The sequence below is a fragment of the Salminus brasiliensis genome, chromosome 17 (genome assembly GCF_030463535.1).
Source record: "Salminus brasiliensis chromosome 17, fSalBra1.hap2, whole genome shotgun sequence".
NCBI lineage: Eukaryota > Metazoa > Chordata > Actinopteri > Characiformes > Bryconidae > Salminus > Salminus brasiliensis.
Window position 1 is genome coordinate 9,537,406 of NC_132894.1, and position 258,915 is coordinate 9,796,320.

The 258,915-nt window shown below is 41.1% G+C and overlaps 7 protein-coding genes across 11 annotated transcripts; 5 read left to right on the top strand and 2 right to left on the bottom strand.

Moving 5' to 3' along the window:
• The first annotated feature begins 716 nt into the window (after positions 1-716).
• Positions 717-28,201, top strand: LOC140538521 (complement factor H-like). The gene is made up of 22 exons (XM_072661115.1): positions 717-1,034; positions 1,504-1,674; positions 1,899-2,004; positions 5,925-6,001; positions 8,733-8,915; positions 9,319-9,486; positions 9,972-10,163; positions 10,262-10,435; positions 10,520-10,693; positions 11,900-12,100; positions 12,197-12,367; positions 13,392-13,559; positions 13,775-13,963; positions 14,956-15,066; positions 16,049-16,216; positions 18,889-19,073; positions 24,159-24,204; positions 25,950-26,120; positions 26,330-26,485; positions 27,234-27,410; positions 27,515-27,685; positions 28,008-28,201. Exons 1-22 carry the CDS (start codon positions 965-967, stop codon positions 28,199-28,201), a joined length of 3,423 nt encoding a protein of 1,140 aa, XP_072517216.1. The 5' UTR covers positions 717-964.
• A 12,069-nt stretch (positions 28,202-40,270) lies between these two features.
• On the top strand, positions 40,271-43,057 carry LOC140538523 (complement factor H-like). Its single transcript, XM_072661116.1, has 5 exons — positions 40,271-40,442; positions 41,925-42,030; positions 42,117-42,193; positions 42,764-42,947; positions 43,030-43,057. The coding sequence occupies exons 1-5, from the start codon at positions 40,271-40,273 to the stop codon at positions 43,055-43,057; spliced, it is 567 nt and encodes a 188-aa protein (XP_072517217.1).
• A 3,126-nt stretch (positions 43,058-46,183) lies between these two features.
• On the bottom strand, positions 46,184-64,921 carry aspm (assembly factor for spindle microtubules). Its single transcript, XM_072660219.1, has 30 exons — positions 64,625-64,921; positions 63,546-63,689; positions 61,751-63,221; positions 61,151-61,219; positions 60,852-60,953; positions 60,255-60,401; positions 59,901-60,137; positions 59,737-59,804; positions 59,493-59,634; positions 59,269-59,399; positions 58,303-58,478; positions 57,987-58,132; positions 57,191-57,276; positions 56,750-56,959; positions 56,435-56,633; positions 56,188-56,330; positions 55,687-55,815; positions 55,290-55,484; positions 51,441-55,136; positions 51,178-51,327; positions 49,958-50,124; positions 49,704-49,863; positions 49,166-49,375; positions 48,551-48,700; positions 48,236-48,427; positions 47,948-48,140; positions 47,701-47,855; positions 47,440-47,616; positions 47,143-47,315; positions 46,184-46,563 (listed from the first exon to the last, which is right to left on the bottom strand). Exons 1-30 carry the CDS (start codon positions 64,919-64,921, stop codon positions 46,461-46,463), a joined length of 9,618 nt encoding a protein of 3,205 aa, XP_072516320.1. The 3' UTR covers positions 46,184-46,460.
• An 811-nt stretch (positions 64,922-65,732) lies between these two features.
• crb1 (crumbs cell polarity complex component 1) lies at positions 65,733-95,886 on the top strand. The gene is made up of 13 exons (XM_072660937.1): positions 65,733-66,055; positions 71,567-72,160; positions 73,589-73,784; positions 75,278-75,417; positions 75,590-75,772; positions 78,066-78,989; positions 79,835-80,388; positions 80,586-80,751; positions 81,921-82,842; positions 84,596-84,640; positions 85,148-85,270; positions 86,602-86,728; positions 93,612-95,886. Exons 1-13 carry the CDS (start codon positions 65,980-65,982, stop codon positions 93,828-93,830), a joined length of 4,269 nt encoding a protein of 1,422 aa, XP_072517038.1. The 5' UTR covers positions 65,733-65,979; the 3' UTR covers positions 93,831-95,886.
• Positions 95,874-225,464, bottom strand: dennd1b (DENN/MADD domain containing 1B). Of its 2 annotated transcripts, XM_072660939.1 has the most exons (23): positions 225,169-225,464; positions 224,441-224,505; positions 193,392-193,435; positions 170,831-170,880; positions 169,680-169,799; positions 161,937-162,006; positions 158,656-158,736; positions 156,881-156,940; positions 153,357-153,410; positions 152,776-152,886; positions 144,367-144,467; positions 140,822-140,867; positions 138,874-138,975; positions 129,951-130,076; positions 125,600-125,701; positions 121,043-121,133; positions 120,685-120,725; positions 118,943-118,990; positions 117,472-117,528; positions 115,713-115,799; positions 104,176-104,258; positions 103,533-103,749; positions 95,874-103,451 (listed from the first exon to the last, which is right to left on the bottom strand). In XM_072660939.1, exons 1-23 carry the CDS (start codon positions 225,183-225,185, stop codon positions 102,807-102,809), a joined length of 2,418 nt encoding a protein of 805 aa, XP_072517040.1. In that variant the 5' UTR covers positions 225,186-225,464; the 3' UTR covers positions 95,874-102,806. The 2 variants fall into 2 exon arrangements, with proteins under 2 accessions (XP_072517040.1, XP_072517039.1); XM_072660938.1 differs by lacking the exon at positions 156,881-156,940.
• A 3,580-nt stretch (positions 225,465-229,044) lies between these two features.
• On the top strand, positions 229,045-234,840 carry c17h1orf53 (chromosome 17 C1orf53 homolog). Of its 2 annotated transcripts, XR_011977700.1 has the most exons (4): positions 229,045-229,398; positions 231,968-232,069; positions 232,367-232,655; positions 233,969-234,840. XR_011977700.1 is itself a non-coding variant. In XM_072660541.1 (3 exons), exons 1-3 carry the CDS (start codon positions 229,114-229,116, stop codon positions 232,436-232,438), a joined length of 459 nt encoding a protein of 152 aa, XP_072516642.1. In that variant the 5' UTR covers positions 229,045-229,113; the 3' UTR covers positions 232,439-233,458. The 2 variants fall into 2 exon arrangements, 1 of the variants encoding a protein (XP_072516642.1); XM_072660541.1 differs by lacking the exon at positions 233,969-234,840 and having other exon boundaries at positions 232,367-233,458.
• A 10,161-nt stretch (positions 234,841-245,001) lies between these two features.
• Positions 245,002-254,462, top strand: lhx9 (LIM homeobox 9). Of its 3 annotated transcripts, none has more exons than XM_072660887.1 (5): positions 245,002-245,657; positions 246,392-246,594; positions 247,018-247,370; positions 250,542-250,744; positions 251,313-253,138. In XM_072660887.1, exons 1-5 carry the CDS (start codon positions 245,484-245,486, stop codon positions 251,565-251,567), a joined length of 1,188 nt encoding a protein of 395 aa, XP_072516988.1. In that variant the 5' UTR covers positions 245,002-245,483; the 3' UTR covers positions 251,568-253,138. The 3 variants fall into 3 exon arrangements, with proteins under 3 accessions (XP_072516988.1, XP_072516987.1, XP_072516989.1); XM_072660886.1 differs by having other exon boundaries at positions 245,003-245,657; positions 247,015-247,370; XM_072660888.1 differs by lacking the exon at positions 251,313-253,138 and adding an exon at positions 253,616-254,462 and having other exon boundaries at positions 245,005-245,657; positions 247,015-247,370.
• The last annotated feature ends 4,453 nt before the right edge of the window (positions 254,463-258,915 follow it).

Here is a 258,915-nt window from a genome sequence, read left to right on the forward strand (position 1 = left end):
ATTTTCTATAGGGTTTAAATAAAGCGACTATAGCGAATCTTTTGAAACTGAGCCTTGGGTGGATTTTGAGGTATGCATAGGATTATTGACTTGTTGAAAGGTAGCAAGTCAGCCCTAGAGTATCACTGAGCCACCACCATGCTTCACCGTAGGCAGGCTGTTCTTTTTAAAGTATGCTTCATTCTTCCTCCCCCAGACATACCGCTGATGTAAGCATACCCAAACCCAATTTTGTTTTGTTTGTTTAGCCTACACTGAGGACTTGCAGTGGCTCAGCGATGCTCTGAGGCTGATTTGCTTCCACTGGCACAGGAGACCTGCAGCGTGTGGGGGGCAAGATGGAGGGAAAGATGGATTCAATCAAATTTTAGAAAATCCTAGGAGAGAATGTGGAAGGGCATGCCTTCTGTGAGCTTGGCCTTCCAACAGGTCCATCAGGTCTCTGTGTTGAGTTATTATATTTGCATTTGCTTGCTTGGTTTATTGCAAACAGAAAACGTTTGTAAATGTTGCTAATAATTGTATTTGACAATGAGGGTTGGATGATTTTGAGTGCAACTGTGTTGCCTTAAGTTGAAATTCTCAGGTGTTTTTATCTCAAAATCCTGTATTTTGTAATTTAACCTTTGGCCTTAACATATCTATCTTGCACAGACATGACTTGTTACATTTCACTTCTCAAAACCGACACCCTTGTAGGTCTTGCATCACTCACAGCTTATTCTTGCAGCCATACTGTTATGCTAACTATAACAAACATTTCTAGCCTGATAAACAGGCAGTGTTGAAATCAGGTTTTGGATGAAATACAGTTGTGGAAGAAATACTCCAAAGGCTGTTGCAACTCAGATAAATGATTAACGGAGGACGCTCATTGATCCACTGTGAACGACGCAGTTAATATATCAAAAAGAAGACTACCCGATTCCTAGTGCTGCAAGTTTGTGGAGGGCTGGGATCTAAAATGCGGGTGGTGGTCAAAATTTTGGCTTTTGCCTTTTTGGTTTGTTCCATTAAGTCTGAACAAGAACAAGGTAAGATGCCTATAATGGTCATTGTTGGTGATGTTTTATAATTACTTGTGTGGCCCTTTCAGATTTGTTTTCATTGTGCAAACATAATTATTGTCACAATGATAACATTATTTACTCAACTTATACATCATTAATACTTAGATTTTTAAGTGTTCATTGTATTTTGTTGCTTGCACTAAGGGTAAAGCTAAATCCACTTGGTCCTGTGGACTCTTCTAGTTAACTGGTGTTGTTTGTAATGTGAACACAATCTTTTTGAAATGTGAGAATGTGAGACCATTATTTATTGTACCATGTATTTATTTATGTAAAATAATATAAACATTAGCATGTTCAGAAGGTTTTATAAAAGCTTTAATGGTTGTTTCAGGTTATTCACTTATGGCCAGCCTTACATAAACTGTCATTAAAAATGTGTTACTTGGGCAAAAACTGTCAAAATGTATTAGTCTTCTTGTATGTCTTCTAGAATGTTTTCGAAAGGATATCGATTTTGAAAATGTTCAGATAAGTGCTCTCAGCGAACGCTACAGCTCTGGGGAGACAGTGAGATTGAACTGTGTGACTGGCTATGTTGGAATTCTTAAACTCTCTTGTGCAAACGGCAGTTGGAAGAAAGATGGAGGGCGAGACTGCAGAAGTAAGCTTACTTTGCTATATACATTTACTCAATTTATAAATCATTTATACTTTCTAATTATATATACTTTATATATACTTTATCATTTCTAAATGTTCAGTGTATTTTGTTGCTTGCATTAAGGGTAAGGCTAAATCCACTTGGTCCTCAGGTGACAATAATGACAGCTGATGTGATGTACTCACACTGGAGACTTCATAAATGTATTAAATTAATTCCCACAGAAAGGCCGTGTGGTCACCCAGGAGAAACACAGAATGGAGACTTCAAGCTCCTTGGGGAGAAAGAGTTTGTGTTTGGAGCTAAAGTGGAGTACACTTGCAGGACTGGGTAAGAGACTGTGTTGTGCCATACAGCCAGTCCCCTTTTTTATTTTTTCTGTCTTTTGATTCTTTATAAGAGGAACAGTCAGCAAAATGAATACAATTATTTCTTACAGTATCACAAGATTGTAGCACTTAACCCTCCTGTTATGATGAAGGTCAAGCTGACAAGTTTCACAGTGCAGGAAAAATATTTGTAAATATTTTTGGAGAATGAAACCTTGCTGGCCTTAATTAGTGTAATGCATTTCATCATTTATTAGTATAATGTATATAATGTGTTTGCAATCCCTTGCAATTTTTGTACTACACACACACACACACTGGTCAGGTTATATAGAACACAAGGCTACAAGGGTACAAGGTCCTCTGGGTTCCTAAGACCAGAAACATAATCAATGCAAGTACGCAAACACAAACACACGGTCCTGCTGTACACACTCCTTCTCATTCATGTACAGGCATTCTTACGTTACTGTGGCGGTTCAAACACTCAGTATTACAGGATAAGTAATAGTGTCTGTAAACAGGATAGGGTTAAACATGTCAACAGCAGAGGAGTGTGTACAGTCTCTGAATCGCTCTTGGTGGAAAAATGGAGAGTTTATTTCTCTTGTTCAGCCTGTGAAAAAAGCACAACAGCGGTACGAGACAGCTTGGCTTCTGCTGTAGTGCACCTTGTGGCAGCGCTTTATGAAATGCGTCATGGCACACTTTTGAACGCTAGGTACAAAACCCAGTCTGCGTAGCATGTAGTATCTTTCAGGTCTAAGATATACCAGTGAGAAAACAAAACAGGAACCACCAGTGGTTCTGCGGAGTGGAAGAAGTTAGACGAGTGAATAATCATAACCATGTTTACTTCAAAATCCAAATGTTGATTACATTAAAGATTGATTAAATGAACATGAATTAAGTTATGGAAAAATTATTCAACGTTCAGATGATTAAACACGCATGTCATTGATTTAACCCAGGAATATTATTGCCGTTCCTTACAGTTGTACACAATGAGGGTTACTAGCAAAGCCATGTCCCAAAACAAATCTAGAAAAGCACTGAGCTACTGTGTTTTAGATGATGCAGAGGCATAAACTAACACTGGATAACCCTTTTACTGTTTTGTGACTGGCCATATTATCCTGCTTGCTAACTGTAACTAGCCTTTTAAACTTTGCCATGTGGTCTATAATGAACCTTATGGCATTGTTTGTTTTTCGCAATTGTAAGTAAGCAAGCATCAGTAACATTATTAGCTCACAGCTATCAGGCCTCACTGGGACTTTGCTCTTAAGCTTCTGCCTACACTGGATACCTCTGCCACACAATAACAAACAAAAAAACAAGTGTGTCAACTAGCACCAAGAGGCTAGCACCAAGAGGCTGCATGAAAGCGTTTTTACTTTAGCTGTGCAACATATAGTCGCTGTCCTAACAAAACAAAAACATGTATCCCAAAATACAGCTTAACAGAAGAAGCTTTAGAGGGACTGCAAATCCGAAAAATAGTCAAGGGGATAAAGTAATAGCACTTTCCTGCTGGACAGTGCTGTCTGCAGTCTGGTATAGTTACTAAGCTAAATCCAGAACTTTCCGTACCCTGGTTGAGTATCTCTGTCTCTTTCTTATTGCACAGTTGTTCCCACAAAAGTCAGAAGGGGTCTCTGGAGGCTGTGTAGTAATGACACAGAGCTTTAAGGTTTTATGTGAATACAGGCATCCAGGTTTTGCATAGTCTCTACCTCTATATTCAGGTTCTAAGAATTGTGTATTGCTTGTAAAATGTTACTCTAGGGTTGTTGTGTGGCTCGTGTCTGGCAGTGTCAGAGCTCAAAATGTCCAAAATTTGGGGTCCATTGACACTAGCTTTGCATATTCTAAAGGACTTCTGTAAGTCACTCAGTGTCTGCTAAATGCCATGAATGTAAGCTACAATTATTCTGGCTAACGAGAGTTTTTTATAATGGTAGTTGTTTGAATTAAGTGAGCTGTAGACACCAGGCTACTTATGTTGGATGTTGACATCCATGGGAAACAGGGAAAGATTCAGGCAGCCAGGCTTGCCCGAAGCTGGCCAGGGCTCAGACCGTCAGCTGTCTAGTTTCAGACAGAAAAGAAAATGCTAGGACCAGTGGAGGGTCTGGGCTTGACTCATTGTTGGAAGACCATTCAGTTTGAGAGGGCTCATCTTTGAGACATATGTTTTTGATACATTCTTACCTAACTAAAGGCGAGAGCCTTCACATGGTGGAGCCTGAATTGGTCCTGGCCCTTGATCCAGAGCCCAGTTTCGCCTCACACAAGTAAACAATGACCTGTAAACAATGCTTCACAGCAATAAAGGGATGGAGTGCAGCACAGTTTGGTCATTTCTTCATCAACAGACCTTCCACTCAGAAGCAGACCTTTTGGAATCCCTTTGGGAAGTTAGGCTCTGCGTGCAGCTCATCATAACTGTTGTGACAAACATTTTTGATTATCCCTGTTGATTGAGAATTCCAGCCATGTTATTGTCAATGATGATAAAAGCCCTTTCTATTTCCATCCGATGGAACTAAGATCCTAAGGTCAGCGTGGAGAAGTTCTACATTTCTACCATCAGTAAAGGTCCTCTTGCTCATGGTTTTGTGGGTGAGCACATGAAATGTGTTTTTGTTTAGACCTGCCCAGAGCTGCTTATCGATAGTTTTAGTTGCCATGCCATTTGGTTTTCTTTTCTTCACCTCAGTCATCATGTACAGCATAATTCATCAGTTAACCTATAGCCAGTTATGCCAGCCAAACATCTCATCTGTATGTAAACTGCACTAGATTTGAGATTGAGCTGCTAAAATTTAATTGGTTGCACCAGTAACAGATTCAACACAGTGAACCCATCCAATGCAGGTGCAAAGTCCAAATTTATGGCTGTTTGATTTGGAAAATGGCTTGTGAAGTGTTGCAAGTCAGTTATCAACAGTAAATCTGTTTTGTCATTTAACATGACCAAGAACTGCCTACTTTGGCATGTACGTCATTACAGACACATGGAAAAAATTACAGTGGCTCAGATGCTTCCAAAACCACTCTAAAAAAGCTTTACCTAGCTACCACAATGTGCTTAGCATGAAGTGGCTCACTCCTGGTGATTAGATTAGATGACATTACATTAGAAAATAATAGAACTTTATTTTCCACCAAGGCAAAAAAATAAATAAATAATAAATCATCTTTAAAACATTCAACAGAAAATAATGTACAACACATTACAAGAATACTTCCCATATACAACAAAATATACACATATACACCATTGATATATTTAATGTGCTGCTCTCTAGTTTCAACAACACAATATTCTCCCATCTTGTTTTACCGTTTCGCCAGCTTTGACTGGGGGTTTCACTAGTAGGATTGGTTTCACTAGTAGGATATGCAATCTTTGGGAGCGTAAATATATTGAGCCAAGACAGTTACAAAACAGTCTGGGGGTTTTGGAATTGGCCCGTTTTCCAGCCCTGTTGTAGTTAGGCCAGATTTTCTAATAACACAACAGTGCTCAGTGAGGTTCCATTAATACATTTAATTGCATTATGAACAAAATATCTCCTTGGGCCACATTTAGCCATAGGAATATGACAAATTAAGATGGAGCCAAGTCCTAGTAGTGTTATTAAATTCATGCATTCATGCATTCATGCAGCATGAGGTTGAATTGAAACTCCCAGTTTTCATCATACAATCAAATCATCCAATCACTTAGGATTCATTTGCATTCCATAACCTTATGTATTTCTATTTCGAGTCAGCTTGACTTTTCTTTTGTTTTTTTAAATTGATCATTAAGTGTCGTACTGAGTCATATTTAAAGGATGATGATCTCCTGATTAAATGATATGCTACTGAACTTGTACTTACATTTCCAAAACATTTTTGTTTTTTATAAAGGTATGTAATGGCCAGCAGGATAAATACTCGACACTGTCGTAGCCAAGGGTGGGACAATTCTGTCCCTATTTGCGAAGGTAAAGAAAAAAAAGGCATCTTTTCTTTTTTTAACATTTTAACTTAACTTACAATACCATTTTTTGCATGTTGTTGTACTGCTGTGTTTTTAATGACACCAACCAGTCTTTTTGTGATCCTGTGTTTAATATAAAGTTATAATACTTTAGTGCACTACCTTGTATTTATAAATGTATTTATTTGTAATGGAAAATTACAGGGTGTGTTTGTGTGTCAGTTACGACAACCCTAAAAGCAAATTCTATTCTAAAAGTACTATAGTCGAGAACACAGTTAGGTTTTTTTTATTTTATTTATTTATTAGTTTTTTAAGTATATGTTTTCTATTTATATGTGTCTTTGATGTATAAACAGTAATAATGTGACTTGTGTGAGGCGAACATTTATCAAGCCAATGTACAACCCTGTTATTTTGCCTCACAATGAAACATACTATTGATTCTGTTATAGTGCACTCATGAGGGACCAAAAAAAAGGATAAGATCGGCTTTCCACTGGTTTATGGCACCAGAGACAGTTCACAGAACCCACAATTAAAGCATAGTTTTAAAAACTGGACCAAAAATTCAAAACACGAATTATTCTCAAGCCGGACAGTGTTGCTATCCTCTTATTGTGTCCTCTCAGCACAATGTGCTGTTTGCAAATTGAAGAGATTGTAGCCAGGTTAGGTTTTTGCTTTGTCCTTAATCACTTCACCGAGTTAATTAACCATTGCCAGTGCTTTCCCTTTTGCTGTATGGTTAGTTCAAGTTTTTTATGGTTTTTAAAGTGGACATTACAGAGAAGAGATGATAAAAGCCAGCTTAATCAGGCCTTGTCTTTTAGCCTTGTGCAGATCACAGTTTGCTTGCCCTAGCTTTCCCTTTGTTGGATGCCAAGTGCCTGTTTTCAAGCCCTGTTGTGGTTAGGCCAGATTTTCTATTAACACAACAGTGTTCAGTGAGGTTCCAATTTTGCACATGTGGACAAAATTGTTGGTACCCCTCGGATAATGAAAGAAAAACCCACAATGGTCACAGAAATAACTTGAATCTGACAAAAGTAATAATAAATAAAAATGAAAATTAACCAATGAAAGTCAGACATACCTTTTGAGGCAATCACTGCAATCGAACGATTCCTGTTACTGTCAATGAGACTTCTGCTCCTCTCAGTAGGTGTTTTGGCCCACTCCTCATGAGCAAACTGCTCCAGTTGTCTCAGGTTTGAAGGGTGCCTTTTCCAGATGGCATGTTTCAGCTCCTTCCGAAGATTCTCAATAGGATTTAGGTCAGGGCTCATAGAGGGCCACTTCAGAATAGTCTGATAATGTTTTCCTTGTAGCCATGTTTGGGTGTTTTTAGCTGTGTGTTTTGGGTCATTATCCTGTTGCAAGACCCATGACCTGCGACTGAGACCAAGCTTTCTGACACTGGGCAGCACATTTCTCTCTAGAATCCCTTGATAGTCTTGAGATTTCATTGTACCCCACGCAGATTCAAGACACCCTGTGGTAGATGCAGCAACGCAGCCCCAGAACATAACAGAGCCTCCTCCTTATTTCACAGTGGGGACAGTGTTCTTTTCTTGATATGCTTCAATGTTTCCATCTGTGAACATAGAGCTGATGTGCCTTGGCAAAAAATTTAATTTTTGTCTCGTCTATGCATAGGACATTCTCCCAGAAGCATTTGGGCTTGTCAACATGTAGTTTGGCAAATTCCAGTCTGGCTTTTTTTATTTGTTTTCAACAATGGTGTCCTTCTTGGTCGTCTCCCATGAAGTCCACTTTGGCTCAAACAATGATGGATGGTGCGATCTTACACTGATGTTCCTTGAGCTTCAAGTTCACCTTTAATCTCTTTAGAAGTTTTTCTGGGCTCTTTTGTTACCATTCGTATTATCTGTCTCTGTGATTTGTCATCAATTTTCCTCCTGCAGCCACGTCCAGGGAGGTTGGCTACAGTCCCAAGAATCTTAAATGTCTGAATAATATGTGCAACTGTAGTCACAGGAACATCAAACTGCTTGGAGATATATAACCTTTAGCATGCTTGTCTATACTTTTCTTTCTGATCTCCTGAGACAACTCTTTCCTTCGCTTCCTCTGGTCCATGTTGAGTGTGGTACACACCATGTCACCAAACAGCACAGTGACTACCTGTAGCCCTATATATAGGCCCAATGACTGATTACAAGATTGTAGACACCTGTGATGCTAATTAGTGGACACACCTTGATGTCCCTTTTGTCACATTATTTTCAGGGGTACCATCATTTCTGTCCAGGCCTGTTTCATGAGTTTATTTTTTTAAATAATTCTGTTGAAGCATGGTTCAAAATCAATGTCAGATTTTCATTTGTTCATTTTCATTGAATTTTTATTTATTATTACTTTTGTCAGATTCAAGTTATTTCTGTGACCATTGTGGGTTTTTCTTTCATTAACCGACGGGGACCAACAATTTTGTCCATGTGTGTACCTAACTCTAGATATTCCACTATACCAAATAAAATACAATTTGACATTCTAAAACCTCTTTAAGATTGTAGGTCATTGAAAATCAACTGTAAATAATCTGAAAATTGCACATTATTTCTGCATGTTGTTCAAGAAGACTACGTAAGGTTTGGTGAAAATGTATGATTATTTTAGGCCTATCATAAAAAGTGACCTCTGAAATCTACTTCACCAAAAATCAAATATTAGATTTTAAAATATTCATTTTAATCTGATTTGTTTTTCAGTGGTGAAGTGCCCGATCATTCAAACATCTGGAGATTTAATCACAACGGGCAACACTGAAGAAGCAAGCTATGGCGATGTTATTAACTTTGAGTGTGCTTCTCGTCAGTTAATGCTGGACAGACCAAAAGACATACACTGTACGGAGAAGGGGACATGGAGTGGGCCTATTCCAAAATGCATAGGTTGATGCTCTCTACTATAAATATCAATGTCATCATGGTGGTCTAGAATCATCATCGAGTTGTGTTGACTGTTTCACTATATGGTAGTTCATTCTTTTTTGATTGTATATGTTAACACTGGTCATGTTATTGGGTATCATTAGACTATGGGCAGTTTGTAGTAAGTTGTGCATGTGTGGAATCTGCAGGCTGTAGACATTGTCCTAAAGATGATTGAGGTGTTTGATGTAAAAGCTAGTTTTAGTGAATAAACTGTTTTTCTATTTCTGGTATATTTATTTTATATATATAGCTTACATTTACTAGCATTACTCATTTAACCTTTAGCAGTTGCTTAGTTTGTGACATTGTTGAATTGTTAGATTGATGTGAAATCACATTCATGTATCCTTTTTTTCCACAGAAATAAAATGCATACCACCTGTAATACAATATGGGACTATTACAGACCGTAAGTCTGAATACAGGGAGAATGAGGTGTTAACATATAGCTGTGAAGAGACATACAGGCCCAGACATGGAACCCCTAAATGCCTTCGGAATGGCTGGAGTATAACACCACAATGTGAAGGTAAAAGCCATGGGTAATACCCAATGAGTATATACATGTCGACACTCACATTAATCAGGTAATGTGCTGTGCACATTAAACATCAGCTGATGTTAACATCAACCATTAGCATGGAGGAAAAAAACTTTGAGGTGTGACACGCCAACAACTAATCAAGCCCAACACCCAAAACCTGGGTGAAGGGCTACATAGATTCAGTAGCTCTTAGATTCAATAGCTCACTGCCGGATCTTTAACTCAATCTTAGCTATAGTGACAGTACCCAGTAGTGTGTTGGCCAGCCAACGTGACTGCCTGGGTTTGATCCCTCCTGTAGATGAGCACCATATCGCAGATACAGTATGGCTTCCATTGTTTGTAAGTCCTGTGGATACAGAAAAAAAAGTCTGCTAACACACTACACAAATTTAATCTCTTTAAATTGTACTGTTATTTATTTGAGAGAATGCCAGTTGCCCTGTTTTGTCTTACTTTGTGTTCAACAGAGGTCACTTGTCTGCTTGGGCCAACCACATATGGAACTAGAACCAAACCAGAAGGGAAAAATGTATTTAGGCCTGGAGAGAGTGTGGAGGTTATCTGCTCTGAGAATCACTGGCTTTATGGATTGAGAACAAAAGCACAAAGAATCAGATGCAAAGAAAGTGGTCAATGGGAACACACTCCAGTGTGTGAAGGTAAAAACTTACATATACATATACAAAACACGGACATATAAAAATATTGTTGGTCCTCTAGAAATAACATACACTAATGAAAACTAACATATTTGCAGCCATTACCTGCGAAATGCCCTACAACCAGCATGTGACTAGTGTCTACTACTACTTTAGTGGGGACAGAAAACTGGGGGTCAGTAAATCATACTTCTGTGAACGGGGTTATCGGGCGACAGCTAGAAGTGCCACATGTAGAGAGGACGGCTGGTCTCCAAAACCTCTGTGTACTGGTAAGCTCCTGTCTTAGTCATGTGGTTCGTTAGTTTCTTATTTTAAAGTGGAAAAGCATGAAGTAAGTCTTTGCTGTTTTTCAGAGATTGGGTGTCGGGCGCCAACAATTAATAACACAAAGACGCTGGGGAACCTAAGACCTATATATAAACCTGGTGAACGTATTGAGTATGAGTGTCTTCCTGGATATGAACCTGAAAGGCTTGTCATCACCTGTGATCAGGACGAACGCTGGCGGAATTTGCGTCCCTGCACTGGTAAGAATCCATTTGTTAATGATGTGGAAAGACTAACAAGATATATCTACTTGATCAGGACCGTGTGGGCATTTCAGACTGCATGGTGAGAAAAGGGCTGTAGCCATGGCAATGTAAGTGCACAGGTTTCTGGCGAAGTTAAGACATAATTCATGGTCCCTAAATATAAAAAAGAGTAATGATAGAAAAGATAAGCTGCTTTTAACCAATAATCATTTACTGTTTTCGTAAACTTTAGTGACTATTCGAACATTTGAACAGACTCCTGTTGGCTAGCTTAGCTTTAAGCCTAGCACCCACCTAACACCCGTTCACTTCACTTTACTTTACCGGTTTACCTGGTGTGGTCTTTCAACTTCCTCCGGTCGGCCCTTCTCTCTTCTTCGGTCGGCTTAGCATTAGCTCCTAGCCTTTTAGCTTTACTGCTGATCCCTGTTCAGATACTCGCAGTGAATATTTCTACAGTTAGCCATTCTCCTGTTGGCCTAACTTAAGCGTTCTGCCTTTTTAGCCTCACTTTCATATTCTCCTGAAGTAGCCCTTGTGTTCAGCCTTGAAAGACTTTTGCTAGTGACCCACTAACTAGCCCTTTGTACATTTTTAGGGTGTAATGACAATTATATTTACAGAAGTTTTGTCATTTACATTTAGCAGACACTCTTATCCAGAGCGACTTACAAAAGGTCTTCACTGTTTACTCAAAAGAATACCCTTTGCTAGTTTGTACCAGCTAGGATCTAAAAGATCTCTCTAAGCTTAAATACAGCTAAATACAAAAGTCAGTATGGAGACCATAGTACTCGACACTACACTTCGCCCTAGTACTCTTGGAAGAGGCAGGTCTTCAGTCTGCGGAAGAAGACATTGAGCAACTCTGACGCCGTTCAAACACTCAGAAAAAAGTCTGGATGGTTGTCTTCTGTGAATCCACTTTCATGTACTGCACTTTCATTATTCAACCATGCTAAGATTGACAGTTGTCCATTCCGGAGTGCCTTTAAATGAAAATTAAATGATGTTCATGAAATAATAATGTATTTATGCTACATTTCTCAGTTTAAAAAAATGAAATAGCTACAACTCCAGCCTTTCTATTGGCTTTTAATGATCAAGAGGTAATGACAGGCAGCGTAATGCTAAGAGATGACCAGAAACAGGCTGTTAACTCTTTGTTGTTGTTGTTGTTGTTGTTGTTGTTGTTTCCAGCAAAAAAAGTTCCTAGGAAACCAGACTGTGCTTCATTCAACTTGGAAAACGGATTCATACATCATTTCAGAATGGATGCAGACCCATTGGCTCAGGGTATCTACTACTCATGTGACACAGGTTATAAAACATACAAGGACACATGGTGGGGACAGATGAGCTGCAGTCAAGGTTTTTTGGATGAAACGCCCCAGTGTATAAGTGAGTCTTTTTTTCTGAAAAGAAACTGCAGTACAGTCGGCAGTGTGAAGGGAAAGGCTAATTTTGCTTTCATGCTCTTTGGTTCTCTCTTGACAGGTGTGAAAGACTGTGGTCTTCTTCCCAATATTCCACATGCAAAACTAATTCAAACAAACAAAGTCTTTAAGCACGGGGATTGGGATTACTTTGAATGTGATTATGGCTACAGAAGTGATGCATCTCACATCCAATGTCAAAACGGACAATTGACGACCGTACACTGTCTCAGTAAGTCACATTTGCTTTTGACTGGCTTGTGAATCTTTTAGGACTGATGTGATTCCAGACAATCTTTTGACACCGACCATGACAGTCTTAAGTAAACGGTCATTTGCTATGGTTCCAACCCAGGATTTTTACGGCAAACGTCAAAGGCTTCAAAAACGTCTATTTTATAAATATAGACAAAACCTTTATCTGTTTTTGAGGGGTGGGAGAGGGGTAGGTTTGCAGCTTAGCACCCAAAAGCTGGAGAACATTAATTCTAGGGAAGGGTGGGAAGGGATCCCAAAAAGGGTTTTAAAAAAAAGGAGAAACAATAATAATTGACATTTTATTAAACCAAAATACATTTATATCTTAAAGAACATCAATTACCACTGTGATTATTATCCATCATCACTATCACAAAAAAACCTTGTATCTCTGTTTTTGCTGCTTTTCACTTTTTGGCATAAAAAGACCTTTACCTAAGAATGAACCAATAGAAATACTACAAAATTACTTAATTAAATAAATCATAAAAATCTTAAATCTTAAAGTTTTTTCTTTCTCCTGTAATGTTGCCGATTTGGAGATGCATTTTTGTGCATCTTTTTAACAAATACTGTCTTATATCCTTTGAACTTGTTCGCCAAGTTTCGACTTATGAAGCAGTTTAGGAAACACTTGCTAAACTGACTTGTTCTTTTCTCACGTCCTTTGTTAGCTCATTCATTATTCCCTATGATTAATCTGTAAATCTTTTGCAGGACGTGACATCAGTACACAAATAATGATTCATTACAAAAAGTCAAACTGTCAGTAAATAGCCTTTGATTTGATTTACATAAGATCATGTTGTTGAAGTGGTTTAGTTACCCAGACATAATCCTGATCCTTAAGGTGCATGTTACAGTTACAGTTGAGTTACTTAAAGAATGACAATTCTTTATCCTTATTTTGAGACATTCTGAATAAAATAAAAGTATATTTTTTAAATATACTTTTTATATACTTTTTATATTTTTAATATACCTATATTTTCATACAGGTCAGTCATATGATAGTTGTGGTTATCCTCCACGAGTTGAAAATGCAGTCATCGAAGCATCTGATGGGTCATGGGTGACATTTCAATGCAGAGAACATTTTCAATTAAAGGGAAGTAGAACAATTTACTGCACCGCCACAGGCTGGCAGAAAGCACCAGAATGTAAATGTGAGTATATGAAATTGTTGTTGTTGTTATTTCTGCTGCTGCTTTTTGATCATTTCAGGAATCTGATCATGATTAAAAAGCATGTTTTGCTGATGACTCCCCACTAGGTTGCACTTTAAATCAAATTACAACAAACTGGAAGCTTGTTGGGTTTTAAATTAGCTGTAATGATCTGTCCTTCTTACTGTTTTCATCGGAATCACGCAACCTGCTAGTGTCATCATCTGCATGTGAAAAACCAGCAAAAACGATCGCCAATGGCACCATTAAGGATATAAACAGTGTTGTGGACTACTACAGAGGAGGACATGATGTGGAATATGAATGTTCAGGGGGATTCAGGTTTGAGCATCGAAGCACTGCTCGCTGTGGTGGATCCCGATGGACTTACCCAATATGCATACGTAAGTACAGGTTAGATTCAACAATAAGCTTAGGTAGTAGGTGGGTGGCCTTTTCCACACCCAGCACGGTACTAGCTCTTCAAAGTGCTTTGTTAACAATAGTGTTTTTGGCATTCATTCATATTTTCTATACAATCTTTTGACATAGACAATGACAGTCTTTAGTAAACAGTCATTTGCTATGGTTCCAACCTGAGGATATGTATATATTATAGAGAAAGAGAGAGCACTATATGGACAGGAAAGAATCCACCCCACCCTGCCTCATCCCCAACTCCCCAACTGTTAAATGTAATGAACACAGCACCGTTACTCCAGAGAACACAGTTTCACTGCTCCACAGCTCAATGCTTGGGTGTGTGATTCCACGCCTGGCATTAGGCATGGTACCACTTGAGGAGCTAAATATATTAGAAAGGGTGTCCACAAATCTTTCAAAATGTAGTGAGTAAAAAATACTGATTTTTCTTTTAAAATGTAGTAAGTATTAGTTCAACATTCAAACCTAAGTTAGTTCCAGATATTTCAGTCTACTTCTTAGATTTACTTGAGTTTTCCTGTAAAAGCAAGCACCTCCATGCCTGGCTATGACATACACTCTGAGAACAACATCATGTTTAACTGACCGTCCATTCAAATTCACACCATTTATGACCCTGTTATGTTGCCTCAGAGTGAATCACGCTGTTTCTCTTTTTTTTCCTCTGTATTTAACTTGTCCCTTCCATATACCAAACTCTCAGTATTCAACTATCCTTATTAACTGTCCTCGTCTTTACCAGATTCTTTCACCTAGAGATATCCTGTAGAATGCAGGATTGTTATAGAGCCTTGCATTCTCTCCCATCCATTTCCTGATTTTAAGACTTTTTTTAAATGTTTGAGTTGAATTAGCAAAACATGTTTTTCCAGGTCAATTCATTTTCACCTTAATATATTCCGTAGATTAATAAAATTGATACATTTTTCAACTAACCTGTTGTTGTTCACAGCATCTCCACCTTCAGATCCAAATGAAGATAAGGATGAAATGGCCCAACCCGACCAAGAGTCTTCAGCAATGAGTGTCACAAAGGCTCCTATTGTAACTGATGCAGAAGGATGTAAGAAATTCTTAGATTGTAGTTCAGAATATAGTTTACCTCACTTAAAGCAGTTCTGTTAAGTACGTTAGATAAGTCTTATTTGAGAAGACCTGTAGAGCATCTTCATCCGAACAGTAAGAGTCCACTGCACATGTTCTAAAAAATTAGAACGAATACAACTATACAAAAAAACAGGGTGAGGGTGTTCTCTCAAGAAAACCCAGAATATACTCTAAACTGAACATGATCAGGTTCAATAAATCAGGGTTCAACTTTGGGTTAAACATTGCAAGGGTTATAGCACCAGCGATTGCAGTGCAGTGGTGGTAGATGAAAGGGCATGGTTATGCAGTTGAGGCTGAAGGAACTCTGGCAGATGTAGGAATTAACCTTTTCTGCCATAAAACAGTTTATTACTTTAAGACTTAGTGTTGTTATTTTACAGGGCTATGACAGCGTCACTTGTAAAATGTATAAAATTTCAAATGCAGTATTTCTAGCTGCTGCCGAGCTAAGACATGACTCCGGGAGTTTTTCAATTGCATCTGAATTATGAAGACCAACTAGTTGTAGAGTATGAAGTATGCAGTATAGATCAAAACATGCAGTGCGTAGTCCGCAGTTGGGACACAGCCTGTGTTCCTCAGAGAAGGAAGCTAGCAAAGTTAGCTGAAGGTTATCTGAACAGAACCCGGTGTATTATTTGTCTTTTTGAACCAGTAGATTTTACTGCAACACTGTTGAAGGTGTGGTGCCACCCCTTGATCATTTTGTACAAGCTTTTCTGTTTTTTCTTGGATTTTGAGACAGAATTAATACAAATATGTAATGCTTAATGAACTTTCCCAATTAGAGAAAAAGCTAGCTTTAAAAGTTGTAGGATCTTCAGATGTTCTGACCCTGAGTAAAGAGCAAGGCCTAACAACAGGCCTACTTGTTTTTTTTTTTATTAAATTCTGATATTTACATGTGTGTGTACCTATGTGTGTATGTGTGTCAGCAGCGAACGCTTGTGGCCCACCTCCAATTGTTAAAGATGCAGTACAGGATTTTCAGAAAGAATATAAGGATGGTGAAAAAGCTTCTTATAGCTGTCCTGCATTCTACGTTGAGTATGGTGAGATGACCTGCAGACAAGGCAGATGGATGGGGACGGGGCATTGCATGCGTAAGTACAGATCACTTAAAAATTGCTAATTCAAGATGATGCACATTTTGGCAAGTGGAGCCACTGACGTGTGAAAATACATTGTTATTATCATTATATGACAACTAGTATAAGCTCATGTAGAAATTCTATCATGTCTGGATTTGAATGTGGTTGTTTAAACTGTGACAAAGGCTCTAAAAAGGATGCTCTCCAGGTGAGAGACTTTTTTCATGCCTTCTGGAGATAAATCATGGCTTATACAACTGCAGACACAACCAAACATTTTCTTAGTGACAGCCAGTGAATCCAGCATATCCATCGCTGCCATGCAGAAAGCTTTACATTGAGTTAAACATCTATAATGAATGGACCAATAGAAATGATCCTCAATGATTTGAAATCAAATCTACATAGACTTCCATTGAAAGTTAAGTGATGCTATACAGTCATTGCTCTATAGCTTTCTAAAAGCTCTATATTATTTGCAACTGGACTGTTCTGGCTTCCCTATAATGGCTCATAGCTTGACAGATGGTTAACAGGCTAGGTCAGTAATCAGACATTACTTCTAACTTCTGATATTTACTGCCAGAGTCAGTGCAAGACTTGAACATCTAACATGGAGACTAACATGCTTGAATATTTCTTCAGACATTTGTATTTAAACCAGAGCTGCCACTGAACCTGAATGTGATTATATGAGCTACTGTGTAAAAAACACACATTCCTTGTATGTGCAAAACATACTCAGCCCACAAATCCTAAATCGTATTCCAAATGTGAATGTACACCAATGCTAATTAAAACGTTAGTGCTAATGTCACTAATGGTAATCATGGTAATCAGGTAAGTAAAACAAAACTGACAAGCAATCAGTAAGAAAAAATTACCCAGATGAGCCAAATAACTCCGTTTTAAATCGGTGTGATTTCAGAATCATCTACAGTTGCAATTCGAAATGACCAACTTAAATAGCCAACCAATATAACCAATATATTAAGTGCTTTCTTCACATTAATGAAAGATGCTACCTTTAGTGACGACTGCAGTCTCAGAATTATCCAACCCCTTCATGATAAGATTTTCTATGGTGTTCAAGCCAGCCGACTGTGATAACCACTCCAGAATCTTCCAGGACTTCTGAAACCAAACCTTAATGAACTTTTTGAGGCATGCTTGGGATAACTGTTCTGTTAGAAGGTCATATGACACACAAACTGAAGTTTTCTTTGAGGATTTCCTGATAAATCCATCTTGCCGCCCACCCGCTGCAGGTTTCCAGTGCCAGAGGAACCAAAGTAGACCCAGAGCATCAACAAGCCACTGCCATGCTTCACTGTAGGCAGGGTGTTCTTTTCAGCACATGCTTAATTCATCCTCTTCCACATTCTGCTGACCCACAGGCCTAAAAGGTTTTGAGTCGACAGTGGGTCAGTAGAGCTGTACGGAGACCTTCAGCGCTTTGTGTGTGTCTTACTGAGCAAACTGAAACATCAGTGCCCACTGCCACCAAATCTTGCTGCAGGTCTTTTGCAGCCAGCAAGGGTTTTTGCCAAACCTGCCTCCTCGTCTGTAATAGCTTCCTCTTTTTGCCATGTTTGCCAGTTTTCCTTTGACTTTGAACTTGCAGACTATACTTCCAACTGTATCTTTACCAACATTCATCCTTTATATCCTTGTTTGTGCAAGGCAATGATCTTTTCTCTGATTTTTTGGACAGCTCTCTTGAGGCATATTTCTAAGGCCCAGTCAAATGTCAGTCAGCAAACCCCTACCCAGTCCAGGTATTTGATGTTTCCAGGTACCTGATTCAACACTTAGAGCCCCTGATGTATATATTTGCAAGCATGTGCTTTTATGAGGGGTTTCATTCAGGGGTCGATTAATTCTGAGACTGCAGTTAAAAGTGCCCTTTTTTGATGAATGTGGAGAAAACACTTGTTAGTTAGTTGTGGTGAGTTGATGAAATGGTTCTTGTTTGATTGGTTTGTTGCAAACAGCTGAAAGTTTATTACATTTCCTAATAAACCTAATTTGCAGTGGGCGTTCTTCTCTACATCTATGCCTTGGCGCAAGGTCTCTTATTTCTAAGGTCTGCAGATAATTCCTTTGACCCTATGGCTTGGAGTTTTCTCTGACATGTACTGTCGACTGTGGGACCCTATATAGGCAGGTGTTGTTAATCCCTAATCATGTCCAATCCATTGAATATACAACAGATGGGCTCCATCTAAGTTGTAGAAACATCTCAAGCAGTATCAGTGGAAACAAAATGCACCTCTTAGCTCACTTTTGGGTGTTATATAAAAGGGTGTGCACACTTGTGTAAATTATATTTGGGCACATTCTGAATTTTCTGAACATTTCTGAATTAGCACAAATGTCTAAAAACAGACTTTCCAGCTTGACTGTACTTAAACTGGTTCCTGTTTAACCAATTAACTCTTTGATTTGTTTGCATTGGGGGGGGGGTATCTATATACTAATACTGTCCACTTTAAAATCAGACTAAATCTAACATGGTTAAATTCAGACAGGAGGGAAAACATGGCTTCATAAATGTTGGCATTTCCTTTAAACATATGAATGTTGTCCTTGTATCAGTCCCTACTATGTATTGTTACGGTTGTTTTACTCTACATAAACACAAGCGGTACTGTATTCATTCAAATATGTTGGATTCATTTCAGAACCCTGCACTGTGGACGTGCCAGAAATGGATGCCCGTTACATAGAGCTATCCAGGGGAGGAAGATCAAAAATCTATTCACAACATGGAGATTTTATTACATTTGTTTGTCAAGCAGGACACAGACGTACAGGCTTTAAAGACAACTTTCGTCAACAGTGTCTACAAGGGGCCATACATTTGCCTGCTTGTGAATAGTGGGCCACATGTTACTATTAAATGATAAGCAGTGCACGTCACTACTCTCAGTAAAAGAAATGATTTTAACACGCTGAGAGAAAAGGTTGTTTGTGCAGTAACTGATTCAGGAAAGGGCAGAGGAGGCCGCCATTGAGATCCTCAATAAAAAACAGTCAAACAAAATACGTATAATACAATACATAATGATGCACCGGAGACTTCACTCACTTTAACAACTAAAATCTATCATTTCTTCTGGAAATATTCGTACACATACATCTGTTGCAGAAATATTCAGCCTGTATAATGTATATTTCAACAAATGCAATAAATCATTTGAGAATATTCACTGTTTTAATTGTATCTCTGCTTTTATAAAAATGTTATAAATAAAAAAAGACCAGCAGATTTTGTGGAGTGCTAACATTCTGTTGATTCTGTAACTAACTATTATGGGCCTATTCTCAGTTAGCGATTAGAAATTGAATTATATATAATATAATATTACTCCATCATTGTTCTGTTGTATTGTTTTCATGTTTAACAGATAAATCTTTCCTAAACACACACTTTCTTTGATTAGAAATCAGAACACAATGTCAGACTGATGTTGGTGACTCCATGTATGAATATGCGTTAACTTTTATTCTTCCTCTCATCATATGATGTCATATCATATGATATTATTTCACATGTAAACCCTATGAAGATGGACAACAGCAAAAAGGATTTTTGTTGTTTGTTGTTTTGTTTTCAGATACACATTTCTACAGATTTCATCACTGGCTGACCAAATTGTTTTATCACTTTTTAACAAATCAGTTGAGAAGATGAACATGCCGAGAAATTCTAGAAAGTTAGCTCTTAGCTAAGCTTATTAGTTAAGTTATGCCTTAAGTAGCTAACAGCTTTCTCTGTTAAGTTAGCCATTAGCCAGTGATGATTTAGCCATTACTAATTTACTGGCAGTGTATTGTGGGTTTTGATACGTATCTTTTTGCCCAGTTATTAGCCTATGCATGTATGTAAATAAATGATCTATCTAGATCCATGTAGCTGCCTGTACATCTAAGTCTCTTAAGACTAAACCACAAGAAAGGACCTCCGCTGGTCCCTGAACACCATTTCCATAGCCAAGAAATCCAATAAGCACCTCTACGTCCTGCAGAGACATCCCACCGCATCCCACCATTTCTCCAGTGGAACTGCTACACTTGGCATTGGGCTTATACAATCCAGTGCTACTAATTATCAGAGGTGTGTGGATACCTTTGAACAAAGCATATTGCTGGTATCCAGAGCCTGAATTTGAAAAGCTGATAGGATGAAAACTTTACCTCATAAACTAAAACTATTTAATTCTACAGTTCAGTGGGTTTGTTTATCAGCACTACAGTGGATTTCTAGCACTTATTTTCACTTAATGATTCATTAAGGCAGACGTAAACAAATTCCATATAAATTCTTGACATATTTAAAAATACTTACATAAGTAAAGAAAGAACAGTACACCCTCCAAAATGTACTTATGGTAAACAAGTAAAATTATTTCTTAAACATTTGCTAAAATATCTTTTGTGTTATAGATGAAAGCAACCGTGACAATTAATGCAAATAATGGTTTATGCTAGAACTGCACCATCATCTGCAAATCATATAAATGACATTGTAATCTCAAATTTGATTAATGTGGTAATATTTGATAAATATTGGCAGCCTAATAGTCTTTTGACTCAGGACTTGATCTTAACAGAATTGCTGAAATACGCTTTTATTTTTCTTTGATGTTATAACAATATCAAATCAAAGTCAATTTTACTACTAAAATAAAAACTGACTCCACCCATCTGAAATCAATAACCCCTCTACTCCTGTTTAACTGGTTTTAATAAACTGGATTAAAGATAGAGTTTATCCAAAAAGAAAAACTCTGTAAACACTGATTGGCAATATTGATCAATATTAATTAATAATAAACACTAGCTAGTCATGTAGATCAGAATCAGAATCTCTTTATTTCACCAAGTACAAACCGGATTCCAAAAAAGTTGGGAGACTAAACAAATTGTGAATAAAAACTGAATGCAATGATGTGGAGATGGCAAATGTCAATATTTTATTAGTAATAGAACATAGATGACAGATCAAAAGTTTAATCTGAGTAAATGTAACATTTTACAGGAGAAATATGTTGATTCAAAATTTCATGGCATCAACAAATCCCAAAAAAGTTGGGAAAAGGCTATTTTTACCACTGTGTGGCATCCCCCCCTTCTTCTTACAACACTCAACAGACATCTGGGTACAGAGGAGACCAGTTTCTCAAGTTTAGAAATAGGAATGCCCTCTTTTTCATGTTTAATATAGGCCTCTAACTGTTCAATTGTCTTGGGCCTTCTATAGGTGAAAGATCTGGACTGCAGGCTGGCCATTTCAGTACCCGGATCCTTCTCCTACGTAGCCATGATGTTGTGATTGCTGCAGAATGTGGTCTGGCATTATCTTGTTGAAAAATGCAGGGTCTTCCCTGAAAGAGATGACGTCTAGATGGGAGCATATGTTGTTCTAGAACCTGAACATAGTTCTCTGCATTAATGGTGCCTTTCCAGACATGCAAGCTGCCCATGCCACAAGCACTCATGCAACCCCATACTATTAGTGATGCAGGCTTCTGAACGGAGCGTTGATAACAACTTGGGTTATCCTTGTCCTCTCTGGTCTGGATGACATGACGTCCCAGTGTTCCATAAAGAACTTCAAATCGTGACTCATCTGACCACAGAACAGTCTTCCATTTTGCCACACTCCATTTTAAAAGACCCCTGGCCCAGTGCAAACGTCTGAGCTTGTGGAGCTTGCTTAGAAATGGCTTCCTCTTTGCACTGTAGAGTTTCAGCTGGCAACGGCGGATGGCATGGTGGATTGTGTTCACTGACAATGATTTCTGGAAGTATTCCTGAGCCCATTCTGTTATTTCCTTGACAGTGGCATTCCTGTTTGAGGTGCAGTGACGTTTAACGGCCCGGAGATCATCCAGTAGAGCATCCAGTAGAGTTTTACGGCCTTGACCCTTACGCACAGCAATTGTTCCAGATTCTCTGAATCTTTTGATGATGTTAAGCACGGTTGATGATGATAACTTAAAAGTCTTTCTGCGCAACAATGGTGGAATTGGTGATCCTCTTACCATCTTGGCTTCAGAGAGACACTGACACTCTGAGAAGCTCTTTTTATACCCAATCATGTTGTCAATTGACCTAATTAGTGTTAAATGGTCTTTCAGCTGTTTGTTATATGCTCAATTTCCTTTTTCCAGCCACTTATTGCTACTTGTCCCAACTTTTTTGGGATTTGTTGACACCATGAAATTTTGAATCAACATAATTCTCCTGTAAAATGTTACATTTACTCAGATTAAACTTTTGATCTGTCATCTATGTTCTATTATGAATAAAATATTGATATTAGCCATCTCCACATCACTGCATTCAGTTTTTATTCACAATTTGTTTAGTGTCCCAACTTTTTTGGAATCCGGTTTGTATGTTACACATACAAGGAATTTGTCTTGGTGAGAGCAACACGTATGACAAGTAACAAAAACACAGAACACAGATTATTTACAGTATTAAACTAAACGAAAATTACACTAAACAATAAATAGGATAGGGGATAAATTAAAAAAGTAAAAAGTACTAAAGGTAACAAAGAGCTGAAGAAGCTGAGAGATGTGAAACAGATTTAGTAGAAAAATATTATATATAGAAAGTTACAGATGACCTGAATATTTACAGAAAGAAAACATCTGTACAAGTGTGCAAATAGTCATACTGCAAATAGCAGAGTGCAAATAACTGTTCAGTCCGGTTTGGTACAGTTCAGTTGTATGTTTTGAGGTTTACAGTGGGAGGTGTCCACTGTGGTTGAGGAGCGCTACAGCTCTGGGGAAAAAGCTGTTAGCGTGTTGTGCTGGTTTTGATGGACCGTAGTCTTCTACCAGAGGGGAGTGTCTGGAAGAGGAGGTGTCCAGGATGTGAGGGGTCAGATGTAATTTTGCCAGCACGCTTCCTCATCCTGCTGGTGTAGATCTGCTGAAGTGATGGCAGGTTACATCCAATGATCCTCTCTGCTGTCCTGATGATGCGCTGGAGTTTGGCTCTTTCTTGTGAGGTGGAGGAACCAAACCAGATGGTTATGGAGGCTGTGAGAATGGACTCGATGATCGCTGTGTAGAACTGGATCATCAAGGTCTGTGGCAGGTTGAATTTCTTGAGCTGTCTCAAGAAGAATGATGCATTTGAACACACTGAGTATAACAATGGGAAAAAGACAGTAGATTAAACAGGTTAGTTTTAACCAGCTCTCAGATTAAGCAAACTGTATCTGACAAAGCAGACTGAACCAGACAGATATCGACAGTAACCTGAGCTAAATAAGAACACATTCAGCTGTTTAAGAACATAACACAGCAGAAACGGGATGGATATGTTCTCACAGAACTCACTCAAACCTGCGGAAGCAAAAGAATGAACTTGAGGCTTAAAGGCGGTGTGGTGGGGGGCTTTGGTGTTATCAGATTCACTAACAGCAGTATGTGCGATTGGATGTCTGATTAAAAAACATTTTAAAGGAAGGAGCCTGTTTCTAAGTTTAGTAAGTAAAAAGGAGAGATTTGTCTTGTGAAAAGTTTTAAACACTCAGAAATACTCAAGTATTCATACTTCATTGCCTGCCACCTCTGATGAGGATGAGACAGAAGAATCTTCTCAGAATTCTCAGAATCTAAGTATAGCAGTAAATATCCTGTTATCCCTGTTATGTTGAGTTAAGCAGCAATGTTGCGCATGTTTTATTCTGTGCATTTGTCTGGTTCATCATTTTTAAAATGGTATCTTTATTTACAAGGGACTAACTGAACTGTGTATTCCAGTCTCACTGTTTGTATTTCTATCTCTAAAAACCATCGGTGTGTTGTTTACTTTTTACACCCTGTTGGATATACAAGAATAGGTGGGGCTTACTGTGGACATTTCAGTCTTGCTGAAAGCAGAGATTGCTTAGTTGTACTGACTACCATTTGGCAAAATGAAGTGGAGTCTTTTCTTGGTCTTCTGTGTTTACAGCTCTACACAGGGTGGTAAGGCATTTCTCCTTCTGTGTTTTTCTACAGTAATTTGCATGCTGTCATTAATAAAGATCACAAACAAAAAGAATGTAATTCCACAAATGGACAAAAAAAATCAATTATATTATTTATTATACAACAATTAGGCCCAGCCATGCGAGCTGATTCAGGGGTCATAACTACTAACCATGTAGTTATTTTGCCATAACAGCATGTTTTTTTTCTCACAAAAACCGTATCACTCCGCTGAACTTTGTGAAACCAGTTACATAAATACCCTGAGCAAAATAAAACAAAAATGACTTAAAATGACACTAAAGGATTAAGAGAAGAATCCACAATAACAAAAAACAAACAGACAAGAAAAAACTGTTGTTGGTCTGTTTGAGGAGCTGGAGAAAGAATTTTCTCTAATGCAGCAACAAGGAACTATAACTAAGTTAAGAAACTAGAATTAGGCTGAAGGAAATACTAACACTGGAACATAAGGAATACTACGTTCACAGCTCCATTTGTTTATTTCTTACTTCAATTATTTTTCAAACTGTTGTATAAAAGCAATAGAACACGTAAGGGTGTGTGTTATCATGAAATAACAGTACCGCTGTTTCAAAGCCTGAAATTTCAGTTTGAGCTCTGTAAACATCATCAGTGAAATGCTGTGATCTGGAGATATTCACATGGTTATGTGAGACATAAACACTGAAAGGAATAGTATGCATAATCTGTACATATTTTTAAAAAACGGTATACATGTCTAAAAAAGAAGTAGGCAGACTTAATGTAAACATACAATGGTAGGATACATATAACGCATTAATAATGCATATAATGCATAATGCATACTTTAAAAAGTAGTAGGCATGCTGACAAAGGTAGCATTGTATGCATATTGTGAGCATACTTATATACTAGAATAAACATATTAATAGTATAATAAACACAAACTACTACTCTAAATAACTACTATAACTCTAAATAAAAGTAATATGTAAAGCTATGCATACAATGTTTAAGTATGCCCAGAGTATGCACACTACTTTTTAAGTATACATACTGTTTATTAAATATGTACGTGCATGTAGTATGCCCATCAATAAATGTCATTTGCAACTCCTATAACATCTTTTTCCCATGTTAGAGTTGCTTGCTAAAAATCTACAATTTAAATGCTGGCTGTGCTTTTGGTAACATAACAACCTTGTCTACCCTTTAATCTCTTACTGCTTTGGAATTTCCTATTGTTTTCCTTTTCACAGTGTTTCATTTAGATTCACAATCTAAACCTTTGGCTATTGAAATAAGCGTCATTTATCCTGAAATGAATAACTTGTTCAATGATCCAGCCAGCTGTGACCTTGTTACGGGTTAAATCTTGCGTAAACTTGGAGCTCCCAATGTGCAAGAGTTCAAAGCAAACTTGATTTAGTAATTTCGTACAGTGTGATTTTTACATGACAAACAGACCAATACAAATAGTCCAAAATGATTATTTGAACTTGTTAGGTTAGGTTTTTTATACTGACATCTACTAAGTGTGAGATGTGAGATTTTTTTCTTTCTGTAGAGTTGCTATTTTGGGATTTTTTCATAGGTTTTTGTGCAACAGCAACAAGATATATTACATTTATTTGGTTGCTAGTAGGACTTGCCCATTCTCTAGAGTTTAACTTATCTTTGTAGGCATCAGCACTGGTATCTCCTGATGTGTTTTGCTCAGAACCCACAAAAATAACAACAGCTGTTGTCTTTTGCAGAACCTATTTGTCACTTTCCCTTTCATGAGCATGTGGTGTCACCTTTTCATTTTGGTTTGGGCGCAAGACTCGGGGTCAGTAAAGAATACCAGTGTAAACCTGGTTATCGAGCAACAGCTGAACGTGCCTTCTGTACAGAGAAAGGCTGGTCTCCAAAACCCCTGTGCACTGGTATGTGTCTATTTTAAGAGCAATTACATTCATTACCTTCCTTATGTACCATGTAATACATTTATACATATATATATATATATATATATATATATATATATATATATATATATATATATATATATATATATATATATAATGGTCTCTGTGTAAATGTGTAAATAAATAAACAAATCAGAGCTAAAAAATACATGCTGCCTGCGTTGCAGAGGTTATGTGTACCGTGCCAACAATGGAAAATGCAAAGAGGCTGGAGAAAGTAGGTGCACGTCTTGAGTACAAGTGTAATCCAGGATATGAACCTGAGGGGTTTGTCATTACCTGTAATCAGCAGGGAGACTGGGACCATATGAGTCACTGCACTGGTAAGTGTCCTTTTGTTTGGACATTTCTGGAGATCTTTTTTAATTTGAGTTCTCTCATTTATGAAATATCAGTTGCCATATTTCATTCTGACATGACCCAGCACTCTTCATAGGTGTGACCTAGCACAGGTAGCTATCTCCTCAGAATGCAGTGTATTTCTGTACTTAAAATCAATACATTTTTGCCAAGCTACTCTTGAAGAATCATCCATTTCAAGCTTTTATGATTTTCCTTGGACTTTGTGACAGTATCTATATTAAATAAATAGGGTTTATTCATGGGGAAAGGCAACGAGACTTCATCAAAAACAGTAAAGAAGAGCTTTGGAAATATTTTGAGTGAGTTAGAAGATTATTCTTACAAATACTGAGTTTAGAGCCAAATATATCTGATGTCATGTCGAGTGATGTGTAACACTTTATTAATTTTCTCAATTAAAAGAAAAAACAGTGCGTATTGAAAGCTGTGTTTTAAATACAGAGAATCACTTCTCTTCAGAATGTGTGGGTTAATCGCAAGCACGGTTAGCTTCACAGAGTAAAAGTGGCAGTTAATTTCTGATCAATTTAATAAGCTCTGTCTGGAATTCACACACTTCCTGACTACATTGTTTTTTTCAATGGTAGTTATTATTATAATATGCATTTGAGTACTGTATCTTCTCAACATTTGTGTTGCTTGAAAATATTTGGGCATGATGATATTATTTGCATGTGTTGATCCTTATGTGTGTGTGTGTGTTTTCAGCTAAATCACTTGATTGTGGCCCACCTCCATCTATCGAAGATGCAGTACAGGATATAAAGGAACAATATAAGGATGGTGAAACTGCTTCTTATGACTGTCCGTCAGACTACGTTAAGGCTGGTGATCCCTACTTGACCTGCAGACAAGGCAGATGGACAGGAAATGGGGAATGCTTGCGTATGCACAGAGCTTTGTTGTACTGCTTGACTGTAGGCATGACAAAGTTGGTTACAATTATACAACATTAACATGCGTGCACCTCTATGTGTGTGTGTTATTAGCAAAAACACTTGACTGTGGCCAACCTCCATTGATCCAAGACGCAGTACATGATTATAAGGAACAATATAATGATGGTGAAACTGCTACTTTTTACTGTCCTGCATTCTACGTCAAGACTGGTGACATGACCTGCAGACGTGGCAGATGGACAGGAAATGGGCAATGCATGCGTAAGTACAGATCTCTTTAACTGGTAACACAAACACAATTAAAACAATCAATATAAACATAATATAATAATTAGTGCGCAGTTTTACTAAGTATCATGGGTATAGTGTGTTCCAGCAAGGGCAATGAAAATTGTGCAGCACGATGGGAGAAATAATTTAAATGACACAAATCATATGGATCAGAGCAGAATATACAGGAGCAGTGGTGTTATGTTGGCATGTCTTTTATACGTCTGAATGTTGTGCTTGTTTTAGTCTGTACTGTGTACTGTTACAGTTCTCTCACTCCCCATTAACACAAAAATGTTGGATTTTATTTCAGAACCCTGCACTGTGGACGTTTCAGATATGGATGCCCGTTACATAAAGCTAGGCTTTGGAGGAAGAACAAAAATCTATTCAGAACATGGAGATTTTATTACATTTGTTTGTCAAGAAAGACACAAACCTAAAGGCACAGTTACCCTTCGTCAACAGTGTCTACACGGGGTCATAAATTTACCTGCTTGTGAATAGTGTGAGAGAAAAGGTTGTTTGTGTCGTAACTGATTCATAAAAAGGACAGAGGAGGCTGCCAGGATGAGATCCTCAATACAAACAGTCAACCAAATTCAGATTAGCTTCCTTCAGTTAGCAGAATAATGGATTGTGTTCTGTCATTTCTGGATTGGGAGACTCTACTCACAATACTTCCAAATAAATTATTACTTCCTCTGGAAATATTTATATACATTTGTTGCTGAAGGGATGTTCAGTCTGTATAATGTATATTTCATCAGAAGCAATAAAAAATTCAGTTTACCGTTCCTTTCTGTACTTCCATTTTTGTAAATGAAAAAAGGCCATGTGTGTGATTACATTTTGTGCAATTACCTTACGTTGACAATTACAGCAATACTCAATACAGTGAAAATGGTAACTTGCTCCTACAGCATAACCAGCATTCAGAATATAGGTGTCTGAAGACCAATGGCTAATATGCAAATAGCTGGTGTCAAGAGAAAATGCACATAGTTTGAATGTGGAGGTGGCACACTTCAGCAATCTGAAAAGTGGAGTTATATCACTCTCTCTCTCTCTTTGCTTTTATCATGCAGCTACCCAGAGTTGCCAGATGTATGGTTTTCACACCAAACTGAACTAGTTTTCAAAGGTAGCCACAGGTGAAACTGTGTGGGATATTTTTGGTGTACTCATATGGCCAGAAAGGTAGAACACAGACAGCAGAAAATGGGAAGGATCCTCATACGAGTAGCTAGAAAACTAAGGACAGAGGCTGTGAGAGAGAAAGCCGACTGGTTGGGGCACATGGCGAGAGACAGAAAGCACCAGCAAAGAGTGCGTCATCGATACCAGTATGGAGCACGGCCTACCACTCTGCAACAGTGAGTACACCACAGAGCTTCTAATGCTTGCCCAGTATCACGAGTGGTTAGTAACCGCCACTGCATTCAGCTTTACTTACAAGCTGTGATGAATGCCACAGTGCTGCACAGCGGCTACCAACATAGACCCTCACAAGGAGAGCTTAAGAAATGTTAGTTCCAGCCATGCAAGCTGATCGAGAAGTGTTTTAACAGGTCTTTTTTTCACAAACACTCAATAATAATAAGTTATTAAATAAATAAATCATATGAACCAATATGTGTGAGTGAGTGGCGTTTGCTAATTTGATGTAGCAACAAGCTGCTTCTTAAGGAAAACATATTAAATGATACTTTAATGGCTCAATTTATTTATTTCTTTATTTCACTGATTTTCCAAATTTTTAAATACTGTTAAACACTCTGGGTCGTGTGTTATCATGAAGCAACATCACAGTGCCTAAAATAGTACTGAATATACATTAACAATAAAAAATTCAGATTAGCTTCCTTCAGTTAGCAGAATAATGGATTGTGTTCTGTCATTTCTGGACTGGGAGACTCTACTCACAATCTTGCTGCCAGATACCACAGCACACCTTCAGAGGTCTTGTGAAGGTCGTACCTTGATGGGGCAAAGCTGTTTTGGTGACTCAATGTTGACAGAACTCAATGTTATTAACAGTATTAATGTTATGGCTAATCCGTGGATGTGAATTTAATGACGCGAATTACTGAAAACCTTCACCAACCTCTGATTCAGTTCAAAGTGAGTAAATAATGATTGTGTCTGGAGTCTAGACAAACCAAACAACCCATGAACCACTGTTTGTACAGCTCTGGTTAGATGGTGCTTGGGGATGGTCAAGGGTCATTTTAACTTAAACGTATTTTATCTTTCCAAGGCATGGTTTGGAAAGGTTTTAAGGTTCTGTCTACACTGCTTAAATGTTGCTCGACCTCTTGTTTTGCATCTCTCTGAATCGTTAATAGGCAGATTAATAATGGAAAAAAATGCAAAAAGGGAAAACTTATTTTCTCTTAGTTTTCTGTAGTTCTTTGGGTGGACAGATGGTAAATGCCCACCCTGTGCCCCACCTTGCTACTCGTACTGTCCTAGCCAGATAACTATTTTGTTAACAGATGTTTTGAATAGAACTCTTAACTCCTCATTGAGTTTTGGGGGAATAAATGATATATCAGCTCAGGTTTTCCTTTTTGTTCCAGGAAATTCCTGCATGATTACTGTTTTTCTGTACCTTTAATAAAGTTTAATAAAATTGATAATACAATTTAATAAAGTACAACAGCAATATAGAGTCATTTTCCCCAGCCCAGCATAAAGCAGAGCTTTTAAAACTGGAAGCTGATCTAGTCAAAGTGAACTTTATTGTCATTTAGACTATACAGCAGGAGTGCACAGCTAAACAAAATGTTGTTTTTCCAGGCTCCAGTGTGTTACACTAGAAAAGTAGACATATCAGACAGCACTGACATATAAAAACATATACATAGAATAGAATATATATATATATATATATATATATATATATATATATACATTTATTTATTTATTCTATATATAAATTATTGCACATAGTAAGATTGTTGTTGTTAAAAACGGAATGGGCGGGCCTTAGTTAATAGGGAAATATTAACTTTGCTGAAAGCTGCCATTCAGTCTGCTTAGTCTTGCTATCATCACAGTCTTTCTTTGCAGCACAATGAAGTGGAGTTCAGTTATCCCCAGTCTGCTCTTCATACTCTGCAGTTGTACCTCAACACAAGCTGGTAAGGCATTTTTTGCTTTTATATGTTTTACACTAATGACTCATATATTTTTAACTGATCATTAATCAATTATTTGTAATTACATGTATTTTTATAGCAATACCACTGCTATTGCATCTGTTAATTGCATACCCAGTATTCCATTTCCCAGAACTTAATGTATATGGTTTAAAAGGTAATAGGTTTTGTGTAACAGTAGCATGTAAACTTTTACCAGATGTTTAGGGAGCATATTTAATTGTAGATTATAGAGGCTACTTTTTAGTTGATATAAACTTAGGATTGGTCATTCATGTGAGGTTTCCAATTGCCTTTGAGCCTGGAAAAATGACGGAAGACAACTATATTCCTATTTGTCTGAATTACATGCAAAAGCACTAAATATGCAAATGTGTTGTTTTTTATTATTAATGAGGAAATATCTTGATCTTTTTTGATTAATTTTGATAATAAAATAAAGAACCTTGCTAACTTTGTTTTAGCTTGTCATCTTCCTCATATGGTGATTGATTTCTGGTGCTATTGTAATCATTTCTCTCCATTGTAATGATAAACTGTTAGACATTTTATTTCTAGTATTTGAACTGGATTTTGTTTTCTAGAGACTACTGCAGCACTGCTGTAGGAGGCAAGTAGTCCGTGTTAGCTGTGTAGGATTTACTTTAAAAGATCTCTGTTTTGTCTTACTTTGTCTACAACAGAGGTCACTTGTCTGCTTGGGCCAACTGCACATGTAACTAAAACTAAACCAGAAGGGAAAAATGTATTTAGGCCTGGAGAGAGTGTGGAGGTTGTCTGCTCTGAGAATCACTGGCTTTATGGATTGAGAACAAAATCACAAATAATCAGATGCAAAGAAAGTGGTCAATGGGAACAAACTCCAGTGTGTGAAGGTAAAAACTTACATATACATATACAAAACACAGACATATAAAAATATTATTGGTCCTCTAGAAATAACATACACTAATGAAAACTGACATCTTTGCAGCCATTACCTGCGAAATGCCCTACAACCAGCATGTGACTAGTGTCTACTACTACTTTAGTGGGGACAGAAGACTAGGGGTCAGTAAATCATACTTCTGTGAACGGGGTTATCGGGCAACAGCTAGAAGTGCCACATGTACAGAGGACGGCTGGTTTCCAAAACCTCTGTGTACTGGTAAGCTCCTGTCTTAGTCATGTGGTTCGTTAGTTTCTTATTTTAAAGTGGAAAAGCATGAAGTAAGTCTTTGCTGTTTTTCAGAGATTGGGTGTCGGGCGCCAACAATTAATAACACAAAGACGCTGGAGAACCTAAGACCTATATATAAACCTGGTGAACGTATTGAGTATGAGTGTCTTCCTGGATATGAACCTGAAAGGCTTGTCATCACCTGTGATCAGGACGAACGCTGGCGGAATTTGCGTCCCTGCACTGGTGAGTAACCAGTCTACTCTAGATTCCTTACTGCTGACAAAGGTTTTAGACAATATTATGGAAAGCTTACAAACACACTGGGCGTGCTTTTTTCAGCACGGTTAGCTAACTGTACTTGGGCCCACAGAACCATTTCTATCAGGGCTTAATGGCTTAAGGATCCTGGCCGGTTCCAGATTTCTTTATGGTCTTTATATTTCTAGTACAGAAAATGGCGAAGGCTGTATCTAATAAATACAAGAATAGTTAGCTTCATTTTTAAAATAGTGCTAACTGCATGCAGAGGTCGTCACACACTCGCGTCAACCCCCCCAAAAAAGACTTGTGTAAGTGGATTCCTACATTATTAGGCATAGCACATTTATAAACAGGCCTCCTTGTCAAGATTTGAGATGAGTGTGATTCATGTATACAGATTACACAGTGCTAACAGATTGAATGACAGCTTTAGAGAGTTAGCTAGCTTTAGCTACCTACATTCGTCTAGAAGTTGTAGCGCAAGACTAGAGAGCAAAACTTGTGTAATTATTATAATCATGCACAATTCCTGGTCCTGATTCAGTTACACAGCAAATGGGGGGGAAAAAACGCACAACAACAACAGAGGTCACTTGTCTGCTTGGGCCAACTGCACATGGAACTAAAACCAAACCAGAAGGGAAAACTGTATTTAGGCCTGGAGAGAGTGTGGAAGTTATCTGCTCTGAGAATCACTGGTTTTATGGATTGAGAACAAAATCACAAATAATAAGATAAGAAGTTGTAGATCAGCAGGATCATAATGAAATCATATATGTATCTTGACTTATTAATAAAATCTCTGATTCCAAAGTTTTGCATGGTAGTGTGAATTTGAGAATGTGCCACATGTAGATGTAGGTGAGATATCTAGATAATATCACGAAAGCTATTAAATCTTATGTTGTTCCCAAAACACTTAAAATACTGAATAAAAAAAAACACACATTCAACTAATGAGTCATTTCTGTTGCTATAGAAATCCATGTTTTCCATTTTTAATAGTAATTTGAAGACCACATTTTCAATGACGTTAACATGAAGTAACGTTAGAAAGCAGAGGAAAATAAAATCCACAAATAGATGCAGTTACTTCCACTTTTAAGATACATTGTCAGTTTTTTTCTAGTATTTAAACTGTAAATTCTTTCTACTGCAGTGTAGAAAATATAACATCTCTTTAAATGATTCTTTTTTTAATTCTTTCTTTTCTTAAATCATTCATTTAGATTTTTACTTCATTTTCTACTCAATCTGGAAGACCAATCACCCGAAGCCAATCCCCTATCACCAGCAATGCCCGCAACTTTACGAGGATAAAGACTAGCACATCTCTTTTAACACATGTGCCAACTCCTCTTTTTAAACTGCCGCTGATGCAGCATTGCCAGGAGTAAAGCGCAGCTCCCTGCCTCCGACACAACAGCTAGCTAACCCCTGTGCTGACCAAGATCACACCAGTAGTGATGTAGGGGGGAAGTGCCATCAACCCACCCCTGGGAGTGCAAGGTCTCTAAGACCCAGGATTTGAACCAGAGATCCTCGGATCATAGTGGCAACACCTTAGTACACTGGTCTGTTATTTTTTATATCAACTGAAGATATCTGTTTTGTCTTACTTTGTCTACAACAGAGGTCACTTGTCTGCTTGGGCCAACTGCACATGGAACTAAAACCAAACCAGAAGGGAAAACTGTATTTAGGCCTGGAGAGAGTGTGGAGGTTATCTGCTCTGAGAATCACTGGCTTTATAGATTGAGAACAAAATCACAAAGAATCAGATGCAAAGAAAGTGGTCAATGGGAACACACTCCAGTGTGTGAAGGTAAAAACTTACATATACATATACAAAACACAGACATATAAAAATATTGTTGGTCCTCTAGAAATAACATACACTAATGAAAACTGACATCTTTGCAGCCATTACCTGCGAAATGCCCTACAACCAGCATGTGACTAGTGTCTACTACTACTTTAGTGGGGACAGAAGACTAGGGGTCAGTAAATCATACTTCTGTGAACGGGGTTATCGGGCAACAGCTAGAAGTGCCACATGTACAGAGGACGGCTGGTCTCCAAAACCTCTGTGTACTGGTAAGCTCCTGTCTTAGTCATGTGGTTCGTTAGTTTCTTATTTTAAAGTGGAAAAGCATGAAGTAAGTCTTTGCTGTTTTTCAGAGATTGGGTGTCGGGCGCCAACAATTAATAACACAAAGACGCTGGAGAACCTAAGACCTATATATAAACCTGGTGAACGTATTGAGTATGAGTGTCTTCCTGGATATGAACCTGAAAGGCTTGTCATCACCTGTGATCAGGACGAACGCTGGCGGAATTTGCGTCCCTGCACTGGTGAGTAACCAGTCTACTCTAGATTCCTTACTGCTGACAAAGGTTTTAGACAATATTATGGAAAGCTTACAAACACACTGGGCGTGCTTTTTTCAGCACGGTTAGCTAACTGTACTTGGGCCCACAGAACCATTTCTATCAGGGCTTAATGGCTTAAGGATCCTGGCCGGTTCCAGATTTCTTTATGGTCTTTATATTTCTAGTACAGAAAATGGTGAAGGCTGTATCTAATAAGTACAAGAATAGTTAGCTTCATTTTTAAAATAGTGCTAACTGCATGCAGAGGTCGTCACACACTCGCGTCAACCCCCCCAAAAAAGACTTGTGTAAGTGGATTCCTACATTATTAGGCATAGCACATTTATAAACAGACCTCCTTGTCAAGATTTGAGATGAGTGTGATTCATGTATACAGATTACACAGTGCTAACAGATTGAATGACAGCTTTAGAGAGTTAGCTAGCATTAGCTACCTACATTCGTCTAGAAGTAGCGCAAGACTAGAGAGCGAAACTTGTGTAATTATTATAATCGTGCACAATTCCTGGTTTTTCAATCTCTCTGCCCCACTCATTGGTTTTTTTACTGTAATGGGTCACTGAATTTAAGGTAACAGACACAGAGCAATACTACTTTATATGTTCACTTTTGCATTTATACCTGCGTGTATGTGTTAACAGAAATGTGTGGCCAGCCTCCATCGATCGCACATGCGGTATATGACATAAAAGAACAATACAAGGATGGTGAAATAGCTACATATGACTGTCCTTCATACTACATCAAGGATGGTGATTCCCACATGACCTGCAGACAAGGCAAATGGATAGGAAATGTGAGATGCTTAGGTAAGTACAGAACATTCAGCACAAACATGCGATTGTAGAAATTCTCTGGTGCTACAGATGTGCAGGGGCGCTGCCAGGGATTTTGGACCCTATGAAAAGACATCAGACTGGGCCCAACAACTCATACTCAATAAATACATGTTTGGGGCCCCTGTCAAGTCACAGTTGTCCTAACTTTCCCCTCATCATATAGTGCTCATGAAGATGTGATATTGTGTTTGAGGTTGTTGAGACCATTTTCTGCTGTTATCAGGACTTGCATTTGCTTGATTTTCATTTTTCCAAATCATTCAAAGAATACTGACTAGTCATCACTTACCATAGTAAAATGGTTAAAAGTTTGCTACCGGTGGCTGCTGGCAGATGTCACATAATAAAGTAGGTTAGGCTTTGTGTTTAGCAGAAGAACTACTTTCTTGACTAGTCAACTATTCTGTGCAGTCCATAATATATGCAGTCATGTGACTGTTGTGCTCTTGAACTGCTCTTTTGTCCAATTCTTTGTAATGGGGCTATGCTTCTCTCACTAGAATAGGTGATCGCTTGGTAGACAAACAGCAGGCTAGCACAATTCTCTAGTAATCAGAGACAGAGTTTATGTGTAGATCGTTACTAAATCAGTCAGTGTAAAACTGTACCACACAAAATGTTTTGTCACAGAAAGGCAGGGGCGTTAGTGATTAGCTGTAATATGTCTTGTATCACTAAACATAAAAACAGCCATTAAAACATGTTGTGTTTGTTTCAGAGCCCTGCACTGTGGATGTTCACATTATGGAAGTCCATAATATACAGCTATCCCATGGAAGAAGGCAAAAAATGTATATAAAGCATGGGGACTCTGTTCACTTCGCTTGCCAAGGCAGTCATAAACAGAAAGGCAACGTTAGCTTTCATCAGCAGTGCAAAAATGGAAGAATTACAGTGCCGGTTTGTGAATAGTGTACGACAGCTTTCATTAAAATGTTGTAGGGGAGCTGTAATTTTTTAAAGCAGTATAATGGGTTGTGTGTGGAATAAATAAAGATGGACCAAATGGTTTCACTGAATTCCACAGGCACTGAATGAACCAAAGAAATGACATATATACTTACCCTTACTTAAAAATATATACTTACATTACATACTTCTAATTCTGAGTGCTGTTTATTCTTGTTTCTTTCATAGTTAATAAAGATTTACTGCTGGTTTAATAATTGTATAACCTGCAGAATTCATGAGACAAGAAAAATTCTACTGATGGGACACGTTATAAATAATTTAACTGCACAGACTGCTAAGATGGGTCAGCATAGATGAGCGGATCTTTCTTTCTAGATTTTATATATTTAAAAAAAAACTTGTAAGTTTTCTATGTCTCTGCTGGATGTTTACAATGCACCCTACACTTCTCAAGACAACCATACCATATACACCATTTGTGCCATTTTTGAGACATAGATGTTATTTGGCTTCCGCCTTTAACCCATCTGTGCAGTGAACACACATACACACCAGTGAAACACACACAGTGACTAAGCACACATGCCCGGAGCCATTGCTACAGCACCTGGGGAGCAGAGAGGGTGAAGGGCCTTGCTCAAGGGCCCCAACAGTGGCAGCTTGCCGAGCCTTGGTATTGAACCCAAAACCCTGTCATCAATAGCCTAAAGCTCTGAGCCACCACTGCCCATTCTCAGCTTTTTAAAGACAAATTCTTTCAAATACCCTTTGAAATGCTACAGCCAGGAGTCCAAGAGGGCACAATTTGCCTCACTATCTAGGGTGTCTGTTAGCTGACATAACAGAATTGCAACAACACTCATGGATTACATTTACAGTGAAGTGCTAATCATTGCCGTTTAGAAACCTTGTCTGCTTTCGGTCTCTCTTTCAAACAAACTGAACAATAGAACAATAGAACAATTTTAAAATGTATCATGTGATCACACAGCTATTAAAACATTTCACTACTAGTTGTACCGTCTATGAGTACGTATATGAGAAATAAACTTTGATTAGACTGAATCAGATCACTTCTGCATATTTGTTTTTTTTCAACTTGTCATTGGGTTCCCAAACCACTTAAAAACACCCAGTCGGCTTTGGAGATATTACAACCATTGCAAAATCCCTGCTCAAAAACAAGAGCTTCGTATATTATATTCTTCAGGTTGTTCTACACTGTGACCTACACTATGACATTTGCGGGGCAGGACGCAGAAATAGAAAGTGCATAATCATCCTAAAATTAAACATATATTATACTGTACAAAAAAGAATAAGAATAGACCCATAACCTCAGCACAAGTTCTCAGAGTTATCTGCACTCACAGTCTGAAGAGTGAAAAGCAGCACAATAGCAAATACTTTTTTTCTTGCTTGTTCAAGAAGATGACCAGCCTCTGTAGTCACAAAGATTCAACTTCTTCTGAAATGAATCTGTCAGATCTGGTGAAAAAAAAGGATACATTAGAATTAGAGCTAATATCTCCAACGCACCAGCCAGCAGATACTAGTGACAGCCAGCACACAGCGATGTGGAGGGAGAGCAAGGCCTCGACTGCCAAAAGCTAGCAGCAAGGCCAGAATTCGAATTGGCGATCCTCTGATCATGGTGACAGCACTTTAGTCCACTGGACCACCCTGGGCCCCCACAATGTACACCTTTTAATTAGAAAAAGGTAATTTTTTTTCTCACAGCAATGACAAACCAGTAATGCTTCTTACTGGATGAAACATGCTCATACCTGTAATGTGGTGCTCACTTACAGCGGGGTTTGAACCCAGGCCGCCACGTCGCGAGACTGACGCTCTGCCGCTTCACCAAAGCGGAAGTTATGAAAATGGCCAACAAATTAAACTTAAAAAGAGATGGGTTTAATAAACAAACAAAGGACACCAGGGGAGAACTGGCTATCTCTTTAACTCTAGAGGGAAGTACAACTGAGGGCAAAAAGGATCTCCCAAAAGAAACAAGAAAACTGAAGTTACAGGGAAGACAGACACTCCTGCCTTCCTCTGTAACACTAGTGTATGTGTGCAAACACACACAGGCACACACACCAGGGAAGACAGACACTCCTGCCTTCCTCTGGTACACGAGTGTATGAGTGCTACGCGCACACACACACACAGACACACACACCAGGGAAGACGGACACTCCTGCCTTCCTCTGGTACACGAGTGTATGAGTGCTACACGCACACACACACAGACACACACACTGCACAGACACCGGGAGACAGACTCGGGAGGGACACATGAAGGGGAGTGACACACAATTAGCCTTCCACTCGAGAACTACACAGGCACACAGATACACACACCACCAGAATCAAAAGATCCAGCAGTGGGGCAACAGGATCTGTGTGCCTATATAGCCTACTGCCCAGGTGTAGGGAATTGGGCTCAATCACTAGCTGGGGTGACTCGGGGCCTCCCCCTGGTGGCAGGAGGAGGCCTTGCCCTAGAGCTACCCCTTACAATACCTGGGTCATGCTGGGTCAGGCATGGCAGTGAAAACTCCGGGAAACACTCGCAAGGTTGGACGATGCAAGAATTGAATGATAAACGGAACACAGGGAAACAAAGTAACAGGAACAGCCTAAACAGAGGTATAGCAATCCAAGGGGCATAACTTAAACAACAAACAGAATTTAACACAATCTGGGCAACACAAGACACCTGGGACTGGGAGGGCTCTGAACAGTTTATCAGGGTATACATAAACAGAGCAAACATGGAGGGCAGTGATAAGGGTACAACAGAAAATAAAACTGTGAAGCAAGGATTCGGAAGACAGAGCTAGGAACGGTGACAAAACAAACAGGACCTAAATAACAGGGCAGACAAGGAAATGGGGACAAGAGTAGTCAGATCAAACATGAAATGGCAAGACGAATGTACCTCCACTTTGAGCAGACTGTAGACTGCTGTGGTGTAAAGGTCGCGACAGTGCTAATCCACTGCAACGAGAGCCTCAAACGCCTCGGCTTATAAAGCCCCAGTCCCAGGTGTGCACTGTTTTCTATTCGAGGGAAGCCGGCCACAGAGCCATGCGAAGGCTCTGACGAAGGAAAAGAAACATTTTTATTTGTTTTAGTAAGGCCTTACAGTTGCAGAACTGCAGTCTTAAGAGCATGTGGAAACCCACCTACTGATGGAGAGCTTCACTATTCACACAATGAAAAACTTTGTTAAGAAGTGATGTAGGCAAGGGTCTAGGTCATATGTAGGAGAACGTATATTGTTTGTGACAGGTTAAGCTCCTGATGATTGGTAACAGAGAAATAAGTCACCATTTCTCGTTAAACCAAGTAAGTATTTCCCTGCATCGCTGTGACTGGGTGGAACAAATGGTACGAAGTATGCAATATTTGATGACTTACTAACTGAACACTCATTACATGGCTCTTATTTCGCAATTGATGAACTGGTACTTGACCCTATTGAGTGTGATATTTATACACAGGCCGAAACAGACAGGCTTGAGTAGAAAAACATTAACTTTGTTGAAAGTTTACTTAACGATCAGTCTTATGTTACTCTGTGGGTAAACAGACTATTTTGGAACGATGCAGTCGAGTCTAGTTATCCTATGCCTTTTCTTCTTTGTCAGCGTTTATACTTCAGTGCTTAAGGGTAAGGCTTTTAAGATTGATTTATTTGATCTAGTTGCAATTATGAGTTGCTCTATTGCTATGTATTGTCAAAACAGAGTAGCTCTAATAATAACAAAGTCTGGTCACTGTAACAGATGGTGTGGAGAGTGGTCTATCCTCTGACACAACAGCTTGTCCAGAGATGCTCCCTGTAGTAGACAACGGAGACATTTCTCCAATGTCTTTGAAAAGTAACTACACTCAAGGAGATAAACTGCTGTATACTTGCCGACATGGATACACATCACTGGGGAAAATAATTTATGTGTGTAACAAGAACGAGTGGGTCAACATTCGAAATGGCAAATGTTCACGTGAGTATTGAGTTTGTATTAACTATGGTTATAACGCAATGCCAGTATGTGCATCAGTTTAGAGCTCAAATGATCAGTTTCTGTATCTGAGTTCAGATTTGAGACAGACGTGGTTGTGGCCTAAACCAGCTGTTTATGTTTAATGTTTACTGGGTCCTTTTAGCCCAAGTTAAGTAGCATTTCATTATGAGAGATATGAATTAGGAACACTGAACAGTGGTGTAATATGCACAACAAACGTTAAACGTTAATAACGTTGATCATTTATTTTTATTTACTGGAGACTCCCAGCGGAAGTCTGCTACTCTGTACTCGTGTACTAGTGTTGTCTATGTGGAACTGATGAAATAACTGTCAGGTGAAAAACTGGCATCTTCATTTTTACATCTTTTTTATTTATTGTATTTAACTTTTTGACATAATTTGAATCTGGACGTTCTTTACACTGTGTCAACATTTCACGAGTGATGAACCAGTAGAAATGCTCCAAAATTGCTTGGAATAAAACCTTTTACATTGACGTCCAGTGGACGTTGTTTTGCTTCTGCTGAAAAGAGTTTTTTTTTTTATTAGTTTACTTTTGTGGATTTGGGTAAGTTTGTGTAGAAATATTGTTTTATTTTGGAGCTCAGTAAGGCTGTGTAAGGCAAATGGAGCAAACCACTGATGGCTAGCTGTGTCCGAATACTTTTATGCTGATTTCGTATCCAAATGGATTCGTCCATTCGTCCAAATGAAGGGTCCATATGACCCCACGCAAAACACTAAAAATAGTGTGCCCCTGTTTGTATCTGTTTAGAACTTATTTTCTGTTCATTCCAAATAATGTATTTATATTCATATATAAATAAAAACAGCCATAAAGCCATAAAAACAGCCTCAGGTTATATGTGAATAGACATGTGGGTAAATATTCCATCATATCCAGTTTTCTCACATATAGAGGCCTTCAATGAGGCTTTTCATTACCTCAGGTCGTTCTGTGGCAAACCAGAGGCGGGACGCTGCTGGCAGCTTAGCATACAGCCTGCATATGTGTCATGAACACGTATCTGCTCATTGTCCCAACTAAAATGTTATTATTTTTATAAGTGGGCTATAAGACTGGTTATCATCATGTGTTTTGGGAAATGATGGTAGAGCATAAATCGAGTAGCCACATCAATCTTTCTTATCCCAATATGAATTGGTCATAGATTTAATGTCCTGTAGCAAAATTACATTACTCCACCTCCCCATGTAAAACTGACCCTGTCCGAATTACTTTAGTTGTGGCCATTTCTGAGGTTTATATAAAGCAGCAAGTTTATAGCAGTTCAGGCAGCTATATTACTTGATTTACAAATACCTTTACTTTACTATTTGTAATTATTTTACTACTCATACTCATAAGTAGTCATGCAGTAGTGTAAAGTACATTCTTTACAGTGTATAAATATTCTTATAATTGATTTTGTGTTTTTGTTCTTGAAAAAACACCAGGAAAACGCTGTGAGCTCCCTGCAGACATACCAAATGGGCGTTTTGTTATAGTGAATGGCACTGACTTTGTATATGGAGCCACTATCAAATACATATGCAACAAAGGGTAAGTGCAAGCAGTACTGAATGAATTTTGGGTGTGGTTCAATCCTACACTTCTTCCGACAACTTCTCATCTTAAGTTTTCTTCAGCTACCAGATGGTGAGTCGGTTAGACACCAGAACGTGTTTAGTTGGGGGATGGGACAACCGACTGCCTCACTGTGAAGGTAAACCAGTGAAGGCCATTGTTTTCATCATCATATGATAATTGTGTTTAATTGTATACGCTGTAATTATTCCATTATTAATAAGAAAGTCTGAATCTCTAAAGCCACTTTAAAACCCTGAGACTTTTATTCTAGCTTTCACTTTTGTACACTGCTCAGCCACAACATTAAAGCCATTACTGATTATCTGGTTACAATGGCACTTGTCATGTCTACTGTGACAAGGCTAGACAACTGGGTCAGAACAACTCCAAAACATCAGGTGGGTCTTGTGGGGTGTTCCCGGTTAATTACCTACCAAAATTGCTCCAAGGAAGGACAACCAGTGAACTGTCGACAGGGTCTTGGCTCCCAAGGCTCATTGGTCTGTCTGATCCGGTCTTGTGGACTCCTACACAAGGGGGACCTACACCATACTAGGCAGGTGGTTTTAGTGCTGTGACTGATGAGTGAATATATTCAGTAAAGACATGGAAAACCACAGAAACTGCTACTATGCCTACTGCTGTTATCCCAAATTATAGGCAAGCCTCAATGTCAAAAACATTAAAGACTTTCTCGTTATTATAGAGTTATCATGCCTTCCACCTGCCACTGAGGGCAACATCATTGTGGATGGACTTTCTGATTTTGGCGGCCCATTAAGATATGGACACAGAGTACAATTCACATGCAACAGTCCTGGACTCAAACTGGTAGGGCTGAAAGAAGTCATATGCAAAGATAATGGAGAATGGAGCGGCCCACTTCCAAGGTGTGAAGGTAGGTTTTTGCAAGTTACACTGTCGGGAAAAAGAATTGCGCTACAGGTACATTTTTATTGTGTACCCTCAAAGGTGCAACATGGTCCTTAAAGTCAGATAGCATATCTTAAAGGTTCATTACATTCTCTTATTTGGTCTGGTTCACCACCCCAGAGCTATCTCGATAACACACATAAAAAACACCTCCTCAGGGCCGAGTTGAAATCAGTCCTGGAAAAGTAGGAATATATCCCACCCGAACAAAACTCTTCATTTGTTCTATTGATGACTTCTTCAGAGGCCACGTGTGAGCTTGAAAAGATCAGCATCACAGTGTCAGTGGTTAGCCTTCCGGAAAGACATGCACCCATTATGTATGGGCACAAGTTACAGTTCTACTGCCCCAGTTCTGGGATGGCTTTGACAGGACCTAGTGAGGTCACGTGTTCGACAGGAGGAACCTGGAGCAGCCCTTTTCCCACATGTGAAGGTAAACATACTTCATAGCAAACATTTTGTGATTACCATATAGCCATATAAGCATATCCTTCGTTCATCTTGTACCTTATAGATATGCACAGTGATTTCATTGGTGTTGAAAGATATAATAAATAATATATAAATATATATATAATATAGATATTATATATATAATATATATAAATAATTCAAAATATATATGTACAGCCTGTTCACACAAAATAAAACAGCCAATTTTCTCGCTTCTTTCACAGAGGTAACTTGCAGGAAAGAAGACCTCCATAATGTTAAAATTGTCAGTGGATTTCCAGGCACAGCTCCACCGTATAAACCTAAACATACCTTACATTTTCAATGTACCCATTCATACATGACTATGCTGGGAATGCCATCAATTACATGCAGATCAGACGGGACATGGAACAGCCCATACCCCACATGTGCAGGTGAAAATGATTTGATTGAGAGTATATTATTATTTGATATTAATATTGTTTTTCATGAATATCATATTATACAAAGTAATATATCATGCATGTGTTCACAGCATACGGTGTTTGTGGACCACCACCCAGCTTCAAATTTGCCGAACTAACTACCATTCCAAAAGCTTACTACAGACATGGTGAATCAGTTCAATACACCTGCCCTTACTACTATATTATGAATGGTAATCCATATGCAACCTGCAGCCAAGGAATATGGATCACAAATGTAAAGTGTTTGCGTAAGTATCGATACACTTTTGATTAACTACACATGGGACACATGGGAGGGATAGTGGAACTGAACAATTATTAGTATGTAACACAGGCCATGTGAAAGCTGTATCAACTCAGAACTGTCTGGATATCACCAGAACCTTTCAAAGAGAGCATTGGTCAAAGTATTCAAAAGCTGTGAATATAAAACCCCAGGAAATTCCAGGAATTATGGATTTCATTTGTCTACATTAGGGGGGGATCTTTCTGTCCTTTCTAATGTCCTGCCCCAGCATGCCAAATGTGGGGTTCTGCTTTTGTGCTGCCAAACCCTATTGCCCTATTGCTAGAGATCAGACACTGACCTTTAGATATTGTTCTTGTGGTAGAGAGTAGACTGCATGGTTTCATCGATTATGGCAAGTCAGTAAAGCCCTGAAGCAGCAAAGCATCTATATATGGCACTCTACCACCACCATGTTTGACAGCTGGTAATGTTCTTATTGAGAAATGCTGTGTTAGCTTTACACCAGATGATTCGACTTTCGATTGATGAGTTCACAGAAAGTCATTCCAAAGGGCTTGGAGGTCACCAAGGTCTTTCTTGGCAAATGCAAGATGAGCATTTTATGTCCCTTTTGGTTACCAATAGCTTGGCAACTCTTTCATGGACATTGTTTTGCCCAATCTCTTGGGCAGTCGTGGCTCAGCGGTTAGAGCGCCGGGATAGAGCGCCGGGATATCGATAACAGGGTTGTGGGTTCGATTCCCAGGCTCGGCAAGCTGCCACTGTTGGGTCCTTGAGCAAGGCCCTTTACCCTCTCTGCTCCCCGGGCGCTGGAGTTGGCTGCCCACCGCTCTGGATGTGTGTGTGTGTGTGTGTGTGTGTGTGTGTGTGTGTTCACTACCAGATGGGTTAAATGCGGAGGACACATTTCGCTGTACAGTGCACACTGTACAGTGACAAATACGTGCACCTTTACCAGATGTCTTGATTATGCCAAAGAAAAAGTAGTAGCAGTTTTGTCCTGTCGAATATAAAAATGACAAGCAGAATCTTTTCAGACACTTTTTGGTATTACTGAATGTGAAGCTCATTTGAAATGTTGCGGTTTGTTGAACTCCGTTTCAGAACCCTGCGTTGTGTTGACAGAAGACATGGATAAATACAACATTAAACCATATGGCTTCGCAAAAACTACAGTGTATGTATGGCATGGGTACAAAGCGGTCTTTTCATGTCAAAATGGAAAACGACCAAGAGAATACAGAACCAACTTTGGGCCACTTTGCAATAATGGAGTCATACAGTTGCCTGTTTGCATATAGCAGATCTCGGCCAACTCAATATCAAATACTACTTGTCAATATAAAATTATTTTAGCTAAAGAGCTCAGGAATTATTTCTACTTTTGTTCAGAGATATTAATCTAGCTGTGTTAATTTCCTTCAGACATGTATGCCTGTCTGCCATCCAGTTCATGTTTTTTTCTGTTTATGTATTATTTCCTTAAAGACAATAAATTTTGAATACCAATTGACCTACTTCTACAAAATGGTTTCCTATGTCACAAAGGAATCAAACCACAAAACGTACAGGGCTTAGACACAGAATACAGTCTTCGATCTGGTTTTATGAGGGAAATGAACAAAATGAATATGAAAGAATATAATAAAACTAGTCATAGCCATGACTCTGGAGCACTAATTGATCTACCTAGTGATATCCACATTCCTGTGCAGAGAATCCAAAAGGCTCAATTTAAAAACCTGATTCTAAAAAGCCATTTGGTTTCAGACTTTAAGCAAAACTTAAAAAAAATTCATATGCATATGCACATTTTCAAAATCTGACTTTAAATTGGACTGGAGTTGTGCTCTTGTGCTGCCAAACCCTATTGCACTATTGCTAGAGATCACACACTGACCATAATATATTGTTCTTGCAGTAGAGAGTAGAAAATCTGACTTTAAATTGGACTGGATATGGAAAAGTCTAAACTCACCCCAAGCAAACACTCGACACATTCTGGCACAAACACGTTTTATTAATTCCTGCTTAAAGAAATGGAATCATGAAGGAAGAAATAATTGCCTTACAAACAGACTTTATTGAAGCCAATCATTCTTTCATTAAGTTTACAGCAGACACTGTTTGAGTCCAAGTATCACAGCACAAAGAATGCCTAAATGCAAAAGCATAATCTTCCAAACTGATTTTGATGTTTGTTTTGAAAGGTAAAAAACATGTAAAAGCATTTTTACAAGTATGTACAATTTCACCTTATGAGGCAAAAACACTGAAACATGTATACACTATGTACATTACACATCTGTGCATTTTTAAGGCATGAGTGCAAGAGCTTTGACCAACATCTGGATGGCACCGAGAGGATCTACAATATCCTTCATCTTCCCTCTGTGAAGAACCCAATCTGGTGCAAATCTGAAAGATTTCATAAATAAATAAATAAATAAATAAATAAACAAACACCCATATAAAACCCAATCAAATGCTTTTGATGTGCAATTTAAGATAAGATAAGATAATCCTTTATTAATCCCACAGTGAAATTCTCAGTGTCACAGCAGAAAGGGATAGCAAGACACTCAGTTACAAAAAAATGCAGATAAATAATTTACACCACACACACACACCCACAATAAGAAGTAAAAAAGCAATAACAATATTATTTACAGGTAATTGCAAATGACTCAATTGCACATGTGGGAAGGGTGGGGAGGGGTATTGCACATAGTATTTTTACATTGAGGGACCTCTGTTCCATGAACATGTGAACATGCAGTATAACCAAGGCAATATCTTAAATCAGGGCCTGCCAAACCCCACTCCTGGAGATTATTACCATTACCATTATTAAACTCTAAAGTTAACCAGCAAGATCAGGATCACGTACGGTGGATCAGCTGGGTTTGAATAGGGCTGGAACTAAGCTCTGCAGGAAGACTAGATTTCCAGGAGTAAGGCTAGACACCCTTACCTTGAAATTCTACCCAAACTTACCTGGCGGTTGGCTTGGATTTTTGAGGTGTGGCCTGAGGAAGGAAGCTTCCATTCAGAGAGACATTCATCCTCTGCTTTACTTTGGTTCTCTGCACATCCATTTTGTATTTCCGAAGTGTGAGTTTGTAAATGCTGCAGATGCGTTCTGAAGCCCTGGGAAGCTTTTTCACCCCCTAGACAAACATTGGAAAACAGGGGGGGAAAAAAAAAAAAAAAAAAAAAAAAAAAAAAAAAAAAAAAAATGAAGAACTGACCAGTATTAAAGCTGAATGTGTGTGCTAACAACGCAATACCCACTGTTGCCCGTCTTTCATCCTGTACCAAGATAACCAGAAGGAAGCATGCTTTGGTAAAGATGCTGCCCCCTTTGTCTGCAACTTTATCCCCAGCCTTCTCCCTGTAGATCTGGAGCAGATCCAAAAGGGTGTCCACAGAGTCCGGCACTTCATAAACAGCATCTATGGTTTTGTTGTACTATAACCAGAAGCAAAGTAAACAATTAATAACCTGATCAGGACAACCCTAGTTCTTACAGTCCATAAGGATATGATGACATACTTTTGATAAATTAAGAAGAACTTGGATTGCTAAGGTGATGATCTCCATTGAAGGCACACTCCGGTTGCAGCTCCTTATCAGGGTGAAGATGGTGTGTGTTGCTCCACTGTTCACAAGACGCTCACAGCACTCCGGGGAAAGTCTGGTTGCAGTTTCTTTGATTAAACCAACAAAACATATGATGTTAGTTGAAGCCCCGACTTTCAATTACATGGAACCAATGGCTTGTATATTATGAATGAATTACCCAAATGTTTTAAAGCAGCAAGAATGTAGGCATAATTCTGATATCCAAGCAGGTAACTCAAAGCAGTGGCTGTCTTGTTGCACAATTTATCTTCTTCTTTGGCCTCTCTGTTTACTTTCCTGAAGCGATTTCTCAAAGAAATGACTTTAGTGGTATCATGAAGCTTCCTCGAACAATGACCTCTCCAAAGAGCCTTGAGAAACGGTTGAAAGGTCAGAATTAGAATAATCAAAATGATTATAGCTCTATACAGTGGCACCCACTTCACAAAAAGGTTCACCCACATACCTGCACCTTCACGATTCCTTGTTGGAGTCTTTCCTTCTTACGTCTCAGAAGGAATCGCTTGGTGGCATGTTGGATAACAGCAGCAGCTTGATGGCGATGGTTTAACCAAGCCTTAACTGCTCTCTGCACTGTGATGATATTCTGTCTTTGCTCAAGATATCTTTTTCTCTGAAGTTTAGCCTTAAACCACCGCTAAAAACCAAAAATAAAAAAATAAATCAGTATCTCATACAGTTACAAATGTGCACGTGCAAACACCTATAATACATTACAAAAGTCATTAAATAAATAAATAAATAATAATAAAAAAAGTACCTGGATATAAATGACTGACGAGATCTGCCTTTTGGCTGCTTTTAATGCCCAGTGTGCTCGGAGAGCTCTCTGGATCTTCACCGCACACAGATGATGGTACGCAGCAGCAATAAAACGATGACGCCTTATTGCACTGGCAGCTTCCTTCACCTACAGATGGGGGTTAGTTAAAGATTAAAGACAGTAAATATAAACATAGAGCTGAAACCATCATTGAAGCTTATTCAAGCAGTTATTAACAGTACAAGGGCTCATGGAGTTTAATATAATGGAGCATTGGTTCCCAACTCCTGGAGCACACCCTGCCTTGCATATTTTACCCTGCTCCCAATACACCCGATCTAGCTAGTCAGCTAATTAGCAGGCCATTCCTGAGTTGAAGGTGGTGTGCTAGAGCAGGAAAATGTGCAGGGCAAGGGGTCCTCCAGGGCTGGGAATCACAATCAGACAATGTTGATATGTAGGATATCAGTTGTTTGTTACCATTTTATATTCAATACATTCTCCCATGACTTCCATTCTGAATTTCTGCTACCCAGGGACAACATATTGCTATTATTGGTGACATAGCAGACATGGCAGTTCCAATGATGTTCACAAATGCAAGGAACATACCCTTTGTCTTGTAAGCCAGCCATGGCAAAAAGCCTGGATAGTGATAGCAGCTGCATTTCTCTTGCGCAGACTCTCCTTCGCAGCTTTGGCAAGCAGTAATGCTCGGAAACGGCGCTGGAGCAGCAGGACCGAAGCTTTCTTCTGCTTGAATGCCTGTCTTTGTCTATAGCCTCTGAAAGCAGACTGTATCTGCACAGCTGCATTCCGTTCCTATGGACAGCGGAATTGAGTAAGGTCTCAGAAACCTAAACTTATTTAATATTTTACCACCCTCAGACATTCTGGCTATACCGGTTTTATAATCTAACATACAATAAAAAAAAAAAAAGTCACAGGTAATGGAAAACATTGAAAAATAGTTATTTACAATAAGCATTTCCCAGAATGCTGTGCCAAGCTGCCAACTGTTGTACAAATAGACTTTGAATTGGAAAACAGACTAAATCAATTTAAAACTACATTTTCTTCAATAAGCCCCCTCACCACCAAAAGCATGTTACTGACCTGGTTCTAAAGGAGCAAGAAATAAATGAATTACCTTTCGGATTGACCTTCTGACTACAGATCCTCTCCAAAAAGCTTGCACCTTAACAGCTGCCGATTTTATTCTAAGGTAGTCAGCTCGCAGTTTCCTCGAAGTCAGAGTTTCCCTCCATCTTTGCTGAATGACTTGTACACTGTGCTGGATTGCTCGGAATCTGAGCAGAAATAAACAAACATAAAAATTGTAGTATTATTTTGATTTTTTTTTTTTTAAATAAAACTATTACAACAAGCACCCGAAAAACATACCTTGCCCGCTGCAATCTTGCTTGAAGACACCGATGAATAGTTGCAACAGCAGCCTGCTTCGACATGTAGTCACGTCTAGCTTGGCATCCTCTGAACCAAGCTTGGATTTGTACTGCAGCTCGAGTCTGTGCTTTATGTTTTCTTGTTCGGTAAGCACGGAATCCTGCCTGTGAACAAAAGCATATAATAGGCACACCAATGAAATGCATAAAAATGAAAGCAACCCACTGGATACAACATTTAGAAATTGTAGGGTTGTAACATTTTAATATGGTCATTAGATTTGGTCAGTGTTCCCATTCTTTTTATAGAAACCTTTTCCAGGACTATTTTAGGGCATTTTCCACTCCTTTCATATAGGGCAACATATGTACAATATGTAAAGGCCCACATCAACACCTAGTACTATATGTAAATCTTTTCCAGAAAATGGCAAATCTTTCTCTAAATCCTTGGAAACCTTTCCAATTGTAAGGCTCATAGGGATCACTGCTGCCCTTATAGATAGACAGACTAGTATTAACTTGCAAAGTAAAACAGCTAAAACTTGCTACAACGGGCAATTTCTTTCCAGCTCTGATTATGCACATGTCTACCACAAATTAAACAATGCTTTACATCTTTATTAAAATGTGTACATCTGTTACCAATTTGGAAACAAATGACAAGCAGCTAATTCAATACAGCTGACTGATGCTCGCTAACAAAAAAAACAAAAACAACAAAACTCAAACAACTTTTGTTGGAAACGTTTAAAGAAAAGCCTGCCAATATCCGTCCTAATAATCAATGACCAATATCTAACATTGTAATGTGGGTCACTATTCATTGCACAAACACCATTGCATTGGTGCTTCCATTTCACTTCCATTTTCCAGGCGTTTGCATGGCTGTAAAAAAAAACCTTTGAGCTTCCAAGTTTTCCAGATTTTTCAAGACACACACCCTGGCTTTTTTTCCACTGCAGGGCTGAATGGTTGAGCACTGAGGATAACCATTCCAGTGTTTTTCCAGTATAACAACTGTCACATAATCACTACAAGACATTGTGCACTTTGTGGTTCCATACAACAGCACAGCAAATGAGGGGGAAAAAAAAAAAAAAAAAAAAAAAAAAAAAAAAAAAAAAAAAAAAAAAAGTGTACTGGTCTACGGGTCAGCGCCGACTCAGCCTTATAGACCATCAGGCAACTCCAGCCCCAGTTTTTCCTTTGCCTTACCTGTATTAAAATGGCAGAGTTTCTCAATTTAAGGTACTGTGTACGCTCCCTCTGGCAGAGCTGGTAAGCTTGATAACGCATCTGAATAAGACATACAGATTTCTTGAGGTGCTGAAACTTGCGCCGTTCAATCATTCCCCGATAACATGCCTGTGGGAAGAAACAAAGGGCAATTACTTCAGCTGGTGGATGTACACAAGGAACATGCTAACAGTTAAACATCATCCAAAAACGTTGCATAGAAGCAGCTGTAAAAGGCTCACCTGAATTGTGACAGCACTTTCTCTCATTCGTTGGAATCTTCTGTACTGAATGAACCCACGCACATGAGCTTGTAGGGTCCGGACACATTTCAGGGTTCTAAGGTAACGCTGCCTCTGTTCCAGTTTTGCTCTGTAGGCCCTGTAGAACGTCTGCACTGTAAGAGCTGCAGCCTGATATCTCCGATACGTTCTCCTGACTGTACACATTCTGTGCCGGGCTTGTAGCATCACAGCACACGAGCGCAGCCTCAAGTAGCGGCTGCGGTGTACATGCATGCGCAGCACAGACTGAATCTTGACCGCAGCACGTCTTCTTTTGGCAAGTCTCATCGCAGCCATTCTTCGCAAGGCACACTGCAAAGTTAGCGTGGCCTTCTGAACGGCTTTGAATTCATCTCGCTGTTTTCGGACTAGCTTGCGTGACCTGTACCACTGCTGTATCAGCACTGCAGACTTCTGCATCCTGGCATATTGTGTCCTACAATAACGTCCCCTATAGGCCGACTGAATCAACACAACGGCAGCCTTGGCCTTCAAGAACTTTTTCCTTTGGATGGACATCCTTAGATATGACTGGATTATCCTTGCAGCTTTGATCCGTTTGGCCAGGTCCCTTGCCATCTTGCCTCTAAAAGACTTCTGCAGGCATATAGCTGCCTCCTTCAATTGCAGGTATCTCTGCCTTTGCTGATGCCCACATCGCCAAGCACTGAACCTCCCCTGGAGAACACTTGCTGCCCAGCACTGCCTCTTAAATGCAGATCTTTGCTTGTGCATCCTAAATGCAGCCTGAATGGTGGTTGCAGCTTTGTGCATCTGTGCAATACGCTGGCGAACTGAATACCCTCTAAAAGTTGCCTGAATAAGTATGGCAGACTTTTTCAGGGTCAGGTACCCCTCACGGGCACCTTTAGCTTCAACATAGGACCTGAAATGTCTCTGTATGATGATGGCAGACACCCTCATGGCCTGAAACTTGGTTACCTCCCTATGTCTTCTGAAAGAAGCCTGGATCAGTGTAGCTGCTTGATGTTGAAGACCAATTTCCCTTCTGGCCTTCTGACCCCTGAAGGTAGCTTGCAGGCAAATGGAAGCACAGCGTAATTTTAGGAAGTGTTCTCGCTGATTTCTAGCAGCAATAGTGGAGCGATATCTTTGCTGAATGGCAACGGCAGCATATCTCATGCACAAATACCGAGTCCGAGCACAGCGAGCCCTGTAAGTGCTCTGTAGAACAACGGCAGCCTTATGCTTTCGTTTCAAAGTATGCCTAGCTTTCATGCCACGGAATGCGGCCTGCAGAACCACAGCTGCCCTTTTCCTCTCCTTTAGGGACTGCATATCTTGCTTCATCATTTGATTAGCTCGGTAGCGTCGCTGAATGGTCCTAGTTGCCCACAGTAGCCTCTGGTAATTTCTTTTGCTTATGTGCTTCCTGACGTGGGACTGAATAGTTATTGCAGCCTTGCGCTCAATTTGCACTCGCCTCCGAACCTTCATTCCCCGGAACGCTGCCTGAATCGCTACCACAGCATTCCGCTTAGCCAAGTATGCCTTCCTTTCTTGCCTTGAAGCCAAAACAGCACGCCATTTCTGTTGACAACGCACAACTGCGGCTTTGATTGACAGAAAGCTTTTCCTTTCTTTGCAAGCTAGATACTTTCTTTGGATCACCGTAGCTGCGGAATGCCACTTGCAGATTTCACGCCTTGTCCGTGTGCCTCTAAACACTGCCTGCACGACTATGGCACTGCGACGCAGCTTTAAAAAGTGTCCCCTGGCCTCTTTTCTTTCCAGATGACATCTATAGTGTCTCTGGATAAGAACCGCAGCAAGTCTCATGGCTTGGAAGGCCATTCTTACTTTGTACATTCGGTACCATGCCTGCAACACTGTGGCTGCTTCATGTCTCTTTCGGATCTCTCTTCGGACGCTCATTCCTCTGTATGCAGCCTGTAAAGAAATGGCCGCTTTCTGCATGGAGCAGTACCTCTCACGCTGCTGTTTTGTTAGGAGTTTGGCTCTGTACCTTCTCTGAATAATGATGCTTGCTTGTCTGAGGGCATGAAATTCACCGTGCTGCTTGTATGCCCTGTATCTCCTCTGTATAAGCCTTGCAGCCATTTGCATCTCTGCAATCTGCTGCCTTGATCTCATGCCACGATATGCTGCCTGAATGCACAAAGCTGCTTTTTTCATCGCCACGTAGCGCTCTTCAACAACAGTCTTCAGCTTGTTTGCTTGGTATCGCCGCTGAATAACAGATGCTGCCCATTTTTGTCTCCTATATTTCAGAAGTTGAGAGTGTCCCCGGAAACAAGCCTGAATCCTTGTTGCTGCCAGGTGCATTTTTTTAAGCTTCCGGCGGACTTTCATGCCTCGGAACGCAGACTGTATATTCACTGCTGCGGTCTTCATTCTTAGATAAGACGCACGTGAGTGCCTTCCAGAGATATAGGCTCTGTAACGTTGCTGTATGATGATTGTGGCACACTTGGCAGCCAGATAGGACACTCGTGCCTTATACATTCTGAAGCATGCTTGAATGACCGTAGCAGCTTGATGCTTTCTCTTCAGTTCTCTTCTCGCTCTACAGCCGCGATAGAAGGCCTGCAACTTTATCGCCGATTGCCTGAGCTGAAGGTAGCGGCCTTTTTCCATACACTTTAAGATGTGTGCCCGGTAGCGCTGCTGAATGGTAATGGCAGCATTTTTCTGAGCTAAAAATTTCTGCCGACAGGCAAAGGCTCTCACAGCTGCCTGAATCAAAGTGGCTGCTTTGCGTTTCTTGACCATTTCTTGCCTGGCTTTCATACCACGATATGCACTCTGAAGCACGATTGCAGCTTTTTTCGTCTCAAGAAAATCAGTCTGTATCTTCTTCCCCATCCTGAAGGCCTTGTACCTTCTTTGAATGACTAAAGCAGCCTGCTTTAAAGCAAAGAACTTTGTTTGCAAGACATACCTACGATAGTTTGACTGGATAACAGTGGCACAACGGTGAAGCTGGTCAATCTTCTTCCTTTCTGCTCTCCCTCTCCATAACGCTTGAATTTTCACAGTAGCATGTTTAAGAGACTGGTACTCTTTTCCTAACCTTTCCCCAACTACTTTAGCCCTGTACCTTTGCTGGACGATGACAACCGATCTTCTCAAAGACAAGAAATATCGCTCCGATATAAATCTTCTGTAAGCAGTTTGAATCACAAGAGCAGCCTGGTTCCACCGTGCCATTTCTCTACGGGCCTTCCATCCTCGAACTGCTGCTTGAAGAGTTACAGTCGCAGTTTTCATCTCTAGATATCGCCTCCGCTCTGCATTCCTTAGCAAGCAGGCATGATACCACGTTTGAATTACAACTGCAGCTTGCTTCATCTCAGCTATCTGTTTTCGGACGACGAAGGCCCTAAAGGCACTTTGGATAACAATGGCAGATTGATGCCGTTTCTTGAGAGTTTGAAACTTGTGCCTCTGGTAGGTCCCTCTGAACCATGCTTGAATATGGACAGCTGTGGATTTCTTTGTCAGGTACTGCCTTTTACAGTGTTGCATTCTATACCACGCCTGTATCCTCAGCGCAGCAGCATTTCTCCGGGTCATTTTTCTCATATGCCATTTTCGAAAAGCTGTTTGGATGATTACACAGGCATGACTCTTCTTTAGATAAGCTCGTGTCCTCCATCCTCTGTAGGTTTTCTGTAGTAGAGGGGAAAAAAGTTGGTAATATGTAATTTCAAATTCTGAATATACTTAACAACGTAATTATGGCTTTTTGGACAGATGTACAAAACGTTAAATGTCTGCAGTATCTCCCATGGTCAAAAAATAAGCAAAAAAAATTAATCATACTTGGATCAAGATTGCAGCGCTGTTTTGAATAGCAAAGAGCTTTGCTTCTTTCATTCTTCTCAGGTCTCTCTGGGCAGAATAGCCCCTCCAAAAGGCTTGAATGATGGTGGCAGCCCTGTCCCTTCTTTTTAGCCTCCTTTTCTGTAGGAAGCTCTTTACAAGAGCTTGAATTTTACATGCAGCCAGGTTCCTTTGCTGTTAATGGAAAATGCAAGAATATTAAGGAAAAAGGACACAGAACAGTACAGTGAAGCTTGCGATGCAAATAATTTGATTAATGTAGATGCAACATCAATTTTGCATTTTGAATCCATGACCCAATCAATATGGCTTAACAGGACCAAACATAAGAAAAGGAATATGAATCCAACATTCATAAGACGTGTTGCCCAATTACCTTAATAAGCTGCATGTCTTTCTGCAGCTTGTACCTCCTCCACGCACTCTGGATAACTCTGGCGGCTCTCGTCTCATTCCGGAGATCCAAAAGTCGAGCACAAAGGAAGGACAGGTAACATGTAACCACCTGAAAAAGCACAAACCACATTATTTTAAGCATCCATCACCTTCACAAAAACAATTCAAAACAACTCTTCAAAAAGATTTAAATTGCGTTTGAAAAATCTTTTAAAAGGTAATTTATATTTTTAAAGCCTCTTTAAAAATGAATAATATTCAAAGCTTTGTTTAAAAGATCTGAATAAACTTCAATTGAGTGGAGTCCCCAAAAAAAAAAAAAAAAAAAAAAAAAAAAAAAAAAACACCAAACCAAAAAAGATTAAGACTCCAAAGACTCCAAATCATCTTTTCAAAATATTCAGCTCACCAGAGTATTTACCAGAGTACTTTAAAGTATGGGACTTCTGCCTCCTATGTAGTTGAGAGAAAAATGACTTGCCTTTTCATTTGGGATCGTGTTCGACATATCCTCTGGAGTGATCATGGCAGGAACTCCTCCAAGGTAAGATACAGCAGTGTTCACCAGCTGGAAATTACTCTTCTCATGCTCAAGAAGCACCTTGAAATCTACTGCAGGTGATCCTGAAATGGGGATGGGGTGACCAAAAACAACAAAACTGTCACACACTGTTTAGAGATCATCTTATTAATAATAATAATAATATTAATATTAATAATAATAATACCATTTTGCTCCAAAGAGTCAAAGGAGCAGTCAGAGTCACTGGAGGAGTTGTTCAGTTCCACTTTGCCACGCTGGTCACACTCAATGGTCTGTGTTGTCTTCTGGTGAATGTTCTCAGCTCTCAGGTGGTTCGGATGATAGTGATGAATGAGATAGCAAAGAATTCTACCATCAGAAAAGGACACAGTGAAGTTTTCAGCCTAGAGGAAAAAAGAAAATTAGAAAGGAAGCAACTATTTTGCATAAATAAATCTGCAAATTACTAATCAATAAGAACATGGCAGAAGACACTTAAAGCAGAAATAACACAACCTACCTTTAGACTGTAGAACTCACAAACAGCATTGACCCAGTCGAGCAGAAGAGTTAGTTTCGCACTGGACTGTTCAGATCTTGGACTTCCATTGGAGCTCCTTACGGCACATTTATCTGCCTTTAACAAAGCCAACTTCTGCTTTGTTCTCCAGGTTTTCTTGAGAAAGCTGATTTCCTCTTTGAGCTGCTCCATGTCAAGAAGGACCTCAACCTAATTGTTTACATACAGAACATGACTTAGACAGAAGTACAGGTACAGTGCTAGATCAAGATTACAGTGTTGCACTGATTCGGTGTATAGAAGTTAAAATGAAGCAAGTCATTTCAAGACCTCTACAGAGTAAAGTGGCCATAGATCTACAAGGTGATCCTCTTTAGACCAGTGTTTATAAATGAACAAGTCAGACTAAGTAGAGGTCATGGTATGAAGCAGAACAAGTACCTGAAAGGTGAATATGATTTTCCACAGGAGGTTAAGGGTCTTTTCTCTGTGTCCATCTACTATATCTCTGGAGTCAATGGTGGCCCCTGAAAAAGAAAAAGGGAAAAATAAATATCCTAATAAACCTTCCACAGAAAGGAACATGCAGATAAAACTGCAATATAATATAATATAATATAATATAATATAATATAATATAACACAAACAAACATACACTCAGAGCAATTTATTAGGAAGACTCATTCATGCAATGGGACTTCAGTGATTTTGAGCATGCCATAATGGTCATCTCTAGAGTTCACTCAGAATGATGTAATAATTAAAAACACCCAGTGGGCAGCAGTTCTGTGGACAGAAACATCATCTTGAGAGAGGTCAACAAACCACTAGATTGGCTTGAGCTGACCGAACGGCTGTGGCAACTACCATCAGAATGCACAACACATCTAAATCAACTGGTGGTTTGACCACAACAGCAGAAGACCACATTGTGTTCCACTTATGTCAGCCTGGAACAGAAAGCTGAGGCTGCATTGGGCACAGACCCAACCCTACTGTTCAGTTAAAGACTAAAGAAATGTAGCCTGATCTAATGAATTAGCATTTCTGTTAAGGCACACAGATGGTAGGGCCAAAGTTTGGCAACAACAGCTTGAGCTCATGAACCAAACCTGTACTGGGTAAACACTAAAGCTGTTTTAAGAGCAAAAGGAGGCCCTACGCAGTGTTAGTATGGTTTTCCCAATAAATTGCTTTGTAGGAGCGTATATTATATTACACACACAATTTAAGTACCATGCTCGTCTTTTAGGTCAATCCCTTTTTCTCTGAGAGCTTTCAGTGAAATGTCGACATTGTGCACTTTCTGAAGACGGCTAATAGCAGGCATCCGCAGCTTGCTGGACAGAGACCAGTCCTGAGTGAAAAGTTCCATGATGCGCCTGAAAAATATTCCAACAACAGTCAAATTCCTTTTAGTGAAACCTACACTAGACCTATACATGTTAAGACAACTGGAACATTTGTATGAGCGGTGCACAGTGAAAGAACAGATTTGGAAATTCTCTTTTTGTATAATTTGTATGTATTATATTTCTTTTCTGAAACATACACTAAACGAATGCCACATCTCAGATCGACAGCAAGATTCTGCACAGCAAAGCTGAATTCGGCCAAAGGTGTCTGGACATGGGACACAGGGAGGCCTAAAAGGTTGAGGTGGCGAGAGAGAATGCCTTCACCACTAAGGAAGTCCCGTGCAAAGGCCAGCAGCATGTCTTTAGTTGCCTAAGGAAAAAAAAACACAAACCCCAGAAAACATCACCTGACAAGAAAACAAAACCTGAGAAGAAAAGATTCAAAGAATTTGTTTTGAATGGAGAGAAGGTTGTTTTCTTTAGATATTTAAAAGGTTCTTCACATTTGACACATCTCTATTACAAACATAATTCTATATGGAAATAAAAGTGATTTGTCTATGGCTTCACTTGAAGAACCATTTGAAGAACCTTTATTTTAAAAGTCTAGACAATAGTGTAAAATGTATCCTGTCACTTATTGTCACTTATTACTGTATATAAGTTAGTTCATGACTAGTCAATAATTCATGTCTTACTGTTAAGCCTTCAGATAAAGTGCTTTTCATTTAATCAGTAATTGCCCATAATTTTAATTAAATCATATAACTGTTAAAGCAATCTTGACTGTTTACTTTCATAATTATAAGGTGACCTGTACCTGTCTACTGTAAACAAATCTGTCCCTGAAATGGAACACACACGTACATGGATACGATTGATATGCACGTTGCCTCTACAGAGACATATAAATGAGGACATCGGTCACTAGCTGAAATATAAATGGCAGTTCTGAAAGCACAACATGGCATCTGTTTACGAACACCATCCGTAACCGGGGTGGGGGGGGCGGACACTACAAACTATGTATGAGGTTTGCCTGATTATAATCAGTGGTTTAATTAGTCAATGTGTGAATGGGGCCGTGCTGTTAAACACTGTTAACTGAGAATCAGTTAACACCCCAATACAGCCTGCAGTAACAAATACTTAATACATACCTTGAATTCAGCATCCATGCAGAACAAACATGGGTCATGCTCAATCAGCCTAGATTCTTTGGCCTTGTCCAGAAAGCAAACAAGTAAGAGCAGTTTCTTCAGAGTGAAGCGGGACAGAGCCTCTTCGTGCCCTGTTAAATAAATCAAGCAGAATTTAAGAGTCTGATATACTTGCCATTTTATATTAAAGAGGAGGGGAAAACCCACATATTATGAATATTTACCATCTCTGTACAAGTGGGGAACTTTGGGGTGTCTGAACTCTGCAGCAATATCAGGATTCCAAAGCAATCTGCCAAGTATGAACATGGCCAAGCCCATGACATCACTGTTGCTCTCCAGTGGAATCAGCTCTCCGAAGATTGTCTGGAATAAGAGTGTATAAAATGATATGTAAGCAAATTAATACCACAAGAACCAATTTTCCCAGCCTCCAAAAAGAATCGGAATTTTCCAAGAGACAAATACCTCCAGGCCAATTCGGAGCCAGAGCGGATTGTAGGACAGAAGCCAGTTTAAAACCTTTTGTCTTTCACCTGTAAAAAGACAAGTGAATTTTGTTTACACAAATCATGTTGGCATATCTGTATGGAGCAAACTGATAAACAGGTGCTCAACCAATGAGCGTATACCTATATCCTTCCAGAGGTGACGATCCTTGCGTACGAGGAGTCTCTTGGCCTCTACCTCCAGCTCTAGACGCTGGATAGCCTTCACCATGCTGTCAGACGTGAACAGCTGGCAGGCCGCGCGACGAAGGCGGTTCAAGCGCCGACGGGCTGTGTAGGTTCTAAAGGACATCTCCTCCTTGGTTGGTGCTTTAGGTATGTTGAGCTTCTCATTCCCCATTGTCAGGGACAAGGCATTCACTACCGTAAACAAAAAAAATCCTTATGAATATCCCAGCTAGCATGTAATTTGTAAATACTAAAAGATGAAACAATGAATGGTGCGAACGGCAAAGGAAAAAACACTAGGCAATGCACCTTTGGCCACTTCAGTGGCAACTTTGAAGTCATCTGGAGTGAGAACATAGTTCATCCACCATGTGAACCCCCTTTCTTGCTTCTCAATCCATCGCTCATCATAAAACATGTTCTTCGCAGCAAACGGTAAAGGATGTCTCGGTATGGCTGTTCACAAACAAAAACCCCAAGAAAAACCCCACACAAATTAATAGAAATTAATCTTCAGATGAAAAATAACATTTAATAGTAAAACTATGAGCAATCATGTCCAGTAAGGGTCTTAAGGAGCCTCTTTCTAATGTTTTTTATTAAGTTAGGGGTTTAATAGTCTGTATGCAAGTAATCACACACATCACACTTCTACAGTAACATGTATACCTCACTAAATAAAAATTTGCAAAAGTACAATAAAGGACAACCAAAAAGCGTCAGCTACTAACCAATTAAAAACCAAACACTTTGGCGGCACACATAATGTGCCATTTCTTTATGATTTACGTTCTCTAAAAAACACCACAACCACCACCTGCACAGTTGCTAATGGTCTAGGTACTAAGCATTTAGAAACCACATTAAAAATGGCAAAATTAAGATGGAAAGTAAGAGTAGATATACCTGTCTGTGCTGGCTTTATGAAGTTCAGCCGAGACTGTGCCACAGCTATAACCTTTGCCGTTTTCACTTTTGAAGCGCTGAATGACTTCACAGACTGTCCTCCTATAAAACCAACGTATAATGTAGTACTTGAGCTGCATAAAATGTGTTGTGTATGTCTCAGGTGTTCTGACAAAGACAAAAATTATATATATATATATATATATATATATATATATATATATATATATATATATATATATATATATATATATATATATATATATATATATATCAAACACATTAACGTGTAAAATTACCTTGTTGAGTTTGTTTTGGACAGCTCTTTCTTGGTGGGACTTTTGTGGACTTCCTTGAGTTTGCCGGCACTAGAAATAATCAATGTGTTACAGATAATCAGAGAAACATCAATGACATTATTGGTTTAGGACAGTGGTCCAACAGTTAAAATCTCAGTTAGGAGCAGTACTACAGAGAACACACAGTACTGGCTATTCGGATAAATATGGTCATATTAGAAGTGCCCCACCCTGCTCCTCCTCCCTGCTACATTTAAGAGAGAGTGACTCATTATTTAGTTTATTCGACTAAAAATACACAAGTATTTCCAACATTTTCACCTTGACTTGAATTTGAAATGGTGGTGGATCGGTGTGTGTGTGTGGGGGGGGGGGGGCACACATCAAACATGCTAACATTTACATTTCACTGCTTATTTCATTACATGCTGTAGCAGCGGACTTAGACTTGTAGACTTGTTTGTTTTGTCTTGTACTGAACCGCGAGTTCCAAACTGCTGTGTGAACAGAACCGTGACTTGTGCACCATTACACCCCTAATTCAGGAGTTGATCAGTTTAATCAGTTGAGAACAAGCATGCTTCAAACTGTTCTACTCACCAGTTGGTCTGTATTGTGTTTGTCCAGACCTCGCACTGAATCTTTTTTCATGACATGGTTTCTTAGGATCTTGTGGCAAAACACAGCTTTTCTTTACTTGGAAGGATTTCGCTGAATCATCTAAGCAGTCCTTTGAAAACTCTTCACTTTTTCTCTTCTTGGTCGGATTTGATGCTCGACTATGAACAGGAAACAAGTCCAGAGAAACACAAGACGGCAAAGTCTCAGAGGCATGGCCGTCGAATGACACTGTGCCATTTAAATTAGGTTGTACATCAGAGATGGGTTGAAGAGGTGCAGAGAAAGTGGAGGTGGAAGACCGATCGAGAGAGGTGGGTTGATGTGGCATCAGCCGCTGTGGGGAGTTCTGGGGGGATGTTACTGTAAGTTTAAATTCTACATCCACATCACAATTAATCACAGGTAGAGGACAGACGCCAGGAGGTACACCTGTGTTCGACTCCACGTTGCTGTGATCAGAAAGTGAAGGCGTTCTCTCCAATAGTCTCCGTCTGGAGGTTCTTATTTTGCGTGAGCCAGGACTGTGCTCGAGGGACATCTCCAGTTTGCTTTTGGTGACCGTGGCAGAATCAAAGAGCATCTTCTTGGATTTCAAACCTTTTTGATCCATGTTGTCGTCTGTTCTGTTATTACATTTAGTAACTGTGGCAGAGCAAAAGGCAGCAGTGGTGGGCAAGACGGCATCGGAACCAGACTTTTCATCTAGGGCTTTGTTTGACTTGACAAAGAAGGTTAGTCTTGGCTGAGCCGTGTCAGTCTGAGGGGAAACATTTTCCACAGTTTTCATTGCTTCTTCCGGTTCACAGCCTGCATTCTGGTTTTCAGACTCCAGAGAATCAGAGAAGTTGAAGCTGGAGCAAGCGTTTGGAGGGCTCACGGCACTAGTTAGATCAGATTCAATAATGGCCAATGCATCCTTCATTGACAACGTTGGCGTTCCTGGTTCTTGGTGTTTATTATTAGCTGTTTTCCCAATGACGGGAAGTGGACTTTGAAAACGGGACGTCAGAGGATTAGAAAACCTCTCTGGGGTGCTTATAGGTGACAAGGTCTTATTCAACAACCGGACCTCTTTAGGCAGAGGTAAACAGGAGCGCTCCGCCTTATCCGAAGCATCAAGAAGTTTGTCGGCTGGGACTAGGAGAACAAGCGGAGAGTTCTTTTGTGGGGGCATGTTCTCCAAGTTAGCCTTGACAGATTTGGGTAGATCTTGAAGGATCTGAGGACAAGCAGATTGGCCTTTTCCATCCTTGCTGCCACTGGACCTGCGAGAGGCCCTGTCCTGATTCAATGAAGACAGTGGGTTTGAGCCCCCATTTCTTTTGTATTGTGGCTGTCGAGACACATGAAACGTCTTGTTGGCTGCCTTTACTGGCATTGAGGCCACCTTCTTGACTTTCGAGGGTGTGGAAAGGTCTCTCTTAGATTTAATTGAATCCCACAGACTTTTCTAGAAATACAAAACAATAGATAGTTATTCAAGATGTACCAGAGAACCATAATTCAGTCAAAAACTGAAGATCATGGGAGGGATGCATAGTACTACACATTTTCAGGTGTTTGTGAGATCTGGTACTCCCAGTTCAGCTCATCAAGCATTCAGCAAGTGAGCCGAGGAGTCAAAACATAAAATCAAGTGCAGTACTGTAGGCTCCTATAAGTAAGGTACAGAAACAAAGTACAGCAGTTGACTTTCTTGTTTCAAAAAGGCTAATTATAGGCTGACCAAGCAGAGAAAACACCACAACTGCAGTGCACACTCACAAATACGTACCTTTTTCTTTTTGGTTGCCTCTGCCTTCCCAAGCAGAATTGCTTGATGTTTGATGATGCCATTTGCCACAAAGCTGAGAAGTTCCCTCACGCCACCCTCCTCCACAGGTGTCCATGTGACAGTTACAATTACACTGTCTTCAGGCTGAAAGTACAGCATAAACATAAACCTCTGGTGGTAATAAACAGTCTAACAACTAACTTGGCAAAAGAAAGCTGCTTACATAAACATTGACATCAGGATACAAGTCTATATAGCGTATAGAGGATAATCTGAACGAGACTAGAGAGGTCAGTCTCGTTCTAACAGCTTTAACACAAGTTACAAACTAACCTGGCACTGAAAAGACATGTCAGGCTCACAAAAGAAAGTCATAAAGCGATTTAAAGGGATTCAGTTATATAAGGTATATAATTCTACATTTTCTCATATACAGTTTACTGGTTTAAATTTTGTTAACAATTCAATCTGTGTGTTTGGATTCATTATGGTAGCCAATGCACCTCTTCAGGCTTGGAGCTGGCCACCACCTCCCCAACTTTAGAGGCTCCACTGTAAGTCTGACAGCCCTGCAGCAGTTTATTCAACCTTATACTCAGGTTGTTTTGGAAAGATACTTTTGGGGTTTTCTTGGGTCAAAATATAATCACAGCACTTATACAAGTGTAGCTTTAGGTTATTCTACCCATCTCTTTTTGTTAGGTCACGGTCACTACATCTAAATAGTCAAATTAACCATTTATTTTGAGCTTCAACTTTTTCTGGCTGCGTCCAAAACTACACCCACCTGCACTAGTGCTCGCTAGTACACACTTTAAATGTAAGTGAGCGCAGTTTGGGTCACAGCCATGGGTCAGGGCCACACTATTGGTGCTAGCGGATAACTTCTTTATTAGCTAACCAGTTTATAGTGACTGAATAAAAAAAATATCCTGGTTTGTAGATAGCTAACATAGGAAGCACAAGGAAGAGTTTACAGGGGGTAGCTAAACCTTTTAAACTGTTAGCTACTAGATAACGTTATCTCTGAACTTCCCTAACTAGCTAGTGTTGGATAGCCAGCTAGCGAACACACTCACCTGGATTGTACAGCATGCCTGATCCAATGAGAAACCTTTGCTAGATGAAATTTTATCCACAGTTACTGTCGCGACTGCGTCTTCGCTCGGGTTTTCGATGCGTAAGGGTAGAGATTTTGAGGAGCCTAACTTTACCGAGCCAAACGTTACGAAAGGAGACCTGGAGAACTGGACCAGGCTGAGGACTGGAGCGGACACGTTGTTCTCCTTGTTGGTTTTATCGCCACTTCTGAAAGAAGGAGGATTGAACGTTGGACTAAAATCCAACAAACCCGCTCTCGCAACGTCGTGCGACATGTTCCCGTTCACTCCGTCAGACCGACCATAGCAAACGACTTGTTAGATCCTCCTCTGACACACGAACCACATTCAGCAGCTTCCAACCCCTGCCACCCAGCTAGAGCCTGTATTTTGAATTTGAGGGCGAAGTAGGCGACCAATCGCAGAGAAGAGCAACTTCGGCGGTCCAATCATAGAGAGGTAAACAGAAAAGCGACCAATCAGAGACACACGGCGAGTTTAAACGTTTACAAGCCACGCCCATGGTAGTGACAGTTAACGCCTCATTCAGATGATCGCTTAGAAATGCACTCTTGCCTTGTAGCCTCTAGTTAAGTAGTAGTATTAATAGTAGTACTAATTATTAGCTACTCATTTATTATAAAGTCTACATATACGTGACATTTCTTAAAACAGAGGTTAACCCAAATAGTGCCTAAAATAAAAAAAACGAGGCTGAACTTGACTTAATCAAATGTTCCGTTCCACCTTAAATGCTGCAGCGGTTGCAGTCTGGCCCACGTAATCTGACGGTACGGACGCCAGAGTTAACCGTTGTATCTTTTAAGGTGGACCGGACAATTCCACTAACTTCAGCTTCAGCAGTATTGTGTCTACAGGCATTATTGCAGGCTGTATCTCCCACAGCTCGCCATACTAATGAGGCACTGCATTTTCTGGCTCAACCAAAGAACAGAGACGTGTGGTCTGAGCTATTTTATGAATTGCAAATTTCGAGCGTGTCTGAATATGAATGTGGAGAGAGCGCTTTAACCTGTTACTTCCCCATCTCTCTCTCTCTCTCTCTCTTTTCGGCTCTAAGCTTGTCCTAATTATCATTCGAAGTGCACTTTTCTTTCGTCGGGGTCTTTTCTCCCCCCCACACCAATCCCTGGCGGCGTCTTTGTGTAGATGAGGTGGAGAGGGCTCTCCCATTGGCTGCAGGGCGGCTGATAGCGCGCTTGTGTTCAGAAGGGCCTGCTGGAGGAGAGCGTGCACAGCGAGGAGAAGCTGCTGCTGGAGCCAAGAGCACCATGATCACATCAACTGAACCACAAACACCATGACTCCTAAACATGGGCACTGCTTTTGTGCGACCAAGGAGTTTCTACTCATTCGTGTTTCTCATCTTTACTGCGCAGTGGACACAATGTAAGTAGCCATGTTTGCTTAGCAGGTAGTGCACCTGTTGATTTTATTTTAGTATAGACATTATTGGAAATAGAATAAAAGTACATATTATTATTATTATTATTATTATTATTATTATTATTATTATTATTACTAGTAAACACATAATACTAGTAGTATCTTTATCACATTTTATTTTCTGAATTTTCTGTAATAATTAGGGATGCAGCCATTTCAGAATCACATCAGTTAGCATATAATTGCTTAAAAATAACTATACAGATATTTCATACAGACATACGCTGCATTACTGTTCAATAATAGGTGCATTTTATTTGTTTTGCTTAAATTGCAACTCTTAAAGTAAATACACTTATTTCCATTTCTGCTTCTTACTAACGTTAATGTATTGTTATGTAATAATAATAATAACAATAATAATTTATTATTGTTGTTGTTGTTATTTGTAGTTGATGTTATCAACCTAAGCAAATTTTTAGTTTGCTCTATTGTACCCTGTAGCTGCTCTGTGCACTGTGTAAGAAATGCTGGATGAACAGACCCATAGAAATGCTCTAAATAAATAACTCATTATTTTACAGTGAATTCCATTCAAAGTTCAGAAAACTATTTTTCTGCTTTCCATTGGTAGTCACCAATGGAAATATGTGTTTTTCAGTGGACAGTGACATATATATGTGTGTGTGTGTATGTAACTCACAATTGCAGAGACAACAACAATAAGGACAGTAAGACAGATGCAGTTTCTTTTGGGATCAATAAAGTGCTTATGTTCTGTTCTATTGTAGATACAGAAACAGAGGCGGTCAAAAAGGCACTCAAAACATAAAAAGACCAGCCTTCAAAGACCTGAAAGCTCTACATGTTTCATTTGTAAAGGGTTCTTTGATCGCTTACATCAAAACCAACGAATGCCCATGTTTTTAAAGCTAGATGTCTGCATCATGCTGCACATCATGTTACCTTTCTGTGCATTGTAATGGATGGCGGCATGGCTTCTTAATGCCATGTCCAGACTTACCAGTCTGACTTTACATCGATTTAGGTTGCTCTGTGAATTTGGCCATATGGCTAGACAAGCTCACATTATAGCTACAGCCCCAACCCCCTTACCCTTCTTACCAAGCCTCACCATGGCCTGGGGTCATGCTGTGAGGTGGTCTAGACTCCCCGTAAGTGGGTCTTATGTAAATCCCACGTAGAGTATTTCATTGACATGACTAATGAGTCTGTGTGAGGAAATACCGCTGTATGTTTGCTACTGGTTTAAAGGATTCAGCGCATCACTGTGAAATGACTTCACACAGAAAAGGGGTTCCAGTTCCCAGTGGGCCTCCAGATGGGCTTAAGTTAATGCCTGTGTAATTATACAGCTATTAAACACTTCGGAATAGCTAGCCAATAGCTGGCTAATTTTTGTCCTTCTATTCTTTCAGTTAAGATCTGATTCTGATTTCATTATAGGTTTATCTATGGCACACGGTCAGCTGCAGTGGGCACCATTGGCTGTTGCATTCCAAGGCCTTCCCTGTTTTAGATGCCATGTAGTAATGTTTGCGTCTGCTCACACAGAAGGCTTCATCTTGCTGAAAAAGACACATAACAGATGGTCTTGGCTGAGGTGATGAGACTGCATATACTCATACGGTAATGCTCCATCATGTGCCCAGTCTTTGACTTAGTGTTCAAGCCAGTTTCCACTGTCAGATGATTAAAATAACAGACACTTTGGCAAATGGGTCTAGAAATATGCTCTTTTGCATGTCATTAACATTGAGAAGGCCAAGATTTTGCATGTCATTAACATTGAGAAGGCCAAGATTTCATCTCACTGAATTCATGACTAAAGCAGAAAGCTGAAAATATTATAATTGATGCAAGATTCATGTCTTTTACCACAACAGAAGGCATAGAAAGGCCCAAGAACTATGTATTAACCACATTTCGCCATGTTTTGCACTGCTCCCCCACTTAAGGCTGTAATGGTGGCATTGAAGGAATGCTTCAGTGGAAAATAAACTATTCTTTCAGACATATTTAATTAGCCAAGACAATGTTGATGTCCAGATTTAGCATTTTTGGATTTGAAATGGAGCCATGAGGCTACATAATTTTGGGGTGACCATGGACTCCCATTACTTTTCAGCTACATTAGCCTCGTAGCTTCATTGCAATACTTAAACAAAGCTAACTGCAGACACCAAACATGTCAATCAATTACTTTTGTGCTAACCATAAAAATGTAATTTTTCAAAGACTGTTTCTTCAAAGACAAGGAGCCGCAAATGAGAGTAATTCATGTAAAGAAAGCGTGTCCTCCTCCAACAAAGCAATCATCATTACCAGTGCCATTTGCTCAGTCTCACTGCTCAGCCCACAATAAAAAAGACAGGGCTCACAGGCGAGGCTGAATAGAAGTGATAAATGCCCCCTAAATGACTGACTTATGTCCGCGACCCGTCACCACGGCAACCCTAGCAATGCAGATCAGGGAGCGTGGAATCGGTTGCCATGGCGGCAGATCTGACGCTTTGTTGAGACACTGAAGTTTGCAAATGTCCTTGTGAGGCTCGCGGAAAGTGAAAGGATCTTTTCAGGCCGAGAGTGGCGTTTCTCGCACTGATAACACAGCGCTGCTGCTGCGGACAATTCCCAGACTGACTCATTGAACTGATAATGGAGGCTGATTGTGCCATAGCTGCCATAGCTAATACTGTCTGCACATGATGGAGGAAGAACGGACTGCTTTCAGGAATGTTGTACCGCAGACCAGCTTTGAGCCTACTATAAGGGCCCATATCCAAATGTAGCATTCATTCTCCAGTCCATACATCCCATAAATTAGCTTGTGAATCTAGTGTTTATTCTGAAGTCACAAAAACCAAATACATTGATATATAGTCCCATAGTCAGCATACCGCAGTTTAGCTCCACCCATTCGTGTTGAAGTCCTGTGTTTCAACCTGGACTGCTTTCGGAATAAGGCACAATACAGGGCAGCCAATCAAAATAGGAACAGTGTACATAAAACAGAAGCAGACTGTTAAATCATTAGGGATAAAGAAAGGTCAGAAATCGATGAATTAGTCATAAAAAGAAATTACTTTTTATGATACACAGAACCTGTATTATATACTGTTAATAGAGTATTATTTTTGTTAAACATGTTGATGGGTGGTCCCTAACACTGTTTATAATGGAGTAAATGAAGTAAATTGTGTGCATACACATATTTCATTTATTTTCTGTGATTTATTTTTTAATCACATTAAATATGAAGAAAATCGTTACTTAGAAAATGTTGATTTTAAAGTAAATTGATGATTATAGTTTACTACAGAATGCTAAAATATTATTAATAGTGTTTATAGATTTTATTATATTCTTATATATTTTTAAACTAACTATGTTTTACTTGACTGTGTAGAAAATTATGTTTTCTGTATTGTATGTATTACTGAGTTTGAATAATTGAATGATCATTTTTAAACTTATTTTTTCCCCCTTTGGCCTGATGAAGCATGTTAACACACAGCTGCTAATAATAAAATGCTAATAGGCTATTACTCTATGAAGATATTTGTATATCTGTATTTGTATATTAATAGGCTATAACTTAATGACGGTGTAGTAAAGTACATACAAAGGGGAAAAACATCACACAGAACCTCATCCAGAGTGGTAGAGAATCTGACTTTTACAATGACAGATTTCTTTACATTGCTGGTGGCAATAACCAGGAGTTATGTGTGATGCTCAAGACTATATTACCTTAAAGCAAGCAGCCAAACCCTCTCAAAACAATTGTCAAAAGAATAATGTCAGGCATTATGCAGTACATTTGTGTGTGTGTATGTGTGTATGTTGTGTAATAGCATCCTGTCCTATCACCAGCACTGTGAACAATTCTCATTCATTTTATTTAGGACAGGGCATTTCATACCAAACTACTTCGAATGCCATTTTTAACATCTGAACCAAATAATTAAAAGCAGAATAAGTTTCCAGGAAGGTGGAATTCCACTTTTTGTTTTGATGCAGTTAGTGTTCTCCTCTAAGCGTGTTAAACTGTCCAATGATCTGGAGTTCATGAGTTGGCAGCAGTTAGAAAAAGTACAATGGTGCTTTAGGTTATTTGGAGGAAGCATATCCCAGCCACCACTATCCCGGCACTGCAAGCAATGCGTGATAGTGACCAAAACTTCTGGTTAGGAAGCGGTCTTGTCTAAATTAGAGAGAAAATTTGACAATCTCCAAAAAAGAAAAAGATGAGCACTGATTTCATTTCACTTGTAAATGTAAATATGTAACTTGATTGCTCCATTCATGAGGGAAGGTCAATGGCCTCTACAGTAGATGCTTCAGCTGAGAGATGATGGTAGCGGCTCCTACCTCTGCTTAAAATAGAGCAGTTGATTATTTAATTTCACTGGAGCCGCTCAGATCTCCATCCAAATCCCACAATGACAGATCTGAAGAGCTTTCATCACAGCTCACTTCTCTAAGATTAAGGACAACTGATGCAGATGCTTCCATACTGGAGCCCTCAAGTGCCCTTACCACTGCCGTTTAGTTTCGAAGTCATGTGAATATCAGTGATTGCACATTAATCAGTGCAAGTTAGGCCGTAGCATTACAGAAATTATGTAAAAATGTTCTTTGAATGTTTCCTACACAACATTAATCTGAAATTTGAAGTTTCCCAATACTAAAAATACAATAAATAAAAACACAATACAATAAAAACATTGATAAAACTGATACATGATAACACTTAATATTTATTGAATGTCATAAAAAGTTTGGAATTGGAGCATTAATTTAAGTGAAAGTTCAAAAATTAACTTATCCTGCTTTTGTTGGAGTAACTGTCTCGACTGTCCAGGGAAGGATTTCTACTAGATTTTGGAGCACTGCTTTAAAGGATTTGATTGGATTCAGTGACAGACATTAGTGAGGTCAGGATGTTAATTCCCAGACTCCAAAATTCACCCCCAGTGTATTGGATAGAACACCATCATTCCAGAGAACGCTGTTCCACTGCTCCACAGCTCAGTGCTGAGGGCTTTGTACCCCTCTAGCCCACGCCTGGCATTAGGCATGGTGCCAATAGGTTCATGTTTATCCGAGTTCTATTCTATTGACGGTACGTCTCTACATAGACTATTCAAGCTGTCTGTGTGCATTTGCACATCTGTGCCAGCAATATGTCCAATTAATATACCATAGTACATTCATTAGAAGGGGTGTCCACAAACATTTGGACAGTGTACTACGCTAAACTAAACTAGAAAGTTTAAATTAAGATTAATTAAGCGTCCTGTTGGTGTTCGAACAGATAAGAGATAAAAAATTCTAAATTTCCATAATGTAGGTCAACATACATGGTCCTCATACAATAAAATATCAAAAGTATGATTTTAAATTGAATAATTAAGCTTAATTGACTAATCACGACAGCCATCCTATTTTGTCAAGATTTCATTCTATCTGTGTTCCAACTGTTCGCAGGTATAGCCCTACTGAAGGCCTCCTCCCTCTGCCTGTCCAAGCCCTGCCAGAATGGCGCTGAGTGCCAAGATGACCCCTCCACTTTCATGTGCCAGTGTCTATCTTCAGTGGCAGAGCTGTCTGCTGCGAGCTGCGCCTCCAATGCCCTCTGCCACCCCCCCATCTGCCAGGGCAACGCCACATGCCAGTCTACCGGCGGACGCCCCGGGGAGTTAGCCTGCCACTGCTGGCCGGGCCTGTCCGGTCACTCCTGTCAGTCCAGTGCAGAGCTGTGCGCCCGGACGCTGTGTGGAGAGAGCGCCCGATGCCTGGCCGTGACCCACCGTGTCCCAGGCTACATCTGCCTTTGTCGGCCAGGCTACACCGGCACCCTGTGCCAGAGAGAGGTGGACCAATGCGTGCCAAACCCCTGTCGCAACCGTGCCCTCTGCCGGACCAGCCCTCAAGGCCCGTCCTGCTTCTGCGTGCCGGGCTTTCAGGGCGAGCGTTGTGAGATTGAGGTGAACGAGTGCATTTCTCAGCCTTGCATGAACGGAGCAACCTGCATGGACAAGATTGGACACTACATGTGCCTCTGCAGGCCAGGATACATAGGTGAGTGGCGGAGAACACACATGCGTTGGTGCTGCTACTGCAGTGTATATTCATTCAGTTCATATGGTGCTAAAATCTGGTGCCATGTCCTTGACTGAGTGGAATGGTTGAGAAGTGCACAGAATATACAAGGTGTGTATATATATATATATATATATATATATATATATATATATATATATATATATGTGCATTAGTACACACCAGGTCTCCCCAAGCTTTCTTGATGAGGATGTTTGAGGATATTTTAGCTTGCCAGAAAATTACCGTAACCCTCACAGACCTGATATACACTATATGGACAGAGGTATTGGGACACCTGCTCATTCATTGTGTCTTCCGAAATCAAGTGTATTAAAAGGTTTATCCTGCTTTTGTTGGAGTAACTGTCTCTACTGTCTAGGAAAGACTTTCTACTAGATTTGGGAGCATTGCTGTGATTTGATTGCGTTCAGCAACAAGAGTGTTAGTGAGGTCAGGATGTTGGATGATCACCACCCCATCTTACTCCCAACTCATCCCAAAAGTGTTGGATGGAGCACCATCATTCCAGAGATCACAGTTCTACTGCTCCACAGCTCAATGCCCCCCATTTTACCCCTCTGTCCCATGCCTGGCATTAAGCATAGTGCTAATAGGTTCATGTTTATTCTCTACAGGGAAAAGATGAGCTGCGTGTGTGCATTTCTGACATCTTTGTCAGCAGTGGGTGTAACTTTTGTGTATACAGATATCGTTCCTGTCACACAAAAAACTTGTATCTCCATTTTTGTTGTTTTTAAGGTACTGTACATAAATTATTAGTGAATGCTTTATGTTATATTTGAATGGGGTTAGGTATCATTTAATTATTATTATTTAATATTAGTTTACCTGGGGTTTATGTGGGTGGTTGGTCATTCTCAGCCCAGCAGTGACCCTGACATGGTAGTGTAGGGTGAAACTGCAAGGTTGTTGTTAATGAAGTGACCAGTGGGTTTATGCCTCAGGAAAAGCAGTATTTTCCTGTATTTTCAAACATTCCTACACGATGCCCTCTAGTGGTGTGATTGTGGTTTTACATCATACGCCAGAGCCTTTGCTCTACTTCAAGTAATCATCATTCAGCATATATCTAAAGTATTTAATTACCTGCTGTTTTGTTGACCAGGGCAGCCTGTCAGGAAATTAATGAAAGCTATTTTGTGGTACAAAAGTGTAAGACCACATTTTTTTTTATCTGACGAATATCTAAAAAGTAACATGAATAAGAAATATTCCCAAAATCCGCTGCATTTCTGAGTACATGTAAAAATCTAAGCAGATATGCAACACTTACTCATGTTAATGCCTTTGTAAGAAGGTCAGACTGTTTCTGTCTCTTCCACTGGAGCTCGTGTTCAGGTGGTTTTTATCTAACTATCTTTTTGTCTGATGTTGGTATTACAGGTGATCGCTGTGAGCTGCAGATTGATGAGTGTCAGTCGCAGCCATGCCTTCATGGCGGTAGCTGCCACGACCACATCAACAGCTTCTCCTGCACTTGTCTGGATGGTTTCCAGGGAAGCCGCTGTGAAATCAATATTGACGATTGCAGAGACCACCAGTGCCAGAATGGAGCTCTGTGCATTGATGGAATCAACAGGTAAGGTGGACTTTTTTTCTTTGCTTCTATGCCTACAGCAACAGATCAATGAAAAATCTCATTCATTCATTCTCATTTTCCCTTTACTTAAAAATAAGTTGATCAGTCAACGTTCTCTACTTTAGTTTTGCACTGGTGCTACTTGGTTAATGCAGTTAGCATTGTGCTGGTTAGCTCGTTACATTAACCTAAAAACAGGGCCAGTTTACTTTTTACCAGATGTTCTCCACTCATGCAAAAAGTTAACATCACACTGCAAAAAAATTATATCTTAGCAAGTGAAATCCAAATGCAGTCTGAATATCTAATTTCTCATTTTTGCATTGTTGTAAAAATATTATGGGATTTTTCAGCTACTTATTCTATATACTGAAAGTATCTTACTCCACTGGCAGATAATGTTTAATGTTTAAGCATTATTTCCTGACAAAAGCTAAATCATCTGTTATTTTCTGAATTAACCTTCCTGTTGTGTTGAGTCAAACTGACCCATTTCTTTGTGTTGAGTCAAACTGACCCAAGTCTTTTTTTTTTTTTATCATTTTTGGAGCATGAAACCATTTTTTGCTGGCCGTAATTGTTGGGTGTAATGAACATGTGAATGGAAATTGACTCATTTAATGTGTTTATATTATGTATGTTTTATATATTTACCTTCTCAAGGTACCAAATCTGGGACCAAATAATTGTTAAGCCAATTGTTAATCTGTAAGGGGTAAATCTTTTGATTACGCTAAATACAAATGTTGAGTATACTAATGATAATGTTAAAGGATTGTTTTTTATGAAAGCAATTAAACAGCAGTGTCATTCAACATTTTCCATAACACAGTCATATAGAATATTTAGAGTCCACTCTTAAAGAGAGAAAAAAAAGAAAGAAAAACCAACAAGAAAAGTTATTAAAAAAAATAAAAAAAACCTAATCAGACACAGACGTTCTCTACTCGTCTAGATCCAATCAAAAAAATAATGCATTAAAGCAGTATTGTGTCGTTTTATATTTATCAGATGCATCTGTCTTCTCATGTAACAGGCAGGTCAGAAAGTCCGAAAGAACATGTTCCAGGATCAATGTGTGCAATTGTAGGAACCCTGTCAGTAATCCAGTGTAGGAGTATATTTTTCCTAGCGCACTATATTCAAATATTAAACAGCTCTCTTCCATGTCCATCCCTAATATGTTTACTGGGGTGACATGGTTAAACAAGGCTAAATTTGACCTGGGAAGATACATAATGTAATGTGAGGGTTAATCAAAATGATCTGCCAATAGAATGTGCCCCATTTAGTCATTCAGTTCACTCAAAACAAGTAAAAATAAGAGAGAAATAAGTTAATTAATTTTATGATATTGCAGAAGGATATCAATTGCTGGCTGTTTCTGGCTGCAGGGTCTCAAAATTGTCACACAGTTTCACATAGGAGTGAACACGATGTTCACATGAGAATTGTGAGGGTGTTACTTCACAGTTTGAATCCTGTTCTTGCAGCTACAGCTGTGATTGCTCCCAGAGCGGGTTTACTGGCTCTTACTGTGAGGTGCCTCTTCCACCCTGCTGGAATCAGCCCTGCCTCAATGGCGCCCTCTGTCAGGAAGAGGGGAGGAATTATACCTGCAAGTGTTGGCCAGGTAAGCCTGTACAAGCCTAAAAGATTGTTCAGGGTGACGAGTGAGCTTTATTGATAATACAGATTTTATTGCTTATTGGTATATTTGCTGTTTCATCTGTTAGTACTTTCACATGAATCAGACATTAGCATGTTTCTGATCTGTATAATACTCTCATCCCATGTCCTCGCAGGCTTTGAGGGTCGACACTGTGAGGTGGATGTGAATGAATGTGGCAGTGGTCCCTGTTTGAACGAAGCCATCTGCATCGAGCGCTCCTGGGAGAAGTATTACGGGACAGAGCCCCTGCTGCCTGACCTCTACGACCCCAGGCACGCTACAGGATATGTATGCAGATGCCTGCATGGATTCACAGGTAAGGAGCTACACCGTTTGAATGCCAACAAGAAGCTGATGGAGATGTTTCTGTAATTGAGTATTACAGAATAGTATGTGAGGTGAGAAATTGGTCGGATAAATAGTTACATATACAAATAGATACATAGATAGACCTAGATAGATAGATAGATAGATAAATAAATAAATAAATAAGTAGTTGTATTGCTGTTACATTCATATACAGCTTATGTGTGTCTGAGCAACAATTTAGATAACTGATAACAATAATGAATAATAATAAGTAATAACCTCATTATATTTGTCCTATTCTATTAATTCCAACAGTATTCTTTACTGAAAATGAGCAACTAAACCAAGCAAACATTCAAAATAAAAATGACATGAAATTAAACTGTAGTTGTTAATAATTTTAACAGTGCAAGTAATTCAATTGTGAAACTTACAAAAAAAGAGATATATTTTTTGGATTTATGTAAATAAACAAAGGGGTTTGAGTTAATAAAGAGGTAATAAATTAAAAATCTAACTTAAATAAGCTACCAAAAATGTAAACAAAAAATGTGACTAAAACAGTTTCTAGGTAAGGTTGAGCAAAAACACAAAATTAACATAAAAATCATTATCTTGATAAATTAGCCTACAGCATAATATGTCACAATATGCTTTTCTGAGTTTATTGTGGATATCAGCAGTTAATAAAACTGCATGTTTTATTACAAAGTGAGCACAATAAGTTAATTACTTTATTATTTTTTTACTTTATTATCTTTATTATTACTTTACTATTTTTGTATTAATTAAATTTAGTGCAGTAAAGTGTGTTTAATTACTTTTTAAGTACTTAGTTTTTGATTATTTCATCACTGCTCTTTTTGTCCATTCAGACAACATTATGAAATATTGTGTATTATGAAAAGAGTCATGTTTTTATCCCGCATCACTCACCCCTATTTCCATTCGGCATTTACTATTCAGTCATTGCAAATGAGTCCAAATCTAAGCCTAACTGACCCTTGGTTTATAGTTTGGTACATAGCATTGTGATACTACGCTTATAACGTGGATCAATATCAAAAGATCAGTTCAAGATACTGTAAGGGACAGTAAATTGTGTCTGTGTCTACGCCTTGAGACCAAAAAACACAGATCTTTCAGCATGACACATCTGATTTATGCATGGCAATTAGACCTCTGTTCAGTCTGAGATTTCTAACTAATCAGAGTTTCCTTTCTGTTCAGCCACCCTCACTGCAGACTGTAGATCAGGTCGACAGCTTAGTCTATAATTGGGCCTCACAGTTGTAAGATGCTCAACTAGCATTAAACTAATCCTGTAGGAGCTGGCTTTGAGAAGAGCGCTGCATCATGAAGCAGTGAGGGCTGCTTGCTGGGATGGCCCATAAGCAACATGGATATTTGCCCAGAGTTAACAGACTGCATGAAGGTTTGGTGACGGAGTAGAGGCTCAGACTGTAGTATGATGAGGAGAGGGATCATTTGGGTTTGGGGTGTCCTCTTGCTTAGTTCAGGTAATGCCTCACTGTCTCGACTTGTCTAAAGTCTTTTAGGGTAGGCATGTGATGTGTGGCTAGTTATTGGTGTACAAGACCAGTTGACTAGTGTCATAGTTAGCCGTACCAGTATAGTCATTTGCTATGTGTATCTATACAAAGACTCTGGGAGGAATGGACTTGCAGTCATTGTGTGTTTGGTGTCATTTAATGATTCCGACGCTCTGCCAGTTGGCAGCAAAAACGGCATTAGGATTTGGGATTTATGAAGCCAGCTTTGCATGACTGTTTGCTTGAGGAATGACCAACTGACAGATGCCCACATTATCCTTGGCATCAACTGTAAGGGCCAAATTTATACACATTCCAACAGAAGTAAAGGAAAATACATCTTCAATGAGCCAGTTCAGTCTGGAAAATGTGGTGTAGAGAAGCTGAGTTACTGAGATAGTGATACTGGGTTCTATTTTTGGTCTTTTGAAAAAGTTCGGGCAACCTAATCAAACATAAGACACAATGGTTTTAGCAAACCCTGATGCACAGTTACTCTTTCATAACATAAAGAAAAAAATCTAAATCATCACTGTGACCTGTGCAAGGTTTGGGCACTTTACAGAAATACTGCAGCTACACAAATCCTTTGTGGATAAGATTGGACACCTTGGAATTAGAGATAAGACTTGATAATAGGGAAGATTATGGGGTACAAAGATAGATAGCTGGGAGGAGAAGTTTCTCATGTGGTCTTCTCTCTAAGCTTTTCTTTTTCGTAACTCCTTATTGGGTCATCCCTTGCAGGTGCCTACTGTGAAGAGGACATTGACGATTGTGATTCTGCTCCTTGTCATAATGGAGGCTTGTGCAAGGACACTGTTGGCAGCTACATCTGTATCTGCCCATTAGAGAGCAAGGACGGCGTCCTCTATGGAGGCCAAAACTGCAGTGAGCCGCTGGTGGGCTGTGAGGGTCATGAGTGCCTGAACAGGGCAGCCTGCACACCCTTTCTGAGCGACGGCCTGCACGGCTACAGCTGCACCTGCTTGCCTGGTTACACCGGCTCACGCTGCCAGACCAGCACCACCTTCTCCTTCGAGTCCTTTGGGGGTTTCCTCAGCTTACAGACCCCACTTCTGGACTACTCTTCCAACATCACCCTGAGCTTCAGGACAGTGCTGAGCAACTCTGTGCTCTTTCAGCGAGGAAGCGAAGGACCTCTGCTCACTTTGGAGTTGCTGCATGGCCGTTTGCAGCTAAGCTTAAGGGCAGAGACCACCAAAGAGGACGGCCATGGCTGGACCCTAAAGTTACCTCAGAATGTGGCGGATGGAGAGTGGCACACAGTGGAGGCCGTGCTCAGTGAAGGTACACTGTTGCTGCAGCTCCTCAAGCCCTGCCAGGGTGAGTACTGTGGGGCAGCAGCCCAGGTGGAGACTGGACCATTGATACTGGAGTCATCCCTGCAGAGGACCTTGATTGGAGGCCTGGCAGATGGAGGACTTTCTGGTCCCTTTATCGGCTGCATGCAGGACCTGTATGTGGACGCACAGCTGATGGTGCCAGAAGACTGGTTAAGTGCTTCAGCTGTGAATGTCACACGCGGCTGCGACCACCGCGACCGCTGCCTCCATGTTCCATGTGAAAATCAAGGCAAGTGCATCAACTTGTGGCAAGGATACCAGTGCGAGTGCCAGCGGCCGTACGAAGGGCCCAATTGTGCTGATGGTAATTTTACATTTTTGAAGTTTGTAACAGTGGACAGCTAGTCCTAGCAATCTTCCAGGTTTAGGTGTCACCTTAAAGCAACACTATGGAAAATTGTCATTTCTTGCTCCTGGGCTCCCCCTACAGTCCGGAGGTGTAATTCGTGCTGTGATCCACCACGCTTTTTTGGACGAGCTGAGAGATACAGAACAGTCACTGAAAGTGAAAGAAGCATGTGGACTGAGGTGGTACAGTAATATTACAGAATTTTACACAAATATGATTTAGAGGGGTTACAAAGCATTACGCAGCTCTCATGAGCATTCTCCTACCCGCTTCTCCAAAATTACATAGTGCAGTTAGCTACGTTCTGAGCCCAGAGTAGTAACAACAGCAATGCTGTTCTCCCTATTACAAGTCAGTGAAGCATCACAATGATTTTGAAGCAGTTATGTTAAGGTAAGAATGCTACATAGTGTTGCTTTAAAGCAGTATTTCTCAATAATGGTTCTGGAGTACCCTTTTTTTTTGTTTTCCCCAGGTTTAAAACATGCAGAGTAAACTTATTACTTAATTAACAAGCTTGTTAGATGATTAGAACAGTGATTCCCAGCCCTGGTCCTGGAGTAGCCCTGCCCTGCATATTTTGCTATTTTGCCTGCTAGTAGCTAATAAACCCGGCCTATCTGAGTTGAATTGGTCTGTTAGAGCAGGGAATGTAAGCAGAAATATTCGAGGACCAGGGTTGTAGACCACTGGCAACATGCAGTGACAGAAATACAGACTAAGCAGGCATTAACTGATAAATGTTGTAGCTGAATACAACTGAAGCATGTTGTTTTATGTCTGTTTCCTTTGTCCTACAGAGTATATCTCTGCCAGGTTTGGCCAGGAGGACTCTTTGAGCTACGCCGTCTTTAATATTAGCGATGAGCCTGATCCGACCATCATTACCCTCTCAATGTTCCTTCGTACACGGCGGAAATCAGGCCTACTGCTTTTAGTCACCAACAGCACCAACCAGTACCTTCGCGTGTGGCTGGAGCAAGGACGACTAAAAGCTCAGGTTGACAACTCCCAGAGCGTAGTCAGCAAGAACATTGTTAGTGATGGCGATATCCACTTCGTTAGTGTAGCTGTTGAGTATGGCCAGATGATGCTGCTGGAGTCTGACCTTGTGTCCGGGCCTGTGCCAGTTGATCCTGTTGACATGCATGCTGGGGACAAGGTTTATGTGGCCGGCATGGATGACACAGTCACGTCAACTGTGTTTGGAGGCCACTTTAAAGGCTGCATCCAGGACCTTCGTCTCAATGACATGCCACTGCTGTTCTTCCCTTCCGGCGTCCCTGGGAAGTCGTATAGCCCAGAGCATCTGGTTAATGTCTCTGAAGGCTGTATTGGGGATGACTACTGCACCGTAAGTCACATGCCAAGCCATGAGCCTTTAAAATAGTAATCAGTTATAATAGATTGCATTAACCACTAGGATAGTTTTTTAAAATCCTGAATCTTAGGGGTGCTGTAACACCTTTAAAATTGACTAGTTTGTATTTAATTTTCTAATGTAACAAAATGTATTTTTTGGTGTTTTTCCATTTTATTTTGTCTCCACAGAAAAATCCCTGTCAGAATGGTGGGATGTGTTTCTCGGTGTGGGATGATTTCATGTGCACTTGTCCCCCCAGTACCTCTGGCCGTCACTGCGAGAAGGTTCAGTGGTGTGAACTCTCTCCATGCCCTGCCCAAGCTCAGTGTAGGACTGTTGGTCAAGGCTATGAATGTAAGTGCTGTTTATTGCTTAATGCTACTTTTATTGTATTGGCCTATAGTTTTAGGCCATAGGCTAGGCTGGCAGTTACACTATACGCACATTACACACAGCTTGTTCAATCCCTGTAAAGAAGTAGCGCCTATAGAATAGGACTGTCTGGAGCAGATGAACATTCAACTATTGGCACTATGCCTAATGCCAGGCATTGGGGTTGAGGTGGGGTAGTGATCATTCAACATCTTGACCTCACTAATGCACACAACCTTTTTTTTAAGATTTGGTTGAACACTACAGGGATAGAGGTAGTTTCTGCATCTTTCATTTTTGATATTAAAACTCAAGAGGAGAAGCTATGTGCCTGCTGTGTTTTGGCCACTAAGTGTTTAATCTTACAATATGTTTGTGGTTTGTAGTCTTCTTAGGGGGCAGATTATTTCTAGCCAGGATTAGCCTGCTTTGGATTAACTATGATTTGCATCCATCTGCCATGTCAAGCCAATATGATTCCACAAGAACACCACCAGTCTGATTTGGCAGGATTAGCAGTTCAGAAGTGTAGTGCAAACCAAGGTTAGGTTGCTAATTTTAAGTCTGTGTGAATTAACATGGCTGAATTTGAAATGGGAATTTTAGTGAATTACGATAAAGCTAGGAATAAATGTGTGATGTTTAGTATAAGAGTCTGTTTTAGTGGTGTTTCCTTTTATTTACCAGTAGTCAAGTCGATTAGCATTGTGACAGATAACCATGCCCTGTTGAAAAAAAGCATGACCAGTTTAAGCTTATCAAGCTGGTTTAGCTGGTCTACAAGCATGATCACCTGACTAAGCTTAACACCCAGTATGACCAAGCTTGACCAGCATGACCAAAATCAAATGCAACATACAATCTTTCTTACCAGGATAGAGTATGGTTTTGCCTGGATGAACAGCTTTTTAGCCACCTTGACCAGCAAAGACCAGTTTAGACCATCCGAAACGAGCTGCCAGCAAAAGCTGGTCTTAAGCTGGATTGTTCAGTAGAGCATTGATTAGCTAAGCATGTTGTTAACAGGCATTTGTTTTCTTTTTAGCTGCTTCGAGGTAGGGCAGACTTAAGTAATGTAGGTTAGAAGGACAGTGCTGCTGAAATGTTATGTAAACCGATTAGTTCACCTAAACCGTTCTCAATGCTTGCAGGTATCTCCAGTGCTACTTTTCAGAGTGACATCATTTTAACATACCGCAGTAATGGGCTGATCTCGCGCCACCTCACCAACATCTCCTTCAGTATTCGCACTCGGAAGCGAAATGCAACCATTCTCCACGCCCATAGCGGCTCAGACTTTGTGAGCGTGTCCCTGCAGGACGGCCTGCTGGTTTTGGAATTGCTCAGCACACTTTCCTCTTTTTCACCCTCTTCCTCCCCGCTAACCCTACACAGTGCTAGGGCCATATCCGATGGCAAGTGGCATAGCATACAGCTCTTCATGGTTGCGCCCTGGGCTAACTCTTCCCAATGGACCATGCATCTCCCGGACGATGGAGAAGAGTTAATCACGTCGAGCTCGAAGGCCAGCAACCTCGATTTCCTTCGTGAGGGTGTGGACATCCTGTTGGGGGGGCTGGGAACAGAGCCAGACAGTAACCTGATTGGCTGTTTGAGTACCGTGGAGATCGGCGGGATAGTGCTGCCGTATTACAGCCCAAGTGACGTTAGGCTGCCTCGGACCCAGGAGGAGCAGTTCCAGAAAGCATCCACAGCGTCCGTTCTTAGCGGGTGTGCGGGTGGGCTGGTGTGTGAGCCCAACCCATGCATCAACGCCGGCGACTGTGTGGATCTCTTCGACCTCTTCAACTGCACCTGCCCCTCTGGTTGGACAGGCCCGCGTTGCGAAATCAGCACCGACATCTGCGCCTCCAACCCCTGTCGTCATGGCAACTGCACTGCTCAGGGCCTGCAGTATGAGTGTGTTTGTGAGTTGGGCTACACTGGCATTAACTGTGAACTGGAGGTGGATGTCTGTGCCCAGCACCGGTGTGCAAACGGTGGCACCTGCCTGCACGGCATTGGCAAGTATGCCTGCCTCTGTGCGGACAACTTCACCGGGCCATACTGCACGTGAGTTCCCGGCGGTAATTCTTCCTAATGGAGTAGTTTAATTAGTTATTAAAGGAATGGTTACGTGGGAAATTCTGTGTGATATACTGTTTGTGAAAAAAATAGTATGAGATTTGCATGTTTGTGTCTCTAAGGAAGGAAATGAAAATCCCACTAATATCCAACCATTTGCTACCAGCTACACTATATGAACAAAAGTATTGGGACACGTTAACCCTACAGAAGCTTTTATGACACCCCATTCTAAATCCATAGGCATTAATATTTGGTTGCCCCTCCCCCTTGCAGCTCTAACAACAGGGTTGGAACTCAGCAAAGTGTTGGGGACTTATCTGCACTTATGTGCCTCAGTACACTGCATCCAGGCTCTGTAACTTTACATGGTCTTTCTTTGTGGCTGTGAGTTGCTGTGGTTCCTAAACGGTACCTTTTTTTTTCTAAAATATCACTCACAGTTGATAGTGGAATATCTAAGAGGGATGAAATTTCACTTCCAGCACTGAATTCCAGCATCTTTAGAACCACCCATTCTTTCACAAATGTATATAAAGGCAGAATGCATGGCTAAATGCTTGAGCTTATACACCTGTGGCAATAGGACTGAATTAAACACCTAAGTTTAGTGATTAAAAAGAGTCTCGATATTTTTGCCCATACTGTGTATTTTTTACTCTTTTTAGAAAAGAAATGAATTCAACATTGTTGATTGATTGTTTACTGATCTGTCACTTAAAGGCTGATTTATGGTGACCGATTACGATTCAGCTCTTAATCATAATGCAAAGCCTATTGTGATTTTTGTGGATCTTGTGGCGTCCAACAAGGACCTATTTTAGGGCCAATGAACCTGGTGTTAATTATGTCGGAAATGCAGTTCTGAGCGTGAAGAGCCGAAGTGTGGGCTTACATACAGGGTCTAGCGGGTTAAGCTAGACAAGCAGGACTCTTATAACAGATCTGCGCATGGTGAACTTTACCCACAATTCTGCCCACAGATTGACCACTATGGCAGCAGTTTAAGTGCAGAGATTCTTTGTTCCTGAACTACTTTTCTTCTTTTTTCCCCCCTTCAGTCTTCTTCCCTGTAACCTCATTAGATTGTGTGCTCCGCGCTCAGGGTGATCACGGTCCCCCGTGTTAACGCGCACCATTGATCTTAACTAAAGCAAGAGCTTAAATCACACGCACATAAAAAAAAAACAAAGCAATATTTTCATGAAACAATATGTGGCGCTCTTTCCGAAAGAGAATACAAAACTATATTCCACTCTTTGAACATTTTAATGGGCCAAAAAGCAAATACAAAGAATCTCCTTTAAGAAGCGCAACAGCGGCTTCGTTTCACTGAACTCGAGTGCCCTCTGGGACTGATTTGTTAGCCTGAAAATGCAAATAATTTTTTTTTATGATATTATTTATGTGTGTGAGTGTATTTGCGGTAATATGTCTGCTGCCATAAGTGTCATTTAAAAGCGGCAATGGTTATAATAGCGTCTCTGTTGAGTGAGCACCCCTGCGGATGTGCTTTGCCTTTAGGGCAGCATCAGAGGCACGCCTGCAACCATTTATCTCGTAAACACGTCTTGCTGCCACATCGTTTCCTCGCGTCTCTTTTGAAAGTGCTTCTCAGGCAGCAGGGAGATGTAATACATCCATCTTTTCTCCTCTCTGGAGCGAGAGGCATCTTTGGTGTAAAGTTTTTCTTGTGGATGAAAAAACATTTGCTGTTTTCTGTTTGTTTGCCCCCTCACAGCGACCGGGTTGAAGAGATTCCTTGGTATATAGTTGTCAAGAGCATGTAAGTTTCATCTGTTCCTTTCCTTCTTTCTTTATCTCTGTAGTTGTAGCAGTGATTTCCTAAAATATCTAACCACCACACCGCTAACAGCAGCAGCAGCAGCAGAAACTCATACAAGAATCGCACACAAACACAAACAAGCCCACTCAGAGCATTAAGAACAGGAATCACCAGTCGCCAATACCGCAAATCTGACTCTTTTACTGTGAGTTACTGTACATGTAACATTACTGCAGTCCATATTAGTCTGGTGTCAATCCTCAGATGCAGTGATGATGTAATATGTTCGTGTTTAGCAGTCAGGGGTCCATTCAGATGCTAATTTTCATTATTATGATCGCTGGCTAATCCGCTTTTGCGCTGGATGAGAGATGGGAAAAGACAGCCTGTGGCCCCTCATGGGGTTTTGTAAAGCAGAGGAGGGGGGGCGGTTGGGGTGCGTCCACCTCATCTTTTTTTTTTTTCTTTTCTTTTCTTTTCTGTTCTTTTCTGTTCTTTGCACCCCAGTGCCCCCAAGCTCCCAGTGTCCATCTGTGGGGACGAGACGCAGAACTACACATGCTTCAATGGGGGTAACTGCTCTGAGGCAGCTTTTACATGTGACTGCTTACCCGGCTTCACTGGACACCGGTAAGTATAGTTTTTGGTCATATAATCATCCCTCTCTCGCTTAGTCAATTACTCACTCACTCACTCACTCACTCACTCTCTCTCTTTCTTTCTGTATCTAATCTGATCAAGGCCTGATCTGAGCCTACAGTGCTTAGATTAGTAACTTCATTGAGTTGCGAGGAAGGGGTTCATTTAAAACTTGCAGGAAACTGGAGGCAGTAACATCAGGGCAAGACTGAAGTTGCACCTGAAGAGATCACCTAGACAAAGACCAGGACTTCTGGAACAATGTGCTTTAGACAGATGAATCTTCAGTCTTGCCCTGATGTTTTTTTTTTTGATGGCTAGGGTTTCCTCCTTGTACACATCCCATGAAAATCAGACTTGTTCAGTTCTTATTCACTCTTTCTGATGGTAGATGCTCTATCAAGTGACCTCAAGTGTGGTAAGAGCTACCTATAGGTGCCGTAATGGCATTTTAGGATTGTTGGAGGCTTTTTTATGCATCTTGTGGTTTGCTCTTGGGCTCTTGGAGTTGTTAGAATGGCCTGACATGTTTCTTTTTCTTCCAATTTGGTACTGCCAATTAAGCCTGCTCATAACTCCCCCTAGCACTAGCATTGCTCCCAACACTAGGAAGGGAAGGTAAGGTAAGGTAAGGTAAGGTAAGGACACATGTTTCCTTTGATACATGCAGTGCCAGCCACCACCTCTTTTTGTACTGCTCCTGATGCAGCATTGCCAGGAGGAATACGTGGGGTCCCCAGCTCCACCGCACCAGCTAACAGATGCCTGTTCCAGCCAACCTCGCTTTCAGAGTGATGAGGGACAGAGATCACCATCTACACACCCAGAGAGAGCACAGCCAATTGTGTTCTGTTACACTCCGGCGGCTGATGGCAAATTGGCATGGCTTGGGATTCGAACTCATGAGCCCTCTGCAGCTGACGTGCTGCACCTGATTCTGATTATTATGCAGTTTAGGGAGTAAGAAATGTCAGGATATCCTAAAGACATTTCTTCAGTTGTGTGTGTTATATTACCTCCATCTCTTAATATTGTTTAGGTAAGGGTCAAATGTCTATATGCTTGAATTAAACATGGGCTCTTTAATTCTAAATTGAATATGGGCCCTTTAATTCTAAATTAAATATGGGCCTTTTAATTAATGAAGTTATTAGAATACTGGGGATGAATAGTTAATAAACGATGTTCACGTTAAAGAACAGTAGGTTAGCTCATTTGGTTCCAGTGAAAAATGTGGGAAATGTCACAAGTAAGCCTGTCTTCCTTCCTTAGCAAGTAAAGCTCATCTCCTGACTCTCTTTCATACATCTGTTTGCATTCAGGTGTGAGCAGGAGCTGGACGAGTGCAAGTCCAACCCGTGCTTGAATGGCGGCTACTGCCGCAACCTGGTCAACAAGTTCCACTGTGTGTGCGAGCTGAGCTACGCGGGTGACATCTGTCAGATCGACGTAAGCGACATCTACTTTTACGTGGCTGTTTTACTCTGGCAGAACCTTTTTCAGCTGCTGTCATACCTCATTCTGCGGCTGGACGATGGCGAGCCAGCGGTGGACTGGGGAGAGAATGAATGAGAGTGAATGAGAGTGTGTGTGTGTCTGTGTGTGTGCGTGAATCCAGCCATCATACAGCCAACCATCATATTTATAGCCCTCTTCCATAATTAATAGATAAAGTACATATCAAGTTGGAGCAAAAGCTATGGTCATTAGAGGTGATGTCTGTTTGAAACTGCACTATTTTCACATCATATTCAGCTGAGCTCCATTTACACTAAAACAATTACACTCCACTACTGTATGGGGAGCTCAGGAGCATAAAATAACAAATCTCACATAATGTTGATTTTAATGATAGGTGATAATCTTTTCTTATCTATTAAAAGTTGCTGCTAGAAGGTTATTCAAGCTATTTCTAGACATTAGCACTGATATTAAATGATTGTATGAGAATAAATACTTAAATAATGTATAATCTGTTTTATAAACAATGTATGTAATAGAAACAGGCACAGTAAGACAATTTCACTTGATAAGAGCACTTAAAATAAGCGTAACACTTTACTGAAAGGCAGCATTCATAAGCCTTTCTTGCCAGTTAACAAACCTACATAAACACATATATACATTTTTATTCCAGCAACATGCTTATGACAACTGACAGTTGTTAGAATAAATGTTAATAAATGTTTATATAGGTTTATATAAGTTGTTGTAAATGGCTTGTACATAAATATTATAAATATTAGATATTTATTTATTTATTTGTATTTATTTAAGGACTACAATTAAGATAATTTCACTTGCAATAATTTAGAGTTTATAGAGAGTAAAGTATAATTTACTAAATGCTACATGCTCAGAGCTCATCAGTTGTGCTGCTTAAACACCAGTAGGACTAAGTGTTGTTCTGGTCCACATGGACCACTAGGACCAAAAGTCCATGTGGTGTTGCGTTATCATCTCACCTTACCTCCCATGCTTTACATTGATTAGGTCCCCCTTGTGCCGCCACAACAGATCTGAGCATTCGAGGAATGGCTTTGGATCCATATAATTGTCAATTTTTCACCTGTAATCAATCACCACTAATGTTATGGCTGATCAGTGTACTTTTGCATTAAATGAATGGTTATTCTGAGGCCCTGTTATTAGTTTGTAAATTTGCTATACTGGTGAAATTTACAATATTACAAGATTACAGTATTTCTTTTTACTTCCTGTAGCAGAGCTTTAGACAATAATGAGATCTGGTTTGTGCCTTATCATCACTGTCAATCCAATTAATAATTCAGCTTAACCCTCTGCAGATCTGCAGGTAGAGTTAGCTGGTTAGTTTTCAAAGGTGTATTATGGTTACTCTACACTCCACAAATACAGGAGCTTTGGCTGGTTCTTTGAGCAGTGCCATAGAAGATCCACCTCTGGTTCCATAATAATAGAGAAGTTTGAGCATGAAGAACCATTACATTCAGAACGTTCTTTAGACCATTTTTGTTGTTGTTGTTTTTTTGTTTTTTTGATACTCACACATGTCTTTTACAAAAGTTGTTCTTCTGTGGCATCATTCAAAGAACCATCTGAAGCACATTTTTAGGAGTTTTCTAATAACTGATTGTGGGTTTGTAATAAAACAAGATGTTATGGCTGTGTTTACACAGCAGCTGTTATCTGTAACGAAAAAAAACCCCACATTAAATCTGACATTTTGAATTCTGATTCGGACCACTTTGGCTACGTTCAGCCGCCAATCCATCTAGATTGTGTCCAGATAAATTTTTGAGAAACCACATGGAATCCAATTTTTGCAAAAAACGGCACCCAAACCACATTTACACATTTGGAGGTGGATTCCAGTGGATTTGTACAGCTGCGTCTCAGTCCGGACGGTCAAATTAGATTTGTAAGTGCGTCCCTCACAATCCAAAAAGATCGCCCCAGGTTAGTTACTGCCACCTAAGTTACCACAGCAACGCACACAGAATGGGATGGGCATTTGTGATGTGTGGGCACGCAACTCAGAGACAGTCGTCTCACCAGATGGGATTTGAGAAGCAAATCCGATATGCCTGCAGTCTGAGCATAGCCTTTCATATGCAGTATTGAAATCTGATACGGGCAATGAGCCTGAGCAGCCAAATTGGATTTCTTATGAAATGGCTGCACACGGCCAGAGGATGGCGCTGCTGCAGCGTCTAAGGAAAATAAACAGCTTAAAAAGTTTAAAGAAACCAAGGATGCATACCAAAGAAATGGGCGTGGCTGAATAACAGGCCCTTTTGTTTACAGCCAGCTCGAACACATTGTAAGCGATAAGCTCAGCTGTCAGCCACTTGAACTGCTCGATCGCGCCTGTGCTCTTGTGGTACCACGTAAAAAGCATTGCTCTTTAGCGTATGCTCGTCAGTTTAGGAGCGTGAACTGTTCAGACGAATGCCGGATATAGGTCACATTAAAAAGATGGATGTGGTGAGAAAATCAACAGGATTTAGGCCACTTTCCCTGCTGTGTGAGTGTTAGTCTCTATTTACTGTCATGCATATTGTCTTAACTGAGTTAACAGTGCTTTAGAATATGACCCGTACCTCAGTTATTTCTGTTGATTTCATCTTCAGCCCAGTCACTCTGTAGCTTCTGTCTGTACTGGCACAGTGGATTCAGACCTGCTTTTCCTTGTCAGTACTTGTTAGTATCCAGTAGTGTACTTTTCATGTGTTCATTCGTCCGTTCATCTGTCTGTCTTACACTGTTTATATGTTCGTCATGTTGCTCATGACCTGAACACGTTCTTGTCATGGGGGTCTGTGTAGTTCTCTCATCAAGTCATCTGGTGTCGTCAATCTTCAAATAAAACATTTCTTTCCACCCTGTCCGTGCTCATGCTGTTATTTCTCCTCTGTAGATGTAGATTTTGTGTAGCTGTCTCTTCCGTGTTATTCATCATCAGAGTGCTACTGTAGCTACTTGTAGTTTGTCTCTCTTGTACGCTGTGAAACGCTGTTGCTGCAGATTTTGAAGGACAGCCCCACTGAAGCAGGCACGTCAAAACCATTCACAAGTGAAAATGCAGTCAAAGAATCAGCTGCAGGGTGTCAAGTCATCGCTGTCTTTGACTTTGCGGTATGCTGGGGCTGCCGAGGATTTACTGAGGCAGTCTGAAACAGGTTGAAACGATTAGAAAATGATGTTTAAATATGAGGGAGCACTTTACTGATGGGCAGCATTTCTAAGCCTGTATGGTACTTACATAAGCCTCACGTGACAACTGACATTAACCTTCATTAACATTTATTAAGTAGAGGTGCCTTTGGAGCCAATTTTAAACTGTGCTTTGAGGAACCTTTAAGAAAATGTTTTAAAAGAGGTTCCTCTACAGTTTCAAATTGAAGAACCTCCAAATGCTCCTCAAGGAACCTATACTTTTAACAGCTTAGTGATGTGTAATTGGAATAAGCTTTTATGAAGGCTTATGTAGGCCTGTGTCAGTTGCCCTTCAGTCCTTCACCCAAAGGTTCAGATTGAGACTAGGCCAGTGGTCACCAGTGTTATGCCCAATGTGACTGTAAGAGCACACCCTATATAACTATTCAGTAGCTTAAAGACTGAGACCAGCAGATTAAACCGGTGGACTATATGTATTATTATTATGTATTATATACACTTTATGAACAAAAGTATTGGGGGTATATGGAGCCATTGCCACAGGTGTTAAAAATCAAGCAGTCTGTCTACCTTTACACACATCAGTGAAAGGATGGGTGGTACTAAAGAGCTTACTGAGTTCCAGCATGGTTCTGTAAGAGGACGCCACTATTGCAACCAACAAGTCAGTTGGTGAAATTTCTTCCCTTCTAGATATTCCACCATGAGCTATTAATGGTTTTATTGAAAAGTGGACACCTTTAGGAACCACAGCAACTCAGCTGTGGCAACAGACCACATAAAGTTACAGAGTGGGGTCACTGAATGGTGAGGAGGATGGTGCATAAAAGTGGCCAACGCCATATATATTAATGCCTATGGATTTAGAAAGGATTTTGTAAAATATCATGGTTAAGGGTCCCATTACTTTTGTCTATACATCTCTGTGCATGTTTCAAAGTGTATATTTTCAGTGCATCAACACCAGCTTTGTGGAGACCACTGGTTTCCACTGGTTTCCACTGGTTTAAGTATTACGCAGATCACTCAATCAATTCCAAGCACAGCAAAAAGGGTTCACTGGGAAGTGTGTTGCATTACTGGCATATAGGAGCTGATACAGCATAGACTAGACTAGGCTAAGATTTTCCTCTTCTATAAATCTCCAGTTGTTGATCAGTCAAGACATTATTGGGATGTAGCTGTACTGGTTTAACTAAAGTAGATAATTAGCTGTAAAGCTGTGGTGTTTGGTTTAATCAAAAACCAGCGCTTGACCACCCTCTGAAGTCTGAAGTTGGACACATTGAAATTTCCAGCATAGCAGGAACTGGCCGAGATGTGATGTTAATGCTATTTCCAACATGGCCGGACGGTTAATCAGTGGTATAATATCAAATAATAATGTAAGTTAATTCTATTAGTAATGTCATTTTTAGACATCCACAATCATGTATATGTAATTGTGCATAAAAAATAAATACGTAGAATTTCCCACACAAACCTCATGACCATAGAAAAACTTACCAACCAACCAACATGCACTTGAAAGTTAGATTTCAAGCACACATTCGATTCATTTTTATAATCATTATTATTATTATTAAAAGTAAAGGTAAAGGTGCACGTATTTGTCAGTGTACAGCAAAATGTGTCTTCCACATTTAACCCCTCTGTGGTAGTGAACACACACACACACACACTAGTGAACTAGGAGCAGTGAGTACACACACACCCGGAGCGGTGGGCAGCCAACTCCAGCACCTGGGGATCAGAGAGGGTAAAGGGCCTTGCTCAAGGGCCCAACAGTGGCAGCTTGCCAAGCCCGGGAATCAAACCCACAACCCTGTTATCGATAGCCCGGCGCTCTAACGGCTGAGCCACCACTGCCCCGATTATTACCAAATCTTGTGAGTTTGTGAAACAGCTCTTTCTCAGTTGCTTTCCCTCCTTTCTGAACGAATGTGTAGGTTGCTAACGTACCTAAAGATAGCCTCCCTGCTAATCCTCACTAACAGGATAAAGGCAGGAGCAGAGAGCAGAATCAGCCGCCAGCACCTGCCTATCTGACACTTAGCATGACCTCATACAAACACCTTTTGGCTCTCTGCTCTTGTTTTTAAAAGCAGCGTGTGAGAGCAGTTCCTCTTTAACTACAGCTGTATACTCAACCATGTCTTTGCTGTGGCACAAAAACATCTCCATTCATTATTATTATTATTATTATGATGATGATTATTATTATGATTGACGTCATCTGAATACAAGGTTTGTGTATGACCGTGACAACATATAGAGCCTCACTGTTTTTGTGACACCACAAAAGGTCATTGGTTGAGCCTAGGCCACTGTTTTTCAGGTTTCTCAAGCACCTAATTCACAAGTGTTGATGCTTTTGCTAAAATAATATATGTTATTTTAGCAACATAAAATAATATGTTTTTGATGTTCTACATACTTTACCGTTTTAAATTCGTAAGAAAAGGGAAAGCAAAGCGGCCGATGCTTCTTTAACTGAAGTGGTATTCTAAGCAGAAGTATGAGGCTAGAGATTTGAACTGGGAGACTAAGTTCATTACAGAGTTCATCTTTAAGCAAGTCACAAATCATGCCGGGACAGGGAAGAGGCAAGCGCAGTGGTTCGGGGGGCAGTTTTGTGGCTGCTGAAGCATAAATCTCGGAGGGTTCGGAGCGTCTGAGCTGAGGTGGTGGCTGTACTGTCGACGTGTGTGCCTTCAGAGTGAGTGAATAGTGCTGGGCCAGCAGAAAGACACACACGCTTCTCCATGAAATGCAACTCAGCAGAGCAGTGGCAGCATCGCTGCAGGTCGGAAAAACGCAGGCTAGATGTATGGGAGCAGCTTATCCTGATGACAGGGTCGTTCATCTGGAGGAAGTCACACACACACACACACACACTCACACACATGCACAGAGAAATCCTCCCACAGTCATAGAACAGGTGATGAGCTAAGCTCGACTCATTGGAAATGAAGTTTCAAGGGCCTTCGAGCGTCTACCTGTCACTGTTGCTCATACCCGTGCAGTCAGAGCGTCCTCAACCTGGTGTCACTTCAGTTCTGGAGGGAAGGAGAAGCCCTTAGTGAAGAGTTGTATTATACTGTACTATTTGCATTTAATTGCAGTGTAATGATTCACAAAAGTCATAACTCGATATTATACAGTGGTGAATATATGGTAGCATTCCTCGATACTGTAAAAAATAAGCAATGTCTGAACATATGCACTGTGTGTTCATTTTCCATTTTCAGTTTAGTGGAGCTTTCAGCATTAGGCTATAGCAGCCACATGTTTAAGCCTCAAGCTTAATATACACTGAAGAATGTCCATAAAACAAAAAGAACTAGGCATATATTTTCAATGTACGTATATTATATATGTACAAAATATTGTATACATATATACATGTATCATACATTGGACACTTAAGCCAAACATATGGACCACACGTACATTTCTGATTGGTAGGTATCAGTGATTATATATATATATATATATATATATATATATATATATATATATATATATACACACACACACACACACACACACACACACAACCTTTTCACTTTATGATGAATGTAATAGAATAGAATAGAATGGAATTTGTATTCATCCAGTCTTTCCAGCCTTTTCATTTCAGTCACTGGCTCTATACTGTGCTCTGTTCTAGCTGAATGCGGACAGTGTGGCATCAGAGCTGCTGCTGCCCGTGAGCTTGGTGTTGGTGGTGCTGTTTCTGGCTCTGGTGGCTGCAGCCACAGCTCTTGTGATGGCCCTGAACCGGCGGGCCACCCGTGGCACCTACAGCCCAAGTCGTCAGGAGAAGGAGGGGTCTCGAGTGGAGATGTGGAACATCGTTCAGCCACCACCTACAGAAAGACTCATCTGAGCTGAAAGCCACCTGTAAACACTCACAGGGTCTGCAAGCAAACTGCCAAATGGAACACAGCCACTATTTAAGTTGGACTGCTAGTTTCACCTATGGAGGATCTTAGATGCATTTCCCTAAATGTCCATAGACAGCCTGCATATACGGTGGTGTAGTGGTTAACATGCTTGTTTCCCAAAGCCAGGGTAGTGCGTTTTAGTACCACACACCATGGTAAGTATGTGGATGGGGTACACTAAAGGGTCCCTGCAGGGACATCAGCAGGCAGCTAGTGAAGGTAGCCGCACCTCAAAGTTCTTTAAAAGCTGTTGTATGCCATCAACATCACCTAGTGACCCACCTTGATTGATTGCTAAAAAAATGTGGTTTGATTATTAGCTGAGCCAATGAATGAACATATTGAGTAAACCTCCACATTGCAGGCTAAAAAAAGTAAGTGAACCTTTGCTGTAGTGATTTCTCCAAGAGATAATAGTTGAATATAGTAAAAGCTGTTCAAATTAATTAGCTAAGATTAGGAAAGTGTTTCACAGATGCTTTGTTCATTAAATAAAGTCAAACACAGCCTGATTACTGACTGATCTTCTGTTCACAAGAAAGGCAAAGGCTACTAAACACTGCTACAGACCTGGGGGTACACTGGGCCATTGTTCGGCAAACTGTCTACAAATAGAGAACATTCTAGACTGCTGCTACTCTGCCTGGGAGTGTGCCTTCTGTTAAGATCACTCCAATAATTCAAGAAGCAATCTTGAGAGATGTGAGAAAGGACCCAAGGGCAACAGCAACATGCCTACAGAAGAATCTACAATCTGTAAAACGGGTTTCGTGTGTCCACTTTTAGAAAAATGGTGGAAACAGGAACGATTGGAAGATGCCGTTATGGACATATGAGACACAATTGGAACTTTTTGTAAGCAGAAATGCAATGTTTGAAAGAAAAAACACTGTTTAATGAGAGGGAGGAGGACAGTAAGTGCGTCTTTGAATTTAATAACCTGTAGATCCCCCCTGAGCAGCAATCACCACCACCAAATGTTGCTTGTAGCTACAAATAAAAGTTAAGGCGAGCAGGCTGGCAGGCAGGCTGGCGAGTCCAATAATGAGCAACACCTGTGTGTTTGAGATGAGACTCAGGTGAAGGGTGGAGCTTAGCCCCCAGAGCACATCACTTGTGTATGAGCTGCCCACTGAGGCCAGCAGAGGGAGACAGTACATATACCAACACCCAAACCTCATCCCAACTGTGAAGCAAGGTGGAGGAAGGATCAGGGTTTGGGGTATCACGCTAACGGACTGAAAATCACCCCTCAATTTTTATCTGTAGCTACAAAAAACATTTGGTGGTGGTGATTGCTACTCAATCTACAGGTTCTCTACGATCTACAGGTTATTAAATTCAAGGGCTCACTTACGTTTTCTAGCCTGCACTATGAATGTTTACTCAATGTGCTCAATAAGAGACATGAACAGTTCAACTGTGTGCTTTAGAAGTTTAGCTAGAGTGTGATGTTCTGTAATTGTCTATAGTCGTGACCTAGGCAATGATCAGATCACTTTTTATTAGTAATCAGTGCAGAAACCCATGTGATTCCAAAGGGGTCACTTAATTGTTCTTGCAATTGAACGGAACCGCAAAAACGTCCTGCTGCAATAGAACAATTAGCCTAAAATCTTCTTGATGTTAGAAGAACTGGCTCTAGGTCAGCGCTAGGGTTAGACTGTAAACTTGTGGAATGGTAGAATCTGTGGAAATGTTTTTTAGAAGGGGGGGAGGTGTTTACATAGTTGACTTCAAATGTATGAGAACAAGCCTTCTTGTAATTTAGACTAGACAATCTGTGTAACACTGTAATGCTGTACAAATGACGTGTTGGGGGAAGGGTGTGGGGGGTCATCAGTGTTTTGTTTATTTATTCCCAGACACCTCATTTTTTCTCGTGTGAGCAGATTTGTTCTTGATCGAACAGACACATGGACAGTGTATTCTCAGTCGTATTAAGTTCTGTGAGGAAGAATAAATGAAGACAAGCCAGCGGTGGGAAATTTGCATAAACATCTATATAATTTATTCTCAGTTCACAGTGCATACAGTTGTACCAGTGGTTCCTGAAAGAATACATTAGATTGACCTATACTGTCCTTGAACACTATTACTTCAGTACAGAGGGCATGCAACTGCACGTGGACAGAGTTTGTACTACTTAAGACCACAACTGAAATGCGTACACTCCAATCATCACAGTACTGGACATCATAGACCACACCAGGCTTCTTCTGTGACATCTTTTTGTGTTTTCATGCGTCATTACAGGGCAGCGATTGTCACTGTAGGAATATTTGGCAATATTGTATTTTATACATTATTCATAAGACTATATGACACACTGCCATGAACCTACACAAACGTTTATAAAAGGGTGTCAGTTGTCCATTTTGATGTGATTCTACCATAAAATGTCAAAATGTCATGATGAATGGACCAATAGAAATGCTCCAAATCTTTTTACACTGACGTCCATTGAAAGTTGAGGAAGTTTTTGTCTTCTCCTGTAAAGCGGTCATTTAGGAGAGGACATAAGTTTATGTAGATTGTAGGTCAGCTATCATAAGAAGCTTATGTATGTAGCATTGTCGTTATCAATGTCATTAAACCTTTATTTGAATGCTACCTACACACAGACTTCATAACACATGCATAAGCACTGAATAACAATTAAGAGTGACAATTTCACCAGCTTGTGCCAGGATTTGCAAGCTCCCAAGACACACACAAAAAAGATTCACCTTGCATGTTTCAGGATGTAGTAACTTCATGCTCTTGCTAACGGCACTGCATTGAGATGATTGTCTAGGAATACCTGTGGAGTGTTAGATGTGTGGAAAATGGGTCGCAATGCAGACTTAATGATCTGCAAAAAGGAGTGATTGCATTTGGGCGTGCTAAAGATGCTAAAGTACGGTCATACTGGTCTACTAGCAGTGGCAGAAATCACTACAGGAAATTCTCATTACTCTCCTCATTCTTGAGCAGAAGTAAGTTAAGGCCTCTTGTGAGCCACTTTATATGTTGATGGTCTGGAGTTCCTCTTTCAGAAATTGGTGGTGAAGGACGTGTTGACTCTTAGAGGCAATTCTTGTTTTCATTCTTGTTTTCCTTCATAAGCCATGAAATGCGTTAGCGACCCCGGTTCATTTTATCCTTCAGCCACAATTCTGATAAGAATTTCCTGTAGGCTGGGATTTTTGCCACTGCTGGTAGACCCTGTATGGCCGTGCGCTTCCATACACCTGCAAAATCAGCTACTGTGGTCTTTGGCACGCTCGAATGCAATCACTCCCAACATCTGCTTTGCGACCCATTCTCCACACAGCGAACAAGACGTTCTCTGCACTGTACTGCCTCTGCTCAGTCTATGAATCCTGTTGCACACCCCACAGGTATTTATAGCCCGATCATGCAACTTCATCTGCAGGAACCTGAAGCTATGACCACCTTAAACATGCAAGGTGCCATTTTTTGTCAGGGAGCTTATTATGCTGGAAGAAATCCATATGCGAGTACTGAGAATACTGACTGAGGTATTACATTATGCAGGTAGCCTTCAAACAGAGTACTGAAGGTCAAACAAACGACTGACTAGTTCAGTGAATCTGATGCATGGCACTGTGTGTGTGTGCCGGGATGTTGAGGACGGGCTGGGTGTATTGTTGTTTAAAGCTATAATATGTAAGATTTTGAGCATTAGTTTGGATTATTTATTGAACTCATACTCAATACAGTCTTTCCAGCAGCTTAATGCCACCCCGAGAGCTCAGCTGAAGCATGTGGGATTTGTGCATGTAGGCACTGAAGCAGAAGGCCATCTTGGATATATGTCACGACAGAAAAATCTGCCCAAACTTTGACACATGCTGAGTTTGTGCTTATATAAGCCTGTACGTCTAAAAGGCTGTATAGTGTGGGCAGAAAGTTAATTATGTTAATTATGCTCCAATAAGTACTTCGCTCAGTTATCCCTCTATTTCAATACAATGCTAACTATTCAATGCTCAAAATCGTACAATTATTTTTTTTCTCCAACTAGGTTTCGACGTAGTAAAGCACATCCTAGAAAGCAACAGTAGTTCCACTACAATACACAATGTCAAATAACTGCACAGTAGAATCAGAGAATTCAAAAAGAACTAAGCAAAATTGAGCAAAAATCTGAATAAAACTGAAAAAAACTAAAACAAAACAAGACCATGCATGAATTACACTCACAAAACAAACACAGATGTTCACAAGTTTAACTCCTCTTTTCAGCATCTATCTGGTCATGCACTGCTGTTTGTAAGAACCCCAAGTACAGTAAAAGTAAGCGCAGCAGTTAAAACCTTTCAATTTAAGAGTCGGGACCACTCCACAAGAGGAATCCTCTGTAAACCGGAGACAAAGCCCTTTCAACAGAAGCTCAGTAGCACTTAACTTCAGAGCAGCTTCTACCACGGATTTCCCACAAAATCTCAAACTGCTGTTTTCTTGTGAAATCGTTCCTGCTGCTCAGTAGTGTTTTAGAACGTCAATAAATGTGGAATAATTAGGAGTATTAGGATAAAGTGTAATGACCATTTTAACTGTGTTTATTCATGCTAACTTGGTTCTTCTACGTTCTGAAAAGAAAGGAAGCCAGATTTAGTAGAGATGCACAGATACGGGAATTCAGGACTGCTGCAGTCATGCACAAATATTTATACGAATATTAAATTAAATGGATATTTTGGGACTAAGATCAGGTCAATATTACAGAGGAATATAATATATATAATGATTACTTTTAAAAGAGGAGTTAAAAATACACTAAAATAAATAAAATACATTTTAGCGATGTAGCCTAGTGTCACCTAAACAACCTGCAGTTTTTCACTTGCTGACATGATGGGAATCTGGCAGTTGTTTTCACATTGCGTCAGAATGTCATGATGCATGGACCAATAGAAATGCTCCAGAAATGAAATTCTTTTACTTTGACTTCCACTTAAAGTTAAGAAGCTTTTTGTGTCTTCTGTACGATTCCTGCTTTTTGAGATATACAGTAATTTGAGTTTGACAGCAACATTTACCGATCAGTCACAACATCAACACCACCTGTCTAATACTGAGTAGGTCCTTTTGTGCCCACCAATGAGCCTTAGGTGCTTAGATCGCAAAAAATATTGTGCATGTCTTTAAATATCATGATATAATATTTTTACCATATTGTCAACCCCTACTGTTGCTGGTTCACTAGTTGTCCTTTCTTGGATCATTTTTGGTAATTACTGACCACTGCATACCAGAACAAATCCCACAATACCTGCCTGATGTTCTTGTCAAAGTGGCCCAGTACCACTTCAAGAACTGACTGTTCACTTACTGCCCAATATATCCACCCTCTGACAGATGAAGCCACTGTAGAGGAAGATAATCAAAGTTTTTCACCTGCCAGTACTAATGTTACGGCTGATCACTGTAAATATGTGCCAAAACTTATATGATTCCAATATCATCGTGCATCTGTACTAAAAAGGTTTTGGGAATCACTTGAAATGCAATGAAATAGCCACCCAATAACAAATAATTAAGTGATAAAGTAACTGGAAAAATAGCAGATCAAGCTCGGAAGAGAAAAAGCATCAACATTGTTATGCCACTAATTAAAACATTCTGATTCATCAGATCAGTTGTTTATCTTTTAACGAGACTGAATGGAACATGTAGCAACTGACCATGAACTTACAGATCAGTGATCTCAATCTGAGCTGCTTGATAAACATGGACCCTCATTCACAAAGCTCTGAGCAACTTTATGAAATGTGAAAATTACATAAAAAAACTAAACAAACCATCATGAAACAAATATGTAAACGAAAGCATTCTGTTCTAACCTGTTCTTAGTGGCATGCAGTGAAATGCTGATCAGGTTTCTAATGTATAATACTGACGACACAGCTACACTGAGACGGTCTCATCTGTTCCCCCGCGAGGTTCTGGGTCTCTAGAACGGGTCTGTAAAATATTTTAACTTTTTTTTCCTCCCCCATTTTATCCACTTTTATCAACAAGCTCTGTTTCTTATCCACCGGCTAAAAGACAAATAACACAATTAACATGACACCCGACTGGGTAGCCTTTTAAGCTTAGTCTGGGTACCGATAAATTCTTCTGGGGATTCTTAAAAGGTATAATACAGACATGTGCAGCGAGCACGAAAACAAAGACTGTACAGTCAGGCAAACAGTGAAAAGAGGAAAAAAAAAAACAAATACACCTGGCGACAACTAATGAACCCACTCAGAATTGGGCCATCCTTGAGTAGCATTCACATTTTCATTTAAGGCACACCCTCGCATTCAAACCAAAAGTCGAAGCTGCTGATGCTGCTGTTCTTATATATAATGGGTATGAGCAGGATTTGGAAACTAGTACCTAGTGCAAGTAAGTCTTTCTATTGGCAAAATTAATTGAATTAATTCAGTACCAACAGCAATATCACGGTTGTGACAAAGCGCTCTGGATGCAGGACATCCAGACAACAAACATGAAGTAAAAGGCCGAACATAACTTTGTACCAAAAATGGGAAATTTACAGTACTGTGCAAAAGTTCCAGGCAGCTGCTGATACAGGCAGTATCTGGGCAGTAAGTGTTTATTTGCTCAGTAAAATACTAATATCAGAACACATACGAATAGCACTCATACAGAAAGTAGTGATCTTATATCACTGAGTTCATTAAAACATGGGAGTCTAGTATTCTTTTACTATTCTTCTAGTATTCTTCTAGTATTCTCAATCATTCAACACCTGGTTTGGAGTCAGAGCTTAATGATGTTCAATTTGGAACCAAGCTTTGTTCTTCAGACTAGCTCACAAGATCTCAACTACTTTCTTGAAAATGAGAATTTCTCGTGCAGGATTTTTTTATTATATGCTAAGGTGCCTAAAATGTTTGCACAGTACTGAATATATCCTAATTACAGTTAAACATGGTTCAGAAGTACCGTTGTAATTAATACATGAATAAAAGATCGTCGCCAGGTCACAGAACTATGTTTATTCGCTAATTGATGGCAACCTAGTTATACACATTCACTGTTGGCAAATATTCCTTTTTCTTACTACTATTCACCTTTCCAATATCTGTACCAGCACTTTCATGTTTTTCTTTCCTCCACTCCACTTCAGCAGCACTATAGAGTAGAACAGATTATCGTAAGAATGATATTTTAACTGTATTTAACCATCCATCTTTGTAAGAGACTTACATTACTGAGATCTTATTGTGACGGACAAATATACGGCTGAAAACATCAACATCTCTTAGAACTCTGAAAAATAAATTTGCATAGTTCATCAGGATTCTATTTTAGGGCCTTCCTAATTTCCAAGGAAAAGCTAAAGCCTGCATATACATACACGACAGCCTAGGATTCAGCGTCTGCTAAACAAAAAAAAGACCCTCACAGTGGCAAGACATGGTGAACAGGCTAAAAGAAACTAAAATGCAGATTTGAGGCGAGGTTCTTGAGAAAGAGAGAGAGAAAGAAGAAGGAAAAAAAAAAATATCACAGAACACTTTTACAAGCACATCGTTACCACAAAGCAGCACGCAGGAGGGGGTGAGGTCGGCTGTTAAAGTGTCTGACAGAATGGCATGTGGCGTAAATCACTAAGCCTCAGAGCCTAAATACTTAATCTGCCCAAATGAAACAAGTGCCCGGCAAACCTGACACTTCGACTCGTTTGCTTCAATATGGCTTTGGAGTAAATAGCCAAAAGGGAATTAACTGAAAAGAACGCAAAGCTCAAATCTCTCCAAAGGAGCCTGGCATAGTTTTAAATTTCAGTGATTTGCAAAACATTTCCCTGAAAGCTTGAATACGTCACTCATTCATTTTAACCTACAAACCTATTGCTTCATTACGGGCGGCGTCTGGAGTTTGCGCGTGATTCGTAAGTTAAGTTTGCGCTGCTCTGATACAGCACTGCAGGGGTCACTCGAGGTGCATGTACTGGCCACCACTGTACATGTTAAGGCTATGCGACTTAATATATTGTAGAGAGTAAACTGGAATAATTCAGTGTTAGCTATCTATATGCTCACCTACAACTTTTCCTAGTGTCAGTATGTACGTGTACTGACAATCTAGCGTATGGCAAGGCCAGAGTCAACATATAAATACTACTTCAAGCGACCTGAGAAGAGTGTTGGAAAGGAAACACACCTCCAAAAATAAACGTTTATACGATTAATTACATAAAAGTCAACTAAATCGCCGGTTTTGTCTCTGAGCTACATACATAAACCTCCAGAAAAACACATGGAGGATTCAAATTCACCTGCAGCTACAGACAACTGAAGGTAGCATTCATGTGTAGATTCTGATGATTCCAGAGTCTAGGTCTGATAACACCGTGTAGTGCCAGAAGCAAAATCAGAACTTAGTTTAAGGCATCATGTTTGGCTAAAACTCTCTCTCTCTCAAGTCTATTTTTTTTGTTTGTTTTTAAATACATTAATCTGGACAGAACGTCGTTCTCCAAAACACAGTAATTTAGAGTTACAGTGATTAGATAATGTCCCTGTTTACAAGTGCAAAGTATTGGTTTGGAATCAACTGGGAGGTCTCTACAATACATATATTCACCGGTGTGATCAGAGAAGAGAGGTGGAGCAACGTCCCTTTTCAACCATTACAGTATTCTTCACTGGTCGCTTCTCTTCTCGACATGCCCGTTCGTACATGCTTTTCAAACTTTCCAACCAAACATGAGAAATACGCAGACCCAGTATTCACAAGAACGGCAAGCCATGAAACACAAGGTGTAAGAAGTCAAAGTAAGATCTCCGGTACCTCAGACGCAAAAGAAGAACAAGGAGAAGGAGAAGAAAGAGGCGTATCTAAGAATCTGGAGGGGAAGATGTCAATGTGCTCAGAGGGTGCTGGCGTTCTCAGCTTTTGTCCAGGCCGGTGTTGTTATGGACCTGTGTGAGCTGTGCGCTGGAGTCGAGGGCCGTCCTGAGAAGACACATGGACTCGATCTCCTCCAACAAACCTTTCTCCGTCGCCTCCACTGCCTCTGTTTGTTCCCCGCGGCCCTCCTGCTCCTTCTCCCAGGGCACGAACACCGAGGGCTGCCTGCCGCCCTGCCCTGCCGCTGCACTGTGCTGGGAGCGGCCCTGGTAGTGCCTCATCGTCTGTTTGGACAAGACCTTCCTCCGGAGTGGAGGAGCACAGGAGGCTGGCTGCTGGTCTTCAGGGCTCAGCTGCAGGTCTGAGGGGAGCCCCATTTGTGCAGGAGGGTCGGCGACAGGAGACGCGCCAGCTTCAGGCTGAAAAGGTGCCTCGGTAAGAGAATTCCTGGGCGAAGGATGCAAGTGCCCTGCATCAGGGGGGTCCTCCGGCGCTTTGGGAAAAGGGCTTGGCAGGGATCGGGTGCTGCACTGGCGCCGGGGCGAAGGGGGAAGATGCTTGCCATGGACAGCGCTGTCGTCTTGGCCCATGTTCCAGCTGCTCTGATCCACTGCTCCACTGCCCACTCCACCTACTGAGCCAGCCTGAGTTGGACCGCTCCCGCTCAGGGGCTTGGTCTTGTTCTGAAATGTAGAGATTATATATTATCCTACTAATTCACTAAGGTAAAGTCTCAAGTATGTGTAAACAGAGCTCCCTCTCACCGTACTATCGCAGTCAATGTCTTCTAGTGACCTGAAGAAGTCCAGGCTCTTGGCTGCTGAGAGTTTGCCCTGTTCTATACTAGTGGTGCTCAAGGAGTCCAGGATTTCCTCCAGCAAGTTCATCTGTCCTGTCTTTCGTGCCTCAGGCTCCAACTCATACGAGTCATCACTGTCCTCAGTGTAGGATGGCACCTCCCCACTGTCCTCCGAGGAGATCCTACAGCCAAGCACACATATTATGAATATCTTTAGCCATGCAAACACCAGGACCAAACTTGTCAAGCCATTTAGAAAGTATGTTTTCCTTGTTAACCATTGGACCACAAGTCCAATGAAAGATAGAGTGCCTTCTTTAGTGTTCAAAGCTCCTGTCATTCCTCATGAAATACCTTACAGAACAGTAATTTGTTCAGTGCTGTAGAGATCAATGTGAGATTAATGATGAACAGTAGATGGCAGCATTGCCAGGGCTTTGAGAAGCAATGTAGTAACCAATGTACTGCTGAACCCTGCATATTCCCTAAGGGAGTCTTGCCTTATTTGTAGCAAAAATGAAACACTGGTACAGAAAATTGTTTCAATTTGTTCCAATTGTGTGTTGGTCCACTGTAATGATGAAATCTGATTAAAATCAGACTCTTACTTGCTGGCCGTGTCCATTTCATCGTCCCCATCGATGACATAGTCAGCAAAGCCAAAAGTCATGGGGGACTTTTGAACCTGATACTGAAAGAGAAGACAAAAGAGAAAGGGTTTAACAATGCATCCATGTGGAGCAGCGCCATAAAAGCTCAAATTTGTTCGGCAACCAGCAAACATTCGAGCATCTTGCGTCCTTTTTTATTTTGCGATGGTCATTACAAAGCAACAGCATTAGTTCCTTGGCCTGGTGCGGGCCAGTCAGACTGCTAATCCTTTGGCTTTATAACACACCTGTGTAACACTTTTAATTGGCAAATTAAAGTAGTGAAGCATTATAGAGCATGGCCCCATGCTGTGGCTTCAGGCCTGGAGGCCTGCCATTAAACAGCATTGCCACAACACGTACATACACATACACACACACATATATATGAGTGTACGTGTACAAAAGTTGGCCAGTCACTAAGGCAGCCCATAAACCGGCGTTTGCCACATTATCAAAGCCTGCCACTAAACTGGAGGCCATTTACAGTGTCCACGGCTGGAGAAAGGAAGTATGCTCTTTAAGGGCTTTGATCGGCCCCCGGCCTTGACGGGTGATGGCCATCCACCAATTCATTTTACTTAAAGGGAAAGGGCAGCAGCCTCAGTCTAGGCTGGCAGGGGTCAAGTGGGCCCGTTGTCTCGACTATATGTGCCGTCTGAAAGGGTTAACCGCCACCCGCTCCATAAAAATAGCTAAAGAACGTGTGTGCCGACCACTTAAGGCCCTTTGCCATTGGAATAAACAGGAACACATGTTGGGCACTGATTGCCCCGCTCGCTGGTAGCTGCGAGCTATAATGAAAGCGATTACAGGGGAGTTTAGGCCTTGAATTCCCCAAAAGGCTTTAATGGATTCCTGTGTCAGGGCAGTAAATCTGGCCCGTGAGCCGCTCCGGCCTGAGAGAACGGACTGGATGCACCTGCGGAAATGCAGTCACCTTTGTCTGGAGAGGGTGTATAAGTATATGTATGTGTGAGTGAGTGTGTCTGGAAGATGGAGAAATCGTCGCATGGACGTCAGACCTGTCAGAGCTATAAAAGCTGTGTCGGCCTGGGTCCTGGTAAAGACCACAGTCTCTGTACTCGTTGGAAATTTCATGCAGGAATAATTTATGACCTTGAAGCGGTGCTGCTTTTCTCCTTGCCTTTCCTTCAGTCTAAGCCTGTGCTGAAACTTACCTCGGCCTAGGTTGGAGCTGCTCAATATGGACAAAATACTGGTATTATGATTATACTGCTACATACTGTAACCTTAGTATGCACTGCAATCGGCTGTCCTGAATTGGGACTGTGATTGGTCACAGCACACAGTAAATGAATAGTGCGATTGGTAAGACGATTGGTATCAATCTTGCAACATCAGTACTGCACAGATTAATTCTGCATTTACTATCAACAGGCACTGCACTGTGCACCAGTATAAACTCAGTTTTAATCTCAAAGATTTGAAACACTAACTTGTTGGATTTCATTTTGATCTGTGGCGTTTTGCCCTTAAAACACTGTTTGCAGTCGTTTAGCTCATTTCATTAGGCAGCAGGGCGTGGTGGGGCCAATGGCCTCCCCCCCACCCCCCTTCCCCTCTGGCCACTCGCTCTGTAAGCAGAGGTGTTTATTAAAACAAGGTGAATACAGTGGAGCCCTCCACGTCTTTCCCCCCTCAGAACAGCAACACCAGGCCCACAGCTCAGACACGCACCACCACACCTTCCTGCACATGGCAATGATCAGCGTACATACACAATCCACAATCGCTTCCCATCAGCCCCACAAAACACTCCACGTTAATTACTTCAAATGAATCCACGCCTTTCAAAGGATCTCTCTCGGTTCAGGTGTGTTCACAGTGCGTTCTAGCTTGCTCGTGGTTTTTACAGCTTCTGGTAAAGGTATGATTACGTTTGGAAATGAAAGTGTGGGTCGGCTTGCGTGACTTTCAGAATCCGGGATCAGAAAAGTGTGCTAGGAGTCAGTGGAAACAGAACAGAAATCTGTCCACAAACTTACGGCTGCCTTAATCCAACGACACGGGCAAGACTGCAAAAAAATAAAGCTTACAGATTACTCTGTCATTTCATCTTTCATACTTTCCATGGTTATATTCAGAGCGCAGGAAGAGGCCAAGAAAGGAAACAGCATGTGAAATAATAAAAGCATGAAAAAGAGCCTCCAAAATAGCACAAGTTTGGAAGCAAAGAGAGCAAAAAGGCGGGCATGTGGCATTTGATTCTGTTATATATGAACTAAAGGAAAAGAGACACTGAGCTGTCACAGGTCAACTTCGCTGTTTAAAAGTGGTTATTTAAGAAAATAAAATTGCAAATGCAGAGATACCAAATCGTGAATGCAAAGAAAGCCATGCAGACCAAGACCCCACTCAGGACTAAGACTCTTCAACAACAGGATTGTAGATTCTGATGTTTAGATTAGATCACCAAACACTAGCGGAGGTGTGGTAATGTAATCTAAGCAGAAAACCCAACTAAAATGTGCACTGCCCAACAACGAAGCTCCAGTTTATCAAGACTTGGGAAAATCAAGAGAAAACAACACTTCATCACGTCTTTCTGTCTGTATGTTTGTGTATATGCATTTCCATGTAGGCCAAGTTGTCTAAAACAGTTACAGGCCTTTCCACTGCAGCCATAGCTCCTGCCAGATTAATAGCGAGCCGTGCATTATGCGTTTCACATGCTATTTCAGTCCGGCCACTGATCTCATCCGCTTGGCAGCGTTTGGAAGGGAAGAAGACATTGCCTGGAAAACGCAAAACAAAACCCCAGCGCCTCAGAGGCCGAACCACAGCCAGCGTCTGCCGAGGCGCTCGAGCGAGTCCTCCTCCACCCCCCCCTCCCCAGCATCCCCGCCCCGAAACAAAGCCCGGGCCCTCGTCTCAGGCAAGGCCCGCCGTCCCGCAGCTCCAACTGGCTCCGGCTGAAAGGCGCTTTTAAGAATATCAGAGGGAGGCGCTTCGGCGCATCTTGCTTTTAGAAGCCAAGTCTCGCTGTGCATAAACACGTGCGCACTGCTCAGATGTGTCCAGTAGATGGCACTTTGGTTACAGTGGAGGCACACTTTTCAGTCCTAAAGGAGGCTGGGCCACGCTCGGTCCAAAACCTGCCGCCCACTGTGGATCCCGTAGACTGCATAAAAAGACTGAAAAAAAGGAAAAAGCAATGCGCTCAAGTCTCATCAGAGCCATGCAGATGTGCTGCTCTCTCCTCCGCTCACCCAAAGCTGCCCACTAGCCAACAGCGCTTTCTCTATTTGTATGTCAATGTTTTTTGACACCCAACAAATCCATCCCAACACTGGCAGTGCTCCAGACTCATGAAGTGTCGCAGTGGGCTGACATACACTCACACACGCACACATTTACATACAGTAGCCAACACATATGTACATACTAGTAGTGGAGTGATATATTGGTTGGGCTTTTAAACATTTTTTTTTTTATGGTTAGATGATCGTATTACTGGGGAAACAGTGAGGCACTCCCTATGTGTGTGGAACCAGTACACCAAACACCAACATGGTACAAAACTACGAAAGTGTGAAGCCATAGAAGAACCATTTTTGGTTCCAAAAAGAACTACTGTAAGAGATGCATTTGTGTGTGAGAAACATTTTAACGGTTTAAAGAAAGTAAAAGTTCTTTACCAACTTAAAGGTTCTTCACTCTCACAGCTCCTTCATAAAAGTGGTTCTAGATAAAACCAAATGTGCTTCTTCTATGGCATCGCCCTTTATAGCACCTCCATTTTTAAGAGTAAATCCTCGTTTTGTGAAAAAAACCAAAAAAAAAATTAACGATTTCACAGGGAACAAACACAAACCTAAGCAGATAAAGGGTTACTGGTAGCTCCACTCCCTGGGGATTTGACTGCTTGTCTGGAAACCCTGTTTAATCTGGGGATCTGGGGAGCCTTGGGGACTTTCACGCAGTATGTGCCTCAGCGCTCAGCGACCCCGCTCTGTAACTTTATGTGGTCTGCCACATCGTGGCTGAGTTGCTGTGGTTCCTAAACACCTCCACTTCTCAATAATAGCACTCACAGCTGCTGGTGGAATATCTAGGAGAGAAGAAATTTCTCCAACTGACTTTGTTGCAACGATGGCTTCCTCTTACATCACCACGCTGGAGTTTAGTGAGCTCCTCAGAACCATTTATTCTTTGAGTAATGTGAGTAAAGGTAGACAGACAGAGAGAGGCTAGGTGCTTGATTTTAAACACCTGTGGCAACGGGACTGAATGAAACACCTGAACTCAATGATCAAGAGGTGTGTCCGAATATATCTGTCCACTCTGGTACTGGACAGGTGTCCGAATGCTGGCTCGATCATCAGGAGATTGTGAGTTTGATTCCCAGAGATTCCACAGTCATCCGTGCCTGGGAGTCTAAGAGAGCATAATTGGCCTCACTCTCTCTGGGTGAGTGGCCTTCCTTCTCGTCCTCATCACTCAACGTGATGCTAGCCAACATGGGCGTTGAAGTACCAGAATTTACACTTTGGTTTCTTCTCCAAGTGGTGCTGCGTTAGCAGTGGGTTGAAAAGATGGTGACTGGCTTCATGTGTCTCTGAGGAAGCACAGGTTAGACTTCTCAACACTGATGTTGGTAGCATCAGGTAATTGGGGGAGACCGAGCTAGTGGGTTGAACTGGTTAAATTGGGAGATGATAGATGGAAAGCTAGATAGCTAGCCAGACAGATAGATAGATAGGGATAAAAAAAAAAACATGAACACAAGCAAACACACACACACACACACACTAGCAGGAATCAGTCAGTGTGGAGATGAAATTGTGGCTGCTGCAAACTAACTGCTCCTAGATTTAAACCTTTAGTTAATATAAAAATCTTCCAGCATGCAACACAGCAAGGAATGCCATCCCTATTAGTTATTCCTCTGAGACACTTACATGATGGATTTGAGATTTCAAACGCTCAATTAGATTCAAAGTCTGAAAAGAGATGAAAAATAAGAGAAAAACAAAACAAAACAAAAAAATCATGTTAATAAGCATTTCATTTTTAGTTTTGCCGGGGTCAAGTGCCACACATCAAGCATTTTCCTGTTTGACTTGTTCCAGGACGAGGATGGTATCATGCGCGATATTAAACGGCAACAGCACCGCTATAATACGGTCAGTGCATAAAGCGGTATGGAAATGAAGGTGGAGGCCCAGGAGCTGCAGCAGAGATGTCTATGAATTATACACTACTTGAACAGGCCTTTCTGGGCTTTCTTTAATATGCAGAGCTGCTCAACTGGCCTGGCTGAGGGGGATCCATCTGCCTGTCTCATCCAGTGTGTGTATGTGTCTGTGTGTATGTGTGTGTGTGTGTGTGTTAGTCCTTCCCCAGAGGCTGTGCGACACTCAGAGGAGCTGGCCACACGCATCATATACACACACATACTGAAGTCACACACATATAGCTGAAGCTTCATTCAGTTGGAAGGAGCAGTAAGAGCAGAAGTATGCAGATATGCAGGAATCAGTTGCATTTTGCCCCAGGCTGTGCCACTGACACCCAGACTGCCTTTCACCAGCACACGGGCCTGCCTTGGAATCCACCTCTGCCTCACCTTCTAGAGCTTTTCTATTGGTCCATTCCTTATGAGATTTTGAGACAATATAAAGTATAATGGTTAGATATAATTACTGTGTCAAAAAGTGGAAAAAATGGCAAAAATGGAGATGCATGACAGCACTGATATCAAGCAAACGTGATATATGGACTAACCGAGACCAAAAGAGGGCCTAAAACCTCAAGTACATTTGATACGAACTGTATGGAGTTAAAACTCCACAGCAATGTTTTTTGCTGACAAAAACAAACAAAAAAAAGGAAAACATTTATTTGGGTTTGGTCATTTTAGTATCAGATTAATTTTGGTCATTTTATTTTACTCCGACTTAAATTAAATACAGTTTTAATAGACAAAGTAATATCATATCGTTTAATCATCAAACCTGACCTATAATGCCTCACATCTCCACACACACACATTAACACTGTCCTATAATCAGGATTTCTGAACGAGATAATAATAAACAGTTACTGTGCAAATTGTGCTACATGTAGAGATCTACTACACAGCTTTATCTACCAATCAAGAATCAAATAATTAGCAGTTAGCTAACACTTACACTAAGAGAGTGTGCTTTGGAGCTTGTCTGTCACTTGTCTTTGAGCAAGTTACTGTCTGAGCTGGCAAGCTAACAGACTAAGCTTCCTCCAACTACATTCAGTGACCGGCTTATTAAAGAGGTCACGGTCATTCTGCATTACAGAGAGTATAGGAGGTCATCTGAACGGCTGTTACAAGCTTTAAGTGTGTGTTAGAGCTGGTTGTGTTGGAAGTTGCATCAAATCCAGTGTGGGAAAGTGATCATAGCGCTAGTTAGCGTTATTGTGGACACGCTCCCCTTTGAGGTTTCTGGCAGAGTGGATGTTTTGTCTTATTGTGCATAAAAATAACTGAAGAAACCCTAGTCAGCATTCAGCAATAATTTTACTGATTCAATCAACACTGTTCCCAAGATATGTGTTCTGTTTATAATAGCAAAGGTTTGTTGGAAAATGTAGCTAAACCTAGCTATTCTCTAGGTTTAGTTCCAGGACCAGATAATACACATTGATTCTGCACTACCAATACATAAAAAATATAACTATAATATAATAAAATAAAATAATAAAAGATTAGTGCAAATTTATTTCTCTCTCTCTCTATATATATATATATATATTTGTTTGTTTGTTTTCTTTGTTTTAAGTGATTCTATCTAGTAAAAGTGTAAAATTCCTTAGTCAGATAATTTTGCTTAATTCAAGAAATTATAGATAATTCAGATTTAGTCACGAAATGGTGATTATACATGATCCTAAAATAATTAGTACAATGACCCGGTCCCATTCAAATTGCTTCCATAGCTAGACTGTGGTACTATGCTGCAAATGTCTCTCCAGCTTCTGGTAGCATTCACAGAACAGCATTATAGGAGCAGCTGAGGTACACGCAGCAGCATCCACACCCAAACTGGGATATTAAGTTGAACAGAGACAGCAGAAATGTCATTAAAATAATGAATGGTTGCCACGCATCTCTTTGGCGAAGCGGGAAAGAATCTGCTGTATTGGAAGACATGTTAGTCTAGCGCAGCGCCGCTCTTTGGCCTGTCTTAGTTTGGTCTTTTCTTTGAAGATAATGATGACTGAACTGCGCTGCTGATTGATTTAGCCATTGATCGTGCAGGGGGCCTTTGTGTCAGCCATGTCCACCATCCACAAAAACACACTCACTGTGTAGGACACGGCATCCTGAGTGTGTGTGTGTATATATATGTACACACAAAGACGTGTGTGTGTGTGTGTGTGTGTGTGTGTGTGTGTGTGTGGTCCCCCGGGGCCCGTTACTGTGGAGCAGAGCAGGGAGGGGGTCCAGGCCTCCCTCTGAAAGGCCCTAATTGGAAGACCTCTGTCTCTACACCTTTTTGTATTGCTTATTTAAACCCCCCCACCACCATCCCCTTCTAGACAACGGCAACGCAGTAAACAGCCACGCTAATTAAAAGAGTGGAGAAGAGTCAGCGACGGCGGCAGAGGCCAGACAGAGGCGAGATCAGGCCGGGTCTGCCCACTGTCCTTCTCCAGCACAAGCGTAGGTGGAACTGTGGAAGAAAACACAAGCAGAACATCCAGCTCTTGTTTCTTGTTTCTTCTGACCAGTTCCCAATTTCATTGGTTCAGGTCTTATTTAATATAATGTAATGTGCCTTTACTGCCATGCATACTTATACAGTAATCCTTCTCTTCACATATGTCATGCCTGGGATATTTTAACTCCCTTGATGTACAGTAACTTTTTAGTACTCTCCTCCTATCACATGTATTGCTCCTGACACTGGGAGGGTTGAGGACTGACACATGCATCCTCCTGACACATGCACAAGTTCCCAGCTCTAATGTCTTGGCTAGCAGATACCCATGCCGGCCAGCATCACACTAGAGTGATGTAGGGAGAAAGAGAGCGCCATCTACATATCTGCAGAAAGCACGGCCAATTGTGCTCCCTCAGGCTCTGACTGCTGATGGAAGGCAGCATGACCCGGGATCCTTGGGAACAAAATCTTTTTACATTGATTTTCACTGAAAGTAACAACACTGGAGATAACTCTTCATATGTGCGGTGGCAAACTATGTACCAGTGCCCCCTGGTATCCCCCTAATCATGATGGACCATGAAAGCACCAGTGAGATCAATATTGTGATAAATAAATTCATCAGGTCTGTGATGTTCATTAGCAGCTCATGTGTCTATATATCACTGCTGTCACACAAAAACTAATGTCCATTTTTGCTGAGGTTTTTTTTGTGACAATTTGAAACAGGAAGTTGTCAAGCAGCATTACATTACATTGTGTCAAAATTTAAGGTGAATGGGTCAATAGAAATTCCCCTAAAAATAACTTAATTATGATAAAAATCTTTTTACACTCACTTGTTCCTTCTTCTGCAAAGTTGCCATGCTGGAGATATGAGGTTTTTGCACAACAGCAGCAGATTGCTTTAATGGAATGCGTGAACGCTAGTATGCACAAGCTTTGCATAATAAAGTGAGGAAAACATGGCATTTTTAATGACGCCACAGGAAAACAAGATTCCGAAAGTGCTGACTTGCAGAGGCTGTTTTTTCCTGGAGATATGGCCTCTGCTTGAGCATACAGGATAAAAAAAATAAAGACGGTAGAAAATGAATTGCAAATCCAGTGAAAACACGCTGGGTAAATGAAGTGCACTGAATGATTGCGCTCGTGCCACAGTCCCACTAGTGAAGCAGAATTTCAACTAAATCAAGTCATAAATACAGAGGGTTACTTTCATTGACCCAGATTGAAATGAGTGTGTATGAAGATTCATCTCAGACAGCGCTCTTGTTGATGGTGCTCCAGCCAATACTTTTGAGTTTGGAAGTTAGTGATGAAGTGGGTTGGTGATCTCATGAACGCTCATGTTGCTGACTGCAATCAAATTATCACAGCAATGCTGCAAAACTTAGTACAAAGCCCTCCCTGGACAGTTGAGACCGTTCCTCCAATAACGTTTTAAAACCCTAGATTCCAAAAGAATTAGTGAATGAGCAGGTGTCCCAATAATTTTGTCCATGTGCATATTATATATATATTATATATAATGACATTTCAAAGAAGCAGAGAAATGAATGTGTGTGTGTGTGTGTGTGTGTGTGTGTGTATTGGGACATATGTGCTATAGCCACTGTTAAATCAGTGCCATGCTCAGCAGTGACACTTGGGGTTGGTGGTGTGAGGATGAGCAGAGGAAGAATGAAGGAGTGGATCGATGCAGCCAGCACAGCGCTGGGGTCCCAAAGGCTCCTTGCCACACTGCATGAGTGAGAGTCGCAGTGAGAATGTGGTGCGTGTGTGTCTGTATGTGTGTGTGTGTGGGTGTGTGGGTGTGGGGGGGCGGGGAGAGAGAGTAAGAGTAAGAACGGGTGGGGGGGGGGGGGGGAATGGCAGGTGACTGATCCCTAAGGAGTCGGCCAATACCTAATACCAACACTGTCAAACTCACAGGCACACTCATATATACACATTTCACATATATACAGAAATCAAACACCGTCCCACTGCGTCATAGCACGAGCTATGTGTTTCTTCCTACGGGGTAGCAGAGAATTTGAGTAATTTGAGCTTGATAGCCTACTTTTAGACACTCATTCATTTCATTTATTCGCTTCAGTTAAAAACAGCTCTTTTTAAGTCTTAGTTTTTAAAGGGGCCACAGAACATCAAACCGTATTACCTTGGCCTAGTTGAATAATAACAGTTCGGTACGTGGAACTGACATTTCCTGAACCTCAAACACCTCAAAGCACTGTTGTGCCCTCCTTAAAAGAAAAACCCGGCAGAACTAAACTAACTAACTGTTACATAACAGTCTTGACTCTGTATATTTACAGACTGCAACTTCAGAAGAATATGGTGGTGTTGATACTGGAGAGCAGCTCATCAGCTACAGCCTCTATTAATTATGGTAATAGGGGTCGCTATGTGAATCTGCGGCTTTTCCTGTGCCAGCGTGTGCAAAAGCTGAGCTCAAACTCGGCATGTAAAGAAGCAAAAGCCAGGGAGTGCAACAATGGATCTATGCTAGGCTAAAAGCCAACACTCGCTAAGACACTTATCCCCAAAATCCGCTTAATCGAAAACCACCTTATTTATTCATTATTATTTATTTTTAACTGTTAGACTGGATAAGCCAAACCCGAGAAAGCAAATGGGGGCCAGGCTCAAAGCTAAACGGCTAAAATCTCTTAGGTTGCACAGCGCTCTTAGAGGACACAACGAGAGGACAGCAACACTCAGGAATCATGACTGTGTTATTGTTAAAGTGGTAAAACTGCTATAAAGCACGCCTCCAGCGGAATAAGGCACCGTCACTATGACCATTGGCAGCCGGTGCCCTGAGAGAGCACAATTGGCCTTGTGCTCTCCAGGGTGGGTAGATGGCACTTTCTCCCCCCATCACTCCAGTGCAATGCTGGCCGACACTGGCATCTGCTAGCCGATGGATCAGAGCTGGACCGTGTTGGTTGCCCAGTGATGTTGCATTGACAGCAGTTTGGAAACAGAGGAGCTGGTTGGCTGCGTACGTGTAGGAGGAGGTGTGTGTCCGTCTTTGATGTCACACCATGTCTAATGAAAACGCAATAGCTTGACCAAACATGACAATATAGCGTACTGTGAAAAGACACTAGTAGCGAGCAATGAGCAGAACATATTTTGTGTAATAATTGATGGTCTGTTTTCATTTGATTTTAGCAGCATTAGCTTTTTTAATACTGAATTTTCCCTTTAAAATAGCTGCATCCTTTCATACACCATCAATCATGTGGAATCCAAACTAGCTAAACCCCACATATCTAACTCTAGCAGGATTCTGAGCCCAACGGGGACAAGCTAAAAACACTGAAATGCCCTGCAGGTCTTCACAGCGGACAATATTATTTTAAAACAAATTATTACTAATTATGTCCGAAGCTTACAAAACAAAAACAAAACCTTCCACCTTAAATAAATAAACAAACAAACAAATAAACACTAGCAGTGTAAAATATCATGAGTGCAGAGCCGGTGGGCTATCCTGTGGCCTATTTGAGTGTGAAATGGAGGCAGGAAAGAGAGTGGTTGGAATCCAGGCCACCTCCTGTGTCTGTTGAGGGGGGGGGTATGCTGCCTCCTTGCCTGGGCTTGGCAACACATCACTGAGCCTCTCTCTCTCACACACACTCCGCACATCCACTCCACACGGCCGCTGCAGCCACAGCTGTCAATCAAGCAGCCTCACACCGCCTCAGACTTACTGGTGTGCAAATGGGCGATAGCTTTCATGAGCTGGAATGTCCGAGAATGTATCGGCTGAGCTGTGTGTGTGTGTGCTGAGCTGCATGCATACACACTCACCCTTCGCTTCTGAAGCCTCCTGGGTGAGAGGCTTTTAGTGCTGGTGGGAGAACCTGCACAGTATGGACCATCCTCCTCTTCAGTATCCTGCAGAGTGAGAGAGAACGAAAGAGAGAGAGAGGGAACGAGAGAAAGAGAGAGGCTGTATAAGCATAAACAGAAAAGGGCAGGTACTACATAACTAATTAAAACAAAGCCTTGTGACACTATGGTGAAGACATTTGCTTATCCTACACTCCATGGGAATCATAATGATTGGCTTTAGGTAAATACAATCACTTGTTAAACACCATCATCACTCATCCCAGCATGCAGAAGCTCTGCACACACTTCCACTGTACCCAAAACGATGGAACCATTTTTGGAGCTATAGATAAGTATTTTCAATCAAGGATAAGGCTAAGGAACATTAAGGCATTCAAATGGTTCTTTGGGATGTCCGACTTCTCTGTAAGGAACTATTGTATTTGATAAAGCACCTTTGAGGAACCCTTTTTTGAGGGCATATGTGTCCACAAACATCAGAATTCTGGATTTAGGTCCACAAAATTAAACAAAAAGCCAAGATTTTAAAGATTAGACATCTAGTCGTGCCTAATTAAGTGATTACATCAGCAGCATATTTTAATGCAAATGCTTAAATGCAATCAAAACCTAGTAGAAGGCCTTCCTTGGACAGTAGAGACAGTTACTCCAATATAAGGATATAGGATATCCATCGGCTCTGCACTCATGATATTTTACAATATAATACTCTCTTTTTGAACAATGAATGAGCAGGTGTCCCAATACTTTTATGTAGTGTAAATATAAAGGTGCTGGCAGAAGAGAAGAACAGTCAGGTGCTGTTGGGCTACCGTGCTTAAATATCAGCATTTAATGAACTGTACTTACACATAACAGTAGAGAGATAGACTTTAGAGAGATATTTGGTAAATCTATGAAGATATCCAAGCATAAATATTTCAATATAGAAATGACTCACTGTCTGTAGGTGGCTGGTATTTCTAAAACCGGGTACAACAACCTTCCTCCATTGAAAAATCAAAAGAACAAACCCTTTCCATCAAAAACACTCTTCAATGCTCTTCCTGACAGTTCATCATCAGTTCTGGCAGCACATACATTAGAAACGGTGTTCACTTAAGAAGAATCAACAGTTCTTTTAATGAACACCATAACCACCATAACCCCATTAATACCAATCACTGAGAACAGTGTGTATAAGCATCACAAGTATGCTCACACCCCACTGTCCATCATCCAAACTTTTCTGTCTTGTGGCAGTCTGTTTAGTTTTAGCTAAATCAAAGAAGGCACCGATAGGAAATTTGCATTAGATGAGACGGAATCCTCGGTGGACCAGCTTCCCGCAGTCTCCGCAGGCCCGTGACCTGACAGTTCATGTCACAATTGCCTTATCAAAGCCATCAGCTTTATGGTAACATACACCTCGTTACGCTGGCTTTGAACAAATCACTCACTCATTGATGAAATATGCAAAAAATATGAAGGGGCATCTCCGAGCGAGGGTACGACATGACAGCCCATCGCCAGAGGCAGACTTGTTAAAAATGTATACTCCTCAACAAAGTGCTAAGCAGGTTTCATAAGCCCCTTTAAAACCCTGAGCTCACACCCTTACACTCAGTCACCAGCAGAGCAGGTGTGTGTGTGTGTGTGTGTGTGTGTGTGTGTGTGTGTGTGTGTGTGTGTGTGTGCGTCTGTGTCTGAAAATCAGACCATATGAGTGACTCACCTTCTGCCTCATCCTGTCCTTCACACCCTGCAGGCCTTTCTTTGCATGACCTTTGGCCTATCAAGAAAAAGAAATAGCCAGAACCGCAGAAAGCAGGAATGAGAAACATGTCTCCTTTTATTGAACAAAACTCCAACTATTCTAAACTTCACCACAATTCAGCATCACATGAATCTGGAGAACACTCATAAGATCCTAGAAGAACCCACAAGTACAGAGCACTGTCACATCCCCACAATTTACAGTGCAATAAATGACACGCCGCATTACAGAATAGCTGTGCTTCACTGAGAACAGTCAACTTTAACCCTTTCAGACTCAACATCTCACAGTCTTAAAAAGAAAGGGTCCTGATGGTTTTTGGTTAGAACACAGTTTAAGGAAATACCTATAATTAGCATAAAGTCTTTGTCTTCCGTAGAGGTTAAATATTTAGCCCTTTCAGACCAAACATCTTGCACTCAAAAACATAGGTTGTGAAAATCCTGGCTATAATGTAAATATGAAATCTATATATTATAAAAAAAAAAAAGAAATACATATACATACATACATACATACATACATACATATATATATATATATATATATATATATATATATATATATATATATATATATATATATATATATATATATATATATATAAGCTTTAAACAACATAGGGTAAAAGTTCAAAAGTCATTACAGAGTTTTTCTAAAACTGCATGTCCTAGCAAAGAACCTTTTTTTTTTCTGAGAAATATGATCTGATAGGGTTAAAGATTAGGAACCTCAGCAGAAGGTAATGATTTTATGACCATTTAAATATTTCCTCAAACTGCATGCTCTAACCAATAGCCATGCAGGAATCTTTACAAGTTAAAGATGAAAGAACCTGATCATAAGGTAATGATTTTATACCCATTTAAGAACTCTAAAACCAGGTCAAAACCGTTTGGTTAAAGATGACAGAATCTCAGCAGAAGGCCTAAAGAAAGTTTCATATCTGGGTAATATTATCCCTAAAACTCAGTTCTAATCAAGAACAATTTGGGAAACTACATTATTTGTGCAAATATTCAATTAAATATTAATATTAAATATTCGTGCAGAATATTAGAAGTCAGACATTTAAGAACCTGAGGATAAAGTAAAGGTTTTATGGTCATTAACGAACTTTCTTAAAACTGCATGTCCAAATCAAACCATTTAGGAACCTTTATTTTTAAGACTGTGAAACATCTGGTTTGATAGGGTAAACATTTAAAGAATCTCTAAAAATCTGTTCTAATCAAGAACAATTTGGTCTGATATGATTACAGAACATAGGTTCTAAAGGTTCTATACTTAGCTACTGTTTTCCTAGAACTATTTTGGAACAACTGAGCAACCTAGTTTGTAGAGGGACTATAGGTCTGACAGGGTTAAAGATTAATCAAAATATATAAGAACATGCTGTATGTTGCAAACAATATGTGGAAGAACTTACAATCTTGTACGCAGATTTCACCGCTGGACTGGCCTTATTCACTCCTCTCTTAAAACAACACAAAAACAAACAGATCATTTAACATCATTTAACGTTTAAAAGACAAAATACAAAATTACCTCACTAACAGTTTTTATTCATTCAGAACAGGATCAAAATATGAAACGTGATTACTAAAAAATATAATTTAATGGACAAGCATATGACGTATATACATAAACACAGCTGACCACATACTGTCCTGAATCATTATCAAGTGAATAAACGGCTTGTGTCAAAAGCCAAAGCTTTAACTACCGTGCCCATAATTGCACCAAATACTCGCTTGACGCCATTAAAACAAACTATTAAATAGGTCTGATCCCAAGAGAGTGCTTGTTCATGTGTGCAGCAGTGGTCACATTTCAACTAGAGTGGCGTACGGCACTGGGCCTGAAGTGGTGTGCTGCTCTGCCACACACTGCAGGCCATTTCATGAAGCAGGATCTCTTTAGACACTGTGGAGTACTTTAAGCCAAAGGCATGCCAGGCATGTCTAGTTAAACCAAACTCTAGTTGTTGGAGCTCACTTTGCTCACATAATGAATTTGCTAATGCTGTAATAGTTTTGGACTGTTTCTTGTCCATTGTTCCAAATAGGCTACTAGTTTGGCTCCTTAAGAGAAGTAAACTGGCAGGTTTCCTGATTTTCACATGGCTGAGATAACGACTAAAAGTACAGGAATACAGGAAAAGATGTATTAATTCACTGCTCCAACCTGACATCATGTTTTACAACATCTTTACTTTTACAATTACAGCACTGTCATAGTTAACATCAGTTTTATAGGTCCTAAAGTAGAACCTTGCGGTAGAACCAAACGGTCACCAAATCATTCACAATAGTTGTGCCATTAGGATTAAAAACTGAATATTAAACCTACGGTGCAAGGGATTACACAGCCACAGAGTGGCATTACTGAGATATGCTGCCGAGGCCTTTTGAGCAAGCCTCTTGAGGCGACAGCGGTGAGAAAGACACCTTGAGAGGAACGAACATTAAAAAGAGGAAGCCATCCTGCTCCCGATGACAGTGTTATGTGTAACTGCTGTTAGTAACTATCTATTTTATTAAAGTATCCCGTTTTTTTTTTTAAAACACATCCTCTGCTCTTTCCATCCCTTTCTCGCTCCTTCCAAACCGCAGCACAGAAGCAGCACGAGGCTAACATGCTAAACGGCTACAATTGTCGGAGAGCGAGCGTTTCCACCCCAAAGCCTCGACCGCCAGGCTGGAGGTGAAGGCCCCTTTTATGGATTTGTGTCAGTCAGAAGAAGTGAACTTTAAAAGAAACCTTTTGAAAAAGGCACTCCGGAGAACTAATTCGGCGAGGGCTGATGGGTGGCGGGGAAAAAAAAAAGGAGAAGAGAGGAGCGCGGCGTACGGGGGGGCTTTTCTCTCCTTCAATCTATTGAGTAATGGCTGTGTTTCCTGCCAGAATCCATGTGTCATCTCAGATGACTGGCTGTCACATCATATCAACGCCGTCTCAACATCTCAACCGGTCCCGCACGCGCGCGTTTCCCTGCCTTCCGTTTCCCTTCCCCAGCGCCTTCCTCGGACTTTCTGCCCTGCTTCAAGAGCAACCCGGTGCGCTTGCTAAACCGGCAAGACACAACAAATGTGATTCCGCCATCAGGCTCGATTATTCCGGAGCTGAATATTCATTAGACTAAAGAATTAATTAGAAACTCCTGCTTACCTTCACTGTGTGCATCCACTGTTGATAGGACCTTGAGTTACCTGAGAAACAATGGGGCATGAAAAGACTCATCAACACGTACAGAACAAAAAAAATGCGAGCAAATTAACCTGACAAAACTGTCGTCCGGGACGTTACGTAAGAACAGACGTATCAAGCTGGGAAACAAAATCATTCCTGTGTGACTGATCAAACACACATTTGCATTTAGGCCTTTTCTGGCCGTTTATCTTTCATTATTTTCAGAAATTCAATCTTCTATGCACACCTTTTTTTAGTCTACTGCCAAAGGTAAAACTTTTCAGCCCCCCGCTCCCAACTTTCTTTTTCCACTTCCATACAGAGAAATGCCACTCACTTCCACAGAAGCCCCCCTCTGTGATCTCCTCCTCAAAGATGTCTGTGAAACCTCTTCCTGCGTTTAATTTGGCCAGTCTGCCATCAATGAACTGTGAACATAAATCAGAGTATCAGAGGTTATTAAAAGAGAGAGAGAGAAAGAGAGAGAGAGAGAGAGGGAGAGAGAGAGGGAGAGAGAGAGTGGAGAACACTACCAAAACAATTTCTTCCAGTCTGTTCCGGATATGAATCATACGTGTGTGTGTGTGTGTGTGTGTGTGTGTGTGTGAGAATGCTTTTCGGAAAGCCTACGTGTGTGCGCACGCAAGTGTGTGTTTCTATAATTCACCTCAGGTGAAGGATTAACATAGCAGACGGGCGTGTTACGCGTGCACTGCTTTGTGGCCAAACTCAATTTCCTCCCTCGTCACGTAAAGGTTATAAACCAGTATCCAATAAACCTGCCCATTAGTGCCAGACCAGTGATGGAGATGAGACAGTAAACATGACAATATCGAGAATATTCGGAGCAGTGCGCCGTTAATGGCGCAAAAAAGAGGGATTCTTACAAAGCATGATGACTTCGGAGCAGAAACGCAAGCGTAGAACAATCTAGAAAACTGCTTTTCCTGAAGGAGAGGCAGAATAGTCACGCAGCTTAAGCGATTCCCTTTTTCTTAGCAGTCGCTAGGCTGTTTCTATGTGGTCACTAAAGTGAAACCATTTTTTTTGGTTGCTATGGAGTTGCTAGGTCGTTGCTATGGAGTTGCTAGGCCATTGCTATGGTATCCAAGGTGGTTGCGATTATATAAAAGGTGGTAACTATGGTATTGCTAAGTGATTGCTAGATGGATGCTACAGTATTGTAAGGTATTTCAGGTGTTTGCTATGGTGTTGCTAAGCGCTTGCTGTGGTATCCCAGGTGGTTGCTACATGGTTGCTGTAGTATCAAAGGTGCTTCCTATGGTGTTGCCAAGTGGCTGCCAGATGGATGCTACGGTGTTGTCAAGTGCTTGCTATGATATTTTGGGTGTTTGCCATGGTGTTGCTAAGCACTTGCTGTGGCATTCCAGGTGTTTACTATGGCATTGCCAAGTGCTTGCTATGGTATCCCAGGTAGTTTCTACATGGTTGCTATGGTAACAAAGGTGCTTCCTATGGTGTTGCTAAGTGGCTGCTAGATGGATGCTACGGTGTTGTCAAGTGCTTGCTATGATATTATGGGTGATTGCCATGGTGTTGCTAAGTACTTGCTGTGGTACCCCAGGTGGTTGCTACATGGTTGCTATGGCATCAAAGATGCTTGCTGTGGTGTTACCAAGTGGTTGCTAGACAAAAACTATAGTGTTCTAGGTTGATGCTTAGGTGTTGCCAAGTGGTTGCTATGGTATCCAAGGTGGTTGCTAGATGGATGCAATAGTGTTACAGGTGGTTGCACAGGTGTTGTGGTACTGATCTTTCACACCCCATTTATAGGAAAAAACTAATCTGTAAAAATCTGTTGCCATGCAGAAACTAAACGTCCAATCAAAAAGCTTGATTCACACAATCAGACTGTACCATCTACAATAATATAAACTGCTTTCCAACGCACAACCATAATGACTGCAGAGAACCTGCTGTGTGCGGTGCTGCCGACCGGGTGAGGGAAGAACTACAGGAAAAGGTGTGTGTAGCTTTCCACAGTTAAAGGTAAGCCATCTCTGGGGTTCAAGGCTTTGTGTTAGGCGCTGATGGAGGCTAACTTCATTACAGCAACTTTAATGAGAGATGAGAACGCAGGACTCAGCCTGCACCGCCTGACCCCCTAATTAGAGCACATAATCAGCCCAAATTAGCACCCAGCCAAATCCCCCCACTTATCCCCTACCTTCAGGATCACATTACACACACACACACACAGCACCTCTGTTCTCTTAACTGACTACTCCATGACATGACCTGACCATAGACACCTATGTATGAATCAACAAGCAGTAAACTAACAAAAACTCCAGTTCAGCTCGAAAGTCTACACATGTAACAACAATCCACGAATGAGAACAAGAGCAAGAGACTAGAATTTAGATGAGCTAAAACCTCTGAGTCGGTATGTACACATAGAAATGCTCCAAAAAGAGCTGAAATACAATCTCTTTCTACTGACTTCCATTGAGAGCTCAGAGGGTTCAGAGAGAGAATTTTCCTTCTCCTGGACGTTTTGTTTTTGTGTGACAGCGATGTTAGGACAAATAGTCATTGGTTGAGATATGTAGCCATGTGTTTGCTTTAACATGATAAAATAACGATATTAAATAATTGGAAGTAATAAATACATTCTGGAAAAGCTCATTTTGTTCACTCGTGATGGTCATGATAAAATGCACACCTTTTTTATTATTAAAAAACTTTTATTTATGAAACAATTCTGAGCAAATTAAATAAACTATGCAATATAATAACTGACTGCACGTCTATATTAACAAGCTTATCATTTGAAAGCTCTATATTTGTGGTGTTTTCCCCACATGAGGGTCATACACTGAGGGTCTGTGTTCATCAGTTGAGACTACATTACTATAGTAATGATGAACAGCTGCTGACAGTCAACACAACAGTCCAGCAAAGGGGGACTGCTGCAGATACTGATAAATCTGGGTAACCTTCACATTGGCTGATTTTACTGGCCAGCAGATATCAGTCAGGTCTTACTGCCTGACGCAGTATTTTGATACAAGGTAAAGAAACACTGCCAGATTCACATTATGTGAAAAAAGGAGATACAAGGTTTTTGCTCAACAGCGATGATATACAATCATGACCAACACTCTATGACCCTCGTTTTGTACCAAAACAATACCTAGCAGCAGAACACAGAACAACATGGGCTATTATACACACACACACACACACACACACACACACACACACACACACACACACGTATAACAGACAGAAAGAATAACAAAGCTGAAATTAGAAACAGACCAGTGTGTGTCATCCAACACAAGAACACTAAACGGTTAACATGATAGGAGCTATGAAACAGTGCCAGTTAACTAAAATAGGGCACAGTGTGTGTGTGTGTGTGTGTGTGTGTGTGCTGGGAGTGCACGAGTGCATGAAACTTTCTCGCAGGCAGTGTGAACGTGAACTAGCGTCAGAGCAGAAGCAGAGCGGAGCAGTATATGTGTGTGTGTGTGTGTGTGTGTGTGTGTGTGTGTGTGTGTGTGTGTTTGGGGGGGGGGGGGGGGTCAGAGACAGAAAGCAGGTCGATGCTGACAGGCTTCCCCCGCATTCTCTTGGCAGCTATCCTCCGCTCGTTTCTCGGCAGGGCTGGCCTCCGAGCGGATGCGGTTCATGGTCAGAACGGGGCACGGCGGCACTGGCCTTTCTCAGCGCGGCCGGCCTGCAGATAACGCCTCTCCCCGAGCTACTGCGCAGACGGGAGGGGCGTATGGCTTTGAACTGCTGGTCACTAGTTGGATCTTCCACAGAGAGAAAAAAAAAAGAAAAGCTATGTGGACGGAGCGTCAAAGACAAAGATAACAATTAAGAGCAGATCAGCCCCTTCCAGCGGATAAATTATAACTTACAGACCATTCTACAGAGACCCACTATCGGGGGCTTTCTATAAATAGAAAGTGAACGAGATGGTCTCTAAGCTTTGAGAAAGAACTGGAATAGGTTCTTAATCACACCTCGAAATCATAGGTTTCAATGCATTCATCCTTTCAAGCGTTTGAGCGTGTGGCGACTGTTCTTCAAATGGAGGTGAGAATTAATGGTAGTGCAGTCCGCCAAGAATTCTGCTTAAAATATAAAAATTCAATCATTTACAGATTTAAAACATGTCCACATGACCAATCCTCCGAAAAAAGGTTACCTTCAATTCTTTTTAAACTCAAGTTTTTAATTTGATGCTCTGACCACTCTGACGCTGGCCTACAAAGCCAAGAATGGACCAGCCCCTCCGCACTTGATGGCAAAGGTCAAAGCCCGATCTGTATCAAGTGCCCTTCCAGCTTCAAATACGGCTTGGCTTGACCCATGAGTGATGTTTGTGTGTGGATTATGATCAGATCACTCAATGTGTCTTTTGGGATGTTTACACCTGGCTCCTCGTAAAATATGGACAAAAGTTTGTGGATATCCACTTATCCAAGGCTTCTCCTAAATTCAAGCCTATTGTTGCACGACCTGATTAGGCTTTTCACTAGATTTTGAAACATTACTGGCAGAATTAGTGAAGTCAATGTGATTAAGTTGGCATTACTTCATCTTAAAGGCCCCAAACTCTATAGGATGGAGCTCCATGGGTTATGTACTGCTACCCCAGAACATCCTGTTCGATTATCAATACTTTTCTGTGGATATTATACATTATACTGTGTGTGCAGCTGAAGGGGTGTCCACACATTTTTGGACCTATAGGGCAAATCCTAATCACACACCACTCAGAAAACAGCTGAAAAAAAAAAAAGAAAAAAAAAAGAAGGTGACTGAAGAAAACCCTCTCTCCTAAGCTTTTCTCAGGACTGGAGCTCAAGCAGAAAGCCAGAGGCAGTAATGAATCTTCTCAGTCATAGTGCCATACCTGCTTGAAAAGTTGCAGGTTCACGGCCATCTCGAGGAAACTCCTCATGGTGCTGGAGCGGTGCGCCACAAAGCTCTCCTCGCAGAAGGTGATTGGCTCTCCCTGGGGAGAGAAAGAAGTCTGCTTTAATGACAGTCTACAGGCTATGATTGGCTGAACCTGAAGCTTACACATATATACTGACTTTACCACCACCCCGATCCGTTGCAATCAATTACATCATTTCAACGTGTCCTTTTCATAAACATGAACGGCCAATGAGAGACTGTCACTTATGGTGTGTACGGAGTATGCAAATAGGGGCATCGACGTACATGCATATGCATATTTGCACACTTAGTATGATTTATTTAGGGCTGAGATGGCATGACCTCAGCCAGACTCTTCTTTTAAAGGAACGCAAGGCATTTCCAATTCCAGAGCCAATTACACATTCATTAGATGAACACGGTCTTGGATGCGTCGGACTCCGAGCTTGCTTCTGAAGATGGCGATTTGCGTCTGCTAATAAAAGTTCATCTTGAAAAAGAACAAAAGAAAGATGTGTTGCGAAGGATCAATAAGAGAAGCAGGCTAGTTCCACAGGAGAGTTTAATGACCTATATACAGTAAGGCTGCGATTGCCACCTCTTGCATGGGAGCTCATTATCATTTGCCTGCACCGTTTCATTTACGGCTCAGTTAGACTTCAATGCTTTGCAGGGCTTCTGGTGTGAAGGCATATGGGTTACATAAAGGAAATGCTAGCAACACCGTGCTGCAAATAATTTGATAGAACTGTGCGTCAGGATGACATAACTGTGTACTTGTTTAGCTAACTTTAACTCTTGATCCGTTATATTCGGTCTTTAAGAAAAGCCATATTGGTGCGTCTTATGTATATTATACATTTCTTATTACCAAAAATGCTTGTCGGACTGTTGCCAGTTCACACAAGCTAGACTGGAACGGTCTGCTTCCATATTTGCCCTGTTCTGCTATTCACTACAAGTATATCGTTACTGATAAGATAATCCTTTATAAGATAAGATAATCCTTTATTAGTCCCGCAGTGGGAAAATCCTCAATGAGAATGAATTAGGGATGTCCTGATCACCTTAATGCTGACTGTTGGCCTATACCGATCTGATCTTGGTGTTTTTATTAATAATACAGCCAGAAACTGCTAAACAGCTTCTATAATCAGATATTCTAAAGTGCTGAGTTCGTTGCTACACCATGCTCAGCATGCCAGAAAGTGCACTACGTAACTTTCGGAAAGGGGGCAGGAAAACTTTGCGCAACCCATAGTCATATTTGTTTACAATCTTGTCATTTTACTCTACCGCTTCAGTTCACATGCTTCTCTCACTTTCAGTGACAGTTCTGTATCAGTTTGTAAAATGCATGTGAAAAGCATGTCCTTCAGACATAACTTAAAGCATAAATTACATTTCTCAAAAGTTAGGGGAGAACAAGAGCAAGAAATGCCAACTCCCATTTAATGCTGCATTACAGGAAAAATATTGGATTAAAGTTTAAGATTTTAATATCAGAAATTGGCTTGAAGAACTTGCGGCAGCATGGCATTGTTTCTAGCACAGCTGTGAAATTTTTTAATACACTGGGTCCACTCACTGTCCTCTCTATTAGACAATCCTACCGAGTTGGTCCACCTTGCGGATCTGTCAGATCTGTTGCTGCACAGTTTGTCTTGGTCATCCTCTAGTCCTTCATCAGTGGTCACAGGACACTGCTTAGAGGACCCTGTGGGCTGGATATTTCTGGTTGGTGGACTTCTCAGATCATTAGTGACATTGAGGTGTGTAAACACTCAAGCAGTACTGCTGTGTCTGATCCACTGGTACCAGCACAACACACACTAACACGCCACCACCATGTCAATGGAGTCACTGCACTGCTGAGAATGACCCACCATCCAAATAATAGCTGCTCTGTGGTGGCCAGTCCTGTGGGGTCCTGAGCTTTAAAGAACAGGGTGAACGGAGGCTAACAAAGTAATGGATGGACTACAGCCTGGAATTACAGAACTACAAAGTGCTGCTTTATGGTTAGTGGAGCTGATAACATGGACAGTGAGTGTAGAAACAAGGCTGTGGTTTTACTATTCATTACTACAAAATTGATCTAATCCACATTCAAACGCTAGAAGAACATAAACCTCCATCATGTGTGGTTTTGGAGTCTTGAGCCATGCAAACTCGCACCCAATTTGTCAAATCACAACAAATCAAACCTTACAAATTGTGTGGCTGTGTCACGGTAGCATGAAGATTGCATGAAGTGTAGTTTGTGCTAAAATAATGATGGCAGGCCTTAGAGGTAAAGCCCCACGTACATGTTTTAAATATTACATGCGTGTGCCTTCAACTCAGGAAGGTCTTTCAAACCTGAAGCTCGAGCTAAGGCGAGTGTTTCTCGCAGAACAGAAAGTGATTACAATTCTATAAAGATTTGATGCCGCCGTGCTCAATTGAGATGGTTCTTTGAAGGTTAAGAGTTGTGCAAACCCGCCTTTCTTTCTTTCTTTTTTTTTTTAAGGTGTTTTTTTGTGTCTGAGAAAAAGTCAGCCTGTGTACACACCACCGCTGCAACATCAATTATGTATCCTCACGCTGTGGGTCTACACAAACCAATTACTCTCACCCTTTCCAACAAAGACAGCCATATTTGACAAACAGAGAGCGTACTTTGTTTTTACTTGACGCTGGGCTTGGGACTGAAAGGCGCATTTCAGGAGTTGAGAGGGGTCTGAGAAGAATACCACGCCGGGGCTGAAAGGAGGCTTCAAAGAGTCTGTCCTGGCTTTTCAACTTCTGACATTTCACTCATACAGACTGGCCCACCTTAACTCACACCCATTTCTCCTTTCCTTTTCTTCCTCCCCCACCCCTCTGCTCTTTCCTCTTCTCTTTGCTTATAGACGGCGCTCCGCTTGGCTACCTTTGAATGGCCGTTCAAGTTCTCGAAGACGGTACAATCCAAAGATCCCTAGCCTGCGGTCTGTCTCGCATATTTCTTTCTTTTTTTATTTTTTTTGCTTTTTCTTTAAATGCACTGACAAATGAAAAATATCACTGCTGAGGAAAGTACATCAAATATTCAAACTCTAGGATTATTATTCAGTAAGTAGGTTTGCAATATAATACATATGATCCATTAACTACAAAACCTATATTTCGATGAATACTTTGCATACCTTGATTCAACCAAGCATTTACTTAAGTGCCATTGAACCTTAGGTTGCTTGTCACTGACTCCATTTCATCAGACAGCTCGATCTTTTGAAAATTTGAGAATAGAATCAATACCATACAATCAATTCGATCCAAACAGGTATTCAAATTGGTGGCGAAGACATAAGGTGTAAAAAAACATATTTGTGGAACTGAAGCTCTGACTGGTACGGATACTCACAGTATTAAAAAAGGATTTCTGACTGCTTAGAGGCTCATTTGCATATCAGTATTGCTTATGCAGACATAAACATTCACAAGCAGGGATAAGGGTGACAAGCTTAGTAAGAAACCCTTCTGAAGTGGGGTCCAGCAGCACCGTTCCCAATGACTAAAAAGCACATCTGTTGTGGAATTATTTAATTTACTAAGTTCAACAACTATGCAAATACAGACACTGTGCTTCTTCCTAGATATGTTCCCTTTTTACTTATTTATTATTTATTTTTAGTGTATATATCTATATCTATATATATATATATATATATATATATATATATATATATATATATATATATATATATAAATTTTGTTTGACAATTTTTCCCTTTTTTTCCCAATTTGGTACTGCCAATTAACCTACCCATCCATGGCCCCCGTTAGCACTAGCAATGCTCCTGACACTACGAGGGCAAAGACTTAACACATCGCTCATCTGATACATGGGGCACTGTCCAGCAGCTGACACGCTTGGTGAAAGGCATCGGAAGCTAACAGACACCTATGCTGGGCAACATCACTTTAAAGTGATAAGGAAAGAAAGCGCCATCTACCCATCCAGAGAGAGCATGGCCGACTGTGGCCGACTCCTTTTGATTATATATTTAAATCTACTTTACCAACAACAGAAGGTCAGAAGATCATAGTGTATGATTGGCAGACGTGTAGTTTTGAGACTCCACAGATTAGAAACTTTTCATGATTAGCATATTCGTCACTTAAAATGACCAATTCTTCTAAAAGGAGATGAGTCTGACTGTATGGTACATGTATGTGCATTTGTGCAGCACAAGTACTGCAGAAATCATGATTCACAAATGATCTAGCAGTCCTCTGGATGTAATGATAGAATTATTGACCATGAGGAAAAGCAGACAGGCTGAGAGAAACCTTACAGGCTTGTATCTCAGAGCGTCTCTGTAGGAGCCAAACAGTGCGGCCTGTGAGCGCAGGAAGGCCCGAGCCACTCCGCTGCCTGTAGCAGTCGACTGCTTCTTCAGCTTACTCTTCAGATTGGAAACCTGAGAGGGAGAGAGAGAGAGAGAGAGAGAGAGAGAGAGAGAGAGAGAGTTAAATTAGCACCTCTGAAATTGGTGGGGGAAGAGGCAAACCCATTCAGGGTGTGAAGTGTCACATTTGCAGGTCACCCCCAAAAAGAGGAGAAAGAGAAAAGAAAAAGAGAAGCCTCTTCGTTCTCCTTGTAGCTTATCTGTTGTGCTGCCGAGAGCACCTGCTGCTCTGTTAATTGAGGCAATGGTAGGGTGTGTGGGGGTGGAGCTCCCCCCCCCCTCCTTTTTTGTTGAGGTAGCTGAAAGCAAAGAGACTTTGACAGGGCATCTTTCTCTTCTTCACCCTCTCTCGCTCAATCCTAAAAAGTATCTTGACACACATAAGCTTTAATTATTTTTCCGTGCCACCAGCCCTACTTTCAGCTTCCTAATGGTACCAGATGGTTAAGGAAGCATGGCATGATTTGACACGATTCATGGTGTGGGGCCATTCACGGAATCAGGCAGGACCACAGTCTTTACTAAGCTTTCAAAATACTGATAATATGTTCAGCAGTAAATCAGTGGATATTTTAACAGTCCATCACCCATGAGTTCTGAAGTAAAAACAAATGGATTGCTTGGAATAATTCATGCATTTTTTTGTAAATCAATGAATTTCATCAATTAAAGTGCTTAGCTGCAGATTAACTGATTGACCAAGAAAACCTTTAAGAATTAGAACTAAACTGATTTAGCATACAATATATATATTCATATATAGTAATTTACAGAAGTGAATCAAATGATTCACTATACATCTGTTTAGCAGTAAATGAATCAGTTCAACACAAAACGGTTCAACAGTTCAACAGTAAATAAATGGATTCCCCTGTTCCCCTGTAAATAAATGAAAACCTGTTCAACAGAATCAATTGATTCACTACAAAACTGTTCAACAGTAAATAAATGGATTCCCCATAAAACTGTCCAACAGTAAATAAATGGATTTCTCATAAAAATGTTCAACAAAATCAATTGATTCACTACAAAACTGTTCAACAGAATCAATTGATTCACAGGCAAATCCCCCAAACTGTTCAAAACTAAATCAATGGATTCCTTATGAAGAATCAAATACCTTTTCAGTAAACTAAAGGATTCATCATAGGTCATCAAAGAGGTTTACCAGTAAATCAGGGTGTGAATGTGTTTGACTAGCTTTACTAATTCTTATTATCTGATTCTAAGGACTGCAGAGCATGCACCATCTGCTAAGGCCTCATTTACATTCCTGCATTCTGAGCTCAGCACCTAGCATATCAATAATCAGTTTGACTCTGCTCATCAGTGAATATCAAGCAAGGACCAGAACCCTTAACTGAGTCAAGGAGGCCTTCGGATGAATGCTAAACGAGTAGAGGCCTCATCGGGCATTCAGAGGCAGCACCCTGCGTCAAATCATTATTGACATTGTTCGAAGTGGATGATATGATGAGGAGAGCTCGGAAGGGAAGCAGAGTCATGGATTTGTGAATTCAAAAGGACATTCGCACGGCGCTGCCGGTTTCTGAGAGCTTATCTAAGCGCCTGTCTTTTCGTCCCATGCTTCTCTGCTGGGGTACTTTTTCGCTCTTGCGCACACAAGTGGCGTCCCCAAGCTGCCATTGCGAATGCTCGCAAGCATCAAACAGAAAGTTTAGCTGTGCTAAATTAACACGTGTCATCTCCATATTCACGCTGGACTAAGGGCTTTTATGTTTATGTAAAGTTGGCACTGTATTAATATTTCATGTTGATGCATTAAATGTTTTTTTTCCTCCCCAAACAATCCATTAAAACGTCTTCTCTCTCTTTTTTCCTGTGGAAAATCAAAGACAACAAACTGTCATTCACACACGGGAGAGCGTACCCAGCAGGCGAGTAAGGAGGAGGTAGAACAAGAAGTTATTGTGTTCGCAACACTCATCAGCATGTAAATACGTTTAATGAGAAGCTGTATTTAGTGAAGGGGGGTGGGGGGGAGGGGACAAACGAAAAAAAAAAAATAAAGAAATCGATAAATATCCAAAAATTGTCTCAAATGCGACCAAATGCCTTACTGGTTTATTTACGCGATGGCCTTCCGTGCTCTCGCGCACAAAGCCACTCTATTTGCATGGGGAATGAGTTGTGGTGCTAAACTTCAAATTAATAATAGGGTTTTTGATAGCGGCACACGCGTCTCATCAAGCATGCAATAACAGTAATTGATCTGTCAGACTAATTAACTATTATACTTTGAGTATCACTAACGAGACGTGAGCAGGGGGGCTTCAGAAGGCAGCTTAGCTCTACAGGTGATAAACCTATTTGGCAGTGACATTTTTTAGTGTAAAGTCACTCAGCCTATGATCTGATCAAAGGGAGAGTCCCCCATTGGGTCCAATTATAAGCATGGTATTGTAAAGGGAGGGGGGGTGGTTTGGTGAGTAAAGAGAGAAAGGAAGGGGGGAGGGGGTTGTGTGTGTGTGGGGGGGGGTAGGTTGATGTTGAGTTATGATATTCATAATCTATGCAGAGAGGCCTTTCCAGTATAGGTCTTTTCCCCGTAGCTGTGATCTTTTCAATTTACATCAAGGGAGGATGGTTCGGGATGAAAGTGCTGCGTCCGACTCGCGGGGCCCGCGGAGGGCAAACATGGGGCCTCATTAAACTCTACTGCATGGACTCCCCAACAGGGTTTGAAGTGCGTCAAGTAAAGAGCACGGGGTCAGAGGTGGCCCGCAAAACACATCTCCATTTAACTCACCAGCTGGAGATGATAATTAGCAGGTGTATCACTGTCTCCTTCTCCAAAGAAGGATGATGCCACAAGCCGAGCCTCTACAGTGGGCTGCTATTATACACTCGACTTCGACAATGAGCTGTGTATGCTCAAGCCCGTCCATCTAATTGAACTGGACAAGGCCTGGCTACGTACACATACACAGTACTGAATAAACGATTCAGCTCCCAGGGCAAATTCAACACACACTACCTATAGATTGAATTCTGTCAGCTTACTTTGCCAGCCTGTACATACTCACGCTTGACTGATGAGCAATAAAAGGAAGAAATGTGCCAGGGACCACTCAACAGCTGACAGTAGCTTCGTATCTCCACAAACGGTAACCTTCCCAACTGCTAATGGGGCTTAATGTGAAAATATTGGAGCATTTCCACTGGTTCATTTCTCTTAAAATTCTGATACAATGTATGGAACAACTGCCAGATTATATAGATTTTCTGTCCCTGGATGAATCAATCACTTAACTAAACCATGTAAAAGCCGATACATTCATTCTAAAAGGAAGCAACGCAAGCGCCACATCGCTACACACGGATATTGCTCTCGCTAACGCTGCAGCGCTACACACTGGTATCGCTCTCCTAAAGAGTGGATGAAACTTTTTTTGTAAGTCAGTGGTGGTGCTGGTGGAGCTGGTGGTGGGGAGGAGGGTGTTTTGTTAAGGATTCTGTCCAGGGATGGAAAGCCGTGGGGATGCAATTAAAAGAACTACAAAGAAAAAAGGAATAGTTATGAAAATCTGCTGCTTTCTTTTGATGTGCGGCAGGGTGAAGTGTATACATACACACACTGAATGAATGCGCTACCCCCTCGAACACAACACAAAGGCTGCTACTAACATTTCAACTGCCATGATGAAGGAATCCCTGACAAATAAAGGCTGGTGTCTTTCTCCTCATGCAAGCATAGCATGATATTTACATTTCTTTTTAATGTCGATTGATTAAATGTCAAGATTGATACAAACTGCCTAACATGACCGCGGATAACGGAAAGTTCTGAGGGGACATCAGAGGCTAGCAGAAATAAGTTTAGAAGGACTAATGATCGAAGCCTCTGTAGTTTTTTACTGCAGCATAAAATGGATAAAAAGGCCTGAAATGACCAGTAAGTATTCATATGAATAATAATAAAAAAAAACTTCATCATTTAATTTTCAAATTAATGTTTATAAAATCTTCCCTGCTGAGACAAAACATATCTGCATATGTCATTTATTTTACACAATCTAAAAGCTCCAAGTTAAAAAGGTACCGAACTGTCACAGTGTGGTACCCTGAAGAGCATGTTTTCAGCTCCTTAGCTTAAAAATCTAAACCTATAACCTACACATTGCTTAACAACTATTTTTGTTAACATACACCGCATCTGTAATTCAGGCTTTATATATTTTATACTTCTGGTTATAATCAGTACACATGTACACATTTCTCCTTTTATTGTTATAATATATATATATATATATATATATATATATATATATATATATATATATATCAGCAGCAATTATAATCATTATATTTAATCACGTTCTCAAAAATGCCAGTTCTTCAGTACATTTGTCATTGGAACATCATTTTGGAGTTTTTCTATTGGTTCACTTACAAATAAAATGTTGACACAAAGTAACTTAAAATTCTGCACAATCAAAAGCACAACTATTTTTTAGTTGTTTACTTTATTCCTTTATACTCAAAACAACACCCCAAACAATAAACATGGTGTGTGCAGAATAGTGCCACTCTCAATATGTAATATTAAAGGGGCCATTATTATATAGGTTTGTAAAATCAACCTAAATACATAAAATGAAAAATAAATAAAGTAAATAAAGTAAAATGTGCAGGACAAACATTAATATTCACTTATTTACATTTATCACACACATTTTAATGTACATTTATGTAGCATCAAGTCATTTTGAATCATTTGCTTCTGTCAAATAATTTTCAGAAGAGGACTCAAAAGATATTTGCACACTAAAACAACAGAAGCCTAAAAGATCAGTATCATGAGATTATTAATTATTATTATTAATAGATAAAACCAGGACCGGATTATTGTCTATTTATCATGAAATATATATATTTATATTTAAATAATATATAAATATATTTATATATAAATAAAATATATATGAATTTTTTTTCATATATAAAAAGAGATGATATGTATATCTGTGGCAAATCTCTGCTTGGGTTTCCTCTCATTATAAAACAAAGTATCATTTCGGAATATAGAGGAGCATGTTGCTCAATCATTATGAAGACTCAGGCTGTCCTGCTGTGACCCTGATGCTCAGGCGGAGTACGCTGAGGAAGCTGTGCCACACAGCAAGCTGAAACGCCGCTCTTCACAGAGAGGCTGGAGGACAGGCTTGATTCGTTTGTGTTGTGAAAAATAATAAGAGCTTCAAGAAATAGAACAGGCAAGACAGCAAAGCACCAAACTTTGCCTCTCCTCGCTGTAACAGTTTGGTGCGCCGGCTAATACGGCCGCCTCATTGCCGTTGTTGTCGCCTTCTCGCTGCACAACACACCGCAAGCTTTGCACAACTCCCAATTAATCACCCTGCTTTTGATTCGCTGTGCCAGGTGATCTCAGAGGACGCACCTTGATATTGTACTTTCTATGATTCATTTGTTCGCTTACATGCAGCGCCTTAATATACAGGAGGTGGGTGTGCACACTCAAATTTCCGCTCCTGATTGAAAACCTAAATGATCAAATGCAGGAAAGATACAAATGCGAGCTGTGTCTACAAGACACATACACACGCACGCAGGCACGCACGCATACACAACACACTAAGACTGTCATATGAAAAAGCAGGAGCGGGGGGTGAAAAAGAGAAAAAATAAACAATAGAGCTTTGTGTTCCTGTTCCTCGTAATAAAAACCAAAGAATTTCGTCTAGACGTCTGTCTTAAGCTTGATGTGAGACCTGCGAGCGCAAGATCAAATAGAAATCACACTCAATTCGTAGCTGTTTGGTACCATAATGGATTCATAATTTCCTATTTTTAGATAGTTTTAATGACTACAGAAGTAAACACCCCTTTTTCCCTGCTACCGAACTCCAATTATAAGTGAAAAAAGACAATACAGCGGTTTCACCGTTTCCGAGAGGAGAGAAAAACACCTTCATCTGTTGGTGGTGGTGATGGTGGTGGTGGAGGGAGGAGTGTTCGGGGGGACGACAGGCACTAAAATAAATAAATAAATAAATTACATTTTTTAAGAAATCATGTTTTTTTTAACCCCCTTTTCAATAATCTAAACAACCTCTTAATAACTATTTCTACTTCTGCTATTTTTATCAATCTTAATGAACTGTAATACAGAGCTGACTTACCAATGAGATCAAGGATAAGGAGGTTGGGGGGGTTTGGGTAAAGGGGGAAAGGAAGGACGAGTATGGGATATAATTTAATCTCATTGTTTACTGGAAGGCTGGTATAAATTAACACATTTCCATCCTGCAAGACAACACTGCAATACGTGAAGCATGTTCCTTTTTTCCTACTTGCTTCAAAGGAAAAAGTGAAGAAAACTATTTAGAACTTGAGGAGAACTTCAGGAGGAAAGGGCTGGGAGGAGAGCGTCGGGAGGAGGGCGTCGGGAGGAGAGCGTCGAGAGGAGAGCGTCGAGAGGAGAGCTTGTGAAAATGCAAGAAAACTATAATATGATGCGTAATAAAATTCCAAATTCTTCTAAACAAGGTTTACGCTAACAGACCAGCACGGCTTCTTCATCGCCGAGTAAAACAAACTGTGGACCAGAACCGTGATTAACACTGGACTTTCAACTCAGACACATTCAGTGTTTCCAATAAAACTTAATGTCAAAAATTACTCTCCAAAGACTGCCACATCCTCTCCGAGCCACACCAATTATTCTCTCGATTTGTAAATGCATTGATTTCTGCACGGAACGGAACCGCTACTGGCGTGGAAGCATTTCTAATAGTCAATAAATCTAAAATATTATGTGTGAAATTGGGGAAAATGGCCATTAAGCGATGAACAGCAAAGAGCTCAGCATAGGGTCCTGTCTGAAAAAAGGGGCCAGGTAATGCAGGACAACTGTCACCTCTGACCTGTCTGAGAGCTGGACTCACCGAATAATAGAGTCCACATGTCTCAAACGAAAAAAGAAAAGAAAAGGGAAGAGAAAAGAAAAAGAAAAAAAGTCTTCAAACCCGTAATTACACAAATCTCTAAAGGTTCGGCTTAAATCAATATAAGGCTTCTTTAAAACAAAGACAAAACGCTGCAGGGCTCATTTTATTATATTCCCCTTTTTTTTAGCAGTAAAAGATATTGATTTGTTTTTGGACCTGGAATGTTACAAATGCTGGAAATATACAATATAACAGCAAAAACTAAACAACATAAAATGTAAAAAAAAAGAAAAAGAAAAAAAAAGCTAAAAATGACATGGAACCCAACGTGGAGCGCTACTCTCAGCTCTTTGTTTTCAGTTTTAATTGTTTTCTCATATAAACCATATCTGCTGTATATCTGCAGCCTCCCTTTCACATTTACCTTGTATGAAAATGCCGTGTGACAGATAGTTTAACTACCAAATTTACCCACCCCCCCATCTCAACCAAAAAAAAAAAAAAAAGAAACCTGGGTCTCTGCTCAATTACAGCCTTTTCCTTTTTGTTATGAATTTTAATATCCCCAAAGGTAAGATAGCCAGTAAGAGAGGAAGGAGGGGGAACATTTGGTGTGGCGATAAATATATTATTGCAGGTGACATCTACATTTCAGGTGGGGTAATTTAACATGATATGCAGAGCATGTTCTATCATTAGTCAATGAAAAATTGCGCGAGAGGATCAAAGCAAACATTGCGCTGGCACTTAATTTATCAGAGTGAGAAGACAAAGGAGGGTTTTTTATGCTTTCCTCTGTCAGTTTCAAAAGACCTTACTCCTTTTTATGACACTCTCGGTTTGCAATTTAATTTACAAATGGAGCGCCAGTGTGGAGACAGCATCACACAGAACGGTGAGGGGTGGGCTCTTTTTTTTCCTGCTCAGATAGATAGCAGCAGGGCTCCACTGATTCATATAGGACCGTCAAAAAATACACCCCCCAGCGGGCCAGAGAAAGGGACGGGAGAGAAGAGAAAAAAAAAAAAGAAAAAAAAAAAAAAACAAATTCCTTAATGTTCAAAAGGGACAGATGACAGACATATTTCTGACCCTGACGGTAGCTGCATTTCCTGTTGCACTGACCGGTGTCACCACAACATTAATTAAAGGGAGAAGGCGCTGGCAGGTGGCTGGAAAGCGGCGACTGATAATTGGCCCCCTTCTTTCCCTGCGCTTTCAGCAAAAAAAAAAAAAAAAAAAAAAAAAGAGAGAGAGAGAAATCCAGCGTGCTCTCTTCCAGTGAGACGTGCCACTGGGCAGGCAGAAAAGGCACGCTTTGTAAAAAATAATGATTAAAATAAAAAAAAAGAAATAAATAATAAAAAAAAGAAAGAAAGGCAGAAAGATGAAGGCTGGTAGCTGCGCATTCGCTGAGGCTCTGACGGCCAGTGAACAGCGCTGGCCTTTAAACGAGGCGCGACGAGTTTACCCAGCACAGTTCCAGGATTTACCACCGCTGCTGCTAATGACAACGAGAGAGAGAGAGAGAGAGAGAGAGAGAGAAAGAGAGAGAGAGAGAGAGAGAGAAAGAGAGAGAGAGAAAGAGAGAGAGAGATTTTTCTGGCCAGAGAGCGAGTGTGTGTTTGTTAAAGTGTTCAAGTGGGTGAGAAAAGGAATAAAGGACATAGAACGGAAGAATGTGTGAAAGAGCGAGTGTGTGTGTGTGTTTGTGTGTGTGTGTGGGCTTGGAAGAACAAGAAAGGAAGGAAAAAAGAAAAAAAAACAAACAAACAAAAACACAAATCCAAAACAAAAAACAACATCATGGACCAGAAAAGGCTACTGTGTGTGTAAATGAAGCATCTACTGAAGGACCTGCAGCTGTGGACACTCACCACGTCACTGGGCAGGTTGTGCAGGTCGTCCGTGGGGCTCTCCAGTGTGTTTGTGTCCACATTCAGAATGACCACGTCTTCCAGTGACCTGCTCTTCACTCTCTGCAAGAACATTGTTGATTAGTACTGTTGGTATACACACACGCACACACACACGCACACACACGCACGCATACACACAAATATATTTTAGTTTAGATTAGTACTGTTGGTATACACACGCGCACACGCGCACACACACACACACACACACACACACACACACACACACATATTTGTGTGTGTGTGTGTGTGTGTGTGCGCGCGCGTGTATACCAACAGTACACACGCGCACACACAAAAAAAAAAAATAAAATAATAAATATATATATATATATATAGTAAGGCTTTACTGTATACTAAGACTTTACTGTAGACCAGCACTCATAACACCTACATAAGCCTTTTATGACTGGACATTAACGCACATAACTTTTTATAAAGGATTATTCTAACAAGTGTTAAAAGCTAAAAAGCTTACAGGGGTGAAGTTATGTTTATGTTCAGCATCATTATGTCTTATGTCTGCATTATACAGCTTTACGAATGCTGCAGTTTTGATGAAATGTTTTCATTTTGATGAAAAAAGAAATAAAATTCAGAATATTGTTGATTTGCAAGACCACAGAAAAACAAAGTAATCAGGGGGCACCAAAGTGGACATTTTGGGTTGATGCCGATACCAATATTTTTCTCATTGATGTCCGAAGCTTTTCAAGCCGATACCTAATTTTTTTTTCATGCAGGTATCAATCTCTGTGGAACTTTTTATGTCGAACTTCATGTGACCGGGCTTGGCATTGCAGATAAATCATTGCAGACAAATCAGGTTGATCTCTGTTGGGTTACAGTCAGGTAAATTAAGTGCAGATATTTTGGTGCAGTAGCCTCTCCAAAGTTTAACATACCCACCATCATACTGGCTTGAACCATCGGTCATTTCATGGCCATATATTCTAATCAATTATCTGCCAATACAGATCTAACCTGAAAATGAGATCTGAAATCCGAACACCTAAACCGCTTCACTCAACAACCGTCTTTTACACGGCAACAAACTAAACTAGTGGAAACTGCCACACTGCTCTGTGCTCGTCAGAAAACGGAAAAGGCTGCATTCAGCCACTTTGGGTAGAGGACCCCTTTTTTTTGTTGAAGCGCTCATGCATCCACACAAAAGGTAGTCACGCGTCCTGATGGCGACAAATCCCACAATTATTCCAGTGCCGGTGCAGGTGGGGAAACAGCAGAGTGTGTAAAAAAAAAAATTCTGGTTTGTCACTTTTGACAGTTGCTGCTACGGAGGCCCGCGTGCTGATTTGGTCTAATTATGTGCAGCCAGATAGGGGGACTGTCACTAATGCGAGAGTGTGATAAATACTGCCAGTGCCTGCGACTGTCAGCGCTATCAAATCCACACGCGCCGCTATAGGTCTACCTCCAACCAACATGCCAGCTTCCAATAACCAAACACACCAGCTCTTTGTTTCTCTGCTCCATCCCGTTCTTTCATATCCCCGCGACGCTCGAGCCCGGGAGATAAAAAGCAAAACAATCTGTCAATTTCTGTAGATATCCTTGTGTTCGCCTGCGAGGCGTCAAAGTAAATATCGTGCCATTAGAATTTCAAACAATCAAACAGATTTCAGCAATGTTATTGGTTTGGACCGGATGAATCACAAAGAGCTGAGCTGAAATGACCACATGTGTATTGTATAGTACCAGACAGGAGTCAATAATAAAAATAAATAATAATAATCATCATCATCATTATCATAATCAAATCATAGAAAGCCGCCTGCAATTTAGCTGCACTCCTTTGATAAAAATGAGGTGGAGAAAATCCTGAGTCTGCTAAGGAGTGGACGAACAGACATTAAGCTGCTGACAGTAGATTGATGTTGCTTACCTCTAACAGGCTCAGATGAACTCCAATCAGATATGGCATGGGTGCACTATAGAGGAACAGAGGCAAGACATGGTCATTAACAGTTATAATAGAACTAATAACAACCACCTGCAAACCACCAGCTCACCAGTCCAAGCAGAGGGAGCCGGTCAAGCAAGTGCATTAGCACAGATAAACCAATATGCGACCTTAAAAAAAAGTGAGTAATGGACAGAGTGTTCATATCGTCGCTGTCGGACCAAAACCTCAGCAGCGGTAACGGCTTTCAGGAGAAGGGAAAAGTTGCCTTCATGTAAAGAGATTTCAATCTGAGCCACTTTGAATCATTTTTATTGATCCCATCGTCACCGAATTTTCACTTAAGGTAAAATGTGGCTGACGATTTATAATTTTTTTTTTTTTTTTTAAAGTAAGAATAAAAAAAAGTCACCAACAGCGACAAATATGCAATTTTAAAAACAAACAAACAAACAAACAAATAAAAAAATGCTAATGGACAGAGCCTTCATATTGTCGCTGTCGGACCAAAACATAATCTCCAAAATTAAAACTTTTCAGGCAAACAAAAAAATTCTGCATCAACTTACACTAAAAGATAAGGCAGAAAATGGATTTATCCCATCATCACAAAATGTTCAGAAATAGCAAAAAGTGGTGAAGCATTGAAATTTTGCCAAGTTAAAAAAATAATAAAAAATACAACAAAATGTGGAAAAAAGCAAACAAAATATGAAAACATTTTAAAGACATTTTATCATTATATATATATATATATATATACTGATGGACAGAGCAGTCATTTTGATAAATCATGTCAAAAAGAACATTATAAAAATGATCAAATGGTAAAAAAAAAACCCTTTCCAACACTAACAAAGCTTAATCTTAAATAAATAAAAAACGTCACTGTCGGATCAAAATGTCATCTCCAAAACAGTAACTTTTTTTCAAGAGAAGAAAAAGATGGTCTTAACTTTCAATGTAAGTTAATGTACAGAGAATTCAATGGGAGCCACTGTGGATCATTTTTATTGATCCCATCATCATGACATTTTAAATTACGCCAAATAAAACAAACAGAAAAAGAAAGGTCCTCCACCGTCAGCGACAATACGGATAAAAAACCCATCTCAGCTCCAAGTGAAATATGATGGAAAACCGACAACTATCCACGGCGAAATGCACTCAGGGAGGTAAACTTTATTAGCGTCTTCAGCTGTTTCCAGGAAGGGGCCCTCTGAGCGGTGAAGGTGATTAGTGTAATTGGTGAGCGTCACTTTTCAGGCTTGCTGGAGTGCGGAGCGAGGCAGGGCCGGGTAATTAGATAGGTTTGGGGAGCTGCTGCTGTGGTTGCTCAATCAAGTTATGCGGCTAATGGGCAAGTGTTGCTGCTGCATCTGCTATGGCCTCTGCCTCAGCAGATATAGTGAGGCAGAGGGAGACGGACAGGGACAAAGAAAGAACGAGGGAAAGACAGGGTGAGAGAAAGAGTCCATGCATATATTGCTATTACTGACCATGACTGCAACTCCACTACCTGCTATTGTTAATCACTGGCGTTTCATTGCTTTTAACGAGCCGCTCGGTCGCTTTAAAAGCCAGGCATCACTTGTAGTATATGGCAACATACACACAGCCCAAACAAGGTATTACTATTTGAAATGTAGAGTCATAAATTAGCAGGTGACAAAACTGGCACAGCGTTGGCGTTGCGCGCTGAAACAAGAGATCTTGACATAAATAAGACTGAGAAAGGACGGAAAGGAAAGAAAGCACAAAGCAGTAGCAGTTCTATATGAAGCCGTTCTGGATAAGAGCTTTTCCTTAAGACGTACGAATCACTTTGAATTCTCAGAATCCGACGACACGCACAGCTCACCGGGCCAATTACACTGCATATACACGCGTTCTCTCTTTATTTTGTGGGCTCATTTGCACAGCACAGTAAAAGGAAGTGCTGTAGGTGGCACTGGGGTCAAGCGCAGCAGCGTGGGCCAATCAAAGCGCAAGTGCATAAACAGTACAGCAAGCTAATGCAGAGCAGAGCAGAGTGATACGCTAGCCTGTGCTAATGGCCAGAGCTCAAGACTGGACCAAAGGGCCTGTGTGAAGAGATATATAAGGATATAGGCGTTGTAGCGCAAAACCCCCGTATCTGCAAAACAGCAACTTTACAAATTAAGAAATATAACAATCAGCAACCATTGCAGTTTTCCTGGCCAATTCCAATTTTTAAAACGTCTGACTTTTCTTTAATGTAAAATTCTCCAATTTTCTCAAATTCTCAAATCGCATTAGGGTATCGGACAACAAACAACATTAAATGAAGTACAGTATCTCTATCGGCTTGGGAGCAGCTTGCAGCAGGCTGTGTGTGTTGTGTAGTGACACGAGATTAAAGAATTCTAGTGAAGTATCACCTATTTTGTCTTGTGTGTGTTGGGCTCAGGTAATGTAGCAAGATAAAACTTCTGATCCTCTGCTACAGAAACTGGCTGGTCATCCAGTGCTAAGATCACCATCGGAAGTCATTCTGGAGCATTTCTAATGGCCTATTCACCAGGAAGCGAATTCCACCTTAAAACAGCACTGCAGTTACATTCTGCCTCCTGCAGCTTCTGTACTATTTAAGGTGGGACAGAACATTCCAGTAAGAAGCTGGAGAGCAGCTCCAGCCTTTAAATCATCATTAAATCATCACCTTCTGAATTTAAAGGCAGAAATGTTGGACTGAGGTTACGTGACGAGATGGTTCATTTCTCCGGAAGCACGGCCGACATTTCCACGCTGTGTTAGCTAATTACGAGGGAAGGGCATCACAGGAGTGGAAGTTAAGCACAGAGCTTAAACGAGCAAGCTTGTTGGCCGGTATGACTGGCAAACTTGCGTTTAACAGGTGTGTCCTACTTTGTGTTCTATACACACACACACACACACACACACACACACATATATATATATATATATATATATATATATATATATATGTGTGTAAAACCAGGCTTAGTGGGGTGATGCTGGTTCAAATGAACAGCATTTCGGTCCAATTTGTGATATTCAAATCCCGGCAGTTTTCAGACACGCGGCGAGACGAGCTTAACCAGTTGAAGAAATCAAACATTTAGGGAAGTTTTTCAAAAATCTTGATTACATATGCGTGACCCTGTGTGCTGGAGAACCCAGAACAGTGCTGAATCCAGGGCTTTAATCACCGCTGGAGCACCATGGCACACTTAGCCCTGCTGAATAACTCTCACAATAATGACCCCCAACAAGAAACCAATGGCACGTAAAGCTGCATCAATCAAAGCGAAACACACACGTGCGCATCCTCAGCTCAAAGCCATGGGCAAGCCTGAGTGAAGGACATCGTGAAAGAGTATCTAGTGTCTGTGTGAGTGAGTAAGTGAGTGTGTGTGTGTGTGTGTGTGTGTGTGTGTGTGTGTGTTTGTGTGTGTATGTGTGTATATTGTACTGTACTGTTATGAGGCTGAAAAAGTGGAGGAGCAAGCGCGCGCGAGAGAGCGTATGAGCAGTGACCTTACCAGCAGTAGTCCAGCAGGTGTGGGGGAAGAACAGGGATGTAGATGTGCTGCCAGTGCATAGGGTAGAGCATGGCGGCGGACCCATGCACACATGCAGTTAACTACAAGGAAATGAGAGCAAAAAAATAGTAACGACAAGAATAAAGAAAACGACACACATATGAGTCCCCTTATAATCACAGGCAAAAACAGCAACTCCTTCAGAAGCTACAGTGGAGTACAGATCGCTTCAGTCTTCAGCGAGCTCTGCTTCAGGGGATTCTATATAATGTGGGCCAGGAGAGCAGGCGCTATCAGAGTTAGCCTTTTATCTTGAAAACAAAACCATCACAAGAGTGTTAAACACGGGAGCGCTTTTCCCCCCTCCTTTTTGCTCCGATGTGCAGAGGTTTGGGAGACTAAACGGATATCATGGCATCAGTCAAGCTGCGTCGAGGAGGACATATCAGGGAAGCAGTGGGTTACGTGTAAAACATTCTACTAGAATAAACACACATGTGCTTAACACAATAAACTAGTGGTTTAACATAGGTCAGTCCTAAAGCTCTTAATAAGAAAGCTCAGTAAGTCTGCTGATGAGGGAAAGTGCTCTTCCACTGTATATAAACACAGTCTAACAAATTCAATCCGAGGGAAACTTTGTTCTTCAAAGTAACTGGAACTCTTTATAGTAGTTTTAATGGCAATCATCATGTTTACTTGCACCCGTTCTAATGATGAATTATCAAAATAAAAAGAACTGGTTGTAACTGATTAGCATATACCTCTGTTGTCCAAAGAAAAACATGTGTCTCCATTTTTGTCTGTTTTTAGTTTTCTCCATGTACAATAATGTGTTTGTGTGTATATTATACATACATTATACATACATATATACACGTGTACACACACATACTGTACTGTACAAAGGATTTGAGCACCTAAGCACATTTATTTAAACCATTTATTTCCCACTACTCCGCAGTAAGAGTGTTTTTTTTTTGTAAAAACACAAGAGCATATTAGATCAGATACAATTATTATCCACTAATACAGAAAAACGTGACAAGAATTTCTCAATGTGGAGGTGTTTCAATGAACACTGTGACATTTAAAGCCACTGCTTTTTGTATTAATGCTATTTATTTAAACAAATGTGTGCAAGTAGTAGTGTTTTACTAAGCAAATGAACAGTTCGATACAATTTTCTATACCTTTTCAAGAAATAAAATAAATAAAAAATTCCATTTCAGTTTGGAGCATTTCTATTGGTCCGTTCATCCTTTAATGGTAGATTAACATATACATTTACAGTGTCACATGCAAATTTCCACTGGTCAGTACATCCCAAAATATTGCCACAGCTCAAAGGTCTTCCGGGCTTTGTTCAGACAGTGACTATAAGTATACATTTTTTTTATTAATTAAATGACTGGATTTGAACCCACCCTGACAAAGCCAGGTTTAAATTTGACTAGTATGCCACTGTTCCTCTGCTGCAATATTAGCATCTAATTAAGCACTTTAATAAGAGGAGTAAATAAAGCCAATAAACAAAAAGCCAACAGTTAATTGTATGGCTGGTGTGGTAAAACCCAAGTGAACCCTTTTCACACCCCCAATCCATGCTCATGGCTACCTAGCAATTGTAATGACCTATACAGACACACAGATACAGAGACCACCCCCCCCCCCCCACACACACACACACACTCATCTACCAGATTAAAATAACATGATTAAATATGGAAAAAGAACAGAGGTCTGAAGGCTCCTTTGGGACTTCATTAGGGCAAATTGCCAAAGAATGAAACATGAGTTAGCCGAGAGAGACCGTGAGCCGCTGGAATACCGGAGGGAGGCAGACTGGGCTTTTTTTGGGGGGGGGGGTTGGGTAGGGTTGAGGTGGTCTGCTTGACAATTGGAGCTTCCAGTAATGTGTGAACCCTTGCTCCAAACTATCATGAGACCCTCCCTCTTGCTCGCTGACACACAATGCCACAAGTGACCAGTGAAAGCAGTCAAGCTTAGCTGCCATGTCGCAGCCAGCTTATAACACATCCCGTCCCTTCAGTACACACACGGCCTCACAGCCACGCATAAGGTGTAAAAGGTGTGTGTGGGAGTGGGAATGGATATATATATATACATACATATATATGTGTTTATTTATTTATTTTTTAGGGAGGGCAAGCCCATCATTGGGCATGTTGGTATAAAGCCTGTGCCTTTGTGTTCTATTCTAGGTTAGAAACAGTGAACACTTCCACTCCCGCCAAGCTGAGCTTTAATTAAGAAGGAGAAGAAGAAGCAGGCCTTGTTGTGCATTTTTACATATGCAAATTTGTTTGGCCATCTCCTTTGTAAATAGAAAACCTTAAGCAGTGACATCTAATTGTGTCTGGGTAATTTAGGAGTAATAAATGAATATTAATATCATCTCACACCAGGTGGGTATCAGATGATATCAAAGCTTGCAGACATCCTCCATTTCATTACTGTTTCCCTTAAATGACCCTACCACGGAAAGCCATGTCGGGGGGGTGGGGGGTGAGGGGGGGGGGGGTCACTACATTGCTCGAGAACACTTCTGCTTCACTGTTCAAACAGGTTGCCGTCTCATTTCTCAGAGAGAAACCTCTCTGTACCACGTAGAGATGAGGAAGATGACTCGGCAACACACTCCAATTATTTTAAAAAGCTTAAAGACGAGCCCCATTGGCTTGATTTATTCTGAACTTGAAAGGGAGACACTATCTCTCTTCAGAGGGACTGAAAGGAGAGGAGGTGGTGAAACCAAGATAAATATTTGAGGGTGAAATTCAGCAAACAAATGAGGTACTTCATATTATATATATAGAGAGAGATATGTATTATTTTTTCAGTCAAGGCTTTTCTTTTTCTTTTTAATAGACAACCTTAAGCAACCCAGAACTCAAGGTAACCAGCAAAAATGTACTCTTTCTTCCTTTTCTTCCCTTTAGTATTAATGAAATTAAATTGCAGGGTGAAAACGTAAGACCAGCTACTCTCCACATCATCCAATTGCAAGAGCAGGGCTGCTGATAAAATATTGGTTAAGCTGATAAATATTTAATGACTAAAGCCAAATGGCTTACATGGACACCCCCCCCCCTCCTCCCTCCCAAAAAAAAAAAAAAAAGGTGGGGAGCTGCATATGCGTGTGTGTGTGTTTTATATTCCATTGGATGGAAAAGAACAGACCACATCCACGAGAACAAATGCTGGGATTATGGCTTGTTTGGGTGTGGATCTGGTGCCTGCTGGGGCCTCTGAGCTGTGGTGCTAATGAGCAGGCTCAGAGCATGTTAAGTGGAGGCCAGCCACACGCGGTAGATTATACAGAGGTGACCAGGCTCAGAGGAACAAGTACGACAGCCCCCATCCAGCCATTAGGGACATCCCACAGCTGGGTATCTCCAACACAGGCCACACACACACACACACACACACACACACACACACACACATGGCTACTTCACAGACTGGTTAAGGCCAATTCCAAAAAGGGAGTTTAGGAAATTTATAGAAATATTCACAATCAACGCCGGAATCACTTCCATAAACGCATTCAGGAAATGGAAGTGTTGGTGTTCAAGTCGTTCCTGTCAAGAGGGATGCTCAAATAGATATTGAGTGTCAAGGTTGAGCTGACGTAGGCCTAGGAACGACACGGAATGAGCTGAAAGAGCTTAATAGGCTTTGGAGCCTCTGAGAATTCAAGCTATGCTCAAAGGAACGGACCTTCAAATTTCCCTCAAGAGGAACGGGCAATTTTTTCAGTATTTTTTGCTTCTCCTAAGATCTCACCCTATTATGGACATGCAGTGCTGAAGCAGTGGGCCCTGATTTTGAGGAGGAAAAATGTAATAATTCAGCAGCGCTCCTTACGGAATGACAGGACCGGAGCAACGGATCAGTTACTAGGGCCTTCCTCGCTTCAGATTGTAAAGCAGATTCACCACCAGGCCCACCATCTACTCCATCGCGCCAGGTTAAGATAACTGCAGAGGCCTTGAAACGGTACCTCCGATGTCTGAGCCTAACGACACCAGCGGCAGCCGTTTACGTCCACGTGAAGAAGTTTCTCGTTCCCTTTGCATCACAGAACGTGTCCATAGCAACTCCTCGGGAAAAGAGACAAAGACGACAAAGGAAAAAGTCCTGATCTTTGATAAGAGCAGCGCCGCAGACAGCAGCATCGCTGTGATTGGGGGGCAGAGTGAAGGTGTGATTCCGTGTGACAAGGGGGTGACAATGCTGGAGCACATAGCAGCTACTGCGAGCCGCCAGGCTCCTCTCCCGTGGTCCCTCCACTTGCCTCCCAATTACCACAGCCTCCATTTCCCAGCTCCTGTCGACAAACTAGCACGCTGCTAAGACTAGTGCGGTGCTAAGATGCAGGTGGAACTGGAAGAGAAGAAAAAGGAGGGAGGGGGAAGGTTTAAAAAAAAAAAAAAAAAAAAAAAGAGGTGCGGTGAGGGCACGCGGAGGTAAACACGAGATAATAATAATACATCCCCATAGCAGCACACATGGGGAAGAAGAGAGGAAGAAGGAAGTGGCACGGGACGAGGAATATAGAAGTATCTATCAAAGCCAGGGTATGAGAGATCGCTCTGCGAGGGCACAGAAATGAGACCGCCGAGTGCTGAGCAGAAAAAGACGAAGAGGAAAAAAAGGAAACTGACAAAGAGAAAGTAAGGGAAGAGGGAGGCAGGCAGGCAGGCAGGCAAAAAAAAAAAAAAAGTGAGAAGTCTGAGGCCAAAAGGAACTGCGGTGGCTAGCACCACAGGCCAAGACAGGATCAGCTCTTGTTAGCATACCACTGACAGCATGATGAGAAGGCTGCTGTCAGGACCGGGGGCCGGCCGAGGGGGGTCGCGCGGATGAAACGCGCAAGGGGCCTCCCAGTTGACTAGTTAGAGGGCGCCTGATGCAGCACAATTATACTGGCATATGACAAGGCTGCACGGACGGCTGCGCTCGCGAGCCAGGCGACACGGCTTTAAAACAGTGGTACTCCTTACCTCTGGTCACGAAACAGCGATAAGTCAACTGATGCATTGTTGTAAGATCATGATTTATTCCTTTGCTTTCCAACACAGGCGAGTCTGCACCCATGTTCTGCTAGACTGACACAGCAGGTACACACCGGGGGCCCAAACACAGAGGGCCGGCCTCAAGCATACATAATGTATGTCTCGCTCCCTCTGTCTCTCTCTTTCGCACGCTCGCTCTCCTTCACTCTTTATTTATCCCTCTAGCTCACTGCAAGGACAGCTGGCTGGAGAGGGCAAAAAGCTTGACCACACCCTGCCCACGGTCACATCCTCTTCTTACTAGCACGGGGATAAAGGAGAGTTTTGCAATGCTTCATTATTTCAGCTGGTCTTTATGTGCCTTAATATAGAAACCTGGCCCTAACATTCACTCTTACCTGACCTTTAACCCACGTATGACCCATAATCCTTGCCTGAACTCTAAGTTTGGCCAGTCAGTTTGTTGACAAAATTGAGCGGCGATAGATAACAGCGTTTATAACGTTGCGGTCATGCAAAAAAACGTATCTCCATTTTTGCAGTTTTTACTTTTTGATAAAAACGTCATTCTGACAGTTGTTCTAAACACTGTGTCTAAATGTAATGATGAACTGACCAATAAAAGATACTCGAAACTGACTTGGAATAAACAATTTTTGGATTGACGTCCACTTAAAGCTAACAGGTTTTTCTTCCTTTTGCTGTAAAGTTGAGATTTTGAAGATACCAGGATTTACAGCATTTAAACAGGGTCTAAATTTAAATTCCTCAAATGTTTTATATTTTATATTGTTAGAAATTAAACAGTTTAACAGTAATAAATGTCTAATTGAAATCATTGAGTAAATTATGTGATTTAACATGCAACCAGTTCACTCGCAGAACAGAAATGGTCACTACTGGTTGTAATAAAGTCATACTCTGAAGATATCATTTGAAAGATGGCGCTGCAGTGTAATGTCCTACTTTGTATTTATTGTGGCCAGTGTGAAATGTGAACCGGGTGAAACTGTAACAAATGCTCACATAATACAGTTTGAAATTATAGCTGAACAGTGTGAAGACAACAAAATGAACCATTAGGTCCAGAAGACCATGCATGTACATTTACATTTACATTAATGGCATTTAGCTGACGCTCTTATCCAGAGCGACTTACAGGGTTACTCATATTACACAGGTGGGCCAATGTAGTGTTAGGAGTCTTGCCCAAGGACTCTTATTGGTGTAGCACAGCATAGTCACCCAGACTGGGAATTGAACCCCAGTCTCCCACGTGGTGAGGTAGCTCACTAGCAGGTAGTAGTATTATCTGTTGCGCCACACCAACCATGTAATAACGGACCTTTTGGTAAAAAGGAAACATTTCCGTTTTAGGTCAGACTAAGTTTGTAAAAAGTTTTTAAATTCCTCTGTTTACAGATAAACCCAGTGTGTATTTTTGTGAATGATTTTTTGCTAGGTGCTTTAGACTGTTTTGAAAGTTTATAAATCAATAAAAACAACTCTTTAAAGTTTAAGTTAGTGCTTACAACAGTATGTATCGTCCTTTTTGGTGTAATTTCAGTATAGTATAGGTACTCATGGTCTCATTAACGTTATTAATGCTTACCTAAATATCATCTGACCATCTCAGGGGAGCAACAACAACAACAAAAAAAACAATACTGAATTTTAGCACCACCGTCCACCTCATACTTGTCCTTAACCAATGAGTGCACGCTAATGAAGCACAACTGATGGCTTTAAGATTTGGAAAGATTAAGTGACTGGGAACCCTAATAACACCAGGCTTCATGCTAACTCTGTTGGCATATTACTTTTAAAAACTGAAGGTCGGCCGCCCTCCCGTTCTTCAAAACAGTAAATCACATGAAAGGAAAAAAGGTGTGTGTGTGTCTGGTGGGAAGCAATCCTAACCCAAGAAGCTAATGATTTACACATCCTAAACCTTCATGTCAGTGATCATGCTGAATGATGTCGGCGGCCCGGAGGAGTGAAATATTCCACAGATTGGGTCATCCCGGCGGAGGCCACCGGTTCCGGCGCTTTGGCCAAACTCGCTTTCTCTCCTGCTGCAGATAACTCCGCAGAACGCAGAGATAACGCTAGCCTGACATTACTTGCTCCTTTCCCCTGAACCGTCCTGAAGGTTTGGGCTGCGGCCCACCACCACCTCCCCCTGCTACCCTTCCCCAACGTGATAAGCTTCCACTCCCTTTCTGGGGGAAGAGGAGCCGGACAGAAACTATGTGAAAGAGGTTGGAATGGTAATAAGCGATAAAATAAAGCCAGTCTGACACTACAACAGAGCAGTATGAAGACTAGTAGTGAAGCAAAAGGGGCCAGAAGTCCAGTCCATGTGTGTAATATGAAGGTGGGTGGATCGTGTGGTATGCTTAGAATGCTAGAAATACATGATATGTAAAAGAAGAACTCCCTGTGAACTTATCTGGCTTCATTTCTGATAGGTTAAGTTGGAAACTTTTAATTGAAACCTAGCTTGTGACTGAAAATTGTTGCTGTGCTAAGAAAAGAAAAAAAAAAAAAAAGAAAAAAAAAGATTTACAACTACGCCCCCGTTACGAACTACGCCACACCACAGCAGCTGCACTTTGACCACGTCACATAATGAACGAATGGACCAACAGAAATTCTCCAATTCTCATCTGGAATAAAATATACCCTGTATTTCTTACCTATGCCTCTGTAAAGTTAGCATTTGGGAGACACATGCTTTTTTTGGCAGCTACAAAATTGAACAGGAGAAATTATGATTTTAATGTGATGAAGTTGCAATTGTAGGTGAAATCTCCTGTTAGAAGAAAAAGGCCCTTTCACGTGTTTTCCATCGGTTTGTTATTATTTCTAGGCATCGAAACAAACTGAAGAGTCAGACTTGTAATTGGTTCAATCAATGCCACAGTCGCCCACTTTTCCCCCCCAACACTTTGTGCGATGCTAGCCAGTGTGTGCTTTGAAAAAGATGCAACAATGCTTCAAGTGACTTGGAGGAAGCACACGCTTACTTTCACCCTCTTAGCACTGGTGTCACTATATGATTATGTGAAAGGGGGAGCCCTAGCTACTGGGTAGGAACTGTATTGTACATGCCTTCAAATTGGGGTAAAAATTAGGTTAATATTATAAAAAAGTATATTTTATAGAAATATAATATATTAGTATATATTAAACATTTACAGTGCATCATGTGCAGCACATTGACAACAGTCCATCCAGACTTATAGGGCTTTAGCAACAGTGATTATTTCGAAGAGAAGCACACTGATGTGAACCTGAGAAAAACTCACTTCAGAAAATGATGGAACGTCTGATAAGGGTGAGGAAAGCACAGAGGACTACTTACAGTGCTAAGCTTGCTCGAGGTAATGATGATGCGCCGCTCATGCAGCATGCTGGCATACAGATGCAGCATGTTATTCACATCCACCGCCACAAAGTACTCGGTCAGATTCCTCTGAAAGGAAAAGGAAAGCTTTGTTGTGAATGCTTTTAAGCACGAGGATTGAGAAAACTCCTCATAATGCAGATTAAAAAAAAAAAACATATTTATATATTTTTATATTTATTGATTGTTTTTCAATACTTTATACTTCACACATTTATAATCATTAAAATGATGCTTCAACCTAAATGAAAAATGTCATAGAAGAACCACTTTTGGTTTCATAGAGGAACCATCTATGCAAAGAAACACGAGACCGTAAAGTTATACTGGTGAAGAACCTTTACGGGAAGTCATTCTTCACAGTTATACATTGCCTTTACAAATATGGTTCTTAAGGGACCAACTTTATTTATTTATTTATTTATTTTTTTTTATGTAGCCTCGGACACCCTACTATCACTTTAAAAGGGCTTTAGGCGTAACTTCATACAGCAGATGGGTAGATTTGCTCCCTTAGGGCAAGAGACCATTGTACTCACACTTTCAGGTATGGTGGGGAGTCCATTAATATCTGGTGCTATGAAGTATGAGTGCTACAGGAAAACACATGAAACAGAGAGATAGAGAGAGAGAATGGTCAGAACGGTCAGGAAGAGAACAAACACCCCTCTTTCATCAGTTCACCCTCCTCTGAACGACAGACGATCTTAGCGGTGGCGGATACATTTTCTAATTATACACACCACATACCATAGCCAGAGTCAACACCAGGACGGATCCCCCGCGGACGCTGCCGGAGGAGAGGGGGGGGGTGCGGTGGTGCAGGAGAGAAAGTCTTTATTAAGGCGCAGAAAGCCAACAGCTCTGTTCCGACAGGATCAGAGGGGTCCGCCCGGCGCACGTTTGAACAAGCTGAGCAGGTTTAATGTCTGGATCAAAGAGGCTCCGGAGCAAGAGATCCCCACACTGCACGCTAACTTTACAGCTTTTGTTTGCCTGTGTGGCGTTCCTCCCTCTCCCTCTCTCTTCCCGGGTTAGGCCGTGCCTCAGTGTGTGAGAAGAGTGCCCATCTGTTGCTGAGCGCTCGGGTTCAACTCTCTCTTGCCTTTGCATATGCTCTACAAACAAAAGCAAGTTGAGCTCACCCGACGGGAAAAGAGGGGGGGGGGGGGAGGGGGGGTGCAAACAAGCTCGATTTGAATGATTAATTTTAACTGAGCAAAGCTTAATTGTCACAAAAAGAGGATGCACTGACTCAATATCAGTTGAAATAATTTGCCTGTTATTTATATACAGTTCTTGTTTCTGTGCGAATGTACTGTTCATATACAGAAGGTAAAAATGTAATAAACTGTATATACAGCACAATGCAAAGTTTAAATGGCATATACAACATTTTGTCAGAAATGTAGTTCTCCATGCCTCCAGATATCGCATGAATTTGCTGAAATTCAGCATTAGCTCACCTGATCGAACTTAAAAAAACAGTGATAAGCCGATAAGATTAGTATTAGGCTGTAACCACAATTGATAGTAGGCTTACTTTTTTTTTTTTTTTTTTTTTAAGATATATAAATATATATATAATTTTAGGGCAAATAAACACATTTTGTCCTGATAAATAATTTTTTTAAAAAACATTTTCAGGTATTTTGGGCAGCACTTTTGGACAGTACTGTAGATAATACACAGTCACTGTCCACATAATTTGAAAACACCAGCGGTTGTTTACACCTACATAGAATTTCAGGACAAGCGGACACGCAAAAACCTTTTATCTTTATTTTTGCAATTTTTCACTATTTAGCATAATGCGAATCTGACCGTTGTTCTTTATGCTGTGTCAAAATTTCATGAATCTATTCCAATTTTGTAAGATTCTTTTTATTCTCCTGTAAAGCTGCCATTTTGGAGATTCAGGGATTTTGCATGACAACGATAATATGCAATAAATAAAAAATGGTTAATCAGTCAGTTCACATGGTTAAAGACTGGTCTACATTATTCTGACTAAAACCATTTTGTTGTTTTGACTCCAAACATCAGGAGAAACTGAAATACCCCATCCTGGGCTAATATCGCTATTAGCCAAAACTGTGGCAAACAACACAGTGTGCAGCCTTAATATTATATACGTATACATTTAGCATATATGTACATATATATTTAGACATGAGTAGGCCCAAAAATGTTTAATCTCGACCCCAAAAACCGTGGAAACCCTCGCCCATCGTCGTCCCCATCAAGGCGAAGGGATACACGTGTTTATTTTCCCACACAGAGCGGCTGATTGGCCTCCGTGTCGTGGGCTGCAGTTCCAGCTGGCGGTGGCCGGCGCTCTGCAGCCATGTTTATAAAAATCACACATTATCAGAGAGCTTGTTATCACTGTGCTCTGCCTGCCTGCCTGCTGCTCTCCCTGGTGTGAGAAGGATCCTAGATATAGCCCCCCCACCCCCCACCCAACCCCAATCCCCCTCCCGCCTCACATACACACACTGTGCTGCTTTCCACATTGCTGAATACACAGCAGAACCAGCAAAAAAACACAGCCCTTACTGCAAATCTCCAAACCCAATTTCACCATTTCCCTCCTTTCCCAGCGTTTGAAAGCTGTAGAAGAGCGTGGATAGGTGAACCCACCACCTGGTGAGAAGGCGTTTAGCGTTCAGACTTGAAAGCAAAAGGCAACTCCCAAGAAATCCCCTTTGATGACTGGACCAGGCTTTTCAGCTGCCATGTCCATGACTGCATCTCTGCTCAGCGATGGCGTAAGATAGTGGGGCTTACCAACTAAACTTAGCGGCCAGGGACCAACTCCGTGGTCTGAGAAAAGCTGGTGGGAAGCTGTGTGAACATGACTGACTGACGCTGGTTCCTCGTCTTGACCTCCCATTCCTAATGCACCCAGAATTATTTTTTTTAAATTAAATAAATAAAATACACTCGTAGCAAAAAAATGGTTATTTGGCCTTAAATGGTTAAATGGTGGAACCCTTTGTGGTGCCATCTACCAAGAGATTTTCCTCATATTTTAAGCACTATTTATGCACTGAAAGGGTTTTGTATAGAACCATTACCTTTCACAGAACTTCCAAAACAAATAGTTAAAAATATAAAGAAAAAGAATAATAATTAAAAACAGAAAATAATAAATAAAAAGGGTTCTAAATAAAGTTTCACACATTCAAATGGTTCTTTCTTCAAGTTGCTGTGGTTCTATGTGGTATTGTTACCTTAACTTATGAACCAATGAAAAACTCAATTCAGGGGTTATTAATGATTCTATATAGAACCATGGCTAAGCATGCAAATGGTTTTTTATACACAAGAAAACCTTGTGCATGGTTCTCTAAAGAAGCTTGTCTATAATCCTTAATATAATAAAGTTTTAACAGTATAAATTTTTTTTCAATTAAGAGTTAAAGTTTTTAACAGTACTACACAGAACCCCTTTTAAAGTATACCTTTTAAAAATAAAGGTTTCTAAATAGTTCTAGGAAGAACATCCAGTTGCTATCAAACCCTTACGTTAAATAGACTGGCCTGTCTACGCTATTGCTCCAAGGAACTCTTTCCGACACTTGTGCCACAGTGTGGAAGTGCAGGTGAGCAATTTCAGGCACAATAGGTATTCAGTTTGAACCAGTTTAATGTGATGTTGCCTGAGCTTGAGCAGATATTTAAGTGCTCCGAATTGCGGCTTGCTTACGGGCTATCAGGAAAAGCATCAAGGAGATTACTTGAGCACAAGTGCCTTTCGCTTTTAACGCTAAACTAAAGAACCTTTTTGATATTCCGAAAGGGAATACAGCAGCGTGGAAGAGCATTAATCATTTAGGAAGTTTGATTGTTATCCAGAAAAGAAGAAACAGAAGAAACAGACCCCAACACCCAGGATGGTTTGTTTTTGCCAAATTGAAAAGGGACGGTGCTAGATTCTTTGGCAAAATCTCCCATGCAATTAGAACCGCAGCATCAGAATCAGGAGCTCTCGTGCGCTGCCTCTCTCTCTCTCTCTCTCACTCGCTCATGCTCCCACTCTTGCTCGCTTTCCACTCACCGGCTTTTGGCTTCCTGGATCGTTCACAACTTGCCTACTGGCAATATGCAAACACTTGTTCTTGCACATTGAGAGGAAAGAGTAAAACAGGTTCACACTCAGAATGAGTTATCAGCCTTTTTTTTTTTTATACAGTGTCACCACTCACTTCAGACATCCTGCCGCACCAATCACAGATCAATCTTTGAGAACAGGTGACGGTTTCTGGTAAAGCAGCACCTCTTGCTATAAACGGTTTCCTTTGTGAAGTTGGATTTGTGAAGTTAAGTTACATTTAAATCCGCCTTATTAACAATAAACTGCTGCTGTTTAAAAGCTGCATGTGGAGTCCCTGTGCTAGTTCAAGTAACTGCGGAAAAGGTTACAGAGGGCAGCAAAACCTGTTTAATACTGCAGCTGAATCACATGTAAACACACAGTACTGAGCAAAGGCCAGAGACCATCCTTCATTGACCTTCATTCTGAGGAGACAAAATAAGCTACTTAGTGTGAAGACATGGAGAGGGCATCTTAGCTGCTAGGTTGGAATTGACTTAAATTGGGAGACCCTGTAGACCAAACTGAACCAAGCTGAACTGAAGCACTTTGAGCGTTTATCTTTGAGAGACAGGAAAAGACTAAAATAACGTTTCAGATCTTAAAAAAATAAAAACCAGGTCTGAAAGGATGTGGAGCTAATCAAGAAGCTCTTACTGTGAGAAGCAATATACAAAAAGAACTACAAAAATCTACAAACTTTGAACTGAACTTTGAGGTTTTCTACAAGGGGATTTTTCAACAACTCCAAAGTGAATTTTCTGATAGGAAGGAATAACAAACAAAAACAAACAAACAAAAAAATCTGACATTGCAACATGTTTTTTTTTTTTTACTTAAAGTCTCTTTTGACTGAAAACAAATGAAAAATGGTCTCTGACTTTTGCACAGTACTATACGCAAATGAAATCTGACAAACTGATGAATTAAAAAATAAAAACAGTAAAGTGATGTGAAAGACATAAAACACTACAAATAAGTAAATTTTCCCAAAATAACTGCAACATCACAAATACAGCTTTTCCTAAATCTGAGGTTTTGATGAACTGGAATAGAGGAAAAATTACCAGCATTGACAAGCTTCAAAACTAGCAAATAAACAAATATATATGTTAAACACATCTGTATGATAAATACATGAAAAATACAGCACACACTAGAAGCTAACTTTTTCAGGAATTTTATAGTATAATGTGTTACAGAAAATGCAGCACATCCTAAACCAAGCAAAGAAACCTTGAAATAAAAATACATTTTAATTCTTATTTATATCCACAATCTAGAACGATACATACATATAAACATATACATACACATATATATGTTTTGCTAATATTTAATACTATATATTTCATGATACTTTTGAAAGTCGCTCTGGATAAGAGCGTCTGCTAAATGCCTTAAATGTAAATGTAAATATATATTTTTTGTTTGTTTCTTTTTGGTCTAATGTTATGTGCAATTCTCTGTATCACAACAATATGCTGTATTCTTCTTTTCAAATGACTAGCTACTGTTACTGTTTAACCAACTGTTAAAGCAAGTCTGCAGCTAATAGTAGCTCTCTGGCTAGTATATCAACTCTATAGCTCGTAATACTTGGTCAATATTAACTGGAGGCACTGACAGGTGGCTCCTGAAGAGCGTTTTCAGCTGGATCTGACGACTTGTGAAAGTGAAAGTGGCCGTTACACAAGTAGCCACGGCTCAAATTTGTGTTTCTAAGCTCTGGTACCTACCACGCTCAGATTCACCGGCGTGTTGGGCTTGGGCACAGGCAGAGCATGCAGCGTTTCCAACATATCGTTCAAATCATTTTCCTGCAAAAGACAAAAGGACAGAAATAAAACACGGAGGTCACGACAAGGCACAAACATGCAAATCAAAAATTGTTGTTTTTTTTTTAAAGAAAAACAGAACATTGCAATTGGTGACCAATTTGGAGCGCAACTGATCCCTGCAGCAAGGCCGAAAGGGGGAGGAAAAACATCCGACGGACGTGCATTTAACGAGCGATCCTGAGGTTAAGAGACGGTAAGCTAGGCCGCGGCAGACGCTTATTATTCCGGCCATGATTTATGGCCAACATCGGCTGTTCGTAATTAACCATAGGCCCTCGCTCGGGGAAGGCGGCTTTAAGAAGGCACTGGAGAAAAGCTTCAGCCACAAAACAGGCCCCAGGATTATAACACTGGCCTTTTACGAGGTCTTCCGACGAGGGCAAAATTTACCCTGCCTAACTCCACGTTCTGTACAAGAGCAGCAGAGCTGGACGAAACAGCAGGGGTCCTCGTATCTGCTCTGTTTATTTGCTGTCTTCTTTTTCTTCTGCAGTAAATTGTCTGAGGCTTTCTTTTGGATCAGTTGTTTGGCGAGGACTGTTAGGACTGTGTGTGTGTGTGTGTTTATGTTGTGTTGTGTCTATGCATGCGCGTGTGTGTACTTTAGAGTAGCACAGGCTGCTGTCACGATAGGCCGGATGCTCACACGCATGGTCAGTAACACGGCCCGGGGAAACACTTCATTTCCCCTCGCCTTAAACCGTCATCGCTCTTGTCCTCCCTCGTCAGTCAACCTCGGCTTCATGCGCCGCACCATGCCATGCGCAAGCGCAACAGGGCGCATACACACTCGCCACACACTCCAACTCATTTAACACACTGCACAGCCTTCACACTTAGCTGGATAGTCTAGAAATAAACAAGGCAAAGGAATACGAAAGAGCCAGACTCCTGCATTCACTATAATAATACACTGCGTCACACTTTCATAGGGACACTTTTTACAAAAAATGGCTGACTAAGAAATGAAATAGATATAAAGATCAGAAGTCTGATCAAGAAGCAAACATGGATTATAAAACAAACATGGCAAGTAATGCTTAGAAATATATATTATATAATACAGAACGTTCTGTAATAGTGCACATTTTGTAAAAGTGAACTTTTTAGTGAACAAACTAATACAGAAATAAATGAAGTGCTGATTATCTGTACTTATACAAGTACATGAAAATTATAAATGTGAGGTCAACCATATGGCAAATGAAAATACATAAATAAATAAGTGGTTAATATATATTATGAAATGTCATAAATATGAAAATAATAAATAAGTGCAGTTAACTTTTTGCAAGCAAGATAAACAAACAAATAAATAAGACTAAGCGGCTGATTGTGAACTGCTGAAACGTGAAAAAGAAGGATGACCAATACAGTGACTAATACAATTTATAACATTTATAAATAAATATATAAAAGTGTAACTGAAGAAATAAACAAATGAGACTGATAAGTGACAATTAATAAGAAAAGTTAACAGTTAACAGTTTTGACAATAAATAAGTACAAACAAAAGACTGGAAAAAATACATAAATGAGTCGGATATAAAAGGAATTATAAAACATAAATATGAGTTTGGTAACTAACTTCCTAACTAAAAAAAAAAAGGAAAAAAAAGCCTTTCATAAGGAAAAAAATCTTATAAAAAATATATATACATAAATATATAAATACAACTGAAAAGTGGTTTACACAGATTATTAAATGTAATAAAAAATAAAACAGTTTGGCAACTGACTAACTAAATAAATAAAATAAATAAGACTGATTAAAAAATGTATAAATAAATACATAAATACGACTAAAAAAGTGGTTTACAGGTATTGCAAAATCTAATCAATTTGAAAAAAGCTTGGTAGTTACCTAAACATCTTTTAAGAATATGTATAAATAAATACATTGAGATTGATTAAGGGTTCATCTTGTACAAAATATACAAAGTGGATAAATAAAATTGGTAACTGGGCTGAAATGCATTACAAATATGAAACTACTATGCATGTGCAGTTGGCAAATAAACAAATTTTCGGCTGATAAAATGTAATAAAATGTAATAATAAATAAACAAACAAATGGGTCTAATAAAAGTTTTTTAAAAATCAATAAATGTGAAAAAGTAAATTGTAGAAAATGTGAAAAAAGTGTAGTTAACTTTTTACTAAACAGACAGACAGAGCAGAGGCAGTTGCGTGGTGGGTGGCTCGATGATGTGGAGCATGCGTTGCTGCTTTTCTTGCTCTCTTTGCCTCCCAGTGTACTTAGCCTGTGATCTGTTTGTGTTAACTGTGAGGAGGTTTCGTCCCCATCACTTCTCTCTTAGTAGCTCTGTTGAGCATAGCTGCATGACAGCCCACTGATACAGCAGCTCCAACTTCCTCCATCTCGCTCCGTCTTAAACACTGCCTCTTCAATACCCTGAGCTCCAATTCTCCCCACCGCCAAACCCTTTCCCCCTCATATAAGCTGCATATTTCAGCCCCCAAACTCTCCCCCCACCTCCCTCTCACTCTCTCTGTGTGCAGTTACAGTACAGTATGCTGTGCACTTTAGTTTTTTTTGGTTTTCTGGGGGGGGGGGGCGCAACAAAAGGTTTGGCACGGAGCATTTCCCAGCGATTTGTTTTCCAGTAAATCACTGTGGATTGACTTCCTGCTCGATGTTTGGTCTGTTAAATGTCAACAACACAGCAAAGCGAAGCGCTCGAGTGCCAGCCAGCGCCGCCTGACTAACCGGCCCAGGATTAGCCGTGCAGCTGATGGTTTTCCTTTCGCTTCTCCTCTTCCTTTGCACCTCGCTGTATAGCGGCTGGGTTTGGTTTCTCGGCGGCTGCTCGCTCCCCGGCGCTGGATGGAGAGGAGCGGGGTAATTTTCGCGTTTGTGACATTAGCAGTTTGCTCAGCCGAGCTCCAGCCAGCCACATGAAGAGCTGACATCACAGAGAAAAGTTTTAAAAGCCCTCATTAGCATTTCAGAGTGCCAATGTGAGAAAGTGACCAGAGTCTGGCGCACCGCCGCTGCCGCCGCTCCGTACAAGACAAAAAAAAAAAAAAAAAAGGAAAAGAAAAGGAAAAGGAAAAGGAAAAGGAAAAAGCAGCGCGGCTAAAAGTTCTGTTATTCAGCGAAGGAGCAGCTGATCGACCGCAGAGCTCTTTCATGCTGAAGACTTTGGGAAACTCACCTGGTGTTTGGTTAAGTAGTCTGCAAGGGTGTTCAGCAGCTTGTAGTAAATTTCAAACCAGGGCAGATAGCTGTGAGGACAGACACAGAGAAAGACGTCATGAGGTCAGGTCAGGTGTGGTGGAAGCCAGTGGAATGCACCTGTAATCAATGCACATGGCGTAGGGGTGGGCAATCAGCAATATTTTAATCGTTATCGTGATGAAGATTTATTTCGTGATAATGGAGTAAATATTGTCAAACAAATGCATGTCATGCTTAACCTGACCCACCCTTTTAAAAAACAACCACTTATGGTACCCTGAAGAGCCTGAAGCTTTTAACTGGTAAAACTGGCCAGTGACTGCTTCAGCAGACTGGAATTAGCAAGCTAGAATGGGATTAAAGTGAACGCAATGCAAATTTTCAGATTGTAACATTTTGGGGACGTTCCCAAAGAAGATGCCACAGAAGAACCACTTTTGGTTTTCTGAAGAACCATTTTTGTACGTTAGACGTTTTACCTTTGAATTGCTTCACATTAAGCAAAGGTTCTTTAATCCTTCAAAAGGTTCATTACTCTCTCAGATCTCTGTCACAAACAAGGTTCTTTAGGGAACCAAACGTGTGTGTTTTTCTGAGGCACTGCTCAAAATGTTTTGTTGCATCTAAATGCTGATTTATTTCTTTTTATACAGCGAACATAAAGCCAATTTTCCTGATGCTAAATCTGTATACATGGTCATTGCCTGGGACGTCCCAGGGAACATGCCATAAAAGAATCCTTTAAAAGGTTCTTTACACTCAAAGATCTCAGATCTCTTTCACAAACGCGGTACTTCAGGGAACCAAAAGTGGCTCCTCTACGACATGGCTCAGTTCTGAAGCACTTTAATTAATACATTTTTATACAGTGCACGTAACGTCAATTGCCATGAGGCTTAATCCGCAGAGGTGGCTAACGTCTGGGACGTTCCCAATGAAGATGCCATAAATCCCCTTTTGGCTCCCTAAAGAACTTTTACATTAATTCATATCAATCAAAGGTTCTTGGATCCTGTAAAATGTTCTGCACACACACAGATCTCAGATCTCTTTCACAAGCATGGCTGTTTAGGGAACCAAAAGTGGTTCTTCAATGGCATTACTTAATTTAAGTTCTACAGTCCTATTATTATTATTATTATTTTATTTCTTTTTTTTTTTTTTTTTTTTTTTTTTTTACAGTGAACATAATGCAAAAAATCTAATTTATGAAGGTGGCCAATGTCAGAGGCATTCCCAGGGAAGATGCCTTACAAGACCCAAAACTGATTCACTGAAGAACCATTTTTTGCTACAGAAGTGCAAGGATGAAGAACCGCTAAATTGGTAACGGACCTTCACATCTAGCTGAGGTTCGTTAACCCTTCAAAAATGTTCTTCACACACACACACACACACACACACACACACACACACACACACACACACAAACCTTTCACAAACGTGTTTCTTTAGGGAACCAAAAGTGGTTCTACTGTGGAGTAACGTCAACAACCCCTTGTAGCTCCTTTACTTTTATTGTTCTATTGAGTTGTGTCTGTATGTCAAAGCAGTGATTCACATCATGGATCGTGAGGATCTAAGTATCCCAATGCATTTTTTTTTTTGCGTCATCCCATTCACCTCCATCATTAAGTGACAGTAGAATATAGCACTGGACCTTCGGCTTGTAAAGAAAACAAACATCTAAACAAAAACAAACCAAAATCAGATTGTACCACTACCACAGCCCCCCCCCCCACCCTGCCTCACCTTGACATTTAACCTAGTGGCTTTGGGCTTCCTCCAGCGTTTTTAGCTACAGTACCACCATCCCCTATTATCACATTCTTTATACTCGCCGGCACCCGCATTTTAAACATTCCAGAGACTGCACTTTGGGGGGGGGGGGGGGGAGGGAGAGAGAGAGAGAGAGAGAGAGAGAGAGAGAGAGAGAGAACGCGAGAGAGAGAGAAAATAAAAGGATTTGGTTTCTTCAACAAAAACATGACTGGGCCACTGTAGCCTGTAATAAACGAGGGATAGAGGAAGAGGAAAAAAAGGAGGGATGCAATGGTTTACAAGCATGCTGCACCCAGATGCAGCAACAGAGCACATGCGTCTTGCTTCAGCCGGTACGTGAGGACTTTTCCACAGTCTTTTAGCTTTTAGCTTAGCCTTGCGTGAAAATAAAAAAAGGGGGGGGGGGCAAAGGGGGGACGGAGAAAGAATAAATTATACTGTATCTCTGGTTTAACTAATCACACCATACCCTCGCCAAGAGATACAGTATCACGTATCTGCAACATTGTGTTTTTTGTTTAGCTTGACAGATTCTTGGCAAAGTTGACATGGATTCTGGAGGTGGAACTGGGCCAACATTTTGTTTTGGCTTAGAGGTTGCAAGAACACACACCATTTACTCTGTTACGCAATCTAATGAAAAAAATAATAAATAAATAAATAAACGGCAGACAGCCTGCTAAGCCTTATTTATTTATTATTGTGAAGCCTTGATTTCAGCATTGCGTTTCAAACCCGATCTGAAATCAAGCACTTCATCGAGGCTGATTACATCACTTGGGCCGCAGAGCCTAATTGTCACGAATGCTTCATTATCTTCATCTGCGTGGATGAGGCTTACAAAATGAGCTTTAACTTTTCAGGGAAGGAGAAAAGCTAAATAACAATACAGGCGGTTAATTTATCATCATGATTTAATCTTAATGAAACAGAAGTCCTCACTGAACTACAGCACAGACAGAGGATTGATGGGAGTTCGCTCTTTCTCTCGCTCTTTTTTTTTTTTTTTTTTTTTTTTTTATAAAATCCCCCCTCCTCTCTTTGCATGGGTCAGTGAGCGCTCCGGCAGACTGGAATTAACAGACAACAAGAAAAACAATAAAGTGAACGTAATGCAAATTTTCATATCGCTAAATCCGCGGAGGCGGCCAATGCCGGGGCCGTTCCCAGGGAAGTGCGCTCAAGCGCGAGAGCTAGAAGTCTGAATGACCATTAACCTGAAACAATCAGCTCTTAACATGCCAATATTTTGACGTCCGCAGGAAGACTCTCCTAAACCAGGTCACACTATCTTAATGAAATATGCCTATGCAAAAAAAAAAAAAAAAAAAAAAGAGGATCTCAATGGATTACTCAGTGTAACTTTAAAGGACTGCTCCACTGAGAAATCAAATTTACACACTTTTCCCTTTATCACAAATAAAGCTGAGCAGCCAAAACTCAGTTGGTGTCTTGTATGGATCTGGTTTCCTTTAGTGACGTTTTGCTCTGATGCTATGAGGCTGATGTAGCAAAAAAGTAATGGAAGCTCCAGTGCAAGACTGAAGAAGCAAACTTCTTTGGCGTGACGGCAGACGTGTCTTCAGTGACTATTACATTATTTGTGGTATATAAGAGGTGGACAAGATTAAATTCTGAGTAAGATCTTTCAACCCTTCCTTCAAGATATGAGTGGCTGGATGTGATCTAACAACATTTTACAAAAACACAATTTTTTTTTTCTTCAATTAATTAAAAAATAGACTATTGAAGAAAGGACGACAGGAACACAGATGGTAGATAGATAAATAAATAAATAAATATATAATAAATAAATAAATAAACAAACAAATTAATGGAATAATGGGCTGAAACCCACCCTAATTGCTTTGTTGATTGTGTGTAGTTATTACACACTGACTGTTATTATTCATAGCTTCTCCAAACTCAAAAATAACAAAAATAGTTCTCAAGAACACCATAATCCTCCGTTTTATGTTATAAAGAATCATGTTTTAAAGGGTTTCATCAAAACCCATCTACCATAGGTTTTCCACCAAAGTGAAGAAAACCCTTGTAAATAAGCATTTAAGCTTAAAAAGAGGTCATCGCGTTTCTATGGTTTCACACAGCAATTATCTTTACTATAGATCCCCTGAGGAAGCATTTTTGTAATGGTATCTGATGTTTTTTTTGTTTGTTTGTTTGTTTGTTTGTTTGTTTTTTTTAAGTTTTGGACGTACTGCTATTATTCATTGAGGACGCACACTCAGATCATCATTCAGAACATCATTCATCACGATAACCTATCGGAATACAGCCCACCCCTACGTTCGGTAACCACGTACGAACACAGGCTGCCATCACATTCTGGTCAGCATGGCACGTCGTCCAGGATATGGCAATCACCTGACACCTTGAACGAGCCTGTTATGCCGGGCATAACAAAGCTAATCGCTATCTCCCTCTGCCTCTTTGTTTAAAACGCGAGGCTCCTGGATGCTAATCCTCCATTTTTCACTTGTGAAGGGGATTTAAATAGGAGTGCCTGTTGTCAGAGAGGCTCGACAGGCCTCAAAGAACCCAAACACTCATTATACTCCTAAATGAGGGAGCCTGTAAATCTTTTGTTTTAAAGCCAAATAAATTATTGCTGAATGAGCAGCGAACCTTAGCTTATCAAGATATCCAGGGAGGAATACCTTTCATATAATCCTGGCGTGGTGTTTTATTTCAAGGTAATAAACTGGAATTACACCACTTTTTGATACTTTGTAGCCAGCCGCCCCCCTCCCCTTTTTTTTAAATTACTTGGAGAGTTGGTGCCCCACCAGCCCCCTCAATCTCTTCACGGGTTAGTGAGTAAAAATGTGTTTGTATTTGACAAATCCTCCGATAGAGAAACATTCATCATTCCATACCGTGCCGGGGCGAAGCAATCTCTCCGGCTCTTTTCAACTCTCAGTTCTACTGGCAAAGCATACGGACTAATCTGACCACTCGCAACTCCTCACCCGCCGTTAGCCCCCAAGCCATGATGACCACATATACAGCACTGATAAGTGTCTACGTATGGCAAAACAAGGCAAACTGACCACGGATGAAGACAAACAGCATTTTAGGCAACATAAATAAGAGAGATTTCACAGTTTTTTTTGGGGGGGGGACCCTTTAACATTTCTAACGTTAACGTAACGCATGCTAATGTCTAATTTCAAGTAATTTTTGAGCGCTCAGATTGGACAATTCATCATGAATTCCTGACTAGTGGGGGGAAAAAAATTAATGCAGAAAAAAAGTCGAGACACTGATTGGCCTTGACTGAAAACTGTTCAGTGTGAAAACTGAAGCGTCAAAATTAAGCTAATTAACCCTTAAATAATTTTTTCACATCATATAAACTGCAAATAAATTGTAATTCCTGTAAAATATGGTTGATACAAAAATGCATCCAATAGCAAAGGCAGCACTTATTATAGATTGTACAGCTAAAGCATCCCCATCACAACTGTTCACAACCGGTCATTACATTACTACAAGTGAAAATGCAAGCTACAGAAGGCTCAGCAATACTCACACATGCTCATGCATGTTCTGTAACCAAACTGAATTTGGATCATTATAAATGTTGTTTATTCAGCTAATTCCACACAAGTAAATCGTTTATCTACATTTACATTAACCCCCGAGCTTCGTATTGATATTACGATAGCAAGAACGCATTTCTGAAAACACTTCATTAATCTGATCCAAAGCGGATTCCAACCTTGACCTCCTCTCATTAACACGAAAAACCGCTCCATTATAAAACACACTACTCGACTGCAGCCATTTCAAACGTGCTTATTATATACTGCGCATACATGTGAAAGGCATGTTAACTTCCTGCACGTCTGACAACTGCAGTTCTCCATTCGTCCTATAAAATATATTACAGATCTTAAATTAAACTGCTCAAGTGAATTACTTAAGTCAGCTCGCACCTTGTAAGCAGCTCAGAGTGAGATATGATTACAGCTTGTCTTTCTCCCCCCAGCAGGTCTAAAGGTTAAGCAAAGCAAATGAATTCTCCTCTGTCCGAACTGCTAAGTGACCAGGAACAGCAGAGAGCCTCTATATCACAAGTCTGCGCCATCAAATAAAGCGTGTAGAACGGGGCCTTTTTCCATTTTGGGCCTTCGAGACGTGTGAAGGTTACTGCTCACTGTGCTCAAGAGTGACTAAGGGGTGAGTGTAGGGAGTGAGCTATTTTATTTATTTATTTATTTATTTAAAAAATTAAAAAATAAATAAAAAAAACGGAAAAGGAATCCTTGGAAAGGAAACCCTGCTTTTAAAATGCTTTGGCCTGAAGGAACCCTGCCCTTTTGGCCTGGGCTCCAGACACCCAGCTACAAAGGCCTGACCACATAAAACTGTCCTTCTCATTAGGCTACTTCCTTGTGTAAGCATAGGTGACAATTTTATGGTCCCAGCACTTCAACTATCGCGTGGACACAAACTGTTTTAATTACTTTTGTTTTCAGAGTCGCAGAGTCGAGGCATAAGCTGGGGTATCTTCTATTTAAACCTATATATAACTATTACATAGCTGATTTCTTTAATTTTGATTTTGTACTAAAGCTTTCAAAAATGAAAAAAAAAAGAATAAAATCAAATGAAATAAAATCCAATGTAATCTTTTCTTACTGTTAAAAAAAATCCTATTTTTTTCTCCTCTAATTTTCCTTATTGTCCTAAATTTGTATAAATAAATAAACTAAGCAGTACTATTCTTATTTTTGTTTTGAAATTTGTTTTAAACATCTTAAAGCAAACAAAGACCCTAAAAAAAAAAAAAAAACGGAAACCCTGAAACTTTCAATGCATTTCTTATTATGAATGAAGGAAGCCATGCAAACTACTCAGAATGCATAATGAATTTTATACATCATATGTCAAATGAATTAGCATGTAAAACTCAGTGAGAAGGACAGGGGAGACTTCTGCTAATTGGCAGTGAGGCTTCATGCATAATTATCGGCGAAGCGTCTCTGGCATGCTTCCGTGCCAGTAGCCGAGTAACGAGTGGAGAGAAAGAAAGGAAACGAACGAATGAAAGAAGGGGGAGGGGGGGGTAAAAAAATAAATAAATGAAACAAACAAAAAAAAAAAACACAAAAAAAAAAAAAAAAAAAAAAAAAAAAAAGGCCATCCAGTCCAGGGGTGGGAGGAGGAAAGATCTCGACAGCGGCTCATCAAGTCGATGATAAACCTGCAACTGTCCATCAGTATGGAGTTACCGTTCTACTAGAATTAAATGAGAAGAGACGTGGCTGTGCATTTCTAACAGCGTGGTGAGTTTCCATAGGTAACTGCATTTTCAGCAGCTTTGTGTTCTCCCACACAGCCCTGCTCTGCTCTGCTCTGCTCTGTGAAATAATTCAGAATTAGCATTTCTGTTTCATTTCCTCAGAACGTGTCATTGATACAACAAAAAAAGCACAATGCTGTCAGCAGCGCTGAGCATCCTGTAATGTGGATTAAACATTTGCACTGGTTTCAGACTGAGCGTTTACCTTTACGATGGACTGGAGAACATTAAAGTACAAGCAGAAATTAATCACTGACTTCTTACACTCTGAAATGTTCTGTACTTCTATAGTCAAGAGGTTCAGTGTCACACACACACACACACACACACACACACACACACACACACACACACACACACACACATACATACACCCCACACTAACTAGCATAAGCAACATTCAGAACTATGCTGCATATTTGGCTTTTGGTCTCATCTCGAACGGCTATTTTGTAGACGCAGTGTTCCTACACACTTCTTCCCTCTTTTAAATGTACCCTGTTTGCTCTGGCATGAAATGAAAAATAAAAAGGGAAAGATATAAAAAAATTAATTAAAAAAAGCAGCACAGGAGTTTATACAGAGAGAGAAAGTGGCGTTACTCACCTGAGCAGACAGATGCACACCTTGCAGCCGGAGGTCAGGCGGCAGAAGCCGAACCTCTGCTTGCTGTCGATGTCGGTGAGCACGAACGTGAAGTTCTGGCCCACCTGATTCTGGCACACTCTGCAAAGCAGCACACAGAAGAGAGCACGCGAGCATGAGCGCGAGAGCTTCAAAACGGCCCAATACACTGTAGGAGCTAATGAGACGTGCTGCTCAGGACTGACTTTAGAGCATGTTGACTCATATTTTAGACTAATTGCAAGAAACTGCAGGAGGGGTGGGGGCTCAGTCAAAGCGTTCATTAACCTTTACTCCATTATGCGGCAAGTAAACATACATAATTTCACCAGAAATAAAAAATAATCGTGATAAAAGGACAAAAAGAAAGCAGCAGCAATTTGTAAAACTGCAGTCGTAGGTAGTGGAAACAGTTCTGCTGTGAACACACACACAAATTAGCTTTGGGCAGACGCTAAACCAACTTCTATCCTAAGCTGATTTTGGCATTAATGTGATTATTAAAAGGCAATTTCTTCAACATCTGGCCGAACTGAAGGACTAAAAAACCCTACAGACCGTATGGGCTGAATTAACCTGCCTGGCTTGCTGTTTCACGGCCAAAGCGGAGAGCACTGCCGTTTCCTCGCTCTCTTCAACACTAGATGGCAGCAGTTAAGCTTCAGCAGAAAGGCCTTTCCCCACCCCCACCACCTATAAACTGTACAAAAGCACTTTTCACATTTTTATTTCCACAAGCAGGTCTGCTCGCCACTCGGCTGCTGGGAGAATCAGGCCCCCGCGTCGTCCCCAAGGACCCAATACTGACATGCAAACATACAATCTTATTTACCGGAGGTGAGGGCCTCTGTAGGTTTTTGGTTAGTTTCAATATATGCTTTTTAGAGTTGGGGTCAGGTGATTAAGGAGGGGGGGAAAGGGTGTATGGCACATCCCGTTATTCATTCACCCTGTGTGTGTGTGTGTGTGTGTGTGTGTGTGTGTGTGTGTGTACATGCAGGTGCGTGTACACTGTGGGGTTTTACATATTTATGGAAACAAAAAAAATAAATAAACAAAGAAACAAACAGTCCCGTTCACCTAAGCGGTGGTGCTTAGAGAGGGACAGAAGGCCGGCGAGAGGGAATTCCTACCTTTCCACATCAAAGGGGAAGCAGAACTTGGGCACAGTTTGTAGGACCTCCTACGACAAAACAGAGAAAGAGAGAAAACAGAAGAAAATTACACATGGGAGCGCACAGCTAGAGGTGGTTACATGCACAGAACAGCACCGCCAAGGTTTTTAGGGCTGCAAGCAATGGATGAGATACTAGGGGTGCAGGATGACTAACGTAAAATCTACATAACATATGGATATTTTAAAAGAGTAATTAAGAGTAATTAATTCCAATTAAAAAAAAAAAAAATCACACATTTGATTATAACAGGCCAGAATCATGTTAACGCTACTCATCTGAAGTCTAAATATCAGTTAGAAATACCCGTTAGAGATATCAGTTAAATCTAATCAATCGTCTGCTGGGGTCACCGTGCATCCTGTACAAAAAAAGGGCCTGTTTAACGCAGATGCAGGTCCTCCGAGTCTCAGGTGAGTATAGCTAAGTTATGTATTCATTTCCATAACAGATCTGTACATAGATATTCACATTAGTCTGCAATTCCGATATCAGTAATCACTCTGATATCAGGAAAAAAAAATGATATTACCATCATTTAAATTATGATTGTTCCAATATCTGGAACACCGTTCCAGAATTCCTGAATAAGCTATTTGCCCAACATCAGGAAAACATCAGATATCAACATTAGTCAGTAATTAGGACTGGGCGATATGGTAAATAAATACCATATCACGATATTTAAAGACATTTTCACGATACACAATATCACAATACATGTAATCACCAGACCAAAAACATCAGTAGCGCCAAATTCTTAAAAACTAATATTCAGATACTCTCCTGTTCTGAGTACAGTGATTTTTATTCAACATCTGCTGTTCTTCATCTGATTAAACCAGTCTAATTACACTGTTTGGAATCAAACCTGCAGTCCTTAGAAAAGCATACTGTGTATCACAATACGATAAATTATCGTCATCTTGCTAAGCTCTAAACGTAATTATTTCAATATCAGTAATCACCTCGATCAGAAAAACAAAAATTAAATATCAATGTTGGTCCAGAAATTACCACATCACCACATCAGCAATCAAGAAACATCAAGAAACCATCGGATATCAACTGATCAGTCCAGAACTCACATATCAGCAATCGTACAGATATCGGCAAACCATGAGATAAACACTGATTCGGATTTCCTATATAAGCAACGTGTCTGGCATGAGCAAAACACCAGATATCAAGATTGGTTTTGGCTTTTTTTTTTATTATTATTAAAACAACAACAACAACAAAACAAGACAAGATTAATGAATCAATAAGGTGATGCTAAATAGTGGCTGGCATGTATCACTGATTATAACTCTTAGCTTTTACGGAGTGCATCAATACCTTAATTCATCACACAAAAACACTCATCAGCAATTATTACTGGTCGTGACTCTAACTGCTCATCCACAGGTTCACTCAAGGGCTCAGTGAGCAACACAGGAAGTAAACACTGCGTAAAGATTCTAATGAAATGTTACGACACTCCTTTCTGTGCGAGTGTTAGTACAAATAAGCAGTTTGTCAATCCGGGCAATTGAACGAGTTAATGAAATGAATCAGTCGACATGTGCGGCACTTAAGCTCGGCGGTGACTGAGCAAGTGGGGGGTGGGGGGGGGGTTATCAGTAGCTTAAATAATTAGCTACCATTAACTTCATCCACTGGCAAGGTGGAGCAGAGGAGGGGAGGGGAGGTGTGCAGGGGGGTGGGGGGGGCTGAAGGTGCTGCCAGATTGCAGGGACAATGGCTGAGCGGCAGTGGGGATTGGGGAAGTTTGTGGAGGGGAAGCGGCCTTAAGGGCTTTACCTCCCTGCGCAGCCCCACGGGGAGAGGCCCCGCACCAGCAGCATATGGATTTCCACAGCCTGCCCAGCGCCATATGGGTTAGCCACGTCTGGCCGGACCTGCACCACAGCTTAGCCATGGGGAACCGCCAGTGATCACTAGTCACCCCCCCCCCCCCCCCCAACTCCCCTCCACTCCAAAAGAAAAAAAAAATATCGAAAGCTGCCACCACTAGCAAGCTTAGAGGGAGGGAGGGTGTGGCGCTGGTGCTGGTGTGCTGGGGTGTGTATCTGTGCATGTCTGTGTGTTTTTATTTGTGCGTGAGAGTGCAGAGCTGATGACTGTCTGTTGTACGGCTCAGTAGGAGGTGGAGGTTGGGGGGTTGTAGATGGGGTGGTGGTGTGGTGGGGAGGTTTAGTGAAATAGCAGATAGCAGGAGAGATTGAAGGCTCTGGCAGGAGAGGAGAGCTGGCAGCGGCGACGCTAACCGTGCCGCGTCTCACCGTGGCCTGTGACTGTACAACTGTTTCAGAATGAATAAATAAGGAAATAAAAAGACTGTCACACACACACACACGAGCGCTCCACGCTGCCGAATGTGCCCGCTACTATTATTAACTGCCATAGGCGCACTCCAATATGTTCCGCTGTGCCTCGCTTTCCTAGCCGTGCATATGGCGCAGGCCCCGGCGTAAATAAACTCATCTGCTTGCCACATTCCGAAGTTGTCACGGACGCCCCCCGTCTTGGCCGGGCTACTAGAGATGGGCAACACTGATAATTTGCGCTTCACTGATAGCCTGTAATGTCAAGCCTAATATCCACTTCCTAATACCGATAGCAGTCTTATAGAGCCCATAAATATGGAAAAATGTGATTTTGACTGTGACATTTTTTCCCGCATCCCCGTCATGCTAAAACCACGCATCTCCATTTCTGCTGTTCTTCACTTTTTTGTCAGAATGTGAATCTGTCAGCTGTTTGTGAAGCTAGGCCTGAATGCATCAAGCCCTACTAAATGTAAACCTCACCGATATTGAAGTCTACCAATGATGGTTCAGAATGATGGGCTGAGGAATAAAAGCTGTTAAAATAGATCAGTCCAGAAAAGGTTTAAACAAACATACAAAGAAACAAACACCACAGTAAGGGACAGAGTCTACAAATTGAAACCTTAGGAACATCTGTGTTAAAACGTCCCGAGGATGCAGCGGCAAATCACCCATGGAAGTCACCAAAGATTCCAAGAGAACGCTCCTGGTCTTTCTGGACTTAGCTAGCTACTCCACAAGAAGAAAGGGACTGGACCAAGGCCAAGGTGTGTGTGTGTGTGTGTGTGTGTGTGCATCCATCAAGTCAGAAAAAAATGGTTACGAAAAGAAACCTCCAGTTGCAGAAGAGCTCTTCATCCTCTAGCTGGTGTGACGCTATTTACGGCCTTTGACAGCAGGAACACCATACCAACATTTAAACATGATGGTGGTAGTGCACCAGCGTGAGGAGATTTTGCTGCTTCACTGGAGCTTCCTAACCAAGCCATTTCTCTGGTGAACGATGATCTGACGTGGATTCCTGTCCACAAAATTATTAGAGCAGATGCATGGATGTTTTGGGTGGAGGTCTCAAATTTAGTGCCTTCAGCCATGGAGGCAGGTCCTCTTCTTTTGGATATGGTTCCCCACAACACTCTGACCACTCTTTACATAGTGTTCTATTGGAAAGCTAGCTAGTTAGCTATGATCTGAATAAGGTTAGATAGCCAGTTGGATTAGCATAGCTAGCTAATCTATGATCAGTGTGCACACTGCATTTACTTTGAATGCGATGTGACCACAAACCATTTGACATGAAACGACTGGAAATTCTAACACAAGGCCGGAAGCAACACAAACTCCAGAAAGTGAGCAGAACGCAAACTACGGCATTCAATTTTCTACAGTCATTGATTAAACCCTTAATTTCCTTTGAATATTTAATAATCATAAAAACAACAGCTATTTTGCAAACATCCTCCTAGACAACACACATCCTGCAAGGTTTGCCCCTCCTCAGTAAAAAAAGAAAAAGCTGATCACACCTATCTGAGAATCTTTTGGGGATGGTCCTCACATTCTACTGATCATGCTTGATTGACATCCCTCCGTCCTAGACTCCTATCCTACAGCGGAGCTAGTCGGAGCTAAATATGAGGGGGAGAAAAGAGCGAAACCTACATATTATGCGGGTTGTGTTGCACACCCTGCTGAGTTTACTCACCATGCCTACTGTAGGCAAGCTTCTTATTTACGTTACTGCTGGGGCTGCATCCAGGGAATACACGCAGTGAACGCTTGCACGGCCTGTTAGGTCAACAGATGGACGGGCAAGCCCAACAAACAAATAGATGGATGGACAGAAATATGGGTTGCTAGCTTTTGGTTGTGCTGGGTTGTCTTAAGCTTGCTAGTAAACGTTCATCATATTTCTCATATATACAGAGTGAAACAGTAGGAAACACATATCTGTTAAGTTGTGTGGGCAGAAGAAACACAGGGACTGGTGAGGGTACTGCCTACACTGACTGATGTTTCGGAGACGTTCTGACCCAGTCGTCTAGCCATCACTATGTGGCCCTTGTCAAAGTGTCTCAGATCTTCGCCTGCTTCACCTTCAAGAAGTGCCTGTTCATTTACTGCCTTTTCATTTACTGCAGACGCCACTGTAGATAAACCTAATCAGCGTTTTCACGCCGCCTGTCAGGGGTCATATTGTTTTGGCTGATTGGTGTAGGGAGAAAGAACGAAAAAAAATAATAATTATATGCTATTTTAAGAGCTGTTTAAATCTGCAACGGTTTGAGGTGCACTGATGTCGAAGCTCAAATGTGGAAATAAAAGAGCAGAAAGACAAAATGTGCAAAACTGCCGCCTCGCACTTACTACTAATTCCTTTCTGGGCATGTGTTTAAAAATCCATACAAAAAAAAAGAAGAAAAAAAGACGACGAGCGCCATCGGGCTCACAGAAGCCTCACAGCAAGTGAAACGTTCCCACGACTCTCCTCACGGCATTAGCCGAATCTAAACCTCAGCAGTACGCATGTGCTAACGTACCTTCGCCCCCACCCTCTCCTCCCTCTCTCACTCACTGTTTTATTACCATTCATCCAGGTGATCAGGGGACTACACCAAAGCGTGTCAGGGGAGGGGAGGCAGACCGGAGGGGGGAAGTAGTGGGGAGGTGGGGTGGAAGGGTGTCTGTACGACGTGTGTGAGTTGCTGCTGTTGTTGTTGGGTTGTATATCCCCCCCGCACACACACACACACACACACACACACACACACACACACACACACACACACACACACATATATATATATATATATATATATATATATATATATATATATATATATATATATACACACACACACCCTTTCTTTCCTTTTCCCCTCACTTCTTCCTTGCCAACCATTTTCCCAAGACAAAAGAATATAAAGCAGCTAATACATTTACAACTCACTGGAGGCAGCAGCGGGGTGAACTTCGCGGGCTGCATTATTTATTTACTGTTGAGACAGGGATATCACTCAATGAGACAGCAAAGTCTCCATTCCGCCCAGGTCCCACTGCGGAGGCCCTGCAATCACAGCTTCCCTCTCTCTCTCGCTCACTCACTCATTTCTCTCCCTCTCTCTCTTTCTCTCTCTCCCTACCTTCATTTATTACCTCCACACACCTCGACTACCAACTACTTCTCCCCTCTCCCCTCCTCCCCACCTCCACGACCAACACCACCTTCCTTCACTCCCCCAGAGGGATGGCAGCTTCTCCAGGGCTGGACGTGGGGGCTGCATAAGCAGGAGGGAAGGAGGGGAAAAAGAAGGAAAAAGGAGGAAAGGCTGGAAGAACCTGGGGACTGGAGCAGTGGGCTTGCTCACAGTGTAGCAGAGTGTCAGGAGTATTTCTGAGCTGGGGATATTTAAATGAGAACAGTGAGACAGAAGGGCGGGCGGGCGGGCGAGAGGTAGAGAGAGAGAGAGCGGCGAGAGAGAGAGAGAGCGCGAGAGAGAGCGAGAGAGAGAGCGAGAGAGAGAGCGAGAGAGAGAGAGAGAGAGAGAGAGAGAGATTCCTGGCCCTGGGATGTAAGCAGAGGGGAACTTGGCAGTGTATGCTGCTGCTACTAGGTAAAAGAGACAAATGCAATAGTAACACACACACACACACACACACATACACACACTGTCAATACTAGGTAGGAGGTGGGGGTGAATAAGAAGAGAGGCAGGAGAAGGACAGTGAGACAGTGGGAGAGCGAGAAAGAGATACAGTAGGGATGGACTGACTTTTTACAATACACTAAATGGACAAAAGTATTGGGACACCTGCTCATTCAGTGCTTCTTCTGAAATCAGTTTTGAGTTGAAATATAGTGGTTCCTGCTTTTGCTGGAGTAACTGTCTCTACTGTCCAGGAAAGACTTTCTAGCCCACCCCTCTAGCCCACACCTGGCATTAGGAAGGGTGCCAATAGGCTCACGTTTATCTGCTACAGAAAGTCCTATTCTTTTGGCAGTACTTCTCTACAGGGACTAGAAAAGCTGTATGCGCGCATTTGGGTGCAACTCCGGGTGCTTTCACACCTCAGAATTCGGAATGGGCCAATCGGACACTGGTTTAGTTTTCCCTCTTAGTGCTTAGTTTGAATACAGTAATCGAACTCAGATGTGGACCAAAACAACCGCACAGAGACCTTTGGGAGGAGGAGGTCTCAGCCTGGTCTCAAAGCAAACTATGACAGCGTGATCGGACCTCAATCTGATACAACCATCAGGTGTACTCCACACGTTTAAGCGAACAGGCACAGTAATTTGCACTAGTCCAGAACACAGGCCTTCTCCCTTCAAACAAACCATAGGTGTGAAAACCTGTATCGTTTGTTTTAATTTATATATATATATATATATATATATATGTATATATATATATATATATATATATATGACGCAGACTGATACAGTGAGACACACAGAGAACGAGAGAGAGAGAGAGAGAGAGAGAGGCGGATAGATCCCTTTTCTCTTTCTCCTCAAGCTGGTGGGATTCCTCCCTGGGGGGTTTCAGTCTTTAAACCTCAACGCTCTTTAAAAATTCTGCCAGCCAGCAGGTCTACACGCCACTGTGGAACTGTCTGCAGCAGGGGAGGTGTGTATGTGTGTGAGTGAGAGGGGGAAAGAGAGAGAGAGAGAGAGAGAGAGACAGAGAGAGAGAGAGAGAGAGAGAGAGAGTGAGAGGGAGATTGGCATAGCCACCATGCTGATGGCACAGAAGTGCTGGTGACAGGTTTAACCCTGAGTTTCACCTGCAGATCAATGCTGCAGCCCCCGGCCTCTCGCTCGCCCTTCTCCAATTAGGTCCCTTCTTTCTCCCCCCCCCCCCCCCCCCCCCCCCCCCCCTCTCTCTCTCTCTCTCTCTCTCTCTCTAGCTCTCCCTGCTGCAGTCCGGCTGTAATAAATGCAGCTACAGAGGCCTACGGCTACTGGGACACAAAGAAACCGGGGTTCCCAAACAGGCCTTTCCAACACAGCTTTAACTACAGCATCACCTTCCTTTATAACCATTACGGCTGTGTTTACACCAAAAACACGAGCAAGTATTACAAGTATTACGCTGAGGGCCGTTGTGTGTTAGGGACGGTGGCTCAAAGAATTTCATAACAGTCATAACATGTGACCCGTTATGACGACTGTAACTGAAAAATTCCCATTTCCATGTCATAGCTAAAGTAGACCAAATGCATACATTTCTTCAAAGCAGTCACAGATACAGTAGCAGGAGTGGACAACAGAACGACAATTATTACAATAATGAAACACATTTTCACAAGTCTATATAGACAAAAGTTTTGGGACACCTGCTCATTGATTGGTTTGCCTGAAAACAAGGGTATGAACATTTTTTGCTTTTGTTGGAGTAACTGTCTCTATTGTCCAGCGAAGGCTTTCTACTTGATTTTGGAGCACTGCTTGTGAGGACTTGATTGCATTCAGCTACAAGAGTGTTAAAGGTCAGGATGCTGAATGATCACCAGCAAGCCTCATCCAAAAACCATTCTATTGGCAATACTTCTCTACAGGGACTAGACAAGCTATGTGTGAGCATTTGCACATCGGTGTCAGCAATGGTTGCTACTCTAATAATAGCTGAATGCATTTATTAGAAGGTATGCACACAAACATTTGGACAAATAGTGTATATTATGACATTACAGACCACATGCACCTTTAAGATAAAAGATATAGATGTAGAATAATGAGCTCTGTTTTTATTGGCTGCCCTGCATTGTGTCTCATTTAGTCCTGGTGTATAAATGGAGCCAAACTGCACTAGGCCGAATAGGCAGAAATATCAGAGAAATAGACTGCATGCAAATCCGGCTGCTTTCACAGCACAGTTTTCATATATGGATCTTCCGATACCTGGTTTGGCTAATTAAAGTCAATCCAGGATGGGCTGCATAGAGGAGAAACCTTTGCTCTCATAACTAGCTTGAAACATCTCAACTACTTTTCAGTGCTTGGCTGCATCTACATCTTGCTTTGCAAATGGGGAAGGATAGCCCCAACCTGTACCTTCAGCTTTAGAGCTAAGAACCGGCAGGAATGGGTGGGTGCTGTCAAGTCTATACCACAGTATGCTTCTGATATAACCCACAAAATAAAGCAAGCTAGGAAGACAGAGGAAGAGCTCAGTGATGTAATGAAACCAGAACAAAAAAAAAGTGTAGAAAACTCTTCAAGATCAGTTTCACACTTCATCAAACTATTTCTGGCACCTTGCATTGTCGTTGTCACATAAACTGATGAACCAAATGTGATCACTTCTCACAGATAAATATAACAATTCTCTTGGAACAATGGTGCACATCAAAATCCAGGATGTTAGATGGTTAACCGGTGGGTTCTCATAGCTGATGTGTTGGATGTACAGTAGGACAAATCAGGCAATGTGAAGACCTAAGCGACTCTGACAAGGGTCAAATCATTAAGGCCTGGCAACTGGGTCAGAGCATCTTCGAAACTGCAAGGTTTGTGGGGGTGCTCCCAGTCAACAAGGTCTGTGGAAACCACTGCAAATCTGTGGCAGGGGCAACAAAAGCTATCCAGCCTGGGCCAAACCTGACAGAGGTGTTTGTACTGTGGTACGAAGTCACAGAGAGTCACCTTGAATGATGGTCATGGGAGGAACACCTTGAAAAACACAGTGCAGCGCAGGGCTGTATAGCTGCAGACCAGTCAATCAGAGTTCCCATGCCAACCCCTGTCCACCACCAAAGAACCCAAATGGATTGGCAAGCATCAGAACTGGGCCTTGAACCGATAAAAGAAGGCCCTGATCTGGAGAGTCCTGTTTTATTTAACATGACCTGCATGGGCCGAGTACAGTTGCACTTCTGAACGTTTAACTAACGAGATGTACCAGAAGTCCATGGTCAATGGAAATCCATGGTGCCTCCACCTTGCAATTTACAGGACTCCAGATTCTACAGGGCACCCCTTTAGAGGTCTTGTAGATCCGTATTTCTCAACCCTGGTCCTTCAGGTCGACTGCCCTTCACATTTCTACCGTTTTCCCTGCTCCCAACACCTGATCCATCTAATCAGCTGATTACCAGCTAATTGCGGAGTTAAAGTGGGTGTGTTAAAACAGGAACAGCACTAAATGTGCCCTGTTGTAAATTGAGCTGCATCTCAGACATGTAGTCATAATATAATGGCTCATCAGTTTACAGGACCCTACAGTCCTCTAACATTACACTTCAGAACAGGAACAAATGACCTGTAACTAAACCAGCCACTTCTTTCTTCCTTAACTGTGCCTTCCTCATTTATGATACAAATGACATCAGCCCACTACTTGCGTGTCTGTGAATGCTGCATTCTGCTGCTCATTCGTTTCTCACTCTTTTAGAGCAGTAAAGGCAAGAATTAGAAGCTTGACCTTGAAAAAGCGCACAAGGTCAACTTTTACTCAGAACACATGACACCCTGATACGGCTCTAAGCACATATAGCATCATACCTTCATTCAGTTTCAGCACCACGGTCTGATGCAATGGCAGATCAATGGGGGGAAAATAATCTTTGTGTGCTCTGGACCTTCCAATCCTCCAACCGAGATCTCTTTCATTATATTTTAATCGTATGCTGCTGGCTTGCCGTTTTGACCCCGCGCTACGCGCCTTTAATAAGTGCCGACTTCGCCCCTGGACCAAAGCAACGTGCTAAAGGGGAAGTGTGAGGCTCGATGCAGTTTCAAATTGACGCTGGGCGTTACATTTTCACTTGAAAAGACTCGAGCCGAGCGGGAGGTGGGTGATTTCTGCTTCACCCCCCCCCACCCCCCTTCGTTTTCACGGCTTCTCAAGCCGACCCTTAGGTGGAAAGAAGCTAATATTCGGTGTGCCGGTGCAGAGGTCATTTCTCTCGCTTGCAAAAATAGCCTGTGTGTGCATGAGAGTGCTTAAGGAAATGTAGCAGGTGAGGTATTGATCCTCAGCCCCACTTAAAGAAAATAAAATAATATTTTTAAAAAGTTCCTTGCTCAGAAGTGTGTGACGGGGCTGTAGGGACCAGACACGGGGCAGGACGAGCAGGGAAAATTCCAGAGTAGCCACTGAAAACTCTGACTAGAAAACGAGGTGCGTTTCATCATTTCAAGGAGAAATTCAAGGGGGAAAAAAACTCGCTTGCGGCCTACAGATATTTTGTGTGTTCACTACCTATTGAACCCATTTAGTCACACAAACACGACCACTTTTAAGGTCAAATGATCTGAATCTCCACTGGAATCAGCAGCCTACGAAATTCACTGAACTGTTCCATCGGTAAAGCCAAGCTTGATTTCAAAGGCAAGCGCAGAAGGAGATATTATTCTCCAAAACTCTCCACGCTGCATAAATTAGCAAGTGACAGGCGAACGGTTTTGTTCTTATGATACAACTGATATTCTTCTGGGCCAAGTGGAGATTCAGTCACATATGCCCCAAAAGTGTGGAGCCAGAAACATCATTAATTGAGTGCCAAGTGGCCTGGGGGATTTTCTGCATTTAAGCTGTCATCTCCCAGCGGAGCGTTCTCTCTCCCTTTCTCTCTCTCTCTCTCTCTCTCTCTCTCTCTCTCTCTCTCTCTCTCTCTCTGGGTCCCTCTCTCTCTCTCTCACTCTGTGTGTGTGTGTGCGTGCTTCTGAAATAGCCTACACACTTGTAGCAGCAGCAGAGTCACCGCTTCACTCTCTCACTTCTTTCTTTCTCTCTCTCTTCTCTTATGAATTTCACCATCCATGGATTAATCTGCTTTTGGCAAGGGAAGGCTCTCTGGCAGTCAGGGCACTAAGCCACCATCCCACTGAAGTGTCTGATGCACACAGATCCGGCCCGGCAAGAAGACTTTTGGTTTTCTGACCTTTAGCACTGCAGTCAACAAGACCAATCGATGGGAAGTCACCGCAGTTCTTAATTTGTTCGGCAGCTATTCTGGAACCGCGATGGCGGGCGGAAGTCAAAAATAAGAAGCTTTGATCATTCATTTTGGCATGGTTCCTTCAAACAGCGCAACACAGCACAGTATGGGTGCTAATTCTGATCCGGAACTATCCGGACCCTGGCCGAGAACCTGGGTCCTCCACCTCCACCCCCCACCGGTAGCCATAAAAGTGGGAATGGTTCTAGATGGCAGCTGAAATATGCGTCAATCAGCCGATATGTCTCCAATTAGCTCATCCTGAGAGCTGACCAGATCAAATTCAAGAGTTAGGGATTACAGCAGCTCTGTGCAAGGCCCCTCGGTTGCAGGACGCTGCAGTTCCTTGATCGAATGCTAGATGGAACTACGGAGCTCAAACGCAACTGCAGAAGCCCATTAAAGCCAGCATTGTACTCCACTCCACGTGCTGCATGTGTCTGCCTGACGTTTTTTCCACAAAATCCCCAGACAGTAAGTATCAGCAGAGCAACACAGCAGGGCAAACTCTGACAATCACACAAAACAGCGTAGCAAACAGTGCAGACCACATTTAATCACGATCAACAGTGTAGCAGCAACAGTCTAAAGGACTCGCGTCCAAGGTGATGTAGTTTTTACTCATCAGACTGGGAGTGCTGGGAGTTAATTTGACGGCGTTTAAATGTGGCTGATTCCAAACAGTATGGTAAATTTCACATGGAGTGAAAATGCACGATGATGCATCACCTGAAGTATGCTTTGAAAGGTTAGTGTGGCATTCAGCTCCATCCTCTATTGCTTATAGCAACTGAGTGATCGAGCTGAAAGACAATCTGCGATCCGTATCAGCCCCGAAAACACTGATCGGTCCATAAAAAAACAACAACATTCATTTCTGTTCTTCATTCAAACTGTTTAACAGGAAAGTATTTTAATGCTTGTGTTTAGTGACAGAAAACAGACAGTTTAGACAGAACCAAGAACAACATCTAGTTGATATTTTGTGCCTCAAAATCAAGAACCTCCCTGCGCCCCTAGGAAGTGTTCATTTTAACCAGCATAACTTTTCTAGAAGCTCACAGACCAATCAGGTTTCGTAAATATCACACTACTCGGCCAAATTGCACGCTACTCAGCCAATCAGATCGGTGTATTACAATGAGCGCTGCAACTCAAGTGAGTGACGTACATCCACTGAAGAAAGGGAATCAGAGGATATTTAATTCACTTGGCGGCTCTAAAAAGTGAAAGGTTAATCAGGAACAGACAGACTAGTAAAGATTTACTCTTCCCTCAAGTAGTTCTAAACCATTAGGTCTCAAGCTTCCCGAGACCGTGGCGATTATTAAAAAGCGGTAAAGTGAAGCAGGATTACAAGATCAGATATTAAGCACTTTATTTTTTTAAAAATGTGCATCTTAAAATACTGTTTTATTTTTTTTTTATTTTACTTGAAATGAGAAAAGAACATTAATGTAAAGTATTTGTTATTTACGGTAAATTGGAATTGACATTCAGTTGTTGACCCCATACAATGTTAATATAACTACTAGGCCATTAGAGGATAAAGGAGATATAGAGGATATAGTACTGCAGCACAATGCAAGTTAGACGTGATGTTCTGGACCTAAGCTTGAGGAAATGTTCTCTAACTGGACCTTAGTACATTTTAATAAACACCTCTACTGTATGCTGTACAGACACAATGCAGTAGCCTAGGAGCAAAGACTAATGAATGTAACATGAAACCAAACTTCTTAAGTACGAGTTCCACTCGGAAACCTCAAGTGTTAAGCTGTTAAGAGTTAGCATCATGTCAAGCTTATTGGCGTCTGACTACGGCGAGTGCAAATGACACAAGAGCCTAGTGTTAGTGGTGGATGGGATGAGGACGGCGTGTCTCGACAGTTGTAAGGCACATGTACATAAACACTAACCATGATCCGGATGGACAAGTTTTATACTCTAGTACTTCTATACAAAATAAAGATATAAAGACATGCTTTTTCAGTCTAGCAGCCAATTGTGACTTACTGGGACCACTAGAGAGGGGTAAATAAAAAAAATCGCCACAAGTCCTTGGTTATGGTACTGGTAGCTTGGCAGTGGAAACAACACCCGGCTGAGGGAGCACTGCACTAATGGCGTACCATGCCATGCTGCATCGCCAAGTGGAATTAGACCTGGGACTCCCACCTTTAAAGCAACAGTTTGGCCAAAAACCAAATACAGTTGCTTAATTAATGAAACTGTCTTATTAAAACAGACTTACAGACAAAAGTGAAGTAAGGAACCATGCTTTGAGATGGATGCTACTTTTTTGTACATCAGTGCATCATCCATGACCGCCTAGTATCGGTGGACCACAGGAGAACAGTCTCTTTCACATGCACACATTTCCAGGAATCCTGATCTGAAAGTAGCTGAGCAAACAAGTGTGGGTATTTTGTATGTCTCTCAGTAATGCTATTGCTATTTCTTTCACTACAACTAACTTCCCCCTGGAAAGACTGGATCTGAATCAATCAATGTCAATATATGCATTTTAGTTCACCAACCATAGCTAAAACTAAGCTAGCTGCATGTAAAGATTAGCCTCTCCGTCAGTGCAAAGCTCTCAAGAACCAATGACTATCACTTTACTTGGATGGTCCACTGTAGATGCTTCGTAGATGCTCATCTATGAGGCATCTATAATGGACCATCCAAGTAAGGCGATACCTCAATGATTTTTTTATTCTATAGATAGGTATGCTGTGAAGAAGTTTAAGTTAAAGCTGTCTTTTTCTGTTTAAGTTTCTGTTCCATTTTGCTTCATATTCTTAGAACCATACAGGCACCAGAACGTAACTGCTGCACTACTGAAGGTGGAACGGGAAATTCTATTAAGAAGCTAATTTCAGCTTCATGTGGCAAAGTAATCCCTTCCAGTTTCAGTTCTCAGTACTTTATCTCAATTTAGTTTGTTTAGAACATGCGTCCGTTGAGTTATTACTGGATCCAACGTCAAAGCTGACATTTCTGATTACGTATAAATGGAAAAAAAAAAGGGTAATTTTTGCACAAATTAGAAACATTGTTTTAGCTTATGGATGCGGTAGCCTATGTGCCAAGAGCCAAACTTTACAAGCACAAGCTGTAAGCAGAGTAAGCAGAGTAAGCCACAAGCTATGTTAATCTTAACTCAAGCTGATTGGCGTCTGACTAAGGCGGTGCCTAGTAAATTACGAGTGCAACAGAGAGCAAGTGGTGGATCGGACGAGGACGGTGTGTTGGTGTAGTTTGACAGTTGTAGAGTATCTACTGCCCACACACATGTAAAGGATAAAACCTCACTTCTGAGAGTGACTCAACTGTTTCACCTGTTTTCAGGCACATTTAGTAGACTGGTTCATCCAGGTTTGCTTAATTTCCCTGTCATTTGCACTCATCATCACAAGGACATCGCTAAACTCACAACTTGCTGCATTTTCTTTTCACATCAACACATACCAGTGAGCTCCCACAAAGCTGTGGCCATCTTAAACGCACATGAATGAGCTTTTTATGGTCATGTACAACCATCCTTGATTGGGGATACCATTATCATTTTATGCAGTATTATACTGCCCAACCCTAGGAGAAATGCTGATGGATTTCAGACTCTTTAAAGTTGTCTTGGACACTTCATTCATACAGTCACTACAGATTACTTGCAACCATAATCAGCGTTAGGCTCGGAAACTAAAGCAGCCCCACAGCCCCAAGATTGCTACCCCATAAGCCACCATTTCCCAGGTTAACATGGTAAAACACCAATCACCAGTGCAATTGACCCTGGTTCCAGATACAAGAACAACAGAAATGGGACTAACTCTGTGTTCACCCACGACGCCAGCCCTGAGGTCAGGGTAATCAGGAGGCATGAGCAACAGGGGGGCCTAAATAAGGGGGTCCAGCTCAGACAAGCACAAAGGCCAGTTCACGAGGGCCAGTGTGTGCATGACCCAAAGCCTAGGCAGGCCCCAGAGGTTTCAGGGCCTGGAGAACGAAGGGGGGAAAAAACATTCACCCCAGGACGCAGGACACAAAGGGAATGCACATTACAGGGCCACGTGCGGGAGTGCTGTCAGTGTGTGCACTGAAGGGGAAAAAGGAATCCCTGCCACTCCCCCCGCCTTCCTTCCAACTTCTGCCATGTTGTCCCCCATCATGGCTTATCTCTCACACGCCCTCCATGCTAAAGTATTAAAGAGATAGCCATCACCGCTGCGACTGCCCCTGTGCTCCGGCATGATGCTCCGCTGGCTGGCTGTCCCCTGGGGTACCCATCAACATCCTATAAGGGGGTGCGCAGAGGAAGAGGCCACCAATCATGAAGTGTCAGACTGGGGGCATGAGATTGAACACTATGTCAAAAACAGACAAATATTTGCTCTCTAGGGCTCTGGGGACTGGGCCTGAGGAGCTGGAGCATTGCTAAGTACACTGCCTCTCAGCATTGCCAAGACTGAGGATTGACTACCATCAAGATAAATCTGAGCTGGTGCTCAGGCTTTTGATCTTATTTACAAACTCTCAACTGTCCGTCTAAATCCTTCTTAACCCCTTAAACTCCGAGCAATCGGCAGACTTGTATTCCTCACTCCTGTATCTTAATAATACCGTTGCATTGTTTTCCATGTAATTACTGAATGGTGATCCTGAAGGTTTTTTTTTAGCACTGCCTTAGAAGAACCATGTTGGGTTTAATAAGGAACCATTTCTGCAAAGAGATGCATGAGTGAAAGACCTTTTAAACATCTAATAAAATCAACCAACTGACCAATCTAAAGGTTCTTTACACTGACACAACTGGTTCTAAATGGAACTAAAGATGTAGTCCTATAGTATTGCTTAAAAGACCCACCAGAGTGTGGATTTAGGAGACCCATTCAATTGTTATAGGACCACAGCATTACATTACGGTCAGCAAAAAGATAAGATAAGATAATCCTTTATTTGTCCGGCAGTGGGGAAATTCTCAAAAAAAGATTGGACGCTTCACGATTTTGCATGTCATCAAAAACGGCAGAATGGCAACTTTACAGAGGAAAACGTTATTCCGAGTAATTCTGAAGCATTTCCATTAGTTCATTCGCCATGACCTGTGAAGAGCGGTCAGATTCAAATTAAAAAAGTGAAAAACTGCAGAAACCGAGATACAAGGTTTTTGTGTGCTAGCAACAATTAGGCAGGATATGAGGTTCATCAAGTTGTCAACGAGAAGCAAGTGTCTAGAACCAGTTACACAAATGGTTCGTCAAAGAAATCCATTAAACGGCTCTCCAAGAAAGCAGAAGCTCGTGCCAAGAATCATTTCTGAATGTACTTTCAAATGTATTTCCTCATAATCAACGAGAAATGTCATGACCTGCACTAAAACTTCATCGTTGGCCAGCATACACTCTGCCAAAGCTCGAAAGAGTTTATCAGGAGGTTTTAGTTGTAGCTTCCTGAGTATACATATCACTGACAGATAAGACTTCCTGTAAAGGGTCAACAGCATTACTGAATGAACACGGCCCTCCATGATGGTGTACGAAAGGGAAAGAAAAGGACACAGATTCCACTGTTCGACAAATCAAAATGTGTAGTTTTAATGCCTAAACCACTCTACAGGATTAAATTTTCATTAAACCTGACAGTGTGGGACATCCTACACTTAATGACAGATTTCATCAGGTTGTTGTCCTTCACTGTCTTTCCCCCACACTACAGCATTAAACCTCACACTTTCACACTTTAATGCTCACAAACCACAGGCCCGACCAGTGGCTCCATCTCTCAGAACCTGAGAAAAACAGTTCTTAGCGTTATCTAGCATGTTTTCAAACAGCAGCTTCAAAATTATGTTGTATTATGGTGAACAGTGTTTCTCCAGGTTCAGCATGCCTGAAACTGCATTATGTAACTTTGGCAAGGATTACCGTCAGTGGAGTTCCATAGCGCTGCTTAATTGGGTTATATTTGTGTGCAAACCTGCAATATTACCCTACTGCCTCAGTCCACAAGCGTTTTTCCCCTGTAGTTAATTGGCATTACATGTGCATAAAATAATTAAAACAACGTTAAAACTGTGTGTATTTATTTATTTTAAAATTTTCCATTTTTGGTTCAGACATACACTTTCTTTCTAATTTGTTCTTGACAGGACTGATCCAGCCTACATTAAAAAAAAAATCATAACATCATGTTGACATTTCTAATATTTATTTATTATTTCTTTTAACTTTTATCTAAAATATATAATATATTATATAAATTAAAATATAATATAGTATATTTAAAAATTGCAAAGCGTTTCAAGCTAAATGAGGCATCTCTGTCTGCAACAATCCCCAAAAAAAAGGCCCTGAAATCCTGGTGGGTATCCTATGCAATGACTTTCAATGGGTCTGAAATGTTTCAAGGAATGCCAGTCAACCTTCTGAAGAGAAGAGAGATAGCAGCTCTATGACTGGCATGAAACATACACACGGAAATCTCATTCAGCCTGCCATTTTTTTTCCTCCATAATTCATTTTTTTCTGAAGTTTTGGGTGGACATCTGAGTTCAGAAAGTAGCGCTCGGATTTCCATCTGTCTCCTCCGTTTGCAGAAAAAAAAAAAGAAAAAAAAAAAAAAGAACAAGCTGCAATTCAAATGTCCACCGCTCTGGCCTCTCCACATGGCAGCTGTAGATGACCAGGACCACGACGAGTCTCAGGGGCCAAGGTCCTTGCACTTCATATTTCACCGCCCCTCGCTGCCAGCCTCCAGTCTGTTCTCTGCTTATTTACAGCCCCCTATTCTAGCAGAGCAGGCAAGAGAAGAGAGGAAGAGGGGAAGAGAGGCAGAGAGAGAGAGGGGAAAAAAAAAATCCATATTTCCATAATCCACACTGCTGTCTGTCTCTGTCTCTTTCCTCGCTCCCTCTCTCCATCTCTCTGTCTCCCTCTCTCACTCGCTCTCTTGCTCCCCTGGGGTAGACTAACCCCTCCACCCCTATCTACGGCCTACAACTGTCATTACGCTCGGCAACAATAACAGGATAAACAAAAGGGGGCCTGGAGAGATTGGGTCTGCTGCTGCCATATGCTGGCTAACTTGAGGAAAAAAGGGATTTCTCCGGCTACAGAGGGAGCAGCTCCACAAAGAGGAAAAGGAGCCTAATCCTGGTAATGAGGCGACTGAATGAGAGTCTTTATGCGGACGTGGAAAAGGCCGATCCATCTGTACATGCCGAGCTAAATAGCCGTCCTCCAGCAGAAACGATCCCCTTCATCAAATAAAAAAAGAGGGGGGAAAAAAGGAAGAAACTAGTGTGAAGAAGTAGGCTGCACTTCTTTAACACTGCTGATGTATTCTGAAGGCATGAGCCAGCTTCTCCAACCACAATGTGTGAGCTTTTCAGTTCTTCTGTTTTTCTCCTTCTCGCACTTATTGTTGTTGTGGTGTAGGCAGCGCCTGCAGCATCACTGCAACTGCTCCAACTTCAAAGTGCATGAGAAAGGCAAAGCCATTTAGACGGTGCTAAACCAAGTAGTTTACACTTATTTGCCTCTCCTTCTTGTCTCTTTTTTTGATCAACAGTCTGTTCGGTTTAGTCCTCGAAGAACTGCTAACAGGCCTTTCAAGACCACGAGCAAACGGCGGCCGGGTCAGACCGCAATATGTTGCCGTGAAAGCCAGAACCACTTCGCTTTCAGCAGCAATGGCTGTACACAGTTAGGTCAACAACAAGCGAGTGCGCTCTCAAGCCAAGTGTGACTCATTTTAATACGGTTCAGTTCTGGCCTAACGAAACCATCCTTTTTCGGCCTTTTAGAAACATGTAGCAAAGAAACTATTTGCGTTAGGAGTGAAAAAGTGTTTCATGGGGTTATTAACCCAACACCTTCATAAGCATTCCCAAAGATATATCGTACCCAGACGTCTACATGACGTAATAGAAAACAGGGCTCATTGGATCAGACGGACGTCTCCACCACGCCAAGGATCAGTTCCAAAGCTTGCGTGTCTGTTGTAGGCATCTTCAACGGTGGACAGGGGTTAGCATAGGGACTCTGACTGGTCTGTGCCTTTACAGTCCCATATGGAGCAAGTGTGTAATTCCCGTAACCATCATTAAAGATTTCTCTGTGCCACAGTAGGACCAGACGAGATAGTCTTTGCCGCCCATGTGCATCGATAAGCCTCTGTCACCCAACTGCCTGTCACCGGTTGGTGGTTTGTCCTTCCGCAGACCACTGCTGACCGGTGCCATTGCCATTTCAAAGCTTCTCCAAACCAGTCGTCTGGCCATAGCAGTTTGGCCCAAGCTGATCAGGTCAGGTCTGCCCATTACTCCAGTAAAGGACCGACTGCTCAGCTACAGTCTGCACATTTCCCAGACCAGTGCCTGTTATTCCCAAACTTTATCATCATTATTCACTTCATCTTTGAGTCATACGTTTTAGGCTCATTGCTGTACGGTGTTTAGCAGCGCAGAGGTGGCCTGTCTTTGTCCTAAGATTTGTGTTTAAATCCCAGCTGTATCATGTGTAGCAGGTAGCATAGCCTACTAGAGGTTGGCTAGTAATTACTATGGCTAGTAATTTACTAGTCAACTGGCAGGTGTTTATTAGTATACGGCGTATATAGGAGTTACTATATTAGTGCAGTTAAAAGCTGATTACGGATTAACAACAACAAAGAATGCGTCAAACTGTATATAAAAGAACAGTTAAACACAGACTCTACATTTAACTTCCAGCTTCAGTGCTTCCTAAGCTAGGCTTTATTGATCAGTATAGATCAGTAATGAGTGACCTTGCATCTCTGGGGAAATGCTTACTCTCAGAGCATTGTACTGCAGGGTGATTGTATTCCAAAGGGTAGCGTTGGATGGGATTGTGTAGCTTGATTTAAAAAAGTAAAGGTCTATGAACCTCTTTCCAGAAACAGCACATAGTGGTGCAATATCTTTACCAATAAGGCGGACATGCAAATTCTGAATTTGTCGTCTTCTTTCATCTGTGAACGGATGCCTTGAACCTATGCTAGCCTGATGCTAGCCTGTCTATTTCCAGCGTGTTCCGTCTTGCTACTACAGGTGTACTGTTATATTGTGCTACCCATGGATATGTGCGGTTGTGCAGTATTATATTGTACTAAAGCTTAACATTGGATTTTGAGTTTGATTAGTACAGTGTTTCACAGAACAGCTGCTTTCTTTCTTACTACTTTGGTTTCTACTTCTGATTAGCTGGTAGTTCCCCACTGCGAGGTTTTGTGGGTGTCCTAGCTGACCAGTCAACTAGTCGATCAGTCCATGCAACTCCTATAGCCTACTGACCTCAACGCAGCACAATTCTCTGCCGGGGCAAACACACTGCACAGTACTAATAGGAGCCCTTTTGCAAGACTCCTAACACTACAGCCATTCATCTTGAAACACAGTATGAGACGAGAGAGGCTCTGGATTGTCTGAGTGTTTGCCAAACATCATAAACATCATAAATGTGTACAAAATACATATGAAAAGGCAAGATAGCAAGAAATACAGAATTGCTGGATAATTTAGTTTTTTATAAAAAAATTAATTGGGTGGAGCAGGTTGGGTCATTGAGCTTTTAATTGTGGGCAGTTTGTTCATTTATTCATTTATTTATACATCCATTCATTTATACAGGCAATAAACTGGTAATTGCAAACAGATAGCCTCATTATTCTTTTCTCTTTTTTTACCCAACAAAAAAAAGTAGAGAACAACCCAGCGCTGGGTCAAAGTAACCATTTTTAGGGCAAAGATCCAGCAATGCCGAGTCAGATTAACCCAGCATGTATTAACCCAAGCTGTGCTGTTCTTAACATAGTATTTGTGTGTGTAGTTTATGAAAAAAAGACCATTGTAACCTTCATTCTCATTGAGTGAAGTGAGGTTTTGGAGGAAAATGACAAAAGCAGATCTATAATAATGATGACTAATACGGAATTAGACAAGTCAAGACATCCATTTTTACAATTTGTGAAATTTTTGTGACACAGATGGAATTTGGCTTCCGCTTTTATCCAATCCTTGCAGTGAACACACACATACACACCAGTGAAACACACAGCACAGCACAGTGCCCGGAGCAGTGGGCAGCCATTGCTTCGGCGCCCGGGGAGCAGAGAGGGTGAAGGACCTTGCTCAAAGGCCCAACAGTGGGCAGCTTGCTGTGCCCGAGTATCAAACCCACAACCCTGTCTTCCATTGCCCAGAGCTCTGAGCCACCACTGCCCCACAGTAGTGGGGCAAAAAAACAAAAAAAACAACAGTATTTAACTCCACACTCGTTCCCAATATGCCTATATACACTATAATCAATACAGTATGAAACTCTGGAGCTGAACGCTGATTTATTAACTGAAGTCATGACATAATTATTATAATTTTAATGAGAAAAGAAGAAGATATATGGGAGAGATTTAAGATGTTTTTACTCACAACGACAGCTTTCCTGGCCTCTGCTTGTGTCTGGGCCGTGAGTATGAGAAAATATGTATAAAAATATGGGCAGAGAGGTCATGTGTATGTGTGTGTGTGGTTTCTGATAAAAAGGGAATTTTAGGCCCTAATAAACGGTCTGATCAGGCCAGAACAATCTGGTTCTTCACTGTTCTTTATTGCACATGGACCTGCAGGTCAGTTTACACATGCAATACTCTTGTTTACAATGATCTGTATGAGGATCTTCTATTAGTTCTAGTCATTTTCTCTAGTTTTTTTTAAGATTTCTGAAGCTACAAATGTAGGTTTGTGGGGATAAAACTGAACCCAGTGTGTTTTCAATGCATTCTTTCAAATGGATTTGGATTGGGGAGAGAGCTAAGCACTGAAATAATAAAAGGCCCTAGTGTCTTTGGTAGGGACATCGCTGCTGTGGCGGGCGGATGAGAAATGAGCCAGGCTATGCCGAAGGTTGCAAGTGTGTGAAGCTCCATCCATACTCATTCCTGTCACGGCCACATGATAATTACCCGTACGTCAGTTGAAGACCTGCTCACTGCTTTTTATTATGAGCAGTAGCTCACTGTGAGGAGGTGGTGGGGGGGTGGAGAGAGAGTGTGAGAGAGGGAGAGAGAGAGGCAAGAGAGGCAAGACATTAGGAAAAGGAGGGGTCGCGGATGAGGTGAGGAGGTTCATTTGAACAGAAATGAGCGAAGAAGAAGGAGGAGGAGGAAGGTGGGGGGGTTGAGGGAAGGGGGGAAAAAAAAGTTCCTCTGTTTCCAACCTGGTCTCCGAAGTCCTGGGGGAACTTCCACAGCACTGTCGGATCTGTAAGCAATTGACAGACAGCATTAATCAGTGGCTGCACAACGCCACGCACCATTCAGAAGACATACATATTAATGAAGGGGGTGGGGGCAAGGGTGGCTTCTCCTATGTGCCGGCACACTGCAGCACAGAGAGTATGAGGGATTCTGCATATGCTAATAGCAGCCGTGCAGAGGCCCACAGACATACAAATCGTAGATGCTATGAAAATTTCATATTGCATGAATCTAAAAGAATATGTTGGGTTTTTTTTTCTTTTTCTTTATCATTATTGTAAATATCAGCCTCAAAACAGTCAAACTATTTCATTAAGAGGATTGGTGATGACAAGAACTACACTACATGTCTAAATATTTGTGGACACCCCTTCCAATGAATGCATTTAGCTACTTTAAGTTGCTCCCACTGCTGACACACACACACACACACACACACACACACACAGAGCTTGTCTAGAGAATGTGTAGAGAATTACTGCCAATATAATAGGAACAGATAAATGCCAGGTTTGAGCTAGAGGGGTATTAAAGCCTCTCAGCATTGGGCTGTGGAGGAGTGAAACTGTTGTCCGGAATAATGGTGCTCCAATCAGGACTTTTGGGATGAGCTGGGGAGTTGGTTGGGGACATCCTGACCTCACGAACACTCTTGTCGCAGAATGCAATCAAACCCCCCAGCGATGCTCCAAAATCTAGTGGAAAGACTTCCCAGCACAAATACTCTCAGGAGATATTTACTCCACCATGCACCAAGCAGCATGAACTCTATTTTTAATACCCTTGACTTTGGACAAAACAATGAACCACACAATTAGGTGTCCCAATATTTTGTCCATATAGTGTATACTCAAATCAGTTTCAATTAATAGTTCATGTTTAATGACCAATTACATACAATGCTGGAGTTGCTCAGATGGCTCTGTGTTTTAAGTTCTTCATGATACTTCCACAACACACTGGACAGGGGCAGAAGCACATAACCAGACATGCGGTGGAATGTTTTCTTTTAAGGGGGCAGTACATGAACACACACAGTGGGTAAAAGAACTACATTTAGTAACAGCAGAATTTAGTAACAGCAAAAAAAAAATAATAATAATCTAAATGATCGACTGAGATTGGGAATGAGATTCCGTCAATTAGATGTCGGCTCTGGATGTCGGTTGTAATATATTTTCGCCTAAACTGCCCGGCTCTACATCTAATTACACCAATAAACACCAATAATGCTCTTAGTAATGAAGCATGCAATTGGCCAGTGGTTTTAATCAACAATATCCATGATTTGCTCAGAAAAACACATTGCACTCAATTAGATTACAATGATGGGTCGTGCCTCATTTAAAAAACAGCCTGGGCTAAAACACTCTAGCAGCGCTAACCAGCTGTAGGCTTTAAAAAGATCTGTATAAATGTAGTGTGTTTTTTTAAGCATCTATACACAGACTGGGGAGTCAATGACATTTTCAGAAAAGGTAACTTCTGTTTACTCAGAAAGTCTGAATCCTGTTGTTGTTGTTTTATTTTGTTTTTTTTTGGGGGGGGGGGAACCTTAATGTTAAGTATCGGCCAATCCCAATCCAATTAAATCTTAGAAATTTCACACAACCACTCCAATCAACAACCAATCAACACAACAAATTACTACAAATATTGCCTATATATGTACATATATACTCAGACTAGAGCTGGGCAATATGATGATATTTTAATCACATTGTGATCAATTGTATCATGATTATTATTACATAATATGCTTTTCTAAGCATATCGAGGATATTGTTAGTACATAAAGAAAAAATGACCAACTGCACATTTCAATCCAAACAGTGTAATTAGACTGGTTTAATTAGATGAAGTGAAGCAAATGTTGAATAGAAAATCACTTGTGTCTGAATAGTAGTGTTTAAGAATCTGTCGCTACTGATGTATTAAGTCTGGTTATTCCATATACCGTGATATTGCACATCCTAAAAATGTCTTTAAATATCGTGATATTGTATATTTACCATATCGCCAAGCCCTAGTCTAGACTATTTTAAGGTGTGTTTCAACATGGGAATGATCCACCATGTCTGAATCTCAACTGGCTCCCTTCTCACTATATAGTACACAACATGAGTCATGGAACTGTGGCTTCTCCACCCAAACTGTGAACTTTAGTATGAAGTCATGCAACTTGTGTTTAAATATAAAAGGCTCTGAATTAGACACACAAAGCCCTACTTGGTTGTAGAAGCTGTTATTTCATGACCCAGTGCACCACATGCGGAGCAGGGAACTGTTTGACATTCAGCCTTATATCTGGTAGCGTTCTCTCAGGTTTTGAGAGCACAGTTAGCCTGTGGTTTTAAAGCAGTAAAGAAGTTGAAGCTTGCGACCAAGGAATCATGACTGGATCTGCCCTGATCCCAATCTCCTGGATCAAATTGAGACATCCCTAGTCTTTAAATACTACATCACTGCAGTTGTTCACGATATAGGCCCTTTAAAGCCTAGCAGAGATGGAGCTACCTTTTTGGCACCACACTTCATGACCAGTCGTCAGTAAAGACAAATGGCTCATTTGGAGTGGACCTCCAACTTCACTTGTATACAGTCTCTCACTTTATAAGTGATTAGTTCCAGGCCTAAGCCTGTAGAGCACTCAATTAAACATCTCCTATCAAGCTCTCTCAGTTGAATTACTGCTCAACTAACAGCCTTCCTTCTTTCTTCCTGCTCCTTAGTCTTACTCAGACAGTCCACCATCAGCGTGACTTTATTTTCATGATGTCAAACAAACATGACTTCAACACTGCAAGAGCAGGAGGGGAGGAGGGGAGTTGGCAGACAGAGGTGTGTTACATAATCCCATTGTGAGATTTCACGGACCTTGTCTTATAAGATTCCTTTTTTTTTCCCCAAACTGAATTTCCTTCTCCCCAGGGGCTGCGAGCCCAACTCCTTCATCTGATCTGGCAGAGTTGGGTCAATTTTATGCTGATTTTATGGGTGACAGGATGAACACCAGTGCCAAGGACGAGGGGGAGGAAGAAGGCAAAATCTGAGTGAAGCGAAAGAGAGCGAGAGAGAGAGAGAGAAGGGAGGAAAGTGGGTGGAAAAACGGGGGCTGAAATAAGAAGAAGAGGATACTGAACGAGAGGCAGAGGGTGAAGAATGGGACAGTTAAGGTAGAGAGAGAGAGAGATAGAAATAGATAGAGAGAGAGAGCGGTAGAGAGAAGTAAAGAGAAAGAAAGAAAGAAAGAAAAAGGAGGAAAAGCAAGGAGGAAAAAGGGAGGGGGAGGGGCTGCCCCCAAACAAAGCACCTCCTGCAGAACATATCCAGGAGGGTCCTGTTTTGTAAAGTATTCAAACATACCTCAAGACATGCGTATTCATAAGAACTCGCAAATCTCAATCCTCAGGGGAATCTAGCTTTTCTCCCTTTTTTTTCGCCATAGGGGATTCACATGAAAAGCCCAAAATTCAGATGAGCTCCTTTCATACAGGCCCTCTCCTCACTGTCCCACCTTGAACGAGATGTGTCTGTTAGTCTGGGTTAAAAGTGCCGGATTTGCTCAAACGCTGGAGGACTCGGAATATTCTGAACTACACAAGGAGAAATTTGTCACTGCTAGAAAGACGACAGTAAGAAACAATAAATCTCTAAGTGAAAAGGTTGAATGATAAGGGGGGGAGGTCCATCTGTTTCCTTGCTTTCTTTAGTAGCCTCCTTGTACCCTGTCCGTCAATGGTCAGGACCCCACAGGACCACTAAAGAGCAGGTAGTATTTGGATGGTGGGTCATTCTCAGCACTGCAGTGATTCCACTGACATGGTAGTGGTGTGTTAGTAGTGTGTGGTACGAATGGATCAGACACAGCAGTGCTGCTGGAGTTCTTAAACCCCTCAGCACCACTGCTGGACCAGAAATATTCAGCCAAGTGGACCCAGTATTAAAAAATAAATAAATAAAACAAACAGCAGTACTGCTTTGTCTAATCCACTTGTACCAGTGCAACACACACTAACACACTCACCACAACCATTAGAATGACCCAGAAATACTACCTGCTCTGTGGTGGTCTTGTGGGGTCCTGACCATTGAAGAACAGGGTGAAAGGAGGCTAACAGAGTATGCAGAGAAACAGATGCATATAACAGCATATAATCCAGGAGTGTGCATGATCAACATGTTAGAAATAATATATAAAACTATGTAATGTAATGAGAGCCTTTGCATAATGAATACAATGATTTTATTATGATAGACAGCATAATCCTCATGATACCCATCAGCATCACTATAAACAAAACGGAGTTTGTATATTTCAACTATGCAGTATTCTCATAGGTTACTGGTAAAATGGCGAAAAATGGTTAATAATTCCCCTTTAAGCCCATATAACAGTCAATATTCAATAAAGCTGGATGATCGGCCCAGGCCCATATGTTTAGAGGTCACAACTGTAATAGATGAATGATCACTGGAGCACCTTTAAACATATAATGCAATAATAAAAAAAAAAATTAGACATTTGAACATTCATGTTCATCATTCTTCATCATTTGTCATCTGGAGCGCCTGTAAGGTGGTCAGAATGCTCACAGCACACTGACTAATTTGTTAGAGGGTTCATTTGCATATTGCAGCTTTCCATCGATCAATACTGCAAAGGCTGACCAATCATAACATACCACACTCCATTAAAAAGGGCAACAAACTACTCTTGGAAAACCTCTACTTTCTAGTAAATGTCCTATCTGTGGCTGCCTTGAGGACAGGACAACTGATCTGTTAATCAGTGGAAAATAGCAGGCCAAAATCATTGTTCGCTCTGATTTAGTCACCAACTGTCCTTCTGGGTTTTTTGGGGTGGGTGGTGGTGTTGGAGGGGGTGGTGTTACACTAGGGAATGTGGTGAGATGAAGGCCCATGTCTGAGGGTGAAAAGCTGTCAAAGAGACCCCGGCTCCTTGCCTCTGCGGGCTCCCGCTGCCATATTGTGAGCGTTCTTGCGGGGGCGAGCCGTACGGGCAGACAGACACAAAGGGGATTAATGGGTTAAGGCTGAAAGTTGAAGGTTAGGAGGGTAAACCTAACCCCTACTGCTGAGCCAGAGAGAAATGTCACCATGACAGACTTGAGGCTGCTTAATCCAGCCCCCCCCCCCCCTCCCACTCCCCAATACACACACACACACACACGCTCGGCCCTCTCGCTCCCTCCCCAACGGCCTTCCTTCTGCCCCCCTTGGGCCTGATGCTGAGAGCGCTCCTGTTCCCAGCAGCAGGTCTATGAACTGCCCTGAGCCAGAGTGTACACACACACACACACACACACACACACACACACACACACACACACACACACACACACACACAGAGAGAGAGAGAGAGAGAGAGAGAGAGAGAGAGAGAGAGAGTTTTGAGCAGAATGGTTAGCTATCCACACTCTACAAATTGAAAGTGATACAAAGGGTTTTTTTTTTTTCAGTGACATCATAGAAAAAACATTTTTGTAAAAAAGATATGAACATGAAGAACCGTGTAATTATTAAAGAACATTTACAGACACTTCTACACTTCTCAAACCCTGCACAAATATTCTTAAGGCACAACTCTTCTACAAAAATGGTTTCTGGAATTAAAAAAAAAAAAAGGCTCTTCTATGATATTACTCATAGAGCACTTTTATTTTTAAGAGCTCAAGGCAATGAACGTCATTATTTCTCAGTGATGATTCTCTTCAGCACCGTTTGTAAAAGTACTGCAGCTCATGTTCTACTTCCACCGTTTTAGGCCGTGTTGTCAACTGGCACCAAACCTGTAGTGTCTACAGATGAGTCATCAGTCCTGTAATCTGAACGTGTGTATATGTGCCATTGTATGGTTGATCTCAAGAGGTAAAGAACCCCTCCCCAAAGCACAGAAGCAAGAACTAAATAAAGTCCATTTATATTTAAAAGTGCTGCTAGCTTGACCACAGTCTGTGGTCAGGAGACGTTCCTGAGCGCCGTGTCCTCACTTGCTAAAGCAGCCCTTTTAGGACAATGGGTGCAACTTAAAGTAGCTGAATGCATTCATTAGAAGGGGTGTCCGCAAACTTTAGCGCATAAAATGTAAGTAGTATAGAGATCACCAAGAAGCCATGCTGATTCTTAACAGAAGGCCACAGCTAGCCCTGTTCAGTGTTCATAGTTAAAGCGGAAGGTTGTAGGTTCAATCCCCTGGAACAGCAGGGGGTGGTGGTGGTGGTGGTGTTGAGTTCACTGAACATTTAGGACTGAGGTGCCCTTGAGCAAGGCATCAAACCCCCATTTGCACCCTGAGATATTACATTTTTGAGCAATTGATGATCAGCCATTTCCACTGGAGCTTCATATAAAGGCCAATGCTGCACTTGTAAGCCTCCTTCAGATCCACATATTTCCATACTTCACTCAAAAGTGAATAAAGCTTTGAAACGTGTTGTCTGGTCGGTGGCGGTGGAAAACAATCCGGCGTGTTCTTGTCGCCAGCCGGGGAAAAGTCATTTGACTGTGTCACGAACACCGACTAATGGGTGAGAATTGAATTGAAATCACCTCAGAAGAGTGAGCCATTTTCGATTGCTTCGCACCCAAAGTGTAGCAGGGCTGCAGCTGATGGCGGGGCTCAGGAGGACCCTCCATTGATCCCCCCTGGGCTTCATGCCCAGCTAACCTTCGACAGGACCGCCGCCGCGTGGCAACACGCTAGTGCCCTGAGCGCAGGCGGTGTGGGTCAGTCGCAAATCAATGTTTTGACGTCCCGGGGATGCCTGCCTTTAAAAGTCGATACGCGGCGCTTTGATCGAGCTTGGGCCGGGGGGGAGCAGGTTAATAGGTGAGTGGTGGAGAGAGCCCAGCGTGCTCTCACAGCTGACACCACTTTTTACCACCTCTGCCTGTCTGTCGGCACTCTGGATGGGCCGAGGAGATATTGCAGGAATATACAGACACAACAAACAACACGGGTCAGACTCCAGGCCAGCCCAGCTGCTTGGCTGTCATCATATGTTAATAGAACTGCCAGTAGCTTCATGCGTTTGATTCCGTTACGGGTCGAGATGTGTTAAATAAAAGGTCTATAACAACAGCGACGGTGCCAACATGTCAACAGAATGTGCCACCCTTATCTTGACGTTTGAATATAGTACTAATTTTAGGTACATGGGATTTATATATATAGGAAATATACCCTCTTATATATACCCTCTTAACCTTTAATGGAAATCAATATTTCGATAGATTTAACTCACTTAGAAGCATTTTCATTGGTCCATCAATACTTCTTAGCAATATGTATATGTTTTCAGTATCATTACTGATAATCATAACAAAGGGTGCCTGGTAGTACTAGCAGTGTACATTTGAAAACATCAAATATCATTCAGTAAAAAGCCTTGGGAATCTTACAGACACAGTTTTTTTTATTATTATTATCCTTCCCAATATTAGTCAATTACTCTACCTACTCATCAGTACTCTCCCCCATCACATGCAATGCAATGGGTAAGGACCGACACATGCACAACCAGCCGCCACCAGTGCACCGTCACCCAGCAATCAATCAACAAAGGGAACTTAAAGGGAAGCATCGGATACCCAGATCACAACACACAAAATCATACTCTTATCACACTCAACTGACTTAATCTGAGAGCATAAATAAGGAAATACTATCCCCCTGTTTCATAATGATTGCTTCTGGATGATCACCCCCAACACACCTAAGCAGAGAAAGCTCACGTTGTGGTTCAAGCTAGGGAACTGAAAGCAGATAGCCTAGGCCAAACTTCAGTGTGAAAGTCCCGGGTGTGAAATTCCTTACAAAGTGCATCACAGTGAAAAGGTACAGCAGTGGGACAAGTTTTCACACATGTATATTTATATTTATAGACCCCCTTACTATATAGGAGCACTGTGAAGTTCTATAATTACAGACTGTAGTCCATCTGTTCTTCCGCATTCTCCGTTTCTTCAACCCTGTTCTTCAGTGGTGGTGGGGAGTGTGGTAGTGTGTGTTGTACTAGAGGTACGAGTGGATCAGACACAGCAGTGCTGCTGGAGTTTTTAAACACTGTGTCCACTTCTGACAGTATCTGTTGCTGCACAGTTTGTGTTGGTCATCCTCTAGTCCTTCATCAGTGGTCAGAGGCCTCTGCCCACAGGAAGCTGTTGGCTGGATATTTCTGGTTGGTGGACTGTTCTCAGTCCAGCTGTGATGCTGAGGTGTGTAAAAACTGCACCAGCACTGCTGTCTGAGATCCACTCGACCCAGCTCAACACACCACCACCACGCAAGGGTCACTGCAGTGCTGAGAATGACCCACCACTCAAATAACACCTGCTGTGGTGACCCTGTGGGGTCCTGACCACAGAAGAACAGGGTGAAAGGAGGCTTACAAAGCATGCAGAGAAACAGATGGACTACAGTCTGTAATTGTAGAACTACAAAGTGCTGCTATATGTTCAGTGGAGCTGATCAAATAAGACAGCGAGTGTAGAAACAAGGAGGTGGTGTTAATGAAGTAGCAGGCCAGTGTAGATCATCAAATACAGGTTTGAAATACTGGATAAACATCTGTCCAAAGCTGGCCATTTTCTAAAGCAATCTTCTGGCAACATCAACATCCCTTGGTGTAATACTGACGTGAACCAGTCAGACTGACCTGACCCTACCTGGGCCAAGGTTCCCAAAAGTAAATAAATAAATAAATTTATTAGAAAGAATAATAATAATCATCATCATCATCATCTTAGCAATAGCAGATTAGGCATCCCACTGAACACTCCCTCTACCAGTTAAGAGGTCCTTCATACAGAAGACCCTTCCACACATGCATCGTTACTCAGGTATTTAGAGATGTTTAAACACAAATGGGTTGAGTCAAAAGCCAAGTACAGTAAAGTACCTGCAGGAGACTCATGTGAGTCATGTGTAAGCAGAAGCTGGAACATTACTGGGAAATACGGGGTCATCTAGATTACAGACAGCAAACTGAAACACTGTTGTGGTGTTTTCGCTTATCAGAGTTTTTGGGATTTTTTTTAGCTTAGTTTTGTGCCTGAAATCACCACAGGAATGTACTTGGTGTATGATTTTAGATAAAGTTAGAAAAAAACCTTCCCTGGTTTTGTGCATTTTGGGTTTATAGTGGAGTCCTCAGGTTTGGGGGAATTGTGAGAAAGTATTTTTGTACGTGAGCCGTTGGCCAGTCTTCATTCTGAGGACTGTTTACTGGCCATTTCAGGGAAAGTATGAATGCCTGCATTGGAGTAAATAAATAAACAGAAGGCCTGCTATTGTGAACAACTCAATGTCTATAGATTATCAGCCAAAGCATCCAGGTAACGTCCTGATTTGACTGTGAAAGTGTCTTAAGAAGCTTTCAAGGAACTGGACGTTGATGTGAACAACTAACTGTACAACTAATTTACTGCGTTTCTAAAGCTGGCAGCTATTTCAGAAAACTAACTGTCCGTGACACACTGTATTTTTTCCGGCAACGAACTAAACCAAACTATTATGGCCAAAACACTCCCATAGGAATGTATTGAAATTTGTCCATAAACTTTCCATAAACAGTTCTGATGTCTCTACAGGTCACATTTCTCGAGCTAAAAACACGAAGTCTGGCAGAATCGTAGACCTATTAGCGTAGTTTTAATCTTTATGCTTCATGCTCCAACACACTGTATGGTCTTTGTAAAATTATTGATGAGGTTACCCCTTTCTGTCCACTGCTTTCCAGCATTCTGTGCACCTCAACACTGCTGAGCTGCAATCACACTTGTGGTTTCTGCAGAAACTGCACTCTATCGTTAACATTTAAAATGCCTCACTGTTGCAGGTGGTAGAAAATGTCCAAGCCATTACCTGTGCTATTTATACTAAACAGTTCTTACTAAATTAAAGCACAAGTAAACCTGGTCAATGTTCCTTCCTGACACCCTAAAGTAAAGAGCCACGTTCCCTGCTCCCCTGTCCTCCTTCTCCCTGCGCCTCCTCCTCTCTCCTTATTCTCGGCCAGAGGTTAAACTGCTGAACTCTCAACCTTCTTGGCAAAGTCTTTTTTCCCCCCTTCCTCTCTCCCCACTCTTATCTATAAAAGATTTATTTCACAGTATGTAGTAGTCCGGATTAGCCCTCTCCATGCCCCAGAACAAAGCCATTGTCTGTGTGTCCTAACAGGTCTGTGGAAAGAGGCAGCCAGTTAGAGGAAGCTGCGGCTACTTAACGCCCACAATAATGCCATTGTAAGTGGCACACTGGAAGGGTCTTGGGTTTTTCTTTAGGGGCCAGTCTAGACTTTGAGCAAGAGAGTCAAGGAACTGGGAGAAAATCCCATCAAGCAGTCGAGTGAGAGTTAACTAAGGTAACCTGCTGTGAACCTGATGAAGATGTCAACCGAACATATGGCTGAAAAAAAAGAGAAGGAAAGAAAAATTCCATTGTCGGAACAAGGAGGTTCTTCTCCCCCCTCCTCTACAACGAAGGGGTGTGCAGAAAGAGGAGGGGAGGAAGGCGTCTGAGTGCCAAAAGCAGGGAATAACTGTGGTCATCAGTTTACTTCTGGATCAGTAGCTTTATTCCAGCTACGAGCAGCTCCTCCCCCAGAGCTCACAATTAAAGGGGTAAGCAGATTAGCGAGCATCTTTGAAGCTCGAGCAGAAAGAAAACACTCGCAGTTGTTCAAAAATGTTTTTCTCCATCTCTTTTTTTCCCCTCCCGATTGCACGCTGCAAATGGCATTACATTTCATGCTACTTTAGCAAGCAAGACCCTCGAGAAAGGATATACTGCACTGCAATGACATGCTTCTTAAAGTTACCACACTGATCACTTGCTGCCTGTGAACTTTTCTTTTTTTTTTTTTTACTGAAAGGAGAAAACCATGCCTGAGGTTTGTACGTTGAATGATGGCCCGTGAGCTTAAGAGGCAAAGGTTAGCCACCTCATTTTCAGGGTTGTTAAGACTGTGAGAGATGATATTTGGCATTTGTAAATCAGCGGCCATGCGGAGTATCAAAAGAGGGCACGACGGCCTTGACTGCGCTACAGGTTTCAAACCACATGAAAATTCAACAATATCCTGCTCGATACGCAGGACCCAGCTAAACTACAGAAGACGACAGTCCTACCAAGCACAAACCCTCTGTGTAGCCATACACCCTCTTAAAAATACAGGTGTGCATTCAAACATCTCCATTACAAACATGGTTCTTTAGGAAACCAAAAGTGGTTCTTCTACGATGTCCCTCAAAGTCCTTTTTTTCATGGTCATGTTGAAAAAAAAATACAAACAACCAATAAAAAACCTTTTTGTCTTTAACATGTTTAAAAATAGAAGACATTTGATCCTAATTTAAACAATACTGAGAGGTGCCTAAAATAAGGGGCTCCAAGTGGCTCGGTGGTCTAATGCGCTACCACTATGGGCCAGGGGACGCAAGTCTGAATCCTGAGCCTTGCCGCTTTACCTAGAGTCTAGATAGCGCTCTCTCCACTCATCCATCTTAAGTGATGTAGGCCGGCACAGGCTTCTAATAGCTGGGGGACAAGATGCAGCAGCTAGCTTTGCATGTACCGGAGCTGTCGCATGTCAATAAAAAATAAGTCATTATCAATCAATCAAAAATATGTTATTATTGTACATACATTTCCAATTCCAGAATTTATTCAAGTGCTGCACTTTACGAGTTCAAATTACTGTTTTAATCTATAGAGAAAGTAAAAGGTTCAGTTTTAGAGTTTTCCAGCAATCTGTAACAGCAGCTACGCATATCCAGGAATAAATTATGACCCAACCGGCCACGCTCTCACTGGCCTCAGCTCTCCACTTGTCTTTATCAGGTAACAAGACAAAACTGAGTACCTCTCTTGGGCTGCATATGCACAGGCTTGATCAAACTGGAAGAATTCAGTATGCTAGAACTCAACCATAGGAATCAGGTAATATAGTAGATCCACCATCAGTCAAAGGAAACTGCCTGGGATTAACTGGGGTGGGGAAACAGGCTGAAAGAATGTGATAAGCATAGCTGAAGATGTAGTAGTAGTAGTGAAGTCCGTAGCACAAGTAACACAGTCCTCATTTTTGTGACCTACTTCCCCCTTCTAGAGGAACTAACTTACTCAGAGTGGAACTAACAGAACCTGTTCTCTCCATTACCTGGAGCTTATTTTGTACACTAGTGACTAAGTGCCATCTATGACAGTAACACTGACAACTCATGTTATTGTGCTTCCGTCAAGAATACTGACATTTTTATAAGAAGTGGTCCACTGCAAAGCTAATGACAAAGCAAATTTTATTTATTAAACCATTCCCTTTGTACAACCACTCTAATCTAAGGTTGGTTTAATAACGTACAAAACATAAAAGTTCATAAAATAAAATAAATAATAATATAATAATTGTATTATTATTGAAATATTTACACATATACATTCACTACATGGAGAAAAGTACTGGGACACCTGCTTATTCATTGTTTCTTCCAAAGTCAATGGTATTAAAAAGGAGTTTTTTGCTTTTGCTGGAGGAACCATCTCTACTGTCCAGGGAAGGCTTTCTACAAGATTCTGGAGCAATTGCTTTCAGGATCCCGTCAGCATTAGTGAGGTCAGGATGTTGGATGATCACCACCCCACCTCATCCCAACTGCTCCATCATTCCAGAGAGCACAGGTTCACTGCTCCACAGCTCAACCCCACCAGCCCACACCTGGCATTAAGATTCAGGTTCAGGTTTATCTACTCCAGAGAGTCCTATTCTATTGGCAATACTTCTCAACAGAGTCTAGATAAGCTGTGTGCGTGCATTTGCACATCTGTATCAGCAATGAGCACAACTTAAGGTAGCTGAATGCGTTCATTAGAAGTGGTGTCCACAAACATTTGGACAAGTAGTGTACATAGAACAACAGTAGGGGAGATTGTAATGTCGATTTTCAGACTGGTTAAGGATGCTAGGATATATGCCAATGAAGCCAAGGGACTCCAGTTCATGGGATCTGGTCTCTAGTAGAGCAAAAAATGGGTAGCCTTGTTCAGAAGAATGCCAATGCGTTAGTTAAGCAATAACTCTGGTGTCCAACCAAAGAAATATGGATAACCACTGGATGTTACCAGCATTACATGCCGCTCTGTGCAGAATATATTATATTATATTATATCAGAAAATATTAAGTATAAGAATTGCAGGAAAAATAAGAAGCAAGCTCAGATGGATATTGAAATGCTAAAATGCAGCCGTAATTGCTGTGAAATCGCAGCTCAAAAATTGTGGCTCAGTTTTCACGCCTTGGCAATACTGTCTTTGTTCTGCTTGGCCCATGAATATTAAATGTCCTACTCCACAGCAGTATGTTCAGTTGTACTGAAGTGGTCTTCTTTTGACTACTCTTCCATGAAGGTCATGTTTGTACAGGTATCGCTGCACAGTAGAACAGAGCACCACCACTCCAGAGCCTGACAAATCTCCCTAAAGGTATTTTGCAGTCAGACAGGGGTTTTGATTTGCCTGTCTAGCAATCCTACAAGCAGTTTTCTTGGAATATTTTCCTGGCGTTCCAGACCTCAGCGTGACCTGCTCCATTCCTGTTAACTGCTATAGGCATACTTACTCCAGCTCTGTGCGCATACATTCTTTGAATGTTCAGAGTTTTAGGCAGCTGTTTAGAGGAAACCCACTGCTGCTGATTGTTGGGACAAGGTTTGAGGAGTCAGAGGCTGCGTCCCAATTGTGTACTACACACTAATATTATAAGGTATAGACTATATACTACTCTTAACAGTGCAGGTTTGGCAGGTTTCCAATTATTGTTCCAGGATTTGAGGGATAATAGTGTCTATTGTATTCACATTCAAAAACTGACCTGCTCTGAGCATGTATGCGAGTATACTCTCTTTTGACACTTTTATCAATACTACACATTTCATACTCAACAACTAGTCAGTATTAGTAAGACGTACACAATTGGGACGATAAAGCTCGGGACGATGTTTCCATGAATGTCTTTGTGATAAAACAGCACAGAAATACAATTTCAACATTGCCTGAATCTGTGGAGTTCGGCCTTTCGAATGCATCTGATTGAGAGATTGTACAGTACAAAGGGAGTTACAAGGCTGTGAAGCCGAGTCGAGAAGCTCATCTTTGGTCTCTCGCTGTGTCTAACTGGTGGATTCGTTGGTCAGTCATTCTTCACTCATCTGCAGTTGGTGGATCCATGCGTCAGCCTATGGTTTTGTGTGAAACTGACCAATGGACATCCTGAAACTCGTCTTCTGCCTTTTTTTAAAACTGCGTGGCTTTTTGTGTCCATCATCTGCTCCTCATCTGTAATTGGTGGATTTGTGTGAACCTTAGACACTGGTAAACCCATTTCAAGCACCAAAACAGTTGAGTAAACGTCACACACGAGTAAAGGTATGTCTTCACAAAAAATATAAAATAGTTCTAATATTCAATTATTCAGGTTTAGGGTCAGAGTATCTGTTCACACAGTGCTCACATGGGCTTCAATGGGATTTACCAAAAACATAAAACACTGGATCCCAGAGGGTTAGGGTCTGAGGCCTTGATGGAAATTGTATTTTTTGACGCAAATTAAAAAAAAAAAAAAAAAAAGTTTTGATATTAAAAAAGCAATGAATCTCAAATGTTTTGCCCTTAGAGGATCCGCTGTTTCTCTACTCACTTTCACAACTATTTTTAGCAACCGTAATTTTGACCACTGGTGCCCAAAATTTAGCATGCCCCTGTAAGCTTGGTAGGGCACTAAAAAAAGTTAATTTAACGAAAGGTAAATAGGCTTTCTCTCGTCATCAGACTTAATATTACAACCCATTTCAAGCAATTGTGGTTCAAGCAACCACATTAGAACGTTTAATTTCCAACTTTGGGAATTAAAATATGGGCAACATACAGATAACTACATTTCTTGGGTCTGGACGATGCGAGAGTATTGAAAATTGGTTCCGGTATGACTGTCTAACAGAAGCAGGATTTCTTGAAAAAGGGAAAGGACCAGTTTCACTCCTGCTAACTACCACCAAACCCTCCAATTCTCTCCACATTTCCAATGGAATATGTAACAAATGTCTGCATCCCAATTTGCATATTATACATATGCTTAAACAGTGAGAAATATAGTGAGAAAGAAGTATTAAGGAGAGTAGGAAAAAAAGGCATATCTAGATTCATGAAGCTAGGTCGGGGTACACCCCAATTTCACAGCTTCATGATTGAGTGGAGCAGCATATGGATGTCGGCTATGTGACAGTCGCAGCATAGCACCGTATATTAGTGCAGTCTGTCACAATACATGTCCAAAGCCAGGAATGTTTATCAACTGTCTGCATGTGAGAGGATTTTCTTTCCTCCCCCCCCTTTCCCACCCCCACCCCCCCACACACACCCTCTCCGTCTTCCTTGCATACCATTTACTCCAGCGGCTAGCACACTGAGGCAACAAACGACGAGCCACAGCTCCACAAAGACAATAAACAACGTTCAAACGCTCTGCCTCGCAAATCGCACCTTACCTCCTGACTCAAGAGTAATTTATATGCACAGTACACACTTTTCAGGGGGCTGCGGGAAGGTGGGGGCTGGGGGAGGTGGTCTTCTGCTGTGGAGCAATAGCCAAGTACGCTAATCATATCAGTCATCAGACTGCCTTATCAGAAGCGAGACTACATCTCGCAGACATTAAAATGTCTTTACCTCTTAAAGGGGGGCAGCCGCAACTCCCGTTAGGGTGTGTGAGCAGAAAAGCTGGAGAAGGGCTGCAGCAGGTAATCACAAGTTGCAAACCATATGCTCGCACCATCTGCCTCACACATAACACATACAGACACACACACACGCGCACACACACACACACACACACACACACACACACACACACACACACACACACACATCTAAAAGAAGGCTACCTAAAGAAAAAAAAAATATCCATTCAGGGAGATGACAAAACAACAACTGGCTCCAGATACCCCGCTTATCCTCTCACAGCAGAATCAATGTAACAGGCCTAGCCCATGCCCATGGGATGTTACCAGCCAATTATGGTCAGCATTATGTCAATGCAATACAATACTGATAAGCTAGACTGCTATATTAGGTGAGGGCAGCAGAAAACAGATAGACAGGGCCTGACCAAATTATACAGTACATTAATACAGGGGTCATTTATTTAATTCCAAGCCAAACAAAAGGCACTGAAGTAAAGGCCATTCATTTTTTAGAAGAAATCTGAGCAGGAAGTAGATACAAGACGTAGAAGACCATCCCTCTTGCATAAGGAAGAGGAACGTCAAAAGCGAAAGGAAGTCACCAAGGCTGGAGTTAAGAAACTTTTGCCAATATTCAGAGAAAAATGGGACCCCCAACAACCATGCAAGACCTGGAAGAGCACCAAAAGTGCCCCCTCAAACAAACAGAACTCACAGCTTTTATCTTTGCAAGGAGAAAATCAGAAGTGAGAGTGGAATTTGACATGAAGTAAAACCCGCAGGTTTCTGTCCATCTGTCCACTGTGAGACGTTGACACAACGTTGAAGGTCTGCAAGGATATAAAGCTGATTAAGAAGCTCTTGCTGAGAAAAGCAAAGCAGCCACAAAAAGGAGAACATTTGACAATCAAACTACTAAAACTGTTGCTGTTCTCAGAACAACGTATTGACCACCCCAGAGTCCAGACCTTAACATTGTTGAACACACTGGATAGAGAGAAGCAGACTGAACTTTTTGTTGGGAGTTGGAGGTGTGGAAAACTGAAAGTGAGTCACCTGAAAGCAAGACAAATGGTGGATCACAATCACAACATTCAGGGTGGACTTAGCCAAGAAAGAGGAGACATAGCCGCATACGTAAACACTGACAATACTTTTACTCACACGAACTGTGTGACACTCACTCACTGATTCACAGGCCAATCAGGTGGGAGAACACTATGCCATGTGTGACAACAAAAGCTTCATGGATGAGTCACATGGTACTCAATGACAAATAGCACAGCTAAGCCCTCACAAAGACATGCACTGGGACTGACCTATATTCAGTGGTGAAAAATGGACTAGAGCCTAAAAAGGCTAACATTGCAACATCAAGTCCAGAGAAGTGCCACTCTTCGCGTGAACATCTCAAGCAGGCAGATAATGCAGGGGGGACTATGCCATATGCATATGCTTAAAACATACCTAACATCAGCCAATGAAAGGCTGAGGGAAAATATGATATATTATAATATAATAATGAAGCAGGCCTTGCACCTTTGGTTATTTTGGATGTGTGCCCATAAGTGTGTGTGTGGGGGGGTGGGCGGGGTGTGTGTGTGTGAGGGTTTTGTTGTTGTTGTTGTTGTTGTTGTTGTTGTTTGCCTGGGGAAGCCATTAGTTCCACTAAATGGCATACCAATACAGAAATCTGCCATAAGATACTTCACTAGAATTAAGCTATTAAAGGAGAACAGGTCAACTACTGCAATTCTCCAGTTTTGTGGAACAATAAGCGGTTCTCTTTTTCGGTTCTCCATCAAGAAATTATAAAGCCAAACAATCTAATACAAGAAATATGCCTATAACTATTTAACTGCTGCAGGTAAGAAAGGCTCAAAATGGAAGTGGCTTTCAGCGGCTTCCACCTCTAAAAAACATCTATGCTGAGTCAGTGTTAAGTCACTGGGGAAGTGGCAATGAAACACACACAGACTAGCTTATATCTAGCTTGTACCTTGTATCTCCAGCTTTTCTTTACATTGTAATCAAAATTTCATGATAATTGGACCCATAAAAAAAAGCTCCAACATGACTTGGTATAAAGTCTTCTTTGTGGTCTGGTTTCGGTCATGAGGTTTTGTCACTATGATCAGAGGATTACTAGTTCCAGTGAGAGCACAACTGGTCTTGCTAGGGTGGGTAGGCGGCACTTTCTCTCACAGTGCAATGCTGGCTGGCACTGGCGTCTGCTGGCTGATGCATCAGAGCCAGGTACACTGTGCTTTCCTTCCTCAACTAATGAAACATTTCAATTACCCAAAAATATCTAGTTTGGTGCTCCAAATACACTACATGGACTAAAGTATTGGGACACCTGCTCATTTACTGTTTCTTCCTAAGTCAAGGGTTTTAAAAAATATGTGTTTATCTTGCTTTCGTTGGAGTAACTGTCCAGGGAAAGCTTTCTCTTACATTTTGGAGCACTGCTGTGAGAAGAGCATTAGTGAGGTCAGATTGTGGGTTGATCACCAACCCATCTTATCCCTAACTCCCCAGCTCATCCCAAAAGTACTGGATGGAGCACCAACCATCATTCCAGAGAACACAGTTCCACTACTCCACTATTCTACTGGCAGTGCTTCTCTACAGGGACTAGGCAAGCTGCGTGTGTGTGTGTGTGTGTGTGTGTGTGTATTTGCATATCAATGTTAGCAATGGGTGCAACTTAAAGTCACTGAGTGTATACTTTAGAAAGGGTGACATTTAAAGTAAAATACATAAAGCACTCTTACATTGTGATACTATGGTGTACAGCTGTGCCAATGATTTGAGGACAATAGCCATTCTATTAATTATGCCATCTAATGTAATGGCATTGTGTAAATACCACAAGTTCACAAACTAGCAAGGTTATGTCATATCCCCCACTCCTACCTCCTCCCAGCGCTAATCAATTCATTAGAATGTTGTGAAACAACATGGATAGTCATCTTTTTTTGTTCAAATTTTGTTCAATCCAGTATCGTGAACACCACTGAATCATGGTACGACTGCCCCGTTATATCCATAATGCATACATAACCCAGATATAATCAAATCAATCCCAGACGGGTTACAGAACTGAATCAGATGTTCTCTTTTATACTGTTCCTCAGACATCCTACCAATTATTTTTAAAAATGACACGATAAAACCTCCAGAACAGCATCTGCAAAACTCCACTCCAGCATGTGTTCCCTGCTCTCGGTGACTAACTGCAATAACGTATGGAAATGAGCCCTAGATGTCAGCGTAGCTCGGGTTATTGGAACGCGTGCTGTGCCGGGCCCCACAGTATGCTGCCACTCATTACTACAATAAGCAGATCTTTCCCGCTGCCGTCCTCGTGCAGACAGAGCTGTGGCCACTAGATCCGTCCAAACTGAGCCCAGCGGCTCCTGTACAGCATCAGGAAGGTCAAACCACCTGAGAGGAGTCAGGCCCACTCCCTGCAGGGCCTGACTGTTCCAGTCACAACTGCTGATCCTCAGCTGCTCTGCCAGCGCCGCACACCCTGCTAGTGCAACTGTCGTCCAAGAGCAACAACGGCTGCCAGACAGCCACCGAGCTGAAGACATGGTCAAGCCTCTTCGCCACAGTCCTGCCTGATTCACTGACTGACAACATGGCAGTGAGTAAAACCTGCACATGACCTCAAAGTGACAAATACTGAGAAGGGATAGCAATGCCCAGTCTTTAGATATTGTTTATGGCTGTGGTGACAAACCACACTTTATCAGTATTCAAATCTACTGATGAATCCATGGAGCCTTAATACTGGTTGACTGGACTGGCTCTGGTCTACCTACATTATGGTCATATAGATTAAGAATATTAGTGTACACTCAAGATAATAGATCAGTTAGCCCCCCACTTAATGGACATGAAAACAGTAGTTGATGATAGAGAAAACAGACTGTACTCTGGTCCACCGCTAGCTCTTCATTGCTGCTATAGTTTATAGTTGCTATTGGGTCTGCATTGAATTCACAAAGGTTATCGTAGATTCTATCCGTAACCAAACCGCACTTACTCCAAACGGAACATCAATACCAAGACAGTTCAAGACAAACTACATACTAATAACATACTGTTATAGCCCATTAATGCACACACACTTACTTGTTTTAGTTAAAAGCTTCTGAAGAAAGAGTTTTGAAGATGTAGGTGACTCATGTCACCTACATTAGCTACCATTAGCCAATGTTAATGAGAGTTGAGGCTATTATTAAGTTTATATATATATATTTGATATTGTGAAAACAATTGGTTAGCTAAAAAAGTAGAATTTTGTGGAGAAAAACTAGAATAAATCTGTACATTCAGGTTTTGGTGGGGCAAAACTCATTTGAACTGACGTTCAATCCTAGCATGTTTTTTTTCAGGTTTCAGCAGAAGTAATACAGACATCTTTCAGCCTGACTAAACGAAAGCCGCCACATTATTGGCAATTATTACTCAACTGACCTGAGAATATGTCCAGAAATGTGCAGATGTTTAGTGAAGACAACTGGCACCTTTTCAAATGACTACATAAATGACTCCAAATTCAACAGATCTACTTGCAAATGCAGAATCCTAAGCCTTCTGGCAAACAGAGCGCTGTTGCTGTGGTGATGCAAGAAAAAGACGAAGTGAGGAAATGTTCACCTCCCTAGAAAATACATGCAATTCAACACTGATCACTAAGGAAAGCGTCCAACAACATGAATTACATCATCACCAAACCCATCTGAATGATCACATTTTAATTTTTTTATTTGCAGTGTATAGAGCACCTCAGTAACTCTTGGGGCTGGGCCTGGGGTCAACACGGTTGTCATACAGCCCTACAAACACACCTATGCAATACACTTCACAGCAAACCAGCATGCACACTTAAAAATAAAAGAGGTTTCTTGGAGTGATGCCATAGAAGAACCATTTGTGGTTCCATAAAGAATGATTTCTGTAAAAGATGTGTGTGTGTGTGTGACCCTTAAGGCTTAAAGAAGTCAATGTTTAGGGTTCTTTACCAATTTAAAGGTGCATTCCTGTAAAGAATCTGGGTTATTTTGCCTGAAATATACAGAGACACGCTGCGAAAGTTTGAAAAGATCCAGGGGGAACAGATCCAGAGCAAAACCAGCTCTATTAGAGAGAGAAGTAGCAGCAAAAGTCAAGCGTGAATCAGTATCTATCAACTTGTACAGTATAAGCAGAGATCAAACTGAATTCAGTTCTGCTTCAGGGTACACCGTTTCATCATGATACTTTAGGTGATAAATGGGGAACTGGGGGGAGTAGGAGGGAGGGACTTCCTACATGAAGTTCAGCAAACATAATGAGGCCAGATTAAATAAGGCTGCCGGCATGGATGCAAAAAGGGGAGGGGAAAAAAACCCATAAGTAAATAAGAACAACCCAGTGATGCAGATGACTGCATAGCCTGTTATCACTAATGACCAATCAACACCATCTTCCTCACAGCGGTATCTGTTAGTCCGTCAGTGAACTCCTAGCTCCCTCTGACCCGGAGACACAGCTGTGGGCCAATCAAGTGCCTACTGACACACGCAGGCAGCCAAGGAGCATTCTCTCATGACTGAAATTCTTGCTCCAAAAGCTGCAATACACAAGAGTTTCTGAGGCTGTGGCTGTTTGTATTTATGTAATATTAGAATATAATGAATCATTGAAATATGAATTTAAACAAGAAAGTGGTCCACTGTAGATGCTTTACAGAGCATCTTTAGGGCCTTTTCACACCTGCATTTTATAGGCTGGTTACATCGGGTTTGTTTTCTCCCTCGATGCGATTCATTTGGGCAGGTGGGAATACAGTAATCGCACTCCGATGCAGACCAAAACAACCACATCGGAACTCTGGCGACGAGGTGGTCTCGGCCCATGACCGACACAGAGACCTTTTTCTCAAGGGTCTCGATTACTGTATTGACTCCTGCCCAAACCAATCGCACCAAGGGGGGAAAGCAAATCAGAGTCCAGAGCATTTTTAGTTTTCATGGTGAGAACGTGATCTGACCTTGATCTGACCCAACACCCAATCAGGTGTACTCTGCAAAGTTTTTGAGATAAATGGCTCCCATGGCCAAGCATTAATCTGGTATATTGTCTAGATAAGCACTACAGATATGAACAAATGCCAGCTCTGTTGCTGCTCTGTGTTAAACTACACAGACATCTGCACTAGTCCAGAACACAGGAGCTTCTTCCCATGTTTACTTAATTGCTCCCACCCCAGACAGGTCTGACCAATTGAGCAAGATTCGGTCTACAAGTGAACCCTGCTTCAGTTCGCTGCTGAAAAGAAGGCATCTTAGGTGGATCTTCTAGCTTCTGTGGGTTAGGGCTGTCGCATTAACCACAGTTTCACAATATTGCTCTTTTAATAAGCAAACTGCAGGGAATGGGAAACAACCGCCACACTGCAGTGTTCAGCTTTACTCCATTTTGTAAGATGGAGACAACGGCAGGTGCTCTGGTCACAAAACCAAACACAGACTGTGACTGTGTTCTAAAATTCCAGTGATCAGGCTGGCAGAGGAGTCTGGGAAATTGAGTACATACAAAACAACTGACGGTAAAACCGATGTTGAGCCACCCTAAATCACTGCAGGGTTGATTCATTCACTGCGACAGCCCTATTGCGGGTCATCTGCATCTGCCACAGATGTAACAAATCATTACTCTCATTACTCTTACAATCACTGCTATGACTATTTTAAGTCATACTACACCATGATTATTATATTAGGATTATGAATATGTTGCACACCTGAGAGGTACAACAGCTTAGGTGGTTTGGTGTCTTTTGGCAAATATTTATAAATAGTTCTGACCAGAGGAAGATAGATGGGTCTCCCTTGTGAGTCTTGGTTCTTCCCAAGGTTTCTTTCTCCAGCTCTGAGGGAGTATTTCCTTGCTCACTGGGGGTCTTAGATTTTTCATGCCTTTTTGTGTTGTTAATATCTTGTATTTTACTAGTTACTGTTTAGTAACAGTTGTAAAAAGCACTATACAAATAAATTTCGATACGCCGATCGGCTTGGGCTAAGCTTAGCATGACATGTTAGACTCTGCTAACAGCGTACAGCTCTAGGTTTCTGGGTTGAACTTGTAAAACCAAATTCCAGAGCCACATAACGTTCATCGACCTTTATACTTAGGCTACTGTGTATCCTGTATACATACTGTTACACCCTAATAATGTACACATATTAATCTCTGTGCTACTGAAAAAAAGGGGGATTATGCATAAATTAAATTAATCAGAGCAAGCTTTCCTCAGTGGATGGCAGCAGTATACTGTCTGCAACATAGATTGCTCACAATGAGCAAACTGTGGACTTTAGCAAACAAACTGGGTGTGAAAACAGCCCAACGTTAACCTAAATATCCTTTGAACACAGCATAGTTCTAAATGAAATTTAACTGCATTCAATCTAACCCTAAATCTAAACCTAATCCTAACCTTAACTTCAACCCAAAATCTAAATCCAACCCTGACGTTAACCCGGTTTAGAATAAACAGGAGTTTCAACTCTATTGCAAAGAGAGTTAAGTAAGGTATGGTTGGCAAGCCAGAGAGCTAGAGTAAATAGAGAAAATCCAGCTACAATAAAGATATGGATGAAATGAACTGAAGATGAGAAGAATTTAAGAAATAAAATAATTTATTTCTTCATTTCTAGGTATATATATATTTGTGTGTTTGTAAGTGTGTTGTGGTTGTGTGTGATGGTACAAGATGGGTGTGGGTGAAGGTTAAAAGATAGTAGTAGTATAACACCTTTTTGTTGTCTCTTGGTTGACCTTTTTGTTTTTAAAAAATAAACCTTATGCAAATAAAAGTTGCATAGAAACCACAGGAGTTTTACAGATTTGTTAGAAATTTGGAATGTGTTGATAATCAGCAAGGAAGAACCAAAATAAAGTGCTATTACAAACTGAAATACCTGTGGACATTGTGTGAAATGAATGAAATCTGCATCCTCATTCATGTGCAAAGGAAGAAAGAAAAGGGAGAGGGGGGGTGAAAGAAAAACACCTGCAATATTTGCCAACATTCTCCACTTTACTAAAGAAGTGATCTATAAGATTTAGTCATATCATTTACCAAAATGATTTTTTTCTACAAGCCTATCAGCTTTAATACGTATTAGATAAAAGAAAGATAGCGCTGCTGGCCATTAATGGAAAATCGTTTCACTAATTGCTGCACAAGTGTAGCTGTATATAAAAAAAGCGCTTTTCAAATCCATTATCTTTATTGCTTTATTACTTGGAGCAATCTGGATGAAAAGCGCAGGCAAGACAGGTAGCATCTGTCTCCACCTACTGCCTTGGCACAGTTAGCATCATCTGCTAGCTTTGGCACAGGGCTGGAAAAACATCAATACGGCTCAATATAGCCAAGCGCAGGCATGCCAGTCATGCTCAATGAGAGCTGACTGAGTATTCCACTTCTAATGTTACAGGCTGGCTAAAATGAGCCACATGCCGCACCGCCTAAGGTCCTGTCAGCTCCAGTCCTGTGTTCAGTTAAGAAGGCGCGACAGCAATATGTCGCAAAAATAAATTGCTCCTATTGAAACCTGTCCTAAGAGAACACAGAAGAATAATTTACACAAAACACACCACAGCTGTATTACATGATATTCGGGTTTTACTTCCTCATGAGGACAGCCATTAGTGCATTATCATTGAGTCACGAGAGTCCAAAAAGTGCACTAAGGGCAACATCTCTGAAACTCGACGGTGCTTCAACAGTAGTCTTTATAATGACATGCTGCTGTGAAAATCTTGGCAGGAATTCAAAACTACCAATTTCTTCTTATGAACATAGAAGAGAGGACTCCTGACCTCCACAGGTGGTTAAATGCGGTTTGCAGTGAGAAGATAATTGATAAAGGAAAAAAGGTATCTGCAAATTTCAACAAAAAATAAATAAAGAAATAAAAAGAAATAAAGAAGGGAAAAAAATACAGAATCTGCTTCTCTGCACAAGTACATGCTGTTTCAGGAAGTGGGAACTCAGGTTTGCACACCATCTGCTAAAATTCATATTTTTAGAAAACATTCCCGTTTTAGCATGCTTCCTGCAAATCAGGTTTTGCTCAGGTTAAAAGAAAGACATCATATTTCTACAGAGAACAGTCCTCACAGTGTTACAGTCTGCGCTCAACACAGAGTGTGAAAACGCTGATCCACATGATCTAGTCTCAGCATCTCCTATATTAAAACATAATAGTGTAATGAACTTACAAGGCCACTAAATCCAGTTATTTCTACAGCGCTTTTCACAACGGATATTGTCACAAAGCAGCTTTACAGAGGTCCGGGTCCGAGCCTCCTCAATGGCAACAGCGGCAAGGAAAAACTCCCTCGGAGCAAGAGGAAGAGCCTAGAGAGGAACTAAGATTTAAAAAGGGGGAAACCATCATCCTCTGGTTAACACCAGCTACACACATTACATTAAGGTATTAACATAAGTATGAGGTCAGATTCTCCTCAGCGTATGATAGGTTAGTCTTTATCACATTTTAGCGTCTTAGATGCCTCAAATGCGATGCAATATATTTAATCTAGGCATAGGAGAGATACTGGGGGTGGGGTTTTCTAAAAGAAAGAGACCGATGACTGGTTGAAATGTGAATAGGAGCACTGAACAATCAAAAGAGCCGCGTTGTGAGAAAACTCAAGGTTCAGTAAAGGTTCAGTATTCGTTTCTGGATTCTGGTTTCTGTGAAAGTTACAACAAAGCTGTGAGAACAATGTGTTATAAACAGATAAACATTAAGGTACGTTTTCTGGTCGACCTGGACCATTTAATGTCTGAGGAAATCCATTAGAATTTCATACCAGCAGCAGGTGGTGTTAGTGGTGTTAGTGTTAAGGGAGCCATGAAGTCTGCTCTGTATCAGAGAATTAGTCAAGTGCAGTTGGGGCATGCAATATGACAATGATCCAATGGTTAAAAAATTAAGAAATTGAAACTTTTGCAATGGCCCAAATCCTACTGAAATGTTATTCTCAGCGCTAAAATGCACAGTTTACGCTCGAAGGCCTAAAACCATCTATCCTAAAGCAGTTCTGCAAGGAAGTGTGACCTAAAATGCCTTGACTAAAATTTAGACACTAAAAACTACAGAAAATAGTTGGTCACCCCTGTATTCCAATATTGGATACACAGAGTGCATTATTAATATTATAACATCTTGATTCACTGACTTCTGGTGAAAAACCTGTTTGTGTGTGTATGTAAAATTCTCATTATCAGCTTTTTGTTTTTTTCTCTCAGGGCCCTTTTTTGCATTTTAGATTTTTGTTCAATTACACTTTCCACAGCACTGTGACTGATTATCAACCTTAGTCGACTAAGGTTGTAGTCTGGAATTTTCCAATTTTAGATAAAATGCTGAATGATAAGTTAACTTCCGAAGTAAGAGTAGAATTGCTTCAGTAATACAAATTAGAAAAAATAAATGTAATTTGATCTTGTCAGAACTCAATAGCAAAATAACAGTACGTAAAATGAACTTGAACTGGAAAAAAACATGCATAATGAAACAAGTAAACACAGAGATTAGCATTAGATGTTCTGTAATTGTACTTTCTTAGATGTACCAGTGGTTGTGTACAAATGCTAATGGGATGGGCAATATGACAATACTTTTTTATTTTGTAATACACAATATGAGGATACTGCTTAAAGAACATTGCAGAACATTCTGAATGAAAAAAAAAAAAAAAATATATATATATATATATATATATATATATATATATATATATATATATATATATATTTTAAATCACTGTACTAAGCAAGAGATGGTATTTGAATAGCTTTTTTAAGTAGTGGTTGCGCCCCTGCTGACGCATTGTCAATGTGTCAAAATATTGTGATAAAATATTTTGTAAATAATGATAAATATAGTGATAAATATTGTGTAAAAATGTCTTTACAAATACAACAGATACAACAATTTTACCATATCGGTCGCCCCTAACTGCTAATCAATTTACAATTTATACTACTGCTCATAATAAGCAATACTGTCATTGTAGTTGATGAATTATGTAGCCCAGTCTCACAAGTGTCTCAAAAGGCCTTTGGAGGAGGGGAAGGGGAAAGGGGAGGTTGTTAATTCAAAACATTTCATTTGTAACAATATATGAAAAAAGTGCTTTGTGATATTCTGAGTATAATATATCAGAAAATCCCTCGTCCCTGAAGTTCTTAAGCTTAACGATAACACATCAAACTTTTCCTTGGCCTTAAACTGACTGAAATGTAGCTGCACTCCTGAGGGCTGGGGTCAGGAAATGAGAATAACCTCAGCAGATCAGAAGGGAAGTGGGCTCTGAGTGTACGAGACCTAAACGCATTTTAAATTTCACGTCAGCAACTGGACGTGCAGCACTTTCCTTTTTCGGTCATTGTGACCGCTGCCATAGTGGCCCACCTGCGCCTCACCTCCTTAATGTCAAAGAGCAATGAAAAACGACACGGCGTTGGAAACCACAGACAATGTATATACCACAACTGTTCATATCCTTTTACTCAATGCTAGATATCAGCGTGGAAGCAGGGGATTTTGTTTTTATTCTCATTAAAGTAAATGACTGATCATTTCCTCATCTGTTTTCGCACAGAGTAACTCAATAAACCCCTCGTCCAGCCTGATTCTCTGGGTAGCCTGAGTAAGTGTGGGTCCTTAGGAAAGAGGGAAAAGAAATGAATAACCTGGCTCTGACTCGGTGACCTGAGTTCTGAGATGAAATGAAAACACAGCCATGCTGACCTTACCCCATGCTCTACAGGAGAACTACACAATATATTGAAGTACATTCATTATTATAGCACAGCTGGCTCTAACCTTGCAATATTATTGGTTCAGAGGCCTTCTACGAGTGGCAATTAGGGGTTGGCGATATGGTAAAAATATTATATCATGATATTTAAAGACAATTTCACAATATACACAATATTTATTCCATTATTTGGGCCTGCAGGCAAAATTCCAGCAGCGATAGACTCTTAAAACTGCTACTGAATTACTCGCCCATACAGAGTACAGTGATTTTTTTATTGACAATCTGCTAAAATCAGACTAATTACACTCTAGAATTAAATGTGCAGGCGATCAGTGTTCTTTAAGCACTGAAAATTTCCACAATATCACGATTTTGACCAACTATCGACCAAATATATTTCCCACCCTTCCAGGCAATTGCTTACAATAACGGCACTGTGAACGCATCTCTGCAAGTATCAGCCCACCTTACTTGTATTCTATGTTTGTAATTAAAAAACAGCCAAGAAATCATTCAAATGTACTGGCAAAGTGCAACAAGCCATGAGTAAAGAGTCAGTTAAAAAGCACAAATCTATGCTAAACTACTACCAGTCCTAACAACAAGCAACGTGAGCTAGCGTCAGCAAATCCAACCGCTCCCATTATAAACAATGAAGGTCTGCCTCTACACACCTCCAGGCTGCAGAGCTCCAGCGTGGCTGGACGGCCCATCACACTGATATTACACCTCAACAACAACACTGCGGCGATGGCAGCTGCCTTTCATCGAAACACGGTTAGCTCACCAAACATGAACGAGAAGAAACTAATTAATGAGGTGGAGAACACAGAGCTGGACGATCCCGAACGTTTAAACGCAGCGGTGCCCGATTACAGATCAGCAGCCTTTTCCTATGCAGATATAAGGAAACTTTGCTACTTTGAGTTGTTACTGTCCAGAAATCACATAAATGACACTCATGGTCCATCTACACCATCAATACCGGCACACAGATACATATAAATATTGGCTTATGCAATATTACATTCCATTTAGCAGAATTTTACACCCAGGTTTTGAAGGCCACAGAATATGAACACCATCATATTTCCATGAATATCATTTTGCCCAACAACTTGCACAGCAATCTAAAACTATACATCAGTACCAAGTACCAAAGTAAAATACTCCACACACACCACTCAAAATCCAATTAACCAGGACTAGCTCTGCTCGCTTTGTAATGAAACGTGTAGTTGACCGATGTTAAATACTGAGGATATCCACAATGCCAAAATTATTTTTTTAAAAAACAAAGAAATCTGATGTACATCTCATGAAACCCTTACAGTAGGGTGTGACCATGCTTAGAAAACTACGCTGAGAAAGCCCAACTTCAGTGCCAGTTTAACAGAAGAACTGATGACATTTCCATGTGCTTTCAACTGTGCCTACAAGGCACCAAGGGTGTTCTGCAAGGAGCCCAAATGATAACTAGTGTTGACATACTGCGATTTGCAAACAGCACATGCCTACCGCATGTTAGAACCGCCTTATTCACTGATTTTATTTTGCTTAGTTTTAACAGTAACGATCTGGATCAAAGAGCACATATGTCCACCTAGTGACGGCCCACCTGTCCAACAGTGTCCTATGCATAATATACTGGGTAGAACCACCGAGACTCTGGTTAGTATTTCTTTCAATAAAATTTACAGTGTGATCAGATTTTTCTTTGAACAACTACAAGACTACATTTTAGAAAGCAGTTAAGTCACGTCATGCGGAGCTCAAAGAACAGAAATAAACTTTTTCTGTCAGTCTACAGATCCAAGATACCATGTTCAGCGCAGCAACAATTCTTACACATTCTCAGCTATTTAACTTCATATAGCCTCAAGACTCCTAAGGGCACATTATTCACTCATCACCTTTACAAGCAGCTTAACAAGAAAAACCAATGCATTCATCAAAAGCCCTTACGAATATTAATAAAAGGCTTTCAACACAGGCAGCATATTTAATCTCAATGACATTAATTTCACAGGCCAAATAAAAGAGGAGTTACACTGGACTATTCGTGAATTAGGCTATAACCATGTCGAGGGGCTTGTCACTTCTACAAATGACAGTTTTAAAAATGAAAATGTAGTTTACAGATCTGAGGAATCCACAAACAAAAAAAAAACACTTATTTCTGCATACAGGCGACCGCTTTCTAACCAACAATAAAGTAGCCAAATGTAAAGAGACAAAGCAGTAATAGTTGCGAGAGGCGCTGTACACCCACGCTGAGGACCTACAGGTCACAGAGTGGACAGTCAAGAATTTGCATTTTTAATGGCCACCACAGTTTATATATAGCTACTATAGCTATAGCCGACTCGGTTAGGTTCACTCAGTTATATGCATTCACGTAGCATTGTAATGTATACGATGTAATATCCTATGTTTATGTACAAAGTAAGTAACTCTACGGGTTCATTTCTCAGACAGGGATTAAATCTAGCTCCTGCACTTTTTCAATCATTTACAATAACAATTATACAATTACAATAACAATTTAACAATTAAATATGCTGTTTAGTCCAGGACTAGGCTAAACGACCAGATCTAAATTATTTAAGTGAACTAATTATTTAAGTATAAAAGTATAAAAGTTCACTTTTCATATTAACTGTCCTGTAACAGTTCAATTTTTAATTAAAAAAATTTCAAACAATTTATTTAAAACTTTACAGTAAAGTGTACTACTGCTACCATTTACAGTATACTTTAAGTATATCTGAGACTTATGAAACAAACTTAGTAATATTATAATATATTATATAACACACACACACACATATATATATATATATATAATGCTTTCTATAGTTACATTTTAGTCATCAACATTTGGCAACTATTTCTTTTGTGTTTTACTTGAACCTCGTTTGATCTTATTTGAATATCACTGTTATGCAAAAACCTTGTTATCTCCACAACGGCAACTTTACAAGAGAAGCAAAATACCTTCAGAAATTCCAATCAAAAAAAGTCCAAGTCATATTGGAGCATTTCTACTGATCCGTCCATCATGAAATTTTGACACGATGCAAAGAACAACCGCCAGATTTGCATTATGTCAAAAAGGGAAAAACGGCCAAAACTGAGATGCAGTATTTTATCGCATCACTAGTCTCAACTCCTGCCTCTTTTCAGCTTTAACGTTTTATTTTGGAGGAAAAACATCCCAGCTTCAGTTCCCGCACCCACAGATGCAGCTGGCTGTACCTGGACGGGCCACAGCAGGGATGTAGGAGGCTGCTTGGTACTGTATCAGTGGTCACAGCGGCGCAGTAAGTAGGTTTACTTGAGGGTGTGTTAACAAAAAAAGGATTTAAAAAATAAATTAAAAATAAAAATACAGAAACTCACCTTCATTTTCGGATGCTGGACAAGCCACCTGTAGTACCAAATCAAAGGTTCTCTCAGGGTTCTCGCTGAAACAGATACAAAAGACTTATATAGCTTTACTATATTCAGAAATGTGCTTTCTACTGTGTGTGTCAGCCTGTGGTTTCTAGACACGTTCACCCAAACCTCTTCCGTGCCATCAAGGTGCAGAGATAGCTGAGCTGGTTCATTTCTGCACCCAGAAGACAAGACATTTGCAGTGCGGGTCCAGAAAAGGCGGAATCCATCCCAGGATTTTGTTCCAACTGCCTGGGCAGCGCTGCTGCAGCAGCGCTGCCCAGGCAGTTGGAACAAAATCCTGGGATGGATTCCGCCTTTTCTGGACCCGCACTTCCAGCGCTGCATATTTCTGGCAAATATAAGCTTCCACAAAACAAACTGGCCATTTACACCCCCTGAGGACCTCCAGCTCTGGACTGTCCACTACTCCGCGTCATGTGTCCCTGTCCAAAAACAAACAACAACAAAAAACACAGCTGCGTAAAAGCAGCGCCGTTTCAGTCCATCCCAGCTAAGCTAAGCTAACGTTAACTGCCTGCCCAGTCCTGGAGCGCTCCCTGCTAACGGGGATAGCTAGGATAGCTAGCAGAGCTAACCCCCCCAATTCTGCGCGGCTACTGCTCCACCAGGTCGGGTGTGTTCACTCTCTACAGGCTCTCTTCCTCCAGAAGTCAACAGCCCGGTCGTACCGTATCCTGCTGTCCATGGCTACAGCATCGCGACCCTCTCTCTCGCCGGCTCTGGCTATCAGTCTCGACGCGACGGTCGCGGACCTGGACGCGGCCGCTGCTGTGGACCTCTGCTGTTTCCCGGCTACCTGGAGCACATTTTAGGCAGCTGCCGTGTCTCCCGTACGCGGACAAACTTTGTTCCCTGTGAGTCGAGACTGGCAGCCGAGCGGCCGTTTCACTTCTGCTCCCTCCTGCCTGTGTTTTGCCGAGCACCAGGAAGTGCGGCCAGCACAGCGTGACGTCACGACGTTAGCTGAACACCTGGGCAGTAGGGAGACCCCACTCTGCGAGGGACAGATATGGATATATGAACAGTGTGGGATCAGGGAGGAAGAGAGAGGGAGGGAGGGAGTGCTGGAGCTGGTGGACATGTGCTGGTGTTGGAAGTGGAAGTATGCTGTATATGAGCCATAACATTAGAACCACGTCTAATGCACATCTACAGTGACATCTGTCAAGCAAGGGGCCGAGACATAAACTGTGATGGCTAGACAACGGGGTCAGAGCGTCTTCAAAACATCTGGCAGATGTTGCTGATGGATTTGTCTGGGATGCAGTGGTCGTGGGATGCAGTGGTACCTGCCATGAGGGGGGCAAGTGGCGGCTGGGCCATGGCCACTCATGCAGGCCCCACCTCACAACCACCTCACTGGATCTGCTGCAAATGTCTTGCTGCCAGATATGAATGAATTCCAGTGAAAGTCATCGTAAAAAGATTTTACTCCATTTTTACTGATCCGTCCATCATAAAATGTAGACACGATGCAAAGACCGCCAGAGACAAACACCAGATTTGCATTGTGTCAAAAAGGGGAAAACAAGACCTATATTAGCATACTGCTTAAACACTAGTCACAACTCCTGCCTCTTTTCAGCTTTAACGTTGTAGGAGGGATGTAGGAGGCTTGGTACTGTATCAGTCGTCACAGAAGCGCAGTAAGTAGGTTTACTTGAGGGTGTGTTAAGACTATTCTCCCCACCTTAGACAAGAAAACCCAACAAAAAATACCACAGATACCACAGTACACCTTCAGAGGTCTTGTGGAGTCCATGTCTCGAACGGTCAGATCTATTGTGGCGGCACAAGGGGGACTTGCTTAATGTTAAGCAGGTGGTGCTAATATTATGGCTGATCCGTATACCCCAGGAAGTAATCCTGCCTTGCTGCCTTGCGTCTCCAGACCAACTTTGACCCGACCAGTAAAAAAAAAAACATATATATATGACCAAGGTCTCAGACCTTAATTAGCTTGTTATGGCTACAGCTTGTTCATAATCATGTATATTGTAAAGCTTTATAAATACTCAGACTCATTAAATCTTCTCCCAACAGTCAGCAGCCATGGGTTCCTCTAAGCAGCTGCTGAACACTTGGAAAATGAAAATAACTGATGCCCACAAAGCTGGAGAAGGCTATAAGAACATATTAAAGAGTTTACAGGTAGCTGTTTCCTCCTTGAATGTAATAAAAACAAATGGCAAAATAATATCAGGAAGATTGAGCAGACTCTGGAGTGGTGGTGCACTATTCTACTGTGCAGCAACAACTGCAGAAATAGGAGAGTACTGAGTACTGACCGTGCAGGGTGCCTAAAGCATTGCTTCTTATTTAGTTCTTTTAAATCTATAAAAGATGGAATTAAGGTAAAACTAAAGGTTAAAAATATTTTGCCATATGCCGTTTGGAGTTTTACATATTTTACTAATTGCCCTCATGCAGAGCAATGATAATCAAGACTAAGAACCACTGGCCTGTACTAATTGTGTCAGAGCTAGCTACTGTAATGTGGCATGTGTAGATAAAGTGCAGGACAGTGCATAAAGTGCAGGACAGGCAGGTTTTAGTGCTCTTGAGAAGGAAATAGCACCTCTTACACACCGCCCACTGTTTTTGAGAAAACAGCCATGTGTCACTGAAGAGGGTATTATTCTGTCCTACGCCAAAGGCCTGTTTAGCCCTTTCACAAATAAACAAGCCCCAGTTCAAGCCAGCACAGGCCTTCATGTCCATGGTGAAAAGAACAGTACAGTTGTATTAAAAGTTTAATCTTTTCTCATTTTTAATAAATGAGACAGTGTGGAGTCAGATAGTCATGTACTGGTACATTTTTACAGCAACATTAAAACTCTATGCTGAATATTTCAGCCGAGCAGCACGGCCATGTGAGTTATTCGCTCTTAAGAAAAAAATGGGTACTTCATGGGTTCTTTAAGTTAAGACAGTGGTTCTCTAAAGAACCATGACATCTTAAAGAACAATCGTAATGCTTAAGTGGTTCTTTAGATGCACAAACCATTTGGATGCTTAAACTGATGCATTACCCTTATATAGGTCTTATGTAGTTGCCCTTATGTAGTTCTATGTAGCACATTTTAAAAATGGTTAAATATAGCACCAGTCTGATGTTACCACTGATTTACATGGAACTCTTATCTCGCTTGTCTCTTTTATCTAAAATCTTCACTAGTAAATAGAAAAGTAAAGATATCTACAATTTGTTTTGTTTTTTTTATTTTAAAAAAAGTCATCTGAGATACCAGCACTGTATTTAAGTAAACAAATCCCATCAAAATATGGTTAAATTAGCCAAAGATGTGAGAGGAATTTATGAAATGCAATGAGAGAATGAAGGTTATACCAGAATCATTTCATGCTGTATTTTTCTGTCTGGAGCTTCGGCTACTGTGTAGCAAAAAGATGCTCATTTTAAAATGTAACCAATACATTCACAGTTAGCTGATAACTGATTGGTCTGCGGTTTGTTTACATTTAGTCTCCAGTGTGGACGTCCAGTAATCTGACTCATTTGTCAAGCAGTTTTAGCCTATATCTATAAAGTATTAGCCTAATAATAGCAGATCTACAGATCTATAGAGCCATTCCACCTAGTCATCATGCCAAGTGTGACAAGTCATATGTTACCACTGATTTACATGAAATTTCACACAATCTTCTCTATAATAATTTTTTTTTCTTATTGTTATTATTTTATAAGTAGAAAATGTAATTCCAGACATCAACACTGAATTCTGACTAATACAAAGTCACATTTTTGGTAAAAAAAAATCAAATAAAATAAAAAAATAAATAATAATAATAATAATTAATTGGAATTTTTACTAATAACAGTGTAGTTATGCTGGGCTGTTGCTGCATGGTTTCTGTGGTGTTGCTAGTCGGTTGCTATGGTATCCCAGGTGATTGCTAAGTGGCTTACTAGACTGGTGCTAGTGTTGCAAGGTGATTGCAATGGTATTTAAGGCAGTTGCAACTTGTCATGGTGTTGCTTAGTGGTTGCTAGAGTGTTGCTATGGTATCCCAGATGGTTGCTATTGTGCCTGAGGTGGTTGTCCAGTGGTTGCTGCTGTACCCCATGCGATTGGTTGGGTGCTTCTAGTGTATTTGTAGAAATATCATAGTCACATGCGAAGGATGCCAACACTTTTGCTCCCTATTCATTCCTATGGGAGAATAGGAGAATTCCTGAAATCTGAACAAGCCCGAATCATGGAAAAGTGCTGATATCTGGAAAACTGCAGATTCAAATAAAATAATAAATAATAAAAAATAAGATAAAAATAATAATCTTTATAATATGAATAATAAAAAAAAGTTATATTAGCATAATAAGAGAGGATTATTGCTAGTGAACATAGTTGAGACCTGAAATGAGAATTTTTCTAGGTAAAACCCCATAATACAGACCTTATATTCGAGCTTTCACCAGTAAAACTAACTGGTTTGTACTGGTGGCATTTTAGGCTACAACGGCTCGCCATAGGCTGACTGTGGGGACACGGTGCGAGGCAGAGCTGGTGACTCTCCCTTCCCTTCACTCCCGATTGGCTCAGTGTTGCCTCCACCATTTCACAGAGGTATGGTAGTAGTTAGCTGGGGGCGACATGTTTCCTCTCGGTGGGCTCTGCAGAAGCAGCTGGACTCTGTGTGGGGGTCTAAAACTGGGAAAAGCTCCGCTTATAATGTCAGCTCAGACTTGCAGCGAGGGCTCCTCGCTCGGGGAGGGGGGGGTCGTTCTGACCTGCTCACACCACAATACACCCGGGAGTGAGGCGGAATCGGAAGAGCCGAGTGTGGGAAAGACTGCCGGACCCTCTCAGCTGCTGGAGGAGAGCTCCCTGACCGAGCAGGAGAGGCTCATTCACGGGCTTCACCAGGAGGCGTGCAAGGTAAGGGGGAAAGGGACGGACTGGAGGTGTTACACCGAAACGGAGTCGTGTAGGACACGGAAGCCTTCGTAGCTTCGGTCGCTTCTTCCCAGACGATTCCCAAACAAATAACACAGCGTCGTGTAATCGTGAAAAGCCTGAATGTGCTGTTTTTGGGGGGTAGACCTCCAGACAAATAGTTTGAGCACCTGTGTAGGACTTTGATGGACCTCCACATGGCTCACTATGGGGTGATGATATAGGCTCCACTGAAACAGGGGCCTGTATGTCCAATAGGGGAGCCTGAGAGAAATGAGCCATTAACTATTTGCAGCAAATCATCTGCTACAGAGCTAAAGATGTTTAAAAAAGTCACACAGCAGTGTATCGAGACAGTATGTCGATTATTATAAAGGTATGTATTTAATGTAGAATAACTATTATACTGACTGGAGAACTCTGTGGGAATCTCGGGATAAGAAAACAGTATGAAAAATGACATCTGTATTAATTACGTTCCAATAGTAAAAAAAACTAGAACTACAATATCTTTATTAGTCAACAGTTAGCATAAGCCATGTAGACTAAAAACCAGCCCTCTTTATTCAAAATATGGTAAAACAAGCCAATGACAGGGAAATTGTGAGGTGGAGATCAGAGAGCTGTATGACCCTTCCTCTAATTCTTACTACGGGGCCTGAGAGAAATGAGCCATTAACTATTTGCAGCAAATCATCTGCTACAGAGCTAAAGATGTTTAAAAAAGTCACACAGCAGTGTATCGAGACAGTATGTCGATTATTATAAAGGTATGTATTTAATGTAGAATAACTATTATACTGACTGGAGAACTCTGTGGGAATCTCGGGATAAGAAAACAGTATGAAAAATGACATCTGTATTAATTACGTTCCAATAGTAAAAAAAACTAGAACTACAATATCTTTATTAGTCAACAGTTAGCATAAGCCATGTAGACTAAAAACCAGCCCTCTTTATTCAAAATATGGTAAAACAAGCCAATGACAGGGAAATTGTGAGGTGGAGATCAGAGAGCTGTATGACCCTTCCTCTAATTCTTACTACGGGGCCTGAGAGAAATGAGCCATTAACTATTTGCAGCAAATCATCTGCTACAGAGCTAAAGATGGCTTTTAAAAAAGTCACACAGCAGTGTATCGAGACAGTATGTCGATTATTATAAAGGTATGTATTTAATGTAGAATAACTACTATACTGACAGGAGAACTTTGTGGGAATCTCGGGATAAGAAAACATCTGTATTAATTACGTTCCAATAGTAAAAGCCTAGAACTACAATATCTTTATTAGTCAACAGTTAGCATAAGCCATGTAGACTAAAAACCAGCCCTCTTTATTCAAAATATGGTAAAACAAGCCAATGACAGGGAAATTGTGAGGTGGAGATTAGAGAGCTGTATGACCCTTCCTCTAATTCTTACTACGGGGCCTGAGAGAAATGAGCCATTAACTATTTGCAGCAAATCATCTGCTACAGAACTAAAGATGGCTTTTAAAAAAAAGTCACACAGCAGTGTATCGAGACAGTATGTCGATTATTATAAAGGTATGTAGTTGGTCTAGAATAACTACTATACTGGAGAACTCTGTGGGAATCTCAGGATAAGAAAACATTATGAAAAATGACTGTTATGGAAATCTATATTAATTATGTTCCAATGGTAAAAGCATTGAACTGCAATATATTTCTATCTCAATAGTTAGCCTGAGCCATGTAGGCTAAAACTCGGGCCACCTTTCATCAAAACATGACATGGTTAAACTAGCCGTAAAGACGTACAGGGAATCTGTGAGGTGGAGATAAAAGAGCTGTATGACCCTTCCTCTAATTTTTACTTTGAGGTATTACCAGAAAATTTGTTGTTTATCTCACAAAAGTTTAGCCTACATGGACTTTGGTGAACCTTTAAAAGGCTCACTATAGTGCTCAATGCAGTGATGATATAGGCTCCACTCAAACAGAGGCCTGTATGTCCAATAAAGAGCCATGCAGGGTTCATTTCGTGTCCTTGCGGCTGTCAACAGCGATAGATGTGAATGGTGGAGTCAAAGTTGATGGCAGAAAGGGAGTTCCAGAAGACCTGAAACCTCGGCAAGTGCGCACACAGAAGCAGCAGTGGATGCACAGGCGGTGTCAGCTTCACTATGGAGCCTGGAGATGGCATGGGAAATGGCATGTCACCACACCGCCGCAGGCTCTTCTGCCGTTGGAGCCTGTCATGGCTGAAACTGGCGTGCTTGCCTTTTTAAACCAAGTCGGAGGTGACGTCCACAAACTTTCTACCGTTTTCCATTTTGACTGAGTTGAGTTCAGTTCAGACAAAACCCAAAAAATGGCCGTCTACAAAAAATACTGGATTTGTTTTTGTTTTTTGGGTTTTTTTGTTTGTTTGTCTTTTTTCCCCCCTCAAGAAAAACTAATCGAGCTTGTGATTCTGACGAAACATCTCAGCAATGATGTATACTTGTAGGGGAGGGTGCTGGTCTCAAGATGTACCCTTCCGAAGCAGTGTTTTCAGTGCCATTCATACATGCTGTTTGTTTTCAGGCTGGCAAAAGGACATATGTTGACCCATTATCTGGCTACAAGGTGTTCACGGAGTTTGCCCACAAGCAGAGGGGAAGGTGCTGTGGAAGTGCATGTAGACATGTAAGTTCTTCTAACTCAAATACAATAAAACGTGATTAGTTTACATGCATACATAAAAAAAAAAACCTCACAGTTATAATTAGACTCATTTCAGGTCTTCTCTTAGAATCATGATGTCATTAGGTTGATGTAAACTTCCACACGTTCATTAACGCTGAGCACTTTTTGCGGAAGTGATGGAGGTGACGCCTGGCATGAAGCAGCACACCCATAGGCATGACATCAAATGTGTTATAATGACATTAAGCCTTTATAAGTGTGCAGGTTTCACTTGACACTTGTTGTTGTCTCTTGCAGTGTCCATATGGCCAAATGAATGTGGAGGATTCTTCTAAGAAGAAAACCTTCAACTCTGCTTTTTATGTATAAGAGTGTAGCTAACCGCTTCTCAAGCAGGTCCTTTTTGTGTGTGCTTATACTGATTTTGGATTGAATGTGCATTCTCCTTACTCTCCTTTTGAAATGATGAAATCCTGCACGCCAGATGTGCAACCCACACTTCTTGAACTAGTACGATGAATCACATCTCTCTCCACTGTGATTTGAGTCACCAGGGATTGGCCTGCTCCTCAATCCTATGAATTCAGTAGGTGTGAATTTTGTTGCAGCACTAAATATTCATATTGTCAGATGTTAGTTCTGACAGCTCTCAATCAATGAACAGCATGGTATAAAAAAGCTGAAATGTGAAGGTCAGGGAGCATTTATCTACACCACCTTCTCGTGCAATAATTTTCACAATATGTGTAGAACAGCAAAGATGCCCAGATACGCGATGAGTGTCTACTCAGGAAGAAAAAAAATTATATTTATTTATGAACATCTATCTGAGGTCAATGACCTCGCCGTTCATTAGACTTGCTTTTCTTGTCATTGTACATTAGCTGTTTCTTTTCAAGACAACAAATTGAAAAATTTGTGAATAGATCCTAAGGAAATGTCTATTCTTATGAAACTTAAGTCGTTTAGGGGTATTTGCCTAAAAAGCAGATGGTCAAATCACAGAGGAATGCTGGATTATGATAGATCTTTGGTATTAAACAGATGTAATGTTATCAGGGTGGCTGCAACTGCACCACATTCATCAGAGCTCATCCAGGCTGTAGGCCTACTCTTACATGAGCTGATGAGTTCATACAGTTAACAAACGTGCCACGCGCATCAACATATTCATTTCCATCTGCGTACACAGTGTTGACTCCTGGCATTCGTGTACTTCTTCACATCTCCCTGAGGCTTATTACTTGGGCTGCTACCAAGGCTAGTCACTGTCATTTTCTTCTCAGGGAGATGCCATTCCAGTACATACAGATGTGTATTTACATACAGTGTAAGGAAAAAATAACTTTTTTTAAATACAGTTTTTAATAAAACCGCAAATACCACCAAGCTAAAGTCGTCTTCAGTGTGTGATGTGCAGTTCCAGTGAATTTCAGTGCACAGTGTAGGTGTTGGGTGTACATGCTTGACCTCAGTGCATGTAATCTCAAATTTCACCAAGATTAATTGTAGTATTTTGGCGCAATCTGTAAAAAAAAAATGCACAAAATGTGATCGCATACTTTATTGAATATTATTGTAAAACATTGAAATGTATCCCAGCATTTCACAACCAATGCAACGATGCATCATAATCCACTGCAAAATATTACACTCATATCATTTACTCAAGTTATTTTGCCTTATTTTGGCAGCTTGATGTTGGAAGAAAGAATTTTTTGCTGTTGGCCTGTCTCTACATGTCAGTCATCCACAGCTCTGTAAACCTAAGTAGCACTAAGCCCTCGGGCACTGAACCCCCCAACCTGTCACACTGCGCGCATAGGGCAGTAGGGCAAGGCTGTGTTTGGCAACCCGAGCAAACGGCGTCTGAACGTGGGAATGTGTCTTCTTCACCAGAGCCTAGTCGCAGCCTCACCCTCTGGCTCACACGGGCCGCAATCTCGGGCGGCAGGTGGGTCCCAAGGCAAGCACTCAGTGATGGGGAGCAAAGGCCTGCGAGCGTCGACAAGGAGATTCATGATCTCAACAGAGCCGGGGCAGACAGGTTGGTGAGGGCTTGGCGCCGTCGTCACTCCGCATGAGAAGCAAATTTATTTGGGCGAATTCTGAGGAGAGGCAGCGGAGCGTGCAGCAATGACGTTTCCAGTGGAATGGTGAAGGTGTCACACTCATCAAGTACCTGGGCCTGCCTGCTACGGGTCTGCTCATTTTGCCTAGGGACTTGTCTGTCACATTAAAGTAGCTGCGTTGCCATTCAGGACCCTCCCCAGTCCCAGTGCCTGACCATGAAATAGGCCAACTTTCATGTCTGCCTCACTCTTCGGCATTCTCAGACTTCAGAGATTGCCTAGTCTTGTCGCTCTCTCTCCTCACTCCGCTTCCGAGCAGTTGGCGAATGAGACGCAAACGCTGCACAGCTCCCGGCCCCTCTGCAGACAGATTTCAGGAGGGCTTGCTGGAGCAAAAGGACTCACTAGACAAGCACTCACTAGTCTTGTCATGTGCTGGGACCTAGTGTTGAATTCATAACCACTGAACAAGCAAACATGAATTTGAGCACTTGGCAGAAAGAGATGGATGAATTTGAAACCTTGGAGGAAAATATTGGAAATGGGAGCAACTGACTATGCATGAACATCATGAGAAAATCATGAGGTCCTTCAGCATCCAGCTGTTTATCGGAAGCTACATTCTTATTTTGGGTGCAGTGTGTTGTCGCTGTTGGAATGATGTATAATAAAAATGAGAAAAATACCATTGTGCACAAATTTCAGTTGTTGAATGCTCCAGTGGAACGTCTGAGATTTGATTCACTCTTGAAAACATGAATTTGTGTAAAATCACATTATAGACTTTTCCTATTACCCCAAATGTAACTGCTGTCTGATGCTCGTTTCGCACTGGAGCTATTAGGCTATAGTTGGTAACAAGTAGGCCTAAAGGAGCCTTATATCCTTGGCTATATTGCTATTCAGCTGGCGTTAACATTCGTTTTGTATCCGAAAGGTATTTGGTCCAGATCCCGATCCCGATCCAGATCCAGATTCTGTCTACACTTGTCAATAAAATATGTCCCCAGTGTTAAAAGTTACTTACCTGCGTAAAAATCACACCAATGGCTGGTTATGGCTGCAGTTTCTAAATACTTCCAGCATGATACTGCTCACAAGATCCGTTTACACCTGTTCCATTCATCCGTCTTGAGTATCAGGATTATATCTGGATAAGGCCGAGCCACATGAAAATGCAAGTGTAAACGCAACCAAGACACATTTAAACCAGATACAAATCCAATCACTTAAACCACTTCAAGATGCATTTGATGACCAAGCGGATTTGCATATTCCGCCCCACACAGCAATCGAATTTAGCGAATCAAGACGCATTTGACTACCACGTATAAATACAGGTGGCTGAAATCTTATCAGGATACAGTCCAGATACTAGTCACATGACGAGAACAGGTGTAAACAGGGTCCAACCAAATAGCTCCACCGATGTAACAGTGAGTACTCTGCACAGTTCCCGCATCTCAACCCCACCAACCATCTTTGGAATGAGGTGGAAGGACGGGCTGCATGTAAGAAGAAAGTGCAGCCGCCCAATGTGCAGCAATTGTCAAAGCAATCATTTCCACATGGTGCAAACACTCCTGCACAGGGCACTGAATGTCTTGTAGAAACCAGACCCATGCAGGTGAATCTTGGCCATGCTGTTCTGCGAGATTGGTATGTAAACAGTGTTAAAATGTGCCAGTAACTCCCCAGACCAGAAAATAACTCATTTGAATGAACTGATTTTCTGATATCTCAAAAACTCACACATGTACATATTGTTATCTATTACTACGCTTGCTGTCGCATAGCAGGTAATAACAGTGCCTTCCCCATGGCAGGATTTGATTACACCAAGGGTAAGGGTGTAAGGATAAGACTCATAACACTACACTCACCTACCTGTGTAGCATGATTAACATTGCAAGTGGCTCTGGATAAGAGCGCCAGCCAAATGCCGAAAATGTAAAGGAGCACACTGAGCCTACAGCAGTGTAGCCCCACCCATTTAGCCAGTTTGAACAGACCTTTGATATTGGTTCTAGAGGACCTCCAGATTCCTAAGTGGTCAGGGAAATGGGTCCAGAGTCAACCCAGAATCACTAGGCACAATTCGCCAGTCCACCATAGGATACCACAAGGTACACACACCCATTCACTCACACCTAGGGGCAATTTAGCATGGCCAGTTCACCGCCCATGTGTGTTTTTGGAAAGTGGGCAGCAACTAGAGTACCTGAAGGCAACCCACATGGACACTAGCAGAAGACACCAAACTCCTCACAGACAGACACTAGCGAAATAAACGACCCCACAAGCTTGGGCCTGTGAGAGCTGCGGCACCGCCATGCCACCCTGGCTATAAACTGGTTATGTCAAAATGAATTGTGACTGTTTTGGTGCACGGAAAAACATTAAATACAAGAAAAACATGGATGAGGACATGGGCCACTTAACTTGATGTGGGCTGAGGCAAGTGCTACATTATTTTCCATTACTTGTTAGCTACATTAGCCTTGTAGATTTGTGCCAAACTAAAGACTATAAACACTAAACATGGCTTGGTAGATTCTACATGGACTAAAGTATTGGGACAACTGCTTATTGTGTCGTCTGAAATCCAGGGAATTAAAAAAGAGTTTATCCTGTTTTCGTTGGAGTAATTGTCTCTACTGCCCATGGCAGACTTTCTACTAGATTGTGGGGCATTGTTGTGAGGATTTGATTGCATTCAGTAACAAGAACGTTAGTGAGGTCAGGCTGTTGCATGATCACCACCCACCTCATCCCCAAAGTGCATCATTCCAGAGAACACAGTTCTTCCACTGCTCCACAGATCAATGCTGGGGGGGTTTATATCCCTTTAGCCGAGACCTGGTATCAGGCCATGCCAATAGTTTCATGTTTAGTTGCTCCAGAGCATCCTAGTGGCAGTACATCTGTGCGTGCATTTGCATATCTGTGTCAGCAATGGGTGCGACTTAGGGCAAAGTGGCTGAATGCATTTATTAGAAGGGGTGTCCACAAACATTTTGGACATATCATGTATCTTAGCAGTGATTAATTTGCTTGCATCACCAGCAAATGTCACCTGTGTCCTGGCTACATCTAATAACTATCTGCCTCATGTTCTGCACTGTACTGAAACGCACCCAAGCTGCCGTAGGGGAGACGGTGTCTGCATCAGCAGAGCTTTGGAGTCTGAGCTGACCTTCAGCTAGAGCATATGCTACAGCAGAGCCATGTACCGCCACTGGTCAGTTCGCACAGGAAACGCCATCCAGTTTGGACTCAGGTCTGCGGAGAGACGTCCTCTTTGGCTGATGAGGGCCAAGAGTTGAGTCTTGCAGCCGTCCAGCCACAGACGGCTGCTCCCTCCCGCCACCCACACATTCAGGCCAGGCTGCAGATGACACGCAGTTGGCCGAGAGGAGCGGACGTCAACTGGGTGATGGCTGTAAAAATCCGTTTCAGCATCTGGGCTGTCCCTCTGAGTGAGAGTGTGTTTCTGCATGAGTATGTGTGTGTGTGTGTGTGTGTGGGCTGGGTTAACAGCATTGTTCTAGCCTGTGTGTGTGTGTGTGCTGGATCAAGCAGCAGCTGAGCAGCCCCCGTATCACCGTCTGGTCATGCAACAATGTCACTCAGCCCCGGGGCTGCAGCCTCTCCAAAGTGGTCAGATGGACAACCAGTTTCCCTGTGGTTGTGCCAGCACTGCTGGACAAAGCTCACCACATCTGACTGTCAGTCACATGGCCAGATTCCTCTGGGCAGGGCTGCAAATAGCCGCACAAAACAGTAGGGCATCTCCCCAAGACCCGTCCAAAGTGATACAGCCAGAATGTCTCAGCATATCATCCCAGATGTGGTATTATATTATATTAGGCAGATGCAGTGCTCAAATCACTCCATACACTTGTATTTCTAAAAAGAGACATTATAGTGATGGACAAAAGTATTGGGACACCTGCTCATTCATTGTTTCTTTCCAAATCAGGGGTATTATAGTAAATAGTTCATCTTACTTTTAGTAACTTAGTAACTGTGTCTACTATCCAAGGAAGACTTGGCTTTCTACTAGATTCTTGAGCATTGCTGTTAGGATTTGATTGCATTCAGGTCCAGATGGTGGGTGATCACTCCCCAACCCATCCCAAAAAGTACTGGATGGAGCACATCCATCATTTTAGGGAACACAGTTCCACTGCTCCACAGCTCAATGCTGGCTTTTTACCACTCAAGCCCATGCCTGGCATTAGGCATGGTGCCAACAGATTTATAGTCATCTGCTCCAGAGAGTCCTATTCTATTGGCAGTGCTTCTCTACAGGGACTAGACAAGCTGTGTGGGTGCATTTGCTCATCTGTGTCAGCTACGGGTGCAACTTGCAGTAGCTGAATGCACTCATTGGACAGGATATTCAAAAGCATTTGGACATATAGTGTGTTTTTGATAGCAATTAGTAAGATGAGTCCATGAATCTGAAAAGTGCTTTTTGCTGCAAGTCTAACGGGTAAAGATGCTAAAGCTCACGTCAGGAGACTAGAAACTGGATAAGGTTTGCTTGGCCATTTGGATGCTGGCGCCAATGAGCGACTGCGTTCTAGAAATTCTCTCTTGCTTGGCAGTGATCCACAATGCATGTGCTAGCATTTTCGTCACCTCGTATCTGAAAGTTCAAATTAAAGATTATCAGCACTTTTGGCCATTTCTTGCAATTATAGGTGTCAAATATAGTCTATTATTTTAATAAGTGAACCGAAGCAAAGTTCATAAAGTTTATTTGGGTTGTCAGACCATGTGTTACGTTTATCAGCCAGGAGAAACAGTCAAATGCTAAAAGTGACAGTATTGAAATAGATCTCATAAAACAATGACATTTTGGCTCATATATTGGCTGCTGGTGCTAATGTGAGTGCGCAAAGGATTAAAACTGCAAACTGAAAATCCTCTCTAAATGGGCCCCTATCACAGAACAACTCATTTGCCTCTGATTTTCAAATTGGAGCTTGATGTAGCATGTGGACATTACATTTAAGAAAAAATAAACCTGTTCACTCCCCAGTGTGTACTGTCCATATGCGGAAATTGGGCTGCAAAAACGCACAATTTTTAATTTTAGATATTTTATATATTTACCTATTTAGCCTACAGTAGTTTAGTGTTATTGAAAAACATGTACATTTTAAAAAGGGTCTCAGAGCTTGTTAGGGTCATGGCTTATTCACAATCATCGTTAGGAAAGGCCAAGTGATTTATAAATGTCTCCACAAGCTGGTTCCCAACAATCAGGCGTTTAACTGCAAGAAACTTTCAGAAAGATTTAGTAGGCCCTGGAGTGGTGGTGCACTATTCTACTGTGCAGCAACTCCTGCACAAATATGACCTTCATTAAAGAAAAAAACACTTTCCTGCATCCTTAGTGCCACCATTTTCCACAGAACTCACTTCCACAGAAACATCTACACAAGCCTGGGATAAAGAAGGGAATAAAGAAGTTAAAATGGCACGTTTTGGCCGCAACCACCAGAGATATGTTGGCATCAATAAACTACAAGCAAATTCCAGAAGCAAACACTGCACACTGTCTGTAAAAATCTGAAGATGAACAGAGGATGGCTCCTACAGCAGGATAATGATTCTACACACACCTCAAAATCCACACGAGGAGCCAGGTAAAGGCTTTGCCATTGCCTTCACAGGACCTGACCTGAACGTCATCGGAAACCTGTGGACAGACCTTAAAAGAGCAGTGAATGCAGGACAGCCCAAGAACCTAGAACCCTTTTGCAAGGATTAACAGGATACAAATACCAAGAACTGAAAGGCACTTCACTGCTACAAAAACGTTTACAACCAGTGATACCTGCCAAAGTACTGACCATGCAGAGGACCATGCAAACCTCTGCTTTGGGTGTTTTTTCTTTTTTGTAATTTTGAAATGGTAAAATGTGTAGATAAAATGTAATCTTGCTTAAAATATTAAATAAATAGGCATCTTTAATTTATGCCTTTTGGAAATCAGGTCAGGATGTACAGTAATATACAATTAGCAATTTTACAGTAATAGAAGCTTTGACTGGGGTGCCCAAACCTTTGCTCACCACTCTAGAAGCACACTAATGTCACAAGTGGCTGTAAGGGAACAATGTAGGTTATGGGCTCTAAAAATAAAGCCAGTAGGATTATTTAGAAGCTGTGTATCAGAAGACCCCCTTTAGTGAGACCCCCCTATTTGTGAAACAAGCGTTTGAGAGTGGAGAAACTTTTTAAAACTTCTATACCACTTGAAGGCGTACTGTAGGAACTGTACATCCAAGCCAAGAACTGTTGAGGAACCTTTATTATTATTTATTATTATTAAGTATGACCCTGAAAAGGAGGATGGGGTGCTAAACATTCACAGCTATTTTTGGATGTATGGCTTAGCTTTTCAAAAAGAACACCATCGATTTGTAGGAGTTCTTGTTTCTACCATGCTGAGGACGCTGATCAGCTTTTGGATGTGTATTGTAGAGTAACCAATCTGATGATTCAAGGATCAGTCAGCTCTGAATCACAACGGGGAGAAAAAAAATGTTGGGTAGGCAGCAGTTGGACTGTAGGGACTCGAGCTAGTCATACAGAGCCATCCTCCATCTGTCAACACGCGGGGAATTGTGATTGTAGCATCAGCAGAGCAGGGCTCAGCATCAAGAAAAGCAGGCAGAGGGATGGAGGAAGGGAGGAAGAGAAAAAGTTTGTGTGTGTGTGTGTGTGTGTGTGTGTGTGTGTGTGTGTGTGTGTGTGTGTGGTGTGTGGTTGGGAGGGGGAGGTGGTGGTGGTGTAAATTCTCATTAGGCTCTCCACAATGAACGTCCCCTATCAGAATCAAAGCTCTAAATGCCGGTGCACAGCATCTGCTACGTAAATTCGAGGCTTCCAAAAGTGTAGCATGACAACACAAGACATTTCTGGGTCCAACGATTAAAACGGATCTATGTGTGTGAATACTGTGGAGCGTCCGCCATCGTTTGCTCTCACAAGCTCCATACAGGAGCCCCATAAGTGACACAGGGGGGAGACAGGGGACGCAAATAGTATATGTCAATTAAGCAAAGTGGTCTATCTTCATACACAGATCAGCCATAACATTAATACCACCTGCCTAATATTGAGTGGGCCCACCAAGACATTAGCAGTGAATCCTTTGAGTCCGGTAAGTTGTGAGGTGGGGCCTCCATTGCATCAGTGAGCCTTGGGTGCCCAGGGCCCTGTCACCAGTTCACCGGTTGTCCTTCCCTGGAGCACGTTTGGTAGGTACTGACCACTGTATACTCGAATAACCCAACAAGACCTGCCTGATATTTTAGAGATGTTCTGATCCAATAGTCTAGCCATCACTAGTGTGTCAGATTTTTTCTGCTTTTAACACATCACCTAGAAGAACTGACTGTTCGCTTGCTGCCTAACATATTCCACCCTTCACAGATGCCACTGTAGATGACGATAATATTTTTTTCCACTTCACTTGTTAGTGGTGATAATGTTATGGCTGATAGGTGTAGGGCTATAGTGTGGACTCGTATATGTATATATATATATAGTATATCGTTTTATATATTTATATATATATATATATATATATATATATATATATTTCATTTCATCTCTTCTTAGACCCACAGATAGACCTATACATATTCAAATATCATTTTTTATTTCTTTAATAATAAATGTCCCTGTGGTCCCTGTGGTCTGTTTTAGTATATTTCATGCCAGTGAAAGTGTGGGCACTCAAGACTACAAATAATTCCTCCTATGTATAACATACTTGGCCAATGGACTGACTGGTTGTGTTGGAAAGGGGTCTATAAGCCTGGGTCAGCTCCACGTGTCTAGTTATACTTTCCCCTCTGGAACGCCATTCCTGTACACTTGAAAATGCCCCTTCCAAACAATCCCCGTTGCTCACAACAAGCTTCAGCTATAAACCTGGATTATAGGCCAGTCTCGTTCACTACGTTATTAGAGGCTTATTTAGTACACGCTAACCCCAGATAACGTCTATTCCCACCGTCTACGCGTTCGTGTTAGCGAGATGTTCTCCTAAAGCTCTGGTTGGAGATGCGTTGCAACGTTTTAGGAGTCTATCGATATTTTCCCATTGCGTTTCGATGCACGTCGCATCACTCATGGTACATTTATAACAGTAAAGTGATGGGTTATGCCGGGCTGGGCCTCTAATGTGTCCATTGCGCGGACACGTTGTTGTTGTCGTCGTCTTTCTTTAAAGAACTGGTCAGCAGACGTTCGTTTAGACGTTTGTTGGTTAGAACCTACTTGATATATCAATACATAATGCAAACTCAAAATGACTGGGCCTATTCCTCATACACACACGCACACACACACACACACACACACACACACACACGTGCCCAGACTTAGGTTCGAAATATCTCCCAGTTTTGTCAAGCCCTGGACGAGGCATCGCGCTCCAGATCCTCCAGATAAATAATAAAACGAATCACACGCATGTAAATTCGCCTTTCCTAGCGCGGCTCTGTTGTAATTGACACCCACATGGAGGACAAGAAACAAGGAACAGCCCCCATCTGCTGGTAGGATCCCTCTCGCATCCCTTCCCCTACCATAGGCTGCAGTGTGGCCATCCTCCTCTCCAGCGCGGCTCTGCGCAGGACGGCACCTCAGCGCACGGTAAAGATCTCCATCTCCTGCTCTGCTTTAGCTTTCCACATATACACACATATATATACACATATATACACATATAGATACATATAGATACATATAGCTGCCATGCTGGCTCTTTCTGCACAACCGAGTATTTATATTAAATGCTAAAAAAAATAAATAAAAAAAAATCACTGGCAGCTCGTGGGCAACAGCGTCTGGTTTAATTTTTCATATTTCCGTTTAATGCAGACAGGTAAGATCAGCGCGGAGTAGAACCAGCAGAACCGCGGAGTCAGTTGCAGGTCAGGGTGTATCGGAGGAAAACGAGGCTCGAGGTTTGATTGGGGACATGGGCTTTTCTTTTCGTTTTAAAGCTGGGCCTGTTTTTCTGAGCGCAGATCAAGCTCCCAAGATTTTTCGGTAGCATCGATAATTCGCACTTTCTAAATAAATCTAAATAATTTGTGATTTTAGTTTTACATTTTTAAACGTCACTTAATTTTTTTTTGTAGGAAAAAACGCTGCTTTGTAAGATTCATAATAAAGATAAAATCATTATATCTTTATTATATTACAGCATTTTGTAATAAAGTATTTATAACGTAACAAAAGAACATTTCAATTTTTAATTCTGAAATGAATCATTTTTTTTAATATTAGGTAAGTCGCAAATTAAGGAAGTACAGAAACGAGTATTTTTTCATAGTGATTCATATAAACGAATGCAGAAAAGGTTTAAATACAGAAGAAAAGTAATAATGAGAACAGTGTGAAATCGTGTTGTCTATTAAATACAGAATTTAGCCACATTTGATGCGTGCGAATAAAAATGTGTTCAGACAGATGAGAGGAAGTTTGGAAGATCATCATCAGATCCATTAGGAAATGTCTTTTTTAGATTATTGGAGGGCACGTGAGCATCTCCGTTAATACCCAGGCTTGCAGTAAATCTTTCTGATCGCGTGTTAAATTTGGCGAAGGTTGTTTGAATGGGAATCTCATTTTCGGTGTCTTTTTCCGTCACGCCTCACCCGATCTGATCAAACTGACAGAGCGAAAAGGGACAAAAGGAGCAGGACACTTACCTCCCATCACACTGCTTATGCGCAGCCTGATGGGATTTCTAGGTACAGTTATTTACAATAGATTTACATTAGTTATTTAGCCACAACTGCTGGACGGATAGAAGTTCGTGTTAGCTAAATAATGAAGACGAAGTGAGCAGGGGAAATGCTATATGTTCTATATAATACAGTTATATAGTATAATGTATATAAATTATATTATATATATATATATATATATATATTTAGTGCCTTAACGAAAACTGTTATTTGCTATTGAGACGGTTCAGAAATTGGGCTGGTTTACGAATAAAACTGCATTTAATAATTATTAACTGTTTAAATAGTGGTATATAAATAAATCAACTCGAATTTACTCTTATGATCAACTAAATTATTGATTGTAAGCGTATGAGCTCATCTATAACACTATAGCACACATATTTCTCTCACACCCACACACATATCCAAATGATCATGTCTAATGAGCTACTACACCAGGTTCAGCAACTGTTAGCGAACTACTTTTTCTCCATTATCACCCAAATAAAACCATCAGCAGTTTCAGATTCATTAAAAAGAGCTTTCTCTCTATTTCTCTCACTTTCTCTCTCTCTCTCTCCAAACTAAGCCAACACACATCATCTTTCATCTTTGAGATCAAGCTTTCCCAAAAATCACAACACTCCCTTCAGCATATCTAGCTCAATACCTCTAATATCGCTCAACACCAAAACCAAACCAAACAAAACCAAACAAAAAAAAGAGTGTTGACCACCCCAGTCCACTGACTCAACCCCAAACCAGAACTTACTGGTGCCTCTCTACTTCATCAAACGCTCCCATCACGAGAAACAAAGCCACAAACCATAAGGACGAAGGAAAGTGCTTAGCTAAAGAGGCTGGAGGGAAGAGTAAACAGCCAGAAACACTGAGAGGGCTTTTCCTCAGCGCCCATCATCAGGGTTTTGAGGAGAGAGTGACAGCTCTTTGTTGGTGAGGAGAAGTCGGTGGAGATAGAGAAAGAGAGAGAGAGAGAGAGAGAGAGAGGGAAGGAGAGTGAGAGTGAGATAGAGAGAGAGAGAGAGAGAGAGAGAGAGAGAGAGGGAGAGAGAGAGAGGGAGAACTCCTCCTCCTCCTCCCAGCTAGCCCAGGCTGGGCAGGCGTGTGCTCTCTTCACAAATAGGACACGGGCTCTGCAACTCAGCACAGTCCCAAACTCCACTTTCCAGCACTCGGAGCCCTGACAGCAAACCGGGACTATCTCAATCTCACCTTAAAAAACACACAACTAGAACTCTTCTCCCAGCGCGACCCAACCACACGCCCTGCCTGCTGTCTGCCTTTGCCTTATCACCAGGATTATACTCTGTTTCCTCTTTATTTTGCCTGTTTTTTTAAAGGTCTTGACGGAGTGGAGGGTGCTCCCCCAAATGTTCCTGTTTTGCTCAGTCTCTGCTGGCGAGGTGGTGCACTGAAGGTGCCTGCAGTCTCATTTCTTTCCTCCATTTTTATATCTTGAAATTTTTTGGGAGCATTTTCACGCAGGTCTGAATTTTTGCGAGCGAGCTGCAGATCCCTTTTCGGATGGTCTGAGGCTCCGGAGCGCCGTATATGGAAGTGGTGGGGTGCAAGGCGAGAGAAAGCAGTTGCACATTGCGTCCAGCAGCCATGCTTTTCCACGGCATCTCCGGGGAGCACATCCAAGGGATCATGGAGGAGATGGAGAGGAGGTCGAAGACGGAGTCGCGCCTGGCCAAAACGGTCCAGATGAACGGCAGGGAGACGGTGAGACTTTCTGACTTATATTAAATTCGCTCCAAAAAAGAGGAGAGAGGAAAATAACCCCCCGCGTTCGGGCTGTTGTGGTGGAGGAGACTGGAGGGGAAAGCACTGCTTGCTCTGGTTAGTTAGGCTGTATAATCTGCTGAAATGAAAATATTGGTGTTTTAACAGGTTTGACTTTTGGCAAAAATGTAGCTAATAAACGAAAACTAATCAATATTTTTTCCTCGAAATTCCTAATTATTAAAAAGCGAAAGAACAAGAACAAACATTAGCTAGAACGTGGGTTTATTTAGTGCTGCTAATAGTTTCAAATCATCCCCCTAAATTGAAACAACAATAACAAAGACACCAGCAATAGTAATAATAATAACACTGATAATATCAAGACTACTGGTATTACTACTAACAATAATAATAATTATTATTATTATTATTATTTGCATTGACAAAGAAACAAATGAGGCCTAATTAACAATTAGCTAACAACCCTAATCTAAACAAATCTAATGTTTCATTTAGCTCTATTCTGGCTAATGCAATGCTACTACTCTCAGCTAATTCATTTGCATTAGCAGTCACTACTAAAGCTATGTTTATTATTAAAGCGTTTGTTCTGTCTCCAGTGTCTCACTTTCACTTCAGGCTGTTTTGTTAAACATGCTAGCTGTGTTTTTTGCGTAATGACCATTCTGGACATCAAACCTAAACGAGGTGTTTGGGTGCTCTTCCCGCAGAGCATGCCCTCTGTGAGCCCGGAGAAGCCCGCCCTGTGCGCCGGCTGTGGGTCCAAAATCTCGGACAGGTACTACTTACTGGCGGTGGACAAGCAGTGGCACCTCCGCTGCCTTAAGTGCTGTGAATGTAAACTGGCCCTGGAGTCGGAGCTGACCTGCTTCGCCAAGGATGGCAGCATTTACTGCAAAGAGGATTACTACAGGTAAGGAAGCCCGGTCAGCCAGGCCCATTTGGTCTTTCATCTTTTCATCTTCTTTCTTTCTCTCTCTCCACACACACACACACACACACACATACACACACACACGCGCGCGAGCATAAGCTAATGCTTAATTATTACCAGCTTAGCATCTCATTCTCTGTATGCTGGAATTCTCCTCTATGAGCTTAGCAACTTTTTGTCCACCCAGATTTTCCTCATGTGCGTTCCTTGCTAACCACAATTTGGGCAACTTAAAAAAGGCCCCTCAGGCCTGTAGGCCACAGAGCTTCAGTGTTCTTCAGTGTTCTTCAGTGTTCTTCAATGTTCTTCAATGTTCTTCAAGTCTGAGAAAGCTTTAAAAAGCAGCCGGATGGGTGGGAAAATCGTCCCGATTGTAAATGGCGTTCTTGACTGTTCCAGAAGGTTCTCCGTGCAGAGGTGTGCCCGCTGCCACCTGGGCATCTCGGCCTCGGAAATGGTGATGCGCGCGCGGGACTCCGTGTACCACCTGAGCTGCTTCACGTGCACGTCGTGCAACAAGACGTTGACCACGGGCGATCACTTCGGCATGCGTGAGAACCTGGTGTACTGCCGGGCGCACTTCGAGAGCCTGGTGCAGGGGGAGTACCACGCGCCGCTCAACTACGCCGAGCTCGCGGCCAAAGGCGGTGGGCTCGCGCTGCCCTACTTCAACGGCGCGGGCGCAGTGCAGAAGGGCAGGCCACGGAAACGCAAAAGTCCGGCCATGGGCATAGACATTAACACCTACAACTCAGGTAAGGCGCTTTGTTCAGCTACTAACGGCCTTATTACAGACCGTGGAGAAAACCAGGGTGAAGGGTGAAAACAGCAACACTGCATTTTCATCATCATAGAATGGGCCAAGTTAAAATCAATACAGTACAATACTAAACATAATGTTAAAAGCTCAAATAAACAACATTTTACACACAGTCTAATTAAGTAGTACAATCAAATTAATATTAAACGTAATGTTAAATAAGCTAAATAAAAGAATTTAATTAAAAGTTAAACATCAGCAAAATCAGACAGCATTTTAAATAAAAGGAACAGCCAAAATAATTTTAAACACAATTTAAGTTCAAAGTTATAAACAAAACAATTTTAGTAAACAAAATGTATTAAAATACAACAGTATTAAAACAAAATGAATGTCCAGGACTGCAGAATAAACCAAGAATACACCGAAATAAAATCAACAGTAGACAGTCTTCAGTCTTCAGCCTTATCAAAAATGAGCTAAATAGTGACACGTCACCAAATCTTTTTCTAAATTCGAATTTCCATTAATATATATAATTTTTATATAACTCTACTAAAATGAAAAAATAAAAAACAAAAAGCTCCAAACAAAGCAGAATAAAAAGGCTAAAAGTGAGATATTTCCTGCTCAGGGAGAAATTCGTTGGTGAGAATTCCACGGCAAAATTCCCGTTTTTAGAGCGTATTAAGGTCGTTCAGGGCTTCAGCTAAAAGGTGTGAATTTGTATTATGTTTTAATGATTAATTAACGATCCTGATTATTAGAGGGTTCGCTCATTAGACTATAAACCTCTAATTAGCAAATACAAAAATAATGAAAGCGGCGTGAGATCGACAGGAGCGGAGAAATCCCTCTGAAGATTTATATTCAAATACAATAATCTCCTGCATAACTTCGCTTTCCCCCATATAATCTGCACTGTCCCTCCGTTCAGCTCCAGCGTGTCACACCGCGACCCCGCTGCGCCTCTTTTGTCATCGCCGTTACAGTTCATGTCTGGGCGGCTAAAAAAAAAGTCTGGCTCGGTGTGCCAAGATTCTGCCGTTTCTTCATGAATGGAGAGGAATAAGGGCAATCTGCGCGTTAATTGTTCTGTGTTAATTGAAGGCGACGTCGGAATCCGTGGACTGAATGGAGCTGCAGAGGGGTCAGTCTGCTGCTGGGCAGCTTAGAGACAAAAAGAGCCGAGTCCAGAGATCCTCACTCTTGACATATTTTAGAGTTGTTTTTGTGAATTAACAGGATATTATTATTATTATTATTATTATTATTATTATTATTATTAATATTAATATTATTATTATTAATAATAATAATATTATTATTAATAGTAGTAGTATCCGTTTGATTGACATGTCTTGCTCTGTTCCGCTGCTATGACGTTTCAGTTTCTGAAAATGAGCAAATATTAAATACATTAATTCAATAAATCAAAATTAACTATTATCCACAAATAGTTCTGATGGTTCTTGGTTATCCGTTGTTCCATTAGATCAGGGTTAAGCCTCAGAATGGGGTTAGCAAAGATCTTAAAGGAGCAGTATATGCTCAGCTCAGTTCAATAGGGTTTGGTAGTTTGGTGGGCTGTGAAACTTTATGTCAGCGTTTAAGATGCAACATTTAGGTGATCAACAGCAACATCGCCAAAACCCCCCTTTTAAAAGCCATGCAGCACATTTCAGCTGAGCCTGTACATCAGCATCAGTTTATCAGTAGCGCCACCTCGTGGTGAGATCTGGCGCAGACGGACTTGTTGCGAACGGCGCAGCAGAACATTTTGTTCGTGACACGAAATGTATGTCAAAGTCTTGATACTTTTTAGGCATGTAAATATTACTGGGAAGTTTATCATAATTATGACAGACAGGCTACTTTTATTAAGCTGTCAAACACCGATAGGAGCTGTAAGAGTTCAGTCGGGCAAGTTGTTAATCACATGCAACAAGACACTGATTCCAGAGGAAATGGAAAAGTTGAAAGCAAAGTATTGGGGTTGCTTAATGGAATCTGTGGTAAAATCTGTATATATTTATAAATAATGAAATAATTATTAAGGCTTCTCTATTTGTAAAAACAAGTATCAAAGTTAAACCTAAACAAATGTGAAATTAAATTCGAGTAAAAGGCATCAGCACTGTGCATGACCCAAGAATGACCCTGGCAGCTGAGATGTCCAAATTTAGAAACTATTTTTTTCTATTTTTTTTTCGCAAAACTAGTTTAAAGCATTTTAAACGCGTTTGAATAAAAACGCAAAGCAGAGCGCGAGAGCGTGTTTTACTTTATACGGGTTTTTTAATTACGATTTTTTTTTTTTTACAGTTTTGTAATATTTTTTTGTTAATTTTACTTATCGCAGTGCACTAAAATGTAAACATTTCTCAACTAAAAAAATACCTAAGGTGGTTAAAATGGTGTTACTTGCTTTATTCGCCTCAAATCAGTACTTTAAATAAAACACAGCGAAACAAGATTTAGTTTTGGGTTAGAAAAATAATCCTTTACATCAACTAAAACTCAAAATACACATCAAATCAACTTCTCATCTGTTACTCATTTTTCTGTTATATTCTGAGGCGGGTTTTAGTCAACACTGATTCCACCGTCACGTGCTTTGCGCTTAGCTTTGACCAATGAAATATAACTGAAATCAAACCATTAGCGCGCGACACGAAGAGCACGCAGATAACCTACTTTTCTTACTTTTTTAACGCACTTCAGTTTCCTCTCAGAAACGCATGCAAAACGAAGGAGCGAGTCTGGCTCTGAATATGAGGAGTAAATATAGTAAATGTATGGCATTAACGCTACAATGCTTTGTAGAAACTGGATCTTTTTATTTTTCATGTCATTTTGTTCTTTATATGTGTACTTTTACATTTCTACCCCTGCCGCCCCATTTCCTGAGCCATGTAGTCCACTGTTATGTTCAACTCACTTTAATTCCGTTGTAATATTTCCAGGTTTAGACTGTAAACAGATTCCTTTTGGCTTTTACATGGCTCCTTTTCAGTAGGAATGTAGATACCATTGAACAGATCTTCACAGTCTGGCAGTTACCCAGAGGCTCAGTCCAAGCGAACATATACCCTAGTTAACTTGTTTGTGCATTTTTGGCTTTTTCCACTGAGCCTTTGCTTTCCTCTGTCTCCTTGGGTCTCAGGTTGTAATGAGAACGAAGCAGACCATTTGGATCGAGATCAGCAGCCCTACCCTCCCTCACAGAAGACCAAACGCATGCGTACATCCTTCAAGCACCACCAACTCCGCACCATGAAGTCCTACTTCGCCATTAACCACAACCCCGATGCCAAGGACTTAAAGCAGCTTGCTCAGAAAACAGGCCTCACCAAAAGAGTTCTTCAGGTAAGCACTCGATTAGTCTGCAGAACGTTTGTAGACGTCATCTCTCATCTACCCCCTTATCAGAGATTTTCTTTTCACATCAGCCATCCAGCCCTGTGTGTTGTGTGTTTTGTGTTTTCATCCATTACCTGTAGAGCCATACAAGCGCTTGAGTTGTACTGTTTAGTAGTAACACATATTGCAAGGCAACAGTTTAATAAACAGAGCCAGCACTGGAATACTGTGTTTTATATATACCTCTACTACTACTAGGCTTTTTAAATGACTAGGAGTTATGATTGGAGATGTCTGAGAGGTGCACCAAATTTTCAGGGAGAAAGTTCTTACAGGTTCTTCAGTAATTCTATCCATTCAGTTGACTGTTGGATCGAAATTTGTGGCCAGTTTTGCTAGAATATGCGATAACTATCTCTTCGTCAGCTTTTGAATTTTTTGAAATTTCTGCATTATGGAATTGTTCAGTAGTGGTAAAAGAAAAACACTGTGATGATAATATTCTAAAGGTAGATTATTGACAGTAATTCGCAGCAGACATCAAAAAAGTAAAGCCATTGGGATTGGTTTGCAGGTTTGGTTCCAAAACGCACGGGCCAAATTCAGAAGGAACGTTTTGCGGCAGGAGAATGGGGGTGTTGATAAGGCTGACGGCACGTCACTTCCTCCACCCTCCTCCGACAGCGGTGCACTGACCCCGCCCAGCACCGCCACCACACTAACAGACCTGACCAATCCCTCTATCACCGTAGTAACATCAGTGACCTCTAGTTTGGACAGCCACGATTCTGGGAGTCCCCCGCAAACTACCTTGACAAACCTTTTCTAACACAAATTTGTTTTTGTCTTTTTTTTTCCTTTCAAAAATTTGATTCTTATTTTTTTTTTGTTGTTGTTCACAAAACACCCTCAAGCAACCAGTGACAGAACCTTTTGGAGACACTAAAAATGAAGGAATTGAGGAGAATGTAACGTAGCATTTGCAACCACTTGGCAGCTGAGTTTCCACGTATGTTCCTTTTTTAATGCACTATGTTGTTTGCATAAAGGCCTACTGTTAGCATAATTGGACTATTCAAATGTGAAAGTGGATAACATGTCTAAATCATAGTCGGAAACCTATCGTTAGGTAAACCCGCCTTTCCGTAACATTAAGTAACAATGCATTTTGTTTTCTGAATGCTCCCGATGCATTTGTAGCTTACGACAGTCAGGCATAGTCATTATTACAGCCATTTAATTTACAGCTCAAATGCCAGGTGGATGCCTCAGTCCCTAAGTAGTACTACAACACAGCTCTAATTCGGACTAAAAGATCATCTGTGCAGTGGTAAATGTTCAAGATGTCACAACCCCTACATTGGCAGAATAGAGAAAGGAAACCTCCACTTGATTATATCAGTTATTTGGATGGACGGGCTACGTTTCAATCGATTGTTTGTACAGAGAAGCACTTTGAACAAGTATGACTTGCAGCTTTTGTATTCCAGCCGCCCATGAACTGTTAGGTTTACAGTTGCTCGGTGACGAGACAATTATTAGTGGAAAGTGCATTATGATAGAGCTGCTCAGGGCGAGGGTGAGAATTAGAGCTAGGGATTTATTAGAGTTAGGGAAGCCAAACTGGGGAGTTTTTTTTTATTTCTTCTTTTTTCTTTTTTTCTAGTTTTGTTTTGTGGAGGTTGAGTTTCTAGAGCTGATTTACGAACGTTAAATTAGTCAAAAAGACACAAGTCAGCTTTTTTCTCCTCAAGCATGTTCACGCATTCTTTTTCTATGGACACTTGCCACTGAACAGACCAAAACCAAAACAAAAAAAAAACACATTTTTGGCATTTATTCTGACTGGAAGCTTAAGTGAGGGACGGCTAAGGACCGATCCGGCTCCTTGCTAGGGTGAACTATTTCATTGTGTGATGGGAAATTTGAGATTTGTTCTGTTGTAGAACAAAGTGGTACTCTAGATCTACTTCATGAAGTAGATGCCTAACTCAGTTCTGCTATGTGCCTTACGCTATAACTTGGAAGAGAGTTTGTGAAAATTCAGGAGATACATGTCTTGTTTGTTTAACTGATTCACATCCTTCGAGACGCCTCACTAGTTTTGTACTGTTTTTGGTTTCTTTTTGTTTTGTTTTGTTTTGTTTGTTTGTTTGTTTGTTTTTTTCATCTGTTTTCTCGACGATCTTTTTAATGGTGTGTTCTGTTACGAAGGGGGCAGCGATGTCATAGAAAGCAGTTGTGCACTCTTTCAAATATAGTTGGTAAAATCCAAGAATCTTATATATTGATCTTCGTGTTAATAGTACAGTACGTGTTCTATCAAGATTGTCCATGTTTCCTTGTTTCTTGAAAAAAAAGATGGTGTATAGAAACTATTTCCCCTTAAATATTTATGGACCAAACGGTTGTTATATCTTATTAAATTTGTGTGAATAAAAAAAACACTTGGTTTTAACAGAGTTTTATTTGTCATTACACGACCATTTTTGTTTTTGTTGTGTTGTCTCTCAGATTTGCAGTTTTTTGGTCACATCAACTGAAACATGATATATATCGATGATTGATCCCCAGTCAGAACTCCCTCCCGCACATCTCTTGCTCTCATTTTTGATATTGATTTCCAATTTCATTCTCTTTATTGTTCCAAAGTAATGCCCCATGGATTTGCACTAAAGCCCTGTGATCGATACAGAAAAAAGGATTGCTTTTTTTAATGCATGAATATGGCTACCTTATAAAACAACCAATGCTAGAAAGCACAGCTTGATATACATATATACATATATTTTTATAAATTACTAAAACTAAATGCAAACCTCTTAAAGCCAGGTTGCTCTGTAGTTTAATATATTGTTACTTTATGATTTCTTTCAGGGAGAACAAATCTTGGGGCATTACAGCCATACTTCACGGCGTTTGAAAATTCCCTAAAGTATTAAAAGAAGGGGGAAACTTTGATCGGAATTCCTCACCATTGAAGACAAAGACAATGTTAGGATAAGATGCTAGTGCTAAAAGCTAAACCAACAACAACAGCAACTACAACAACAACAACAAAAAAAAACATAACAAAAAACTCTTTTTAAAAAAAAATCTATCATCTGAATGTTTGAGTCCACGCTCGGAGGAGAACCCACTCGATATGTGAGCTTTTTCTTATATCTTATGCTCTTTGTATCAGAATGACAATGACGAAAGTTACAAAATAATTGTATTGATTTCTGGTTGTACATAATAGAATAATGTAACGATTAGCAGAAAGGACACATAAATAACACACTCTCTCTCTCTCTCTCTCTTTCATATACACACATGACACACATACTCATAAGCCTAATGTAATCTCCTTGCTATAAAAGCTTATTCCATGAATGTCGCTGTCATACACACACACACACACACACACACACACACACAAACACAAACACAAACACACACTAAAACATGGCCTCCTTAAAGCTGAAGAGCAGAATGGCAGAATGTTGATCAGACACAACGGTGGTGGTTCTTTGCCATATCTATCAGAAAAGGAAGTATTAAAAAAAGAAGCTTCATATGTTGCATGCACCTTATCATCTGTTTCCATTTTTCTGAGCTGAGTAGGTCGATTATTTTGTCTGATGTTCCATTTGTTGCAAACTGTAAAAAAAACCCACAGAATACATTTCCCTTGTGAATCCAAGATCCTCCCATGGAAGCGGAAACAATAACTCCACAAATGCATGCATTATTTCAATAATAAAATACTTCTTTCCGAAGTATGAATAATTCACTTTGGTTTCGGCTTTAATTTCCACACTATGCATCGGCGCAGTGTTGAGGATGAACGGATGAAGGAATGTTGCACCACATGGAAGACCACCAAACAGCACAGTGTGGAATTCTGACACTGTAAACATAATAACATTGCACTGTAAGCTCCACCCCCTGACTGGCTTTTTTAGATATGCTAGGCAGTCACATATCGTTTCTGTCCAGTGAAAAACATGTATCTCCAAATTGATTACTTTACAGGAACAGGCAAAAAATGTTCTTAAATCTGAATGGACATCAGTGTAAAATAAGAGTTATTAACAGCATTCCTATTGGTCTATTGATCTAATGATTCACACAGTGTTCAGAGCAGCTACAGGGTTCAAACCATGGAGAAAACTAAACATGGACAAAAATAGACTTGCATATTCTTCATTGGACAGCAGCGATATACTTATGCCTGGTACTTACATTACATTTCCCTTCCTAGTAACACTGAACTTCAGCCCAAATAAGTAAAGTATTAACATAAATATAGAAGTAAACATAAGGAATCTGTGCAAATTAAGTATAATTAATTCGGAGCATTTCCATTGGTCCATTCATCATTTTGACAAAGTATAAAGAACAACTGCTAGATTAAAAGAGTGTCAAAAACTGAATCACAGCATATATAGATGGGAGAGACACTGTAACAAATGCCATTCAAACTTTAGAAAAATGTAAGCTTTAGGTGTAAAACATGCAAATGTCGAATGGTTCCAATTTAAACAGTTTAGATTGTGGTAAGTCCTTGGAGCAAAGTCATGGCATGCTTCAGAGCCTCTTAAAGCCCGGGACTTCAGGGAATTCGATGGGAGTTTGCTGTAAAACGGCAGTCCTTCGGGGAGGCCGGAAAGACACAACGATGAGTCATGCTGAAGAACTTTTGCAAAGAGTGCAGAAATGTGGAAGGCCTCCATATCCAAGAGGAAGGAAGATGATGGACCCCCCTGACCCTGCCCATGCAAGTCCAATTAACATAAACAGACATTTTTATAGCAACATATGTCGTCACTTTCGGAACAAAACCTTGTATCACCAAAATGGTAACTTTTCAGGAAAAGGAAAAAAGCATTCTTGGCTTTTTTCTTTGCAAGTCTTTATTTATTTAACATGAAATTTCCATGCAAATGGCAGCTGGCTTTCCCAAATGATGCCCAAAAAAAGCATATAAAACATGGAATAAATGAAAATACAAGGTTTTGATCTGACGGCGACGACCTACTGGATATATACTGTTGATCCAGCATTCCAGCTTTGCACTTTTATCCTTTCATGCATCCTGATACTACTGGATAACACATGCTTCTCTATAAAATCACATAACCTCCACTTGCTGAATTGCTGAGTACATCATGCTGACTCCAATTTTAAGTACTGTAACCAAAATGCTTACACACATAAAGTGAAGCTAACACTGGAAGACGCACATGAAATATGCTCCGTCAGTGATTTTGAAATGGGCTATTGCTTAGAGTGCTAATAGAAAAGTGCTAAAATCTTGGGGTGTTCTGGGTAAGACACAGATATGGTTGGGTGCAGTGGTGAATAATAAAGTGGAGATACTTGGTTACTGTACTCAAGCAGACGTTTAACCTTCACTTATATTTTTCTACATTTTGAGAAGCTAATGAATGCTCTGATATGCTCGACCACACTGTTACAGTCCTTTCACTACCGCAAATGGCAAAAAACAACCTATTTGCAAATGTTGCCTACACAACTGAGTCAGCTAGACTCACATATATCCTCACATATAAAGCCTCCATAGTGCCCTCCTCTCTCAACTGCGTTACCAAGACTATGACCAACTCAGGTCAACTCATGGAAGGAACGAGGCACAGTGTTGCCAGCAAACAAGGGACAACTTTTAACCCTTAGAACTGTTGCTTTATTTCTGAGTATTAATGTTACTTGAAAGTACTTTACTTAAAAAGTTCTTAAAATAAAGGTCTATTGGTTATTTGAGGGATGCCATGGAAGAAGCACTTTTGGTAGTAGAATAAACAATATTTGTAAGAGATGCGAGTGTGAAGGACCATTAAATTGGTGAAGAACCTTTAAATAAAGCGACAGTTCGCATTTAAAAGATGTCTTTTACAAAAATGGTTATTCTATGGCATCATTCTTACTATAAATGATTCAGTACCTGCTATGAAATGAATAATGTCACTGTTACACAAAAACCTTGTATCTCCATTTTTGCCATTTTTCACTTTTTGACATAATGTGAATCTGGCAGTTGCTCTTTACATTGTGTCAAAATTTCATAACGAGCGGACCAATAAAAATGCCCCAAAATGACCTGGAATTAATTTAACATTGAGTTCTATTAAAAGCTCTGTGAAGTTGCCATTTTGGACATACAAGCTTTTTGCATTACCGTGATAATTTAGGGTTTAAAGGGTCCATTCTGAAAAAAAGGAAGCAAGCTGGAAAACACTTGTGTAAAAATGAATAATGACTGTTTTTGGTACATAAACCCAAACAAATACCATAAGTGGACCCCAGGGGAAGACATAAAACACAGGAAAATGTAGGACATGGAAGCTTCAAGTACAAATAATATCAGCTATTTAACAAAAGCTGAGTATTTTTGTTCTCAGGGGTCAGTTTAACTCAGATTTGAACCGTTTCCCAAGCGTGATGATTATGTGCTTTATACAGTAGGTAGAGTGTGCCTGAGCGAGACTGGGCAGATCAGAGCCGTTTTAAAGCGACAGGTACAACACACACACACACGGCAGAGATGAAAGAGCAGTGTCAGGAGATGTGAACATCTAACTGCGCTCATATGATGTTGGATAGGGGAAACGTGTGTGTGTGTGTGTGTGTGTGTGTGTGTAAGTGTGCACGTTCATGGTGAGTTTCTGCACCAGCACCCCTTTCTCCTTGGAACATACAGTACACATATATTACTGCACACCGCTGTCAGACACATGCATGCATGACAGTCCCCACACAACACACACTCTCACACTTGACTGAGCCACGCTGTATGGAGGGACACGGGCACACTGCCAGTGAGGAGAAGAAAACGCAGCACAAATGTAAGTAGTAAGTATGCGTGTGTGTGCTTGCCTCATTTACACAATCGCATTCTGAACACCTTCACTACCAGCTCAAATTTCATCAGCGCTCTTGGTGTAAAGCTCAGGCTGAGTCAGAGCATGAAGGAGGTACAGAGTATCATTAGATTTTAGGAGGCTCTGAATATGTGAGATTGGACTGCTCAGTTACTGCATTCCAAGGCTTTCTAAGACCAACTGCCATATAAAGGCCCATTGCAGTAAGTGGAAATCCAGGAAAGGGAGTAAAAAGCCCACTGTTTGATTTACATACAGAACAAGGCATCTGTCAGGACGTGAAAGCCGTTCATTCAGTACTGCAGCAGTTGAAGGCACCTAAGCACATTGTTGAAAACCATAAGCCACCAGATTACATGAGAACAGATGCAGGTTAAACAAGATAAATACTGTGAAAAAGGAACAAGAATTTCTCATGTTGAAGGAAGTAGTTGAGATCTTGTGAGCTAGTTTGGAGAACAAAGCTTGGTTTTAGATTTCTTCTGGACGCCTCCAGCCAAGGCATATATTTCTTAAGTTCTATCACTAGCTTTAACACCTGATTTAACCTCATTAAGCACTGATTATCCCAAACCAGGTGTTCAGTGATAACTATAAATAATACTAGACTCCCATGAGGAGAGCTTTGGAGATGTTTTAATGAACTCAGTGATGCAAAATCACTACTTCATGTATGAATGTTAATTGCATTTATACTGATATTACTGATTTACTGAGTAAATAAACACGTACTGCCCAGATTAGCAGCTTTTTAAATATTTTGCACAGTACTGTCTGTACGCTACCTGAAAACAATATTTATGAAAAATCTGAAATTGGGCTAATGTTACACACCAGTACTTTCACACATATACACACATAATATAAAGATAACAATAACAATAATAATAATAATAATACAATATTTAAAATACACTTTTCCAAAGTGCTGCACAGCAAGGAACAAACAAATAAACAGACAAAATAAAAGTAGAGACACCAGTGGTTACACACATATACACTCATGTGCACATACAGTACAAACACACATGTTTTGTTTTCATTAATATAATAAGTCTAAGCTTTTTGGGGTTTAAGATACATGGATAAAAAGACTGTATTTTGTTAGCCATTAGAAATTTAAATAATGAGTGAGGCTGTACAGGAGCCTGTAAATACCATTTTAAGACATTTAGATCCAGAAGGACTGACAAAGCACTAGCTTCAGTTTTAGAACATTGCAAATTAAGTTATAATATAATTAATATTCAGAATTCATAACGTTTCAAAAGTGGACACGTCTCAAAAGCGGAC

Bases quoted from the DNA above. Each gene is read 5' to 3' on its own strand.
- LOC140538521 (XM_072661115.1), top strand. From the start codon at position 965: ATGCGGGTGGTGGTCAAAATTTTGGCTTTTGCCTTTTTGGTTTGTTCC. The intron at 1,035-1,503 runs GTAAGATGCCTA...TATGTCTTCTAG, and splicing joins TAAGTCTGAACAAGAACAAG to AATGTTTTCGAAAGGATATC. The intron at 1,675-1,898 runs GTAAGCTTACTT...TAATTCCCACAG, and splicing joins TGGAGGGCGAGACTGCAGAA to AAAGGCCGTGTGGTCACCCA.
- LOC140538523 (XM_072661116.1), top strand. From the start codon at position 40,271: ATGCTCCCTGTAGTAGACAACGGAGACATTTCTCCAATGTCTTTGAAA. The intron at 40,443-41,924 runs GTGAGTATTGAG...AAAAAACACCAG, and splicing joins TCGAAATGGCAAATGTTCAC to GAAAACGCTGTGAGCTCCCT. The intron at 42,031-42,116 runs GTAAGTGCAAGC...AGTTTTCTTCAG, and splicing joins AAATACATATGCAACAAAGG to CTACCAGATGGTGAGTCGGT.
- aspm (XM_072660219.1), bottom strand. From the start codon at position 64,921: ATGTCGCACGACGTTGCGAGAGCGGGTTTGTTGGATTTTAGTCCAACG. The intron at 63,690-64,624 runs GTGAGTGTGTTC...CTGTACTTTCAG, and splicing joins AGGCATGCTGTACAATCCAG to CCTGAAGACAGTGTAATTGT. The intron at 58,133-58,302 runs GTATGTTTCAGA...AATATTTTTCAG, and splicing joins AGATGTGGCATTCGTTTAGT to GCGCATCATGGAACTTTTCA.
- crb1 (XM_072660937.1), top strand. From the start codon at position 65,980: ATGGGCACTGCTTTTGTGCGACCAAGGAGTTTCTACTCATTCGTGTTT. The intron at 82,843-84,595 runs GTGAGTTCCCGG...GCCCCCTCACAG, and splicing joins TTCACCGGGCCATACTGCAC to CGACCGGGTTGAAGAGATTC. The intron at 86,729-93,611 runs GTAAGCGACATC...GCTCTGTTCTAG, and splicing joins GTGACATCTGTCAGATCGAC to CTGAATGCGGACAGTGTGGC.
- dennd1b (XM_072660939.1), bottom strand. The intron at 121,134-125,599 runs GTATGGCACTAT...TTATGTTCACAG, and splicing joins ACCTGCAACTTTTCAAGCAG to TTCATTGATGGCAGACTGGC. The intron at 115,800-117,471 runs GTGAGTCACTCA...CTCACTCTGCAG, and splicing joins AGGACAGGATGAGGCAGAAG to GATACTGAAGAGGAGGATGG.
- c17h1orf53 (XM_072660541.1), top strand. From the start codon at position 229,114: ATGTTTCCTCTCGGTGGGCTCTGCAGAAGCAGCTGGACTCTGTGTGGG. The intron at 229,399-231,967 runs GTAAGGGGGAAA...GTTTGTTTTCAG, and splicing joins TTCACCAGGAGGCGTGCAAG to GCTGGCAAAAGGACATATGT. The intron at 232,070-232,366 runs GTAAGTTCTTCT...TGTCTCTTGCAG, and splicing joins GTGGAAGTGCATGTAGACAT to TGTCCATATGGCCAAATGAA.
- lhx9 (XM_072660886.1), top strand. From the start codon at position 245,484: ATGGAAGTGGTGGGGTGCAAGGCGAGAGAAAGCAGTTGCACATTGCGT. The intron at 245,658-246,391 runs GTGAGACTTTCT...CTCTTCCCGCAG, and splicing joins AGATGAACGGCAGGGAGACG to AGCATGCCCTCTGTGAGCCC. The intron at 250,745-251,312 runs GTAAGCACTCGA...ATTGGTTTGCAG, and splicing joins TCACCAAAAGAGTTCTTCAG to GTTTGGTTCCAAAACGCACG.